At 35.4% G+C, this 245,585-nt stretch overlaps 1 protein-coding gene across 4 annotated transcripts, besides 2 other annotated features; it reads left to right on the top strand.

Annotated features, from left to right (window-relative positions):
• The first annotated feature begins 14,449 nt into the window (after positions 1–14,449).
• Positions 14,450–174,109, top strand: KCNJ3 (potassium inwardly rectifying channel subfamily J member 3). 4 transcript variants are annotated; one of them, NM_002239.4, is made up of 3 exons: positions 14,450–15,232; positions 25,358–25,574; positions 170,482–174,109. In NM_002239.4, the coding sequence occupies exons 1-3, from the start codon at positions 14,531–14,533 to the stop codon at positions 171,066–171,068; spliced, it is 1,506 nt and encodes a 501-aa protein (NP_002230.1). In that variant the 5' UTR covers positions 14,450–14,530; the 3' UTR covers positions 171,069–174,109. The 4 variants fall into 4 exon arrangements, with proteins under 4 accessions (NP_002230.1, NP_001247437.1, NP_001247438.1 ...); NM_001260508.2 differs by lacking the exon at positions 25,358–25,574; NM_001260509.2 differs by lacking the exon at positions 170,482–174,109 and having other exon boundaries at positions 25,358–25,605.
• Positions 123,284–123,785: an enhancer, noted in NCBI's record as "NANOG hESC enhancer chr2:155664041-155664542 (GRCh37/hg19 assembly coordinates)". NCBI's record gives its function as "activates a minimal SCP1, AML or CMV promoter by ChIP-STARR-seq in naive H9 embryonic stem cells {active_cell/tissue: H9 hESC(naive)}" and the evidence as "EXISTENCE:reporter gene assay evidence [ECO:0000049][PMID:30033119]".
• Positions 189,717–190,341: an enhancer, noted in NCBI's record as "NANOG hESC enhancer chr2:155730474-155731098 (GRCh37/hg19 assembly coordinates)". NCBI's record gives its function as "activates a minimal SCP1, AML or CMV promoter by ChIP-STARR-seq in primed H9 embryonic stem cells {active_cell/tissue: H9 hESC(primed)}" and the evidence as "EXISTENCE:reporter gene assay evidence [ECO:0000049][PMID:30033119]".

Here is a 245,585-nt window from a genome sequence, read left to right on the forward strand (position 1 = left end):
ATGAGTAAGATTGTCTTATTATATATGTGACTCCCTCTCCACGAAGACAAATCTAGTCCCATGAGCACTAGGTCAGGGCAGAAGCCAGCTCTCTGCCACCTCATGAACCCAGAGCACCTAGCTCCTATTGCCCCATCTGTCATCCAGGTGGAGCCATAAACTTTAACAAACCAAGGCTATGGCCTCTTAGCCATTACTAAGGAGAGCAACTCCCTGTGATTTAAAGATGGATTATCCATCTAACCAGTGCTGTCCTCAGTGATACTACAGTAATTTCTTATCTTTATTTCTTATCTTTGATTTTTTCCCTACCGAAGAAAGGGGGAAATCTACACATTCACTCTCTTGTTAGGCAACTGGGAGGGAAGGGCACCCACTACATGTGAACTGCAGAGGACCATGGCTGTCTACTTAGCATAATGTGAAGTGACTGAAAAATTTCAAGAGGGGCAATGATAGGATGTGGCAATAAGTAAAGGAGGAATGTGAACATTTCTTTTCTTGAAACTTAAAAGAGTAAAGGCTACACAATCCTGTTCTATATTGCTAAGCTCCTTTTCATTGCCACTTGATCCCAACATTTTATTTTTTAATTAATGTAACTTCTGCTGTCCATCACATTTTTTTTTAATCTTCTAGTGGTCACTCATTATTGTTAATGTATAAGTTGATGTCTAGTCCAGTAACAACCTTTTTTCTCTTTTTTCCTGCTTTGCCCGCTAAGGGAAGGGAATATACCACACAGAGAAGAAACTTCTGTATGCTTCCAGCTCTGTTAGTTCTCTTGGGTCCTGCCTGAGGAATTAAGTGTGGAGCTACCTTTACTGGGCATCACATGCTCCAGATGTGATAATATCCCCACCCCTTCTCTTACCATTCTGAAACTGAAAACAAGTGCATTCCATCACATAGCAGCTGGGCTAGGCATATTTTGGGTATCCCAAATGCTCAGACACCCAGGTTTTTGTTTTGTTTTGTTTTGTTTTGTTTTTTAAACAGCCCTTTCCTCTGCACTGTTACACTTTTCCACAGGGGAACCAACGCATGTTGCTTATGCTCAACCTTTGTCTTGTTTTGTTATTACAGAAATCTTAATGAAACCTTTCCCTTTTTATTTAGAATCCCACAAACCCTTTCCAACATCTGCACATTTGCAACATTCATGTATCATATTAGACCATTACTGCCTGGATGAGAGATATTTCACACTACAAGTAACAAAAAATAAAACAAGTAACATGAGGTGCTTCCCTGTGTGATTAAACTTTGTTACTAGCTTTTCTGCCTTATTCTCTCTTCCCTTCAAGGGGATGAGTTAGGTCTTTCATGAGATTTTCAAGTCCCTCAAGGAGTTCACTTTTGCAGTCTGCCTCATCATTCATCCAAATATGAGAGAATCTCATCAGTGAGCAGAGTTTGGGATGAAGTTGGCATCTCTCCCTCAACCCAACCCTGCTTCCATCCATCTACTGATTTCCAGAAAGTGATGGAGGATGACCTTTGTCCCTCAGAACCCTTTAGTTTCTTTAGATTTCCCTTGGAGGCCACCATGAGAAAGGAGAAAGGGTCCAAGTTGGTGGCGTTTTGTGCCCCAGCTTCAACAATAGTAGCTCTGCTTTTATCTGTTTTATTTTTTTCTCCCTCATGAGCTTCCTTTGTAATGAAGCGTTCCAAGAATTTTATTATTTCCCAATCCCGAATTGCAGTGCTAAAAAGTGGTCAGAGTGATACGTTAGTCAACATTGATAGCTATTAGCTGTAACTGGTATTAGTGTAGTCAATCCTAACTTTTGCAAATAGATGGTGAATATCAGGCAATTCAGGAGAACATACTTTCAGGATAAAATTTGTCTTCCCCCTAAACTTTCATTATTAACAGTTGCATAAAACTAACATTACTTTTAAGTGTCCTTGCTTTTTGATATGGTTTGGTTCTGTATCCCCGCCCAAATCTCATCTCAAATTGTAATCCTCACATGTAGAGGGATGGAACTGGTGGGAGTCGATTGGATCATAGGACAGTTTCCCCCATGCTGATCTCATGATAGTGAGGGAGTTCTCATGATATCTGATAATTTAAATGTGGCAGTTTCCCCTGCACAATTCCTCTCTCTCTCCTGCCCCCTTGTGAAGAAAGTGCTTGCTTCTTCTGCTTTCACCATAATTGTAAGTTTGCTGAGGCCTCCCCAGACATACAGAACTATGAGTCAGTTAAACCTCACTTTTTAAATAACTTCCCCAGTCTCTGGTAGTTCCTTACAGCAGTGTGAAACGGACTAATACACTTTTGAAAATTAAATTTTCTTGCCCTAAAATATGTGTATAAAGTTTTTTCTCAGGAGATTGTATATATTTATCACTGCTACAGTCTTTGCTTTTTTGAGGCATACGCTATAGTTACAGTTTTTCATACTGTTTGAAAGGCACGTAGAATTGACGTATCAGTGACACTTTTTATAGTACAGCTATTTTGCCTTTAAATAGCGCCAATTTAAGTGTGCGTTATTATCTTTGGTGGTCTTAGTTTCTAAAGTCATTATTTGAAATACTCTGTGAGTGTTGCTAGATTGTTATCTGCATAGTTATTTTAATAGCCTGGTCCACCCTTATCTCTTAATTTCAAAATGTTTTTCCTATTGTGTTATTTTGTAACCTACATAGAGCACAGTGAAAGGTTAATGGTGAAAAAGCTGATGTGGTGCAGTGCCTGGTCTCTGGCTTAGTGAGGAAAATATTTCTAAATGAATCAACCAAACAACTAGCAACAAATAAACAAAACCCTGAAATCAATTTATAAAGCAAGAGTCATCTGGGAGTCTCCTTGTCTCTTAGAGAACTATTCCAACTCGACTTGAACCTATGGCCTAATCCAATCTAAAACCCTCAAAGAGAGTTATTTGAGTTTTTAGGGTTTAATTCCTCCTGTGTCTCCTTACCTTTAAGCTGTTGTACCTATAAATACTGCCTTGGCTTTGCCTCGTATCAGGGTGAATGTGAAGTCTAGGTAATTCATTGGCTTCAGAAAAATCATGAGACAGTTTAGCTTTGTGAACATTGAACACCATCATGGGGAAGAGTCACCTACCAGAGTGACAGGCCTCCTCTCCTAGTGCTGACACCTCTTCCAACTCTTCTTCTCTTCCTCTTATCCTTCTTCCTCTCAGAAGTAAAAGGCAGTTCTTCAGACCTCTCCCTGAGATAGTTCTATCCACTGTCAAATGTCCCAGAGTCTGACAGGCTCATTTTTTTTTTTTTTTTTTTTTTGAGATGGAGTTTCACTCTGTTGCCCAGGCTGGAGTGCAATGGCGTGATCTCAGCTTACTGCAACCTCCACCTCCCGGGTTCAAGCGATTCTCTTGCCTCAGCCTCCTGAGTAGCTGGGATTACAGGCGGCTGCCACCACAACTAACTTTTGTACTTTACAGTAGAGATGGGGTTTCATCATGGTGGCCAGCTGGTCTCAATCTCCTGACCTCAGGTGATCTGCCCGCCTTGCCCTCCCAGAGTGCTAGGATTACAGGCGTGAGCCACCACGCCTGGCCAGGCTCACTTCTTAAGTGTTCTGGTGAACAAGTCTTCCACCATTTCATTACAGGAAAAACTTAAGGAAAGTTTTGTTTTATTTTGCTTCTTGTAGTAGTTTTGTGGTTGTTCAGAGTTGGAGGGCGTGACAGTTTTGTTGGGTAGCTAAGAAGCCACTTCTTTTTTATATAAAGGCAAGGATTTCCTAAGTTGTGGAATATGGTCATAAGTGGATTTTCCCTTTCATCAATATGCAAAGATATTATGAATAAAAATGAATTAATGTATCTATGAAACCAGAGATAGTAAAGTCAGAGTAGGAGAATTTCAGACACAGCTAACATAAAAAAAAAGTAACAGGAAAATGGGAAAACGTAGAGAGTAAAAGCAAGCACATTCTTATTTCTGTTGAGTTGAGCTGAGAAAACATAGTTTGCAGTTTATAAACCTAGAATGTTATAAAGAAGGGAGGACACAGAACTCTTTTGAACTTAGTTATTGCTTTAATTTCACTTTATTTCTATAGCTGCGAAATCGTCTGTAGGCTTAGTGGCAAATTAGAAGTTCTCCATGTGGATTTTATTTTCAAGTAATGATAATTTTAGAATTTGTTTTCATGGATCTTGAAAATATTGTGTGACAGATCTTAGGCACTATGCTTTATGTAGATTTTCTCATTTAATCCTTTTATCAAACTACCTCACAGGGGTAGGTGCTATTTCTATTTCATTTTAACAGTGAGAAAATACAAGAACAGCAAATTTAGTAATTTGCCTAAGTTCACACAGCCAGAAAGTGCAAAGCAAGGATTTACACTCCAGTAATCTCAGGGTAGTATCAGAGGTCATTTTTAAGAGGATCTTGAAATTCACGCTGATTAAGGTAACTTTGAATTGTGTTTTGAGCATCAAGTGTTTTAGTATGATTAACAGAGTGGAAGGTTATCCCCAATAAAATAATACCTTTTAATTATACTGTAACAATTTAAAATGTCTGATAACAAATTTATAATTACCTTACAAATTTTACTGATGGAGTTGATAGAGTATTTTCATAATGCGTGCTTTTGTCCCATTGATTAGTGCTACATCTCTTATTACTCATTAGTAGATTCGGAACAGGAAGCAATATGGAATTGGAACAACTAAGGCGTTAACTATCTTAGTCACGTTGTGTACATTCTGCTGAGACATTATCATGCCAGACTTCGTTAATAATTGCAGTACCCTTAAAAAATGGACTTCAAATTCAATTCCAGAAGCAAGAACACTGGGAAACAATGACAAATTAAAGAAGAAAAAGAAATGACACTTCTCTTTCAGTATGAATATCTACATGGTAGCAGAGATTCAGAAATGCATGGTAATTAGGAAATGTTCTGCGTTAAATTGTTTAGGCAATATTCTTTCAGGAGAATCACAGTAGTATTTACTGTGATGGCTACTGCAAATATATCCAATTTAATAGCACAGTTTAAATGAATTCTGATAACTACTTTGTCCTTCATCTATGTTACCTCTAACAATTGGTATGCAACCTTTCACAGCTGTAGAGGCAGCCTTGTCATTCATTGATGTTGTCAAGAAGCATAAATAATCACTATGTGACATTTTGACACGAGGGTTTATTTAGTGATGTTTGCATCCTGGCATTGACAGAATATGTGAGGACATTCTATCAGCAGCACCTCCAGCCTCACAGAATACAGAAAAGAATGTGCACTTTACTGATAACTGGAAGTGAGATTTAACCTCCCTCTCCCAACTTTCTTATGTTTTCCTCCACATTTCTCTAATTGTTACATCCCCATTCTTTGCTTTTATTAAAAAGAACTTGCTAAAATAACTTCCTTGTATCCAGGAAGTTAATTTATTATTTGGTAATTTCACGACATGTTTTTATTCACTTTTTGATGTCTGTTTGATGCAAAACAAAAACTACACAGAATGTTAATGTTAAACAGCAGGTATCTCCTTAATATTATGTGTCTGATACAGTGCTAACATCCATTCACCCTCTTTAATAGGGAAATTTGTGTATTTTTAGAATTCTGTCAATCATCTTTGCTGTGTTTGGAGAATAGACTTTCCAATTAGTAGATAGAGATGAGAGAAGGAAAACGAGTAGCTTTAGAAAATCATTACATTTTATATTTTAATTGGCTATTTGAATACCAAGATGTTTCTAGAGTCACATCACCTATGTGGTAATAATAAATAGGTAGATGCTCCCTATGAATGAATTGAATACAATTTTTATTTTCAGGTTAGTTTTAAATAATAATTGCTAATTACTCAAATGGAAATTTGAGTTACAAGCACACACCTTGTAGGGTGGAGGAAAGACCATGTAACAAGGAAGTAGAGAATTTTAATACATTCCCACTCTACCAATAAAATCATCCCCAGGGCCTCTTCCGTTATTTCCAGGAAAATCATGAAGATGATCTGAGGATGGCTGGGTAATCATGAAAGTGGGTGAGTTTTAGTGGCCATCTTATAGGGTAAACTCAAAACAGTTCTTTCCCCAAATGAAAATCATTTTAAAGTTCCCTTCAGTAAAAACTGGGAGGAATTCTACAAATGAGTGTGTAAAAATGACATTCTAGTTTCTGGCAGTTTTTTTTTTTCTGTAGTTGTTCTCTACCCACCATCTCTAAATAATTGTATTATATAGAGCAGATGACCAGCATGGCTGAACCCGGCCTGGCTCTGTATCTTTGTGGACACACAGTGGTGTGGTCTTCCTCTAGCTTAATGGTAACCTTTGTGAGAATTTTAATTTCTGTGTTCTTTCTTCCTCCTGGAAAGTATGATGCAAAGTGGTGAGAATTATAAAGACAGAACTTCTACATACACGTACACAGAAAGCAGAAATATTATTAATGGAAAAAGTTTAAACATTTATGAGCCTTACAATTCAGCAGCTCCAGACTCCCCCATCCATGTTCATTATTTATGCCTGCATGGGTGGTGGCATTGGATGAAACTGCAGTCACTGTGCAGTGTGTCCTGCTTTTCCCAGTTGCTTTTCCACTGGGAGAAAGATCCTCCCATGAACAAAAGTTTATATCCACACGTTGGACTCTTGCGATTTGTGAGACAGCAGGGAACCAGGGTTTACTAATTGCAACTGTTCCTGGTGCCAAAGAATGAGGGATCTCAGGAGTGGGGAAGGAAGATTGATGTTCTGTGTGTGACATTTCCCAGGGAAGCTCCTCTGCAACAGGCATGCCGTTCCCATTGATCAGTTTCTTAATCCTAGCTGTGCTGTCAGAATCACCAGTGGAGCTTCTGAAAAATACCAACGCCTTGGTCCTCCCCCAGATATATAATTGATTGGGAGTGGAGTCCTGAGGTGATTCCGATGCATGGCTAAAAACTATAAACACAGCAATTAATTTCAGAAAATTCATTTCACCATTCTCCCTTTATATTCACCTTTCAATTTACCATTCTAACCTGGGTTACCTGCCATTAAATGTTTGAGTTCTGTTCCCTGCCCCTTTGTCACGGAGGGTCTTTCCTGCCTTACTGGCTTCTCCCTTATTCCCTATACCTGTCCTCTTGTCCAGCTGCTCTGTTTCTCCCTTCTCTCCCTCTCCTTCATGCAGTCTTAATGCAGCCTCCATACTGGAGGATGCTAGAGGAAGTTACATAGATATATGTATATCTTCTAGCCAATTATATTCAAAACAAAGATGAACATGGATGGCTATGGGTTGTACCCTATACCCCAGTCACCTCTTACTCCACAAAATGGAATTCATGTGATTGCACCAAAACTAAAGTCTAATGCATATATTCATAATCTGCTGATTAGATTATAGAAATATTTCTGGATATTTGTAACAAAACTTCTGAAGAGACACCGATAAGTTCCATTTCTCTACTCTGTCTGGCAGCCATGGAGATATGCCACTGGATCTTCCTTCAGGAAGAGCTTGCCCTTTCACCTGGAGGCCATGCAGTTAGCTCATGGCCTCCAGTTACAGCACCTTTCCAGATCTGAAGCAGCATTCAGCTAAAGACAAGGACTGACAAGGGCAGCTCCCAGCCACTGACAACTCGGTGGGCTATTAGGACCAGGCCATCTTTTCCCAATGTGGTACTCTTCTAATGGGCACGCTGGGCTCGGGAGCTCCCCATTGAGTTAGCCAAGACTTTATCTGACTTACATCTGATTTACATCGTAGTCTGAGTCCCTCTCTACTCAATTCTTCTTCTTATACCTCTCCATCTTTCCTTTCACAGGTGTCAGCTCTGCATCACAGTTGAAGTCTGTCTCTGCTTCATTTTCTTCTTTCGCCTTTTATCTTTTTTAGGCATTGAACCCTAAGAAACTTCCCCTCTTAACTTTCTCTCAGCATCTGCTTCCCAGATAAGCTGTGTTGACGTTATTATCTGCCTTAATATTTTTAAACATTGTTTAAAACTTTTATTACTGTTTTCCAATTACTGAAAAATAATTGCAATCTTTTCTGTATATACATACACAGAATATTAGAGTGAAAATTTTACCACCTCTAAAATCTACTGTTTGTATTTTTCTCCCAGAATTTTAATACATGTTTGAAAGGTTCTATAACATGGTTACAAATTATTTCTTATTTTATTCTAATTGTGTAAAAATCTTACCCTTAAAAATCTTGTCATTAAAAATCCGTTCTCAGAGTTCTAAAATTAAGTAGTCTGAGCAGAGAGAATTTAATGCTGAACCAAATGTAAGTGATTCCAGTTTGATAGGTTTGGAAAACTCCCATTAGCCAGAGCCATATTTCCTGAAGGGACTTACTTGTTCCTCTGAATGCAAATAAAGCAGTCCTCTTCCTTTAGGTACTTACCACATTGTATTGATTATTATTATTGTCATTATTATTTTGAAAAAATACATATTGTCATAATATATTTTGTTGACATAATTTCTTCATTTCTGATCTGCACAAACCTTGGCATAGTGCTAGATACATGGTTTGTGCACATTAAGGGTTTATTGTACTGAATTAGGCAAAATTCTTATACATATTTTGACATCTGCGACTTCATTGGTGTTCTCAGGGGGAGAAATCCTCAGTATAACTTCCATGTACCTAGATGAGAATAGGAAATTGTTATTTTTCTTTGAAGCCCTGCCAAAAAAAACTTTAGGTCTGATAAAACAGTTATTTCTTTTTAAACAGATGTCGAGCTCTTGAAGACTTTAAAAGTCCTTATTATTTCATAAATCAGCATACTCCAATGTACAGCTTTGCAGTAAAGAGAAGGTTTAAGTCAGGAAAACCTTGTTAAATAAATGGTCTACAAGTTAGAATGGCATATTGCCTTTCTCCGAATCCTCAGGCAGAGGCCAGGGTTTGGAGCCAAGATTAAAGGCTGGATGAGTCATCTGCCATGGTATGGCAATGCCTCTGTTCTCACGTCTGCGCAATCAAATCTCAAACTGATTTCTCCTTCTCGTTTTTTTCTTCTCTTTTTGGCAAGAGAGAAAATAACTTCAGCATTCTTTTTTAGGAGGGTAAAAAAAAAGGAACACCATTCTATTTCCCAAAATTGCATATAGAATTTCAAAGAGTGACCTCTTCCCAGATATAGCAAAACTTATGGTGGCAATGGGAATGTGTCACCTTTTGATGTATGAAAGCATTAGATCCCCAGGCCTGCCCATCTCTTCATTGTACTTTTGGAGAATGGTAGGATTAGGAGTAAAGGAGTATTAAATATAATACCATCTTCCCCAGACAGTAATTAATATTTCTGGCCATGCAGACTGTCACGTGGTATGTCACAGTGGCAATAAGTGAATGACGAGAAGACAGACTCCAGGGATACTGAGATGTTCAAAGCCTTGCTTTTGTCACAGTTGGCCGATTAAGTCATTTTTAGAATTTGGACTTCTCAGGGGCAGAGGTTTTTTCTTTCATATTAGATATACTCTTTTCCCCACACCGTTCAGTTACATAATAGGATAAGTGCATGTAGAAAGTATAAAACACAGAATCATATTCTTCATTTTTGAAGTTATAGTTATTCATGATATTACTAATTTTGGACACAGCAAATAAGACACTGCCAGAAGTACTTTCCAGGCAGAATAAATATGTAGCTTGCTCCTAGCCGAGTTTGTTAAATATAGCTTTGATCCCCCCCACCCTCATGAACTGTATGGTAGTTTTCTCGTAATCTACCACCCTATCTTTAAATGTTAGACTCCAGATGATTTTGTATTCTGCAGTTACATTTTCCAGATCTTTTCTGGCTTTGTGGCCTGGCCTGAAATTGTGTGCCTCTCTCTCCTTTGACCCATTCTGCTTGCAGTGTTTCACTTCAGTTCATCAGACAGCACCTGATTAGGAGGCCTTCCATCATCCATTCCCCACACATCCTCCTGGCCTCTGCACAACGGGGCTGGCTGCCCTCCAGAACCTCATCCTGGAAGCAGCTGCCCTCACAGGAAAAGATGAGTTTGGTTCATCTGTGAACATTTTCAAGGAGTTGAACTCAATGTCACAAATAGGTCAAAGCCTCAGTGACATTTAAAGTGTGACAAAATGGCATCCTTAAAAATATTTAATTTCCCTGGCAGGACTGTGTCATTAAAAGAATAGAAATCTTGACAATAAGCAGATGTGTTTTGGAATCCCTGCTTCACTGCCTATCTGTGTAATATAAATGCTAACCTGTACAGTTCTAAGCACATTACCTGGCACATTAAAGTAGGTTCTTAATAAATTTTGGTTCTCTCTAAAACTCTATCAAGTGTTTATCATGCGTAAGGCCAGTTTGGATCATGGAATACCGGATGGTACCAAATTATTAAGAAGTCGATGCTCAGGGTGCTCAGAGGGAATCTTCATAAATTCTAAGCTGAAATACCAGTTAGAATGTGAAAAATGCCACATTGCAAATCTAGGGAAATGAGAGTTCAGAGGAGGGATGTATTACTCTTAGTGGGAGTATATAAGGAAAAACTTTATGACATCAATAGCAATTGAAATAAAATATGAAGAAGTCCTTCCCTTTCCTTACATACTAGTGCCTATTATTTGAACTTTGCAGGTGTAGAAAAAAGATATTCTAAGTGATGAGAAAAAAAGTGAGCAAATGAAGATAATATAGGGCATGTTTGAGAAATACCTAATAGTCAAAGTTGGCTAGAGCAAAGTGCCCATTAAAAGGAAGGTAGGAGATAATTTGGAAAGCTAGATTATGCCATGTGTTGGAGAATCTTAGATTTCACCTGCATGAGAAGCTAGGCCTATAAAGGAAGAAGGCCTTTGCCACGAATCAGGAATCCTAGGCTCTTTTCTTACTCTGCCACTACCTGGTAAGGGACGGTAGAGCATCCAGGTTCTACAGTCATATTGTTCTGTGGTCAAATCTGTTTCCACTTATCAACTCTGTGACATTGAACAAGTTATTTCGCCTTTATATCCCCAATTTCCTCACTTGTAAAATGAGAGGATTAGACTAGACCATGTCTCCTGAAGTATAAACTTATTTGTTTATAAATTTGGTTGCTAGAAAATGGCAAAGGTTTTTCATGAAAAAGTGTTTTTCAAAAAGTGGGAATGTTTTAAGATCTTCCAGATGAAATAACTGGAGAACTTTTATTTTCTATAACAATACTAAACACATGGTTTAAGGTGAGAGATCTAGTACTACTATCCTGGGCAGTCTGCAGGAGAGGAAAACCAAATAAAGACAAGAAAGTTATTTGAGTTGGGCCTAACTTGAAATGAGAATTTGAAGAACAGTAGTGACTTTTTTTTTTTAAAGAGAGGGGGAATTATGAGGGATATTGCAGCAATAACAATAAAAAAGACTTGGAACCTGATTCAGTATCATTTCTAAAGCTAACGAGCATAGGAAGTATTACTCTTTTTCAACAAAAACTTACATGTTTTTTATATTGCCATATAAGTGATCTGATTTAGTCATTACTTTTATTTAATTCCATATTACTCAGAGAGCTTCAATGCATGTAAAGTTTCCAGTGATATAGATTGGCACATATTATTGATCTAATAAATATTTATTGTGGACCTAGTATGTGATACTTTTCTAGGTACTGGAGACATAGCAGAGAACAAGACAGATGAGGTCCTTGCTCTTGTACAGCTTACATGCTACAACTGATAATGGTGGAAGAGAAAGACAACAAACAAATGAAGAAAATGGTAGCTAAAAAAAAAAGTGAGATGAGGAACATAGATAAGGTTGATGTGATGGGAATACCTGAGATGCTAGGGAAGGCTTCCCTGAGAAGGATGCATTTAGGTTGAGAGTTGAATGAGTGAAGGAGCGAGCAACACGGAGCGGCAGAGCAAGAACTTTCTAGGTAGAGGGAACAGATCTAGTGCAAAGGCCCAGGGCTGGAGCTATGCTTTGGTGTGTATCAGGAATTGAAAGAAGCCAAGCTGCCAAGGGCATAATGAGCTTGGGGGAGAGTAGTCAGAGATGAGATGAGAGTATAGGTGTTAGTTCACAGCATGCTGCCAACTCCAAAAGCTCATTTGTAATCTCTTCTTGGTCTTGTTGCAACTTTATAGCCCACTATATAACATCCTTCATAGCAGAAATAAAAAAAACACATTTACTCTCTTTTTTCATACCAACACTAGGAAAATGTTCAAACTCCCAATTTCTCAGGGGAGAAAATTAGGTCTCAAAGTTGTTCAGCTACTTGCTCAAGGTCACACAGCTTGTAAATGGCACAGACGCGACTCAAATCAGGTCTTATGATTCTAGGACCAGAGAAGTTTCCACTTCCCACGGTGTCACTTTCCCTTCTTATGTAATTTTAAGAGAACAAACAGATAGTTACTGACCTTTTATCAGCGAACTGGCAGGAGAAGCATCTGTAACTGAGGATAGATGTTTTAACCAAATAACAGTGAGAGTCCCCTGCTTATGGCTGACAACCTGACATGCACTTTCCTGCAGTTGGTTTATAAGTAGAGAGGTAGAGAGGAGTACCTATTGGCAGAGAATGCATAGAGTAATTATGTACTTATTTTCCTTTCCATGGGAATCTTATAGCAGCCTTTTGCTTTTATAATGCCATGATTTGATGATTTTCCAACAAAATCAACTTCATGTATCTGGGCTGACTGAAATATGCCTTAAGATACCATGGCATTTTAAAGCAAACGTGAAATGTGGTAAACAAGCTGGTATTTACTCATGGGCACTCTATTAGCTATTTCTGCACTTTGCCCCTCCATTAAGTTAACTGCCAGGCTGAGGCCATTAAAATCCAGCCTTCTTCCTTCAATTATAGGCACACATTAACTCTAGATATTCTGAGCCTTTCTAATAGAGCCATTTGCAGAAAGGATTTCTATTAGTGTTTCTCTCCTTTCTGTTCTCATCCTAAGGCCCCTCCTGCTTCCTGCAACTTTGAGTTCTGAATATGCCTATCTGAGAGCCAGTTGGGATCTCTGTTTATGATGCAACCCCAAATCCAGGCATCCGTTTAAACGAGTGCCCAGTTACAGAGACATATTGTACTTCTCTTCCTTCAGAGAGCAGCATTTGCTTTTTACTGGGGGCTTTCTGACTGATGCAGGGGGCGAGGAAGGAGAGTTGGCGGGCGTTTGGGAGCAGATTTAGAGCCGCTTCTCATTGGAGGGGCTCGCTTTTCCTGAGCTGCCAGACACTGCAGGCTCAACTGAGGCTCGGAGGTGCAATTCAGGCTGGTGGAGCAGCGGGGGAAGGCAGGGACAGGCGGGGCTAGCGCGGCTCTGCAGCTGATCACACGCACCACCACACACACCACATTCCTGCTGCCCCGGCTTGCGCCTCGCATCTTCCACCCGGGGCCACCGAGGCGCTGACAAGGAGTGGGGGACCGAAGAAGGAAGAGGCAGAGGAAAAGCTAGAGCGGCGCTACTGTTTAACCTGAAAGTCTGACCGGCAGCCCAAGGCTCGAACCCCGTCCAGCAGCACCGCTGTCGCCTGGAAGGAGGGCACAGCGCCAAGGAACCCACGAGCCCCCGCTCGAGTCATTCTGTGCTCTGTGCGCCAAGGATCTTTCTGGCAGGGACAGCGCGGTGCCCTCAGGGAGGTGCGGAGCTTGGGGGACCTGCATTGGCGCCCATCGTGGTACACCAGGAAAAGTGGGAACGAGGAAAACAGCCGTGAGCGCAGAGTGCGAGGCCAGGCTGCCGCTACCGCCCGCTGCGCCGCCTCCTGCCCTCTCCCGCTGGGTGAGTGCCCAGGCTTCGCGCACTGCCGTGTCTCAGCTGAGCGCGGGGGCGGCCTGCGGGCCCTTGAGGGTCCGCCGGAGGGCCCCGGTGGCGCCCGCGGAAACTCGGCGGTCGGGGGACGCCAGGCGGACAGGTCTCTGGAGTCCGGAACCCGGGAATCTGAGCCCGGAGGGCGTGGGTAGGGGGCGTTGCACCAGTGCCCGGCAGACATGCCTTTGGGCGGGATTTTGGCTAAAAGATAGGAGACAGGTGCGCCGGGGGTGCGGGGAGCGGTCCCAGGGGGCGGGAGATTGGGGAGCGGCGGGGAGGGGGGAGGGTCTGGTCCAGGCAGGTAAAGGCAGCTTCTTAGGCAGCCAGCGAGTTGGCAGGTGGGTTGGGACTCGCTTGTCAACTCATTAATTTTAAGCAGTCAGTTTGGGGGTACTGCAGGATAATCAGGAGGGCCGTGGGGAGTCAAGAGGTGACCCGGGATGCCGGTGGTGGGGAAAGAAAAGAGGAGCCTCTGGAAGCTTGGAGGCAAAATTGCGCTTGGGTTCCTGTTCCTTGCATCCCTCCTGGCTTGAGTGCGGGAGAACACTTTTTAAAGACTCACCTTGGAAAGAAGGCCTCCGTCCCAGGGGAGAAGGAGAGGCGTCTGCAGGGGGCAGAGACCGCAGCTACCTGCCGGGTGCGCCCCCCACCCAGGAGCGCTCGCTTCGCCCCCTTTCCTCCCCCGCCCCCACCTCCTTATTGGTGCTAGTTTGCAGCGCCCAGCTCCTGCGCCTTCGCTTCGCGTTTGAATCTGGCTCGCCCCTTCGTATTATGTCTGCACTCCGAAGGAAATTTGGGGACGATTATCAGGTAGTGACCACATCGTCCAGCGGCTCGGGCTTGCAGCCCCAGGGGCCAGGCCAGGACCCTCAGCAGCAGCTTGTGCCCAAGAAGAAGCGGCAGCGGTTCGTGGACAAGAACGGCCGGTGCAATGTACAGCACGGCAACCTGGGCAGCGAGACAAGCCGCTACCTCTCGGACCTCTTCACCACGCTGGTGGACCTCAAGTGGCGCTGGAACCTCTTCATCTTCATTCTCACCTACACCGTGGCCTGGCTTTTCATGGCGTCCATGTGGTGGGTGATCGCCTACACTCGGGGCGACCTGAACAAAGCCCACGTCGGTAACTACACGCCTTGCGTGGCCAATGTCTATAACTTCCCTTCTGCCTTCCTCTTCTTCATCGAGACGGAGGCCACCATCGGCTATGGCTACCGATACATCACAGACAAGTGCCCCGAGGGCATCATCCTCTTCCTCTTCCAGTCCATCCTGGGCTCCATCGTGGACGCCTTCCTCATCGGCTGCATGTTCATCAAGATGTCCCAGCCCAAGAAGCGCGCCGAGACCCTCATGTTCAGCGAGCACGCGGTGATCTCCATGAGGGACGGAAAACTCACGCTTATGTTCCGGGTGGGCAACCTGCGCAACAGCCACATGGTCTCCGCGCAGATTCGCTGCAAGCTGCTCAAAGTAAGTGCTCCCCGCCCCTTCCCCACCGGGAGACCTGCGTCCCCCAAACCCGCGGAGTAACTCGTCTGAGAACCAGCCCGGGCCCCCTCCCCTGGTTCTACCTATAGCCACAGGTAAACTTCCTTTTGGGGGGTTGGGGGTTGGAGGACTGGGCAAAGAATGCGGTTGACAGTTCTGTTCCTTTTCCACTCACTCTCGTGCTCTTGTTTATATTCGTCATTTCGGATCTGCTTGTATCACTTACTGGACTAGTAACACGTGAGGACTGCTGTTGGCTCCTGGAGCCATGAGGGCAATTAGTGCCCTGTTCGCCTTCCTGTCCCTGTTGCTTCGCTATTCAGAGCGATTTTATTTGTTGTCTACACACTACCCCATTCAATGCGAGGTACTAGAACTCAACTGAACAGCTGTTATTTTGAAGAAATAGGTGCTGAACTTGCCTCAACTTTCACGATGGGCTTTTCTTATTTTTTTCTTTCCTTTTTTTCCCCCTAATAATATTAGGAGGCGGATTACTCCTCTGGACCCAATGACTTTAACTCTATGGTCATCTTTTTAACAAACACACAGATACAAGAAGCAGATAGTAAAGTGGAAGAAACCACACTTGGTTCTTTTAAATTTTTATTTTTACTAAATATTTTCTTGGAGAAGTATTCTTTGAAAGCTTGAGTGCTTTTCCTGTAGAGCCTCTTGTTAATTTTATTCTTAATTGCCTGTTTCTGTGAAGCCTTTGTCAATTACAGATTTCACTTGAAGCTTTCAGCATCCATTAAAGAAGAATTGCTTCCTACCATCAACGGTGTAAATGCTAAAACAAATTGCACATGGAGTGGTTATTAAAGCAAGGTCCGTCTAGTCGTTAGAGGGCACCACCACAAACAAGAGAAGTCCTTCTTAATCACTCATCCAATTAGAGTATGGGAAGGAAGGCTTAAAGCCCAGTTGTTTGTCTCTGTGTGTGATTTACAATTCATTTTTTTCCCTAGAGGGATTTGTCTTAGTAGTTTTCAGATGTCCATAAATTGAAAAAGATGACCTTAAATAAATAGTTCGTACAATGAAAAATATTTATCTGAGGTTGCGTAGAGAACTGAAGCCAGAGTCTGAATTTAGTATTAATAAAATGAAAATCTGATCAATATTTGAGATTTTGCCTTTGAAATTTCAATTTCCAATCCACAAGTATATATTGTTTTACACAGCCCCAACTTAATGTTGTAGTTAAAAGGGATCCAATGTGCTTTTAAAAAGTTTTGCTCTTGTGTCATTTTCATTATTCACTTACAAGATCTTACCATAATTATCCTTGACCAAGTTGCTCAGTAAAGTGTTTAAATTAAAGCAGTTCACTTGTCCTGTCACATCATATCATATGCATATTTACTGTGCTACATACAGTAAATAAACTACATTTTGTACACCACAGTGGAAAATTATCAACCTGGTTCTGATGTAAACGTTCATTAACTATGAATAAATAATTTGGGTAGATCATATTCATATATAATTAATTTCAATGAACTGCATACAATTTTTTAAAATTTAACTTAGTGTATTGTTATTGACCGCTGTTTGAACCAAGCAGTTTGTCAGATCAAGCTGGGCAGTTGTGTTGTAGATATGTTTATTACAATAGTAACTGTATGTGTCTTTAGCTTTGCATAGACCACAATATAGCACCTGCTTCTTTAGGTTAGGCCTACTAGACAGATAGAAATACTTTGTTAGTATAGTGGCAAGGTTTCTGTTCAAGCAATCCATGTTTATGTATCACTTTGAGACTTACTGAAGAGTAGTTTACAATATTAACTGATGTAATGGAAATTGACAATTAGACATTAAAGGTTATTTATAGACATTCTTTAGTTTTTTAAACATTTAAGGTTATTTATTACAGATGTCTTTTCCAGACAACATATTTTTGATGTTTATAGATTTTATTACATTTTATTTCAACAAAGCCAGTCATAATTAGAATTAACCTATATGTTAGTTTTTGTTTATTTTCTTCATACAAAGGTACAATGATTCTGAAGCACTCAGTCTCTACACTGGTGCAGGGTACTGATAATAATTTTTCTGCCTAAGGAAATGTACCACATATACCATAAAGAGTATCCTAGTTAAAAAGATGAAAGATGTATAGTGTCGACAAATTTGGAGCAAGGTGCTATATTAACACAAGGTGATAAAAACATCTAGTTAAAACAATACATATAATATTCTTATAAAGTCTTTTACTTTTGATTTGTTAGGAAGATGTCAGTGCTAGAAGTAAACACGATTTACCTGTGGCATCAATTTATATTTAAACAAAATTATGGTGAAATTCTCCCCATGGCGAAGGGAGAGAGTTGATCTGTGAGTAGCTCTTCAACTAGTCAGTTAGCGTAGCTTGTTCAAAGTTAATCTTTCCTGTAGGCATGGTAATTTAAATGAATTGCTGTAGTTCCTGTTATTCCTTAGACTTCATTAAAAAGGAGTCATGTTTTATTGGGGAAATAATAACATTCAGCAAAATTAGAGGGGAGATTTGCCTTTAATAAGTTGCTCTCATTTTCTCTTAAGAACTGAGATTAAGTGACCTAAAACAGTCAACTGTATTTTTAAATAGAAGCTATACCAAAATCTTGGCATAATAATATGTCCCTATCAGTTTTATACATTATTCTGATTAAATATTACACACAATTTCCCCCTTTTAACCTCCATTTAACAATTTAAATGCAAAATTTATGTGTCTTTAATGCAGAATGTGTAGAATTTTTAAGGCAACAAAATCCAGTATAATATTTAATGCTAGTAACTATAGTGCATGTATTCTTTTCCTACTACCTAATTTAATTTACTAATTTTTCTATTACTGTTTTCTTATTTGCTAAATAAAAGCTTCTTTAGATAAATGTAAAACTTCTATTTAATAATTATAAAGCACTTTTTGATTCTTGGGGAGACAATAAGAACATGGGCATGGCTTTCTAATGCTTTCTGTTATGAAATTTCTCATGTATAATAGTTTTTAAATGCCTAACTTTTGATGGAAGTTTTTTGTAAAACTTATTTGCCTAATTTTTATTATGCTTTTCACTTATTTGAAAGCACATTTTATCTCATCTCTATTCCTGTCTTCCAGCCTTACAAACACTAAAATATCTTTCAGTAGTCAAATATAGATCTTTCAACTTTATGCCTGGAGGGGTCAGTCCTTTTTCTACTCATAAAAAGAGAAAGTAGATTACATAAAAATCAAAGGCTATAGTTTGAAGTTCCTCATTAAAATCTGTGATTGAATTATAAATATAGCTATAGACAGCTCTTTTAAGATGAATATTCTTTCTTCCTCTTCTCCCCATATTGAATTTTTACTTGAATTTTCCATTTATTTTAGTTATCTTCTTTTCTCTTTTTGTTTTACCCAGAAAATAAGGACTAACTAGTATCATGGCTATGCTAAGTTAATATGTCATCCAATCGAAAGTTTTTATAAAAATGCCTGGATTAGGGATTTGAGACCAGTAGTTGTAATGTTGAACCCTATAGTTTAGTGCTGGGTTTAAAGGATTTGGAAGTCTTACTTACCCCTTTCTACCAACCTAATAATAATGGTTGATAGACCTAGGCATACAACTTGTTAGGGCAAGAATTAATTACTATTCTTTGATAACTGTTCGAGAAATTACAAATTTATTATCTCAATGCCATCATATATATGGTTATACTCATCCAGTCAGCACACATTTTTTACATAAAGTAAACATAAAATAAACTATGGTTGCATTCATATTTTGAAACAAAAAGGTAAGGATTAATTTTCTGGAAGCATAATGTTACTTCTTTATAGTTCTATTTATTGCCAATAGGCATCCTCTTTCTTTCCTAAGAGGTCAGCTGTGCAATCCTTAACTTTCACTTGTCAAAAGGTAATAGAGTACATTCCTTTCCTCTTCTAACATCACATATGTTATTTTTGTGCTCACCTTCTTTTATCCTCCATATATATGTGTGTGTGTGTGTGTGTGTGTGTGTATACATATCCTCCATATATATATCTATATTCCAAATTGGATGTTGTCTTGTTTCTCCATATGACTATTATCAAGTGCAGATGCAATAAAAAAATGGTGGTCTGAAAGACCATATATGTCCTAACATTTTGCTAATCTAACCACAACGATTCCTGAATCACAGGATTCCTGCAGTTTTCTCATATATTTATAGGTTTGCTTTCATTTTATATCTTGCACTGAAATGTGATTATGTTTTTGACTCAGTATGATCTTAATTTTATAACTGACTCTTCACCAATTGACCGTGGCCAATTTGAACTTTATTTTTAATCACGAGACAATTATTTACCTCCCTTTCCAAAAATAAAATCCACAAATGAATGTCTATATTTGTAAAAGCCCTGTTCTGAACATCATCTAAGCCATTAGTAAAAATATTCAAGAGGTCTAAAGCTGAGTACCTCAGAATGCTCAGGAGCTAGGTCCTGTATTGGTTGGTGAGTTCTTCAGGTAGATTCATTTTATCCTTAAAATTAGCACAGTTCCTATTTAGTCTAGTTTTTCTTTCTCTGACACAAGTATACTAATTCTCTAATAAGTATAGAACTTGGCTTCTAAAAATATATAATTATTATTCTTTTTAAAATAGTGGTAATATATTTTGTTTAGTTTTGTTTTTTATTTTTAATATTATTCCTGAAAAGTAAAGGGTGGATTGTGCTCAGGGAATAAAAAGTGAACAGAAATTAGGGGCATAAAGAGCCATAAATAAACAGCAGTAGGTAAGAACAAATGATAAAGCGAAGCAGGAAAAAGCATTTAATAGATTGGAGGGTATTTGGCGAGTAGGAGGAAATGTGCAAGTAGGGTTACGAAGCCTGTCCTCAATTATTATAAATGCCACAAAGGCCCTCAAGGAGTTATAAAGCCGCTCTTTCATTTGAATGGTATGAAAGCCTCACATAATCTATTATAAAATAAATTACATTGCGTTCTGTAAGAAATGTTCTTTTCATAAAATTGAACATATTTTTGTGGGTTAATTGGCTCAGCATTAAAAATCCTTATTTTGGACTTGACATTGGGTCATAGTTTTTCCATCTGAGTATTCATGGAGTTTCAAGCTTAAGGAGTCCAAATAAATGTACAATGTAATTGTAGACAATGCCAATAAAATTCTAGGTCTACATTCCCCTCCACCTGACTACTTAAATTTTGGTCTGGGCACCAAAGCCATTGCCCTAACTGCTTTGGGTCACAAGGTACTTTTGTTCCTGATTCTGGTACCTGCGTTTGGCTCATTTCCCAATGTTAGTTTCCAGATATTACCCTGACCTCATTCCATGTAATTTTTTTTATGACTGCAGCATATATTCAGCATGCACACACACACATAAATGCATATTACACGTGTAAAGAGGATAAGTGAAATTACAGATAAAATGGTGGGGAGGTGGTAAGCAAGAATGGCTTGCTCTCTCCGTCTTAGCCTCCTTTCCTTTCCTTCCCAGACCACTGGCCCTGTGGGCCCTTTTCCAGCAAGGACTTGTGAAAGGTGGTTAGGCATGGATCAAACTTTAGAATATGATAGAGGTAAATCTATAGTGTAGGACAGTAGTGATTTAATGTGCTATTCAGAATTCCTTAAGCCTCACTCCAAGCTAGGAAAGAACGTAGTTACATATTAGAGAGACGGGAGAGAGAGAGGTAGCTAAGATATGGATTGTACTGGATAAATATGTCCTTGACAAATGAATGTGGGCACTTGGCCATATATCCACGAGAAGGAGGGGGGCCAAATGTGGATCCGCTTGTGCCAGGGCAGTGCTAAATGTATATCCTAGGATCATGTATGTATATGTATGTGTGTGTCTGTCTGTCTTTGAATAAGCACTTAACAGTCGCCCTCTGTAATATGAAGACTGTCGGCAAAATACATGACAATGATGATCCCTTCTAGGCACCTGTGACTTTTGATTCTTTTTCCACCTATAGTCAGAATTGTAGTTGATTATCTTATAGGCCTCTTTTGGGGCTCTAAGGAAGTTCAAAGGCCTTTGACTTGAATTGCTTCTTTGAAATTAGTATAAATGACTATAAAATGTGACACAACCCTTAAATTCTACACATAGAGCATTTACATATAAGGAAAATGTGAATAATTGAAATATTATTAAATGACATCTGTATTATAAGTAACTTCAAAATTATTGCCACAACCAAAATTGTACAGAATTATCAAAAAATACCTAATGTTCACGTTATAATTTTTTGGACAGTTAATTTAAACAATTAATTTATTTAAACAAATTTTAAGCTCTAGATTTCTTCAATTTTTATAACTCCCAGAATTTTTTGTAATGCAATCAACAAGATATACTAAAATGGTGGAAAGACCTTTATTTCCTTCCCAAGATTCTATAAAATTGAAAGTAGAAGTTGTATGGAAGTCATTCTCAACCCAAGGATTTTTTCAAATTATCTTCTAAATTTTTAAGAATTAATCATTTTTATTCACTTTCTTTAAACTTCTTTTTTACTTTATTTGTTCCACAATTCTTGTGATTCTAAATAATTTTCTTATAAACTAAAAGTCAAACTTAGTAATCAACTTCTTATAAATTTAAATAATTTACTGCATAAATCTTAACTTTTAGCGATCGCTTTGAATTTGAAAATAATTTCAATTATTGTTGATCTAGACCATATCAATTTATACATTTGTATCTAGAAAACGATCCTGGTTCTATGTTTTCTCGGGAATTAGAAAGTTTATTGAGCTAAAGGAGATAACTGCATCATCAACAAATTGCTCTATCAGTGGAAAGTTTCTTATATCATAATGCTTAACATGACACAATGAAGAAAGGTCAAACTGGTTTTTATCTCAAAATATTCTGCTTATTATCAAATATTTCTGAGTGAAATAGGGTAGTTAATTGCTAAATAATATGAAACTGATGAAATATCAGTGGTGCCAATTTATTATATACTCAAATTACAGAAGAAAATTGATTTTGTAAAGACACATGCATAACTCATCTTTATTTTTCTTTCACTTTCATATACATGTATTTATCACAGTTCCTTGAACAAACATTCAAACTTTCTCTCACTCCTTTTACACAAGTTGAGATTTAAAACTAACTCATAGGCTTTTTTTTTCCTCCTGCAAATCCCCAGAATTGCACCAGAATTAGGACAGCCTAGATTAGAATTATTTAGAAGCCTAAAGTAGAATGTATGTGCTTCTGAAAATGTATTTGGTAAGCATGTATAGGTTTTGAGAGCATCAAAAGCATGTGACTGAACACTGCTAAGATAAGTTCGCTGTAGTCAGAAGCTCAGACTTCAAACAATTGTAGTATTCCAGGCACCTGCCACATTAAAACCACACCCTTCACTTTTGACCTGAGCCAAAGTCTATGGAATTTCAGTGATTAAGAGGCTCCTCACTCTACTACAAAGTCAAAGAAGGAAAAAAAATCAGGGAGGTGAACATATTAATAGTTGAAATATTTGGTGGCCTAATATAAAGGAAGAAGGACCTGGACAATAAAATTGTGAATATGTGTAGCATCTTTGTCATTTAAAGAAAGGTTAAATTATATAGTATCCACTGGATACATACGTAAAGAATTCAATACATATGTAAAGAATTTCACTTATCTGAAAAATATATGAGCATTGAAAGCATGTTTCCCAAAGTGTCGTATAATAGGAAGACCTGGATAGGATATCAAGTATTTGAGGTGGGAGGGTGGGGTAGGGTAATTTTGAGTACAGGTGTAATTTTGAGTGTATAGAGCAAATATTTAAAATCAGAAGGTATATTAAGTCTCAATGGAACAGATATATGCATATTTAAGCCAAAATTACTTATGTCTGAATAAACTACTTTGGTAAAAATAAAGTATTTCTTATTCCAAGTTGTCATCCTCCTGATAGCCTGCCTGTTTCTAGGCCACTTATATCCATGGGTTATTAAATGATTAGGGAATACAAAATTTAATAGCTTACTCTAAAGCCTTTTAGAATGAGGCACAGGTATAAATAACAAATGTATGAAAAAGGAAGACAAATTTTAATATTTGTGTACATATATAATACTTGGGAAAATATATCTTCTTTGGGGAAAATTATTTTAGAATAAATGGGAGATTTAGTTTCTAAAAGAATTATTATTGTCAACAATGCCATGTAGTTCAGGAAAAGCAGAACTTAGAATGGTCAGCAAAAAGACCCAAATTAATTATACACATCAGAATACCACCTTGTGTTTATATAGCACCTGTTTCTTAGTAGGTGAGAGAACAATGACACAAGGTTTTTGTTTTTGTTGCTTTAATTTTGTTTTGTGTCCGGCATTTATTTTGTTGTATTAATCAATACTTGTTATACAACCATGTAGTTGGAAAGATGTTGGTCTCATTTATGTTTTACTAATTTGAGAATAGATTTAGAAATACAGGTCACTCAAGAAAGTTCTTTTGGGAGCTTTTTCATGCTGTCTTGGAAACGCCTAGTTTTCTCCAACATTGGTTGCTAGAGCTGCTGTTTTAATTTTTGCACCATCAGATTTTTCAGTGGGCTCTTTTATTTGTTTGTCAGTAATCATTTTTTTCATAGCCTTCTTTTTTCAGCCACACACAAGTTAGAGAAGAAAAATAGTCTCCCTTTCATTAGGATTTTGTCTACACAAATAATATCCGTGAATATTTCTAACTGCAAAGTAGCCTCTCTAGTTGACTAATTCTCCTGTTGAAACTCTTTGCAACAATTGCTGCCATAATGAAGCACCACCGATTTGGAACCCTTCATTCTGTTTTGCCACAAAGGACATGTTGCTAAGCCACATTTCTCAGTGTTTTCAGACTCACTTACTCCACATAAAAAGCCAATGTATTTTTTTTGGAACTCTGAGAGTAAGAATTTTGTCTTCAAACTATCACTTCATTGGGCAGACCAGTCTTACAGATTGTTTTGTTATTACATTTGTTTTACATGGAATCTGTTAGAATACAATGGATTCATCAGTCCTATTTGACCAGCAGTATGCTCCACCTTCCCCCCATTTTTTTCTGTATTTAATTCCTAACTACCTAGCCCTTATTTTACCCCATAATTACATAAATTAAATGTATATGTTTGCTTGTGCATGATTATTATATGTGACCGATATGGAAAATAAAGATAAAAGGAAATAAGTAATTTTACTCTCATGGTTTGCTAATTTTTAATAGTCATATTAAATTTTCTCATAGAACCCTAGCATGCAAGCAATTTACTTAATTAAGCTTTAGAGTGATTTATACCGAAACTGAATGCCACTACCTTAGAAACCTTTTATTAAACTATGTTTCTCAGGTATAGCTTTTTGAAATTGCATTTTGATTAAAGAAAGTTCAGTTTAGTTCAGTTTTTCACTGTTTTAAAACTCATGAAATGACAGAGAAGCAAATATTTATAATGCAGTTTATTATTAGGAGTTTGAAAACCATTAGCTAACAACATCTGCCATTTATTTTTATTATGTAAGCTCTTGTGTACATAACATAGCTTAATATGGGAACATCTTCACTCTTCTATTCCATTTTATATGTGTTTGTTACTTTTCGAAAGTCTGAAAAATAAATTGTTGTGTTTTGCTTTTTAGTAATCAGTAAATCTCTTTCAAAATGATGGTCAATCTTTGTCAGCTTTAACACACTCCATAAGAATTGCCTACTTATTTATTTGCTGTGTTGAGAAAAAAAATATCTGGCATGCAATGAGTTATCCTGCAGTGATTGCTGTCAAGCAGCAGCACATGCACACTCAGTTCCACAGTTTGTGCTAACAACCATTGTTGGACCAGGCATTTCTCCAAAGCTCATGAGTTAGGGAATGGTAATTATAGCAAGTTGTGTATTATAAATAATGCATGTATGTTCCGCATGAGCTATGTGGGATTTCGGCCCATTTGCTAGAACATAGTTGCATAATGATTTGTTTGGATTTTGTTGCAGATGATTGATAGTGCAGAATGTTGGCAATGATGTAAATTACTGTTGGGCTGCCTTGAAATTTTCAGTACAAGTGGTGATTTCTTCTCTTTTTCTGTGTGCTTGTCTAGTCTCGGCAGACACCTGAGGGTGAGTTCCTTCCCCTTGACCAACTTGAACTGGATGTAGGTTTTAGTACAGGGGCAGATCAACTTTTTCTTGTGTCCCCCCTCACAATTTGCCACGTGATCGATGCCAAAAGCCCCTTTTATGACCTATCCCAGCGAAGCATGCAAACTGAACAGTTCGAGATTGTCGTCATCCTAGAAGGCATTGTGGAAACAACTGGTGAGTAAAAACAGATATGCCATAAAGTTTCTTTATACCATAATGACATTATATGATATGCACAATACCTGTCATGAATTGGGCGAAATGACTCAGAGTTTACAATAATGAAAGTAATGATTTGCCTTTCATTTCTTTGTAACATTAAATTGATACCATTTTGAAAATTAAAATGTACTGTTTTGATGGTTACATAGATAATATTAACTCTGGAACACTCACTGTAAAAAAAAAGTGGGATGACTTCTTATAAATGATTATGATGTTCTATTATAATTACAAACTTGACTTTCTTATAATCATGATTTTTCTTTAAAGATTTAAGGCTCAAAAAAGTAGGGTAATTATTGAGCAGCCTGAAATCAGCATGCATATTCTGGCCTTGGGGATGGTGATTTGGGGTGTCATTGATAGAGCTTTGATATCCACTATGTGCAACCTCAGTGGAAAATTCCCTGTGTGTGTGTCTGTGTGTGCTGTGTGTGCTAAAGCAGCATTTTAATATCGAAGTGGGTCAGCGGATTTCCCCAGCTGAACCTTGACCAAAATTTCATTTCAAAAAGATATTTTTTTCTTTTTCTGCTCCTGTATAGCTATGTGCTATATGTTTCTCCTTAACATCCAATATAACTTGGTATGCCCCAAATACTATTTGCTATTTTCTGAGGACAGTTAAGTTGACAAAGGAAATAAACAATAGTTATGAGCATATTATTTGGGGCCTACACATTGCTTAGTTTGGAAGCTACTGGATGTTTGAGATTAATAATGTAGTTTCCATATAATTGTATGTATACGTATATGTGTGTGTGTGTATGTGTATGTGTGTATTTTGAGTTCTATGCTTTCTACAAGTACTGAGAAGACAATAAATATTTTAGCTTTTAATTGTTTTCTACCACTATCATCTGAATTATATAATACTAATGATTATGTATAAACTATAGCAATATAGAAATTAGCACTGGCAATACTACAGATAAATTCAAGCTTTATACCAAGGTGGAAGATCCTCAATTATGTAACAGTCAGTATTGTCCAAGTAATAGAGGGAGGCTAGTCATTGTAATTTTAGCATGTCTGTCACATAACACCTATCTGAAATTTACGCAAGATATCTACTCTCTTAAAGCTTCTTTTCCTTCTCTTCAAAGTGAGGATGATATAATAACCACCTCAAAGCTGCTTGTAGTATTTTAAACTGAAGCACTATTATTAGTTACTGAAGCACTATTATTATTACGATTTTAAGGGCAGTGAAAAAAGATTTAATGTATTAATCTATATATGAAATTTTATTTCTGCATACTATTTTATGATTTAAAGCTCCCATTCATTTTTTCAACTTATAATTGAAATATCATAGTATTTTTTAAAATACCATATATTGATAAAAAGTATAACCAATATATAAAGGCTCGTAGTCCAAGAAATCTTTACATTTCCATTTTTACTCATCTCATTTATTAAAGTAGTAATGTATTAGGGCTTAAAAACAGATGTTGCCATTTTTATTGGTTTATTTCTTATGGCATATGGTTCTTTCTTTCATACATCTGCTTATAGTTTACCAATTGCTTATTATTATTCTCATCACTGACATTAATGCATTTTTGCTTCACTTGACAGCCTTAAAAATGTTTTATTAGATCTATCTATCTACTTATCTATCTAGCTACCCGTTCATTCATTTCTGTTTTTCCCTAAATACTGAATATATTTGTTAGGAGTGAATGCGTTTTTCTATAAAATCACGGTCTGAAGATGTTATAGTTCTTCAACATTATTTTGTGTTTCTTAACCTTAATATACTTGAAAAATTAGGCCGGGTATTTTGTAGAATATCTCTCAATTTGGAAATGTCTGCAGTATCCTTATTCATTATTTTGATTTTTGGCCCCTACATGGCATCTTAAGGGAATATTGAAGCAGGTTGTTTGTAAATTTTACCTATTTTTCAGAGGATCATGGTTAGTACATAATATCCTACATGAGATTGTAAAGAGTTTTATAACGTAAATTGTTTATTAGAATTATAGATGTTATTTTACCATTTTCCCCCTCCTGCCTAAAAAGAAATAATAAGCTGGAAGACAATACTTTCCACAGAAAATGTGAAAACTTGGCTGGAGATTGAATTTCTTATTTAGAGATTGCCTTTTATGGAGAAGAGATTAAAGTCCACTTCCTCTTAACCTCTTAATTAAACCTGTTTTCTAGATCTAATATAGCAAGACAAATAAGAAAAACATTACTCATAATTTATAGAATTTATTTTGTGGAAAATTTATCTGACATTTTGTTTGTGTGTATGCCCTAACTAATTAAATCCCACACTGTTCAAACTCTATAAAATCTCTGTATATTTCCAGACCTCCCTGAGCCTGGTAAAAATAACAAAGACATTCTTATGTCCATTTGATCATTTAAAATTTTACTGAGATTTATTTGGTTTCATCTTTGAGGATGTTTCTTCCTTTATCCTTTCATTCACAATGAACTTTACTTTCTCATAATACGTATTGCCTAGAACAAGACAAATATGATCTTATGGGATTGTTTCAGGGAACAAGAATACTGTTTTTACTTCTTACTATCTTGTGAATAAACTTTTCACTACTTTGTGAATAAAGTTAGCTGATGTAACTTTCTATCATATTTAACATTAAAAAACAGCTTTTCATCTTTCAGTCACTCATGTATTAGATAAGTATGTATCGAATGTGTGTTGTGTCCTTGAAAGTATGTGAGATGCTAGAGATATAGTGGTGACCCGGACAGAAAGAATTTCTTTCCTCAGGGGGGTTATATTCTAAGGAGGTGGCAGACTATAACAGCCAGATAAATAAGGGAGATATCAGATAACATTGTGTTGCGGGGGGTGAGCGTGGGGAACCAATACTCAGGAGGCCGAAGTGGAAGGATTGCTTGAGCCTGGGCGACGCAGTGAGACCCTGTGTCTAAAAATAAATAAATAAACAACAAAACCAAGGTGACGGGATAGGGATAAAGGGTTCCTGTAGGCTGTTTTAGGCTAATAGGGAAGGTCTGAAGAGGGGACACTCAAGCTGAGACCTGACTATCCAGAAGGCCCTTTTGGTCCAGTCTGGGGGAAGAGCGTGGCAGATGCTGTGGAACAGCTGGTGCAAGGGCCCTGAGCTGGGAATGAGCTTGATTTATTCTGGGAACTAAAAAAAAGGTGGAGGTGGTTGTAGCAGAGTGAGCCATGTGGAGAGTGGGGTGAGAAGTCAGAGAGGAGGAAGGGCCTATCTGCATTCTAGATGGTTTTATTGCAGCAATAGGAAGTGTTAGGATTTCATTAAAAAGCAGAGCCTGTATTTATACGAAAGAGTAATAATTTAGTAATCTCAAAATGTATATAACAACAAAAAATCCACTTTTTACCCATAGTGGGTTGCATGTAGTTAATTTAAAAATTAGTCATTCTGAATGTCTTGGAAATGCATTCTGAGACACTCTGATGCCTCAAAAATGCACAAAATTTTAGACAGCTACCACTTTTGTATCAATTATCTTCCCTCTTTTACCCTCCTACCCTAGCACCCCTACCCAATTTCTCCATTCACAGCAGTGTGCCGGTGGTAAGAATCTTCTCATTTCATTTAGTTTTTGCTCATTCCTATTGCTGTGGCCTCAGCAGGAGTGGTGGGGGGAGGGAAGTGAGAAATTAGCTTCCTAATTTTCTTGAGAGTTTCAGCTTTCAGCCCAGGACTCAAATGTTATTTTCCCCACTTTTTTGGAAGTACTCCTCATTGATCAGACACAGGTTTGTTGCCCTCCTTGCTTCAAATGAGTTGGATTTTCACTCTCAAGCCTTGCCTCTTCATTAATAAGCTTTACATCTTTGCTCATCTAGCAAATTTCAAAACAGAGGTTACCTCTCACTCTTGCTCTCTTTGCAACTTCTCCCAGGAGAGAGAGCACTGCTAGAGGCAAACAAAGCATTGCAGATTTGGCTCATTAGAACTCCATGCTTTCAAACTTCAATCTGGTTTCTGCTGCTATTTGGCAGTCTTTTTAATTGTCTTTTCTGTACTCTCAGGCCTGCTCCCCATGGGATCTATTTTAGACCTTTTCTCTCTTTCTACACTCCCAGTCCCAGCTGTCCCATCCCTGCCTTGGCATGTCATCTCTCCACCTAGTCTATTAAAAAGAATGAGACACTTCAATTTTTATACATTCCTTTATCTCTATTCTTTTCTCATAGTTAGCTTCTCTTTCTCTTTCCTGGTGTCTGTGGAGAAAAGTATCTATTCTTTTCCGAAACTGTGTCTTTTATAGCTACAAATGTTTCTTATGCATTGCTTTCCACCACCTATGACTCAAGCTCCAATTCTTAGCATCCCTGACACCTAAATTCCCATTGACTCCTTTCTATTTGCTCTGAAATATTTTCAGTTCTTTCCTACTGGAAAAAAATAAAACCTTATTATTTATTTGTCCCTTTATACATTTAAGGTTATTTCTGAAATTCAGACACATTACATTTTCCCCGCTTTCTCTCTCTCTTTTTTCTTTCTCTTTATATTTTTCAATTGTTCCATATATCCTACATCCCTGCTTCTTCCTACTCCTCCTCGCTCCTGTAAATATTTTTTAGTTTTTCCTTTCTAGTCTAGATATTTCCTTTCTTTTAGTGAACTCACAAAGTGCTCACAAGTCCACCATTTATTTTATCTCCAGATATGAAACTTACCCCCAGCTATGGTCTTCTATTTGTTATTTAATTTCTAGGCCAATTTTTTCCACTTGAATGTCAGTATTTTAATTCAAAGTCACCTTGTCCAAATACCAAGTCATCAACTTACCCTCAAATTATATCCTCATTCAGAAAATCTACATCTATTAATGGTAGCTATTTTATCCCTGCCCCCTGTTTTTTCTTTTTATATTTAATTAATTTGTTCATCCAGCAAATGCTTATTGAGCAGGTATTGTAGGCTAAACAATTCTAGACTTTAAGGGACACAGTTTGCAAAACAAAATCCCTGCCTTGTATGGATACTTATGTAATGTGGGATACAGACAATAAACATAATGAAGTGCATCATATATAATGTTAGAAAATGATAAGTGCTTTGGGAAAAAAATGCAGCCAGGCAAGAGGGATTGGGAGTGTAGGGAGGTCAGGGAAGGCTGAGTAAACAGGTGATAGTTGAGCTGAAACTCAGTATTTTGAGCAAAGCAAATATTAATAACTCAGAGTAGAACTTTCCAGGTAGAAATATTAGCAATTACAAATGCTCCAAGGGGGCAGGGTACCTGGCTGCTACTCCCTGTTAGTAATAACTCTCAATTCAACTATTCCTTTTTAAGCCCACATCACGGTACTTCTAAATCACAGTAGTTGTTTCAGAAATGGATTTAGTACCTGGAGGATCTCTGTTTGCATACAGATAGCAAAATACTGCCTGGTAAATTTGTGTACAACACTACTTTCATGATATACTCGTACTCAAAGCCCCTAATGACTGCTCCATCAAAATACACACATTTCTTATTGAGAAAATTAGGCTGCCCTTCTTATGGTACTGCTCATACACTCATGCTCACTCTTGCCTCCCATATTTGTGATCATGTCATTTTTCACTGCCTAGGATAGGATTTCTGCCTTTTCTCATATAGCACAAGAGTGGCATATTTGTTGAATCTTCCCTGGGCACTTTAATCCATAGTTTTTCTTCAATACCTCATTAAAACAAAACTTTTACTATGCAAGTGCTATTAAATGCATGCTTATTATAGAAAAAAGTACAAATATGCAAAATATAAAACTTTACTCTTAATTTTATCTATCGCACTGTTAACACATTTGTGAGTAAGGTGCTTATATTCAGATATATTATTCTTGTGCTACATGTGCCATGTTATAACTGGCTTTATTGTATAATCTATTGTTAATCCCTTTCGTGTCAAGTTACTGATCTACACCATTACTGATTTACACCAGTAAAGTTTTAATGACTTTACTATATGCTAGTTTATATATCTATCTCAATTTTTTATTACTTATCTCCTAGTTTTGGATCTTGAGACATTTACTTTTTAATAAGGTTAAATACTATTATAGGCCCTAGTTTCAATTTACTTATCACCAACTTTACCATTTTAGATAAATTCTCTGCAGATAGAATTTCTGGGTAAAGGCACATATATATCTGCTGGTTTGTAATACATATTGCAGGGTTGCTACCAAGTGCCCGTTTCCTCATACCCTTGCTAATAATGGACATAATTATTTTATTTTTTCATTATTTATTATTATTATTATTTTGAGATGGAGTCTCATTCTGTTGCCCAGGCTGGAGTGCAGTGGTGCGATCTCGGCTCACTGCAAGCTCCGCCTCCTGGGTTCATGCCGTGGGTTCATGCCGTTCTCCTGCCTCAGCCTGCCGAGCAGCTGGGACTACAGGTGCCTGCCACCACGGCCGGCTAATTTTTTTTTTTTTTTTTTTTTTGTATTTTTAGTAGAGATGGGGTTTCACCGTGTTCGCCAGGATGGTCTTGATCTCCTGACCTCATGATTCGCCTGCCTCGGCCTCCCAAAGTGCTGGGATTACAGGCATGAGCCACCACGCCTAGCCCATTATTTTTTTTCTTTGATTATTAATAGTAGTGAGATTGAAATTATTGTATCTCTCTATTGGCTACGAATTTTATTTTGCAAATTGTCAGTTAATATTGGTCATTTGCTTGCAACTCTTTTTATGCATACATTGCTCTTATAATTAACACATTATTAAAAAATGTTTCTAGCAGTCTGAATACTTTTATGAAAATGTTTTCTTAATGTGTATGTGTATAATTGTATTATATTTAACTCAAGTGTTTTACTACATCTCTGAATAAACTATAAACTTCCGATATTGGTTACGGACTTTGTTTATGGCTACTTATTTTATATGCCATAGATCCTGGAAAGTGGTAGAACCTAGTAAAAACATTTGATCTGTTTGTTTTTATTTGTAACTGATTTTAATAGAGTTGCCTTCCTCTTATAAGCTTACTCTTGTGAATTTTTTCTTACAGGAAATTAATCAGTAAGTGTTTGTTGATTACCCATGTTATTTTAGGTTCAAGATAGTATAAGATTGATTAAGGAGAAAGTCCATAGTCCAGAGGGAAAAACGAACTGAACTAAATCAAGTATTAGCACTGTGTACTCAAATGAATGTTAAGTTAGGCTACAGCAGGGACCTAGAGGAGTGGTCCCTAATGGATTTCTTCCAAAGGAGGTCCGAGAAGTCTCTCCTGAGAACATGGTGTGAACTGAAACCTGAAAGTGAAGCAGAAGCTCAGCAGGAGAGTAGAGGGAGCTAAGCCTTCTGGCCAGAGACAAGTGCAGGCACTTAGGATTCATTTTATTAGGGGTGTCATAAATAATTTGGTATGATGAGAGTGTAGAACAAGTCTAGGGGAACTGACTGGAGATGAGCCTAGAATTAGCCCTGGATAACAGTTTGGACCTAATTCTGCAGGCCATAAAGCTCTTGAAGGATTTTAAGTAAGAGAACACCATGATCATATTGGTGTGATAGAAAGATGCCTCTGGCTCCAGGTGGAGGATGTGCGGCTGAGACTGGAGACAGCCCAGTTATTAAGCTGTTACAATAGGCTTGACCAGAGGTAATTGGGTCCTTCATGAAGTTGTCTGGCTCAGCAACCTGTGACTGTTTAAAATAATTTAAAAAGCCCTTGGTTTCCAAGATGTTACTTGTGATTAGGGAAAAATGGCCCAGGATTCTTCCTCCCGAAGTTCTGTAGGCTACTTAAAAATCCAAGACACCCAAATACATAAAAATGATAAATTAAGAATGATAAATAAAACAGCACTATCAAGCCCTTGACTCTTTTCCTGATTAGTGAAAAACAGCTAGGAATTTTCTAATGAATATATCATAAAGTAGAAGCTCCACTTGTGAAAAATTGAGGTGTACCTGTAATTTTCCTCTCTTAATGATTTGACAATGTTTAGCTTTATTAATTATAATTAATCATAACTTTTTAGTGATCTGTCAAAAGACAGGATCAGCAAACTACGTAGTGTTATGGTAAGTGAGGTAGTACTCTACTGACCATTGGAAATGTTATTTATCCTTCGTAATTGCAGTTTCTGGGTCATTAGCCTGTGAGCTCCTCACTCTTGTTATAGCCATATCTAAGTCAGGGGTATCATGTTTACCTCTCTAGTTTCCTTGTTTCCGCCCAGATTGCTGATTCCTTTTAAATTAATTGTTGGTGTTTTAGAAGACTTACTACCTTATCAGGAAAAACTAATGGCACATGGATTTGTATAGATTGGACATCTCAAAGTAGGTTCTTCCTGGAAATTTCTATTGTTATATATTTGTTATTTATTGCTTAATTGTGAATTTATTTCTCTTTAAGATATATCTTATCAGTAATTCATAGGTCAAAACTCAAACTTTTTGAGGCCACACATTCCTTTTTAATCTAAAGCAACTTTTTATGAGGAGTTCCTAAATAAAATCCTACTTTACTATTTTCTTTTGATAGGTAATTGTAGAAATTTTCTGCAGACTTATGAAAATAATACTTAAATATTGAAGCATGAAGTAGGGTGACAACTGTCTTAGTTTGCCTGAGGCTGAAAGGTTTTCCAGAACATGTGAAATTCAGTGCTAAAACCAAGAAAGTCCTGTGCAAACTGGGATGGTCACCTTACTCAGCAGTCTGAGAATGTTAAATCAGCCTTCCTAACTGCCTGCCTCAATTTAATTGAGAAGTTTACTCTATTGATAGTGAAATGTCTTTTTGCACTTAGGATTGGTGTATTCCACCATTTCCTTACTTTACTTTTGTCAAGACTGAAATCACAAAAATACGTAAAAAGAATATTTGCACATACGTTATTTTCTGTATGGTTTTCATTGCAGTGTTTTATAGAAAATTTAATTAACACAGCCCTTAACATCTTAGAGTGGACATTTTTCATTAATTGTGTGGGAGGCTGGTATGGGTGAATTACCATACTAATGTGAAGTGGGTTGAAATACGGTTGACACTACCTTTGTCATAATCTAGACTTATATGGATAAAGGAAGTCAGCAAGCCTTATGGATAATCTAGTTAATTTTTAAATGTAAGCACAGGAAAATTGTAATTGGGGGACAAGCAGATTTGGTTAAGATGCGTCATAGTGCAGTTACAAGGAACTGCACAATTTACACTAATTCATTTCCAGAGTTTTTTCAAGATGAGGTCTTGGGACTACCTGTATCATAATCTCATGGGATTCTTATTAAAATGCTGACTTGTGTGCCCTCACCTAGATTTACAGTGTTAAAATGTCTGACGTTTGTGGTCCAGGAAATGTGCATTTTTAAAAAACACACAACTAATTCTTAGTAAAAGCACTAAAGTATAGGACTCCTCCATCTAGCAACTAGGAAAGCCACTAGTATTTATTGAATTAACTACTCAACTGCAATAGCTTGACTTAACCTAAGCCATTGGCATGTGGTAAAACTGGAAGAGAACATAGCCCTTTAAATTTCTGAAGTCTTCGGAGGTGAATCTTTGTTAATTCAGACTGTGCCGATCAATGTAGCCAAATGAAAATTAATGTGGGTAGAAAACAGTGAAAATCAAGAGTATGAATTAAAATGCATGACTATTCATTACCATAACCAAGAACAAGATGTGATATTTATTGTGGAACATTGTGTGAAGATGTAATATAAATGCCATGCAAGGATGTTAGTGCCACTCACTGATGGAGAGAATTCTGATCCTTGAAACTGCTACACACTCATGAAACCAGAACACCATGTGCTATTATTTACTGTTTCATGGGAGAGAATATCATTATGCTTACAGCAAAATTCAAAATGACAATTTTCATAATTTTACACGGAGGCTAACACTGGCTGTTAGTCATTTAAACTATTTGAGGGCTTCCTTTTCTGGGGAAAATTTTCCAAAGTTAACAGAGATTAAATAGAAATATGCTTTTAAGAGGTAATGATAATGAGTGGATAAGGGCTGAGGTCCAGACAGAGTGAGTCTCTCTTGACAAATAAACATTTTAGGCCTAGTTTGACATTGCCTCAATTTGATTAGTTTTAACTTTGTTATTTCTATGCCCCAGGCTCTGTCTGAAAAAGAACTAAGATTATTTGACCTGCTGGATTCATAGCAGTGACCTTAGCACTCAAATTCCAGTAGAAAATCATAACTGCACTTATTATTGCAGTATTGAAAATACATGTTCAATGAGATAAAATAATATGAAGTTATTTTATGAACTGGAACATCTTAATATTTATTAATGGTGGAAGCAGAGTGCCATCAGAATATTGAGAAAATATCCTCTTGGGACAGGGTAGGGAGGGAAGGAAGGAAGACCATCAATTCTTTGTTGTCCAGGGGTGACTTACCCTTGAAGCATATTATTAACTGTGGTGATTACATATGGGGTGTATTTGTTTAGCCTTTTATGTCAAAAATATACTCATAAGCCTAAGAGTAGCTCTAGTTCTGATCCATTCCTGCTGCCCACCTCAGAGAAGAGCTATGTCTAGACCATTTTAGAGGGATGATTAGATCTTAAAGCCTTTTGAAGAAAGAACATCTTAGTCTCCCTTAAATTACTGTCAAGCGATTTTTCCATATGACTCTAAATTAATTTTTAATATAATTTAAGCCCTCAATTTTATTTTACTTTATTTTCATTTCAGATTCCTTGTCATTTAAGTTGGAAAATGTCCTGTTCATATTTCAGAGCCCTCTTATTCACATGTAGTACCGACTCTGTGCTATACCTTACCATTTAGATACAGGTAAAATCTGGTTCCTTGGAAACAAAATTTTCTCCCAAACACACATGAATATGAGAGGGTAAGTGTGGGAAGGGATGAATGCATAGTGCTTTGATGACTAGAGAAGGTTTGGACCTTATGAACTGAACGTATGTGTATGTGTATGAGCTTTCAGCACTATTTTAGTACTTTTTCTTCACTAAGGGTTTACTTTCTGACTCATGCTCCTGATTCAGCAGTTCCCCAGAAATGGCTTCAATCCTTCTGTATTTGGCAGCACTACTTAGAGAATGTAGAAGGAAAATGATGTAGCCTCTTTGTGTGTGTGTGTATTTATTCAGATTAGCATTATCGGCTCCAAAAATGTTTCAGCATGTGTTATCTAGTTTTTTTTTTCTATTTTTGCTTTGCTATACATTTTTCCCAGTGGCCTTTTAAAAAAATCCTTCATTACCCTCCATTTTAATTTTTCTACGTTCTGTGCAAAGCTTTGTTAAACTCATATGATTTATTCTATTCATTCAGTTAAGATTTTTAATGTTTTATAGCCTGTAGATTGTATAACAGTAGTGCTTTACAATAATCTTTTACGCAAAAGGTCAGGTCTTTTAAGTGTTTAAAGCCAGTTTTCTAAAATTGAGGGTAGGCTTTGTTCTTGAACTTTCTATGTCCCATGCTGTGTAGCACACTGATCTATTGGTTTTAATTGAGTTATTGCATATTGTTGGAATTCAGTCTAACAAGCTGAATTTGTCTTGTCTGCTAAATATATCTAAAATATTACTAAATGAAGAGATGTAACAGAGAGCTCTCCTGGGTTCCAGGTTCTACTAGACCAGTAGTACAAATGCCAATTAAAATACTGTTTCTTATTTGAACTGATCATTTAATCATATCTGCTTGATATGTCTTCTCTGGCTTGGATAAGCTTGGTAAAATCTAACACGACATGTTCAGCTTTGGAAAGGATATTTCTTACTTTTTTTTTAATAGTGGAAGCCAGAATATTATTGGAACCAGAAAAGGATAAGAGTTGGAAAAAAAGGCACATTTATGATTTTTAAAATCTTAGCTACCATCAAGTTGAATAGTAGAATTGGAATGATAAAATTATAAAGATAACATGCACCTTAATGATAATCTAGTTAAAACCCTCTATTTTACAGAAATGGAAACTGTGATTCATTGAGATGAAACAACTTGTCTGTCTTCTCAGAGTCCATTGGTGGAATGATCTGGAATATGTTTTTGTGCTTTGATTCTTATTCCAGCGTTCTTCTCATTACCAATAATGTTTCAGTTATTTAAATGCATGTCTTGCTTGCCCACTTTAAAATAATTTATAATGACATAAAGACTATATTTTGTTAACATTTGTCAATAATCTTTTCTATTTCTAGGGTCTAAGTTTCAGATCAGATAGATAGTTGCCTAGCTAACTAGAGAGGGAGGCAAGTCAATAGATTTTTGTCTCATAGGTAGGCCTTCTCTTGAACAAAACTACAAAGATTTTTTTTTTTTGCAGCAAATACACTAAAAGTTGTAGCTATTAAGACAGCCATATTGTCAGTAACTGTGCATAAACAAACTACGTATCAAGCACTGTGCCAGACACTGAGTACACAATGGTGAATAAGAAAGTCTAAGGGTCTCAGCCAGTATAATTCATAATCCAGTGAGAGACAAAAACATGTACACAGGCAGTGATGAGTAGTGTAAATTGGGAAATGTGCCATGCTACTAGGGGATGGATGAGATCACAGTTTAAGCTTGGGAAGAATGAGTGAGACTTGGCAAAGAAGGGGGAAAAGAATATTATCAAAAGAGTGAAGAAAGTTGGGGGACCTCAAGTGTAAGAGAAGAGAAGAACTTGCTGTTTAAATAACTGAATGACATTCATATGGTTAGAGGTAGAGTGTGTGTGAGCTAAGTGTATTTCAGGAGATGTTAGTGGAAGAGTAAAGGCTGGAAAACGTAGCACTTTTAAGTCACGTATGTGCACTTAACTGTAAATGGCAATGGGGGAGCCATAGATGGTTTTTAAGCAGGAAAATGACATAATCACAATTGCACTTTAGAAAAAAACCACACTGACTGACCTTGGAGACAGTGTAAAATAGGGCAAAACTGGAGGTGGGTAGAACAATTAGGGTATTATGGCAGTAATTGAGTTGAGAGATGATCATTTATTCATTTATTGCTAGAGGAAGTTTGAACAAGTATCCACTTTTGGCTGGGGTATAGGGGAAGACTTGAAAACTCAAAGTATGTAACATTTAATTTTTCCCTTGATAAAGTTTCATGCTTGAAGATGGAGGGGAAGATATTTAAGATGGTAAAACAGTACAGGTTAGAGGGTATGAAAATGCAGGAAATAGGCTGAGCATGGTGGCTCGTGCCTGTCATCCCAGCACTTTGGGAGGCTGAGGCAGTTGGATTACTTGAGCCCCCAGGAATTCAAGACCAACCTGGGCAATATAAGAAGACCCTCTATCTGCAAAAATTACAAAAATAATAGTGGGATGTGGTGGCACGTGCCTGTGATCCCAGCTACAGGGGTGACTGAGATGAGAGCATTGCTTGAGTCTGGGAAGTCAAGGCTGCAGTGAGCTGTGATGGCGCCACTGCACTCCAGCCTGGGCAACAGAGTGAGATCCTGTCTCAAAAATAAAAAGATAAAATAAAAGCAGGAAATATATAATGGAAGAGTTTCTAAATTTAGGTTTGGACTGCAGGGTGAGGTATACGAAGAGGAATAAGATTAAACAGTAAGGTGTAAGCTAGAAATGTATTGGGAGTAGGTTGTGGATAGCTGAGAGAGCCAGACTTTCACTTTATGAGGCAAAAAACAAACAAACAAACAAAAAGGGAAGCTACCACAGGTTTTTGATCAGGAGATCGCTGGGATCACATTTGTATTTAAGGTCTTTGGGTAATAATGTGTAAAATAAGTAACAATAATATACGTAATATTGTCTTTCTCATTTTATTATGTTTTGTGTTTGTTTTGTCCCTTTTGTGAGAGGATAAATGAATGTAGTTTGTATTCATTTAGCTTTGTAAAAAATGCTTTACATTAATGGGGTAAGTACATTTAAAAACTAGATTAAATATGCTCAGTACTTCAGTAAAAACAAATTGTCCAAATTATTAATTTTACAACTAAAAATACAAAAATTTATTTTTAGGAGAGTATTTAGATACCTAGAATGAGTTTGTGTTCAAAACATAGTCTTTTAAAAATCCTTCAGAGTGATATGAAGATAAATTACAATTTATAGCTTAAATTATAATTCCAAATTATAATTAGATTTCTAAAAAGCTTTTTAACAGGAAATCTGTGAAAGCATTTGAATCACCCAATTATACATTTGTATTTCGTAATTTAAAATTAAATTCTAGAGAGCACTGTTGAATCATATACCACTTGTCTTTCAGAATTCTTTAATAAAGAAAAGAATGACTCTGTGAAGAAAAAACAAAATATCAGAAACTTGATATATGTTAAATTAGATTTATGCTTTGTGTGAAGATAAAATGGTGAATGTTATAGTTACAGAAATCAGTCTCATGGTGACAATTTCCCATTAATAAAATACCATGAAGATCTGAGATTACACAGTGTTGTTGTGGGTGTGTGTCTGTGTGTGCATCCTGGCTTCTGATGCACACACTTAAGGTTAATCGAGGACCATTAAAATATAATCATTATTATTATTATTTTATCTATGCTATTATTAGAATATCTTAGTTCAGTAAGTGCTGACTATAGATAAATTCTGCCCTATTTTTTGAACGAAATGCATTTAAACTGATTCAGGTAAAGAAAGGTATAGATAAATCAACTTTTCGTACAGCTCGAGAATTTTCTTTTGATGTGTCGCCAAGGTCAGCCTAAGTTATTAAACATTTCCTGCTCATGCAGTGAGCAAGCAAAAGTGAGAGTAGAGCATAACCTGTTGAAGAATGCTTTCCCTACATATTTCAATTCCTGGAACTGTGCCAGCAATTATGTACTATAGGAATGGTTTATTGCCTTTTACCTTTGCTTTGCCATTCTCCAATATAATGTCGTGTCAAATGGGAAAATGAAGATTTTTTAACTGTCTGAGAGAATAAAACCTGCTGCAATGGGTGTAAGTAAACTCTATACTACTATTATACCTGTAATGTTTATTTTAATTATTTATAAATAAAATATACATTTATATTTATATTTATACTTATATTTATAAATATAAGAAAAATGTTATGTTTTATTATATATGTATGTATATATACAAGATACATATGAGGTATATATATATATATATATACCTTTGATGCAGACCTGAGACATGAAGAAATATTTTACTCTGAAGAGATTTTAATGACTCACCTGGGCTTTTAGTGTTTCCCTTGGGAGATTCTTCTGCTTCTTAATGGTACATGTTTCAAAAATAATTTTCTTAGACATTCAAATATCTCCTTCAAGAAATATAACCTTATTGGTATAATATCAACTCCAGCCTATTGTTTGTTTGTTTGAAAATAATATCTTTCACATTGTTACTGGTTTTGATCACATTCCCACCTTGTCATTCTCTAGTCAAACAATAGATGGTTATGTTCTGTTTTTTTTTTTTCTCCAAACTTCTCTTCTATAGACACGTCCTCTACTACTTTCTATTTTTTATATCTCGCCATTCTTCACCAACTACCCAGATGTTTTGGGAAGATATCTTTTCTCTGAAAGTTTGCTTTTTTTTTTTGAAAATAGTAGTAATGGGAATAGCTTCTCCACATAACTGTCAGATTTATCCTGAGAAACGTTTTCCAGTTCAGTGTGTCATTTTGTCTTCCATTTTTCATTTCCCCATCCCCTGCAATTATTTAAAACCATAAACTTTCATGGTTCCACTCCCAGTGTTTTTTTCCTAGAAATATTTGATAATTTTCCTGTATCAAACTTTATTTTATTAGTTCTTCTAGGAAAAAAGCAATTCTAAAATTCTTATGGAACCAAAAAAGAGCCCACATAGTCAAAGCAAGACTAAGCAAAAAGAACAAATCTGGAGGTGTCACATTACCCAACTTCAAACTATACTATAAGGTTACAGTTGCCAAAACAGCCTGGTATTGGTATAAAAATAGGCACATAGACCAATGGAACAGAATAGAGAACCCTGAAATAAAGCCAAATACTTAGAGCCGATTGATCTTTGACAAAGCAAACAAAAACAAAACATAAATTGGGGAACGGACATTCTATTCAACAAATGGTGCTGGGATAATTGGCAAGCCACATGTAGAAGAATGAAACTTGATCCTCATCTCTCATCTTTTACAAAAATCAACTCAGAATGGATCAAGAACTTAAATGTAAGACCTGAAACCATAAAAATTCTAGAAGATAACATTAGAAAACACCTTCTAGACATTGCCTTAGGAAAAGACTTCATGACCACTATCCCAAAAGCAAATGCAGCAAAAACAAAGATAACTAGATGAGACTTAATTAAACCAAAAAACTTCTTCTGCACAGCAAAAGAAATAATCAGCGGAGTAAACAGACAAGTCACAGAGTGGGAGGAAATTTTCGCAGACTATGCATATGACAAAGGACTAATATCCAGAATTTATAAGAAACTCAAACAAATTAGCAAGAAAAAAAGAATCCAATCAAAAAGTGGTCTGAGGACATAAATAGGCAATTCTCAAAAGAAGATATACAAGAGGTCAACAAACACATTAAAAAATGCTCAACATAACTAATGATTAAGGAAACGCAAATCAAGACCACAAAGCAATACTACCTTACTCCTGCAAGAATGGCCATAATCAAAAAATCAAAAAATAATAGATGTTAGTGTGGATGTGGTGAAAAAGGAACACTTTTACACTGCCGGTGGGAATGTAAACTAGTACAACCACTATGGAAAACAGTATGGAGCTTCCTTAAAGAGCTAAAAGTAGATCTACCATTTGATCCAGCAAGCCCACTACTGGGTATCTACTCAGAGGAAACGAAGTCATTATAAGAAAAAGATATTTGCACATGCATGTTTATAGCAAGCAGCACAATTCACAGTCACAAAAATATGGAACTAGCCCAAATGACCATCAATCAAAGAGTGGATAAAGAAAATGTGTATATATATATACACACACACACACACATACATTTTATATACATACACACACACACACACACACACACACACACACACACACATACACCATGGAATACTACTCAGCCAAAATAAGGAATAAAATAATGGCATTTGCAGCAACCAGGATGGAACTCAAACTCAGGAATAGAAAACCAAATATCATATGTTTTTACTTATTGGGAGCTAAGCTATGAGGACGCAAAGGCATAAGAATGATCAGTGGACTTTGGGGACTAAGAGGAAAGGGTGGGAGGGGACTGAGGGATAAAAGACTACGCATTGGTTACAATGTACACTGCTAAGGTGATGGGTGCACCAAAATCCCAGAAATAATCACTAAAAAACTTAGCCATGTAACCAAACACCACTGTTCAAAAACGTATGGAAATAAAAAACAAAAATTTAAAAAACTTCTATTTTACTAGTTCTTAACAATACTTTTAACTTTCCATTTTTATTATCTTACTTGTAATCTACACAGATTTGCCAGTGACCTGAAAATTATATTAATTTATGAAAAGAGCATGAATGGCCGTGTGTGGTGGCTCACGCCTGTAATCCCAGCACTTTGGGAGGCTGAGATGGGCGGATCACCTGAGGTCAGGAGTTCGAGACCAACCTGACCAACATGGAGAAACCCCGTCTCTACTAAAAAAAAAAAATACAAAATCAACCAGGCGTGGTGGTGCATGCCTGTAATCCCAGCTACTCAGGAGGCTGAGGCAGCAGAATCACTTGAACCCAGGGGGCGGAGGTTGCTGGTGAGCCGAGATCGTGCCATTGCACTCCAACCTGGGAAGCAAGAGCGAAACTCCGTCAAAAAAAAAAAAAAAAAAAGAGAGAAAAAGAGTATGAATTAAATTGATTTTAAAACTGTTCCTTTTAGTGTTTACAGAATATCATAGGTTCAATATGATTTCTCACGTTAAAAAAATTGCTTAGATTGAAAATTTCTAGGGTGCAGAGGTTATACATGATGTTAACTTTTAAAAATGGCGTTTATAATAGTCTAATACCTGCGAGGTCAGCTGTCATAGTAGAAAAAATGCTAGGTTAGAATACAGTTCTGCCCTTTTCTGGCAAAAAATGTTATTTTTGCCAAAGTCAAATAATAATCTTGAGTAAAATTCTCATTGCTTATAAGATATAATTTATAATATATATTTATTTAAAGTATATGGATAATATATTATCCTGGAATTTGCTAAATAAAGTGAAATATTTTATAAAATTATGAAGTTCCATAATGTGAAAAACAATGATTTTGATTAATGAAAATAACTTAAATATTATTTCCCCCTGTTATTCTTATTAGTATTTCATTAAATTCTATTTCATTAGCTCTTCTTTTGATTATATCAAAATTTCATTAGTACTCTATATCATATTGCATATGTATTAGTATAGATACATACCTGGTTATTCATTGTGACCTCATTACTCTTAATGATAGTGTGGTTATAGCCGGTAAAATTACTGATACTCTTGGCATTGTCTATTATTTACAGAAATCACCTTGTGTCTTAATTTTATCTACTTGCTTGTTGGATGCTTGTCTTTATGTATTTTTCCAATACTTTGCTCTAGTGCTCTGATGCTGGGCAGCCATGCAAATGTCAGAACTACTTTTTATTGATGTCAGTTTGGAAAGGGGATATCTAAAATAGCATATATTCTCAAAGTTTTGTGAAGTTACAATAAACCTCTTCCCTATTAATATACTACAGGCTTGGTCTCACTTTTTGGGAATTTATGTGGTTGATTCCTGGAAACACTGGAACAAATCTGCCACCTTTAGTGAAAAAATTCAATATCCACAATATCCACAGTCTGAATTTCCTATAAAAGAATGTAGCATGTGATATTTAAAACTTGCCAATTTAAAAATATGTCAGGTGATTGGGCTGTAGTATTTTGAGGAATAAGCATCTGTGGTGAATTTTGGTCTAGATAGAGTCAGATTGCCTGGTTTTAGTTTCTATATGCCATGTAGTATTCGTGGGATTCTGGGCCAGTTGAATAACTTCCCCTGGCCTTGGTATCTTCATATGTAAAATGAAGGTAGAAATTATACCGGTCTTATTTTTTTTAGTGGGAAAGGGAAGGATTAAATTAACAATATTAAGATATTAACAATACTAAAACATGTTAGTGGGTTTAGCACATTATCTAGTACTCTGGGACATCCAGTAAATATTAGTAATTGTCATTTTTGTCATCAAAATCATTAACATCATAGGGTTCTAAGTTTAACTCAGCTTTGAGGACTAACTATGTTTTAACATCTGTAATATATACCAATTTCTTAAATAAATTCTCTAAAACTATTAATCAAGAATGGAAATTGTTTGAGATTACAACACATTTACAAGAAAACCTTTTTAGTGAGTGCCAGAAATGAAGTCTTCTTCAGTTTCAGAATGTTTTTTAGTTAACAAGTGCACATTTAGCATGACTTGAACAAATTGCAAATCGGGTTTCTGTATGCCATTTTGGGAGGATCACATCCAAAATTTATATGTTTTGCAACCAACTTTGCCAGCCAGATCATCATAGAAGAATTTAACTAATCCTTTAATTTTTAAATGCAATAAAATGTCATAAAGTGATAAGAGGAGAAACTTTTAACTGATTGAGCCACAGTCATTTAATTAAGTTCCTTTGAACTAGACTATGAACCTGAATATAGTAGTCAGTGTTCACAATACCCCTTGTAGATTTTATTTTATCAACAACTGTAAGTTTAACTCCTAGTTGATTTAGGCCTTCTTGTTGTTGTTCTTGTTAAATAGCATTTTTGAAAGTGTTTTTCAGTAGCTTAATCATTATATGAACCATCTGCAGTAAAGCAGTATATGGCTTATAATGTTTGATAACAAAAGTTAATTATCATGACTTATCATCATCAATGAGAAGCAGAGACTGGGGACTAAGATGCTATATATAAAGCAATACAGACTACATAAATCAATTTTTAAAAACAGAGTGAATAAGAATAATGTTTTATTATAAAGCAAACTGTAATGAAATAATTTTAAATCAGAATAACTTTATATCGGAAAGCTGGGTTTGATTGCAAATAGTAGAAAACCCAACCAACCATGGCTTAAATAGCTGAGTGTTTATTTTTCATCTGTAAGGAGATGTTCAGAAGCAGGCAGTCAGGCTGATCCATTTGCTCGAAGACTTCATATAAAAGCCCAGACTCCTCTTACCCTCCTTTACCGTCTGTAACACTTGCTTTTCCTAGTTGGGTTCATTGAGATGGCTGCTGCACATTTAGGAATCATTTCAGAGTTATAAGCAGAAAGCAGTTGCCCCTGCTGCTTTCTGCTTATAACTCTGAAATGATGCAACTAAGGACCAACAGGGCTTTCTCCTGGAGAGACTTTGCCATTTTATTCAGAAAAGGACATTGCCTGGGAAATTATCTCTCCATTGCATTGGTCAGAACAACTTCCTCCCACCCCACTGACTCCAACTGGAAGAGTTAAAAAATTGAGTAGTTTTAGTTGTACATATTTTTGATTAAATTAAAGCCTTCTCTTAGTAAGAAATAATGAAATGAAGGAATGGATAATCTGAGAAAAGAGGAAATCCTTGCTCAGCCAAGTTTTAAAAGTTATGTTAATAAAGCCATAAAATGAAAAGGCATTATTTTATATACAATTTCTCAAGCTTAATAATTTAAAAGTCCAAATAATCCAATGAAGATATTTAGTATTTTTCCCATAAAAGCTAACTTAAGTAGGAAAAATTGTGGTAGAGAGTATTAAAATTATTAGGTTTAGTGATTCGGTGTTAACCCATATTGCTTTTTTAATATGAAATAAGGCTAAGGTATAAGTAAAGAAAACCTGCATCAACTTTTTTTTAACTACCAATGAATTTTGCAAATATAAACATTAAACCCCATATAAGGTATTATAGAAACATCAAATTTTATTGTAACCTTAATCATGCTCACATGAGAAGCTCTTTTCTCTCCATTCTTTTTAACATATTCTAGTTTGAATCTCATCATAGATTAAAAATGCCCTTCCAGTAGATGGCTCTTCATCTAAAATATATTGTCAAATCACACCCTGCACTAACCTATAATTACTCCCTATTTGAAGTATGGTGAAATAAACCTACCAAAAATTGAAATCACATTTAAAAAGTAATTTAGCATATTTTTTCTAAAAAGAAGTAAGAATATAATTCATTTAGACTCTATGTTATGATTCTTATAATACTAGAAGAATGCCGAGTACAGAAGGATCATTTAGAGAAGAATATGATTAAATGCCTCTGAGAGTTTGAGGTTAAGGTAGCCTATTCAGATGAAGTGTCATCTCACTAGAATTTTAAAAAGATGAATAGAATTTTAGCCAGCACCAAGAGCAAAGGCTTGAAGGAGTGATACAGTATGGTATGATTTGGGTAACATTACCTGCCCTTCTATGTGAGACAGGGTGTGAGAACTCTGAAATTCTGCCTATCAAAAATAAGAGGTGGAGTTGCCGTATCATGAAGCTATTCAAATGTATTCTTTTGGATTAGCAAAATCCCAAACAATTTTGAAAACTCAAATTTATATGGTGAAATTTTTATGTTAGAATTAGTAGCTTTAGTTTTGTATCATTTTTACACTTTGTACCCAGGTTCCTATGCCCATTTTTCTGTTTTGTGAATAAGAGAATTTATCTAGTTAATTCAAGGAAAATTTTTTTTTCTGAAATGTACAAGTTATGTACATATTTGAGTTGAAATGTACAAGTTAAGTACATATTTGAGTTAAGGCAAATAACTTCTTTGGGTATCTTTTAAATATACATAACTCATGCTTTTTTGTTTATAAATGTAAGGATGGTATCTATGTATTGCTGTCTTATATATTTGTTGTCATATGAAATTACCTTTTCAAATAGGTGATAGGTGAACAGATCTTGCTCTGGAAAAAAAAAGAGAGACACAGTTTTTGTATTCAGTACTTTTTCAAATAAAACAATCTGATTCACTTTTTTTTTTAAGTGGAGGGGATTCCAGGGTAAGCCCATGCATTCTTAGATAAAAAATTGTCCTACCAAATGAAAATAATTCATTTCAGTGGGTCTTTGTAGGGTAAAAAATTATCATCATGTTCTACTGATATGTAATGCTAGTATAGCAATAGTGTATTCATTACGATGTGCCAGGGAAGAGACTAAACATGTTAAAATACACCTTTTGTTTACTCACACCATCTCCATGAGTTAGGCAATATTTCCCCATATTTGTAAATGAGGAAATGTCAGAATAACTTGCCTCTTATAAGTCGAAGTCTCAATTTGAACTTTGACCTGCGTGATATAAGTCAAGGTACTTGCCTGTTAAGTTAAAAAGTACTGGAAATACAATTTATTAATTTTTATCTCCTTATGAAATGCAATTTGTATAGAGTTTTGTAAGAAGTGAGTTTTGCACCTTGCATACGTGTGCATTTTTTATTTCTAAATGTCTTATTTATCCCAGGACAATTTGATTGCTATGGGAATTTGTCACTGTTTCCTAATTAGAATAGCATTTATGGGTTCTTTTATTTTTCACTTGTTATTTACTTTACTTCATGACAGTCAATATTTTTCTTACCCATTGGTGTTTGGATAAATGAAAGACAATTGCAGACTTCAGTGGATTCTTTAGAAACAAACAAACAAAAACATCTTACAGGCTCATATTTTGGAAAAAGACTCAAAAGGCTTGTGACTTCAATCAGTTTTTTTTCCATTGTATTACCACTCAGTTTGAAGTTTTGTGTGGTAAAAAATTATCATCAGGTTCTGCTGATAGGTAATGCTAGTATAGCAATAGTGTATTCATTACAATGTGCCAGGGAAGAGACTAAACATGTTAAAATATACCTTTTGTTTACTCACACCATCTCCATGAGTTGACATCCCAAGTAGTTCACTAGCTGCTCATTTCTATCTTCTTTGCGTTGTTTTGCTAACTGCCTATCAAAATCCAATGTGTAGCTTTGGGCCTGCTGTAAACAATCTGGCAAGATATCATTCAAAATCATGCATTATTTACAGATCACTTGGAAGTACCAGAGATTAATCAAGGATGGAAAGTACAAAAGCACATTTAGCTTTTATCAGTGATTTGTTTTAAAAGTGGAAAATAAATCAGATGTTTAATGCATTTCTAGGAAACAGAAGCCAAGTCTGCCCAGCACAACACTGAAAAAAGCAAACTAATGAAAACTTTAGTGTTGATTTTTGGTTAACCTATTTGTATGTATACATTTTGTTTTATAAAACCTACTCTCCTTTTTACAAACTTAGAGATAAACCAGTCATTTTACTTATGGTAAGAACCCATATTGGGTGTTGAAACAGATTCTATCACTGGCAGATTCTATTTTACTTTTTTTATTACAAAATTATTTTTTAGTGTCTATATTTGAACTAACTACCCTTAAACCTAATTCTCAAGTGAATGCTTTTTTAAATTAACTTACTCTATATTAATTTTAAATTTAAATTTAAAAATCTTAAGAGTCCTACTTCCTGCAAAATTAGCCTGCAGTGTTTTCCTTTTCACTGAGTTACAATGAACATTTATAATAAACAGTGAATGTTGCACTTTGTTTCCATTTTGCCTTGCAAAACAAAAATGAGTTTTCCTAGGAAAATAAAATAAAATATAAAATAAATTTATCTTCCTGCATATTTTCATTAGTTTTAAGTTGAGGCCCTCTTTGGATGAAGGAGGAAGCCTGAGTCAGTGATATCCACTTGCGTTGTCTCAGGTGAATGAATGCTTATATAATAGAAATGTCTATGAAAAATTCCTTCTTGTCTTGAATTGAAAGGTTGAAGCCCCAAAGCTGAAATTACTGGGTAAAAAGTGCTTCATATTATAAGGAGGTGCTAGATACATTCGTGTAGGACTGTCAAAATGATTGAAAAACTGCTTCAGTGACTATTCACCCCCATTGCTAGCCTTGATTTGTGGAAGAATATTGACAAGAATTATTAATGTAGAATGTGTCAGCCTACTGGGGAGTTTGTTATTCTGGGGCATTTCATCATTCTTATCCCATAGAAGATTGAAGAGGAGAAATCCTAGTCACAGTTCCTAGGAGACCTGACATGTGTTTGTTGGTGTTGGGGTTTGGTGTGCCTAAGTGAATATAGACCTCAGGAGCATCCAAGATTTATGAGTCCTGAAACTTACACAATATAAAGAACTCTGTATTACGTTTGCAAATTTTACAAACTTTCACAATGTGAACTTATTTCTAAGGCCTTTTTCAGGGATTTGGAAGAGCCTTATGCAAGGGACCCTGAAGTTTAAATTTCCTTAATTTCAAAATAAATCTACTTCTAACAGAAAAGAATATTTGCATCCCACTTTCATGAAAATTTGCTGAAGATACCTGAGAAGACAGAATTCTGCAAGACTGAAGGCAGATAATGTGTCTAACATTTTAAATGGCAAGGACGCCTTAGTTTGTCATAAGCTAACTGCATTCTGGAGGAAATAGCTGGAAATACTTGTCCTAAGAGGAATTCGCCCAAAAGGACTACTTGCTGGAGGGTAGCACCTCCTCACCTTAAGAAAATCTAGGATGATTCTCCATGGTTAGAATCTGAGAAAGAAGTCATTAGAAATACCGCTCACCCTCTCCTTCATCCTCTGCAAACAGTGAATTAGTGAAGTATCAACCACAATTAAGTGTGAGCCACCTCAAAACAAAACAAAACAAACAACAAAGACCCTATATGTGTCCTATAAAGAAACCAGCATCTGTTGATGGCTAGAATGGAGAGCAAGACAACCAGCCTGTGTTCAACAAGATAGAATGGAGAAGTGCCTGTGTTTCACCCCTCTACTATTAATTCTCATGCCTACTGTTCTGTCCAGTTTTGTAAGAAAGAGAAGGAAAGAGGGTGAGGGAGGAGATGGAGAGAGTGAAAGGTCAGACTACACATCCCTATTGATATAGAATGAAAAAAACATTGAGAGTGAGGTTTGATTTTATAGAGTTTTGAACCACTTAGTAATAAAAGTGAGTTGTAATTATGGGCAAAGATACTGTTCTATACTGAGAAGTTACCTGAACGGCTGAGATGTTGTCAGAGTATTTAAGAATGAGGACTCAACAGAATGAATTGAACGGCAGAAAACAGAGAAAAAGGGAGACATTTTTTCCTCCCACATCAAATTCAGACTGTTCAATAAACAAGTTCCATTTATGTTTAGTCAAAAGTCAAGTGATAGTGACGGCTTTAGCTATCTAGACTTTCCACTCCCCTTGTAGGCCTGTGTGTGTGTGTGTGTGTGTGTGTGTGTGTGTTTGAGACGGAGTCTCGCTTTGTCGCCCAGGCGGGAGTGCAGGGGCGCGATCTCGGCTCACTGCAAGCTCCGCCTCCCAGGTTCACACCATTCTCCTGCCTCACCCTCCTGAGTAGCTGGGACTACAGGGGCCCGCCACCATGCCTGGCTACTTTTTTTTTTTTCTTTCTTTCTTTTTTTTTTTTTGTATTTTTAGTAGAGACTAGGTTTTACCGCGTTAGCCAGGATGGTCTGGATTTCCTGACCTCGTGATCCGTCCGCCTCGGCATCCCAAAGTGTTGGGATTACAGGCGTGAGCCACGGAGCCCGGCCATAGGCCTGTTTCTTATTCTATATTCCTGTTAATGTAAACCTCCTGAGATTGGAAGACAATCAGTTTTACAGGGTAAGAATTGTTTTAATTATGTGGCAGCTTTTCTCCAAACATGAAGAGAAACATTAGAAATACGTTTAATAAAATTCTCTATTATTTTGTTTTCTTTCAGTTAATATAATTTTCTCGACTTATTGATGTTAGTACAAAACGTTTTTGATTATTAAGAAGTCCAGATGTCCAATTTAAAAATGGAACTAGACATACATAGAGGCATTAACAATTGTTCTGAAATGTAGTTGGTCCTTTATATGTTATCTTAGATGACTTCATTTAATTACTATTTTAATATTTATTTTCTGCAGAATATTCCACATTTTTGAAGAAATACATTGGAAATCTTTCACTTCTCCTGCCCTATAGTTTTCAAAGCAAAAGAAAACTGAGTAATCTTGATTTTGAGTGAGTGACATGCCTTGCACTGTTTCATAGAAAATTGTTATGGCTTGGATTTAAAAAATTATCTCTATTCTTCTTATTTGATACATTAAAATCTGTAATAAGTTCCATTTTTAGTTTTAAGTTATAATTTCTACTGCTAAGGAGAGACTACTCTGTCTCTATTAAATTCCTAGGCCAGCGTGTAAAATTTCTTGTGGCTTTCCTTTCTGGAAACTTGCAATGTCTTCTTAATTATTCTTGGAGTTTCTGTTTCCTGTGCTCCTCTTTCCTCTCTTGTCATTGTAAATTATATACAGTTTTTCTAAGTTTGTCATACATTGATTGGTATAACAAGTCACAAACTTAATCATTGCAGCTCTTATTGTGGGTCATTTTAATATTTAGAAACTGAGCCTACTTTAATACTAAGAGACACTCAAGGAAACAGAATTATGTGCCCTTTTGCCATTGCATCTTGCCCTTTTAGAGTGGAAGAGAGTGACAGGAGTCACTAGTTCTAAAAAAAAAAAAAAAAAAAAAAAAAAAAAAAAAAAAAAAACCTAAACAAAAACAAACCTGACACTGTGACACTGGACTCTGCTTGTGGCCCCCGATTTGACTTATGCTAAAACAACAAAAACAAAAACAAACCTGACATTGGATTCTGCCTGTGGTCACCCTGAATTAACTTATTCTTACCAACTCAGAGGGTTTTACAATGTATATATGCAATGAAGCAACAGAACTCGTAAAGAGCAACGAATGTGGGGAGAAAAGAACAGACTCTTATCTTTAAAAGTATATATATGAAAGAAAAACAAATCCAAAATTCCATGCCTTCAAAGATGGAGTAACAGGGACAAAGTGTACTCTTCTACCTGAAACAACTGAGCAAAACATATTGAACACCAGTTTTCAGGACAATTGGATGTCACACGAGGAAGTCCAGTGATTCCTGAGAGACAAGAAACAAATGAGGTAAGACCTAAAACTGCCCCGGCTTACTGCTTATACTTTTTTCCAGACTGTGGTGCAGGGAGGGGAACCCAGGTAAAGCATAGAGATGTCCTTGAGTTGAGGAGAACTTGGAATCTGGAGAGGTCATCATAGTGGCTAGAGTTTACAGGCAAAACATCAGGGAGGGGAGAGCTGCAACAAAGAAATAACTCTGGACATCTACAAAGATCTATAGTCTTCACCTGGGGACTGATCAGCTCATGTCCATGAATGAGGACACCACCAGAGGTGAGGAGGAACCACTCAAAGGGAGTAGAGGTCATGTGCTGGAAATCAGGCAAGGCCAGGGAAAGTTCTTGTTCACCCAGACAGAGAAGAAAACCTCATAATTTTGGGACGTTGTGTAGAATACGCAGGCAGGTTTTGTGTCAGTATTGGGGCAAAATTATCTCTAGATTGAAGTTTGTTCTAGATCTGCTTAAAAAGGTTTAAAAGTAAGATTTGAAAAAGTGAAACTGTTTACAGATAAATATGCTCAGAACAAAACTCAAAAATATTTATGGAAATACAAAAATATTTAGTACCTAACAATGTAAAGTTCACAGTTTCTGTCATCCAATAAAGCAAATTTCACAATTTCTGGCATCCAATTAAAAGTAACCGGCATTCAAAGAAGCAGGAAAATATGATCCACGAGGAGGAGAAAAATCAATCCAGGACATTAAGACAGTTATTAAAACTATATTCCTTATGTGCATAAAGCTAGAGGAAGGACTGAACCAGTAGAGATACATAGAAATATTGAAAATACTCCAACCAAGCTTCTAGACATGAAAACTATAATGTTGGAGATGAAAAATAAACTGTATGGAATTAATGGCAAATTAAACATTGCAGAAGGAAAGACTGGTGAATTTGAAGACATGGTAATGGAGACTATTCAAAATGAAACACAGAATTTTTTTTCTTAAAGGGACATCAGTCAGGTGGGGGTTATCTTAAAGGTGAAGAGTGGGGAGACGAAATAGTTGAAGAAACAGTGGCCACAAATTTTCCAAATTTAATGAAAACTAAAACTCCATGTACATATGTATTCAAGAAGCTCAATAAATCTCAAGGAGGCAAAAGAAAGAAAACTACATTAAGACATACCATGATTAAATTCGTTAAAATTAGTGATAGTACTCCATTTTGTATATGTACCACATTTTCTTTATCCATTCATCTGTTGATGGACACTTATTTTGCTTCCAAATCTTAGCCATTATAAACAGTGCTGAAACATAGAATGAGATCCAGTCATTTGCAACAACATGGATGGAAACGGAGATCATTGTGTTAAGTGAAACGAGCCAGGCACAGAAAGACAAACATTGCATGTTCTCATTTATTTGTGGGATCTAATATTCAAAACAATTGAACTCAAGGAGATAGAGAGCAGAACGATAGTCACCAGAGGCTGGGAAGGGAGGTGGGGAGATGGGGATTATTAATGGGTACAAAAAAGTAATTAAAGACTGAATAACACTTATTGTTTGGTAGCACAATAGGATGACTACAGTCAATAATAACTTAATTGCACATTTTAAAATAATTTAATGCCTGTAACTGAATTGTTTGTAACTCAAAGAATAAATGCCCAAGGGGATGGATACCCCATTCTCTATGATGTGCTTATTTCACATTGAATCCTATATCAAAACATCTCATGTACCCCATAAATATATACACCTACTATGTAGCCACAAAAATTAAAAACTATATACTACAAAAAATAAAAATTAAAAATTAAATTAGTGTAGACAATCTTAAATGTAACTGGAGAAAAAAAGACACGTAAGTATAGAATAAAGGATGACATCCGATTATCCTCAAAATGAATGCAAGACAGAAGACGGTGGAAAAATATCTTTAAAATACTGAAAGGGAGAAAAGAAGCCAAGCTAGACTGCTGTAAACAGCAAGGACTATCTTTCAAAAAAAGAAGGTGCAATTAAGCAATTTTTTTTTCACACATACAAAATTGAAATAATCACCAAAAGCTCCACATCGTGAAAAATTGTTAAAAGAAGTCCTTCAGGAGGAGAAAAATAGTACCAGATGAAGTGAAGAACATGGAAATGGTGACTATATTAGTAAGTATCTTAGAAACCCACCCAAAGTTCTTACTTTGAATTACTTCATTATTGTTAATGCAATACTTATTTTAAAAACTAGAAAGCAGAAATCATAAATTATATAATTAAGAAAAAATAACTTTCAGACTCGTAATCTTCTAAAGTTACTTTTGTGGGGGTGGGTAGATCCTCAGGTGCTGTTTTTATACTTTTTAGTATAAGGGAGTTTATAAAATCTGTAGCATGTGGGAGTATTAACCTATTATACTATTTCCTATGCAAAAAGAGGTCTTAAATTACTACAGAGAACTAAGTGTTATTTTTATACGATAACCACTGTACCAGCTTCTGAGAAAATTTTCAACTGTGTCAAAAATTTCACTTTGTACAGAGCACAAGATATTTTTTCTTTCATGTCCTCATTCCCACATAAAGAGTTCAAGTTCCCAGTCTCTATTTAAGATTCTTAGAATAAGTGTCCAGTTGAATTTTCCATGAGTGATGAGTTGGTGCTTTCACACAATGGTTGGTTACTCTCTTTTTCTCGTCTTTCTCCTGTCATTTGCCTTCCTTATTACCACTTGGGGAAGGACCATCCATCCTTCTTCACCTTCGTTTTCATGTAGCTATAATTTCCTACTCCCCAGAGACTCCCAACCTTCATCCTATCTTGGCTTTTGGAACAGAACAACTCAAGCATACATCTGAGTCTTTCAAATACTTCTTCTATGCCCAGAGGCTTGAGGCTTCTTTGAGTCATTGTTTTAATATGGGCAGGGGAAAAGAAAATTAGCTCACAAACGGGAGTTCCCTTCAGATTACAGAATGAGAAGTGTGCACAAAATGTATACAGAAGAGTACTCAGGCTAATACTTCAAGATATAGCCCACCAAATATGTTTTGACAAATGTGCCTTTTCTGCCTTTATTTCACTATTTGGCAAATAACTCAGTCTTTTCATATGTGTTCAGCAACGAATATGGCATTGTATCCTGTGGGGACATATATGAGTTTTCCTCTCTGTAAATAGAAACGAGAAGCAGTGGGGTATAGAAATGGAAAGGACTGACTGATGAGAAGAAAATCTCTTTATATATTTGCCTTAGAGTAAAATGAAACAAAGTAAACATAAACTCCCCAGGTAATAGTAGTAATTATAGATTATTTTTCATTTTTAATGCTGGATGTTACCTTTGAGTTAACAATTTTTGTTATCACATGCTTGTCAGTGTATTGTTAAAAAAGACATAGAGATTTCCTTATTGTTTTTCTTCAACTCTGCATTGGGATTGGAAACTAATTTTTAGTAATGGCTTCTGTTATTATTTCCTTGATTGATCTTATGTTCCCTGTTGTTGCCAGTAATTAAAAAGGTACCTGCTGGTCTCTTAGGAACTTGTTCAGTAGAGTACAGATTTTACCTCCCATCCCACAGACCAGTATGTTCATTTCTGTTAGTAGAATTTTAGTAGCGTAACTATTTAATGGAAGCCATTCTTCATTAAGGAGGGAGTTTTGTTTCTTCAATAATATCTCATTGCCATTGTGGTGACTGTTGCCTTTTTAGAGAGAAATTATAGGACTCTGATGTCACGCCCTAGATGAGACTTTCCAGTTTTAGCATCTGTCCCCTTGGCATGTTTCCTGGTGTTGACAGTTGGGTAAGAAGACACCCCTGGGTTTTATAAAGTCCTCCTGCTACAGATGGTAGGCTTTTGCTTTTAAAGAGTCTGTTTTAGCACTGACTCTCTTTTTAATCTCCTTTCTATATTTTTTGGTGAAAGTTTTATATAATCAAAAAAATGACAATTCTTGCATAGAAAATCAGTACAAAATCATTTTAATGTGGTACATGAGATGAAATCAAAACCACAAGTTTTGGATTGTCAGAATCTACCAGTTCTAGCTCTGTACCTGACTTGTCAGATAGAAAATAATGCAAATTGCAAATAAGAGCAGTACCAAGCACTTTAGTCACCTTCCTTGAGTGTTTGTACTGGGTACCAAATAGCTGAATATTTCACTCAGCACAATATAGGTTTCTAGAGAATCTTATAACTGGAATTAATGTTGAGAGAATATTCAGTCTGAGTTTCTGGGAATCACTCTATGTATAGTTTCTCAGAAACACAGCTTTTAATAATCTTAGGAAATATTTATTGAGAAATTGTCAGATGCTTGTCTTTAAGTGTTTTTATAGATTATTAAGCCTCACATCACCTTATGAGATATAAACTATTATTACGTTTTACATTAGATGAATCTGATTGTAAGAAAGATTAAGTAACTTATTCAAAGTCACACAGCTAGTTAATGGTGCATCTGAGATATGAACCCTTGCAGTCTGACCACAGACCACATTCTGATAACTGCTTATCTCCAGGATAAACTATAAGCCCCCTTTTGACCAACATTTCCCTGATGAGTTTAATTCAAACTACCTTTTAAACAAAAATATGTTTTTGTTAACTTTGATATGTCATTTTATAGTGTTGCATTTTGATGAATTTTTTTTTTTCATTTAGGCTTTTTGTTTTGGTCTTCCTTAAAATGATTGACAGAGAATCGATTGTGTTAAGAATTATCAGAATCAAATGTTTTATTGTTTTTGGGATGTGGTCATTTCTTCAGTCAAATCCTCTGCTTATGGAAGTAGGTAAAATCATATGAAAATCTAAATAAAATGAATTTACAATAATTATCTGGAAAATCGTGGCTGAAAACAGAATTTAGAAGATTGACTTGAGGTTTATGATGGCAGATTAAACATGTGAGTTTAGTTCCCCTCATTCTCCAAATTTCTTTGAAATGACAGAGAAATATATATGCAAAGAAATGAGTCTATAACAATCCCAGGAAGCAGAAAAGAATACATACAATCATTGATGTAGCTAAGACATTTTGATGAATTTTGTAGTTTTCAGCGTACAAATCCTGTATTTTTTGTGGTAAAATAAACATAAAATTTACATCTTAACTATTTAAAATATACAATTCTGTAGTATTAAACACATTCATAATGTCGTGCAATCGTCACTATCATCCCTCTCTATAATTCTTTTCATCTTAAAACTGAAGCTCTGTACCTGTTAAACAATAACTCCTCATTCTCTCAGACATGCTCAGTCCCTGGAAACCACCATTTGACTTTCTATCCCTATTATTTTAACTACTCTAAGTACCTCATCTAAGTGGAATCATATAATATTTGTCTTTTTATAATTGACTTATTTTACCTACCATAATGTCCTTAAGATTTATTCATGTTGTAGCATGTGTCAGAATTGTCTTCCATTTTAAGGCTGAGTAATATTCCATTGTATGTCTATACCACATTTTGCTTGTCTGTTGATAGGTACTTGCATTGCTTCCATGTTTTAGCTAATGTGAATACTGCTGTAGTGAACATGGGTGTACACATATCTCTTTAAGACCCTGCTTTCAGGTCTTTTGGGTGTATACTCAGAAGTAAAATTGCCAGGTCATATGGTAATTTTATTCTAAATTTTTGGAGGAACCACCATAGTCCTCCACAGCAGCTATGCCCTTTTATATTCCCATCAACAGTGCAGAAGGGTTAAAATTCCTCTACGTGTTCACCAGCACTTGTTATTGTCTGTTTTGATACTAGCCATCCTAATTGATCTGAGGTGGTATGTCATTATTGTTTTGGTTTGGAGTTCACTGATGATGACTGATACTGAGCATCGTTTCATGCTTATTGGCCATTTGTTTATTTTCTTTGGAAAAAATGTCTATTCAAGTTCTTTGCTCATGTTTGAATTGGGTTGTTTGTTTTTTAATAGTTGAGTTTTAGGAATTCTCTCTATACATCAGATGTCAATTCTTTATCAGATATATGATTTGCAAATATTTTCTTTCATTCTGTGGGTGGCCTTTTTACTTTATTGATAGTGTCTTTTGAAGCAAAAAAAATTAAGTTTTCATTAAGTCCAATTTGTCTTTTATTTTAGTTATCTTTACCTTTTGTATCATAGCCAAAAAATCAATGGCCAATCAATGTTGTAAGCTATTGCCATGTGTTTTCTTCTAGGAGTTTTATGGTTTTAATTCTTACATATAGGTCTTTGATTCATTTTGATTATTTTTTGTGTATGGTGTTATATAAAATTCAACTTCATTCTTTTACATGTGGATATCAGGTTTTCTTAGCACCACTTGTAGCAAAGACTGTCCTTTCCCTCATTAAATGGTCTTGACATCTTTGTCAAAAATTATTTGACCATATACATAAGAGTTTATTTCTGGGCTCTTTATTCTATTCCATTGGTCTATATATCTGTATATACCAGTACCACACTGTTTTTATTACTGTAGCTTTATAGTAAATTTTAAAATCAGGAAATATGAGTCTTCCATCAATTGTTTTGGCTATTTGGGGTCTCTTGAAATTCCAAATGAATTTTAAGATGAGTTTTTCTATTTCTTCAAAAAATGTCATCGAGGTCTTGATAGGGATTGGATAGAATCTGTCAACAGTTTTGAGTAGTATTGACATCTTAACAATATTGTCTTCCAGTCTATGAAGATGGGATGTCTTTCTGTTTATTTATATCTTCTTTATTCTTTCAGTCATGTTTTGTAATTGTATACATTTTTTCAGATTTACTTTTAAGTATATTCTTTTGAGTAGTTATACATGCTGTATTTTTTTTTGTTTTAGTGTCTATATGCTCATTCATTGCAAGTGTATAGAAATAAAACTGATTTTTTTAATGTTTATCTTATATTTGTAAACTTGCTGATCTTACATATTGTTCCAAGAGGTTTTGTATTTAAAGGTTGCTATTTTTTTTACAAAGAAAATCATGCAATCTCCAAAAAAGCAGTTTTATTTTTCTCTTTTCAACATGAACACATTTTCTGTTTTTGTTTTTGTTTTTTTTCTTCCCATAATGTGGAGTCTTGAACTTCCAGCACTATGTTGAGTAAGAGTGATAGATGTGGACATTCTTGCCTTATTCTCTATCTTAAAAAGCAGCTTTCAATCTTTTAATATTAAATATAATATTACATATGGTTTCTGTAGACATTCTTTATAAAGTTGAGAAAATGCCTGAGTATTCCTATTTTCTATATGTTTTTATTATGAATGGATATTGAATTCTGTTAAATATTAGTACTATTTCTGCATCAGCTGAAATGATTCTGTAATGTTTCTCTTCACTTAGTTAATATTGCAGATTAAATTGATTGATTTTGAGTATTGAACCAGCTTTGCAAACCTGGAATAATAAACCCTACTTGGTTATGATGTATAGTTCTTTTTATATGTTGCTGAATTCTATTTGCTTATATTTGTTGGAAACTTTTATAGCTAAATTCATGAGGGATATTGAGGTGTGGTTTTCTTTTTTATACTGATTGTGTCTGCTTTTGGTATCAGGGTAATACTAGCTTCAAAAATGAACTGAGTAGACTTGTTTTTTTGGAAGGTATTGTTTATAACTAGTGTTAATTCTTCCTTAAATGTTTTATAAAACATTTCACTCAAAAGTGAAATTAGCCTGAAGTTTATATTTGGGCAATTTTTAATTAGAAATTCAATTTCTTTATGGCTATATGACTATTCAGATGTTCTATTTCATATTGTATTTTGGTAGTACATTTTTTTAAGGAATTAGTGCATTTCCTCTAGGTTGTCAAACTTATATATGTAGAGTTGTATATTGTATTCCCTTGTTAACGTTTAGATGTCTGCATTGTCTATAGTGATATCCTCTGTTTCATTGCTGATATTGGTAGTTTGCATCTTCTCTCTTTCTTTGCTAAAGGTTTATCAATTTTATGGATCATTTCCAACAACCAGGTACATGTCACATTGATTTTTTAGTTGTTATTCTGTTTTTAATTTTATTGATTTTGCTCTTGTCTTTATTATTTCTTTCCATCTGCTTGCTTTGGATTTATATAGTGCTATAAGTTTCCATCTCAGCACTGCTTTAACTGTGTTGCTCTAATTTAAATATGTTGTATTTTCATTTTAATGCAGTTTAAGGTATTTTTTATTTTCCTTGATATTTCTTCTTTGACCCACGGACTATTTAGAAGTATGTTGTTTGGTTTCTGTTTGGAAATTTTTCTGTAATCTTTCTGTCTCTGGTTTCTAGTTTGATTCCATTGTGTTCAGGGAACACACTCTACCTCATTTAAAACCTCTTACATTTGCTGAGGCTTGTTCTATGGTCCAGTATAGGCCCTATCTTGATACATGCTATGTTGGTACTTGAAATAAACATGTATTTGATGTTAATTGGTGGAATGTTTTTTGTGAATTAGATCCTATTGGTTTATGGTGTCTGGAGTTCTTCTATATCCTTACTAGGTTTTTGTGTAATTGTTTTATCAATTGTGGAAAGACAGGTGCAAAAGTCTTTAACTATTGCTGACAATTAGTATATTTCTTCTTTCATTTCCGTTATATTTTATTTCACACATTTTTAAATCTCTGCTTTTAGTGTGTACACATTTAGGATTGCTATATCTTCTTGATGGATTGACTCTTTCATCATTATTTAATATACTTCTCTGTCCTTGGTAATTTTTATTTCTGTTGTTGTGTTTTTCAGTCTAAAATTTCCATTTGCTTCATTTTTATATTTTGCATTTCTTTGTTGCCACTATTTTGCCATTGTTTTCAAATGTGATTACAATTGCTCATTAAAGCATTTTTAGAATGTCTGCTTTAAAATTTTTTTCCAGAGAAGTCTCACACTTTTGGCATCTTCATTTGGCCATCTATTGATTGTCTTTAACATTTATCTTCATGGTTCTTGGAATAACTAGAGATTTTCAGTTGAAACCTGGACATTAATTGAAACTTGATCTTATCTAAATTTTCTGGTTTAGCTGGCTTCCTTTCATACTACTTGAACAGAGAAAGGTGAAGTACCACATTGTAACTGCCAGTTGTAGATAGAAGTTCAGATTCCCACTCAGCCGTCATTGATATCCTAGCTTTCTTACTGCTAGGCAGGGGTTGAGTACTGGCCTCCTGCTAGGTCTCCATTCCCTGTCTGGGAGGTGTAGAAATGCCACACTACTGTTCCCCAGGTAGCGACCCCTGAGACATCAAGACCAACTCCTCCTCTTCCTCTCCTTTCTCAGCTTATTCAACTTGAACATGACAAGAATGAATACCTTTATGATGACCCACTTCTACTTAATGAATAGTAAATAGATTTTCTCTTCCTCGTGATGGTTTTTTAATAATATTTTCCTTTCTCCAGATTACTTTATTATAATAATTCAATATATAAACATATAACATTAAAATATTTGTTAATTGACTGTTAAAGTTATTGATAAGGTTTCCGGTCAATGGTAGAGTGGTTAAGTTTTGGAAAGTCAAAAGTTGTATGTAAACTTGTGCCTGCATGGTAAGTTGGCACCCCTAGCCCCCACATTGTTTAAGGGTGAACTGTATAACCTATGTACATCCTCCTATATACTTTAAATCATCTCTAGATTACTTATAATACCTAGTATAAAATAAAGGCAATGTAAATAGGTGTTATACTATATTGATTTTTATTTATGTTATTTTTATTATTGTACTGTTATTTTTACAAATATTTTCTATCTGAGGTTGGTTGAATCCATGTATGCAGAACTTGTCTATATGGAGGGTCAACTGTATGTGTGTGTGCGTATACACAGATATATATATATATATATATATGTATATATGTGTATATATATGTGTGTGTGTGTGTGTGTGTGTTTTCAAATATTTCAAGATATTTCAATTTTGAAATTTATTTGGAAAAAGAATCACAGGGAGCACAAGAAAATTCATAAAGTCTTTTTAAAACTACATTGGAAATTAATAGGCACCAAACTCTTCTACTTGGAGGTTTTCTTTCTATAACTTCCTGGAAAATGATTTGTGAAATATATTCACTATGTCATTACATCATAATAATATGGACAATGTTATTATCTAAATTAGCAATAATAGCTCATTGCTTGAATCTTACCAATAATATCTAGTCTGCCTCTTGTAAAATGACAGCAAGAACTTCAAACAGGAAAACTACTTCTTACTGTTGCTGTTGAAAGAACAGGGAAGTCCCATTACTTTTGTACAACAGGTAGCACATCTCAAACTTACAGTACATTTTAGTTGTATAAAGCACTTGAGAGTTGTGTTTTATAGTTACTAAGAAGTGAATTATTTTCAGTTCATTTCTTACTTAGTGACTATAGATAATAGTTTATAATTTGCCTCTCTAAGGAAGTCAGTATTATACTTGTCATAAAACATACACCCTTTAAGCTATTAACAATTACTCCTTTTACTCGTATGTCAGTATGTTTGGGGCTATGGTCCCTAATTCTTGTAGAATTATTTGTAAAGTAGAAGAGTTGTAAGAGATAAGATTAAAGGGTTTTTGAGGGGGAAATTGAAAAGGTTTAATTAACATTCTACTTCATTTTTAAACTTTTTGCTTATATACATATTTATAAAACTTATATAACAAAGTATATTTTTAAGAAAAAAACTAGTGCCCAGGATTTTTTTGTTAGTGTGGACCCATTAAGGAAGAGTGATACTAATCTGTATTCTCTCCCTTTCCAGGTAGGCAGGGGTGGGGAATAGCCTTAATGTTTTTACAAGTCTGAGCTCTCCTTATCTTACCCCCATCTCCATTATAAGTAAACGGCTTTGTGATTTCATTCCTATTCCAGAATAGAGAAAGGAGAGGTTATTGCTTTAATTTGAAAAAGACAAATAGCCCTGCATGGAGTTAATTTCCCAAGAGAAATGAAATTAGAGTTGTAGGTTTGGAAGTGGAAAAACCTTCAGCCTAAAACTTATAGAAACCCAGATAAAGGCCTGTTGTTTGATAGGTGATGTATGGCTCCTGGGAGCTGAATACCAGGGACCTTGGTTTGGGGAAATAAGGTGGAAGATTCCAGTGGCCAAGGCAGAAAAATAGTCAATTTTTGGTCAACTGCATGGGCTTGGTCAGGAAGCATCCTGACCAGTTCTTACCAAACCCAATGTTCTTCCTCAAGTTTTCTGGATAAAGTATGCCGCTTTGGGAATCTAATAAAACCCTAGAACCCTAGAGATTGTTGAGGCCCCCTGCCTCCATCTCCCATCCCAAAATATAATGCATGACTAGTTTAAAATTTTCTGTCAACCCTGTGTGACAAGAAGAAATAAACCATATTAGATTATTTTTAATTTTTTGAAAAGTTATGAAATGACTTTTCTTTCACTTGAATGCCATTCATGGAACAAATTCATACCTAAATAAACTGACTAAATAACACTCTTTTTATAAAAGAAATGTGACTTTCATTTTAAAGTTAACTTAAAATCACTTGATTTATTTCCTTCTCTCTTTCATGTGCTAGGGATATAGTGGCCTTTCAAATAAAACTTGCAAAAAAATAAAAATACATGGGCATATTGAAGGTACGATAGTGCTCCTTCCTTGTTCCCTTTAATAAACGAAAAGTAGAAAATTATGTGTGGAGTTTCTGTTAAAAACTAGGTTTTCCTTTCAAACTGCTATGGAGTGTGATGTCATCTAGTGAGAGCAAGTGAGGAAGCAATTCTACATGACATTTCTGGGATGCCCAGTGCCCTTCGTCCTGTGCCTTGGAACCAAACTCATCCAATTGTAAGATATCTAGTTTAAAATAAATATGAGTGAACTGAACACTATCAGTCATACATCAATTGACAGATTACTTAGAAACCTATGCTTTTCTTCATTGAGTTGTATTATGAAAATAGAGTAAGTAATGACTTACATCCTCAAGAAAGAGTGATAAAATTCAAATGTTTCTTTTAAGTAGAGCTGTCAGTGAGAAGACAGATCAACATACTAGAAAACACAAATCGTTTCACTTGTCTAATCTTTGGAGATCAGACATTTGGTAAATGTACTACTGATACGGACATATTAACAGTTATCTGTCAGTTACATGACTTTTCCCTCACTTCACAGTGAAAAATGAAGTGGCTTGCAAGGCACTTTGCAAGTTTCAGCTGACCTGACTTATTGCAATGGAGAACTACCAATATTTTTATTCTCCAACATCAGCAGATATTATTCCCATTTAATTTTTAAAAGTTACCAGATCTGCTGTGTACTGAGAATCATTACTTTTGTTTTTGTTTGGAATGGGCAGTGGTGGAGTGAACTGAGCCTATGCAGAAGTGAAGGTGTTCTTATAGAAGCCATTAATTTGTTATAAATTATCATTTAGAAATTTAGCCACTGAACACTAAGTAATAGATTCATTGACAAGTAAGCGACCTTTCAAATGCATTTAGATGATACCAAGAGACCCCCCTCAAAATTAATTAAAGCTTTCTGAGATATGTGTATTTATAGCAGGCTCATCTACATGTCTGTGGAAAAGTAGGATATGCTCAAAAGTTTTAGCAGATCTGCTTCGTTATGGTTCCTGCAGGTAGTCAGTTTGCCAGTCCTTAGGATGGTAATCTAGTTCTCTGTCCAACTCAACATTTAGCAGGCATGTTGTGGGCAAATGAGCAAAAGATTTTTTTCTTGCATGTGATTGTGATAATTTTGCATAGGCATAACTTGAAATTTTGAACTCTGTGAATATGTAGCCCATGTCAGAGGGCTGTACTGCAAGATCATGCATTTTGCGCTTTCCTTTATTTTAAAATGTGTTTGGCTTCTGGTTCGATCACATAGTTTTATGACCTTGCCAAAGTAACATAAATTTCCTCACACTCATTTTCCCTTATCTGTAAAGTGGGAACAGATTATTACTGAGGGAGTCGTAGTGAGTGCATATATGTAAATTTTTTCTTTTTCTTTTCTTTTTTCTTGGCCCCTTTCCTCCATCTTTGAAGACAGCCATGGAAGTCAAGTTTTCCTCATGTCTTGGCTCTCTGACATCCTTTCTGTCTCTTCCTCTGTGTGTAAGGACTCATGTGATTAGATGGGACCCACCTGAATAATTCATAACAATCTCCCTATCTCCAAACTAGCTGATTAGTGACCATAACCACCGAAATAAATGCTTATTAATTTACCTTTGTATGGACTCAAAACTGAAAATCATGCCTAAAATAGTAGTTTATTGTAAATGTCTTGTAGAAGAAAGCCTAGTGAATAGCAATAAAGCAAGTATGTCCTCTTATTAAGGTGTTGCATTTCCAGAAGTTATATTTTTTCTCATATTTCTCCTATTGAACAATATTAAAGAATAGATTATGACTATTATGTGCAACATATAAATGAAATAAGAGCTTCCTTATGTTTTATTTGTACACAATTATATTATACAGCTATAATTAATTAAGTGATTAACTGACAAAGACTTCATTTTAGTTTCAGTATCTATAGGGTTAGGTTATAAACTTTGCTAATTTGTAATAGTATTATGCTACTAATTGTTGCTAATATAATTAAAATATCTGTACTGAAGAAATTTTAGACACAACTAATATATATAAATTATGGAACTTTTAAACATTTAACAAGTTATGTTGTTCCCTAATGCAACGGTAACTTATTCCAAAACTGATTAGAATTCTATTTCTATAACTTCTATAAATTCTTATCTTGAAATTATATTATTTATGAGATAGCTTCTGAACAGCATAATTTTATTGCTATCAGGCTAGCATAAACAAATAGAAAAATACATAAGCAACAACAATAAAAACCTTACAGTATTGATTTATTATCGTAGCTGCTTGTGCCTTTCATACAATTTTTTCACCGTCCAGAACTAATTTAATCTATGGCTTGGATTTGTCCTTGTGGATTTGTGATTAACCAGCAACTTTTGCCATTTTGTTTTCATTGCAACTCTTCCTTGTATAGACCAAAATGAACAAAGGTGTAAGTTTTGAGCCTCAAATAACAGTGAAAATTCTCATTATTTATATTTTCTAGTCAAAAATAAGTATGTTTCACTTTTTTCCTTGGTGGTAGATAATTATTTTTCTCCAGAAAAACTGAAAATTTGTATTTGTGATTTGGAAAAACTGAGTTTTGCATATTATCATTGTAATAGCAAAACACTTCGTTATCTATATTGCTTTATAATAATAACTTAAGGGTGAGGGATAAAAGACTACAAATCAGGTTCGGTGTATACTTCTCGGGTGATGGGTGCACCAAAATCTCACAAATTACCCCTAAAGAACTTACTCATGTAACCAAATACCACCTATTCCCCAAAAACCTATGGAAATAAAAAAATTAAAAATCATAAGGTAGATGAATTTATTTTACTGATATTTTTCTAATTATTTGAAATGGAAGTTTAGCTTATTGACTTTTGGCCTATGTTTTTAATATATGCTATACATTTTCTTCTAAGTTGCAAATTTCTCTCTAAGGAAAGCTTTAGCTATATCTCATAAATTTGAATAATATAGTATTTCATTACATATCAAAATAATTTCTAATTTTTATTTCATTTTTGAACCAGGATATTTAGTACTTTATTTCATAATTTGCCAAGTATGTGACATTTCAAATTCAGCTTTATTATTAATATCTAGTTTAGTTGCTTTATAGACACAGGATATGTCCTATATGATCTGCATCCATTCACGTATCCATTTTTATTATGTGTGCCTTTCTGTGTATTTATTACATTTCACCTAAAAGGCTGAAAGGTTAAAGCAGTCTCTCATAATATGTAATACAATTAAATAATTATATCCTCTAGAAAGAAAGGTTTTATTTATTTCTATTATAGTAGTTTGTTAGGGCTGTCTTAATAAAGTACCGAACAAGGTGGCTTAAGAAATAGAAATTTGTTTTTTGACACTTCTGGAGGCTTGAAGCCCAAGATCAAGGAGTCAGTAGGGCTGATTTCTTCTGAGGCCTCTGCTTGGCTTATTGATGGACTCTTCTCCAAGTGTCTTCACATACTTTTCCTTCTGTGTTTGTGTGCAACCTAATCTTCTCTTTTTATAAAGACAACAGTCATATTGGATTAGGGCACCCTAATTACTTCATTTTAACTGCAGTACCACCTCTTTAAAGACTCCTTTGCCAATACAGTCACATTCTGAGGAATTGGGGGTTAGAGTTTTAACACATGAATTTTGGAAGGACACAATTCACACCATAACACCAATTAAAATTACTTTTTACTCATTAAAGGCAATGTAACTTCCTTTATTTTCATTACAAAGTAATTTCCTTTTATACATTTCCATACAAATAAAATAGCTGGATGTTATCTTAAGTGCTGAAAAATATATTCTTGAATATATAAACATTTTGGTGTACTCAAACTGAGATTGTTTTTCTTTAGAAAGTGCTATTGTCATAATAAAAGTAATACAACAAAAAAAATAGTAGTTTTCCTTTGCAATAGCAATAGTCAACTAGGAAATGTGATGGAAAAAAATCAAATCCATTCATAATAACAACATAAACTACCATATAAACTACAAAATACAGATGAATATATCTAAGAAAGAATGTGAAAGATAGACAAAATGAAATGTATGGAGCTTTAAAGAAGGATTTTAAAAACTTGATGAAATTGAGAGATATATGTTTTGGTTAAAACAAAACTCTATAAGCTAGTAATTTACTAAAAATTATTTATATGGTACATTATTAACTATAAAAATCGGAAATATTATGAAACTTTCTATGATGATCCCAGTAATAGCTAATCACTAAGTTTTCCTATTTGTAAATTTTCAAGTGCACATTATTTGCTATGTCCAAAAATTTCTCAAATATTTACAATTTGTAAGATTCTATGTGAGTGTTCATACTTCTCTATCCTTGATATCCCCAACTATAAATTGGGGACAATAATTGTGCCAGTATGACAAAGTGTTAGTTAGCTTGAAATTCTGTTAAGCTACATAAACATATAGAACACTATAAGTAAAGGAAGTTATTCATGATATGACTTGATGCAGATTAAAATTTCTGTATTGTAAAAACATGAAGAGAAACAATAACAAAACAATTACGTGAAACAAAACAATTATGTCTAAAACATTAAAAATATATAACCAATCAGTATGTGACACTGTTAATAAAAATTATATTGATCAATCTTTAGGTATCAGTTATTGTTCTAAGACAGCAATCCTATTTGGTTAGCATTATTGACCTCAGTTGAAGCCTCTAATTCTCTCTTATCGGATAAGAATTTTTCTCTAATGATGTATAATGCAATGACCATTGTTTTCGTAGCAAGACTTTTTCAGTGATTAAAATATTTCATTGTAACGGATTGCTAAAACTATAATTATAAAGTCAAAGGCCAGTGATATGACACTCCCCTGTTACTTTCAATACAGGTTAGACCAATTATACTACCACAGAAATGGATCATAGTAATGTTTATTAATAGAAACATTCTGATTGAAAGCCATTTAGAAGCAGCATGGCGTGTTGGCTTATTAAAATTTTGTTGATACTAACGTTAGGAAAAATGTCTGTATTTCCTTTGTTATTTCTTTATTTATTGTTGCCTTTATGCACGTTCAAGATTGTAAGAAATCACATTAATTGTGGAGTTTTTTCCAGATTTTAGCACTGAAGTATAAATACCAGTCCTTCACTCAAGTTTCAATTTTCAGTGGAATTACCTTTTCTCATGCTTACTGTGTTTTATGTTACGATTTCGGATCCTGAATATTTTGGTTTCTTATAGCTACATGGATTGTTTTTAATCATGGTTTTAAAATTACATTTAAAAATGTGTATTTGACAACTCTGAAAGAATGGAAATGGAAAAGCCTTCTAGAAGGTAATGCAGGTGTTGGGAAGGGCTGACTGTGGCATTTATAAGTGATAGATTTTAAACATCATTCAGAAGACATTCAAATAATTATACATTTGCTTCTGTTGTTTAATACATAGATTTGTTCATTTATTCAAGAAATTTGTCTTATCCTTTTTTTAGAAAACATATTATTTTGAAATAATTCTACAGAAAAGTTATGTAATTAGCAGAGTTCCCACTTACACTTAACCTCGCTTTTAATGTTACTGCCTTTCAGAACCATAGTACAATTATCAAAAACAGAAAATTAGCATTGACTCCATAATTTTTTACTATGAATCTTACTTGATTTTTGCCAGTTTTCCACCACTATTTTTTAATAACCTTTTTACTTTAGAATAGTTTTGGATTTACAGGACAATTGCCAAGATTTACAAAGTTCCCATCTATTCCCGTTTTGTATCATGAATAAATACTAACCATTAGCAAATACTATTTCTCAATCTATTGAATGGTCTTTTTATGACATTAATGTGATAAATAACATTGATGTTTGAATATTTAATTAACCTAGCACTCCTTCAATAAACCTTATGTGAACATTTCTTTTTTTCTTTTTTTGAAACGGAGTTTCTCTGTTGTTGCCCAGGCTGGAGTGAAATGGTGCGATCTCGGCTCACTGCAGCCAACCTCTGCCTCCTGGGTTCAAGCGATTCTCCTGCCTCAGCCTCCCGAGTAGCTGGGATTCCAGGCATGTGCCACCACGCCCAGCTAATTTTTTGTATTTTTAGTAGAGATGGGGTTTCACTGTGTTGGCCAGGCTGGTCTCAAACTCCCGACCTCCGGCAATCCACCCGCCTTGGCCTCCCAAAGTGTTGGGATTACAGGCATGAGCCACCGCACCCGGCTGTAAACATTTCTTTAATAATACTTCAATATATGGCATAATATCCTTTTTATATCTTGGTGAATTTGAGTTGGAACTATTTTACTTAGGGCTTACATGTCTATTTTTGAGATATTAGCTTACAGGATTTTTTTCAGTGGAAGTTATATATAATGTCCTTGTGAAGTTTCTCATGAGGTTATACAGGCCTTATAAAACTAGTTGGTAAAATTTTTCTCCATTTTTAAGAATGCATAAGATTGATATTATTTCTGCTTTAAATATTTGATAAAATTTGCTTGTGAAGTTATCTGTGGTTGGAGTTTTAAAGTAGCAGGTTTTAATTGCAAATATAATTTTTAAATCAGATATAACACTATTAAGATTTTCTACTTTTTCTTGTGTTGGTTTTGGTCAGTTATATTTCCAAGAAATTTGTCTATTTATTCTAAGTCATCAAATTTATTATTGTAAAGTTGTCTGTGATACCTTTGTATTATTTTTATAATATTTTCAAGATCTGTAGTGATACCTCTCTTTTCATTACTGTAATTGGAAATGTGTATTTTTAACCTTTTTCTTCCCATCAGCATTGCTAGAGAGTTTTCCACATTTTTAAAGTTTTTCAGAGAATAAAATTTTGAATTTCTCCATTGTATGTCTGGCATATTTGCCATTAATTTATTCTATTACCATTCTTTTGTTCTTTCTTCTACTTCTTGAGATTGATTAACCGTATTTGTTTAGCTTCTTGAGATGTAAGCTTACATTAATGAGTCTTTTTTATTAAATTCAAAATATGAGTATTCTCTGGTTTTCATTTGGATAAGTTTTGTCATGTGTATTTAGAGCTTTGTTGCTAAATTTTCAAATATTTTAATGTTTTACAAAATCTGATATTAGGCATTTGCAAACATTATTCTGCCTAAGGAATGCATGCCATAAAAAAGGTTAAGGATACCTGTAAATAAATGTAGCCATAGGAGGTACTCAAATTCAAGTAATTTTGCTTTTTATTCCAGCATACTAGATTATTTCTGACCATGGTCAGCATTTTATGTTCATAAAATCTACGAGGGCATAAATACTTTGTACTAAGGTTCTTATTCACATTGTTTTTACAAATCTGTTTTTCTTCTTTGCTTGAAATCGAATGCAAACTAATATGTTCTTTATTGCTTTTTAAGTTTGCTTAGAAATGAAGTTATACAAAAGGAATGTAGAAAATGTAACAAATAATTCCATCTAAAGACTAGTGTGATAGGGTGGGAAATTTAGATTTGGTTCTGTCTTGTACTAGCTTTCTGATATTGTTACTTAATACAAGTTTCCTTGAGTTTTTTCATGTGTGAAATAGGGATAGTTAATAGAGATAAAACTGTCTCGAAGATGTTAAAACAATTTCTGTTACATTTTAAATATGCCATTTTTCTTGCACATCATCTACCCCTAAAGATGTCACTTTGGGGCAGACCTTTTTTACTTTCAGTCTTCAGCACCTTTATATTGTGGTTCCTAGATATCCAGACGGGTTTAGATCTTTATGTAAGCAGCATACTTATTACATACTTTTTATTATTGATATTTGATCCATCCGTCTTACAGTCTTCATTTTGAATAAACTACAGAACTTGATACCAGTATCAACTAGAGTTAACCATTACCTATCTAGATAAATAATAATGATAATGGTAGTAGCAATTGTCATATATATTATTTCTTATAGACAAGGTTCTAGCTAAAATACTTTACACTTGGTATTTTATTTTTCAAAACAACACTGTATTATGTACTTATGCTCTGATATCCTCCAGCCTAATTGTGACTCATGTTTGGTAATTTAGTGAATATCAGATAGATATATAATGTTAGATTTTATGTAACTGGTGCTATGAGTAATATTTTCATAGTGCCATTTTCATTAAAAGTGTTGTGTCCTAATGTTATCCTTAATGCTATCCCTCCCCTAGACCCCCACCCCCTGACAGGCCCTGATGTGTGATGTTCCCCTCCCTGTGTCCATGTGTTCTCATTGTTCAACTCCCACTTATTAGTGAGAACTTGTGGTGTTTGGTTTTCTGGATAGCATTAGGAGAAATACCTAATGCAGACGACAGGTTGATGGGTGCAGCAAACCACCATGGCACGTGTATACCTATGTAACAGACCTGCACGTCCTGCACATGTACCCCGGAACTTAAAGTATAATAAAAATAAATAAAATAAAATAAAAATTTTGTGTCATATAATAGAGCAAAGCCCTTTGTTTTCAGTTTAATTTAATATTTAGAAAAAAAGCAAATTTACAAATTTGACACCTAAGACATTTGTACTGTAGAAAGAGCATAAGATATATGTGAGAGGATTTTGACTGAAATACACTCTTGGAAACTATATAATCTTGGAAAAATTGAACTCATCTGTAAATTCCTATATTCTTCCAAGAAAAATGTATAAAATAGGATAACTTCACAATTCACTAGAAATAAAAAATGAATTTAAAAAGTATTTTTAAATGTCAAAGTATTATATATATATATTTTCCACAGCAACATGGATTTTTCAAAGTGGAACAGGACATATATGAGTAGATAAAATATTATAAATCAAGAATATAAGTCAAGACATTTGAATTCAACAGAATGCCCTTTCCATCCTTGTTTTGTGTTTTGGGAAGGTGGGGTGGCTTTTTTCAAGATGAGCAACTAAGGAAAGCTGCTGGTTTTCTATCTGTGAGCAGTAGGGCAGTAAAATAAGTGAGGTAAATATTTTTGGGAAGAAAGTTTAGTATTGCAAAGGCTGGGTCAAGCTGTTCCCTTATCAGAACTAGTGCTTCTAGAGTATCAAAAGGAGGAATAGGAGCATAAAATACAATTTTTACTCAACTAAATTAATTCTGTGCCCTTTTCTCCCTCTATAAATTTCTCTCCATATCTCCCCATTCTATATATTGCATATTTTGTTGATTTTTTTCTCCACGAGATCTTATTATGTAGTAAGAATTAGAAAAAAGGATGTAGATGTAATACTTCACTTTATTTTGTAAATTTGTTTTCAATCTCTGATTTTGATGGTGTCTTAAACTGTTCAGGCTGCTATAACAAAATACTTTAGGCTATGTAATTTATAAATAATAGACATTTATTTCTCACAGTTCTAGAGGCTGGGAAATCCAAGATCAAAACACCAGCAGATCTGATATCTGGTGAGGACTCCCTCTCCACTTCAGTGGTGGTGCATTGTTGCTGTGTCCTCACATGGTGGAAAGGAGCAAGGGAGCTCCCTGGAACCTCTTTTATAAGGGTACTAATCCCATTCATGAGGGTAGAGCCCTCATGGCTTAATCACTTCTCAAAGACCCCACCTCCTAATACAATCAAATTGAGTATTGTGTTTTAATATATGAATTTGGGGAGGACATGAATATTTATATCATAGCAGATGGCACTTAAAAAATTATATGCTTAGTATTTGAGAAGTACTCAGCATTTCAAATTTATTGGACATAATTTCTACTAGATAAGGTTCCTTTATTTCAGGCATTTTAAAATTTCTTAACAATAGAGAACGTCTTGATACTTGTTTCCTATGTTTAAGCTGAGTGCATTTGTAGGGCTTTTGGTGGGGAATCTCAGAATTTCAGAGTAAGGATTGTTTTTCTTATGGCTAGTATGGCACTTGGTCAGTAGCATTGTTTAGAATTTATACTTGTTGATTTCTAGAGAAGTGGTACATTAAATGCAATTGAATAAAAATTAAAGACAAACATACAACATAGTACAGTTGTTCCTTGGTATCTGTAAGGGATTGCTATGAGGACCTCCCTCAGGTACCAAATATGTGGGTGCTGAAGTTTCTGATATAAAATTATGTAGTATTTGCATATAACCTGTGCACATCCTCCTATATACTTTAAATTCATCTCTAGACCACTTACAGTACCTAACACAATGTAAATGCTATATAAATATCTGCTATACTATATTGTTTAGAAAACAATGACTAGAAAAAATGTCCTTACATGTTCAGTAGAGTCATGACTATCCATTTTGTTTCTGAGTATTTTCAATCCCTAGTTGGTTGAATCCACAGATGGGAAACCCCATGGATCCCCAATAAAATACACTTGTGTTCTAATACTGGCTGTCTCTGGAGAAATTGCAGTCTTGCAAATCAGGTGACGTGTGTTAAGGGAGAAAGCTTCTTTTGTTGACTTGAAAAAATTGTGACTTGAATCAAATGCTGATCTCCATACTGGATTAAACATTAAACTGAATATGAAAGAGGACAGTTGAACCAGTTGAGAACCCACTTTTAAGGAAAAGGGTGTTCTAAAGTATTTGTCTTGACAGCTCTTTTTTAAGCTTTTTCTTCAGGGCATTATGTTTAGTTATTTCAAGTTTGCTTCTCAGGCTGTTGATTGGAGTCTTGGATTTGCCCTAGAGGCCTCTAAAAACAGAAAAACAAGTTTCATAAGCAAAGAAATAAAATGGTTGGTGGAAATTCTCTGTTTATGCTGACTCAGGAACAGATGGTACTTCTAATCCTTCTATTAAATGCCCATTTATAATGTTCATATCTGTAGCCAACACAGAGCAAGTCTCATGGCTATGAAAGCACAGGATTGTGTAGAATTGAAAGTGAACAGTGCAACAACTGCTAGTGCCGGGACACTGAATTTTGTTCTTATTATTTTTGTGTGTGTAGTTGAACTAATACTTTGATCTTGTGTTTGGACTGAGAAGGACTCTCCAATGCACCAGAAGGATTTTTTGATATTGATAATGGTTTTAGAAGTCTTATTTTTACAACTTTTTTTTTTTTGCAATATACCTAAAGGACCTTCATCGTGGTATTAAATTCAACTTAATTTCATTGGTAAAATATATTTCAAACATATAGGTAAGAGTAAATCTTTGTGTATATAGCATCCAGATGTAATAGTTGTTTATATTTTGAAATATTTGTTTTGTATTGCTTGAAATATTTGTTTTTTTCTTTTAAAAAATATCTATCTATAGATATATATAGATAGATAGAGATACATATCTGTATACATAATCACTAAGACCAAAGCACCTTTTTCTTTCCACTTCTTACTTCTCCCAAGGAAATTCAAATCCATGTATTGATTTTTACTTTAATCATATTTATATAAGCCCATGAAAATGAATATTGATTGTTCTACTTTTAAAATGCAGGTAAATTGTGTCATTTGCAATTTGTTTCTTTAACTTCATTGTATTTTTCAAAAAATAAAATTTTGTTCATGTATTTGAACCACTGGATAGTCTTGCATGTTATGAAAGAGTGTTCAATAATCAGCATTTTATTAATAGATCATTTGTTTCTAATTTTACATATTAACCAGCGTCACTGAAATCTGTATCATTTTAGATGTTTCTTTAGATAAGACAAGGTTTTACAAGTCTACAGAACTATTTAAAGAAGTACTGAGTGGTAGGGAATATACATCAACAGATTTTCTAAATACTGTAACACACTGCCAAATTGCTCTGCTAAGTGATTACTCCAGTTATACTCTTACCAGCTATTCATGAACTCTGTAACTAACACATCCTAACCAGCACCTGGTGTTATTAAATCTTTAAAATTTTGGGCCAGCTGTATTACTGTGAAATGTTACACTGCCATTGTTTTAATTTACATTTTTCTGATCCTAGTAAAGTTTAACCTTTTTTCATATAATTATTACTCATTTGATTATCTTCTGAATTATCTATTATTTACTGACTTGTAGGAGATAGTCATTTTTCTGACGTAAACTTTTATGAGATATGTGTGTTATGACTGTTTTCTCTAAGTTTTGGGCTTTAAATATTTATGTAGGAGTTTTTGTTGTATAGTACCCTTCAGTTTATTATTAAATTTATTGGTCTCTTCCTTTAAATTTAGTTGGTTTTATTTTAAGGGATCTTAATTACTTTGAGCAAATTCAATTTTTCCAAATGTTGTGAAGTTTTGCTTTTCACTTCTCTCTTTCTCTCTCTCTCTCTTTCTTGACGGAATCTCATTCTGCCACCCAGCCTGGATTGTAGTGGTATAATCGTGGTCTGGTGTAGCCTCAACCTCCTGGGCTGAACTGATCCTTTCACTTCAGCCTCCCAAGTAGCTAGGATTACAGGCTCATGCCAACACCCTGGCTATTTTTTTCTTTTTTTTCTTTTTTTTTTTTTTTTTTTGAGATGGAGTCTTGCTCTGTCACCCAGGCTGGAGTGCAGTGGTGCGATCTCTGCTCACTGCAAGTTCCGCCTCCCGGGTTCATGCCATTCTCCTGCCTCAGCCTCCCGAGTAGCTGGGACTACAGGTGCCCGCCACCACACCCAGCTAATTTTTTCTATTTTGTAGTACATATGGGGTTTCAGCGTGTTAGCCAGGATGGTCTCAATCTCCTGACCTCATGATCCACCCGCCTTGGCCTCCCAAAGTGCTGGGATTACAGGTGTGAGCCACCGTGACCGGCCCCCTTAAATTTTTTTTTAATTTTTTCTTTTTTTTTTTTTTTTGTTGTAGAGACAGGATCTCACTATGTTGCCCAGTCTAGCCTTTTACTTTTTGGTCTGTAATCCTTTAGAATTCATTTATCAGTATTATATGAGGTATGATTTAACTTCATCTTTTTTTTTGTTTTAATATGGATAGTTGACTTTAACAGAAGAAGTAGAGCATATTTTCTCCATCAAACTGTAGTGCCAAGTCTACCTTCACAAGTTTGTTTATATTGCCATTTGTTTTTACGTTTTAACTTCCTCAGTGATATGTATATCTATGCCTATATCAATCCCTACTAATTTAATTATTGCAATTGTAAGATAAGTCATGATATCTTGTGGGCATATGCCCCTGTCGTTATTTTTGTCATTTGATCTCTTGTGTAATTTTAGGATCAGCTCTATCAAGCTCTAGAAAAAGGCTTACTGTGATGCTGATTAGAATTTAATTGCACTTTTAGATTTATTTAGGAGAACTATCAACTTCATAATTTTGGGTCTCTACATCCTAATGTGTTTTTTAATTACATCTTATTTTATTATGCTTTCTAGGAGACACATACATGTTGAATGAGATAGATAGGATTTTTTGACTTTATTCCATTTTGTACTTTAAAGGGAATAATTTAATTTTTACCATTATATGTGAATCCCTTTTTTAACTTCTGGAAATGGCTATATCAGAGCCTGTGAGAATTATGTAAAATGTAATTAGTTAGGGTACTTGCTTTTTAAAATTTACCTTTTGTAATAAGCAGAAAAATGACTCCTTAAAGATGTCCAGGTCGTAATCCTCAGAACTTGTGAATATATTACCTTACATGGCAAAAGAGACTTTGCAGATGTGGTTATGTTAAGTATCATACCTAGGTTATCCAGGTGTACCCAGTGACATCACAGAGTCCTTATAAAAAAAAAGTCTGAGAAGAGGATATAATGATGGAAGTAGAGAATAGATTAATGGGGCCAGTAGTCAAGGAATGTGGGTAACCTCCAGAGGCTGGAATAGACAAGGAATGAACGCTCCCTTGGAGCCTCCAGCAGGAACACAGCCCTCTCAATGCCTTGGTGTTATACTTCTGATCTCCAGATAGTAAGGTAATTAATGTGTGTTGATTTAAGCCATTAAGTTTGTGGCAATTTTTTTACAGCAATAATAGGAAACAAATATACCTTGTAATGAAATTGTTTTACAAGGCTCTGATGGGATTCAACGTAATAATAAAAAAGTGCCTTTAATATTATGTATCAAATAACAAACGTTGTCATAGTGTGAAGAGTTTGTTGGTTTAGTGACATTAATCTAGAAGTAGAGGCATTTAGAGGAGGTTCAGTCTTACCAGTTACACATTCATCATTTATACACAGGCCCCTGGAGAGTGGGCCAGGATTTAATAAGGCTAGCTGAATATAAGGGAGGTAGCCAGTTGTAATAAGGAGATTCTAGACTAGATTTTTTAAGATCTGATAGTCACTTCTTTACAGAAGTGTTCCCAGCAAAGCCAATTCTCCTCTTGGGAACTTGGTTTCCTTTTTTTAAAATAGGGTTTATAATATCTTCTATCTCAAGGAGTTGTTGGGAGAAATAAATAAAATCTTACAACTAATTCTCAAATTATATACAAAATAATATGGTAAGAGGAACTCCACTCCCTGGGGCCCACATGAAGGAAGGAGAACTGGAAAGAGGAAAACAAATTGGTAATGACAATGGATGTGAGACTCTTTTAACTGTTGCTATTACATTGAACTGGCTATTGACTTAAAAATGTAAATAGCCTCAGGTGGTTAGAGGGCTGGGAAGCTTTAAGCTACTTGGACTAGAGAAATAAAAAGCGGGTAGGGAGGAGTGGATAAAATGCCTTGTAAGTGGTCTCATGGAAAGTGCAGAGAAAATTTCATTTTACCATGAATTATCTTCTCAGATTAGAAATTTAATTTCTCCAAGCCTCAGTTTCTTCATCTGTAACGTGACAACTGCAACTGTTGTGATGATAAAGGGAAATAATATAATGACAATACCCATTCCATTATATCTGTAACTTTGGAATTCACATTTCCGACAGTCAATTTTGTGAGAACTTTATTAAAAGCATAAATATCTTAGAGTGCACCTTTTAAATTTGTTTTATATGCTGCTAACAGAATTAATCTAGTCTCTTGTCTGTGTCTACCTAATAAGGCTTAGAAGCTAATGTGCTGTCAAGAAGAAATAAACGGAATCTTTTTCTTCCCCATTGGATTTTCTCTAGGTGGGGCTGTAGTTTTCATCCTTTTAAGGTGTTTCTGCACAGGCCTAGGCTGCTTGGAATACTAGTATTTCTTACTAAGATGAATGCTTATTCTTTTCAGCTGCTTCTTTTTTTTTTTCCTGCATTACTTTTGATGGCCTGGAGGATGTGAGATAGTGCTGATCCATGTCACCATCGACCATCTATTCCGGGGACACAGAATGTGATAGGCTTTCTTTATGAGAGAAAGATTTGGAAGTAGGTACTCACTTCAGGGTCTTCCCAGCAGCTGTTAGAACACCAAGAAGCTAGAATGCAGAAGAAGAATCACTTGCAGAGTAGAGGAAAGCTAGGTTTTCCCCTTTCTACTGAAGGGAAGTATGATATGGTAGGATCTTGCATAGTGAGAGATGCTGAGAATCAAACCCCAGCTGTACCTTCTAGCTTCCAGCTTCTAGCTTCTAGCTGCTAGAGCTGGGCAAGTGACTTTTCTTTGTGTAGGCTTAGTTTTCTTTTTCTTAAAATGAAGATATTTCAGAGGTTAGATAGAAACAAGTGAAAAGATTTAGCTTTGAATGTAGCATATACAAACTAGGTATTTAACAAATACTACGTCCCTTCTTTCTCTCTGTTGTTCAAGTGCTAATATGAGGAATGATTTTTAAAGAGTCTATGCTGCATATCATAGATATTGTCTGATGGTCTATAAATTAGGATGTTGCTGATTATGTGTATCACACCTGAAATATACAGAATTGTCATTCAAACTGAGACAGTCTCTCTGTTCTCAAGTGTGATATCAATGTTAGTTGTCAGCTTACTACATGATTGAATTTCTTAAGCACGAAAAGTGCTAGCAGTATCTCCATTATATTCTGGGCTAAAATAAAGATTAAGAGTAATGAAAGTGTTTATTTAAAAGGAGCGTTAAGGGGTGAAAATATCTCTGATTATATTTTTAGAATGCCCTCCTCTCTTTTACCCTTTGGTTGTTTTGTTTTGATCAGATTAGGCTTGATCAGCCTTCAGAATCTCATGGCTGCTTAGTCGCCAACACAACCATGGTATGGCCACTTAATGACTGTGTGGACTTTTGTATAGACAACTTGCCTTCCATCCTGTATCATATTTCACAGAAGAAAATGTTGAATACTACATACAGCCTGGCATTGGCATGAATAATTAAAATAATAGCCATTAATCTTCCTTCTACTCTAAGGAATATTCAGGCACACTCACTTTTTTGATTACATCTTCTTCTAACTTTCTTGAGTGAATATTGAGAATTACTGCAATTTTCTACAGCCGGTGGTGTCCAATCTTTTGGCTTCCCTGGGCTACATTGGAAGAATAATTATTTTGGGCCACATGTAAAATGCACTAGCCCTAACAATAGCTGATAATCTAATTAAAAAAAAAGATCTGGGCATAAATCTCATAATGTTTTAAGAAAGTGTATAAATTTGTGTTGGACCTCATTCAAAGCCGTCATGGGCTGCATGCAGCCTAAGGGCCATGGGTTGGACAAGCTTGTTATCCTCCATCAACACTAGCCCTCTCTTGGATCCTTGGATGCCCCATGCTTTTTGTATTTCAAAGCCTTTGCACATATTGTTTGCTCTAGTGGAAATGGCCATTGATGCTCTCCACCCCCCAAACATACACCCACATACACACTTTTGCCTACTTAAAAACTTCTACACTTTAGAACATTATTTCTCAAGGTGGGCACGATTGACATTTAGGATCAGGTAGTTTGTCGGGGGGAAAGGGCATGAGGGCTGTGCTATGCATTTTAGGTGTTTAGCAGCATCTCTTGCCTCTACCCACCATAGTGGCTGTAGCATTCTCCAGAGCCCTAGTTATGGCAACCAAAAGAAATTTGCCAAATGTCCCATGGGGAGCAAACTCACCTTCGATTGAGAACCACTGCTTTAGAGTTTACTGCAAATGTTACTTGCTTATTAAGGAAGGCTTCTTTTATCCCCTGAAATAACTTGGCTTCTTTCAGCCCTTATTCATTCTCAAGTCATTCTATCCTATTCGTCTATCAAAGTCTCCTTTGTGGCACTTATTACCAGTTTCAACTACAGAAGGAATATTTATATACATATTTTGCATTAATTTCTCTTGCTAGAATGTAAAGCCCAAAAAGAAGTGACTTGTTCTGCCTGGTTCCCTACTGTATTTCTAGTGCCTAGCATACTGCCTTGCACATAGTTGGCACTCAGTATGCATTTGTGAACTGAATGATCTTTGATTTTGGTTCTGTTTATTCCTACTACATAAAACTAGTATTTTTGAAACTAGCGAATATTTGCAGTTATCAGAATCCTAACAGTGAATTTTGTTATTGTGATTATATTAATATTTAGCCTAGTGGTTCCTTAACTGGGTGCCACAGCACTACAGTGAACTCTTGGGACGCTGTGGAATATTTTAATCTTCAAAGAAAATACAATAACTTTACATACATCCTGGAAACTACCAGTTCTAGTTAGTTCAGTTTCAACATTATAGCACATTACATTACTTTTTCAATGTCATATCTTTGCAAAGGTGTATTTTTGACAGTTGCTGTGATGAAAAAGCAAATACTAGAAGAAAAATCAATCTGGAACAGAAAACAAGGGTAGTGATATTTAGTCTGATTCTAAGATTCCAGAAACGGTGTGGCGCCAAACAGTTGCACACACGCCATTAGTAAGTAACCGTGGTTACTAAAGAATGAAATGAAATGCTATTTTTCTGTTTAAGTGTACTAGTTTTTAAAATGACTATCAGGTTGCTAAGGACATAAATAATTAGTAGGTTGCTTGAATTTAACTACTTAAGAAGTAGAACAATAGATATTTCTTTCTGCAAAAGGACGTAATGAGCAAAATTACTGAAACGGTAAGGGGGTGATGAAGTGAGAAAGTTCAGAATCTCTGCATTAACCAGTTTAACCATTTTCATTCTAACCACTTTCTTTTTATAGACACTATTTTGCATTTCCTTATGTAAGCAATAATATATTTTAACAGGTCTGAGTGTAGTATATTCATGCCATGATATATCATTGTGACCTGTAGAATATATGGCAAGAAACTTAGGAAAGATAAAGGTTGCAGGTTTTCTTCTGCTGTGATGCTGAAGCTCAATATTCAAAGAAACCGGTATTGATTTTAGAGGCTTTTCCAGGTTACCCAAAGTGGATAAAAGAAATTTTAATAAAAATGATCCATAATTATTTATATATTATTTATTTGTTTATTTATTTTTATTTTATATATTTTTTGAGACGGAATCTCACTCTGTCACCCAGGCTGGAGTACAGTGGCATGATCTTGGCTCACTGAAACCTCCACCACCGGGTTCGACTGATTCTTCTGCCTCAGCCTCCTTAGTAGCTGGGACTACAGGCACATGCCATCATGCCTGGCTAATTTTTGTATTTTCAGTAGAGATGGGGTTTCACCATATTGGACAGGCTGGTCTCGAACTCCTGACCTCGTGACCCGCCCACCTCGGCCACCGAAAGTGCTGGGATTACAGGCATGAGCCACTGTGCCTGGCCTAATTTTTATTTTTATAGGGGCCATCTATCTGTTAATGCCGAAACTAAACTGTAATGCTGAGTAGATGTTAGACTTTATCACTGTATCTGCCAGAGGGTTACTAAGCTACTCACAAGTTATTAATATCTAGATATTAATACTAGATAAGACTCTTAGAAGAATTTATTTGGAATAGGTCTTAACTGTCACTTTTAATTCAACTATAAATCTCTTTTTGTCTTTTCAGTAATTTTCACTCATTTGTACCACAGGTTTCAAAAATGGAATTGTAATTAAATCAGTTATTTTAGCTGAGAATGCAAATTGTGCTAACTGCTAGTACATTCTTTACCTTTTTTTTTAAAATTATACTTTAAGTTCTAGGGTACATGTGCACAACGTGTAGGTTTGTTACATATGTATACATGTGCCATGTTGGTGTGCTGCACCCATTAACTTGTCATTTACATTAGGTATATTGCCTAATGCCATCCCTCCCCACTCCCCCCACCCCATGACAGGCCCTGGTGTGCGATGTTCCCCATCCTGTGTCCAAGTGTTCTCATTGTTCAATTCCCAACTATGAGTGAGAATATGCAGTGTTTGGTTTTCTGTCCTTGTGATAGTTTGCTGAGAATGATGGTTTCCAGCTTCATCCATGTCCCTACAAAGGACGTGAACTCATCCTTTTTTTATGGCTGCATAGTATTCCATGGTATATATATGCCACATTTTCTTAATCCAGTCTATCACTGATGGACATTTGGATTGGTTCCAAGTCTTTGCTATTGTGAGTAGTGCCACAATAAACATACGTGTGCATGTGTCTTTATAGCAGCATGACTTATAAACCTTTGGGTATATACCCAGTAATGGGATGGCTGGGTCAAATGGTATTTCTAGTTCTAGATCCTTGAGGAATTGCCACACTGTCTTCCACAATGGTTGAACTAGTTTACAGTCCCACCAACAGTGTATAAATGTTCCTATTTCTCCACATCCTCTCTAACACCTGTTGTTTCCTGACTTTTTAATGATTGCCATTCTAACTGGTGTGAGATGGTATCTCATTGTGGTTTTGATTTGCATTTCTCTGATGGCCAGTGATGGTGAGCATTTTTTCATGTGTCTGTTGGCTGCATAAATGTCTTCTTTTGAGAATGTCTGTTTATATCCTTCACCCACTTTTTGATGGGGTTGTTTGATTTTTTCTTGTAAATTTGTTTAAGTTCTTTGTAGATTCTGGATATTAGCCCTTTGTCAGGTGGGTAGATTGCAAAAATTTTCTCCCGTTCTGTAGGTTGCCTGTTCACTCTGCTGGTGGTTTCTTTTGCTGTGCAGAAGCTCTTTAGTTTAATTAGATCCCATTTGTCAATTTTGTCTTTTGTTGCCATTGCATTTGGCATTTTAGTCATGAAGTCTTTGCCCATGCCTATGTCCTGAATTGTATTGCCTAGGTTTTCTTCTAGGGTTTTTATGGTTTTAGGTCTAACATGTAAGTCTTTAACCCATCTTGAATTAATTTTTGTATAAGGTGTAAGGAAGGGATCCAGTTTCAGCTTTCTACATATGGCTAGCCAGTTTTCCCAGCACCATTTATTAAATAGGGAATCCTTTTCCCATTTCTTGTTTTTGTCAGGTTTGTCAAAGATCAGATGGTTGTAGATGTGTGGTGTTATTTCTGAGGGCTCTGTTCTGTTCCATTGGTCTATATCTCTGTTTTGGTACCAGTACCATGCTGTTTTGGTTACTGTAGCCTTGTAGTATAGTTTGAAGTCAGGTAGCATGATGCCTCCAGCTGTGCTCTTTTGGCTTAGGATTGTCTTGGCAATGCGGGCTCTTTTTTGGTTCCATATGAACTTTAAAGTAGTTTTTTCTAATTCTGTGAATTAAGGCATTGGTAGCTTGATGGGGATGGCATTGAATCTATAAATTACCTCAGGAACTATGGCCATTTTCACGATATTGATTCTTCCTATCCATGAGCATGGAATGTTCTTCCATTTGTTTGTGTCCTCTTTTATTTCCTTGAGCAGTGGTTTGTAGTTCTCCTTGAAGAGGTCCTTCACGTCCCTTTAAGTTGGATTCCTAGGTATTTTATTCTTTTTGAAGTAATTGTGAATGGGAGTTCACTCATGATTTGGCTCTCTGTTTGTCTGTTATTGGTGTAGAGGAATGCTTGTGATTTTTGCACATTGATTTTGTATTCTGAGACTTTGCTGAAGTTGCTTTTCAGCTTAAGGAGATTTTGGGCTGAGACAATGGGTTTTTTTAGATATACAATCATGTCATCTGCAAACAGGGACAATTTGACTTCCTCTTTTCCTAATTGAATACCCTTTATTTCTTTCTCCTGCCTAATTGCCCTGGCCAGAACTTCCAACACTATGTTGAATAGGAGTGGTGAGAGAGGGCATCCCTGTCTTGTGCCAGTTGTCAAAGGGAATGCTTCCAGTTTTTGCCCATTCAGTATGATATTGGCTGTGGGTTTGTCATAAATAGCTCTTATTATTTTGAGATACGTCCCATCAGTACCTAATTTATTGAGAGTTTTTAGCATGAAGGGCTGTTGAATTTTTTTGAAGGCCTTTTCTGCATCTATTGAAATAATCATGTGGTTTTCGTCTTTTGTTCTGTTTATATGATGGATTATGTTTACTGATTTGCGTATGTTGCACCAGCCTTACATCCCACGGATGAAGCCCACTTGATCATGTTAGATAAGCTTTTTGATGTGCTGCTGGATTCGGTTTGCCAGTATTTTATTGAGGTTTTTGTGTCGATGTTCATCAGGGATATTGGTCTAAAATTCTCTTTTTTTATTGTGTCTATGCCAGGCTTTGGTATCAGGATGATGCTGGCCTCATAAAATGGGTTAGGGAGGATTCCCTCTTTTTCTATTGATTGGAATAGTTTCAGAAGGAATGGTACCAGGTCCTCTTTGTACCTCTTCTTTACCTTTTTTTAATGGACTCTATATACTATCCCAACATTCTGTGGTTATATGACAATGTTGGGATAGTATATACAGAAATGGGTGGAAGGAAAGCTTTATGAATCCCAAAACTAATAATAAATTTTGCTTATTGGTATCATTCCTCCTTTGATAGTTTTAATGAAAAGTTTTCAGTAAAAAATTCAAGCCTTTTAAAAGACATTTTAAATAAGATGATTATATCTTCAGCACTATGTTATTACTGGTTCTGAAAAAGTATTTCTAATGATAGATTAAGTTTCAGAATGAGTTGCACACCTTAACTGAGGAGACAAGTATGTCATCGGGAGCCAATTCAACAATCTACAATTCTCAGTATCAAACATATTTGCCACAAAATTTATAATCATGAGCTTTACTTTGCTTCATTACACCTTCTCCTTAGCACATAGCTTCCATTTAACTGCCCTCTGAACAATCTTCTTTGAAATCCCAGATATTGTACACTAAAGTAATTTGTGAAGAATTTGTATCACTGGGACTTCTTAGAAAGAGGAGTAGAATTCATGTTGATGGAAATCTTCCTGGTTCTTAATTCTGTTCCGTCGTAGCTCTTGGAAACTGGGAGGAGCATTTTTGGCAGCTTGAAGAAATTTGAGAAATGGGATTTTTTTTTTTGCCGCAATTTCTTCTTTTTCTCTTTCTTTCTTGCCTGTAGTGTTTTAAGGATATATTATTGTGTAGTATCTTGATCATTTCCTTCCACTGTTATTAGATGATTTTGTGATTCAAATGAGTTGTCCTCAGTCTATTTCATTTATTACACTGCTGATTCTTTTTAAATCATAGTTTTATTGTTGTTTTGGAATTTTGAGAAGTACTTAAGAATAGGTTAGGAATCATAGGGATCCATAAAGATCCTCTAATTTTCATTCACTAGAAAAGTAGTTTTGTTACTCCTTATTGTAGTCTCTGGATGACAGCTGTTCTATAACAAAATACTCAAGACATCATTTTGAAGGTGCAAAAAGAATTTGATTTATATGATAAATTTGTGGTTGTGAAAATATTAAATTTATTTTCATAGACAGTAAGTCTCAAGATTTTTTTCTTTTTTCTTTTTCTTTTTTTTTTTTTTTTGAGATGGAGTCTTTCTCTGTTGCCCAGGCTAGAGTGCAGTGGCACAATTGCAGCTCACTGCAACCTCAGCCTCCCAGGTTCAAGTGACTCTCCTGCCTCAGCCTCCCCAGTAGCGGGATTACAGGCACACACCACCATGCCCGGCTAATTTTTGTTATTTTTCATAAAGAAGAGGTTTCACTATGTTGGCCAGGCTGGTCTCAAACTCCTGACCTCAAGTGATCTGCCCGCCTCGGCCTCCCAGAGTGCTGAGATTACAGGTGTGAGCCTCCGCACCCTCCCAAGAAGATAATTTTCAATGGTTATTTGTTAAAGGAAATTTATCTGGAAGAGGAAGGGGAAAAAAGCTATTGATTCTGTCCCCCATGTAAAACAGGGCTTTTTAATCAATGATGTTGGGACAAGTGAACAATCATCTGGAAGAGAAAATAAATTTGGATTCATCACTTACATAAGCTAAATTGCAAATATATCAAATATTTAAATATATAACCTGAAAGCATGAAAGTAGTAGATGAAAATACTGGAGAATTGCTTTATAATCATGGAGTGATCCTGTGAAAAGCTAACTTGATTTCAGTGAGCAGGAATCTAGAAGAAAGTTTAGAGCTACTGAAGTAGGGTAGCTAAAGGTATAAAAATGAGTGTGCAGAATAGGGCAGACTCAACCACGGGACTAGAGAGGTTGTGTATTCCAAAAGGTAGAGCTCCTTAAACTCTGGACCAGTTATCAAGCAATTGTGTTCCATTACAGTTGGTATTGACTGTGTCCAACATGGCTAGAATGTTTTAAGAATCCAGTAGAAAAGGGACAGTTCAATCCTGTTCAAGAGGCAAATACACTCTGGGAACTAGACAATATCGTTGAGAGATGGCAGGACAATACCTTAGATTGGGGTCATGGGTTGTACTCCTCTAACCTCAAGGGAGGAATTGATATCAGCAAGATTGAAGCACTATGCAAATTACTAAACGGATACCCTGGAGTACAATAGTGGTGGCTTCATACCCACGGTCACTTGTTACTAAGTATTAGAGTAATATGCTAGCTTGAATTCTTATTGCTTATGTTTGTAAATACTGTAATCAGAGAAACCACCCAAGGTTGAGGACATTTAACTTCATGTGTGCTAGAAACAGATGCAGGGACAGAAATGAAAGATCTGTTGTCAAGATGCTAAAAATACATAAATTGATACTGAGAAAGATGACTGACTGGCTTGAGTGAAGCCGTAAAACAACATTGACACAAACTAATAATTTGTAATGACAATTTGAATTTAAGTGAAACTCTAAATAGTGATAAATGTTTTACTAACTGTTTTGCAAAAAGACAGGGTATTTTTGTATTTTACATAGTGAATATTGTCCTGAGTGGATCGGTCTAATTTTCCTGTTCCCACTCCTTACGTATGGGATAGCACATTATAAAAAAGAGAGAGAACAAGAGATAAAGGCTGAGAGTCACTATGGCAAAGTGTTTCTTTTTTTATCTCAGTTCTTTTTTTAATTTGCTACATACTTTGGAATATATGAAAATCCTAATGTGTTTTCGTGGGTATTAAAAATACTTCATGGAATTTGTAATGATTGAAACACAAGTACTATAAAATCTACTTTTAATGTTGGTTTTGTTCTTGAAATAGGACTTTTGAAAGTACAATGCTGCATGGTCATTTTAACCTTTTACTTTCCATTTTACTTTCCCTCAAATTGTTAAAAAAGAATATGTACTGTGTAATGAATGAATGTTTACAGTATTTAATCTAGTTTAAACATTAACTGAGAAAATAAGATCATCTGAAGGCTGGGAGTCATTCTGCATTATTGTCCTTAGACTTCTGTTTTCAGAGACCATTTCTTGTAAACCTAATTAGAGATGGCTGCAGCAAACTTCAAGCCTTAGTGTCTTTACTCATCTCGGTGTCTAAAAGTCACATAAAGCTTCAATCATACAAACTGTGCAGTTAACCAAGTGTGATGATTTTTTTCCCAAAGTAATTTTATTAACTCAATTTTGTTTTAAAGTAGTATTTCCAAGTTTAAATATATTTTATTCTAGAAAAAAATCATTGGAATATTTAGTGCTGTAAGATCTACAATCCATGAATCCTTAAAAAGCAGGATTGCAAATTGCCCCGAATAGATTAATATAAAGTAGTGAAATAAATTAAGCAAGGGATAAAAAAGAAACCTTTGGTGAAAAGTTATCACATGTAATTGGGGAAAAATAGCACATTTTGACTATTGAAATTAACTGTTTGTTAATATCAATTATTTTAATGCATTTAGTCTCTGCTTTTAATGTGTAAGCATCTTGTTGCATGACTTACTATATTTCCCTACACATCATATCATAGGATTGCTTTCTTTTTGATTACCTGCTGAGATTAGTACCAAAATATAAATTTTAAGAGCATGTGTGTGTGATGGTTAAGGATGATATATATTCTTGGAGCATGGGCTGTTTTGCTTAATGGGTTGGCTTAAGTGTGATTCTGAAAATAGGAATTTGGGGGTAGATTAAAGGCAACTTTAAGATATTGGGTATGTAGGGTTTAGGGAGAGATTTCATGATCCAGAGATTAACTTTGTTCTCGGAATAATTTCTGGTGATATTTAGTTCCATGGTGCTGCCATATTCACTTGTTCTTCCACATGCCAAGGACGATTAAGCCAGTGTCATGTGAAGTCATGTTTCAATTAATGTCTTTTTATTCTGACTTTGATATCACTAGTATTCTGTATTTTAATGCTCTTTTAATAATTCAGACCTCTCTTTTTTAGGTTGCACATTTTTCATTTATGCATTTTCAGAAGTTTTGAAGGGTTATTAAATTGATTGAATGTCTGATATTCACACTTGACGCATGTCTTAATATGTAAATTATATCTACTAAAAACATTGTGTAGTCATTATGAGATGTTAACTTTCTTCGATACTTTGTCAGAGAATGACTTTTTCTTTACAAATGTATTAGTCTGTTAGCTATTTTTATGCTTACTATCCAACTTTAATACCACCAATTCATAACTGCCTGATGTTGTTAATTCTGTCCTTTCCCTGGAGTTCATATTTCCATATATATCATCCCAATGAGCTGCAAAGAAGGTTTTCAAATGTAATTTTGACATTAAGTTACCAAAGATGCATATTGCTCTCCTATTTTATTATGTTTAAAATTTCATTCAGTAATACTTTAATATCACTTCCATGTAGACTGACTCTCATTTGACAATCATAATTAGCTTCTAGCATATTATTTTACAAATGACATATATTCTCAAAATGAAACAACTCACTGGTCCAGGACAAATTCTTTAAAGGAGATTTTATAGAATAGAGCTAGTTTATTCAAATAAAAACCAATTTCCATGCCTGTAAAGTCTGCTTCATTTCATTTCATCTCCAAGACTAGTTTTACAGCACTTGGATAAAGAAAGTTATGCTCATTTACCTTTTCATCATTTGCATTGCTTCAAGTGTTTTAATGTAGCAATTTATGGTCAGAAGGGTAACTGTAACATATTATATAAAATATTTCTAAAATATTAACATCATTATTTAGAAAAAGATGATGTAATTTTTGACAAAATTTTTTGCTTAAGATTTAATTATTTAAATTAATATTTATGAAAAAAACTATTTATAGCCTTTAGAGGGGTAATCATTTTCATTGGTTTAAAGACCTTCTGCAATACAAAAATACAAATATTTTCATGAAATGTTTAAATCAAGTGGGAACACTCTATTCTGTAATACATGGAAAAAAACCTTAAAATTCTGAAGATATTAGAAACAGGGAAAAGGCAAATGCAAAGTTACTTTTATGAAATCATGATAAGCCCTTTAGGATGTTACATTTTTAAAGCTTTTATAATGACAATAACTGGGCACTTTTATGTTTAAAATTTAGATAAACAAATGTTGAAGTTATCCTTCTATTTTTGTTAACATCTCCCAATGAATTTTATTTTTACTAACTTTTCTCTTTTTTTGTTGTTTTTGTTTGGTTTGGTTTTAGAGACAGGGTCTCACTCTGTTGCCCAGGCTAGAGTGCAGTGGCACGATCATGGCTCACTGCAGTCTCTCTACCTCCTTGGCTCAAGCTATCCTCCTGTTTTAGCGTCTCGAATAGTTGGGACCACAGGCATAAGCCACCATGCCCGACTAATTTTTGTACTTTTTGTAGAGATGGCATTTCACCATATTGCCCAGGCTGGTCTCAAACTCCTAGGCTCAAGCAATCAGTCCACCTCAGCCTTCCAAAGTGCTGGGATTACAGGCTTCAGCCACTGCACCTGGCCTGTTTTTGCTAACTTTTCTTTGTTGTAAGACAAAAGAATTGCCTTCTTCATAATATTTAGTGAATATCACAAAAACTTATAAATGACATGTTTTCAGTTGGGTAGAATTAAAAAAAAATCATTTCAAAGATGCTTGGTTAATTTATTACGCTATTCTGGAATCAGTATTTTGCAGAAGAGATTTTGCTAAACCACTCATCTATATTATTTGTATCTGATTCCTGTATCATAGTGCTATTTGCTTCCCAGAATTGGGCATAATTTTTAAGATGTTTCCTTAATATGTACATTTCTTAATTTATTTTACTTTCCTAAATATCACAGACTGCTGAAAAATAAAAGATTGAGCTTACAAAGCATTTTAAGATAAGTAAACATAAAAAAATCAAATAATACCATTTACTTAAATATACTAATTGAATTTAGAACACATTTTTATTGTTATAAATGTCACTATGTACCTCAATATTCGTTTTAGGATTAAGGAAATTCAGTATATGTCCTTTTGGGGGTTTATAGAAGTTCTCCACTAAAGCATTTGGGTACAAGTAATTGCGTAAAACATGAAAGGACAAAACCTTAGACCAAGACAACTTTGGGAAGATATAAAAAGTACCAGGAGAAGGGGTTGATGTAACGAAAGTTTAAGTAATATCTATGAGGCAGACAAAAATTCTTTCCAAAATACTGAGCTTGTTTTCTTCATATTGTATTTTGCAGTGCATAGTAGTATTTTTATTTTTCAGACAGATAACCTTTTTTAAAAAAGGAACTCAGGAGAAGTGATTCTTTTTTTTTTTTTGAGATGGAATTTCGCTCTTGTTGCCTAGGCTGGAGTGTAGTGGTGCAATCTCGGCTCACTGCAACCCCCGCCTCCTGGGTTCAAGTGATTCTCCTGCCTCAGCCTCCCAAGTAGCTGGGACTACAGGCACACACCCCCACGCCAGGCTAATTTTTGTATTTTTAGTAGAGATGGGGTTTCTCCATGTTGGGCAGGCTGGTCTCGAACTCCTGCCCTCAGGTGATCTGCCTTCCTTGGCCTCCCAAAGTGCTTGGAGTACAGGCGTGAGCCACCGCTCCCGGCCAGGGATTCTTAGTACTTGTGCTCTTCCACTGCCTCACAGTTCCCTTTCCCACCCCCAACCCCCATCTGCTAGGAAGTTTAGAAAATAGCTGGGGAAGGAACTTGAACAAAAGCATTTGTTCATTATTGGCCATCACAAAATCACGTACACATAATATATTGGCACATATATTAATTAATTAATTAGTGGATTTGAAGCTGAAGATTTCAACTATTTCATGGTAATTTTCAAATCTCATTATTTAGTAAAACAGGTTCTTACCATTCCTGAAATTGTCACATATCTAATTTAGGAAACATTCTTTCAATTATATGACTGTATCTCTAGAATATAATTCAGTAAGGACAGATAAGTACTTTGAAAATATTCATATGATTATATTGAATTAATATCCTAGTCCCTCTGAAGAAAAGATACGTAACTGCAATCTCAGTTGAAAAAAATACCATAGTTAGATGATTATGTCAGTACTAGACATTTAGCAGTGTTCCCAAGATGACTGAAATTTTATTATCTTTGGTCTTTATTTTTACATTTCTTCGCAATCCATTGGCAATAAATAGAAAAAAAAATCCCTCTACATTAACAAAAAGGAACTTAAGAAGAGTGGAATTATGTTCTAGTGTTCTATTTTAAAATGACATCACACATACCAGGCACACTCCATTTCTTAATGTTCCAAGGAAATCTTGTGCTAGTTTATCCAGAAGTCTCTCCAACCAGTTTTCACACGTACACACGCACACACACACACACACACTCATTAAATTGGAAAGATGCAGTTGGGACATGAGCTAAATTTGTCCGATGGATCAAAATAGCAAATCCAGCCTGCAAATATCTCCATACATAATGCACATACATGAAAACATTTTCTGTAACTAGGGTCTTTTCAAACAGTTTTCATTGAGAATGTTTGAATTGCATTGCAATAGGCCTCATTATTTTCCTGTGACTACAGTGTTTCTGCGACTTATTTGTGAATATATGTGTATGTGGTGGTTGGTGTGTTCGTGTGTGTCTCAAACTTAAGCAAATATTCTTTTAAATTTCCCATCCTTAGTGAAAACCATGTACATTTATTGGGTTAGCCAGGTTGGCATTGTCTGCTGTCAAAAATTACTGACCCAGAGCAAACCAAAAACAAACAGTCCTATGAAATTTATAACTTATCTTCCTTTTCTATCAAAAAATTTTATTTATCTTTTGTTTCCGCTTCGCTTTTTCTCCCTCTTCATTTCCTGCCTGCAAATTGATACTTTTTTATAGCTCTGCACGATATAGGATATTGGAAGTGGTATTATTATTAGTTGAATCAATAACTTCTTTTTCTCCCACCCCCACTGTGTGGTATATCCTGTTTAAATACATAGGATTTTGGGAATGTTTTAATTTTTTTTCTTTTGAAATGTATTTCTTCAGTAATGCTTTTGCAAAGGCTTAAAATGTTTTTCGCATAAACCTACTGAATTTTTCAACTCTAGCTTCTCTGAGTCAGTTGTCCTAATTTAATTTAGACTCGGTTGGCAAAACATACTGAGGAGAAAAAGGAGATTGGCTTTATGGTAGCCATTATAAAATAAAACATGAACACATATATGGAGCTTTAATATGGAGCTTTCATAGCAAAAATCAGTTCAATAAACCACTTCATCTATAGTTTCTGTTTCCTGCTATGCCAGAGTAGTGGATATTCCCTAGCTAGCTTATTAATTTATTCTCTCCTAATTCTTCTTCACAAAGGAGAGTAACAATTAGAAATCATAAAGAAAAGATACTAGGTGTAATACTTATAACATTGTGTTGCCTTCTAAATCTTTATTGAAGAGTCCTTAGGTCTAGCTACACAATTTGATCATTTAAATGATAAAGGTTTCTTCAGTTTTTATGACCAAATGCTTATTTGTAGTTTCACTACTGAAACTCATATTTTGAAAAAAAAATTTCTGAAAAAAGTATTATGTAATAATTCATTTTGTTCTTTTATTAAAACAAAGACTTAGCAGTCATAGCTTATAATTTGTATGTGGTTGCCAAGATTACTGTAGTGAATTGAGATATTTAAAGGCCAGTGCAAAACAACAGATCAAATTATCCCTTGAAACTCTTTCAAGAATAAATGACAGACTTCCATATGGTAATTTCTGTCTAGTAAACCAAAATCCCTAAGACAGGAAGTGTGTTCTACAATATCAGTCAGGGAGTGTTATTTATAATGATTGAAAACATTAAGCTCCTTTCAAACTCTTAGCCTATTACATTATAATGAGATTTGTCGTAGAATTAGACAGGGATAGATTTCCCTTAAGACAATTGAGCACCATGTAAATGGTGCAATAGGTTTAGGAACTGAGATAATTTTTATTTAATTATTATTGATGTATTTAATAATCATTATACATATGCATATGCTCTTTTTGGAAAACAATAATATTCTTATAAAATTATAGTTGAGATTGGGAATAATTCTTTTTTCTATTCCTTTCCTGTGGTTAGAAGAGTGGTTAATTACTGAAATATTTTTTCCCTCAGGTCTATGGGGATGTAGAAAAACTTAAGAGTTTAGGGCATCAGCTTAGTTTTTGAAGGGGGCTAAAACTTTTTACGTTAGCACCAAAGGGTTGATGCAATGCCCTAAATTTTAGTATTCCCCTATGTGAAATAGAGATAATAATATACTTCTGAGGTGCCATAGGATTAAATATGTGTAAATTTCATAGGAGGGTGCTTGGCAAATGGTCAGTACCTAATAAAACCTTAGCAGTACTTATTCTGAAATGAAATAAAAATTATCACTAATTTTTAAATGATTTATTCTATTCTTGTGTGGTACAGGGAAAACCACACAATACATTGACCACTCATTTTATAGTTTAGAGCTAGATGGCATGCAGAATCATTTGAGAAGTTTAACGGTGTTGGTTTTGAGTCACTTACCTCTAGCCCAGAAGTGATTTCTGCAGATCTTGTGCAAACAAATTATTGGTAAAAAGAGACCACATGAGATGGTGCTTAGGAACCTAAAAGTTGCTCAAAATACTGGCTTCTCTAACATGAGAGCTCCTCCTAGCATCCTAAAGGACTCAAATCCTTGGAGACTTATGAGGTCAGTTTACTAGACTTGATATACATATATATATGTATATATATTTTATATATATATGTTGTATATATTATATATATATGTTATATATATTTTATATATGTTATATATATTTTTTATATATATAGTTATATATATATTTATATATATAATTTTGGAGACAGAGTCTTGCTCTATATCCTAGGCTGGAGTGCAGTGGCATGATCTCGGCTCACTGAAACCTCCACCTCCCGGGTTCAAGTGATTCTCCTTCCTCAGCCTCCCGAGTAGCTGGGGCTACAGGCGCATGCCACCACGCCTGGCTAATTTTTGTATTTTTAGTAAAGACGGGGTTTCACCATGTTGGCCAGGATGTTCTCAATCTCTTGACCTCCTGATCCGCCCACCTTGGCCTCAAAGCACTGGGATTGCAGGTGTAAGCCACCACACCCAGCCAAGTTTGAATCTTTTATGTGCCCTACTAGTTTAGGATTATGATGAGGTATTATAATTTTATTTTCTATGGCTTCAAAACATGCCTCTGTTTGTACTATTGTCTTGTTAAAAGGAAGAGAGGAAAAAACAGGTTGTGTGTGTGCATGAGAGAGAAGCAAGGACATACATTCAAGAGTAATGTGATAACACTCTAATAACAGTATGTCATGTACTGTGGGAATACAGAGAATGAAATGTACTACCTTGGAAAGGTCAGGAAATAATTTACTCATGAAGAAATATTTGAAGTGGATTGTGAAGAGGAGTTTTTGAGACACACTAAGGAGGGATTGTGGTAAAGAAAAAAAGGCACAAATGCAGGAGGCAGCCTGGTACATTCTGGTTATAATAAGTGTTTCAACATGGATTAAGGTGTGTGTGTGTACATGCACACTCTCGCACAAGTTTATGTGCCTATATTGTGAGAGAGGCTTGTGTTTCATGTGATATGACTGCTGGATAGAGAATTGCTTTCTTAAATGACTTAAGTTTATCTTATAGGTGATGGAGAACGATGCAACAATTTTAAGCAAAGAGGACATGATAGGATTTACATGATGGATAATGACTGCATTATCAGTGTGAAGGGTGTTAGGAAAGGAAACCACTGGTAACAGTCAATAGGAAGTGTCCAGGCAAAAAATGAATGGGATTCAGAGCAAGGCAGTGGAGACAGAGAAGAGGAACCTAGTTATTAGTGCAGTGGGTTAGCAAGAGTGAGGGGGGTTGGGGGTCAGGGAGGGGCTCCTGAGTTCCAGCTCGCACGGTCTCTGAGATATGGGCTACAGGGTATTTATGCTTAGGATTTTCTTGTTTCATACATATATATCATACATAAATGTTATACGTGTATACCATATGCATGTATTTAGAAATATATATCCCTCCAGCTTTCCTCTTTTTCGAACAAAGAAATTGACATGAATAATTTCTGAACAGCAAAGAAACAATGGTCCTTTGTGGTAGGAAGAATAATGGCTGCCCAAAGATGTTTACTTGCTATCCCCAGAACAGCTAAATATGCTGCGTTACTTGACAAAGGGAAATTAAGGCAGCAGAAGGAATTACAGTTGCTAATTAGCTGACTATAAAAGAAGATTATTCTGAATTATCTTGGAAAGGGCTTTCACTGTAATCGCAGTTGGTCCTTAAATGAGGACGAGAAAGGCAAGAGAGTCAGCTTCAGAGTGATGAGATATGAGAAGGACAACTGGCCCTTTGAAGATGGAAGCAGGCCAGACTAAAGGCAGTCTTTAGAAGGTGGAGAGGCAAGGAAATGGATTCTAGCCTAGAAGCCCCAAGAAAGAATGCAGCCCGGCCAGCACCTTCATTTTAGCCCAGTGAGACATGTTTCAGGTTTTTAATTTATAGAACTGTAAAATGATCTATTTTTTATAACAAATAAGTTTGTGGTAATTTGTTATAGTCACAACAAGAAATTAATTCACTCTGGAACAGGAATGAACCTTATGACTGTATCTTTTTTCTGCCATCTTGTGCTCAATTATTTACATGAAGTTTGCAACTAATAGATGAATACGAAATTATCCGTAACTTTTCCAAGGAGGTCTTACCTTTGAATTTTAGTATTTGCTGGTAGGAAAAATATATAGTCTGAGAAAGAAAAAGGAAGCAGCACACAACGAAACAAAGTACGGATGCAAGAATTAGCTGTGAGGAGTCTGTTTTGAAATTTGTACCACTTAAAGTGCATTTTAATTGCTGAAATGATGGCAGAATTTAATAGCATGCAAGATCTTGGCTTTTGATTGGTTTGTTTCTGGTCACTGATATTGTAGGTTAAAAATAGATCTTAAATTGAAAAAAAAGTCAATATTTAGGTACTTTTTACTTGCCCGAACCATTTAATAATTTATTTGCAATAGGTACGTGTAATGAATATAGAGATTATGATGTAAATGTGGAGTATATCTGTGACTTTTAATTTCTCCAACAATGCTTACCTTACTCTTAGGAGGGGCTCAATAGAGCCCTAAGGAATATAATTACATTTATTCAGTGTTTTAATTAGGCTGGTTTAACAAATGGCGAACTGGTCTCTAAGTTCAGTGGTTTTGAGTGCTTAGAACTTTCTCATTTAAATGGATAAATAATTCTTTGGACTTTTAAATCTGTTTTTGTGATGATTTTTGTCCGTGATATTGAGGTGTATACAATTATTGTTTAGTTTCGGGGTACTTTTAGGAGCTTCATCATGTTCATCATGTTTGTGCATTCAGTGATTATTAGGAAGTCTTAATGAGTGAGATAGTTTAAAGAAACATTGTAATGCGTCAGAAGAAGAATCAGGGAGCCAGAATACCTGGTTAAACTTGGTTCTGCTACTTGCTAACCAACTAATTCTGGGAAAGCTTCTCATCTGTCCATGCATCAGGATTTTTACTGTGTATAAAATGGGGATAATAATAATGCCTATTTCACGGGGTGTTGAAAGGATTAAATGAGTTAATACATTTAAGGTAGTTAGAACAGTGATCGGCCCATAGTAGGTGCTAACTAAATGTTAGCTTTAATTATTTACTTAAGCAACACATGATATTGAAAATAATCCAGGCTTGCATTTAAAGTTGTCATGATACATAGCATAATAATACCATACATATTTATATTCCTACAACATACAGGCACACACACACACACATACACGCAGGCTTTCACATCCAACATGCATTTTATAGGTCAGAAATTGAAGGCCAAATGACATGATAAAATATCTACTAATAAATCTGTGTCCCCAACTGCTTGTCTAGTGCCATGCATGACAATAATAAAGTGTTCTCTCTGTGAAAAGATTGGGAAGAGTGATATGGTTTTCTCACAGTGTTCTACAACTCAGATCAAAGCACAGAGAAGCCTATCCCTACCTTGTTTATTTTTTTCAGTTGGCCGGAGTGTATACAAGTACAAAAGAAGACTCGGGTTAAAATTAAATTAAAACTTAATATTTCCTTTTGAGCCAAGAGCTCTGAATTTAAATCCTAAAAGAGTACTTTTAGGCCAGGTGTGGTGCCTCACACCTGTAGTCCCAGTACTTTGGGAGGCCAAGGCAGGCAGATCACCTGAGGGCAGGAGTTCGAGACCAGCCTGCCCAACATGGGGAAACCCCGTCTCTACTAAAAAGACAAAAAATTAGCCGGGCGTGGTCGTGGGCACCTGTATTCCCAGCTACTCGGGAGGCTGAGGCAGGAGAATAGCTTGAACCCGGGAGGCGGAGGTTGCGGTGGGCCAAGATTGCCCACTGCACTCCAGCCTGGGCGACAAAAGTGAAACTCCATCTCAAAAAAAAAAGTACTTTTAGTATGTTTGGGTTAAGAAATATACAGAGGAGACACTGAAACAACAAGTAGGATTTTAATAGAATTGGAATAATCAAGGCTGTTAAAAAATTTGTATGTGCTTCTTCCGTGCATTTTGCATAACTCAGGTTTTTAAAAATGAGTTTTAGTGATGTTAACAGATCTGTTCTTTGTTGGATTCTTTGTTTTGCTTGGAACAAGACAGAAACAAGGAGACATGGGAATATGCTTTCATATGATGCAGCAAGAGAAAGGCTCTTTATTATATTTTCCTGCCACTACTAACACCCTGGATCTGTCTCAAAATAATAATACTTACATGGCTTATGAAAAAACACATATAGAAGATAATATGTTCAAATCACATTTTAAGTGGCTTATAAATATTAACTTATTAAATTTTCATAAAAACTTCATGAGGTAGGTATTACAAGCATTCCCATTTTATGGAAGAGAAACCAAGGCACAAAGAGGTGAAATAATTTTCCCAAGTTGGCACAGCTGCTAAGTACTAGAGTCAGATTTAAACCCAGGTGACCTTATACCCTACCTCCTTAACTACAAGAGATGGTGTTTCTTCTCTATATAAGAAACTCAATGGCAACTGTTTCCATTATTCTGGTTTTTTAAAAATTTGCTGAGTTTAAATTCTATGTATGCTGCAACCTTAGAATAAATTTGGATTACCACTATTATTGATTGAATTAGATGCAAAAATAATTTCCTGAACATATACAATGATGGAATAATAGAGAATTGATTCATAAAGGAATGATAGAAGAGTATGGTACTCTTATATTTTACAAACCTTACATAAAAATCCAATAGTTAAAATTTCTTGCTGGGTGATAAAATTTGAGGTTTATAAAATGACTTAGATTTGAAGGTATTGCTTTAATGATACGTCAACAATTGTAACAAGCATAAGTACGTTTTGTGAATTGATAATGTTAACTCAAAGATTTTCAAACCATGTTTAATATTTAAAATTTCTTATTTATTACAGAAATATTATTTGTTATAATGGCAAAATTGGACAAAATTTAGATTTAGCTTATCTATCTGAGCTGAAAAGATCTTTGCGTTTTGTAAAAGAGAAAAATGCTTGAGTGAAAAGTGGACATGACTTTTGTAATAAAGACAGGTTAACAGAGTGATTGAGATAGAATGAAGGACAGCCTATTTGTTTGTTTGCTTTTTGAGACGGAGTCTCGCTCTGTAGCCCAGGCAGGAGTGCAGTGGTGCAACTCGGCTCACTGCAACCTCTGCCTCTCGGGTCCTGGTTCAAGCAATTCTCCTGCCTCAGCCTCCCAAGTAGCTGGGATTACAGGCACACACCACCATACCCAGCTAATTTTTATATTTTTAGTAGAGACAGCGTTTCACCATGTTGGCCAGGCTGGTCTCGAACTCCTGATCTCGTGATCTACCCATCTCAGCCTCCCAAAGTGCTGGGATTATAGACATGAGCCACTGCGCCCGGCCTGGACAGTCTAACTTTTTAAAAGTCAAAGTGGTGTTTTGGTAACCCTTTAACATATTGGTTAAAGAACACAAGCAAAGTTGTGCTATCTACATCGTGTTTGTAAGCTAGCTCTGCAAATTTAGTTAATTAACTAAGTTAATTAACAAGTTAGTTAATTTCTTTGTGTCTGTTTTCAACTTGTTAAAGTGAGCACAGTAATAGTACCTACCTTACAGAATCATTGTGAGTATTAAATGATTTAGTGTGCAAAGCATTTAAAGCAGAGCCTGCAATATACTATGTGCTCAATAAAAGTGAGATTATATTGTGATGGTGATAGCAGTGTGAGGAGAAGAGGGCTTTACTGAATTATGGTCTAAATGTGCCAAATAGCAGATAAGACATAGCAGCATTACATGAGTGAAATATTACTCCAAATGCTGCTGCTGTAAACTGTTCTCTCATAGAGAATATATGATGGCTAAATAAAATGTGTAATTTCATGTAAATAGCAAGATGTGTGGTAAAGTCATTGTGTTAGTTTGCTAGGCCTGTAGTAACGAAATTCCACAGATTGGATATCTTAACAGAAATTGATTCCTCACAGTTTAGGAGGATCCTAGTCCAAGATCAAGGTGTTGGTAGGTATGGTTTCTTCTGAGGACCCTCCTCCTGCCTTACAGATGGCCATCTTCTTGCCTTGTCCTCACGTGATCTTTTCTCTGTGCACATGTGCTATGGTTTGCGTGTTTGTCCCTTCCAAAACTCATGCTGAAACTTACTTGTCATTGTAACAGTATGAAGAGGTGGGGCCTTTAAGAGATGACTAGGTCATAAGGGATCCACTCTCACGGGTGAATTAATGCTGTTATGGAGAGAGTGTGTTAGTTACTAGGGGAGTGGGCTCCTGGTAAAAGGTTCATCGGCTCCCACACCATGTGATGCCTTTTGCTAATGTGCTTACCCTCCCCAGATGCCAGTACAGTGCTCTTGCACTTCTCCACCTTCAGAAATTTGAGAAATACATTCCTTTTCTTTATAAGTTACCCAGTCAGTGATATTCTATTATAGCAACAAATATGGACTTAGCACATATCCCTGATGTGTCTCTGTGCATTCAAATTTCCCCTTCTTATAAGGATACCAGTCAGATTGGATTAGAGCCCATCTTAATGGCCTCATTTAAACTTAATTACCTATTTAATGTCCTTATCTCCAAATAGAGTGACATTCTGACATACTGGGGGTCAGGGCTTCAACATATGAATTTGGAGAGAAAACACAGTTCAGCCCATAACAGTCACTTTTGAGGTAAATGAATTTTAAGACCTGTGACTAAATGTCTGGGCTAATGTTAAGGTGTCAATGTTTTAATCATGAAATTGATGGTTATCTGTCTTTTAGGACTGCTGTGGTAATATGGAGCTTCATCTTCTGAGGAAATGGATTGCTTATAGTAGAAGCACAGCTCACTCAGACTGAGGCCTTTGGAAAGTGTTTCAGATCTGGTGCTTTTAGATTAGGGTTTTGACTACATTTATTTAGAGATAAAATAGCCACCAGTTAGAAGAATTTAGTCTTTTTACCTCAGTGTATTTCTAACGAAAATTTTATTCCATTACTTTGAGAACTGTGGGAGGAAAATTATAAACATCTCTTTCTATAGACCCTTGGGAACCAAGGGGACATAGAAAGCCAAATATTTTCTGGAAAAATAAATACTCAAATTTATAAACATTTCATTCATTTCTGAAGGATGAGACAATAGACATACGAAATGTATTTCAGGATCAATGATGCTATCCACCAAAGCTGTATAAATTAACAATTTGTTATTGGACACCATTTATGTGAGGAATGAAATGTCACTCGCCATGTTGTTTTCAGTCAGTCAAATTGCTTCTGAGTACTTGACAATCTTCTATATTGTACCAGTGAGATGCAGATATATACGTATATATGTATTCAAGACTCCTCTATTATTTATTGCCCCTGGCCCAAACACACCAAATGAAAGTACTTTCTGCCTACATCATGAATCACTGTACACCATAAATAAAGCTGTCACAAAATGAATTTTATTTTAGTTAACTGAAAAAAAATCAAGAAAAAATACATTTCCCTTTGTTTAGAATAGTAGTTGCCAAAATTGAATTACAAAATGTATTGTTTTTCGTTGAAGAGCAAACCAAAAATGAATTAGACGTGGACTCTCAGGGGATAATATCCACTGGCACAGGGAAAGCAGATTTAGTGGCTATGTTTGCAACTATGAGCCAGAGAATATTAATTTGTTATTCTAAAATTTAGCTTTCTGTATAACTTGAGGTATGAAGTGGGAATATGCTGTTAATAATGATAACGGTTGGCTTATTTGTTGGAATCTTCCAATAAGTATTTTTATGACCACTAGAAAAAAAGGGTGTAAATTTAAAAGTAGTTATAAAGTATATTGAAAAGATAATTTTAAAATTGAGAAAGGAAAGAAAAGAACTTTTAATATTCTGTTGTGGAATTATGGCTCTCTTTCATCCTCCTCGCATTTTCAATAACACTTAGTATTATTGACATAACTTTGTCTTCTTTGAATTGCTTCTTGAGCTCTGCCATTCACTAATGGCTTTTGCTCTTAGCATTGTCTTGAAAAAATTAATTTTCAGTCTTTTTTTTTCTTTTTTGTGCCTTCTTAATACTCTTTTCGAACAAAACCTTTAGTAGAATTTCAACATATAATGGAGCTGCTCTCAGTCAGGGATTGACTCAGCCCTGTTCAGAGACCGAACCCTCTTTTTCCCTCCTCCTCCACCACTACAGCAATCATCAAGTGCCTCTTTGAAACCTCAGGACATCAGGAGCAAAGGGTGAATGTGACTATTCCCAGCAATGCAGATCCATGTATTTACCTCTTCTTATTCTTTCTGTTTTATCAAACTTTTCCGAGTCCAATTCTCACAACAAGTAGCAATTAATACATGGCAAAGCCATATCTCGGTGGAGTTAGATGTAGATAATTTGGCATTTCTTACTCACTCTTCAAGCTGGACTGCCCAGGTTCCTTGAAACTAGCCTGTGCCATTTTCAACTCAAACATTTTTTTCATGACTTTCCCTCTAACTGGAATGCAACTTTTTTTTATCTCTTCCATTTGAAAACTTGTACATCATTTGTTAGTCATTTCTAGTATTCCAAATATAATTTACTGGTGCTGTCAAACTAAATGAGATCTAGTACCTTTTATGACAATTATTTAACCATTGCTTATGATATGATCCAACATATATTTGTGTTAATTGGTAAAAACTCTTTGATGAGACAGAAGAGTGTTTAGAAAGACACATAGACATCTGTCCACACCCATTTATTCAGTTTAGAAAATTAAGAAGTGGAACAGCTGATATTTCTATAAAATGCATGAAAACTGAGCTGAGAAGATGTGCTTGGACAGAGCATAGAAGGTAAGCAATAATTAAGATACAGAAAAGGAGGCCATCAGAGAGAGTGAGAAGAAGCAGACACATCCTACATCTAAATTCTTTATTGCTATATAAGGTAAATAAAATCTACATAAGTATAGTCTAGCCAAAATATGCAGCTGGCAAAATGGAGATATTGAGAAGATATAATAAAGTAACTAGAAAAAAATATTGCAAATTATTGTATTCAGCTGCTTTCTGGTAGATAGGAATTGCTTGAATATAAGTTCATGAGCAGAGCCAGTGGTCCCAGTGAATATCAGACTGCTGATATTCTAGACTTTAATCAAGGTGCTATATTGCTACAATTGTGAAAAATGGTGGTCTTTTTGAATTTTGCAGAAAAAGCAATTTACTGGTTAGAATTTCCTTGTGTCTAAACAGATGTCTTATCATTTTTTCTCATATTCCTTTGATACTTACTACTGTTTGTCTGCTAGCAAAAGCAGTTTTTAAAATAAATATTGATGGGAAAATTTGAGATAGCCAGTAACACTTGTTATTGACATATGTTTTGCATGGTCATGAATTTTTCCTCTTTTTAAAATACTGATCTAAAATATGTTTATGTTTCCTGCTGTTAAAATTTCCATAGATTTTAATATGGGTGGGAAAATATCAGTATGTGAGTGTGAGTTGTTTTTTTTTTTAAAAAGAAACTCAGGTGTAAGAATTACTAGCAAATATATTTGAAAGGATAATTTTCAAGAAGTGAGGCAGCATGCTGCATGAAAAAAAATGAGGATATGCTGGAGAAAAAGGTTACTCAAAATTTGCCTCAGTGTGACTATGGCAGTTCTTTTAAAAAGCCGTGTTATCTGTTCTTGATTCAGAGTGGTTTATGACTCTCATTCTGAAGTTTAGTTTTGAAGTTTGAGAAACCATTACCACATGGTTGAGAATTTGTTGGTGTGAATGTTATTTTTTGATATTATAGATTGTCCTGTGTTATATTGACTCCAAAACCTTTAATTTGTTGAAGATATGGATGTTTGGTGGCTATTTTCCAAGCTGCATATTATTGCAAAAAGAAAAAGCACAAGGATATATGAATATTAGATTTTTTAATCAACAAATCCAGAAGTTACCATGTACCTAGGCCTAATAGTAATCAGTAAAGTAAAGAAGACAGTGGTCATGGGGGAAATTAAACTATCTCCTTGTTTGTTGGAATACCATGGGGCTTTTATATGAGGAAAACACAAAGAATATTTGTTTTATTTAGTAATCTAAATTGTGTAAATTTGCTTTATGCAAGACTTTATTAGGAATTAGAAGAGCAAACAAAGCTAGGGACCTACAGTTACCTTCTTTAGAAAACATATTGTGCCCTTCATATAATTAACAGATTGGTGTAGAAGTCAAACCTGATTACTGGGATAATGCACTCAAAAGTGCCATGCAAAACATCATTCAAATGTTAGATATTATTAGCTTATTAAAACAGAAGCTTCTGGGCAAGGTAAAAAAAGTAGCCAGAACATACATATAGTGTAATTAAACAAATTCCCTTTATCTTCTGTCCTCACATTATATACACACATATGTAGGTATTTGCACTCAAGTAACCCAAATTGTCATATAATTTCTAAAATCTTTGTTGATGTTCAGTGTAAAAATGTGTGATTTTGTTATTGAAATACTTGCCTAGGAAAGGCTTTAGCTATTAAAACATAAATAGGTCTAGAGATAATCAAGAGTTCAAAAATGGTGCAATGGGGAGAATAAGGATTTGCAACAAAGAGAATTTGAGGCAAAATAAAGGAATACAAAATGAACACTAATTTTATCAGAGTTCTTTAATAGGAATATGATGTATAATAATTTATAATGCTTGAGGATTTCACAGAAATCAAGTTCCATCAAGTCTTATTAAGAGGCAGTTTCATTCCCTATAGGAAAAAAGGAAAGTAAATGATCCAACATGTTTCATAAATGCCACTGACATTGGGGGGCATGATCTTACTTCTTTGTCGTGACAGATAAACGACAGAGAGAACATTTTTTGACAGAAAATGTCCAAAAATAGCACAGTGTTCAAGACAGATTGACCAGATTATTCAACGTAAAGCAGAGAACTAGAAAGTTATCCAAGGAATATTTATTTTTCCATCACAGGTGATGCAGTGATCTATAGAACAAACTATAACTTTAGTAATCCGACGCTAGAAACTAAATGACTAGGGAAGCAGAGCAGCAGATGCTAAAGATAATTTGTACCCTCTCTGACACTCTGTTGTTTTTCTAACGGTATTGTTGCATAAACTTCAATCATCTCTTCCCCTTGCTTTTGTTATTTCTCTTACATACTTATTCTGAATCTGATGCCCTTGAACTCATCTGAGGCTTCCCAAAAGAATGACTAGAAGGGTATGTTGATAGGATGATAGATACACTAATGCTTAGCTACGTTGCATGTCTCTCATTTCTCACTGTAGTTCCATGGTGAGGTTAAATGCTTTGAAGAAGGTTATCGCCCCCACAAAATATCAAACAGGTTATAAAGTGTTGGTTATCACAAGATATAAGAGTGTTTTCTTCTTGATGTTTAAAATTTTGGATTTTGGGGGATGTAGAAAACATAGGCCACCTATTAGAATGTCTACATTTTCAAGTCCATGTACTTTTAATGCATGTGATGATCCCAGCAGAAAGACGTATGGAATATACAGCAGGAATTGCGTGGGAGTCCTGAGAGGTCTGCCAGGGAAGATCTGCCTGTTTTGACAAGGAATGGGGTAGTGGAGAGACCCCCAGAAAGGGGAGAGAGTGATCTTTGAGTAAGTCAGAAAATAATAAGAGATTACCAATATTTGTGTTTCAACAATCTTAGTAAAGTAAGACTTTCTTCTTATCATCGCATTTGTCCTCCTTCTCTCCCCAGAAGCTGTTCAGTGAGTAGAGGGTGGGGTTTGGAGGAGGTGAGGAAGAACACAGGGAAGAGTACTGGAGAAAGACAGAAGCCTCACCCCACTGTTGGCCGGTGAGATTTGCTGGTCTTTCCTGATCTAGGGAAGTGTGGAAATTTTATTTGGTTAAGATTAGAGTCTTAGTGGCTTAAAATACATCACCTAAGAATTGCTTATTAATTAATTTCTGAAAGCCGTTAAACTGCTAAAGCATATGCCCAAAATTTGGTCTAGGAAAGAGGAAGATGGGGCGCCAAAGCTGATGTTGGAGGTGTTAAAACTAAGTGATAGAAACAAGTAAAGTTTGTTATTCTTTCCTTAAGCCTTCTGAGTCCAGCCTGTTCTGTAAGCTGGTTACATGTGCTTTACCTCATTGAATCCTTATGAGATGGATTCTATTATTATTATTATTTGAAGAATGTGCATTCAAGAGAGGTTATAAAACTTGTCTGAGTTCACACAGTTAGTGGATGGCAAGGCCAGATTTTGAAGCTAGACACTGACCCTTATCCAGGATGGATAGGTGCAAGAATTGGGTAAAATGGGAGGTAAGATCCCATGACTGTGAACAGCAGTGGTATAAAAGCTCTGAAATAGATAAAGGATAAGAGATTTAAAGCAAGGGCTTGGGAACCAGAGCATAAAATCAGAGACTAGAAAGCCTTTAGTATTAGTCCACAGGGTCAAGACAAATTTTAATACAGCCAAGGTTAGTGATTCAAGCAGAAAATACACAAGATCTATGTGGCTAATCAGCAGAATGCTCAATAGAATGTGACAAGTACACTGGCAAACAGAATTCATTTACTCACTCAAGAAAAATATATTAAAAACTCTAGTACAGGCGAGATTTTGTATAAGGCCCAGAGATTGCATTAGTCAGCAAAGCAAATGAGGGCTTCTGTCCTCATGTGGCTTCTTTAGGAGGCAAAGTAAAAGTGGGTGTTTTGTCTTTTAACTGCTTTTATATTTCTAATCCTGTACACGTGGCTTCCCAAACACAAAACAGTTTTCAGATCTGTTGGAAAGCAGTCCACTGCCGTCATCTTGTGCTCCTACTTGTCTTCCTGGGTGTACCAAAATGACAAGGCCCTGACTATTCCTTCACCTGTGCCTTTTCTCAGGATTGTTTATGCAGCAGCCATTTCTGGAAACTGAGGCCATGCATCCCAGGAATGTATCGTGTTTACCTGAGTTATGCTTGGTCTCCCCATGAGTAGAACAGAGGCTTGCTTAATGTTTATTGTAAAAGTAGTGTGTGCTCCTTAAACTCAGGGCTCCTCTCTGATGACACACTCCACTGAATATACAATCTCTACCTAGCCCTTTGGGTTGCCCTGTGGGATTTAGGGCTTGGGGAATCAGCACTAACTGATTAACAACTGTGCTGATTCTTCTGCTTCTGTGACCCAGGAGTCCTGTGTCTGCTGTCAAAGTCTATGGAGCTTGACAAGCTAATCTGTTAGTTTATACAGTTGTTGCAGTGTGAATTGTCCTGCTACTAAGTCCCCTCCCCATATCACACGTATTGAAGTAGGGTAGAATTTCAACAGACTCCTCTTAGGAGCCATGCAGATTATTCAATCAATCACTAGTATGTGATTGTGTTTGCCAGGAGAATCATTCTCTACTTTTTCATCACCAAGCCCAAAGGCAGAGAGATCTATGGCCTCACAGAATGGTTGTCCTTGTTTATTGTTTTCTGTTTTAGTTATTTGGGTGTTTTTAAAGAAATGACTATTCTACCTAAAAATATTTGCTTAGTTTATCATGCTGTCAACCATACTTCAATCCACTTGGCAAACTGTTTTCTGAACAAAGTTGTCTCGTGATTATAAATGGAGACCATGGAGGTAGGAGAAAGATAAATGTTTATCACAAATCCCTAGGATGAATCTTAAAAAAGATGTCTACAACAGTTTTATTTGAAAGAAAGGCCAGAGTTGTACTAATTAGCACATTGGAAAGTGCTTCTTTACATGGTTTGTTTTATGGGAACAGAATAAATTTAGGCCACAGGCTGATTTAAAATTTTTTCCCTCCGAATATAGTATAGTTTTTAAGTATTCACATCATGACATTCAAAAGTGAAAGACTTCAAGATTTTGTGGAAATAAGTGGGTTCATGGAAAGTGCAAGCATAGGTCATAAAGATTATATTATATTGGCGAGTTTTTACTGTATTTTTTCCCTCTCTTTGAGGCAATCCAATACTTGAAATCTTCTTTTCACGACTTCTCTTTGCTCACCGGAAAATATTCACTGATGACAGTGAATATTTTGAATAATCAAAGGTTACTGCATAAACCCTATCAGGTTTGTGCCTTCTAGGAACATGCTTGTCAATTTATGGTGAAAGCTAGAAACTGCAGGCCTATATACAAACAGATGAAAACAAGGAACACCCCACTGTATGAGTGGTCTTCCTTTTAACATCTTTTTCAAAAAATATGATTTCCAGGACAATAGTGTATCAGAAAAGTGTGATTGCTTGGGCTTACCATGACTACATGGCCCTCAATTCTTCAAAAAATATTCCTTATCAAATTAAATTTTCTAAAGTGTTGTCTAAAGCTGTATCTGTAGTTTAAAACACAAACACTTCTAAAATTTTAGTTTCGCCAAGTATTAGCCACTAGAAGTTTCTGATAAACACACATACACACATAAACTGGACATAGGTTTAAGTTTTGCTGAGACCAATGACTAACCGTTAATATGTTTCTCTGTAAGCTCTTCAAGTAGCACAGGGAGCCTGGCATTTAAATAGTTGCTGGTTGAATGAATAAATGAGTGAGTTGTATCAGAGGGAATGGCTATGGATTAAATATATGTAATTGGATTTAATGCCTCTAGGCACTTGTACTGTAGATTCTGAGCCCAAACATTATGGTATATATATATTTTTTTTTCCTGAAGCAAATGCCTTGCTATTTTCAGGGACTGTTATGTGTTCACTTTCAGCAATGTAATGTGGAGGTGTCTGGAATCTCCTCAAAGCTAATCTATGAGAAAAGTTTGGTTTTGCTGAATTGGGAGATGACATTTCAAATCTAACTAAAGAATCAGATTAATATATTCTATAATTTTATGTCTTGGGCTATTGGGTAAGAATTTCAATTGCTTTATTTTTAGGAAGCTGGTCAGATAAAGTTGTTTTTGCCAGATAAAAAGTGACATGTATTTTCTTGTCATTTCTCTTTAATGTTTTTATTTCCTTTAAGAGAAATGATTTTACGTTAAAACTTTTATTCTTATTCAGTATTTCCTTTCAATGTTCTTTAAAAATATCTGCCAATGAAACTAATTCACCTTCTTGCAAAATGTTAACATTTTCAATTTTAAGTAGAAACCACCTTGCCAACAGTGTTATTTCAAAACGTTTGATTTGTCATGATATGTTCAGTCTATTTTTAAGATTCTCCAAATTGAATTTTGAGGTTGGTGCTTGTTCCAAGTTAGAGCAGCATGCAATATGTTGCAGTATGACTGAGTGGAGGAGAGAAAGAGATCCAGGAATAAATATATCTAGAAGAGTGCTCACAGAAAAATTCTGTCTTTTCATTTCCCCAGCAAAGAAGATTAACTTGCCAAATGGCATCTTGCCCTCAAAGTCATAATGAATCTCATTGATGAACAAGTGTGATAGTTACTTTTGATGAATACTTCCATTTATGTGAAGCACAAAACATTGTTGAAAAATACATGAATTATCTGACTTCTCATTTTCAATCAAAGATAGTTTAGTGACTAGTCATACTGAGATGTTTGTGCACAATGCTGAGGCCATAGTAGGTATTCAATAAATACTAGTGACTGATGAAGTACTGAACATCCTTAAAAGAAAGCCTACTACTCGTGTTAACAAAGAAGAATTTTCTTTTCTAATACTCAACAGTGTATGCCAAGCACTGTTTAATTAGACATAAAAATGAGAATAAGACAACATTCTAGCCATCAGGAAACTCACAGTGAAATGAGGGATATATACCTGTAATACTAAGGGGGAAATGTTACACAGGACATTAAGGAATCTTCATCAAGGAAAACTGTTCTCTTAGTAACATTTACATGTATCTTGGAATAACTGGATTGAACCTCCACCTTTTTGAATAATCTACTTTTTAAACAGCCATAATTTCTTTTTATTTTCTATATGAATGCTGTTTTAATTTAGCAAACAAGTATACATTGTTCAACAGCAATGCACATATCCCTTGGCACAAATCAGTGCTCCTCAATAAACAATTTTGATTGAAAGAATGACTCTTTACTAGATTACATTTAGATTTTTAATATTAAAAATGTTGATTTCGCTATCAAGAATCTGTCTCAATTTTAATTTTTTTCTTCTTCCATTTATGTCTTAAGGAAATCTATGATGTTTACTGACCCTCTTGTAACTCCTTAATTGGGCTTGGTTCATAATTATGATGTATTTTCCACAGTTTTAGAGGAAAATCTATGTTCTATAAAACTGGAGATTTTAAATCAGTAATCTGTTGCAGTTAACATTGTTTCCACATTTAATGGAATTTTCAAGTCTTTAGCTTACGAAGGGCATTTTTATTTAATATTCCAGAGTCAATCTAATAGGCTTAAAGTATTTAATGTTTCATGTTGATTTGGTAGCTTTGTAGATGAAATAAATTATGCGTATTTTTATTAGGTACACTGGAAAAGGAGGCCTCTTTTTCAGTCATGTAAGAATACCTGCTGCTTTATTTTTGCATTTCTTTGTGAAGTGCTTTCCCTTTTATCCCCTTTGCTAAATCAGTGTGGAGCCCAAAGCATCATCACAGCGTAAGGAAATAATTGAATTTCTACTTGGGAAATTGGATTTTGACGAGTTGGATTTCCCCAGTGGAGTATGAATGACAGTAACTCAAACTCTAAGAAAAGGGCATCTTTGGAATATCCTTGTAGAATAGTTCACAGAATCCTGGGCCATAGTTTTAGTGTTCTTTTCTTTCCCCCTACTAGATTGCAAATTTCCTCATGTGCCTTTCTTTAACTATCATGTATATAACATGAGTGATAGATTAAAACGCAAACTGTGAAGAGTGTCTTAACGAAGGTTGGGATGCAGTGCTAAATTCCGTAATCGTGTGAGGTTATCTGAGGAATTAAAGGAATTGAGGTCTATTGCTGAGGTACAGTGTCTATTTGTACAGTAGAAGGATTCATTCTAGGAATGGCACTGAGAAGATGCAGTCAGAAAAGAAGAAATGCCAAGCTGGGTAGACATTCAAGAGATTCTGTGGATTTCTGTGGACATAAAATACCCCTTCATACAAAATTAAAAATGCAGTTTTCTAATTATGTTGTCTAGACACTATTGAAGTATTCCAATTTCCTTTATTATTATATCTCAATGATTTCACTGTTATATTGACATAATTGTTTGCTTTGTATCTTTTAAACACCTGACCACCTTACTAAATGAAGCGATACCTTTTGGGCATTACTCAGTTGAGGATCCTGGGTCATGTTTTTGTATCAAATGCAGGCAAAGAATTTAGCATTTGAGAAGGCAGTGTAGAAGTCTATATTGCTAACTAATGTTTGAGTCACTGAACTCAAATCATGTTTTAAAGGGTTTTTTTTGTGATACTTATGAAAAAGTATGCTATATAACAGAGTTGAATGACCTGATGTTGACAACATTTAAAGTAGACTACCTAGAATACTAGCTGATTACCTTGTTAGCATTATTGCAATTTATTAATTTAAATTTGGAAGGGTGCTTAAGAGTCACGGAATATGCTTATTAGAAGAAGCTGTATCATTCAATTTTATAAAATATTCTCTTAAGGGTAAAAAAATCTTTTTCAAAATACTTGCATCAAAATCAGTGGCTATAGCTGGTTGAGCCAGCCCATTTTATTCTAGACTCATTGTAGCCCATTCTATTCTAGGATTGCTGGCCAAGAGACTTTAGCACATACCTATTGAGCAATGTCTAGCGAAATGCTCACCTGTACAAGGTGTAGGAGGAGAAAGTGCCTCAAATTAGATGTTAAGATTACTGGTCTCTAGAAACAATCTGTCTTTTATTCATGCCATTGAGCGTTTACTGAGAGACACAATGCACCATCTAATGTGGGAGGTGTTTGGCAAATGTGGGCAGCTGTCACTTGTCTGGTGCCGAAGCATTTTAGTTACATTCTGTGGAGCATCTTTTGACTTGTTTTCTCATTTGTAAAACTGAGGTATTAATGTGTGGTTGTGTTTCACAAAAGTTGATATGAACCTTAAATTAGATAATAGATTTTTTGGAAAAAGCCTTTTATTTGATACTATGATACATGCACAAATATACATTTAATTATAAAAGTAAAACATGAAATGTCTTCTTTTTAAAATATTTAATAAACCAAAACTCCGTAAAATAAGAAGTGAAATTCTTCCAGGGCAAACCCCACTGTCTATAGTTTAGTGTGGTATCTGATGATTTTAGCCATGGTTATGCATAGAAGCAAACACGTTTAGTTTTGATATTGTTGCTGTTTTCAGTGTTATTATTTTATAAAATAAAAAGATATATGTATGTATGTATATTGGTGTGATAAGGATATACATATAAACATAATCACTATATATAAATATATTCATATAAAATCACATATGTACATATGTCCTACTGTAACTTGCCTTCTCCTTAGAAGTTAAATTTACATTGAGCACACTCTTCCTATATAAAATATTTTATGGAACATATGATGATTTATAAAACCATTCCCTTTAGATTGAACATTCAGATTGTTTCTACTTATTATTATTATATTGCATTATTATCATAAAAGTACTTAACATGAGATATGCTCTCAACAGATTTTTAAGGGTAGAATACAGTATTGTTATCTGTGGGCACAATGTTCTACAGCAGATCTCTAAAGCATATTCATTTTTCATAATTGAAATTTTATACTTATTGAACAATTCTTCATTTCCTGGTCCTCCCAGCCTCTGGCAACCACCGTCAGCACTATTCATAAGAGCCAAGATGTGGAAACAATGTTACATGTTTACACACCCTACATGTACACAAAGCATTCACATACACCCCACACATACCATGCACATATACACACTACACACACTCTAAATGTACCTATACCACAAATACCCATCATTCGAACACCGCACACACACACACACACACACACACACACACACGCACAGAGTCTGTTCCCTAGCCACAGCACTCCTGCCCACTACAACACCGAATGAAAGACATATGGTTAAACTTAAAAGATTCCTAGACTAAACGTCCTATACCTCAAATATGTCAACTCTTCCCAAATACATGTAAAATTGAGTGCAATCTCAATCAAAATCTCAACAGGTTGCTTTTTTTTCTGAGAACTTGTCAAGTTTATTCTAAAGTCTATCTGGAAGACAAACTGTGCAAGAACAGCCAGGATATTTCTTAAAACAAAGTAGAATATTAAGGGATGACTAGCCTTTCTCGTTATCAAAACATACAAAAGGTCGCAGTGATTAACATAGAATGGTTTTGGGTCCTGGGATATATCGGGATATATCAGTGACAAAAAAATAGAGTCTGTGAATATTGAAACCTGAGCATTAAGATAAGTGAACCATGTTAGTCCCTGCAACTTCATTTAATATTTTTAAAAAGGTAGTCTGCCCTTCTGTAATGGGATTATTACCTTAGCATAATGTCCTCAAGGTTCATCCATGTTGTTGCATATTGCAAAATTACCTTCTTTTAAAAGGCAGACTATTTTGTTGTATGTTTATAGCACACTGTTTTCATCCAGTTATCCATTGATAGAAAATTAACATTGTTTCCACATCTTGACTGTTATGAATAGTACTGATGGTGTGTGTATAGTGTGTGTGATGTGTATGTGCATGCCGTGTGTGTGTGTGTGTATGCCATGTGGTATGTGTATGTGGTGTGTAGTGTGTGTGGTGTGTCAGGTGTGTGTATATGGTGTGTGTTGAAGTGGGAGAGAAACAGGGATGAGTACATTAGATGGTAGATCTGTGAGAATTACGTATGTAATTCTATGAATTTAGCAACTCCACAGTCAAAAGAAAAGAAACAGTAAGTTTTTTGTTTGTTTGTTTTTTGTTTTTAACAGAGTCTTGCTCTGTGGCCCAGGCTGGAGTGCAGTGGCACGATCTTGGCTTAGTGCAACCTCCTCCTCCCAGGTTCAAATGATTCCTATGCCTCAGCCTCCCCGTAGCTGGGATAGCTGGGGTTATAGGTGTGCGCCACCACGCCCAGCTAATTTTTGCATTTGTAGTAGAAATGCTCTTTCACCATGTTGGCCAGACTGGTCTCAACTCCTGACTGCCTTGGCCTCCCAAAGTGCTGGGATTACAGGCATGAGCCACTGTGTCCAGCCACAAGAGTAAAATTTTAAAGCAATTCCTGATAGAATGCTGAGGAAGGAGGAGGGGTGGTGGGGTCTAGGGTGAGGAGGATGGAGAAGTCAATGGTCTAATCAACTCCAAGATGTTTCCAAGGCTTTGCATGCTAGAAGCAACCACCCCTTTTCTTTTACCTTGGACAGCCCAAAGCCTCAATCTATAGCCACTATCTCCAGACTTAGCATACAGGTCCCTCTTCCAATCTACCATTCCAACCATATTTCAGGTTCTTCTTTAAGTGTAAGTGCTTGAGGCCTGCTGTTTCCTCCTGTGTGTGTGCAGCCTGCTCTCCACCCACTTCCTAGGTAATTCACCCCTTAATAAATCGAACACTTGTTGATATCCTAATACTCATCAGTGTTCTCTGTTCTTGGAATTTATACCTGGACAGCATTAAAAATGTCCCATCCCTCAAGAAGCTTACATTCTAGTCATAATTCGTAAGAAATTATGTAGTACGTTAGCAGATTTTAAGTGCAAAGGATAAGTAAAAGTAGAACCGAGTGGGATCTAGCTGGAGAGTGGGTTGAAATTTCAAATAGGATGGTCAGGGCAGAGCCAAAGACAAGATGACATTTGTACCAAGTCTTGAAGGAATTTGGTGGATTTATCAGTGGAAACATCTGGACTCTACACTAAAGAGCGTGTTTTCATTACCCTTGATGCTCAAAACAAGATGTACATGTTGGTCCATTTGCATGATGTTTGTCTGGTCTTCACTGACTTATTTTGATTTATAGGTTTGTGACCTCTTTGCCTCCAGCTCTAGAAAGCTTACTATTAATAACTTTGAATATAGTTTGGGCTGTTCTGGTTTCCTCTGCAGGCATTAAAATTCAAGCTAAATGAAGTCAAGTGTTCCGTTTCTTTCAGTTTATAAATTCTGTAAAAATATGGACGTGATTTTAAAGGTAATAGGTTTTCAATTTTGGACAGTCCTAGGTAAATTCTCATTAAGTATTTGTGAAATGGAGGACGGGATGTAGAGATCGGCACTCCATTCTCTTTCTCCCACACCTATCACATTTCTTGTAGTTTTTCTTCCAGTGACTTTCTTTATTTTCAGAGCACTTATGTTTTTCCTTCACATCATCAATTTTATGTTTTAAATTCTACTTTTTATTGCCTTCAATATGACTTTTAATTGAGCCTTAGTATTTAGAATGTTTTGCATTTTTTCTTATTTCTGCCAACCTCTTTATACTATCTTGTTCATCCTTGCTTGTCTTTTCCTTATGGCTCATTTTCCTGTTTCATTGATCTTGACACTTTTTGATGACACCAAACAATTATTTTCAGAAATGCATTTTAAATCCCATTTAAACAATATTTGTCACTGCTGTGCTGTTCTATAGTACCTTTAGAGAAAGAGTCTCCTTATTGTATAGATTATATTTTAAGTACAGTATATAAAAGTATAACTGGAAGATGGCTACACAATGCAGAATTCTTGGCGGTACCATCGCCATCAAAAGAACAAGCTCCTTGGCCTTCCTATCCCTATGAGCCTCCTGCCCCTCTGGCTCCCATGTGACGTCGGGGAGACATCTATTAGTTGTTTTAGCATCTATCTTAGACAGTCTCACTTTTTTAAAGCCTTGGATATAGCAGGTACAGTGTAGTATTAACCTGGTGTACTCTGGAGCCAGATGCCTGAGTTTAAAACCCACTTTGACTGACCTTTGTCAGCTCCATGACTCAGGGAAAGCCACTTACCTTAATTTCTCTGGTCTTCCTTTTCCTTTTCCTGATCTATAAAATAGAAATAACCACTGGCTTCAGGAGGAGTAAATGAGTGAATGGAGGTTAATATCTAAAAACATGATTAAGCACTCTGTGAATGTTAGCATATTTATTCTTAATTTTATTTACTGTTATTTATAAATCCCATAGTTTTAGTAAATTTTTTCTGTTTCCTAATCTTTGAAAGAGAACACATGTATCAATTGTTAGCTTCTGGTACCAGGAAGGAATTTTTTCTACCTACCTCATTTTTTCCAAGGGCCTGGAAGGCCCCCTTCCTCCCTCCCTCCTTTCTTTTCTTTTCTTTTCTTTTTTCTTTTCTTTTCTTTCTTTCCTTCTTTCCTTCTTTCTTTCTTTCTTTTCTTTTCTTTCTTTCTTTCTCTGTCTCTCTCTTTCTTTCCCTTTCTTTCTTTCTTTCTCTTTTTTTTGGTTTGTTTTTGTTTTTGAGACAGGTTGATACAGGGTCTCATTCTGTCACCCAGGCTGGATTTCAGTGGTGATCTGGGCTCACTGCAGCCTTTACCCTCCAGGTTCAAGCTGTTCTCCCACATGAGTCTCCCAAGTAGCTGACACTACAGGTGTGTGCCACCACACCTGGCTAATTTTTGTATTTTTAGTAGAGACAGGATTTTGACATATTGCCCAAGCTGGTCTCGAACTACTGGGCTCAAGCGATTCACCTGCCTTGGCCTGGCAAAGTGTTGGGATTACAGGCGTGAGCCACTGCAACTGGTCTTCCTACTTTCTTATTACAACTAGAATTAAAACAAAACACAACAACAACAAAAGTAATTAGCCTAACCTCCATCTCATTTTCTTGCTATTAATGTTGTTTGCATCTGTAGAACTACTGCTTTGGGATTTTCTCCTGCTCTGGCTCTTTGGTTCTAACTGTAATTGTGAGTCAGGAGTAATGTCTATATGTTTATATATCTTTGGTAAAAGAACCTGCTGCCCATTATGTAATTTTTTTTTAGGTTTTTAAGGATTTGGGGAGTTTTTTTTTTTCTAAGACAACAAGTTTTCTCTTATGCGCTACCTGTAGCTTGCTTGTCACCCAGTTGTTTACAGTGACATAAAATGTGCTGTAATGTTCCATAGATGGGAACATAGGTGTGGTCATGTGAGGGAGCTTGGTTCCCCATGGCTTGGATTAGGGATCTTAATCAGTATTATCGTTTCCTGATATTATGGTCCCTGCCATGACTTGGTTGTATTATCTCACATGTAGTTCATTTCACATTGCCAGTTTTTACAGCTGTATATTTTCATAGTGTTTTTGAATAAATAGCGAGCCACGGAGAAAGACTAAAGGAAATCTGGGTTGCATGCTTTTAATCATGATTGTATCTTTTAAGTATATTGACATTTTGACTAAAAGATCAACTGTGCCTTTGCATGATACATATGCATAACTACACTTTCCTATAATAAAATAATTTACATTCCCAGTTCTCTTTCATATACATAATAACTCATGGCTATAAGAAATTAATTCTATCTCATTCAGTCTCATAGTTTCACAGATATGTGAAATATATTTATAATATGTTGATTAACAGTTTTATAGTGAGATACATAGCAGCACAGCCATTTTATAAGGTAACTAACTGAAGGTGATACGGATAATTTATTGACTTTTAGTTGGCTTTTAAAATGAACTACACATTTTTTTTTTGAGGGGATGGAGGAATTGCCTGTATGGATTGAGTAAAATAGTTTACAGATTCTAGATTTTGCAATTAACCTACCCACTTTCTAACAGTAAATTAAATGGTATCTTCAAGGCTCTGAAACCAATAATGTAATGTAATTCCACTATTGGAACTAATGATGAAAAGAAAAGAGATTAAGGAAATAGATGAGAACAATGTTAAATTGTAACTTACTGTCGCTTAAGGTTATTTAGATGATCTCCATGACACAGTGGGAACAAATTTGGATATTTCTTAAATTTTGCAGATTCTATCAATAAAAAGTGTTTTAAAATTTATTTTAAATGGATTTTTCATATTCAGAGAATGTAATACTCAAGAAGCCAAAAAAGCTACTTTTTAGCAAATAGTATTCATTTCCTATATTTTCTCATAGATCTAAGAAATGTAAATTTGTTATATCATGAAATTAGAATTGAATTAAATGAGCACCTGTTTTAAAAAATAAGAATTGGAATAATTTAAAAATCATTCTCAAACCTTGGACTTTTATAATGTTATTTTTAAATTAAAATAGTTCACACGCACTAACACACAGAAAATAATTGATAATGATTCAATATATTATATTAATTTATAAAATATTTAGTGGCAGTTTCAAGTATGATGGCAAAAGAATAAAGGTTGATAAATCACACTCTTTCCTACACAGAGTTAAGAATCTAGTATAATGAAGCTTAAACCAAATTATTGTATCCCTTTAATTATTATTTCAAAAACCTAAGTTTTAAATTCTGAGTTCTAATTTACATGATGGTATGTTGACATTTATTTTTTCTCTGATGAAGTTGAAATAAGAATAAAAATAGTTAATTAGAACATCTCACTGACAATCTGCATACAGAAATAAAAATATATTGTGGTATGGAGATGAAATGCAGTCAAGATTAATGCTGAATTTGAATTAAAGCTTAATATAAAATGAGTAACGCTGATTAGGCTGTGTGTGAATAAAAATATTCTGGATGCAGAAAATTATGACATTTTAAGTATAATTTTTGAACTGAAGGAAAAAATTTAAAAGAGCAAAGGAAAGTTACAAAATTTAACAGTTGTGTTAGAGTATTTCAATGCATTCTAACAAGTTTTTCAAGCTTATTTTTTAAAAAGGTTTTATATTTCTAAAAATGATTTCAGTATTTTGAAGGCCATTTCAAAATTTGGAGTCCTAAAATGTTATTGGCTATTATAAAGACATAGCTAATAAAATGATTTAAAAAATGCTTAAATAGATAAAAATAATATCTGTTTCAACGAGTAGTCTTCAGACAGGAGAAATATAATACATGTAAAATGGCACAACCTGCGATACATAGGACATCCCCGATGAATGTTGGTAAATGTTGAATCCAAAGGTGCAGGTGTACAAAATGTCTGTAAGAAAATAATGATAAAAGTTTCAACTTCACTAGAAGTGCTAGTTTTAGTGAAAAAGTAGTTAAACATATTTATGATTGAGCTGTTTCTGATACCGGGTCACTTGATTTTCTTGTCAGTCTCAAACTTTTCTATTTTCCTCCACTGCCAGCATTTGCAAAATTTCTTGATTTCCCTATTGTTTTAGAAGATATTTCACATTGTTGTAATGGGAGGAAATAGTCAGGTGAGTAAAAATGAAGCAGAAGCCATCTACTGTATTCCTATTGAATTTTCTGCTGAATTTCTCATCAGGTAATAAGAGCTCTGACTTATTCTGTGACAAGTAAGTGTCAAGTACTAGGCAAGGTGCTGTTTATATAGCATCCAACCCTGTAAAGTAGGTATTATCTACATTGTATTGACAGATACTCCAAGACAGAGAGAGTTAAGGAGCTTATCCATGTTCATACACTAAAAATAATGGTGCTGATGTTGAAAGCTGGGTCAGTATCACCCAAAGCTGAGTTCCCAACTGGAGGAAGTATTTTCCTCTGACATGCTCCTAAACTTTGTAAACATTAAACAAAAATAGTCTACAGTAAGAATTACACATTATCAGTTTTTTATTATTACATCATTTGAGTTGTTTATATTAAAATGTGTTTCAATATAAAATTATAGAGAACACCACATTACAAATGGATTATATTCCAGAAATTTATTTCCATTATCAGATCTTAGAATATAAGGATAAGAAACACAATGAAGGACTGACAAATGAAATCCTGAGAAGAATGAACAATTTTCCTAAGAAGTGAACTTAGCAATTGGAATATGGTGTGGAATTGAAAAGTTGCAATCTATAAGTTTGTGTTCAAAAGAGGTGAATTTAATAACTTGTGAAATATTACAGAAAAAAAACAGGTTTTTTTCTGGTACAAATTGTGACCTAACAGACTAAAGGGAGGGCTAATTTGAGGCAAGATAATTTCTTCTTGTGCTGATGAAGTATTGCCATCAGCCTGGGGTAGGCAGATTGCTGAAATTGTGTAAGTGCCTTGATAGGAACAAAAGCTTCAGAGGGAGTAGAAGAACGCCGGGCTGAAATGAAGGAGAAATCTTGTGAAGTATTTTTTTCTCTTCAGAAAACATTTCAATAACATTTTGAAATGATTTTAAATTTGCTTTTCTCTCCTTCTGGTTAATTATTGAATGGTAGTGCAGGGATAATTTTAAAGTCAGCACATCATATGAATTACAGTTTGGAGCAAAGGAGCTAAAAGATTGTATTTTTACTTAACAAATTCCTGGCATCTAAATTTGTGGAACTTTTTAGTTAAAGGGCTATGATAGAAGTATATTTAAATTATTTTAAATATTGAATCAGCTCTCTTTAACTGTTATATGCAAATGATAGATTATGATGTGTAGCATGGGCATATTACAATTAAATCTCTAGTTTAAGAATGTGCATATATCACACAAAATTAAAAAGAATAATGATGAGACTCATCAAATTTACATGAAGTGATTTCCAATTTAGAAAATAGGATTTAAAAAAATTATATTTAGTGAGTTATAACCAGAATTACATAAGACAGATATGGAAATTTTATAAACAAAATGCAAAATATTCTAATGTTTCAATGTTCTACATGAACATATAGGGAAGCATAGACAATAGCCAAAAATATGTTCTGCATTCATATACTAGTTCAAGTCCGAGTCTGGCTACTTTCTAGGTAGTGTGCTTTTTGTCAAATTATAAAGATATATTCCATTTGTTTTTTGAAAACGAGTGAGATGCTTAAATAGAGTACAATTATCTCATTCAAAATGTATGTTGTTTCCTCTCGAGAATTGTGAAGGTTCTGAGATTTGATTTTACTCTACTTGCAAGTGAAAAGGCAGCCTTCCTCCATTACATGAATACTGACAGAAGACACAAGACTCTTGGGTCAGAGATAAGGGATGTTATTACTCATGACACAGTGAGCAGTATGAGCATCAGCAAAGTTGTGTCTGTCTCCTTTGCCTCTCAAGTACCAATGGAGCAATGCAATGGAACCAGACAGATGTTACACAAGCAGTGGGTTTGCTTCACAGCTGAGGAATCCAGGACTAAGGGCCCAGAACTTTTTGAGCAAGGATCAAACATTATGCCAAATGGCAAACAAGCAGATTCCCTGTCCACCAGGGAGCACACAGTTACATGGTTGTCATACTCTGGTAGACTTGACCTATTTAGTTGCTTATGTGACTAGCTAGAAAAACTGCTAAGTATCAAGAGACAAATAAGCCTTGAAGTCTGGCGTATTCAGCAATAACATACTGGATGCTAAGAGACCTGGAAGACTGCCTCTCCCGAAAAAAACACTTTGTGGCCCTACATATTCTTAGCTGCACTCAGATTTTCACATCATGTGTAAGGCTACCATCAACATGACTCCAATCAGCAGGATGGCACTAACCTACACTATTTACCTCAACCATGTCTGCCTTCCTCAGGTTTCCAGATTCAGCTACCTGAGCAAATCCTATAAATTTTAAAATATACCTTAAAAAGACACGTAACTTTCTCTTTAAGTCTCGCACTGACCTTTCCTCTTGTCCAAGGGAACTAATCCAGGTACACCAGGGTATATTAGATTCCACGGGTTTCACCTTGGTCTCAAAGACGGATGCATAGGACAATACTGTTCTGCATAAGAGTCTTGCCAGTGAGTTGAGGTGACATAAATGCCTCTGTTTCCATAATGGTGTCATTGATAATTTCACCTAAAATCAGGGACACATTTATTATCACTATTTCTAATTGGATAGTATCAGTTATAAAGATAACCACCCACAGAGTGCACAGAAACATTCAGTCATTTCTTCCTCCTGGAAGCTCCTTGAATAGTGGCCTTTTCCAGAGAGATTTCCACATTGATCTGAGGACTACAGGATTGATTAGTGGCGTTTCATTAAACATTTGAAGGGCTCTTATTACCATTCCTTGGGTACAGGTTACAGCAGGCTTGGGGGGAAGAAAGTTAATGCCTAGCATTCACAGAAATAGTACAATCTTGGTGACACACATAGCACCCTTGGAGGGAAAATGTTAATTACAATAGTCGTTCACCCAATGTGTGACCTACATCAGTCAAGGACACAGGTTGACAATGCCTCTGATGTGGCTTCCTGGCTAGGTTGTAAACCTTAAGGTCTCCAATTCAGCTAAGACTTTGTCTTTGGAGGGATAACCTGAGAACAGCAGTCTGACCTATAATATTTGTCTATACCAACTACCAGGTGGCATTTATCTATCCCATGGGATGATCCACTGATACAAATGGGGATGGAGATGAGAAGACATCTAGAGGTGGTGACAGGTGTTTTACATTGGAGCTACAGGAGCTAGGGTTGCCTCTTAATGTTTCTGATTGACTCCTTGGTAAACTTAGAGACTGGTGATCAAGTCATGGCCACCACCACCTGGTGAAGAGTGGCAGATCTAAGAGTTGTTTAAATTTAAACAGCTTGCTATCCTGTAGGAGAGATGCACTGGGACACTGGGATGTGTTTCTTTGTGAGGAAGGCACCAGGGTGGCTCTGAAAGACAAAAAGATCGTTAGTGTCTCTCCCCACTCTATCCCTCTTGGGTTCTAAGGTGTTTCCTCCCCAGGTGTTGGAGTTGGTGCTCTCTCTGTACTCCCCCAGCATCAGTGTGTCTCATTCTAGTACCCATAAACTCAACTTTTCCTCAATTATAATCTACCTGCACCCAGATCTTGCATCTGGAGTGTCAAATGGAAGAGGGATAAGGGCATTTAAATTTTTTTTTTTTTTTTGAGACATAGTCTTACTCTGTCACACAGGCTGGAGTGCAGTGGAACAATCTCGGTTTATTTCAACCTCTGCCTCCCAGGTTCAGGCAATTCTCCCTGCCTCAGCCTCCTAAGTAGCTGGGACTACAGGCACATGCCACCATGCCTGGCTAATTTTTGTATTTTAGTAGAGATGGCGTTTCACCATGTTGGCTAGGGTGGTCTTGAACTCCTGACCTCAGGTGATCCACCTGCCTCAGCCTCTCAAAGTGCTGGGATTACAGGGGTGAGCCACCACACTCGGCGGGATAAGGGCATTTAAATAAAATGTGTTGAGGTGGATTACACTCTCCTACCTTGCCTCATGTGGGCCTCTATCACAGACTCAGGATCAGTGCACTCAGTTAGTGATCATTATCCTTGTGACCTGAGAACAATAACAACCCAACAAGACAATTCAGGTGGCTGAACAAGAATTAAGTGTTAGTTCCTTAGACCACCTTTGGTCCAGGTTGCCACCTAGTCTGAGTACTTACCAGGCTGGCTTGAGGTTGTTTTTAAGGGCAAAAAATTGCATCATGACCAAAAAATGCATGGTGGCATCCCAAATTTAAAAACTAGACTGATATAACTCTTCAACCATTTTTATTTTGATTATTACCCATGAGACAATCAAGAAAAAAATTAATCTTTTGGAGAAACTGCCATATTCTGTGACCAAATTGCCTTTACTAAAGTGTATGGATCAGGAGAAGGTGAAGGAGGTGGGGTCATGAATCTTTTTCTGTACATTTTTAAAAGACCATGCCAATTCTTAATGACATCAGCATTTAAGAATGAAAAGGGGTATGAAATGTCTGTCAGATACCTTGATTATTGGCCCACTGCTAGGTGACCTTTCTGACAAAAGTTGTATCATTGTCAGATGGAAAAAGGTCTGGAAAGCTAAAAGCATGACACAGTTCAGTTTCATGGGCCACAATGATGTAGCTGGAGTTTGGCTAATCAGCTTGGAATAGTAACAGTTTTCCTGACCCCTCCCCACCCCACGAGCTCATTCCCTCAGATATAATCAGACCTAGACAGCTTTGGGTAGCCCGGTCCAGCAATGAGCACCTTACTGCATAGCAGAGGAAAGGCAAGAGAAGAAACCTGCAACTCCTGGTAAATCAACCAGGTTTTTTCTCCAGATCTCACCAGTCAGATAAGTCAGATAAGGAAAACCACCAATGAGAGGAGGTTTTCCATTAATGCTGAGAGATTAGAATTTTTATTTCATTACGGAGAAAACTGAGAAGAGCAGTGAATGATCTTACCTACAATAGGGCTGTGAAAATGAGTAGGCTGGGTAGTTGGCTAATTAAATGAGATAATCAGGTTAATTACCAAATTGAGAGGTAAAGTGAATTGTCTATAAAAGCAATTATCAGAAGCTCTCATACAAGGCAGAGAATAAGTAACATTGGATTGACAAAGAGTGGTCAGGTTTTCATTTTAGCACCGTCTACCACAGAAAGCCTTGGCTTGAGGTTTTCCTTTATTTACCGGTTTTCTATCATAGGCAGAAAGGTCCATTGTCTGTTTGTGAACTTGAAACAAAAACTTAAAGCAGTCTTGGTCATGTACTCATATAGAGCAATAACATACTTTGCAAAGTGGTATCTTATCCACAATAATTTTTTTGCCTAATACTCAAAAAGCAAACATTGCATAGCTAGTTTATGCAAGTTTTTATACCTGTGTGTGAATATTATAAAGAAATAACATTGTCTATTTTACATATTGTATATGAAATTCTATATCATAGAAAATATTATATATATATATATATGCACACACACATATATACTATCTGGATATACACACATACATGCATGCACAGATTTATTTTATTTACATTTTCCCAAAGTTCAGTTCAGTATCACATATATGGAACAATTATATGTGCAAGGCACTAAATACGGTTCTAACAATGATTAATATTGTTCCTCTCTCTCTTTCTCTCTCTCTCTCTGCCTACTTTTTTAGAGAAAGGATCTCTCTCTGTTTCCCAGGCTGGAGTGCAGTGGCATAATCTCGGCTCACTGAGCCTTGACCTCCTGGGCTCAAGTGATCCTCCCACCTCAGCCTCCACAGTAGCTGGGACTACAACTGTGTGCCACCACGCCTGACTAATTTTTTGTATTTTTTGTGGAGATGGGATTTCACCGTGTTGTCCAGGCTAGTCTTGAACTCTTGGACTCAAGGGATTTGCCTGCCTCAGCCTCCCAAAGTGCTGGGATTACAGGCATGAGCCACGACACCCAGCCACTACTGTTCTCTACAATAAATTCAAGGAATAAGAAAAACAGGCAAGACAAGAACACTTTTGGAAAACATTTCCTACTAGATAAGATATCATAAGGGCCAATTATTGAATCAATTATTGAAAACTAAGAGATCCAATACTTAAAATAATACTATTATAAGACTAGCCAGATCAGTTAATCAAAGTAGAAGAATGAAAAATAAATTTGGCATTTAACTGGCATTTCAAATCTATTTTTATTTAAAAAAATCATTAAGTGGTACCATAACAGTTGGCTTACTATTTGAAAAACTAGTCAAAAATATATCAAATCAAACTACAGATGAATTAAAAAATAAAAATGAAACCAAAATTCATTAGCTAGAAATATAATTGAAGTATTTATCTGAGCTCAATGTGGCTAAGCTATTTCTCAGGCTAGTAAAATTTAAGAAACTGCAATGGCTAAAGACATATCTAAATACATATAACTTTCTTTCCTGGCAAATGATCTCAGACTCATATAAAACTTTGTCAGAATAAAGATATTTTATTTGCCAGTGCTAATGGATGATCCTTTTACTATCCAAAGTTAAATGTTATTTTAGATCACACTGTTGGAATGTCTCTTGCATTCTCTTGTCCAAATGAAAATAGGATGACTAGGTTTGTTCCTGTGTGGGATAAAGCTTGAACAACTTTCTTCACCTTCATATATTTATTACATTTATTGTATGCTTAATATGTACCAAGTACAACTCTGGGAAAATCAGGATGTACACATCCAGAAACTTACGCAGTTATGCAGTAGGGGTGTGGCTTGGGGTTATCTCCTCCCCCATACCTTCTAAATCTTCTGGAATGCATGGCCGGAAGAGGGCTAGGAGACGTGGCATATGTCAAACGACAGGTTATATTAAAATGTGATAGGAGGGTGGTGGCTCAAAACTGGTTCCATATGCTCTTGGAGTCTCTGCCAATGAAATACCTCCTCAGGAAAGATAAGTGTTCTGGGGACAGTTTTCAGCGATTTTTCTGCCTCCGCCTCCCAAGTAGCTGGGACCACAGGTGCGCACCACCATGCCTGGCTAAATTTTTGTTTTTGTATTTTTAGTAGAGTTGGGGTTTCACCATGTTGGCCAGGCTGGTCTCGAACTCCTGACCTTGTGATCCGCCCACCTTGGCCTCCCAAAGTGCTGGGATTACAGGCATGAACCACTGTGCCCGGCCCAATCTATCACTTTCTTAGAGGGGGAAACTTTGTTCCTGTTTGTCCCTATCAATTCATGAGCCCTCACTCCACTATACCATTGTTACTTCCTGTCCTAATCCCATGAGCTCTAGCAAGCCTTTGGTCTCCAGAAACATCTAGTTAAGAAGCAAATTTCAGTGTGTTTTTCAGCCATCTTAGGGAAATGGGATAGAGGAAGACAAATTGTAGGTTTGTAGCAGAGATGGGTGGTATTTTACTTAATTCTGCCACATTTAATACACTAACCTTGGAATATACTAGCAGGGTCTGCTCCCTGTTCTTTCACATTCTCTTTAGAATAAAAGATACTTAAAGCCTCCTGTGTTTCCAGGTCGTTCACCAGTTTTCAATTGTTGGGCAAAGAAAAAAGTCCTGTTCAGCATCCGTTTCTACCAGTGACAACTAAACAAAATTCTTTAAGAGGAAAATGATCTCATTTACCAGAAGTACAAAATAACTTGGAATAACCTTGAAAATAAATGTTTAAGATGCATTTTAAGAGCATTGCAAAAAATAATTGGGTGACATTTATGTATTCCTTTGATAAATGCTTACTGAGTGATTATTGTACAAAAAACTTTGAATACCATTGCCCTGGATGAGAAGAGTCAATATTATAAAGGTAAAACTTGGCTCAGATTTATCTCTAAAATTAATATAATTTTAATCCAAAGCCCAGTAGAACCAAGCAGACACTTATATAATCAAGAAAATTTTGACAGACTGCCTTGTCATGGTGTGTAGGACACAGAATATATCCAACTTTTAGGTGAAAAAGAAGAGTTAGGACAAAAATTATAATATATATACACTTTTAATTTTAAAAGAGTCTTTAAAAAATCTCTAGCTAAGCTTTCCTGATCTACCATTGCTAATTCATGACTTTTCTATTGTGAAAGCTGTAGAATCTTCTGAATTCTGTTGAGAAGACAAATTAGAAACTTTCTCAAGTTGCTTGGAATTTCTTGTAGGACATTGATTTCGTCGTAAAGCAGTGGTTCTGATCTCCAGAGTAACCCCCTTCTTTTAGACTAAAGAATTTTTTTAAAAATCTGGGGAACTTTCTGTTTTTTCATTCATACAGGTGCAGTATAATATTGGGAGTTGATATAGGCTTTTCAAATGTTTGTTTTGATTTATTTTGGCTCTCCTATAACGAGGTTAAAAAATATAAAAACAGTTTATCTATAATTTGCTTTGCTAGGTCATATGTCAAATTGCCTGTGAATAAAGCCGGAAAAAGGGCAGTAAAAGCTTCATTCTAGATATTGTATAAAATAATCGTAAGTAAGATTTATTGAGCACTTTGTGTATATCTTATATAGTATATCTTATATATGTTAGTGTTTTACATTTAGTGTATTCACTAATACAGGCAGTATCCACAGGTAAGTATTGTGATCATTCCTGTTTTTCAAATGCAGAAACTGATGTTAGTAAGGGTAACTCATTAACCCAGGTTACACAGCTAGTTAGTAGCTAGAACTCACTCCTAATCACTATGTTGGATTGCTAAAGAGTTTCATTCATAACTTAGTAGTTAGCAGGGCCGATCACATCTTTTTTTTCTAGTCTACTTGCCCTCTTTAGTAACTAGCTTGCAGTTGTGCTTCATTTTCTGCCAGGCACAGAGATCTTTTCTACATGCAAATTATGGGAAGCTCTGCGAAGCTTCTGTTTGAAGCGTTGCTGATAAGAACCCCCATCCATAATCTCTGCAAGATTATGTTGTTAATGGTACCCTGAGTTCTGCTCCACTTGTTTCTCAAACAAACATTTTCATCATGCATGGAGCCCTGGATCAAAGTGGCCTTTCCATCCTCTGGTTCTTTCTATACTCTATTTAGCAGAAATTACTTCTATTAGAATCCAAAGTTTAATTTTTTTTTCTTTTTCTTATGTTGTTGACTGCTTCAGTGAATTCTGGTAGAACATAGGTTTAGATGGATATGGTAATTTGCCACTTTTCAAGACATTTGTTATTATTTGGGATGTTTTATCATTGGTTTAGCAAAATATGTATTATGTAAATTTGTACTATGTAAAATATGTAATATAAATTATCTTGATACTATCCAGTCAGCTGAATCAAATTTCATATCTAGAGATCAAAATGTGTAACTCTTGTTATGGACCTTATAAATGCAACCTTTGTGCCCTAAGGATACAATGTTAACACTGTGTGAGAGAGAGCTTTAGTTATAGGCCGTGATGATGTCAACTGGCATCTTCCTCACATAGAACAATGCTTTACACTCTTACTGAACCAGAGATAAATGCATTATCCCTTTAATGTTATGTTTCAATATTGGGTTTACATGCCCAGATAAATAGTCACAAGTTGTAGCCTTTAAAAATGTGTATATTCATCAACCAGTTGTGTGGTCCACATATTTGCCACTGACTGGTCAATTGCTACACTTCTCCAACAATGTCTTAAATTCTAGTCTCATCACATTCTCTCCTACCTTGTCATTACTTCCTCAACAGTTCTGTTAATATTATTGCTTAACATACATTTTTAAAGGTTTAATTTTCTTTTTAAAACTAAATTTAGTAACTAATTTTGTTGTTCACCTAACTGTGTGACTTTTGACATAAGGTGACAGCTCTATTCCCAGGGCACATGCAATACTATAAATAACTAGCAAATCTTTTAAATATATAGTGTCTAATATAACGTATAAGTATACAAATATTATAATCCTCAAAGTATGTATCAGGTATAAAATGAAGTATTTTGGCTGGGTGCAGTGGCTTATGCGTGTAATCCTAACACTTTGGGAGGCTGAGGTGGGCAGATCACCTGAGGTCAGGAGTTCGAGACCAGGCTGGCCAACATGGTGAAACCTCGTCTGTACTAAAAATACAAAATTACCCTGGTGTGGTGGCAGGAGCCTGTAATCCCAGCTACTCAGGAGGCTGAGGCAGGAGAATCATTTGAACCTGGGAGGCGGAGTTTGCAGTGAGCCAAGATCGTGCCACTGTGCTCCAGCCTGGGCAACAAGAGCAAGACTCCGTCTCAAAAAAAATAAATAAATAAAACAAAATAAAATAAATGAAGTATGTTAAGGGAGGAAATCTCTCAATATATAAAATTTACAAAAATCATTTTTACTCACCTTTTAATCTTTTTATTTTATAATTATCTCTGTAGAACTGCCTTCACAGGCCTTCAGGTAAAAATTTGTAATCAATGACTTTATATGCATTATTATGAAAGGTGACACCCAGGAACATTTTGTAATCTTTGTTAAGTTCTAAGTTCTAAGAATAAAGTGGTAGAAACAACATTTACTCTAAGACAGGAAATTTAACAGTTAATACTTTTAGAGCCAGAAAGCAATTCTGGAAAAGATTACAACTGTAAGTAGGTAAGACAGTTAAAGCAGGCACCATGATTTGCACAAAAGCAAGGCTTGTGTGTATACGGTATGCTGAAAGTGCAGGAATAGCTGCTCCTATCCCTAGGAGTCAAGCAAATACAACAGTTGAATTGCCTAATTTGTTTGACTTCTTTTCAATATAAACATTTCCTTTAAAGCCATATCTCTATAGAAATTATTTTTTTCTGTATCTTTTTTTTTCTCCTTAAGGAAGAGAGCCTTCTCAACTTCTTCAATATGTGTTTCAACTTTAACTAAATCCTAAAAAGGTAAACATACATGGTTATTAATTCAGGTATAGACAATACTCAGGAATTTAAAAAATCCTCAATGGCTAATTCTATTCCAAAGATCTATATCAATAATTGGTAATAGCAAGCAGGAACTGCATCTTTTGTTCAGTTCTTTTTTATCTCCTCTTTTTTCCTTTTGAATCTGCATTAGACATTAATATTGATTGTGCAGTCAGCTTTCAATGTTGTCCTTTGTAATTTATTTATAGGACTATCACACATGCCCATGTTTACCAGAAAGAATCAATGACTAAATGGATGGAAAATGTATTAATTAACCCAGTATAGAACTTGTGTGTACTTATGCATAGGCATATATGAAGTGCTCATGCATTTTGACTCGTGAGAGAAATGCCCTTCCTGTCTTCCTTGTATATTATATGTTTTCTGTTAATCTATGAGGCCTGCATAAGCAGACTCTTTACTTGTTCCCTGATTCAATTCTTAATATTCATTGCCTCACTGCAGGCCCTTCAGCCATACTGGACAGAATACTGCTGTTCTTACTTACCAAGCCTGTATCCATCTCAGGGTCTTTTCATTTACTGTCCTTTTGCTGAAACCCAGTTCTTCCACATATTTCCATGGTTTTCCTTGTTCCCTTTATTTACGTACCTACTCATCAGGGAAGTGTTTCTTGGCAGCCAGAATATAAATGTGTGTCCCACCATAGTGTTTTAGTATTTTTCAGAGAGCTGATCACTGCCTGCAAGCCAATTATTTGTTTGCTTGCTTACTTTTTTTCTCTTTTCATTAGAATGCAAACTTCATGAGGGTGTTGCTCTGCCTCGCATGTAGTAGATTCGCAAAACTGTGAATGATATAATGAAGAAAACCTTTATTTGAAATTCAGAACATTCTTAAATACAAAGGAGTAAATTACTTAACATGATCAAACAGTTAAAAAATTTTATAAAAGTAGCTGCAGTAAGTGAGTTAAAAATGCCTTACACAATATTATGCAAAAAGAATATTGGTTGTTGGGACTTGATCAAAGTCTTAAAAAAGTTGCTCATTTAAAAATAGCTTCTACACTACAGTTTGGATGTCACTGATTAAAAAGGAAAAAAGCGTCATCATTTGGTTTTTGTTTTTGACCTGTTTTTAACTTTTCCTTTTATGCAACATGCATTTTAGAATGCCTGCTATGTCACGTAGTATAGTATATGAATAAATGAAATCCCAAAGCTGGAGGAGCTCATTTCTATTTGGAAATAAAAGCACATTCACAAATACTTTAAAGGCTTGTGAACTGGTGAAAACAGAAAAGCACTGACAACTGGCCATAATAAAAGTTATACATATGGTGTTTAATACATACAAATAATTATATATTGGTAGGCTCTATCTTTATAAATTCGGACCATAAAATAATGGATAGAAAATTTTTGAATACATCAGCAGATGTCATAGCAAATAACTTTCACCATTAAACTTTCAGTTTATGTAAGCCTTAGGAAAAACTGATTTTCCTGAGGTGATGTTTGCATGTAAGTATTAATAATTATTCTGTACACACATTCTAAAATATGGATGTAAAGTGTATGGATGTAAAGTGTATGGATGTAAAGTGTAGCCCTTCTATCCTTATCGCAATTTCTCATTGGCCTTTACATTAATCATGGATATTAGTTTCATATCTGAAAGATAAAGCCCTGTGAGTAATTTTAAATAGTTTATGACTTTATTTTTCTTCTTCTGGCAAGTCATTTGGCCCTGAGGCATTATATCATATCTATGGCAGTCCTCAGTTGTAAAAATTATTAATGTGAGGAAACAAAAATAACACAATCATTTGAGTGCATTAATTGCATTCAAGATACAATCCTTTTCTTCCCCCTGATAATAAGAACCTATGTTTGGTTTTCTTCCCATTAATTTCATACTTCTTTTGCATTCCAATAATAACCTGTAGTCTGCAGCCTTAATCATGATAAGCAGTCTCAAATCACTTTATTTCATCACAGTGTTGGATAAACACTTCTGATTTAAATTTCAATAATTCTACATTAGCAGTGCTGATAGGAGCCTTCAATGTCTGATGGAAATTCTGCACAGGGATTACTTAGTAATTATTGGTTTCACTGAGGTTTATGTTAGAGCTGGAGTTAGCTTTTTTGCCAGAAATCCAAGCCCCAGAGAGCAAGCTGGGCCAAGTTTGCACAATCACTGCTGTTCACCTATTAGATGTGTCACAAAAAATGAAATTAAAGTCTCTCTAATGAGTGATCAAACTGTTTAAAAACCTCATAGAATTTTAGGATTATGGAAATTTAAAGAAGAGACAGCTCTATTAGGTTATCTAATCAACCTACCTCCCCTCTCTTTCTCTTAAGGGACTGTTCTTTAATGCCATTTTTGATTATTTTGTCTAGTCAACTGAAATGATTTGGTCCATAAGACTTCTATAATTCCCCCAGGATAACTTTCCCTGCTCTAATAGATTTCATTGTTAGGAAGTGCTTCCTAATAACTAAACCTTCCCATTCATCCCCTTTAATTCATGCCATTCTCGTATTTTAACCTTTGTTTTACTGTCCATTAGTTCCTGTACCTTGTATAAAACCCACATCCCAAATAAGTTTTGCCTTTATCCCATTGAGATTTAAAGCATGGTCAATAAAAACGTGTCCAACGATGTCATATTTATTAATCAAATAAGAAATTTTCTTATTTCGTGTCTTGTAGAAACTGATATAATCATTTTTATACTATTATCTCTCTCTCCATGTTCTTATATGAAAATCATGAGCCACACTTGATCATGCAAAGCTATTTGCACCCCCTTTTTGGTGGAAGAAAAGTTAGAATAAATATTCCCTTTATTATGTATTAACTTATATATGATATATGGGTATATATGGTATGATAAAAGTATACTTCATTTCCTGATACTTTTATCATACCATATGTAACCTTGGACTCCTCTAGGTTGTGGGGAATAACATAGCCTTCCTCAATTTCTGAAATTCTTCGAAGTATGGGTCTTGGATTGGAGTTAACATTGAAAATATTTTCCCACTGAAATGGCTAGGGAGGGAAACTAGATACATGTTTTTTTTTATTTTGACACAAACTAGTTGTTTGCATCCTGTCATAGACCAGTGTTGTTCAAAAGAAACATCTACTTCTCCATCTGGAGAACAGAAGAATTGAGACAGCATCATTATTACTTTGTTTTATTTAGCAGTCATTTGCATCAAACATTTTCCTAAGTGTTTTACATGTGATATCTCAGTTATTTCTCAGAATTCCAACTACAGGTATTATTACCTTTTGTCAGATGAAGAAACTGAAGCTTAGAGAGACCCTAGAAAAGTCATACACCTAAAAAAATGTCTGATTCTAAATACTGGTTTTAACCTCACTACTATGCTGCCATTCTATACTTATTTTGAAACTTTAAAAAGAAATTGTAATGACAAGAGTATTCAGTTATTTAAGAAACTATTGTTTTCTTTAATTGGTCTGTGATTACATGCATGGAAGTTTCAAAACATCTGAAAAGCTTCAGTGTGGACAAAGCACAACTGATGCTTTTGACATTTTGTCCATTTTGTTAGAATTCAGCAGCCAGCTAAACATAATAGAAATCCAATAGAGCTTGAGCTGTAGCTGCAAAAGCCTTTTTTTTTTTTTTTTTTTTTTTTTTTTTTTTAATCATCTTGTGAAATTCTACTGCAGGCCATCAGGGATTGCCAGGCAGTCCTTGCAATAGCAAGATAATGAGGCAAGGCCAGAGTGTGTCTATAATCCCAGCTACTCTGAAAGCAGAGGCAGGATTGCTGGAGCCTAAGAGTTCGAGACCAGCCTGAGAGACATAGTGAAACCATGTCTTTGAAAAAGTAAAGAAAAGAAAAAAAGACCATGAGATAACTATTGCACCTCAGCATATAGTGAATGAAAGGTATGACCAGAGGCTGAAATGGGCCCAGAACTTTGTCCTAGTTTCATGGCCAAGCAAATGTTATAAAATGTAAACTTTTAAAAAACTTTTTATTGTTAGGGTTTGCAAACAAACACAAATGTGGAGATGATGTTATAGTAAACTGTCATATACCCATCCTCAGATTCAATCAGTATCAGTGACAAATAATCAATGCTTAATTTTCTTTTTTCTGTTGAATTTTTAAGTTGAACCTTTAGAATCATGACATTTTATTACTAAATACTTCTGTGTTTTTCAAATTAATGATATATTCTTCTCTAAACACAATAACATTTTATTTATTTTTATTTATTTATTTATTTATTTTTGAGATGGAGTCTTGTTTTGTCACCAGGCTGGAGTGCAGTGGCATGATCTCGGCTCACTGCAACCTCTGCCTCCCGGGTTCAAGCTATTCTTCTGCCTCAGCCTCCTGAGTAGCTGGGACTACAGGTGTGCACCACCACGCCCAGCTAATTTTTGTATTTTTAGTAGAGATGGGGTTGCACCCTGTTGGCCAGGATGCTCTCAATCTCTTGACCTCGTGATCTACCCACCTCACCCTCCCAAAGTGCTGGGATTACAGGCAGGAGCCACCACTCCCGGATACAACACTATTATTATATATAACAAACTTAAGTTTAAGTTTAACATGTAATACTGAATTTATATTTAAGTTTTCCAGATTGGCAAAAAAAAAAATCCCTTTATGATGAGTATGTTCAAATTCAGAACAAAACAAGCTGTGTGCTTTGCATTTGTTGTGTTTTTAGAATTATGGAAACATTGCAAAATAGCACAGAGTTGGAAAATACTCTTCCCTCAGCTTCCCCTAGTATTAACATCTTACATAGCCATAGTGCAATAATCAAAACCAAAAAATTAACATTGGTCACAATATTATTAATTAACCTACTGGTGAATTCAAATTCCACCAGTTGTTTTCATTAATTATTTTTTCCTTCTTCTTCCAGGATCCAACCCAGGATCCCTTGTTGCATATACAGCCCACTTTATCTCCCAACGTTATCGAGTTATTGAAGAAACTGAAACAATTGATAGAATTTCTACATTCTGAATTTTTTGTGTTTTCTTACGATGTTAGTCACTATGTATCTTTATCCATTGTATTTCCTGAAAATTAGAAGATAGAACAAATGGTTTGATTTGATTCAGTGTCATCATTTTTAACTAAAATATTTCAAAGGTGATGCTGTGTACTTAATATTGTATCACATCAGGAGACGCAACATCTGCTTGTCCCATTTTAGTGGTGGTTGGAGGTTGAAGGGTGAAGACGCTTGAGGCCAGGTTGTTCAATTGTAAATTTTCCTATCAACTTTTCTCCTGATGGTTTTAGTATTGTGAACAAAAGTTCTCTGAAAAGGGATTTGGAAGACAGAAACTTTCTGTCTTCTAGTGAACAGTTTGCAAACCTGGCAGTTACAGCTTTCAGTGTCTAAATTCCTTTTCAGAGAAGGTTTATTCACAGTATCCATTGATAATCATTGCATGAATCACTTATTTCATTTGAGGTTGCAAAATGATGGTAATTTTCTAATTTTATTGTTTCTCTTAAAATTTATTGTCTAGAATTACTCTGTAAAAGAAAATTTGTCCTTAACAACTAAAGTGATTTAGTTACCCTGAATTTTAATTTCTCCCTTTAATTACCAACTTTTAGAGTAAAGGGTTGGTGCTCTAGCTACCTTCAGCTGAAACAAGAGATTTTATTTTCTCTTTCATTTGGTTTGAGTAATTTGTCTCTGTATCACGTCTATGTTTTTAAGTATCATTATGAGCTCCTGGATATTATACATTCAATATTTCTCTTAATTATACTCATTATTCTTTTCCATGCTCAAATTCCTTGTCTCTTATCAGTACTAGCCCAGTCAAGCTGGCCCTCATGCCCTTTGCACACAATTTCATTAGACATTGACAGTTTTCTTGTTTGTCAGCACAAGTTGTCAGTCTCATCTTGTGCATTTTTTTGCCCCAGATCTGGAATGAGCCAATCCTTCAAAAAGCCCAAATTTCTCTCTTTGTGAAAGAAAGTGAAAATGGTATTAGGAGATCATAGCCTGGATGTGAGAGTCAAGACATAGACACTATTTCTTGAAAGTGCATTATTTTTCATGAGCAGATTACTAGGCAACTATTAGAAAATAATCCACTACGAAGTTTGAAGGTAGGAAATTTTGTTTTGAAAATATTTTCCCTGTATCCCTTCAAAGCCAAGCTATCTACAAATCAGTTTCTGCACAGTAATTGAAACAAGATTCCATTAGTGTATTTTGTACTTTCCTTGGGATGGCTTTCTAATTTAAAGAACAGCCTGCCTCAAAAGCTTGCAGTGACTGAGCAGATATGCTAGCACCAACTTTTCCAAAAAAAGAAAAAGAGAATATGTGATTTTTTTTTTTTTTTTTTTTTTTTGAGATGGAGTCTCACTCTGTCGTCCAGGCTAGAGTTTAGTGGTGCGATCTCCGCTCACCGCAACTTTGCCTCCCTCGTTCAAGCAATTTTCCTTTGTTAGCCTCCTGAGTAGCTGGGTCTACAGACATGTGCCACCACACCTGGCTATTTTTTGTATTTTTAGTAGAGACCAGGTTTCACTATGTGGGCCCAGCTGGTCTCGAACTCCTGACCTCAGATAATCCATTCGCCTTGGCCTCCCAAAATGCTGGGATTACAGGAGTGAGCCACCGCTCCCAGCCTGAATATGTGATTTTTTTTTTTAAATGTGCATCTGTTGACAGCAGAACTACACCAAAGAGTGCAATCATTCTATTTTCTTAATTCTGGACTTAAAGTATGCCAATGTTACTGTTCACTACCTATACAGTATTACACTTGCCAAACTTAATGATGATGTTCTCCACGAAAACATCAGAAACAAGGCAGCAGAGTAACATTTTTCTGACTTCAGTAAATAGTTTTGTAATATATTTTCAGACGTTTACAAATGAACACGAGCAGGTTTGCAAATATCTGAGGTGGAATAAGTCAAATGTACATGATCATGTAAATTTTCTTAATATGTGGGATTGAAACTACAGTACTAAATCTACAGTACTAAAATTCATACTTTCTATTTTTTAACTGTGTGCCTCATAATTATCTTGAACCACTGAGGCATTTCTGCAGCTCTAACTGACCTAGGATGACATTTACAAATGGTCTGTTCAGTTTCTCTAATTGACCAAATGAAATAGTACTGTGGCAAACACTAGAATTGGATCCATAAAAATCTATCCATTCATTTTTACAAATAAAATAGTTTTCTTTCCACTTGTCATTCCTTCATTGACATGATGAACTCAGTTTAGTTAATGTAGTTGGCACTTTATGTAGCAGTTTCTGAGCATTTTGCTGTGCTAATGAATACTATGTTTGAATTGCAGTAAACATACCTATTTGATTACAGGAGTAAAGTTTTCATTCCTCCAAGTAAATGAAACATTAATTAATATGCTAATTAGATATTTTTAAATATATAATTTTAAATTGCTCAAATTATTAAAATAGAATATATTTTCTAAAAGTACCAGCAGTTGAATTCACAGTATACCAAAAATAGTTGAATAAAATAATCTGATATAGTAGACAGAAATAATTTGTGGTACTATAATTCTAAATGCTTTTAGCTGACTAAGTAATAGTGTAATATTTGTTAAATTTGGCATTGGATATAATATGAAACCATTAATATAAGTATATAATTACTATGTATTAATCATATGTAATTAATATATAGCATTAATATGTTTCTTATGCATATGAATATAATATTAAAATCTGATATTTTTATAACATGAAGGATATTCTTTTTATGAAGAGTACATGTTTGAAGTACATTGTTTGACTACTGGGAACCGAAACAGATGTTTCTAATAATTTACATTGCCAAATAATATTGATATGGTACTAATAAAAAGTATGGTACATACAATCATGCATATGCAACATTGAGTTAACTTTTAATCCTTTATTACTGCACAATGAATGGAATTATATGAATAATAATCAAAAGGACAAAAGGCAATGATAAAATAAAGAATAGTTGATGTTTTGATAGAGAATTAGAAGGGCAGAAGGAGATGGAAAAGAGAGAGAGAGAGAAAGAAAAAGAGGCCAGGGTAAAGTAAAGAGAATTGCAGTACCGTAGAAACTTTCCACATTCTTTTTTTTTTTTTTTACATCGAGTCAATGACTAAAGTCCAGCAATAATCACGGTTTGATTTATTCAGTTTTTTATCTCTTCAACCAGCAGGTATTTAGAGCATCTACCATGTGGTAAGCACATAGATCCCAATGCCTACATCTCTCAAATGTAAACTCCTTCTCTGCTCTCACTGCCTTCACTGACTCTTGAATATATCAATTCCTTGTTTTTTATTCCCCTTTTCAATATAATGTATATCTGCATTACAAACTCACTTCATATATTGCCTCCTCTTAAGTGGTGTCCCCAATCTTACTCAGCCCAATTTAAATTAGTTTCCTGTTATCACAATATTTATACATATACATCTTAGTTTATTTATATTGCTTTTTTGTAAGGTGTTTATATTTTTGTCTTCTATAGAAGACTGTGATGTCCATGGAGTCAGGGGGTTTGTGTCATTTATTCGTCTTTGATCTTATGACTTTTTAGTGTTTAGCATAAAGGAAGTACTCATCATATAATTGTTGAATAAATAAATTAATGAATGAAGAGCTACAACTTCCTTGAAGTAAAACTTATTGGTGTATAGAGTTTTGTTTGTTCCCTTTGCAATGAGAAATTGAGAAAATTATATTTGGCTTTAAATTACCCTATACTTAGGCCTGATGTAGTGTGGCTCACACCTGTAATCCTAGCACTTTGGAAGGCCGAGGTGGATGGATTGCTTGAGCTCAGGAGTTGGAGACCAGCCTGAGCAACATGGTGAAACCACATCTCTACAAAAAATACAAAAATCAGCCGGGCATAGTGGCATACACCTGTAGTCCCAGCTACTTGGTGGGCTGAGGCGGGGAGGATCACTTGAGCCTGGGAGGTCATGGGTGCAGTAAGCTGTGATCGCGCCACTGCACTCCAGTCTGGATGACAGAGTGAGATCTCATCTCAAGAAAAATAAAATAGAAATAAAAAATTACCCTATACTTGAGAATATATTACTGTCATATTATTTTTATTAATATTTATTCTTGATATATTCACACCAGTCTCCTTAAATATTAAACATCAGCTTTTCATTTTAACAACGGTTTGGGTGCCTAAAATATGTCAGACATATGTAAATCCCCCTGCACCAAATTTGTGTTTTAAAAGTGATTTTAAAGTCAAGGATTTATTGAGGTTCTACCACTGAAATAAAACTAGTGAGTAATCTATAAAAAACTTAAGATATACCTGTTATTTGCAATGGTATTTCTTGTATTGAGAAACATATAAATGTATTTTATAAACAGGAAAACAAACAGTGTTTATTTTTTAATTATGTAATACAAACCATTGTCGTGTATGGAAATCAGGAAGCAGAATCCAGCCAGAAGAAAAGAATGTTGCAGAAACCGCATGAATAGTTGTGTAACTAGAAGATGGCTTATATAAAAAAACACATTAATAACTTACCTTGCAGGGGTGCAGGCCAAAGCAACTACTGTGCACTAATGACTGCAGTGGGGTCTTCTCAAAAGTAATGCAGTGAAGCATGTGTGAATCCTCTTTATGGGAAAATATTATGTGGATGATTTGGTGTTGCAGTCCTGCGCAATCCGTTTTGAGTATTTCTCTTAAGATAAATACTTGCTTATTTACTTGATGTCTCTCCCCTTCCTTTTTAATAGTCTGTGCCTTGTTTATAACTTTTGTTTTCTTTAATACATTCAAGGTACTTTCTGGCTTCCCTTTTGGGCATGCTAATAGGCAGATCTCTTGGCCTGGAACAGTCTTCCTCCCAACTTACCCTTTTCCTGTCATCCTTCTGTGTTTTTCCTACCTTTGGAAGCCTTCTCACTCTTCTTGACCTCATGCTCAGGGTGAATGCCCAGCTTTGTCTTCCAAAAGTGCCTGTGATGGAATTATCAAACTTTGCTGAAGTGTTGTATTTAAAAATCTATTCATTGCTAGTTTCTTAGGTCCACGAGTGGGAATCTAACCTGTTTTGCTTACCAATTTATCTTCAGTGCCTAGTACAATATTCAATATCTAATGTATGAGTGAATGTTAATGATGTAACTGAAATATTAGGAGAAATATTGTGTAGCAAGTAGCAATTTCAAAGATCTAGTCACAGTAATGAAGGTTCAGGACCCCAAGAACTCATGAAATTATTTATTTATTTATTTATTTATTTATTTATTTATTTATTTATTATTTTTTGAGACAAGGTCTTGCTCTGTTGCCCAGACTGGAGTGCAATGGCATGATTACAGCTTACTGCAGCCTTGACCTCCCAGACTTAAAGTGATCTTCCCACCTCAGCATCCCAAATACCGGGGACCACAGGCATGCGCCACCACACCCAGCTAATTTTTTTTAACTTTTGTAGAGAATGAGGTCTCACTATGTTGCCCAGGCTGGTCTCAAACTATGGGGCTTCGGTGATCCTCCCACCTCGGCTTCCCAAAGTGCTGGGATTACAGTCATGAGCCACTGCACCTGTTTTTTTTTTTTTTTTAATTATTAATGTTAACCTATTACAAACAAGCTTAATCATGCAATCACATTCCACCCAGGATACAGGGCTGTGATAGAAGTGTTAATAGTCAAAAGATTAGTGGTAGAATTACCTAATATAAACTCACAATTCATTCTATTGAAACAAATCCTTGATAATACTTCTCTCCCATTTATTGGTCTTATAGAGTAAATATTTCCCATATTTAACTTAGAGGGAAGAATAACAGAAATTGATTGAGGCTCTGACTAACTTACCTATGGCATCCTTTGTCGTTTGGTTTCAAGATTCATGAATTGTTTATTGAGGGCCAGCTATGTACGAGACTAATCATTAGAAGGGGCACAGATGAATAAGAAATAGTCTGCCCAATGGGATATGTGAAAATGTTTATAAAGAGTGGTTCAGAATACACAGCAGTTTGGCTAACAACAGCTTTTCATTCTGAAATGTTAACCTTGGCATCTGGAAATTTTCAAATACTTATAAACTGTTTAAAGAATTTCAGACCCTTATGTTGTTTTCCTGTTACTTGTATAAAATGGAATTTCTTGAAGACACTAGTCATTTGCAGTGTTGGTTAATGAAGTTGTGGTAATTTAACTTAATGTTGGAAAGGCCATTACTATTTTCACATATATAATTTACTAAAAATTGTCATTAAAATAAGCTTTGCAGACATAAAGTTAAAACTCGTTTTATATGGAGCTAGAAATAAATACATGCAGCTACTTTTGCACTGTTGTTTCTCTTTGACATGAGCACCTTGAGGATCGGGGTTGTCCCGCCATGAGATATGATGAATGTTAGCAAGACTCCTTGTTACAAAATACCCCACAATGAATTCAGAGAGCACCAATTTTGTTACACATGTTTAGATCAGACATTTTATTTTTATAAATGAACCTATCTGTTTGTGCACGTGTGTGGATGTGTGTGGATGTCAGGGGCGGGGTGATATTTTCTGCAATTTCATTTTAATGTAAAGCAGGTACACTTCATTTATCAGAATTTTGGACTTACTAAGTGTGTATAATTTGTATTTCGTGTTCAAAACAGCATATGTGATTTGGGGACCTCTAGGCATCTTAGACAGTTTCATTTTTCAGAGCAGGTCAGAGTGTGTGTGTCTCTGTTTAGCTGAGCGTCCAAGATCCTTGTTTCGTTTTCTGATTGGTATATCCTGTTCTTGGAGATGACAACCTTTTGCCGAATTGTATCCTTCTCCCAGCTTAATAAGTCTGTTTTTATTTTGCTTGAATTTTTTTCCATTCTGATAGTTTAAAATAAGCATATCTTTTAATTGACTTATATCTTTTTTGATTTGCTGAGAAAATCTGACTCCTAAAGGCAAAGCGCTCTAGGCATAGACTTTTCTTTAGCTTTTTACTTTCTTGGCTTCACTAATCTTTGGGGTGTTTTTCTATTTTATTCAAAAAGAACCTCTTTTTAAAAGAACCTCTCATTCCTTTTCACTTGTATGTTGATAAAATCTATTATCGTCCTGTGACTTAATGCTCTAAACCCAGAAATTTCCCCTAAGGCCTTTCAAAGGTGATATTTTTCCTAAATCAGTTTAACAGATGTTCTGCTTAACATCCTGCCTTATGTTAATGAGACTGTTTCTGCTTGGCAAGTAGGAAGAGACAGGGACCCTTTCTAGTAATAACTGCTGCTTGAAACACAATTTACAACAGACTCTAAACCTCTGGAAGCCTCTCAATCTAGTGACATTTGGAAGACTCAGGAGGAAAGGAAGGTGTAAACAATTCAAATACAGGCTATATAGGTGCTTTCTATAAATGTTCAAGAAATTATTATTTTTTGGCATGTGCATTTAAGGTTTTATTTTTAACCAGGCTTTTACTATGTTAGCCATATTCACTGTAATATATTCTAATCAAGTGCATCTTAATAGAAATTAATAAATATAAACACGTCTTAGTCATAGAGTACCTTATTAGCATTATAAGCAATTTTGTTCTTCAATGTAACTTAACAATTCTAATGATCAAATTCTGGAAAGAACAGTATATTTTCTGTAAATAACTTAGATTTTAGAAAATATAAACAGATACCGTCAGATGTTTATTCTTGTGTTAGATGAAAGAACACATAATTTTTGACTTCTATACTTCATTATCTTCATATGAATTCTTTTCACATTAAATGGGTGGCAAGGTTGATATCCGCATTGTAGTTATGCTAAAACTAAGTCTTAGAAGACATTTATACTGTAATGACTCAGTTCTGAAGAATTACTACTACTTACCTATTATTGTCAACATTTAAAAATTATAAAGCATGGTTTTTACATTACTGCATGGGTAGGTTTCACTGATGAGAGCCATCATATGAAAACCACACGAACCTGAACTTTGTAAAAGCTATCCAAGTGTTTTAAACAGATATTAAAAGCTTTAGATATCCTACTGGGGCTCCCAGTGATTGCAGTCCTGCCCACCTCCCACATGCAAGGGCCATCAGGGAAGGGAAGCGTGGAAGTTCCCATGTTCTGGGAGTGGGGAAGGTTGAGTTAGAAGCATCAGTATGATCAGGATCATCAGTTTACTGAATGGAGCACAAGTGTTGGAATTTTTGGGTGGTGCTTTGTCGAGACTGGTCAAGAGATTTGAAATAATCATTGTATTGCATGCCTTTGGGTTTGAGAGATGTCCATATGACCTGGCAATGAGAACAATAACTAGACTCTTAGCTCAGACCAAACTGGGCTGTTCTAGTCCAATGTGAAGCACAAGTTTGGGCATCTCCTCAGTTCCCAAACTGCTCCCTTGAATGCTATTCCCTTTGGCAGGGGTGATAAATCTCTTTTAAACTAATTATCTCTTCTCTCCATGCCTTTGGGTATGTAAAGTCTTGTATCTTTTCAAAATAAAGAACTTTTGCTCTATATTGCTAAATAGGAAGATTTAGGGGTAAAATATTTAGTTTGAGTTTTTCAAACAAAATACAGTGAAAAATAGAACTTATTTAACCAATTAAGTATATCAAAAATATATTATGCCAGGTATGTGCTCTTATGGTATATAACTGATTTTATATAATGTTTACATCTGAAGTTAAAAACTTAATAAACACTTAATAATGACTATATCTGCTGTACCATCTTGATTGTGTGACTTTCCTCTGTGGCCTGGTAAAGTGGAGGTTAAAAATATCTGTGGGACCTCAGAATGGGTATACTAAGGGACTGAAACTCAAATATTATTTATTTATGTATAACTGATATTGTAGGTTCAGGGGTACATGCACAGGTTTGTTATACAGGCAATTAGCATGTCATAGGGGTTTAGTGCACAGATTATTTTGTCACCCAGATAATGAGCGTAGTACCCAATAGGTAGTTTTTCAATTCTCACCCTCCTCCCAGCCGCTACCCTCAAGTAGGCCCTGGTGTCTATTGTTTCCTTCTTTATTTTCATATGTACTCAGTGTTTCACTCCCACATATAAGTGAGAACATGTAATATTTGGTTTTCTGTTCCTGCGTTAGTTTGCTTAGGATAATGTCTTCCAGCTCCATCCATATTGCTGCAAAGAACACGACCTTGTTCTTTCTTATAGCTGTGTAGTATTCCATGATGTATATGTATCACACTTTTAAAATCCAGTCAACCAGTGATTAGCATTTAGGTTGATTCCATTTCTTTGCTATTGTGAATAGTGCTGCAATGAACATATGTGTGCATGTGTCATTATGGTTGAATGATTTATATTCTTTTGGGTATATACCCAGTAAAGGGATGGCTAGGTCATACGGTAATTTTAAGTTTTTTGAGGAATTGCCATGCTGATTTTCAGTGTATAAGTGTTCCCTTTGCTCTGCAACCTCACTAGCCTCTATTTTTGACAGTTTATTAATCAATAAGAAATACTAATAATAACATTCTTATTATCAATTAATAATAGCCATTCTGATTGGTGTGAGATGGTATCTTATTGTGGTTTTGATTTTTATTTTTCTAATGATTAGTGATGTTGAGCACTTTTTATATGCTTGTTGGTGACAGATATATCTTCTTTGGAAAAGTCCCAAATATTATTTATAAATGATAGTAGAGAAGGAGACAGATGGCTGTTTCCTTCACATATTCTAGTAGCAACCTCTAATTAAAATGAGGTAACTCAGAATATAAGTAAACCTGTACAGAAAGTTCATCTGGAAAACCTTGAATTACGTTATAAAAAGTGAAAATAGATAAGGCCAGGATAAATACAGGAAATTCCTCCTCTGTACCTCAGTTTCCCTCTTTGATATAAGCTAGTGTTTTAAATTATGTTTCCTCAGGCTTCTCCAACTCAAATTAGTCTGGATTTTTAAATTGCACTATTCAGGCAATAAGGTTATTCACTTACAAAAGACATAATTTTTATTTCATCAGATCTGAATAAAGTACAGTTTCTTTGCCTGTTTTGTTCTCATATTCCTGAAAAAGTAGCATTGAATTATGGCTATATTCCAGCAGATTCTTGTTGATTATAGGAAAGTTAATGCCTTTTATTAAAACTGTATTTTAAAATCATCAAAACACTATAAGATTATTATACCTGTTTTTCCAGAAAAGAGCCTCGGAAAAAACAATTGCATTAAGATGCGCTTCGTGTGTTTCAAACTTAATGTATTTAATCTTGATTAGTTGGCTGAGACCCAGCCAGTGCTCTGTCAGCAGATCAGGAGTAAAATAAAGAGGCTATAATTAATGAAATTAATGCCAGATATAGAAACTTGAGACTTGAGGTGACACTTTGGTCATAACATTTCCTTTGAACTTGGCAGAATGGAGAGACAGCTTAGTTGGAAGTAATTGTTCTTAGTTTAATGGCACATGATTAGATGAGAATGATTATTTTTCTCATTCTACTGGCTGCTAAGACTGTTGGCAGGGATGACTCTACAAAACTGTCAGACAAATTTGATCAAGAAGTTCAGAAAATGAAAGGACATGATTTAATTTACTATTTTTATCTTTCCTTTCTTACAAGAAGTACAAGTAAAATTTCAGAGTATGTCCATCTTCATCATTGCAACAATAAGAAATTGTTCCTAGCCAGCCTTCCTCACCTTCTAAATCCAATTAGTTGTCAAGTCCTGTTAAATTTCCCTTCTAAATATCTTTTTGATCTATCTCTGCAGTCACTTGTTTGGCCATTGTCTTTTACTACAGCTTCTCAATTGGTTTACTTGTTCAGTCTTGACCTCATCAGATATTTTCTCCAATGGACAGTCAAAGTGATCTCTGCAAAACACAGTCTCATAAGACTGTGTCACAGCCTTTGATAAAGCACAACAGTTACCCCTTACTGAATGGATTAGCATTTTTTTCAGGTGATAAGTACAGTTTCCCTTCAATATACAACACCAAATACTCCTTATCTGATGGAGGTTTGTCATCATTCAAAAGAAATGGAAAAGTCTGTTTTACTCTAAAAATAGTTTTGTATAAGACTCCATTTCATAAGATTAAATCTTTAAATATTAATAATTACGGTAGTAATAATAGTCAATATTTATTGAGTACCCCTTGAAAGAGAAGAAGGGCGATTATGAGGAACAGTTTTAAGGTTAGGATAATTGCCAGGTCTGTCAAAGACTGTTGTCAGTACTAGCTGTAGCATGGGGTGGGGGAGATGATACCAGGTTAAGGACAGTGTCCAATGGGCCACATGTATGGATGAGATGTGTCATTGAGGGAAAACAGGCAATGTCTATAAAAGGTGTGCAGAATGTGTATTCTGCTCTCAGTGTTCATAAATATTTATTAAGAACAGAAAATTTATGCAACGATACCACCAAGGTACTGGCAAATATTTTTAACTGTACATGCAGTCTAGGTCAGGGAACATTGCTTTGATTACATGTTACAGCACTTTGCAGGAGCACATCTAGGTGGGGATGTATCTTAGTCCATTTGTGTTACTATAAAAGAATACCCAAAGCTAGGTACATTATAAATAAAATAAGTTTATTTGGCTCATGGTTCTGCAGGTTGTACAAGAAGCATTTGCTTCTGGTGAGGACTCAGGCTGCTTCCCAGTCATGGCGGAAGGTGAAGGGGAACCAGTGTGTGCAGAAAACACAGAGATCATGTGGTGACAAAGGAAGCAAGAGAGAGAGGGAAGGAGGTGCCAGGCTCTTTGTACCAGCTGTCTTTAGAATTAACAGAGTGAGAACTTACCACCAATACATTCATGGAGAATGCATTGCACCAAGACATTCATGAGCGATCTGCCCCCATGCATCTAGACACCTCCCACCGGGCCCCATCTCCAACATTATGGGTCAAATTTCAGGAAGATATTTGAAGGGTTCAAGTGTCCAAACCATAGGAATGGGTTTCAATTTAATTAAAAAAAAGTATGAAATCAAATGTATGAAAATGGAAAGGACTTGTGATAGTGAGAGTCCCTGAAGCTTAATCTTCACAAGTATGTTAAATCCACCTCTGGCCAGTTGAAGTTTTGAATGTTTAGTTAATGTTCCTCTTGAAACATAGTCTATGCATGTTTCTCTTTGTTTGATGGTGATGGAAACATTTCTCTTTTAAGATTATAGCATATTCTCATTATAGTCCTAAACTTGGATCTTATGTGATAACACTTTATAGTAAGCTCTGCTTGTTCCACCATTTGTTAGATATTTTATATACTTAACCAATTGATGTCTGAAGACAGATTAAGAAAATAATATGTATTGCTTGAGGGAAGAAGCAGTTATAAAAGAGTATGATAGCCAATAAATAACTTGGAGTTATTAACATCAGAGGAAATGGAGCTTATAGAGTGTATAAGCAATAGTGATGGCTTCAAATGGAGATGCTTTACATTGTGAAGAATGATTAAATAATTTTATCTTTGTTCACAGAAACTTTAACATTAGACTGAGGCTTCTGAAATTGGCTTATAAGGCACAGAAAATCTACGTATTTCTTGCCTTCATTTGTTTTGGAGAGTTGTGTGGAGATATGGAATAGGTACAACAAAACAGATTTGCTTATTTACTTAGGTGACTCGGCAAAATGTTGCCAAATGTGGTGAGCAGGGTATTTAGAATATACAAATTTCAGAACAACAAAAATAGGGTTTGACTATGTGACTTCTCATTCCACCCTTAAAGGCATTGTTTTTAAATTTTTAAAATTCCTTGAAATATAGTTCTAGGAATTATTATAATGAAAATTTAGAAATTGTTAAATAAGTAAGCAGATTTGGTGGTAAATCTTTATGTCAATCATTTTTATTTCATTATATGCATCACGGTATGTAGGTCCTTTATGGCATAGTGAAATGGCTGAAATGTAGCATGTAATCATACAGCCTTTGTGGAATAGTTAACTTAAAGAACAGAAATAATGTGGCTTCACCACTTACAAACTGTGAGGCCTTAAGCAAGTTATGTAACCTCTCTTAAGTACAAGGTTTTTCTGTTTTTGTTATTTAAATTTTTTAAACTTTAAAATTTTCCAATTAATAGACTTTAGAGCAGCTTCAGACTCTCAGCAAAATTAAGCAAGTAGTACAGGGAGTTTCCATGCATGTTCCCCCCAGCCCAATCTCTACTCCAGCTTCTCACACCATCAGTTTGCAGCATGCTGTGGTACATCTGTTATAATCAATGAACCACACTGACACATCATTATTCAGCCAAGTTCATAGTTTACATCAAGGTTCATGCTTTGTGTTATATATTCTGAGTTTTAACAAATGTATGATGATGTATAACCATCGTTGTGTATCAAACAGAATAATTCCACTGCCCTAAAAATCTCTGGTATTCTATCTATTCATCCCTCCGTCTCCCTAAACCCCTGGCAATCACTGATCTTTCTACTCTTTCCATAGTTACATTTTCTAGAATGTTATATAGTTGAAATAATACAGGATGTAGCCTTTTCAGATGATTTCTTTCAAATCATAATATGTATTTAAGGTTCCTTCATGTTTTTTTGTGGCTTAATAGTGTATTTTTTTTTATTACTAAATAATAATTCTGTTGTATGGCTGTACCACAGTCTGTCTCCTACTGAAGGCATCTCCATGGCTTCCAAGTTTGGGCAATTATAAATAAAGCTGCTATAAACATTCCTGTGCAGATTTTTGCATGGACATAACTGTCCAGTTAAACTGGGTAAATATCAAGGAGTGCAACTGGGTAAATATCAAGGGTTGTATGGTAAAAATATGTTTAGTTTTGTAATAAACTGGCAAACTGTCTTCAAAAGTGACTGTGCCATTTTGCATTCCCATGAGCAATGAATGAGAGTTCTTGTGATTCCATAACCTTACCAGCATTCGGTATTGTCAATGTTTTGGATTTTAGCCATTTTGATAGCCATGTAATGATATCTCATTGTTTTAGTTTGCAATTTTCTGATGACATATGATGTTGAACATCTTTTCATACACCTACTTGCCATCTGTATATCTTCTTTGATGAAGTCTCTGTTAAGGTCTTTTGCCCATATTTTATTGAGGTATAGATTTTTCACCTGAAAAATAAAATATTAATTATATTACAAGGATTTGAAAATAAATCAGTTAGGCCGGGCACGGTGGCTAACACCTGTAATCCCAGCACTTTGGGCTGCCGAGGCGGGTGGATCACGCGGTAAGGATCGAGACCATCCTGGCTAACATGGTGAAACGCCATCTTTACTAAAAATACAAAATATTAGCCAAGCATGGTGGCGGGCGCCTGTAATCCCAGCTACTCCGGAGGCTGAGACAGGAGAATGGCGTGAACCTGGGAGGCGGAGCTTACAGTGAGCCGAGTGAGCCACTGCACTCCCGCCTGGGTGACAGAGCGAGACTCCATCTCAAAAAATAAAATAAAATAAAATAAAAAATAGAATAAGTCATTTAAGTCTTTTACCATAGAACCTAGCATATAATATATATGCAGTAAATTTTAAATGATGCCATTTTTATGAGTTGTCTACATCATAATAACATACTTAATAATAACTTCTCATTCCACCCTTAATAGTAAATTTTAAAAGTTTAAAATACCCTTAATTATAGCTTTATGAATTATTTTAATCAATTATAATAATTAGAACCAAATGTTGCTCACTCCTCCTCACCCCAGCTTCTCTTCCTATTTTTTTTTTTAAATATCATTACCTCCGATATTCTTCCTTTTGATTTGGCTTAAAGCATTTCTGTTATTCTTGATTCATAAACTAAATGCAGAAAAATGTCATTTTATTTCTCTGAAACTTTTGTTAAATAAGACATGAATCAGTCATTACTTCATTAAGTAGGCTCAGAAAAATCTTGGATACTTTTGTCAATATGTATAAGAAAGGATTTAATCATTACAGTTTATATATTTTTCAGGTTAATTGGAATATTACCTTGTTAATTTTTGAAATGCTTATTAGGCAGCATAAAATGTTACTTAAAATAACTTTACGACAATAAATTATTTTCTTTTTTTTGTTTACTATTCAAAAAGTAATATATTTAAGGGTAAATATCACTAGCAAAGGGATGTTAAAATTTGCAGATTATATATGAATATATAATATTCATGAATATGAATATATAATATTCATGAATATGAATATATAATATTCATGAATATGAATATATATCAAAATATATATATATGAATATATATTTTCTGGATGACATAATAATTTATACCTGTGGATAAGTTTGGCCACAACGTAAACCTTTTCTTCACCAATTATTATTTCTATCTAATGATTCCTAAGAGTATATGGCCAAAGAGCTCGATTTCCAAAATCCCAGGTGGCTTAATTTACCCAACCTTCCTCCTTTCTCTCTCCCTTCCTTGTTTAGACGTTAGCTATGTCATTTTATAATATTAACAAGCTTTTGAATATTAGGCAGTTTCATATATTTTATATCTTACTATCATTCATATAATATGGATAATTATGTTCATAAATGTCAAAACATTCTTCACATATGAAAAAAATTTTCTGAAAGGTCACCAGACCTAGAGAATTTTATATCTAGACCTTGGCTCTTGATTTTAACAGAATGCTTATAGACAGATTATCTTTTAGTTTAAACTCTAGCCCAGCATTTTGGGAGGCCGAGGCAGGTTGGTCACCTGAGGTTAGGAGTTTGAGACCAGCCTGGCCAACATGGCGAAACCCTGTCTTACTAAAAATACAAAAATTAACCTGGCGTGGTGGCATGCGCCTGTAGTCCCAGCTACTCGGGAGGCTGAGGCAGGAGAATCACTTGAACTCAGGAGGCGGAGGTTGCAATGAGCCAAGATCACACCACTGCACCCCAGCCTAGGTGACAGAGCAAGACTGTCTCAAAAAAAAAAACAAAAAAAAACAAAAAAAAAAACAAAAAAAAACAACTAGGAGAAAATCTAGCCTGCCTTGGAGTTGAGCTACATTTTAGCATTAAACTTACAGAGCTAAATTGTCATTTCTTTTCTGAAAATGTCAATTTTAAGGAAGTCACTGTTTGCATTTCATATGTTATTTGTCTCAGCATTTTTATATCTTTGACTTCTTAAAAGTGATTTTCTGTTTTTTTTTCTTAATTGAAATAAATTACATGTAAGGAAATGAGAAGCCATGTAGTTTAGGAAACTTTTAATAATGTGACTTTAAATGCCTATTTATGTCATGGCAGAAAATTAAATTCCTTTATCAGACTTGTATATACATGGTCAAAGCAATCATTTATTTTTTCTTTTAAAATACATGTACTAAAATAATATATATTTGTGATTATTATTGTGATGCATTTTCGCAACCAAAATACAAAGCATTCCAAAATGTTTTCATAAAATTATAGGGAATTTATTTTTCACTTAGGTTCTATAAATAGCATAAAAGAAAAATTAGAAGCAAAATTCTCTGACCTTTTACTGCAAAGCATAGAACCAGAACAACTGCTGAATTGCAAATATTTATTCAGGCCCTGTTTTAAGCCTGCAAGCAAACAAAATGTATTTGAATTTCTGCCAAAGGAGATGTTAAAAAATAGCCCTAGTTTGTGATTTAAAAAGATGTGGCAGCCTATGTAAAGAGTAAGACTCATGAGTTGGGGTAAAACAATTTTAAAATTGTCAGGTAAAAATAGATACAGTGTATTTTAAAGGTGATCAATCATAGTTACACGAGGGATAGAAATTTCACCAAAACTTTAGATTCCATGGATGTCAAGTGTGTAAGTGTATCAAAATGTCCAATTCCTGTAATTATTCTATGGTTTAATGATTGCATGACGATAAAGCCAACTTTTTTAGTAAATGTAACTAGATATGCATCTATCTGTGTATAATTTCATAAAGGCGAAAGGAAAAACACATCTGGTTATGACTGAATTTGATTTGTCAGCAAATGTATCTTACTTTTTTGTGCAAAATTCATGATTTAAACAATGATTATATATAATTTATGTTGACATTCTTGCCCCCTCACTAATCAATATAAGAAGCTCTTTGTATGGATGTTTCAAAGTCAATTTTTGAGTTCATGAGTTGAATTAACATATCATTGTCTTAAAAGCACAGGAAATAATCCAGATTGAAATGTAGCATATATTTATTTCAATAATAATTATATTCCTTTTATTTTTATTTGTGACCCTCTGGAGTGGTGGTGAAGTAGATTGGTATAGTAATGGGAATGGAAGACTTTTATTATTCAAAAAGTTGACTTCACCTGTGCTAACATTTTTAACCTTCCCATTCTTCCTCTTTCTCCATTCCTTCTGCTGTCTCTCCTGTGGAATGCATTAATCATCTCATACCTGGCACAATGCTGGGTAAGGAGATGGATAAGGTATATAAGAGCTCGCTTAAGAAGCTTACTGTAATCTGAAATGTGTCTGTAACTGCAGTGAATTATAAATAGGAATTATATGTTGACTGGTGATGCCTTTGCATGTGCTCTTTTTCCATCCACCCCAGAATGTAGTTTTCTCACATTGCGGATATAGACTATATGGGAAACTGCTACTTGCCTTTCCAGAATAGGTTTAAAAATGGAATTTAAGAGAGTTTATTCTTCACTTTATTGTTATAGCACCTTGTAATTTAGCATCTGGAAAGCCTGGCAGAAAGGAAATTTTAATAAATGAATAAATGTTAAATATTATTACTGATTGATTGAACTCAAGTATGTAAGTCATTGAGACATTTACAGTACATAGAAGGTGCAGGATGAGTGTGTGTATGTGAATGCATGTTTGTGTGTGTGACAATATGACACATTCAAAAGACAAATTAAGATGGAGAAATCAGGAATGACTTCATAAAATTAAGAGCATTTCGTCAGCCTTGAATGTGAGGAGTTATGTCAACAGGTGGAGAGATGGAAGAGGACATGCCAGGCATCAACCAAGTAATATGAATGGGAAATAGTAGTTTCTAGCTAATGGAAAAGTCAATAATTTATGAAAACAAAATAGCAGACTAGCATGGAGGTGAAAAAGGCTGGCTCTAAAATTGAGGACCTGAGTGTGTATTTTGACTACAACCATCTCTCGTCCTGTGATTCTGGACAAGTGACTTTACCTCCCTGTACCTCAGTATCTTTATCAGTCATATGAGAAAAAGAACAGTACATACTTCCTAGGGTAGTGAGGAGAATTATATGATAATACACATAGAAACACTTAGGATCCAGCACGTATGTTTTTACTGTGTGTGTGGTTATTGTTGTTAAAGATTTTTAAGAGTGAAAATTGTAATGGTAAGTTAGAACTAGATTTTGAAGGAACTAGAAAGACATGCTAGAAAATTTGGGGTTTATTTTTATTACCTATTTAAATTTTGTTTATTTTATATAAATGTAACATTGTAAAGCATGACATTGTAAAGCAAGGCTTTAGTAATCTTTGAAAACAGAAATTAACCTAAGTATTTGATTATTGTACTTTGCATGTAACATTTAGAAAAAGATGAAACATATGTCATTGCTTTATACGATATTTCAAAAGATTTTCTTCTCTATGCTAGTGATAATGTTTTCCAAAATAATTAAATTCCAGCATTGCCTGGATGTTTCATTTTTTTAAGCTAGAAATTTTTATGTATGTATTTATTTTTATTATACTTTAAGTTCTAGAGTACATGTGCACAACGTGCAGGTTTGATACATCGGTATACATGTGCCATGTTTGTTTGCTGCACCCATCAACTCATCATTTACATTAGTTATTTCTCCTAATGCTGTCTCTCCCCCAGCCCCCCACCTCCCGATAGGCCCTGGTGTGTGATGTTCCCCGCCTTGTGTCCAAGTGATCTCATTGTTCAGTTTCCACCTATGAGTGAGAACATGCGGTGTTTGGTTTTCTGTCCTTGAGATAGTTTGCTGGGAATGATGGTTTCTAGCTTCATCCATGTCCCTGCAAAGGATATGAACTCATCCTTTTTTATGACTGTATAATATATGTGCCACATTTTCTTAATCCAGTCTATCATTGATGGACATTTGGGTTGGTTCCAAGTCTTTGCTATTGTGAATAGTGCTGCAATAAACATATGTGTGTGTGTGTCTTTATAGTAGCATGGTTTATAATCCTTTGGGTATATACCCAGTAATGGGATTGCTGGGTCAAATGGTAATTCTAGTTCTAGATCCTTGAGAAATTGCCACACTGTCTTCCACAATGGTTGAACTAATTTACACTCCCACCAACAGTGTAAAAGCATTCCTATTTCTCCACATCCTCTCCAGCATCTGTTGTTTCCTGACTTTTTAATGATTGCCTTCTAACTGGCATGAGATGGTATCTCATTGTGGTTTTGATTTGCATTTCTCTGATGATCAGTGATGATGAGCATTTTTTCATATGTTTGTTGGCCATATAAATGTCTTCCTTTGAGAAGTGTCTGTTCATATCCTTTGCCCACTTTTTGATGGGGTTGTTTGTTTTTTTTCTTGTAAATTTGTTTGAGTTCTTTGTAGATTCCGGATGTTAGCCCTTTGCCAGGTGAGAAGATTGCAAAAATTTCCTCCTCATTCTGTAGGTTGCCTGTTCACTCTGATGGTCGTTTCTTTTGCTGTGCAGAAGCTCTTTAGTTTAATTAGATCCCATTTGTCAATTTTGGCTTTTGTTGCCATTGCTTTTGGTGTTTTAGTCATTAAGTTCTTGCCCATTCCTGTGTCCTGAATGGTATTGCCTAGGTTTTCTTCTAGAGTTTTTATGGTTTTAGGTCTAACATTTAAGTCTTTAATGCATCTTGAATTACTTTTTATGTAAGGTGTAAGGAAGGGATTCAGTTTCAGCTTTCTACATATGGCTAGCCAGTTTTCCCAGCACCATTTATTAAATAAATAGGGAATCCTTCCCCATTTCTTGTTTTTGTCAGGTTTGTCAAAGATCAGATGGTTGTAGATGTGTGGTGTTATTTCTGGGGGCTCTGTTCTGTTCCATTGGTCTATATCTCTGTTTTGGTAGCAGTACCATGCTGTTTTGGTTACTGTAGCCTTGTAGTATACTTTGAAGTCAGGTAGCATGATGCCTCCAGCTTTGTTCTTTTGGCTTAGGATTGACTTGGCAATGTGGGCTCTTTTTTGGTTCCATATGAACTTTAAAGTAGTTTTTTCCAATTCTGTGAAGTCATTGGTAGCTTGATGGGGATGGCATTTAATCTATAAATTACTTTGGGCAGTATGGCCATTTTCACAATATTGATTCTTCCAATCCATGAGCATGGAATATTCTTCCATTTATTTGTGTCCTCTTTTAGTTCGTTGAGCAGTGGTTTGTAGTTCTCCTTGAAGAGGTCCTTCACATCCCTTGTAAGTTGGATTCCTAGGTATTTTATTCTTTGTAGCAATTGTGAATGGGAGTTCACTCATGATTTGGCTTTGTTGGTCTGTTATTAGTGTATAGAAATGCTTGTGATTTTTGCACATTGATTTTTGCATCCTGAGACTTTGATGAAGTTGCTTATCAGCTTAAGGAGATTTTGGGCTGAGATGATGGGGTTTTCTAAATATACGATCATGTCATCTGCAAACAGGGACAATTTGACTTCCTCATTTCCTAACTGAATACCCTTTATTTCTTTGTCTTTCCTGATTGCCCTGGCCAGAACTTCCAACCCTATGTTGAACAGGAGTGGTGAGAGAGAACATCCTTGTCTGGTGCCAGTTTTCAAAGGGAATGCTTCCAGTTTTTGCCCATTTAGTATGATATTGGCTGTGGGTTTGTCATAAATAGCTCTTATTATTTCAAGATACATTCCATCGATACCTAGTTTATTGAGAGTTTTTAACATCAAGGGCTGTTGAATTTTGTTAAAGGACGTTTCTGCATTTATTGAGATAATCATGTGGTTTTTGTCATTGGTTCTGTTTATGTGATGGATTACAGTGATTGATTTGCATATGTTGAACCAGCCTTGCATCCCAGATGAAGCTGACTTGATTGTGGTGGATAAGCTTTTTGATGTGCTGCTGGATTCAGTTTGCCAGTATTTTATTGAGGATTTTCACATCAATGTTCATCAGGGATATTGATCTAAAATTCTCTTTTTTTGTTGTGTCTCTGGCAGGCTTTGGTATCAGGATGATGTTGGCCTCATAAAATGAGTTAGAGAGGATTCCCTCTTTTTCTGTTGATTGGAATAGTTTCAAAAGGAATGGTATCAGCTCGTCTTTGTACCTTTGGTAGAATTTGGCTATGAATCCGTCTGGTCCTGGACTTTTTTTGGTTGGTAGCTATTAATTATTGCCTCAATTTCAGAGCCTGTTATTGGTCTATTCAGAGATTCAACTTCTTCCTGGTTTAGTCTTGGGAGGGTGTATGTATCAAGGAATTTATCCATTTTTTTTTCTAGATTTTCTAGTTTTTTTGCATAGAGGTGTTTATAGTATTCTCTGATGGTAGTTTGTATTTCTGTGGGGATTGGTGGTGATATCCCCTTTATCATTTTTTATTGCATCTATTTGATTCTTCTCTCTTTTCTTCTTTATTAGTTTTTCTAGCTGTCTATCAATTTTGTTGATCTTTTCAAAAAACCAGCTCCTGGATTCATTGATTTTTTTGAAGGCTTTTTTATGTCTCTCTGTATCTCTTTCAGTTCTGCTCTGATCTTAGTTATTTCTTCCTTTCTGCTAGCTTTTGAATGTGTTTCCTCTTGCTTCTCTAGTTCTTTTAATTCTGATGTTAGGGTGTCGATCTTAGATCTTTCCTGCTTTCTCTTGTGGGCATTTATTGCTATAAATTTCCCTCTACAAGCTGCTTTAAATGTGTCCCAGAGATTCTGGTACATTGTGTCTTTGTTCTCATTGGTTTCAAAGAACATCTTTATTTCTGCCTTCATTTGATTATTTATCCAGTCGTCATTCAGGAGCAAGTTGTTCAGTTTCCATGTAGTTGTGCAGTTTTGAATGAGTTCTTAATCCTGAGTTCTAATTTGATTGCACTGTGGTCTGAGAGACAGTTTGTTGTGATTTCTGTTCTTGTAGATTTGCTGAGGAGTGCTTTACTTCCAATTATGTGGTCAATTTTAGAATAAATGCGATGTGGTACTGAGAAGAATGTATATTCTGTTTATTTGGGGTGGAGAGTTCTGTAGATGTCTATTAGGTCTGCTTGTTGCAGAGCTGAGTTCAGGTCCTGGATATCCTTGTTAACCTTCTGTCTAGTTGATCTGTCTAATGTTGACAGTGGGGTGTTAAAGTCTCCCATTATTATTGTGTGGGAATCTAAGTCTCTTTTTAGGTCTCTAAGGACTTGCTTTATGAATCTGAGTGCTCCTGTATTGGGTGCATATATATTTAGGATAGTTAGCTCTTCTTGTTGAATTGATTCCTTTACCATTATGTAATGGCCTTCTTTGTCTGTTTTGATCTTTGTTGGTTTAAAGTCTGTTTTATCAGAGACTAGGATTGCAACACCTGCTTTTTTTTTCTTTCCATTTGCTTGGTAGATCTTCCTCCATCCCTTTATTTGGAGCCTATGTGCGTCTTTGCACGTGAGATGGGTCTCAATACAGCACACTGATGCGTCTTGACTCTTTATCCAACTTGCCGGTCTGTATCTTTTAATTGGAACATTTAGCCCATTTACATTTAAGGTTAATATTGTTATGTGTGAATTTGATCCTCTCATTATAATGTTCACTGCTTATTTTGCCCATTAATTGATGTAGTTTCTTCATAGCATCGATAGTCTTTACAATTTACATGTTTTTGCAGTGGCTAGTACTGGTTGTTTCTTTCCATGTTTAGTGCTTCCTTCAGGAGCTCTTGTAGGGCAGGCCTGGTGGTGACAAAATCTCTCAGCATTTGCTTGTCTGTAAAGGATTTTATTTCTCCTTCACTTATGAAGCTTAGTTTGGCTGGATCTGAAATTCTGGGTTGAAAATTCTTTGCTTTGAGAATGTTGAATATTGGCCTCCACTCTCTTCTGGCTTGCTTGGTTTTTGCTGAGAGATCCGTTGTTAGTATGCTGGGCTTCCCTTTGTGGGTAACTCAACCTTTCTCTCTGGCTGCCCTTAACACTTTTTCCTTCATTTCAACTTTGGTGAATCTGACAATTATGTGTCTTGGGGTTGCTCTTCTCGAGGAGTATCTTTGTGGTGTTCTCTGTATTTCCTGAATTTGAATGTTGGCCTGCCTTGCTAGGTTGGGGAAGTTCTCCTGTATAATATCCTGAAGAATGTTTTCCAACTTGGTTCCATTCTCCCCATCACTTTCAGGTACACCAATCAAATGTAGATTTGATCTTTTCACATAATCCCATATTTCTTGGAGGCTTTGATCATTTCTTTTTACTCTTTTTTCTCTAACCTCGTCTTCACATTTTATTTCATTGATTTGATCTTCAATCACTGATACCCTTTATTCCACTTGATCAAATCGGCTACTGAAGCTTGTGCATGTGTCACGAAGTTCTCATGCCATGGTTTTCAGCTCCATCAGGTCTTTTAAGGTCTTCTCCACACTGTTTATTCTAGTTAGCCATTCGTCTAATCTTTCTTTTTTCAAGGTTTTTACCTTCCTTGCTATGGGTTCTAACATCCTCCTTTAGCTCAGAGAAGTTTGTTATTACCGGCCTTCTGAAGCCTACTTCTGTCAACTCGTCAAAGTCGTTCTCCATCCAGCTTTGTTCCATTGCTGGCGAGGAGCTGCGATCCTTTGGAGGAGAACAGGCCCTCTGATTTTTAGAATTTTCAGCTTTTCTGCTCTGGTTTCTCCCCATCTTTGTGGTTTTATCTGCCTTTGGTCTTTGATGTTGGTGAGCTACAGATGGGGTTTTGGTGTAGATGACCTTTTTGTTGATGTTGATGCTATTCCTTTCTGTTTGTTAGTTTTCCTTCTAACAATCAGCTCCCTCAGCTGCAGGTTTGTTGGAGATTGCTGGAGTTCCACTCCAGACCCTGTTTGCCTGGGTGTCACCAGCGGAGGCTGCAGAACAGCAAATATTGTTGCCTGATCCTTCCTCTGGAAACTTCGTCCCAGAGGGGCAACCGCCTAGTGAGGTGTCTGTTGGCACCTATTGGGAGATGTCTCCCAGTTAGGCTACACAGGAGACAGGGACCAACTTGAGGAGGTAGTCTGTCCATTCTCAGAGCTCAGACGCCGTGCTGGGAGAACCACTGCTCTCTTCAGAGCTGTCAGACAGGGACGTTTAAATCTGCAGAAGTTGTCTGCTGCCTTTTGTTCAGCTATGTCCTGCCCACAGAGGTGGAGTCTAGAGGCAGTGGACCTTGTTGATCTGTGGTGGGCTCCGCCCAGTTCAAGCTTCCCGGTCGCTTTGTTTATCTACTCAAGCCTCAGCAATGGTGGATACCCCTCCCCTAGCCAGGCTACCACCTCGCAGATTGATCTCAGACTGCTGTGCTAGCAGTGAGCAAGGCTCCGTGGGTGTGGAACCCTCCGAGGCAGGCATGGGAGAGAATTACCTTGTCTGCTGGTTGCTAAGACCTTGGGAAAAGCACAGTATTTGGGCAGAAGTGCCTCATTTTTCCAGGTAGTCTGCCATGGCTTCCCATGGCTAGGAAAGGGAAATCCCCAGACCCCTTGTGCTTCCTGGGTGAGGCGACGCCTTGCCCTGCCTGCTTCAGCTCGCCCTCTGTGGGCTGCACCCACTGTCCAACCAGTCCCAATGAGATGAACCAGGTACCTCAGTTGGAAATGCAGAAATCACCTGTCTTCTGCGTTGATCACATTGGGAGCTGTAGACCAGAGCTGTTCCTATTTGGCCATTTTGGAATGCCTTAAGCTAGAAATTTATTCTATTTTTCTTTTGAAAAAAATATATTTTTTGAGACAGAGTCTGCTCAGTCTCCCAGGCTGGAGTGCAGTGGCATAATCTCAGCTCACTGCAATCTCTGCCTTTTGGGTTCAAGCAATTCTGGTGCCTCAGCCTCCCAAGTAGCTGGGATTAGAGACATGTGCCACCACGCCCAGCTGATTTTTGTATTTTTAGTAGAAATGGGGTTTTACCATGTTGTTCAGGCTGGTCTCGAACTCCTGACCTCAAGTGATCCGCCTGCTTTGGCCTCCCAAAGTGCTGGGATTACAGGTGTGAGCCACCACACCGGGCCTGAAAAATATCTTTTCCGATACCAGTCTTATGGAGTCTGTTTCAACAATAGTTTTATATTATATTGTAGTTATATAGTTAAGATATTTTGAAAGCTAAAAATTGTATCTTACTGCAACAGCATGAATTTATTTAGGTAGCTATTGCTTTCATTCTATAATTAACAATGCTTTAATAAATACCATAAGGAGAAAGCAGAAAAAAGTTTGATGAGACTGGGACATTTCCACTGTTAGGTTAAAGGAATAATAATCAGTTGAAAGTGAATTTAGGCCAGGTACAGTGGCTCACGCCTGTAATCCCAGCACTTTGGGAGGCTGAGGCGGGTGGATCACTTGAGGTCAGGAGTTCGAGACCAGCCTGGTCAATATGGTGAAACCCTTTCTCTACTGAAAATACAAAAATTAACTGGGCATGTGGCATGTGCCTGTAGTCTTAGCTACTTGGGAGGCTGAGGCAGGAGAATCACTTGAACCTGGGAGGTGGAGGTTGCAGTGAGCCAAGATCGTACCACTGCCCTCCAGCCTGGGCGTCACAGCGAGACTCTGTCTCAGAAAAAAAAAAAAGGAAGTGAATTTGGCAAAGTCTGCAATGCTTCTAATTAAAGTAATAATAGGATAGGGAGTTAAAGGTAGTGCTTTGTCAACACAGCAGATAAATCAATTATATTTTTGAGAAAGTAGTTACTACAAAGTTAAGTCAAATTTGTTCAGAGCAGGCCAGGTTGACAGTGATAGTAGACTGGGCTCAGTTCCTTGTGTTTGTTTTACTCACTTCATTATATATACTTCCTCATATTCCAGATAAATATAGACAACATAGTCTGTATCAAATTGCCAGAAATTAACATGGTGAAAATTATTCTATGCATTGATCTGTTTCTGAGAAATTAAATGATCACTAAAGAATTATTTAAAATATATCTGAACTAATCTTTTAATTAATTGGAACCTTAATAATCATGACTGATAATAGTGATCAGTGATTGAACCTTTATTATTTACCAGCTAATATAGTAGGCCCATAAATAGGTTATATCATTTGTAGTCACAATAACCATATACATTATATATTTTATCTAGTGCTACTACCCATATTTTATAGCAGTCAAGGTTCAGATAATCATAACATGCCCAACATCTTACTAACAGTGAGTTATCCAAACAGGAACAATCTCAAGTTTATATTCAAAGCCCATGTTCTTTTGCTTAATATTTCCCTGTCTCTCCTAAATATATTTTCAGCAATATGATTGTGAATTTCCTGTCATGTTTTCTACCTGACCATGAGCCTTTAGCATCTGCACTTATCTTCCTTTTTGAACATCTAACATTGTGTTCTGTTGGTCATTGTTAAAAATCTATTATTTCTTCTTTTGTTCTGGGAGCTTAGAAACCTTAAGTATTGTATTTGAAATATTTGTTTCTAAAATTCTTATTGAAGCTTTATTTTCTGACAAATACAACTGGGCTTTTCTTCTTTTTTTATTTTTAGTTTTTTAAAATTCTTTGACCTAGCTTGAGCAGTAGTGGCAAACTGATGTCTGAGAACACATTGTAAGACCAAGTGCTTGTAAATAATAGAGGATAATATTGAGTTGAATGCATGCCAGAACCTTCTACTCCTCGCTAAAAGTCTGTTTTGAGCAGAATATGTGGAGATTTAAAGAGATTCCATCTTTTTGAAAACTTCAGTTTCTGGAAGCAATTTATGTATTCTTAATGGCTTTGCAACCTGTATCTCAAAAGAGCCTATTGCCAGTAACCTTAGTATTATTGAACTGTAATGTATGCAGTGTCTTTGTGTTTTATAAAAAAGATTAAAAAAAATCATAAGCTTCTTCAGAAAGTTTATACTTTACATTTGGGTTCAGCTCAGTGCAACACAATAGAGAGCATGCAGAGAATGCCAAGTTAGTGTTACAGTTAATATATCTTGGAAGATGGGTGAAATTTTGGAAGTACCTTAGAGAAGAAACAGCTATAGTCCTCATTTAATAATCCTCAGGGCAATATGTAGGGTGGACTAGGAAGTTACTTGGTGATATACAACATGCTTTGCATGCTAAGCTGTTAGCTGATTCAGTTATTAAAACAACTGCCAATTTGAAGTAAATAATAGAATAGATTTATGGAAAAAACTAACATGTTATTTGGTTAAATTTTCAGGATTTTTTCTTCTGTGTATGTGCCTGTGTAAATGAAAGTTGTAGTCATATAGCCTGTTATTAAGGATTCTTCTGAGAGAAAATTATCAATATTTATTGTGCATGTAGTTTACATATGTCACTTAATTTCATTTAATTCTCACAATCTTCTTTTAAAATCAGCAGGGTGGGCCTTAATGTACAGATAATGAAACTAAAGCTTAAAGAGATGTATTAGTTTTTGTAAGGTCACATATTAATTACTGGTGGAGCTGGGATTCAGTGTTTGATGTTAGGTGCATCTGGCATTAAAACCGATGCTTTACCCTCTCTGCAACTGGCCTCTAGGGCTGATATGACTTACTTACTGTGGACACCAGAATATCAGCTAGCATTGTCCTATAGAATCTCTTCACTTCAGATCCTTATAGTGATACCAAAAGGCTTTGTTATTCAGGAAAGTAGTTAGAAATCTGGATGCCACACTAGAAATGAACAGTGTACAATTTACTTAATAACAACTCAAATATATATACACATATACATATACCACCTATATATATTTGTACAAATAATATTAATTTTTAATTCTATGTTTTGGTGTAATATGCTTCACTAAGGAAGTCATTAGATAGTAAAGTTATTTGTTAAGAGCTTAGGTTTGGGAATCAGTATGAGTTCTGGACTTAGCTTTGCTGTTTATTCTCTGTTACTTGAAGTTTCAAGCTCTATCATTCTCCTGGAAGTATGAAAATAATAAAATCTTATTTACAGTTTTGCTGTGATGAGATAATGAGATAAAATATATAAAACCTATATAGCACACTATTTGGCACATTATTACTCAATATGTAATTAATATCACCACTATTATTTTTATGTTTATAATTAGCAATTTTAACCAACAGTCACATTAGCAAATATTTCTTTTTCCCGTCCAGTAGGAAGATGATTCATTCATTATTTTAATTCTTAAAAGTTCACTCATCAATTGGTTTCCCATACTTTTTCCACATGTAATAGCAGCTACAATAAATATCACTAATATTTATTAAGACATTGCTAAACACATTGCATACAATATCTCATAAAATTATTCCAATTATCCTAGAATATAAGTACTATTCTTAATATAATTTTCAAGATTAGAAAAACGGAGGTTCAGAGAGGCAAAGCACCATTCCAAAGGTAAACAGCATAGGTGGTAGAGCTGGGATGCGGCCCCAGGGTCGTCTGACACCACAGTACTTACTGCAGGGAGTTGTGCAGAGTGCCTCTGGTGTTCATCCCTGAAGAAAGGTTCATTTCTTTCATCACTTGCTTTGATTTTTATTGTGGCAAATCTGGTCCCCTTGACCACAGAATCACAGACTTGATGCTTTTGTAACCAAAAGTTGACACTTTAATTTGAATATTCACTAATTATACTACTAGTGATAAACTCTCTTTTGTTTCTTCTTTTGCCTACACAGTACTACTTGATAGAGAGATGAGATTAACAGCATGAATCCTCAAGCCTGATTTCTTATGTTCAATTTCCAGCTGCATCACCTCTATGTGATGCTACTATCTTGTATCCCTCTGTGACTCAGTTTCCACCTCTAGAAAATAGGAAGGGGGATAACAGTCTCTTCCTCGAAGAGTTGTGAGGATTAAAGACAACTTGTAAATAGTGCTTAGAGAGATACTTGACATATAATCCTATAGAGATATTATTACTACATGACTTAACTGAAAGGGATTTGCTCTTCTGTTTTTTGTTTTGTTTTGTTTTGTTTTGTGTTTTTGCTTTTGTTTGATGTACGTGTGATAAAACACAGCCACAGCTACCATTACAGGAGAACGCTCTTTTGCTCTCTCTCCTGTCTCTTTTTTCTCTGTCTGGGTCTGATTCTCTCTATCCCTCTATCTTTCCTCCTTCCCTTTCTTCTCTCCCCCAATCTCCCGCAAACACATCTATATTGGGTAAGGTTTAGATAAAGCGTCCATGTTCAGAAGTTATTGATTGTGTGATATTTTCTGTGTCACAGCATTCAGACATTTCCCTTGGCCTGTGGTTATATTGTTTTTAACCATATTGTGCCCCCTTTGTGTGAGTGACACATCCACCATCCCCGGCTAGCAGAAACAATGGAAAATAACTGAGTTAGAGATATCCTGAAAGTTTAATTAAGGACTTGTCAAATAACAACTCACTTTGTCATTTTCACTTTAAAACCTTCCACAGATCTGTTCTTTGAATGAATGTTTAATTCAGTTAAAAGGATGGACTTAGTTCAGTTTAGAGGCAGAATCAGGAAAGGAAAATGTCAAAAATAAAAAGGTTAGACTATGTTGCTTCTACCATTTTAAATGGACATACTGATACTGGAATAAATTACACTAAACAATAATATATACCCTTTTAAATCTGTGAATATTGCAATGCAATGTACAGAATAAATCTTTTTTTTTTTTTTTTTTTTTTTTTTTTTTTTTTTTACAAAATGTTTTTTATCTAAGGATTCAAAAGTCCCAGCTATTTCCAGTAGCAGCATCTGTTGCTTTGCCAGTTTCCACAGAGATGAGCTCGTGTTGATTTTCACCACATTTGTTCAAGTCTGGAATCTGGTTAAAACATGCAAACAGTTGTGTTGCTGGCTAAGAGGTGCAATCTCATAGTACCCTTTGAATAATAGTAGTCACTTGCATTTATTTTAATTCAAATGGCATTTGCAATTATGAATCTAAGCATGGATTATTTTAAAATAACTAATTAGAATAAGAAATATAAAGCATTCTAATTCTAGAAGGAAGAATGATATGGTACATGCATGTTCTTAGAAACCATAATGATATCTACTTTAAATCTTCTCAGTTGAAATTTGCATTTTATTTTTTCATCACCATTTTGGGATAACTTTTGCAAAAAGAAGTACTCTCTCAATTATATCTTATCTTAGTTCATTGTCTAAGATGCAGATTGGCAAACATAGACATTTTTCTGTTATCCAATTTATAAATCTTCCATATCTTTATCCATATATTGATTGCAAATTCATAATATCCTGAGATGAAACCAGATTTTAAAACTATGATTGTGAATTGGAAATGTCTGCTATTTGGGTACCTACATCTAATGAAAGTAGGACAGGAACAGTAGAAAAACAAACAAAGGTTAAGGTGCTGGCAAATGTTCTTGGCATGATTAACATAGTGTTAACATTGATTTTAGCCATTCTGCTTGCTGCAAGCCTTTTAATACACCCCATATATCCATACTTAGTCTCTTCTGCTATTAGGGGTAGTTAAGTGGAAAATGTTGAGAAACCCTAAAAGTTGGAAATATCAGTAATGTAACTTTTTTCTATACTTTTAAATATTTTGAATGTTTAATTGTCTGACAATTTTAAAAACAAATTACTGGCTGGGCATAATGACTTATACTTGTAATTCCAGCACTTTGGGAGGCTGAGGTGGGAGGATTACTTGAGGCTAGGAATTTGAGAGCAGCCTTTTGTGAGACCCCATCTCTACAAAAAATTGAAAATTAGCCAGACTTGGTGGCTCGTACCTGTCATACCAGCTACTTGGGAGTAACAGGCAAGAAGATTGCTTGAGCCCAGGGGTTTGAGGCTGCAGTGAGCTATGATCCCACCACTGCACTCCAGCCTGAGTGGCAGAACAAGAGCCCATCTGAAAAAAAAAAAATTGTTATCTCATAGCCAGTGACTTTTAAACTTAATTCTTAATATTCTATATTACTAATATGGGATAAATTACAAAGATGTAAAAATTCATCACACATATTAAGGCACCTTACTAATTTTCAGGAAGAACAGGAAATGTAAGTGACTATTATAGAACAATAAATCACTAGTCATTAACAGGCATTACCTAAACACCAAGCAAGGTTCTATGTCTTTTACTTTCAAACTTTCAGTAGGTTTCTAAGAGAAGATATGTTGTTATCTCTAGTTGATAAAGGAGAAAACAGGGTGAGAGAGCTTTAGGTAATTTTCACAAGCTATTTAATAGTGGCATTGACAGCCAGATTCATAAACTTTTAAATTATATTTCAGATGTTGCCTCACTTATGTGAATTTGCTGTGAAAATAAGTAAAGTTAATTTTATCTAGTAAAATAGATTCTCCACCTTCCTTTTCAGTTGAAATCATGCATTGGCATTTCAGTAACAATGATTACAAGTATTTTAATGCCAACAAACATTTGAATACACGTTTCCACTGTAGATGTCATAGCACTTTAAGTACCTTAATAATTGATGGCCAGTTTTCCCAATATTAAAATTTTATAAGATTTTATTTTCCCAATTGTAATGGTAAAAGCAGGGGCAAAATTTTGATTTTTTATGTAATGTTATTTTCGCAATGTGAAAATAAAAAAAAGCCACCAAAATGAAATGGGCTAAGATGGTGATATCATCAAATTTTACTTCAAAATTTACTTTGTGATTGTTAGAAATAATTGAACAGACTTCATAACCTGAATTTACTTTAACTCATTGTAAATATTTATTTATATTAATCAAAGGACAAACTTACAAACTTTCCTTACTTTTTAAGACACTGAATTATATTGAGTACGTAACATTACTTAGGATAATTCTGCCTGACATCAATTTTCAATGATTGAAGTTTTTAAAATTAAAAAAGTGGCTGGGTTCAAGATGAGTCTGAGTAACATGACAAAACCCTGTCTCTACAAAGAAATACAGCTCACTTGGGAGGCTGAGGTGGGAGGATCACCTGATCCCAGGGAGGCTGAGGCTGCAATGAACTGAGATGGTGCCACTGCACCGCAGCCTGGGCGACAGAGTGAGATCTCATCTCGAAAAACATAAAAATAAAAAAGATAGATTGTAAGGCAGTATTATCACTTAGTAAAAATATATTTATAGTATTTTTTCTTAAATTTAAATTAATGTCTTGGATGGGAAAGACACTTAGAATGACAGTGGCTGCTTTTAGGGAGAAAATATAAGGCACTTCCACATTATTTGTTTTACTATTTCTTATCTTAACAATGACATCAGATATTTATTCTTTATTCTAGATACTTTTCTTTATCTTTAAATTTCTCAAAATAAAACCAAGTAAATATATCAGGAAATACATTTTTTATTTTTCCTGATTAAGTGATAATCTATGATTTTTCTTATGAAATACTTAGAGGCTAGAAAGTTATTAGAAAATACAGAATGCTGCTATGTGTGTGTTTACACTTAATGTTTTAAAACTAATTTATTATCTTATATATAAATGTTTCTGGGGCTATTCCTCACGTAAAATTGATTATAAACACGGATATCTGATCATAGTCAGATTTGCACCATTACAGAGTTTAAGTGATAACTGAGTTCATAACTAAAATATTAGAGACATTACGGCAAAGTAAAATAACAACAATTTAAAAAAAAACCCACGCATAGAAATAGGATGATACTTTTTTTCTCTACAGCTTATTAGATCTGTGCTCAAGAAAGGTCAAGAGACTTAACCTCTCTGAGCACTAAATTCCTTATCTTTAAAATAGATGCAAGAATATCTTCTCAACAGGACCATATTGAGGATTAGAATGGAAAAAAAAAAAAAGAGGGAAGAAGAGAGAGAGCACCTAACACAGTGCTAGCCACATGATAGATACTAATTTTCTACATGAGTTTATTTTAAAACTGTCTTGAAAAAACATAGTATATAGTGATAACAACTAATTCTTTGGTAATATATAACAGAATATTCATAAGGCAAGATTTTGGAAGGATTCAAATGTGGCTTCTTATTTATGCATTATATCCTAATTATCTATATGTATTGTATGTCTGATTGCTAGTCAGTTAGAAAAAAGACAGAATATCCCTTCCTTCAAACTATGCCAGGCTTAAAAACAATAGAAATTACTTATAATGGATGGGGGAGAATTGAAATGAATGAAGAAAAACTATCATCACTTATTTAAATTACACTTAATTATTGAGGGGATGGTTTTTAAAATTCATCATTATCTTACATTTTAATAGCCTTTAATAGAAGTCTATTAGACTTCTATTAAAGTAGAGAAATTGGTGAATTTTACTATTTACAGAAAATTGTGTCTTTTGACTAATATGAGACAGAAACTTGATATATGGTTTTAATTTATTCCTGTACTTCCAGTCTTCACAAAATGAATATTCACAAGTTGACTGATTTGATTGTAACACAATCGAAATAAATGATTTATGAAGAGAACAAAATTGAGTAAATTAGAATACCATGAGGCAAATGATATCCAAGGAACATAATTGATAAACTGAAAAAATTTACATCTGATAGCCAGCAACCAGTTCCAGATATTCCTAGAGCAGGAATGGAACTTGATACATCACATGGCCCAGAACACTGATTTTAGCATATGGATTTCTGAAACTTGAGCAAAAGCTTATTCTGGCCTTATAGATGCAAAAGAATAGAACCAGCACAATGACTTTTCTTTTTCTAGCATATAAATATTACCACCTTTTATTCGTTTAACAAATACTTGGGAGAGTTACCTTTTGTCCTCCCACCCCCCATAGCAATCCTTTGCTACGTAAAGACAAAAAGGTAAGCGTCCATTAATTGAGTCACTTATTGTAGATATTATATGACAAATTTTACATTTCTGTATATGTTATTTCATGGTCACAGCAGTGTTGTGAGACAGGTATTGTTGACAGTGCTTTACTCTGCAGAAGAATAAAGTGATACTCAGTTAAATATATTTTCTAAGTTTACACAATATTAAAGTTTAGATTCAAAATCAGATTTGTTTTATTTATGACACTGTTTCTTAAACAATGAAAAATTGTTACATAATTTTTCCACTTATCTCCTTATAGGGACATGTATGTTCTGAGATTATTCTATGCTACTTTTGCTTTTGGTTTGTGGTTAATATTTAGGTAATGATGCATTATCCTTCAAACATGAATAGTATCATCACCCTGTGTTTTTTGTTGAAAGAAAGTATATGTATCAAAGCTATTAACTTAGAGTACAACTTTTAATCTATTCTATTATTCGGGCTTCAGATAAACAGTCCAAAACCTAGATAAGAAAGTGAAATGAATTATTTAGGCCAAACCGGCTTTACATGTGCTTCCACTATGCATAATTTATCAAGAATTTTCTCTTTTCTTGTAGGGATGACTTGTCAAGCTCGAACATCATATACTGAAGATGAAGTTCTTTGGGGTCATCGTTTTTTTCCTGTAATTTCCTTAGAAGAGGGATTCTTTAAAGTTGATTACTCCCAGTTCCATGCAACATTTGAAGTCCCCACCCCACCTTACAGTGTGAAAGAGCAGGAGGAAATGCTTCTCATGTCGTCCCCTTTAATAGCACCAGCCATAACTAACAGCAAAGAAAGACATAATTCTGTGGAATGCTTAGATGGACTAGATGATATTACTACAAAACTACCATCTAAGCTGCAGAAAATTACTGGAAGAGAAGACTTTCCCAAAAAACTCTTGAGGATGAGTTCTACAACTTCAGAAAAAGCCTACAGCTTGGGAGACTTGCCCATGAAACTTCAACGAATAAGTTCAGTTCCGGGCAACTCAGAAGAAAAACTGGTATCTAAAACCACCAAGATGTTATCTGATCCCATGAGCCAGTCTGTGGCTGATTTGCCACCAAAGCTTCAAAAGATGGCTGGAGGAGCAGCTAGGATGGAAGGGAACCTTCCAGCCAAATTAAGAAAAATGAACTCTGATCGCTTCACATAACAAAGCACTCCCTTAGGCATTATTTAATGTTTGATTTAGTAATAGTCCAATATTTGGCGATGAGGTAATTCTCCCTAAGGAATCTGAAAGTATATTTTCCTCCCAGTTCTACAAGCATATTTGAGAACCCTTCCTTTCCCAAGTATTGCGAATGTGCAGAAAGCAACAGTTACGGAGGGAGGACATCATAAGGAAGTTATTAACGGGCATGTATTATCACATCAAGCATGCAATAATGTGCAAATTTTGCATTTAGTTTTATGGCATGATTTATATATGGCATATTTATATTGTATATTCTGGAAAAAAAATATATATATATATTTAAAGGGGAGATACTCTCCCTGACATTTCTAACATATGTATTAAGCCAAACATGAGTGAATAGCTTTCAGGGCGATAAAACTAAATATATGTCTGTGTGTGTGTGTGTATGTATACACACATATACATATATATATACACATACATACACATACATACATACATACATATATATCTGATAAAATTGTGATGTTTTGTTCAAAGTTGTAGTTCTTGTGCATGTTTACTTTATTAGAGTAGGAAGGCTACTGGCATTAATTATTAATACCAAATATTTTAGCCTTAAATTTTTGTCATTTTAAAATCTGATTTAATGTTTTCTGCTGTTTAAGGTCTTGGGAGGCTTTCAATTGTATTTTATATGAGAGAATCACACAAGTTTGTGCTATCTATGGCCCTGCAAAAATATAACCATTACATGTTTAAATTGTAAATTTTAGAGCATACCAGTACTCAGTATAGCATTGAACATTTCTTATGATTTTTAAAAGTTGCTAGTACTGGGGAGAAATAATTGTTGATTAATTTGAGAATTATTCCTTTCCTAGACTAATTAAAATCTGGAAATCTGTTTTGTATATGATCTAATACAAAGATGAGCTCTGAACAAACACTGAATCATGTTAATAGACAGTAGCCAAGTTATATTGAATATATCAGAATCTGTGTGAAGTTACACAATTAATTGTCCCTGTTTCAAACTGAGTAAATTGGAAACATTTTCTTTCTTTTTCTGGAAATTTTGTCCATTTTAAAAACCAATCATTTTAAGAAGACATGACAATGCAATGAAACAGATGATAAATATTTATGCTTAAAATATGTATGTCTAATTGAGTCTCTTTTTTATTCTGTTTTCTTGTTTATGGCATTTGTTGTAACAGGATAGACTTTTTCCTCACCTAGGAAACCTATCCCATGCCTGTCACTTATAGTTCAGGAGGAAGTTTTTGCACAGACCAGAGAGAAATTAAAATTAGATGATAAATTGAAGATATCTTACACACAGTTTTTTGGTGAACACTGATTTTATTGGTGTCTTAGATCCCTAGTCTACCCAAATAATTTTAACAGTACTGTTTTTTCTAATCCTGAAGTCTGATATTTATGACTCATTAGCAGGAATCAAAACTAGTGATCAGTAGAACACTTTCAAAATAAAAATTTGGAATGCAGACTTTTATGAAAATTTAAAAGTGCTCCTTAACAGAATATCATGGGTTTTCCTATAAAACTTCTTTAAGTATTGTAATTCCAGTCTGCCCCAACTTTAAAAAAAATTCTTATTAATATGTCAGTCATTAATTGCTAGTTTGGGCTCTCATTATTTCCTGTTTTTTAACAATTTTGTGATAATTTTATTATTGGCAAATTAATACATCAACACTTAAATCATTGACTATAATAATACCTTCTGGCTACCTCTGTATCAACCAAATTCTGTAGGTGCAAACATATACCAGGGAATTCTTACTGGCAAAATGATCAATCTGGAGTGTGCATCCACTGTGAATGGAGCAAATTGCCCTATACCCATTGATAACCTAGCTTTCTTAGTTTGTAGATGTAGGAAACAAAATAGTGACAGAGAGAGAAGGGGGTCCACAGGGCATGGTATATTTATCAGCAGTGGAAAAAAAGTGCATAGATCATTTAGTCCAAGAACTTAAAACTAAATAGAGCCATAATTTACTTTGGAGAGTCATTTTAATTTGTCTTTGGTACCAAGGAGAAGACGGAACCAAAAACAAACTCTCCAAGTATATTCACACATTCAACAAAATTTTTGCATGCCTTCTATGTCGTAGGCATTTTTAGTTCCTGGGGATTTGGACATGGCTAAGTCAGAGAAGGCCATTGCTCACCATGAACACTGTATACCAGAAGGAGAGTGGGGAGGAGACAAAAAACAAATAAGACCACTTCAGACAATCAAAGTATCAGTTAAGAGAATGAAAACAGGCCTGACTCAGTGGCTCACGCCTGTAATCCCAGTACTTTGGGAGGCGGAGGTTGGGGGATCACCTGAGGTCAGGAGATCGAGACCAGCCTGGACAACATGGTGAAAACCCGTCTCTACTAAAAATACAAAAATTAACTGGGCATGGTGGCAGGCACCTGTAATCCCAGCTACTGGGGAAGCTGAGGCAGGAGAATCGTTTGAACCTGGGAGGCGGAGGTTGCAGTGAGCCAAGATTCTGCCACTGCACTCCAGCCTGGGTGACAGTGCGAGACTCCATCTCAACATCAAAAAAAAAAAAAAAAAAAAAAAAAAAAAAAAAAAAAAAAAGAATAAAAACAGGGTAACATAATGCAAAGTAACTGTGTGGAATAAAAATTGATTATTTTAGAAAATGTGACTGGCTTAGGACGGGGATAATATGTGAACAGAAATCTATCTCATGAGAAAGTGCTACTGTTGTCAAAATTACCTTATCTGAGTGAATGGTATTTTTTTTATCTTTTCCACACATGCGTGGGAAAGGTATGATTTCTGCATGTAATTGCAGTTTAACCCTTATTTCTAGGTTGATCATAGGTCCCAGTTTACCCAGGAAAATTCCAGTTTATACCTGTTGTACCTGTGTAATTATTGGTAGCACTCCCTTTCACTCTTACAATGTCTTGGTTTGGATGATATATGGTGAAGTTTTTGTTGAAACTAAATTATGAAGTCTGATATATTTGGATAAAAATAAAGAATTGCTTTTCTTCTCCTTTTGCTGATTTTTTGACACATCATTCTAAGCAAAATCATCTCAGCTTCGTATATTTCAGCCTGAAGTACTTCTTACCAAAGTTGTTTCATGTAACATTTGTTCAATATGTTCGTGACATGTCTCTCAGTAATGAAAAGTTATGCATTTTATTGAATGAATAAAAACCTAACCTCTGCTATTTCCATTTCTGGAAGTTGTAAGAGCTCACATTAAAGACAGTAAAAGTCAATTTAAGCCAAGATCATTTTCAGCCCACCAATGTCATGGCTATTGGAAAGGAAAACCTAATGTGATCATTGAACTATCATAACAAGTGGAAACTAGAACTTTTTTATAGCATTTTCATGATATAGGTCCTGTTATAGTAAGATATTTCATTCTATTTATCAAAATGGTGTAAATAAAAGAAACACAATTATTTTGGTAATGCTTATCTTCAGTTTAAACATTTATTCTTTTCAGAAATATGTAAATACCCTTTTGTAAATATATACAAAATGAAAAATAAGGATATTTTACCATTAATTATTTCTGAAAGATTCTTATGCTGTTTTAAATTTATCTATATATGGCTTAAAATATTATGAAAAGAGCCTTTTTGTCAGGACAAAATGGCTCATAATACAGTATTTCTACTGGAGGAAGACTGGGGTCATCATGGGAAAGCTGGCTTACATTCTATTAGTTCTTACATTCTTCAGAATTTATGTTTGAATTACATTGTACATATTTAAATTAGCATCAACCTAATTCCATTTTCTGGCATGAAATCTATAATTATTTAAGTGTAAAAGGTCATTTAGTTTCAAAAATATAAACTCATGTATTCAATACTGCAAGTTCAATTTTATAAAAAACGGTATTAAACTTTTGAAACATGATTGGGTTTAATTTTTAGTGTTCTCATCCTTTTTGCACTCTTCACCACTTAATTATTCACATTTCTTGACTCAGTTTGTTTATCATAAGACTCTTAATTCCTGAAGGGCAATCATTAAATTCATCACAAGTCATTCCTTGATAATTCCTTTTATTTTGGCTGCTTATTGGTAAGATGCTTCAGCAATACCAAACGTCAGCTTAATAATGCAGATACTCAGGACCTGCGTTTCTTGGAGGAAGCTTCATGGTTATCCTACCCCTTGCTGAACCAGTGTTTTAAAAGCTACAGTAAGTAAAGCAGACAAACGCATAGTTTTTCTAATTTTGTTTAAGTATCTAATCATCTTTTAATAAAGCATTCAGTTGCTTCACCTGTGTTTCACAGAAAAATGTGTTCTTAATCTTGGATCAGATGAGTTTTGTGATGTGTAATGTGCCCAACTCCCAGGCACCTCAGAGAATTAATTTAGAAAAGCTAAGTCGCTACAGCTTCTGACCTAGTAGATTTCCATACAGATGGTCTTTTATCATTTAATAGAATTGTTAGGGTTGTTCCTCAAAATATATTTTGTTGTTGTTGTTGTTGTTTACAATTTTCTTCTGGACTTTCTTGTTGCTTAAAGGTCTATTATATGTCTGAATGCTGTGTTTTCAGAGAGGAAGATGTTTGCATATTCTCTTTAACTTAGATATTCTCCAGTTTCACTGTGATTTCTTTGGGATTTTTAAATCTACTTGTAAAGATTTTTTGAAATTATAGCTGTTTCAGAATATCTGGGCTTTTTCTGACCAATAGATGCTATAGAGCACAAATACTGTAGGACCTACTATATTCTCCTTGTTTACTAAGAATCAAATCCATGCTTCTATTTATCCTCTCCCAGCTCTGAATGTGTCAATCATGTACATGGTGACTTGCACACATTATTTATATATTAGAAACAACTCTGCATGGTAAAGATCATCCCTATTTTACACTTAAAGAAACTTATTCTCAGAGAGGCTGTTTAGCGGGTTTTTAATTAAATCCACAAACATGGGGTATAGTCTCTGCTCCCTGGAAGTATAAAGAATAAAGAGAATCCCTTTTAAAAACAACTGCATATTCCAGAAAATTTGGATGCATGAACATAAATATTCAATGACTGTGTGCAATGGCTTCTAACCTAACAGAATGTCTTGTGCAATGGAGTTTGCATTTTTCCTAGCTGTCATTTGGAGAAATGGTGGATGGAAAATGAGAGTCGTGTAAGGAGTAGCTGTGGTCACAATTGTGTGTTGGTTAGAGGAGGAAAAAAAAAGTAGGTAGGAAGCAAGGACAAATAAAAATGAAGAAAATGTGGAGGAAAGTAGACACTTGAAGTGTTGCACAAAGAAATACCTAAGTGGCAAAGAGGTAAAAATGAAAAAGACAAGCTAAAAAATCAAGAGTCCAGTGGATACTTGAAAAAATACTGCAAATAAGCAGAAAGTTTCTTCAAACCCAGGTACCTCAGACCCAGAGGTTTTTTTAAAAAATGATACAGTAACATTTTGCTGTATTTACCTCATGTACTTATTAAATAAATAAAGTGTCATAGAAATCTAAAACAGGCTGGGCATGGTGGCCCACCTGTAGTCTCAGCACTTTGGGAGGCCAAGGCAGGAGGATTGCTTGAGCCCAGGGGTTCAAGACCAGCCTGGGCAACAGTGGCACTTCATCTCTACTAAAAATAAGTTTAAAAAAATTAGCTGGGCATAGTGGCATGTGCCTATAATCTTAGCTACTAGGGAGACTGAGGTGGGAGGATCCCTTGAGCCCAGGAGTTTGGGGGTTGTAATGAGTTATGATCTACGACACTGCACTCCAGCCTGGGTGACAGAGTAAGACCTTGTCTCAAAAGAAGAGAAAGAATAAAAAGAAAAAGAAAGAAACCTAAAACAGCCACTTTGTCTCTTCCAAATCCTACACTATTCCATTTCTCTTCCTCATCGGAAGCCATCACTACCTAGAAATGAGTGTGTATATTTCCTGTGCTGGTGTGTATATGTATACTGCATATGCATAAATTTATATGTAATGCATACTATAACAATCTGATATTTTACTTGAATATATTTCTATACAAATGTATATAAATATGTGATATTTATATATAAAATGTATTTGTTATATAAATATGTTTCTATAAAATATGTTATATATAACATGCTATATAAATATATATTTAATATAAATATAAATATTCATAGATACACACCTACTGATAAATTTGTTTTTATTTTTTCTTTCTTCTCTTGGATTTTGTGTTTTCTTTCTTTGCCTTTTTTAAAAAAAATTTCCATGTCTATTATTGTAGTAACCTTCAAAATTTAAGCTTGAGTACAGCAACTAATGAAACCAAAGCTAATTAACATCTCCACCTTCCTTTCAAACAAAAGAAGGATCTTACAGCGTATTAAATTCAGCCACATCTTCCCCTGTTTTCTCTGCTATTTTTGCATAGTATTACACGTGTTTTTAATGTTCTAACAAAAAACTGTTATTTTTAAGTCAATGCATCTGTATAATTGGCTATATATTTCCTGATTTCTTCATTCACCATAGCTTCTTGCATCCTACTCATTCATCCTTTCTTTTTTTTCTTAATTAAGTATGTATTTTAACAGTTATTTAGGCAAACATCTGTGATCATCTTAAATGTTTTTTTCTTTTTTTACATTTTTTTTCTGGACATTCTTGTTGATTAAAAGTATATTATATGTCTAATTGACGTGTTTTCAGGAAGGAAAATATTTTCATATTCTTCAGTTTCACTATGATTTCATTTTTCAGGTAACAAAAATTTCTTCACATGGGATATCCTGGATAAGATATCCATAATTGCATGATGCTTAGGTTTGAGGTTTCAGCTTCTCCCAGAATACCTTCTGCTCTCTCCATAGCCCCGTGCACAGACAAGCTTCCTTGTCACTGGGCCTTAGGTGGAAAGTTTGGTTCCTGATAAGGTTTTACACAGCCCTAGACTTATTCAGGGTCTTCAGTTCCAGTTTCCTGTTTAACAGGTATCGAAGTTGCACCTTTCCCATTATAGGTGTTAAAATCTCAGTCCCCAAATTAGAACCTATCTCCATGTCTAATTCTCCTGAATTTGCACACAGACACACACACACACACTCACATACATGGAAGAAACTCCTGAATTTTAAAGACATTGTTTCACATGTCTTATATATATATACATAAATATATACACACACACACACGCTTTCATATATACATGTGCATATATCTGTGTGTGTGTATATATATATATATATAGAGTAGAAAGTCACACATACACATAAAGAGTCATGAAGTTTTTACAAGGCTTGTTACAATAAAAACAGCCCCCACTCTCTACCTACTCTCTCCTCACTCTCTCCCCAGAGACAAAGACTTTCAACCCTTTTAAATGACTCTATTGTTATTTACATGCAAATTTCTAATCATTCTTTTATTGCTTCCCTTGGTTTTCCATTTTGGGGTATTATTTGTTTGTCTTCCACTGTGGTAAATTATTTAGTTCTATTTTAACCCTTGCTATCCACTATACGTCTTCAACATCCACTCTAGTATAGTTAGATTTTCAACACTATATTTTAAGAGTTTAATTATCAATGTCCTCATTAAGTTCTATCACAACTGAGCCCCATGTATTTTGATTATTTTTCTCACCCTTTGTAGCTTCTTCCTCCTATAATTGATAACTGACTTCTTTGTTCATTTATGTATGTATCACTAATACAGTCATAGAATCTTCCCCAATTATGTAAATGATTTCCTGTTAATTTGTCAGACTCATTAGATACCCTACAAGTTTCATCTTCTTGAAGAAGCCTCCACCAAGACGTTCTGAGACGTTTCCTATGAAGGAAAGATCTTTTGACGCCATACAGGTGTTGTCTTGGGATCTTCCTTTGTAATCATCCTGGAGAGTCCATTCACCTTGTTCTTGGTGTAGAAACCCTGTTTCATGGAACATGTTTTCTTCTTTCTGTGTTTACTTTGTTTTGTTTTGATAAAATTTGTTTTGATAAAACATATTTTCCAGGGGTTTCTGAGAAAGAAATAGTGATAAACTCTTAGAGGCCTTGCACATATTTAAATAAATCTTTCCCTTGTAATTAATTGTTTGGTCTCTTGTACAAATTATTTTTTCTTCTGAATTTCAGTGACATTGTTCTTTTTTTTTCTAGTTTCCAGTGTTGCTATTGAGATATCTAATACCATTCTGAATTATAATAATCTTTCATATGAAAGTAATTTTTATCCATAAGGCTCTTAAGATATTCTATTCTTCCCCAGTGTTCTAAAATTTTCAAATGATCTACCTTCGTAGGGGCCCACTTAATCCCTTTTGCTGGGCCTTTGCAATCTGTATCCTCATGGTCCTCTCCATTTTCCTCTATTCTTTCTTTCTGGAATTGTTATTGTTTGGCTGTTGGAGTTCTTGGACTGATTCTCTAACCCCTTCATATTTCCTCTTTTATCTTTTTGCATTTTTTTCTGTACTTTATTGGGGATTTTCTTGACTTTATCCTTTACGATTTTTATTTCTGTCAATTTATTTCACTTTAGGTCATTTATCTTCCAGATTTTCATTTCTGCTATACTAGTTTTAATTTTCAAGTACTTTTTCCTGTTCTATAAACATTTCCTTTTTTACGAGTCCTTGTGTTGTTTCATGAATGCATAATTTTAGCTCTCTCAAATTATTAAAGATAATGTGTTTTAAATGTTTTTTTCTCTCTGCATTGTACCTATTTCTAATGTCTTTTTATATGTATGATTTGGGATCTATATTTCCTATTAGATTGTTTTCTCATATATCTGATGATTGTTAGGTCTTTTCTCATACTTAAAAATGGAGCAATTGCAATGATCAATGAAGTTCTGTTCAAATGTATGGGGTAAATCAAATTGATCTTCACTGGTGTGTGATGTGGTTCAGCTATTTGCCTGAGCTTAGTGTATCCTTCAGCTTGTTATTTAAGGTCAGTAACTGTACCCAGGTAAGACTCTTTCAATCTGCTCTTGCAGTCTGTGAAGGGTCGGTACCTGGCCACCAGAGTTCACAGGGAAAAGAGCGTTCAAGAATGACTATCTCTATCCTATTTTCAGAACAGTATCCTCATTCTCAAGACTGTTTAGGCTTCTGATTCTAGATACAGTTTTCTGCCAGGATATGAGAGAAGCAATCAACAAGTTGAGTTGATTAGAAGGGGATCTGCTCCTTAAATGGGCTTTCAGTGAGTTTCTTGCTATCATCTCCTTTTCTGACCTCTTCCCTCTGCTGTGCTTTAATATCCCTCAACTACTGTCTTAGTAATTTCAGAAATCAATCAATAAATAAATGCTTATATTTAAGTTATTTTGAGTCTTAATTAACACACTTAATGTATTTAATTAGACTATAGTATCACCGTTGCTATAAATTACCACAAATTTAGCAGCTTAAATAACACAAATGTCCGATCTTACAGTTCTGAAGCTAGAAGTCTGACATTGCTCTCACTGAGCGAAAGACAATGTCTTACCAGGGCTGAGTTTCTTCTGGAGGCTCTAGAAGAGAATTCATTTCCATGTCTTTTCCAATTTCTAGAGCCCATCGACATTCTTTGGCTTGTTGTCCTTTCCCCATCATCAAAGCCAGCAAAATGACCTCCCTCTTTGTCTTTATTCTATAGTGACATCTAGCTCTGACTCTCTTCTACATTATTCTTACAACCTTGGGAGACATTGCAATTACACTGGGGTAGGTAATCCAAGATAATCTCACCATCTCATAATCTCAAGTTCCTTGGCCTAATCACATCTTCCAGTCCCCTTTGCAAAGTAAAGTCATATATTCACAGGTTCCAGATATCAAGATACAGACTTCTTTGGACGTCATTATTCTGCCTACCTCACTAACCTTTCTTTCTTCTTCCCTTTTATAAAAACAGAATATAAGAATAATTTTTTAAAGTATGTTCTTTCACTAATCTAAGTATATTTATGAAAATTTTAAAATAAGAGAAGACACTTATTACTATTAATGACATTTTTCCTTGTGAAGAAATATATTTACCCGTACATTGTTTAATTATTCTCTTGGAAATCTATTTCTGTCACAGTCTGTGAACAAATGTCTGGCCAGGTTTTATTTTATACTTCTTCGTGGAAGATAAAACAAAACAAAACAAAACAAAACAAAACAAAACAAAACGGATTAAAATTAACATCTATAACTTCAATATTCTGAATCTAAGAATGTATCTCAAGTCCACTTTCTTTTGGTTCACTACCCTACCCTATAGTCTTAAAACAATATCAAGGTTAGATTTAAGTTTCAGTAGATCAACTTGAGAGCTGGTGTCAGTATTTATTGGGAGAAAAATATTACTGTGCCACACAGACACATAAAATGTATAAAAACTTGTGGCCTAGCAATTAATTTTAGAAATGAATTCCAATGTTTTTTAACCAGGTGATCAATGAAATGTATATAGCGACTTTGGATGGGCCCATGAGAGTGAACACTTTGATCAGTTTTTAAGTTTCAGTGGCTGACTCAATGAGAAGAATGAGTCATAAAATGTCATTTAGATGCAGGTTTAATTTTGTAAATGAAAGCTGCTAGCATATCCTCTACCAGTATCCCATTGTCATATAGAGGGCTGTGAAGTCTGATGAGATTTATGGCTTTCTTTCTTAGTAAAAATTCCTAAATAATTATTGTTTTTTGTTACCAACTTTTATCTCCCACCCACCTCACAGCTTAAGTGATTTCTTAGGTTCATAAAGCAAGCTATATTGAGGGGAAAAGTGGGCAAAGAATAAAACAATTATATTATAGTCCCATATTTTTGTATTATTATACAGGTTTCACTTCACTGGCTCTTGCTTTCCCTATGTATAACATTTATAGTGTGAAATTATATTCCATTACTTTTCATACTGAGATTCATATTTCACATTATCTACAACTTTCTTAAAATATCTCGATTTGGACATGTGAATAAAATCTCTCATCTAACTATAGTTTTTTAGTTAAATATAAGAATCTTGTATAGAATGCCAGCCATTAGAGTTGATGTTCAACTGTAAAGAAGATATTAAGTGGAAGATATTTGGAAAAGTGAGATCTACACTATGCTAGAAATATGTAGTGATTAAAAAGTAAAGATTAATCAGAAAACTTAGGCTTGTTAATTGATAAAATTCTTATTGATGGCTAAGTCATAGGAAAAGATTGCTTTGGAAATTATGCATCATAGTTAGCCTTAAAGAGGGTAGTTTCCCCTCCAGATGAGAACTAAAATGTTGGAATAGAAGAAAAGCTGTGAATGAGCACTATTCAAACCAATATTCTATTATCCAGAGCCAAAAAGAGATTAGTCACCTTTTATGTATTTATTTGTTATTTTTCCCCAATACTTTATGATTACTTTTGAAACTGTTAAGCATGGCTTTTTATAGGGGAAGCTCTTACTTGAGAATTATGGAAGCAGTTTGTATCATGTATAGAATCTGCCCCATCTCTTGCCAATTTACACAAACTTCATTAGTATTCATGTACAGAAGTTTCAAATCTCCACAGAGACCCATCAACTTAAAAGCATTAAGTCAACAATCACTTGTTTGGCCAATTTTGTGTCATGTTGTAGGTGTTATTGTATGCACGAGGGTTATAGAAAATAATAAAGGGAAAAAATTATAAACTTATTCAAAATGACTGACAATTAAAATACAGTAAATGTTTTGAAACATAACTGCACAGCATGCTATGGGAAAACTGAATAAGGTGATTTAAGTTATGCATGATATGGAATTGCGTGGGGCTAAAAAAGATGGGAAGATCTTGAAGAGTATTTTATAGTAAAGAATACTGGAATTGCATTTTAGAAGACTTGAATAAATTACTTAGACAATGAAAAGGAGGAAAAGTAAAGAAAGAAGCCTATACAGAATTTGGAAACAATATTTGTCAGGCCTGAGCCCAAGCCAAGCCATTGCATCCCCTGTGTCTTGCACATATACGCCCAGATGGCCTGAAGTAACTGAAGAACCACAAAAGAAGTGAATATGCCCTGCCCCGCCTTAAATGACATTCCACCACAAAAAAAGTGAAAATGGCCTGTTCCCGCCTTAACTGATGACATTCCACCACAAAAAAAGTGAAAATGGCCTGTTCCTGCCTTAACTGATGACATTGTCTTGTGAAATTCCTTCTCCTGGCTCATCCTGTCTCAAAAGCTCCCCCACTGAGCACCTTGTGACCCCCCCACTCTGCCCGCCAGAGAACAACTCCCCTTCGACTGTAATTTTCCTTTATTTACCCAAATCCTATAAAACGGCCCCACCCTTATCTCCCTTCCCTGACTCTCTTTTCGGACTCAGCCCACCTGCACCCAAGTGATTAAAAGCTTTTATTGCTCACACAAAGCCTGTTTGGTGGTCTCCTCACATGGACACGCATGAAATTTGGTGCCATGACTCGGATCAGGGGACCTCCCTTGGGAGATCAATCCCCTGTCCTCCTGTTCTTTGCTCCATGAAAAAGATCCACCTACGACCTCAGGTCCTCAGACCCACCAGCCCAAGGAACATTTCACCAATTTTAAATCGGGTAAGCGGCCTCTTTTTACTCTCTTCTCCAGCCTTCCTCACTATCCCTCAACCTCTTTCTCCTTTCAATCTTGGCGCCACTCTTCAATCTCTCCCTTATCTTAATTTCAATTCCTTTCATTTTCTGGTAGAGACAAAGGAGACACGTTTTATCCATGGACCCAAAACTCCGGCGCCGGTCACGGACTAGGGAAGGCAGCCTTCCCTTGGTGTTTAATCATTGCAGGGATGCCGCTTTGATTATTCCCCCATGTTTCAGAGGTGTCAGACCACACAGGGACGCCTGCCTTGGTCCTTCACCCTTAGTGGCAAATCCCGCTTTTCTGGGAAAGGGGCAAGTACCCCAACCCCTTCTCTCCGTGTCTCTACCCCTTCTCTGCCTTTCTGGGGGTCAAGAAACCCCCAACCCCTTCTCCTTCACCCTGAGTGGCAAGTCCAACTTTTCTGGGGGAGGGTCAAGTATCCCAACCTCCTATCTCTGTACCCTGATCCCTTATTTCCACACCCCAACCTCTTATATCTCTGCGCCCTGATCCCTTATTTCTGCACCCCAACCTCTTATATCTCTGCACCCCGATCCCTTATTTCCATGCCCCGACCTCGTATCTCTGTGCCCCGACCTCTTCTCTGCTTTTCTGGAGGGCAAGAACCCCCCAACCCCTTCTCTGTGTCTCTACTCTTTTCTCTGGGCTTGCCTCCTTCACTATGGGCAAGCTTCCACCTTCCATTCCTCCTTCTTCTCCCTTAGCCTGTGTTCTTAAGAACTTAAAACCTCTTCAACCCTCACCTGACCTAAAATCTAAGCATCTTATTTTCTTCTGCAATGCCGCTTGACCCCAATACAAACTTGACAGTAGTTCCAAATAGCCGGAAAACAGCACTTTCAATTTTTCCATCCTACAAGATCTAAATAATTCTTGTCGTAAAATGGGCAAATGATCTGACGTGCCTGACGTCCAGGCATTCTTTTACACATTGGTCCCTCTCTAGTCTCTGTTCCGAATGCAACTCATCCCAAATCTTCCATTTTTCCCTCCCACCTGTCCCCTCAGTCCCAACCCCAAGCGTCGCTGAGTCTTTCTAATCTTCCTTTTCTACAGACCCATCTGACCTCTCCCCTCCTCCCCAGGCTGCTCCTCGCCAGGCCAAGCTAGGTCCCAATTCTTCCTCAGCCTCTGCTCCTCCACCCTATAATCCTTTTATCACCTGCCCTCCTCACACCCAGTCCGGCTTACAGTTTTGTTCCATGACTAGCCCTCCCCCACCTGCCCAGCAATTTACTCTTAAAAAGGTGGTTGGAGTTAAGGCATAGTCAAGGTTAATGCTCCTTTTTCTTTATCCCAAATCAGGTAGCGTTTGGGCTCTTTTTCATCAAATATAAAAATCCAGCCCAGTTCATGACTTGTTTGGCAGCAACCCTGAGATACTTTACAGCCCTAGACCCTAAAATGTCAAAAGGCCGTCTTATTCTCAAAATACATTTTATTACCCAATCTGCTCCCGACATTAAATGAAACTCCAAAAATTAAATTCTGGCTCTCAAACCCCACAACAGGATTTAATTAACCTCGCCTTCAAGGTGTACAATAATAGAAAAAAGTTGCAATTCCTTGCCTCCACTGTGAGACAAACCCCAGCCACATCTCCAGCACACAAGAACTTCCAAACGCCTGAACCACAGCAGCCAGGCGTTCCTCCAGAACCTCCTCCCCCAGGAGCTTGCTACAAGTGCCAGAAATCTGACCACCAGGCCAAGGAATGCCTGCAGCCCAGGATTCCTCCTAAGCCGTGTCCCATCTGTGCGGGACCCCACTGGAAATCGGACTGTTCAACTCACCTGGCAGCCACTCCCAGAGCCCCTGGATCTCTGGCCCAACGCTGTGTGACTGACTCCTTTTCGGCTTAGCGGCTGAAGACTGACTCTGCCTGATCACCTCGGAAGCCCCGTAGACCATCACAGACGCCAAGCTTTAGGTAACTCTCACAGTGGAAGGTAAGTCCTTCCCCTTCTTAATCAATACGGAGGCTACCCACTCCACATTAACTTATTTTCAAGGGCCTGTTTCCCTTGCCTCCATAACTGTTGTGGCTATTGACAGCCAGGCTTCTAAACCTCTTAAAACTCCCCAACTCTGGTGCCAACTTAGACAATACTCTTTTAAGCACTCCTTTTAGTTATCCCCACCTGCCCAGTTCCCTTATTAGGCCGAGACACTTTAACTAAATTATCTGCTTCCCTGACTATTCCTGGATTACAGCTGCATCTCATTGCTGCCCTTCTTCCCAATCCAAAGCCTCCTTTGCGTCCTCCTCTTGTATTCCCCCACCTTAACCCACAAGTGTAAGATACCTCTACTCCCTCCTTGGCGACTGATCATGCACCCCTTACCATCTCATTAAAACCTAATCACCCTTATCCCGCTCAATGCCAATATCCCATCCCACAGCATGCTTTGAAAAGATTAAAGCCTGTTATCACTTGCCTGCTACAGCATGGCCTTTTAAAGCCTATAAACTCTCCTTACAATTCCCCCATTTTACCTGTCCTAAAACCAGACAAGCCTTACAAGTTAGTTCTGGATCTATCCCTTATCAACCAAATTGTTTTGCCTATCCACCCCATGGTGCCAAACCCATATACTCTCCTATCCTCAATACCTCCCTCCACAACCCATTATTCTGTTGTGGATCTCAAACATGCTTTCTTTACTATTCCTTCACACCCATCATCCCAGCCTCTCTTCGCTTTCACTTGGACTGACCCTGACACCCATCAGGCTCAGCAAATTACCTGGGCTGTACTGCCGCAAAGCTTCACAGACAGCCCCCATTACTTCAATCAAGCCCAAATTTCTTCCTTATCTGTTACCTATCTCAGCATAATTCTCATAAAAACACACGTGCTCTCCCTGCTGATCCTGTCCAATTAATCTCCCAAACCTCAATCCCTTACAAAACAACAACTCCTTTCCTTCCTAGGCATGGTTAGTGCAGTTGGAATTCTTACACAAGAACCGGGACCACGCCCTGTAGCCTTTTTATCCATACAACTTGACCTTACTGTTTTGCCTAGCCCTCAAGTCTGTGTGCAGCGGCCGCCGCCGCCCTAATACTTTTAGAGGCCCTTAAAATCACAAACTATGCTCAACTCACTCTCTACAGTTCTCGTAACTTCCAAAATCTATTTTCTTCCTCACACCTGACACATATATTTTCTGCTCCCCGGCTCCTTCAGCTGTACTCACTCTTTGTTGAGTCTCCCACAGTTGCCATTGTTCCTGGCCCGGACTTCAATCCGGCCTCCCACTTTATTCCTGATACCACACCTGACCCCCATGACTGCATCTCTCTGATCCACCTGACATTCACCCCATTTCCCCATATTTCCTTCTTTCCCATTCCTCACCCTGATCACGCTTGATTTATTGATGGCCGTTCCACCAGGCCTAATCACCACACACCAGCAAAGGCAGGCTATGCTATAGTACAAGCCACTAGCCCGCCTCTTAGAACCTCTCATTTTCTTTCCATCGTGGAAATCTATCCTCAAGGAAATAACTTCGCAGTGTTCCATCTGCTATTCTACTACTCCTCAGGGATTATTCATGCCCCCTCCCTTCCCTACACATCAAGCTCAAGGATTTGCACCCACCCAGGACTGGCAAATTAGCTTTACTCAACATGCCCCAAGTCAGATAACTAAAACACCTTAGTCTAGGTAGACACTTTCACTGGATAGGTACAGGCCTTTCCTACAGGGTCTGAGAAGGCCACCACAGTCATTTCTTCCCTTCTGTCAGACATAATTCCTCAGTTTAGCCTTCCCACATCTATACAGTCTGATAACAGACCAACCTTTATTAGTCAAATCAGCCAAGCAGTTTTTCAGGCTCTTAGTATTCAGTGAAACCTTTATATCCCTTACGGTCCTCCGTCTTCAGGAAAAGTAGAACGGACTAAAGATCTTTTAAAAACACACCTTACCAAGCTCAGCCACCAACTGAAAAAGGACTGGACAATACTTTTACCACTTTCCCTTCTCAGAAGTCAGACCTGTCCTCAGAATACTACAGGGTACAGCCCATTTGAGCTCCCATATAGATGCTCCTTTTTATTAGGCCCAAGTCTCATTCCAGACACCAGACCAACTTAGACTGTGCCCCAAAATAACTTGTCATCCCTACTATTTTCTGTCTAGTCATACTCCTATTCTCCGTTCTCAACTACTTATAAATGCCCTACTCTTGTTTACACTGCCGGTTTACACTGTTTCTTCATGCCATCACAGCTGATATCTCTTGGTGCTATCCCCAAACCACCACTCTTAATTCCCTCTTAGAGTGGGTAGATGATCTTGGCTGGCAGGGCACCCTCCAATACTTCCACCCTGATGAAGTTCTATTCTTTACTTTTATACTCACTCTTATTCTCATTCCCATTCTTATACCACCCTTTACCTCTCCCCAGCTATCTCCACCACACTATCAACCTTACCCATTCTCTCCCAGCTGCTTCTAATCCCTCCTTAGCAAACAACTGCTGGCTTTGCATTTCCCTTTCTTCCAGTGCCTACATAGCTGTCCCCACCTTACAGACAGACCGGGCAACATCTCCTGTCTCCTTACACCTCCGAACTTCCTTTAACAGCCCTCACCTTTACCCTCCTGAAGAACTCATTTACTTTCTAGACAGGTCCAGCAAAACCTCCCCAGACATTTCACATCAGCCAGCTGCCGCCCTCCTCCACATTTATTTGAAAAACCTTTCTCCTTATATTAACTCTACTCCCCCCATATTTGGACCTCTCACAACACAAACTACTATTCCTGTGGCCGCTCCTTTATGTATCTCTCGGCAAAGACCCACCGGAATTCCCCTAGGTAATATTTCACCTTCTCGATGTTCCTTTACTCTCCATCTCCAAAGCCCAACTACACACATCACTGAAACAATTGGAGTCTTCCAGCTCCATATTATAGACAAGCCCTCTATCAATACTGACAAACTCAAAAATGTTAGCAGTAATTATTGCTTAGGAAGACACTTACCCTATATTTCACTCCATCCTTGGCTACCTTCCCCTTGCTCGTCAGACTCTCCTCCCAGGCCCTCCTCTTGTTTACTTACACCCAGCCCCCAAAATAACAGTGAAAGGTTGCTCGTAGATACTCAACGTTTTCTCATACACCATGAAAATCGAACCTCCTCCTCTATGCAGTTAGCCCATCAGTCCCCATTACAACCTTTGACAGCTGCCGCCCTAGCTGGATCCCTAGGAGTCTGGGTACAAGACACCCCTTTCAGCACTCCTTCTCACCCTTTTAGTTTACATCTCCAGTTTTGCCTCACACAAGGTCTCTTCTTCCTCTGTGGATCCTCTACCTACATGTGTCTACCTGCTAATTGGACAGGCACATGCACACTAGTATTCCTTACCCCCAAAATTCAATTTGCAAATGGGACCAAAGAGCTCCCTGTTCCCCTTATGACACTGACACCACAAAAAAGAGTTATTCCACTAATTCCCTTGATGGTCGGTTTAGGACTTTCTGCCTCCACTATTGCTCTCAGTACTGGAATAGCAGGCATTTCAACCTCTGTCACGACCTTCCGTAGCCCGTCTAATGACTTCTCTGCTAGCATCACAGACATATCACAAACTTTATCAGTCCTCCAGGCCCAAGTTGACTCTTTAGCTGCAGTTGTCCTCCAAAACCGCCGAGGCCTTGGACTCAGTATATTGTTAAATGAAGAGTGTTGTTTTTACCTAAATCAATCTGGCTTGGTGTATGAGAACATAAAAAAACTCAAGGATAGAACCCAAAAACTTGCCAACCAAGCAAGTAATTATGCTGAATCCCCTTGGGCACTCTCTAATTGGATGTCCTGGGTCCTCCCAATTCTTAGTCCTTTAATACCTATTTTTCTCCTTCTTTTATTTGGACCTTGTATCTTCCATTTAGTTTCTCAATTCATCCAAAACCGTATCCAGGCTATCACCAATCATTCTATATGACAAATGTTTCTTCTAACAACCCCACAATATCACCCCTTACCACAAGATCTCCCTTCAGCTGAATCTCTCCGACTCTAGGTTCCCATGCCACGCCTAATCCCGCTTGAAGCAGCCCTGAGAAACATCGCCCATTCTCTCTCTCTATACCCCCCAAAAATTTTCGCCGCCCCAACACTTCAACACTATTTTGTTTTATTTTTCTTATTACTATAAGGAGGCAGGAATGTCAGGCCTCTGAGCCCAAGCCAAGCCATCGCATCCCCTGTGACTTGCACATATACGCCCAGATGGCCTGAAGTAACTGAAGAACCACAAAAGAAGTGAATATGCCCTGCCCCACCTTAACTGATGACATTCCACCACAAAAAAAGTGAAAATGGCCTGTTCTTGCCTTAACTGATGACATTGTCTTGTGAAATTCCTTCTCCTGGCTCATCCTGTCTCAAAAGCTCCCCCACTGAGCACCTTGTGACCCCCCACTCTGCCCGCCAGAGAACAACTCCCCTTCGACTGTAATTTTCCTTTATTTACCCAAATCCTATAAAACGGCCCCACCCTTATCTCCCTTCCCGGACTCTCTTTTCAGACTCAGCCCGCCTGCACCCAGGTGATTAAAAGCTTTTATTGCTCACACAAAGCCTGTTTGGTGGTCTCTTCACAGGGACGCTCATGAAAATATTATGTTTTGCAAATAAAAGTTTAGGAAGACTAGAACATGGGGTGTGAGAAGTGGGTCAATATGGGACATACATAGAGAAACAAGTAGGGACATTGACAATGTGTACTATAACCTACAGGAAATAGTTGGATTTTTATGTTCAAAGCAACTTTTTAAGATGTTAAAGGGATGGTAGGACCAGATACGCATTTTAGAAAATTTACTCCACCAACGTATATTAAAGATAAATGAACTCTATAATTTTTTATTTCATTGGAACCAATGTATTTTTCATTAAACTTTATAGTTCACATTTTTCAGAAAAATAATTTTAGAAGCTTAAGAATGTTACATGAAAAGATGAATAATATCAAATACACAATGAAGGTAAGGAAAAAAGCAAAAATAATTTTAAATCCAAAAGATAATATAGATGCTGTTACCAAATGTAATATTTCACTCTTGTCCTATGAGATTTAGAAAAGCGTGGGGATCATGTTTGTGGTTCCCCTTATCTGAAAAGGAGAAAGCCAACAATTGCCCAAAGGTCAACCAAACATTTTAGTACTTTTTAGTTCTCATTAGACTTTCACAACAATGTCTCTTTCCTCAACCATTGCAATTAAGCACTCCATCTGAACCATTCCCGAAAGGAAGCTGTTTTGAAAGTTTATTTTCTTGGCGCGGGCACGGTAGCTCACTCCTGTAATCCTAACACTTTGGGAGGCTGGAGTGGATGGATCACCTGAGGTCAGGAGTTCGAGACCAGCCTGTCTAATGTGGTAAAACCCCGTCTCTACTAAACATACAAAAATTAGCCAGACTTATTGGCGCATGCCTGTAATCCCAGCTACTCAGGAGGCTGAGGCAAGAGAATCTCTTGAACCTGGGGGTGGAAATTGCACTCCAGCCTGGGCATTGCACTCCAGCCTGGGCAACAAGAGCAAAACTCCATCAAAACAAAACAAAAAAAAGTTTGTTTTCTCTCTTTGTTTCCTCTTGTTGCATTTAAGAGTATGAAGTTTGTTTAAATAAAGGCAGTAAAATCCAAACTGAAAAAGCAAGTATGAGAAATATAACAATATTGATATGCAGATGCTTGCTAACCTAGAGGTGATTTTGTATTAGATATGTTTCAGATGAATAATTCCTAGATGAAATTTTTAAAAAGAAAATAAATGCCCAGTGGTGGTACACAGTCTAGAGCCATCTCAAGTAATATTATGGATGGTCCATTATTTGAAATGTAATAAGAGTCATTTGTTAAATCACTAGAATTTAAAATATATCCAACAAAGGGCATTTTTTCAGTAATTATTTGCATTAAAATAAATAATTGGTTGTTAGGATATATCACTCTAGGCAATAAATGTTCATACATTAAACCTCCCCTTTAACAGAGGAGTTCTGAATAGTGACTGATCAATATAGACAACACGTGGACTGATATTCATACATAAGCCATCTGCATTTACATTTGCGGAACTTGTATGAACTTTGATGAACTACAAATCAGAGTTGCTGCTTTACAATTTTAATTTACAGCTAATTCCCAAATCTAGAAAAAGAGAAATGAAAGCACAGCCAATAACTGGCATTTATGTTGGTGTCCCTAAAATCAAAGGTCATTTTGAAATAACAACAGAAATTGACTACCCTAATCAATATCTGGCTTGAAGGACGCAGATGCAATATATCCTCTGAAGAGGTTGGTTGAGTTAAACATATCCCAGCTTCCATTTAGTCTTACAATATAACAAATGGAAAATTACACAAATATGGCAGATGTTTTTGAGCTTACTAACACAGGTTTATTTTCAAATATCTCTCAGAACAACTTCTCAAGAGAGTGCTCACTTGGAAGAAATTCATTCCTGGACTTATCTGAGTACCCAGAATGATTACTAGCAGCTGACTGGGCAAAAATCAAAAGGGATGCAGTACTGAGAAGTCTGACAAGAAGAAAAACAAGTCAGCCAAACTCCACCTCAAACCAGTTTTGTGAAAAAATATATAAATTGCCAGATCACTAAACCAAGTACTTGCTTTAATTAGTGTTAGAATCCATGCCTATTCAATGCATAAAAATAACTATAGTTTTACAGTAACAAATGACCTAATACATTTTGGTGTACGTATAATTGTACACATTCTCAGAGAATTTGAAATGTGAAAATTATGCTATCTTTGTTAGGAGAGACACTACATTTATTATTTTAGATGCTTACATGCACATGTATAAATGATTTCAAAATAAATGTGTGATTAGTATAATATGGAAAACAGATAAAATACTCAGATAATTTTTAGCACATCAAGAGAACTACTTTTGTGTTTATTAATGAATGAGCCACTTAGGTCATGGAAAATTTCAGCTGGGTCTTGAGGAGGGAACTAATTGTAATGGAGAAAACTCAGTGCCACTAGTTAGCACCAGGCCTCCATGTAAAACAATTGGGATGTTTCAAACAGTTTCCTTCATGCTGCAGATTGACAGTTTGTCAATAATTATTTTCCATAAGCAGATGACACCTTAATCGCCAAACCATAGAAAGCTTTTTGTTTTTCTTAGCCATCTTCCAATGAGAACTCCCATGCTAGTAAGAATATATTAATATTTCCTACTGAATTACATCAGGTTCTCCTCTTTAACTACGGCACATGGAAACAAATTTCTCAGCTGAAAATGAGTATGTAATTACCGTTACAACCATCCCCCAGAAAATTTTAGATAGGAATCCAGTGAACTCTTACTTAATCTGCATTCCTTTCACATCCAACACAATGGTAGTTCCTAACATAAAATATGCAATATAGTTGCTGAGTGCTATTTTCCTGATAAAGTCTAATTAAAGTGACTCCTTTGGTCTCCCAACTTTGTGTGAGAAATATATGAGCCTACTTATCCTTGAATAATAATTAAGTGATGCACTATAATAATCCTACTACTCAGAAGTAATGTAATCAGGATAAGTAAGAAAAATTTCTTTTCTTATAGCTGTAGGATTGATGGCAATGTGCTTCTTCAAAGCTAGCAAGGGATAGAGAGAGGGACCCCAGTAGGACTGTTGCTATACTTTTATGTATCACATACAAGTAATCTAAATCCCATTGCCTTTGGCACATTCATTTCACTTAAGCAAGCCATAGGTCTTGCTCACACTCAAGAGGAGAGGATTATATAATGGCATTAATCCCAGGAAGTGGGAATCATATGAGAAATTTTTTCTCTCTGGCCTGGAGACTGATAATTTTAAATAGAGTTTAACAATCTGAACATATAGATAAATTCCCAAGATTCTAGGTGAACAGGCAATTGCCAGAATATGTCGTCTGCTACTTTCTCCGTCTTACAAAATATCAAATATGGAGGACTCCACACAAACCTCCTATAACTTATCAATTACATTTTATTTAGTCCTATATAAGTTTCAAAATTTCTAAAATTACTCAAAGCAAAGATACAAACCTATGAGTCAGATCTTACCCATGATGTGAAGTGAGACCTTTATGAAAAATCTGTGTAGTGGTAAGCAGGTGAGAGAATTTTCTATTTGTCCTATTTTCCTTTTCCAATATCAATTACAAATATGTACCTAGTCTATTTACTTGTATATTTATTCATTATTTATTTTACTTCTTTCTCTGCTTTCTAGATCCTCATCCACAAAGGATTCTGAGATAGCTTTTAAATTATAATAAAATTGTAAAATTTAAAGAAAGTTGTTTTTAATATAATTTAGAAATGCTCTTAATAAGAGTATGCCCAAATCTAAATTAAACAGAAATTTATGACATATAAGGTATTACATTTTGTTTTAATTTGGCTGAGAAATTTGGGCTCACTTTACAGATAAAGTGAAATAAGGAACATTGATTTTTTAAATATGAAAAAACTAACAGGAAAGCAATAAAAGTTTAAAAATAATAAAACCACTACAGTATATTGACTATTTGCATTGTATTAGGTAGTATAAGTAATCTAGAGATAATTTAAACTATATGGAGGGATTTGCATCAGTTATATGCAAATACCATTTCATTTTATCTAAGGGACCTGAGCATCTGCAGATTTTATCTGCAGGGGCTCTGAAACTAATACCCCATGGATATTGAGATTGTACACTAGAGAAGCTCAGTCACATTTATACCAATATACATGTAAAAGAGTATTCACAATAGCATTGCACATAATGTAAAGATCCATCTGACTTTTAACAGTAGAAAGGAAAAATAAATCATGATAAATTCATAAAATTAAATGTTGCAATAAATGAAAATAAAGGATCTAGACTGTAGATAACAATGTGGATTTATCTTGCATGCATAATGTGTAAAAGAGAATTTTTTTTCAAATTTATTTTTCACATGCATTTTTCACTAAGGACACCTTGATGGAAACCATAGATGTCTTCAGATTCTGTCAGAAACTGGTTACTGAAATAGCCAGCCTTATGTAGCATTATCCTCTAGTGTCTTTATGGTACATAAAACCTAACAGTCACCCACCCTGGCTATCACCACAATAAAACCTCACAAACTATATTTTGAAAATTTCAACATACTTATTTAGATAACAACTTATAAAATTCATCAGGAAATGTTGTGATATTGCATTTCCCATAAACATAACAAATATAACAAGATGGCAATTTCTGAACATGTTCATGGACTAAATATTAACCTGTTTCCAAAAGCACAGTGTGATTTACATCCAATGTTTTGATTGTTTTGGGTGTTTTCTATGGATTTAGATCATATAGTGTCTTTTTAAAGGGGAATGATTTATCAACAATTTTTTCCTTTAGTAACTTAGGCTTTTTATTTCTCCTTAAAATCTTTTTTTTACAGAAGTAACTCCAGTGTGAATATAAGCCTATGCATACAAATTCATTCAATTACTGGATTCAAAAATTGTTTTCAATCAGTAAGCATGTTTAAAACTGAATTATTATATAAATATATGTCCTTGTGGTAAAGTCAAAGTACACTTAAATCTTAAAAGTACAAATAAAAGAAATGTTTATTTCACTAGGTTTAATTAAAAAAATAGAACAGTCTTTGATGGTGGCCTTCATTTTGGGAGGGTAAAAAAAAGATTACATTTTGTGTGCATATGCATAATACATGTTGGGCATATAGTAATTGTTTAAAAAATATTTCACATTCTGAGATCAGTGTTAAAATTGGATGTTGAAATTTTAATTAGCAATGTTCAATTCAAAAATTCTTATATAAGATAATGTTTTTCATAGTGTATCTCAAAATCAGTATGATCTTTAGATAAAGCTGATGCAGAATAAACTACTTAGACATTTTGACATTAGCATTCCTAAAGCTTTTTGATGAAGCAAAAATAGTGTTATTAATTTGCTGGTACAATTGTATCCATTTCTCTAGGGAATTATGTTTTAGGCAATGCAGCAAGAAGAGTAAAAGCATAAAATTGAAGATGACAACAAGAATGAGTTCAGAGATATAAGTAAAATTCCAATAATGTGGAAGGGAAACTGGTTTGTTACTCAACTGAAATGGAAAACACTTAAACAGAAGTTATATTAAGAAGTGAAATGGTTTACTAATAGAGGCTAGAGGCTGCAATTGCTTTTGAGAATTAAAGCCTTGGGAAGATCAAATGTTTGCCTGTATGTTTTGGACTTCACAGCTTGAGTCATGAAACAGATGAATCCTTTGCTTCAAAAGATGATGTTTTGATTTGACAGTATACATAGAGGAGATTTATGATAAAGTGAAGTAGCAAGATAGAGGAGAAGAAATTATAGAATTGAAATGTACTGCCATCGTCTTTGTAGGATGGAAGGCAAATACTAATAAACTTCTGAAAGTATGAGTCTTCTCTAGTTAATCAGGTTTTAGTTGCCCAAACTCTTTCAGATTTGAATAAGCAGAAAGTTTTTGTTTTGTTTTTATTTTTGTGTTTTGAAGAAACCCACATATGAACAAGCATATGTGATATTTGTCTTCCTGTGCTTGGCTTATATCACTTAATGGCTTCCAGTTTTATCCATACTGCTGCAAATGACAGAATTTCCTTCTTTTTATGGCTGCATAATACTCTTTTGGGTATATACACCACATTATCTATATCCATTCATCCACCGAGGGGCACTTAGGTTGATTCCACATTTTGGCTATTGTCATTAGTGCTGCAATAAATATAGGAGTGTAGATATCTCTTTGATATGTTGATTTCCTTTCTTTTGAATGTATATTTAGTAGTGAAATTACTGAATCATAAGGTCATTCTATTTTAATTTTTTGAGAATCCTCTATACTATTCTCCATAGTGGTTGTACTTATTTACATTCCCATCAATAGTTTACTAGGGTTTTCCATTTTCTATATCCTCACTAGCATCCATAAATATCTTTTTGATAAAAACCATTTTAACTCTCATGAGATGATATCTCATTGTGTGCTTGATTTGCTTTACTCTCATGATTAGTAATGTTGAGCATTTTTAATATGCTCATTGGCCATTTGTGTATTTTCTTTTGTGAAATATCTCTTCAGAACTACTGCTAATTTTAAAGCAGATTATTTATTTTTCTGCTGTTGAGTTGTTTGAGCTCCTTATATATTCCAATTATTAATCCGTTGTCAGCTGAAGAGTTTTGCGAATATAGTCTCCCATTCTGTATGTTGACTCTGCACTTTGTTAATTGTTTCCTTTGCTGTGAAGATCCTTCCTTGATGTAATCCCATTTCTCAATTTTTGCTTTGATTGCCTGTACTTCTGAGGTTTTATATAAGAAATATTCTTGCTCAGACCAAAGTCCTGGAGCTTTGCCCCAGGGTTTCCTTCTGGTAGTTTCATTGTTTCAAGTATTAGATGTAAGTTTTTAATAAATTTTGATTTGAGTTTTGTGTATGGTGAGAGATAGGGTCTAGTTTCATTCCTCTGCATATGCTTATCCAGATTTCCCAGCACAGCCTATTGAAGAGATTGTCCATTTCCCTATGAGTGTTCTTGGTGCCTTTGTGGAAAATTAGTTGGCTGTGAATGCAAGGATTTATATCTGGATTCTCATTTCTATTTCATTGGTTTATTTGTCTGATTTTTATGCCAATATCATGCTGACTTGGTTACTATAACTTTGTAGTATATTTTGAAGTCAAACAGAGTAAAAATTCTAGCTTTGTTCATTTTGTTCAGAAGTGCTTCGGTTATTTGAGATCTTTTGTAGCCCCATATAAATTGTAGGGTTTTGTTTTTCTATTTTTGTGAAGAATGTCATTGCGTTTTGATAAAGATTACATTGAATCTGCAAGCTGCTTTGGGGAGTAATGCCATTTTAACTATTTTATTTCTCCAATTTATGATAATGGAGTATCCTTCCATTTTCTTGTGTCCTCTTTAATTTCTTTCGTCAGTGTTTTATAGTTTTTCTTGTATAGATCTTTCACTTATTTGATAGATTGATTCTTACGAAATTTATATTTTTTGTAGTGATTGTAAATGGGATTATCTTTTTAAATTTGTTTTTTAGGTTGTTCTCTGTTGACATGTAGAAATGTTACTGATGTTTTTAAAAGTTTTATTTTAGGTTCAAGGGTATATGTGTAGGTTTTGTTATATAGGCAAATTGTGTGTCATGAGGGAGTGGTGTACAAATGATTTCATTATCCAGGTAATAAACATAGTGCCCTATCGGTAGTTACTTACCCTCATCCCACCCTCCACTCTGAAGTAAGCCACAGTGTCTGTTTTTCCCTTCTTTGTGTTCATGTGTACTTCCTGTTTAGCTCCCTCTTATAAGTGAGAACACACAGTACTTGGTTTTCTGTTACTGCACTGCTTTGCTTAGGATAATGACCTCCAGCTTCATCCAGGATGCTGCTATGGACATGATCTCATTCTTCATTACAGCTATGTAGTATTCCATGTCACACCTTTCTCTTACTTTAGTCAGAAAAGGCTATCACCAAGTCCTCCTCCTGAGATTTTCAGCATTCTACATTCTTTATGCCATAACTACATTTCTTTTCCTCCAAATTCTTAACTGGATTCTTCTTCCAGTTTCTCTTTCTCTCTCTCTGTTTTCTTTCCCCTTTCCTTCTCTTTATACTCTTTCTTCTCCCTGTTTTTAAACACTTATTTTAGGTTCGGAGTTACCTGTGCAGTTATATAGGTAAATTGTCTGTCATAGGGGTTTGGTGTACAGATTATTTCATCACCCAGGTAAAAAGCATAGTTCCTGACAGATAGTTTTTCGATCCTCACCCTCTTCTCACCCTCCACCTTCAAGTAGGCTCTGGTGTCTGTCGTCCTTTCTTTATGTCCATGCATACTCAATGTTTAACTCCCACTTACAAGTAAGAACATGTGGTATTTGGTTTTCCTGTTCCTGTGTTAGTTTCACTAAGACCATGGCCTTCAACTGCATCAGTGTAGTTGCAAAGAACATGATCTTTTCTTTATTATGGCTGTATAGTGTACTATGGTGTATATGTACCTCATTTTCTTTATCCAGTCCCCTCATCGATGGGCACTACATTGAGTCCATGTCTTTGCTAATCTGAATAGGGCTGTGATGAACATACATGTGCATATGTCTTTATGGTAGAACGATTTATATTCTGTTGGGTATATACCCAATAATGGGATTGCTTGCTCAGTTGGTAGTTCTGTTTTAAGTTATTTGAGTAATCACCAAACCGCTTTCCACAATGACTGAACTAATTTACATATCCACCAACAGTGTATAAGCATTTCTTTTTCTCCATAACCTCACCAACGTCTGTTATTTTTTGACATTTTAACAATAGCCACCTGACTGGTGTGAGATGTTATCTCATTGTAGTTTTGATTTGCATTTCTCTAATGATTATTGCTGTTGAACATCTTTTCATATGCTTGTTGGCCCCATCTATGTCTTCTTTAGACAACTGTCTGTTCATGTTCTTTGCCCACTTTTTAATGGGGTTGCTTTTTGCTTGTAAGTTTAAGTTTCTTATATATTCTAGATATTAGACCTTTGTCAGGTGCATAGTTCGGAAGTATTTTCTCCTATTCTGTAGGTTGTCTTTTTACTCTGTTGATATTTTGTTTTGCTGTGCAGATGCTCTTTAGTTTAATTAGGTGCCATTTATCAATTTTATTTTTGTTGCAATGGTTTTCAGAGTCTTCAACATAAAACCATTGCCAGGGCCTATGTCCAGAATGGTACTTCCTACGTTACCTTCTGGGCTTTATAATTTTAGGATATACATTTAAGCTTTTAATCTGTCTAGAGTTGGATCTTCCCTTTTTTTCATTATTAGTCTAGCTAGTGGTCTATCAATCTTATTTATTCTTTCAAAAATTAATTTCTGGATCCATTGATCTTTTGTATGGTTTTTCATGCCCAATTTCCTTCTGTTCAATTCTGCTTTTGGCTTTTCTTATTTCTCGTCATGTGCTAGCTTTGGCGTTGTTTTGTTTTTCTTTTCTAATTCCTTTCAGTTTGATGTTAGGTTGTTAATTTGGGCTCTTTCTAACTTTTTGATATGTGCATTTGGCACTATAAACTTTCCTCTTAACACTGCTTTAGCCATGTCTCAGAGATTCTAGTATGTTGTATGTTTCTTATCATTATGTATGTTTCAAAGAATTTCTTGATTTTTGCCTTAATTTCAATGATTACTGAAAAGTCATTCAGGAAGAAGTTTTAATTTCTATGTAATTGCATGGTTTTGAGAGCTCTTTTTAGTATTGATTTCTGTTTTTATCACAATGTGGTCTAAGGGTGAGGTTAGTACAATTTCAATTTTTTTGAATTTGCTGAGAATTCCTTTATGATCAATTGTGTGGTCAATTATAGAATATATGCCATATGAAGATGAGAGGAATGTATATTCTGTTATTTTTGGTTTTTGGTTGGAGAGTTCTGTAGTTGTCTATTAAGTCTATTTCGCTAAGCATCAGGTTCAGGGCCCAAATATCTTTGTTAGTATTCCGCCTCAATGATCTGTCTTATACTTTCAGTGGGATATTGAAGTCTCTCACTATTATTGTGTGGTTACCTAAGAACTTGTTTTATGAATCTGGGTGCTCCAGTGTTCACTGCATATATATTTAGGATAATTAAGACTTCTTATTAAATTGAACTTTTTACCATTATGTAATCCCTTATTTGTCTTTTTTGATCATTGTTGGTTTAAAGTCTGTTTTGTCTGAAATGAGAACAGCAACCCCTGCTTTTCTCTGTTTTTCATTTACTTGGTAGATTTTTCTCCATCCCTTAACTTTGAGCCTATGGGTGCCATTGTAAGTGAGATGGGCCTCTTGAAGACAGAATACAGTTGGTTCTTGCTTCTTTATCCAACTTGCTGCCCTGTGGCTTTTAATTAGGTCATTTAGCTCATGTACATTCATGTTCAATATTGATATGTGCAGATTTTATCCTATCATCATATTGTTAGCTGATTATTATGCAGACTTGATTTTATAGTTGTTTATAGTGTCAATGGTCTATGTATTCAACTGTTTTTGTGATGGCTGGAAACAGTCTTTCAATTCTATATTTAGCACTACCTTAAGGACCTTTTGTAAGGCAGGTCTGATGGTAATGAATTTTCTTAGCATTTGTTTGATTGAAATGGATCTTATTTCTCCTTCTCTTATGAAGCTTAGTTTGGCTAAATATGATATTCTTGGTTGTAATTTATTTAAGAATACTGAATATGGTCCCCAATCTTTTCTGCTGTGTGTAGCATTTCTGCTGAGAGGTCCACAGCCTGACGGTATGCCCTTTGTAGGTGACTGGCCCCTTTTCTCTAGTGACTTTGAACATTTTCTTCTTTCATTTTGATCTTGGAGAATCTGATGACTATATGTCCTGGGGATGGTTATCTTTACAGTATATCACAGGGATTCTCTGCATTTCTTGCATTTGAATATTGGCCTCTCTAGCAAGGTCAGGAAATTTTCATGGACAATATCCTCAAATAAGTTTTCCATGATTTTGTTCATTCTTCTGTATTCTTTTTTCTTAATTTTCATCTGCCTAAGTTATTTTAGACAACTGGTCTTTGAGATCTGAAATTTTTTCCTCAGTTTGGTCAATTCTTCCATTAACACTTGCAATTATATAACGAAATTATTGAAGTGAGGTTTTTTTTTTTAGCTCTTATCAGATCAGCTAGCTTCTTTCTTAATATGGTCATTTCATCTTTCAGCTCCTGTATTGTATTATTGTATTCCTTTGATTCCTTGAATTGGATTTTGAATTTCTCCTTAATCTCAATGATCTTCATTCCTGTCTATATTCTGAGTTCCATTTCTGTCATTTGTGACATTTCAGCCTTTTTAAGAACCATTCCTGGGGAAGTAGTGGGCTCATTGGAGGTAAGTCAACACTCTGGCTTTTTGAGTTCCCAGAGTTCTTGCATTCATTCTTTTTCATCTGTGTGGGCTGATGTTCCTTAAGTCTTTGAAGTTGCTGTCCATTAGATGAGGTTTTCTTTTTTTTTTTGCTTCTATCTTATTTTATGCCCTGATACGCTGCATGTTTGATTGTGGCATAAGGTTGGTTCAGTCAACTGGCTTCATTTCTGGAAGTTTCTAGGGGCCAACACTCAGTTCAGCACTCCTGACCTATGTACTCTTACTGTGCATGTGTACAGGGCCCCCAGCTTTGTTCTCTGGCCCCTAGAGCTTAGAAACCTGCTATGCTGGAGGGGCCTAAGTGTTCCTGGTCTGCCATCCACAATATCTGGATGAGTAGTGCTGTCCAAAGCACTTCATTAGGATGGTGGCAGTGGGAACCGTGCTCGTTCACTCATGCCAGCAGCTGCAGTAGCACAGTGGGGTGTACGTGTGCTGTCTGGTATGTGGTACCAGCAGGAGTCAGGCTGCTGCATATCTGTATGTGTTTACATCAGCAGCAATGGAGACACGGCACTGGTGAGGGTGGGGCCACTGTGTCCACACTTGCATTCATGTACCAGCAGCAGTGGTGGCATGGGGTTGCCCACTTTTGTGCATGGGTTTGCAGCAGCTGCGGTGGTAATGTAGGAGGGATGGGGTTTTTGGCATCCATGCTTGTATTCACACTGGCAATGGCATACAGCCAGGTGCCTGTGTGTCAGCAATGAGGTAGCATGGTGGGGTGCACTCACACTGGCAGAAGTTGCACAGGGGCTGTGTGTGCACATGTGGTCTAGTGGGTAAGTGGTAGGAGGTGAGGTCCACCTGTACACATGTGTCAACCAAGTGGTAGAAGGGTGATCATTGGGAAGTTGTGCTGAGAAAGCATTGTGGGAAGGCTCTGGGGTGAGGTTGTGGGTTGGCTGTTGCCTGTCAGTGGGAACCAATCTGCTGGAGTTCTTTTGTGGTCTGGCATGGTCTACCAGTGAAGGAGCTATGATGATAGCTCTGAGGAGACAGTCTGTTTAGGCATCTAAGACTGTATTGCAAGCAGACATGGTCAGGTTGCAGCCCCAGGAGAGGCAAGCAGACAGATGGCCCTCAGAACCATGTGGCCCTGGCTAATGGGCAAAACTACACTGCTTTGTCCAGGTCTGACAGTCACCTGAAGCTTAAAGTCTCCTAGAGGAGTATGGCCAACCTTGAGGGATAGGCATCCCTGGTTTTGCTTCACTGCAGACATATCCACACAAAACCATAAGGGCTCTGCACAGGCCGGAGATCTACCCCTACTACCTTTCTAAGCAGCTCTCCATCCTAGCTCAAGTGTCCTTGGATGTATGGGGGTCTCCTGCTGTCTGGATTCTGGAGGTCCGTGGCAACAGTGGGCCATTCCTCACCTTTTCAATTTACTCTTTCCCTAGGAGTTGCTAGGGCCAGAAACATGTCCCCATGCTTGGTAGTGCTGTTCAGCATTCCCAACTTCCTCCCCCAACAGCCCAGTATCAGCATCCTCTCTCCATGCACTGTAAATGCCTTTACTCTGAAGATCTGCTTGGAGTATGCCAGTCTTCCCAGGCTTTTGGTGAGAGATGTTCCTTCTGGCTGCATCTAGTTGCCCATCTTGGTTTCCCCCTCTAACCTTTGTCATTGTTTTCTTGATTTCTGAGTTCTCTCCCAGCTTACAGAGCAGAGGAGTGCCACTACTTATTTTTGTATGTTGATTTTGTATCTTGTGATTTTACAGAATTTATCTGTTTTAACAGATTTTACATAGAGTCTTTAGGTTTTCCTAAGTATAAGATCATGTCATATGCAAACAATGCTAATTTGAATACTCCCTTTCTGATTTAGATGTCATTTATTTATTTTTCTTGCCTAATTGCTCTGGCCAGGACATTCAGTATTATGTTGAATAAAAGTGTTGAAAGTGGTTATCCTTGTCTAGCTCCAGATCTTAGAAGAAAGGCTGTCAATTTTTCCCTATGCCCTACAGTATTGGCTGTGATTATTTTGAGTTATGCTCCTTTTATACCCAGTGTTTTGAGAATTATTATATAAAGTATAGTTGAATTTTATCACATGCTTTTCAGAGTATCTATTGAAATGATCATATGATTCTTGGTATTGCTTATGATAATGTGATGTATTGTGTTTATTATTTGCATATGTTGAAGTATCCTTGCATTCTGGGGATAAATCCTATTTGATCCTGGTGAATAATCATTTTAATGTGTTGTTGAATGATTTGCTAGTATTTTGTTGAACATATTTGCATCTATGTTCATCAGTGATACTGTCCTATAGTTTTCTTTTTTGTTGTGTTCTAGTCTGGTTTTGATAGCAGTGTAATGCTGGCCTTGTCAAATGAGTTTGGAAGTATTTTATCCTTTTGCATTTGTTTTGAGGAGTGGGCATTAATTCTTTTCTTAATGTTTGGTAGAATTCAGCAGTGAAGCTCTCAGGTCCTGGGCTTTTATTTGATGGGAGACTTTTTACTACAGCTTTGAACTTCTTATCTGTTATTGGTTTGTCAAGCTTTTTATTTCCTCATGTTTCAATTTTGGTAGATAGTATGTGTCCAGGAATTTATCAATTTCTTCTAATTTTTCCAATTTTTTAGAGTATAGTTGTTAATAATAGTTTTTAATAATTCATTATATTTCTGTGGTCTCAGTTGTTATTTCTCCTTTTTCATTTCTAATTTTAATTTGAATCTTCTCTCTTTTTTCTTAGTCTAGATAAAAGTTTGTTGATTTTGTCTTTTTATAAAACTAAGTTTTTGTTTTATTAACCTGTGTTGTTATTTTAATCTTAATTTCATTTATTATTGCTCTAAACTTTATAATTTCTTCTTTCTACTAATTTGGGCTTGGTTTGTTTTTGCTTCTCTAGTCTTTTGAGGGATATTGCCTAGTTGTTTGTTTGAAATCTTTCAACATTTTTATGTAGCTGTGTATTGGTATATACCTCTCTCTTAATAAAGCTTTTGCTCTATCTCACAGATTTTGATATGTTATTTTTCCATTTTCATTTGTTTCACAAACATTTTTACATTTTTTTCTTAATTTTTTTATTGATCCATTGATCATTCAGAGTCATGTTGTTTAATTTCCATGTATTTTTGTAGTTTCTGAGATTCCTCTTACAGTTGATTTTTAGTTTTATTCCATTGTGGTCAGAAAAGATATTTAACATGATTTCTACTATTTTTAATTTGTTGAGACTTGTTTCATGTCCTAAGATATGGTCTCTTCTGCAGAAAGTTATATGTACTGATGAAAATCATATGTATTCTGTAGCAGTTGGGTGAAACACTCTGTTAATATCAGTTAGGTCCATTTGGTCAATTGCGTAGTTTAACTCTGATCTTTCTTTGTTGATTTTCTGTCTAGATGATCTATCAGTTATTGAGAGTAGATGTCCATTATTGAGAATTAATGACCCCTAGTATTGTGGTATTTAAGTCTATCTTTCCCTTTACATCTATTAATGTTTGCTTTATAAACTTGGGAGCTCTGGTGTTTGATGCATAGAGATTTATTATTGTTATATCCTCTTATTGAATTGACCTCTTTATTGTTATATAGTGACCATCTTTATTTCTTTTTATAGCCTTTGATCTGTTGTCCATTTTATCTAAGTATACTTAGATTTATTTCAGTCTTCTTTGTATGGCTTGTGTTTATTTATATTGGATATGTTTACTTAGAGATTCTTTGTAATTTATCTGTTGATTTCTTTTTTTTTAAATCTGCTACATCACTACCTTCTTTTCAGTACTAGATGATGTCTTAAGTCCAGGTTTGCCTTGGTTCTAGTAAACAATCATAGCATTGCCTTTTCCAAGTGAGAAAGGTCCCAAAGCTAATCTCAGTAGCGTGGGAAGACTGGCTAGGGGGTTCATGCCCAGGGAATCTGTGAAACAAATCTCCTACAATGTGGTGCTGCCGAACAGCCACTCTAATTTAGAGTGACTAAAGTTATAGGTCTTTTTGCCAAGTTACAGAACAGAGTTTCTTGGGCTAGTTATGCTAGTCCTGCTTCCTGCTCTTTATCACTGACTGTCCTCAGGAATACTTCTTCCTTCAGGAACTCCCATCATTTCCTGTGGATTGAGGCAAATATTGGTCTCTGGCCAGAGATTCCAAAATGGCAGGGAAGCTTGTTGTCCATCTCAATCTTACATTTACCAGGGGAGAAACTATAAGTTAGGGGAAATTTCCTCATGCTTAGGGATACACAGATTGGAGGAGGGGCATCACACATATAGAAGTCAGATTTGTTTTCTGTCTTCTTGGAGTTTTTTCAAGTCTCTGTGGTCTTAGAAACTGGCTGTTCCTCATACTTGAGTTCTGGAATCTTGCTGGTAATAATCTGTTCTATATATTTGTGTGGGGCTTTTTTGTGGAGGAGAGTGAAGCCAGCTTGCTTCTATGCTGCCATTTTGAAATTGGAAGTCTAGTGCCTATTCTTTAATGTGCGTTTTTTTCTTTTTTAATCTTCATAGGCATTTAACGGGATAAATGCAATTATTACCCTTATGTTGAAAATGCAGATATTGACACAGGCATGTTCTGTAGCTAGATTAATGCTCTTCAAATGCAGGGAAGTACATGCTCAATGACTGGAATGAATATATAAATATATAAGAGAAGATAAAAACACTCAAAATAAACATAAACATTTTCTCTTAGAGAAAATATTATAGTGTTGGAAAGATAAGCAATATACAAAACAAATAGGTAAGATATATAATATGTAGAAAGTGATGAACACTATGCTGAAAAAATGTAGGAAGAGAGACAAGTGATGCTAGGGTAGGGAACTAGGAAGTTTTTACTGAGATAGCAACATTTGAATGAAGATCAGTAGAAGGTTCCAGAGCTCTCTTGGAAGAGAAAATTCCCAAAAGTGGGAACTCTCTCAAGGCAGAAACGTGCTTAGTTATTTTATTTCAAAGCAGCAATGACAATTTCTCTTGGGATAATTAAGAAGGGTCAGATTAAGTAAGTGAGCTAATTGGAGGACGTGGTAAATGGAAGGTGTGAAGTTGTGTGAACCATTTTAATTACTGCCATGGAGTGAGAAGCTGTTAAGAGAATTTTTGAGCAAAGGAGTTTTGTTGATTTAATATATATTTAATAGAATCACACTGGCTTGTATTTAACACAATACACTAGCTGCTGTATTGCATCAAATGATAAGGAGCATGAACAACTCAGGGAGGCCATTTAGGTGGCTTTTGGCAATAAGCCACAGAGAAGAGATGCTGAGAAAGGAACTAGGAAGATAGCTATTCATTTAGTAAGAAGTAGTTGTATTCTGAATATTTTTGAAGATAGCTAGTGGGAATTCCTGCCAAAATAAAATGCAATTGCCTTTATAATTTTAACATAACACATGACAAATCAAAGTTTCCATGTTCATTTTGTAAACCTAGCACACCCACCAAAAGCATACTTTAAATGAAAACTGTCAAATAAGACTCTGATGTAAAAGCATTTAGAAAAGAAACAAAGTCTACTGGCAAAGAAATCTTACAAGGGAAAACAGGAGTACTGGCTTACCAAAAAAAAAAAAAAAAAAAAAGAAAAAAAAAGAAAGAAAGAAAGAAAAAACACCCACAGGAATAGCAAGGTTATTGATGGAAACCTGTCGTTGATGGAAAACTACAATTTCCCCATGTGATTTTCATATTTTCCAGGCTGCTTATAGATTTTCAAAAATCAGAACTCCAAAGCCCAGATTAAAAAAAAAATGTTCTTCTTTGAGGAGAGGTCAGGAAAAGCTCAAGGTTTCATTTATTTGGGGAATTAAAACTAAAAGAAGCTGATGTAACCCAGATGAGAAGGTTACTTATTTATTTATATTAAATTAAAATTTTAAATTAAATAATTAAAATTTGTTCCTAATCTAATGAAACACACATTTCTTCTTTTCCTCTTCTCTTAAATGGTTTCTGATAAACTGGTCACTCTCAGTGGAGGCAGAGCAAGGAGTTAGTTTCCTTTAAGGTAAATTACTTTAGCTGATATTAAAGTGGACCGTTGGTCCTAAACTGTACCTGAAATTTGTCTCCTCCTTAGGCTGGCGAAAGCAGCCCTTCCATACATTGTTGGGTGATTTGCGCTTTGCCTGAAAGGCTGATATCCAACCTCTGCACACTGGCAAAACTAAACATTGTGGTATTCACCAGATGGGGCCCTTTGTGTCTAATTGCTCACTCAGAGAGGGGATTTCTCTCTCATACTTCTTTCCAGAGAGAGCTCCTTTTTCTGATTTTCACCAATGTGCTGTATTCTGAGCCCAGGTTTTGGAAGGTAGTGTTACATACTTCATTATGTCTGATCTTAGGTAACAGAATCATATCCTTGCCTTGAAATTTGCTTCAACAGTTAATGAAAGAAAAAAAATCATATACCCATGGTACCCTAAGAAACTAATTAAATGAATCAGAAATATTTGCCTTTCTAATACATAGTTAATATTAACACAGTAATATACAGGTAATGAGTTTAATCAAAAACAAGAGTAAGTAGTGAATAATCAGAGACTCCCTGGTGGCAACTCAGGTAATCACATCAATAACATCTCATGTGTACTTCCTGAAAGAATACTGTTAGTCAATCACAGGTAGATTGAAATCTATAGTTGGGGAAGAAATTTTAGAAAACGACAGCTAAAGTTTTCTTCTACTGTAGAAAAGAAATATTATTTTTCAAAAACAGAAATGCCCATTTTAACAACTGAGACGGTAGAAGAGAGAGTGATGGATAATATAAATAAAATGAAAAAGGATTCTTAGCTGTTAGCAGAGACCATTGATATTAACTCATAATTATTGTCAGTGTAACTAAAATTGTTAAAAGAAATTCCAGAAAATATAAGCACTTACAATTTCATATTGGATTTAAAGGCAAATAATTTGTCCATCTCCAGCTGACAACATAAATGTAATTACTATGACATATTGGACAAGAACTTTGAGTCTTAATAGTTTTAGCTCTTAATGTTACTTTTCAAATAGTTAATACATGCTTGTGGTATAAAATTCAGAATTTGCAATAGTCTGTATGGTGAAAAGTGTATCTCCTATACTTTTCTCACTGAGCCACTTCATTCCCATTCCTAGGGGAAAACACTATTGCCTGTACCTTATGTATATACCTAGAAATATTCTATGTAGGTATAAGTATATATCACAGAATATTTCAGAGGCATCTTATGCAGTTCTAAACATAGAATTCATAGAAAATTATAGGTGCACACACACACTCATATTTGTGTTTGCATAGTTGTATACAACTATGTGTGTGTATATATATATAGTTTTTAAAAATTTGTTTCCTCTCACACATTGCAGCCCACTACAAATATATGTTCAATGGTCTCACGTTTTCTTTTATCCACTTAATGTGTCTTGGAATATGTCTACAATATAAAAAGCTGGCAGTGGAATTGCTGGATCAAGAACAATCCACAAATTTTCAGTTTTGATAGAAAATGCTTATTTCACCACCTAGAACTGGCACTGATTAGCATTCTTACCTTCAATGTTATCAACCAGCCTATTGCCCCAAAACCTTCTTTACAAAGTTGTTTATCAATTTCATGTTACATTTGTCAAATCTGCAGATGAAGTATAAATGCAATGTATTTTACATTGAATTTATTTAATTATAACAGGGATTAGGCACATTTTAATATTTAAGGCCCCTTTATCCTTTTCTGTCAATATTTAGTTTATCATCTTTACCCATTATTCTGTTGACTTTTTCTTGCATCTGCATATTTACATCTACTTGTGTAAATATGTCTGAGTGTGTAGATGGTAGATTCTCCTACTTTTCTCAGAGTTTTTCTGTATAATTTAAACTTGAGCTTATCCTGTTTTGCACATAACACATCTCCACTGTTTTTCCTATGGCTAATGGGAACATCAATGGTATCACAGGTTGGATTTTTGGGAAAGCGTTCAATGTGAGATGCTTATTACAAAGCGACAAGGGCATCCAAGTCTACGGAAGGGAGTGGGAGGAAGCAACACTGAACGGAATTCAAGTTGTAATGCAGGTCCCACAACAGCTCTACTGACTGTACAGGAAGCTCTGGAACTAAAATGCCCCTGAGATGCCAGGCCTTATTGTGCCCTCATTGATCAGTCATTGGATGCAGCTCTCTGCAAAGAGAAGGAGCCTTGAGACACTGGAACTGAGGCAACCCTTGAATAGGCTGACAGCTGAAGGCATCTGTCCACAGCACTTCCAGCAGACAGGGCAACAAGTCCATCACTGAAGAAATACTGGATGTGCACACATCATGGTTTGTACAACAGATGGGGAAAGAGACCTGATGAAAACCTAAAAATATGATTCCCTCTGTCATTAATTCTCTTTTAAAGTGCTTATATTGGTAGTTGGCATTGTTTAAATTTGAATCACATGGACAGTCTTTAGCCATTTCACTGGCTTTAATTTGAGTCTCAAAGGGAGTTCTTCAGGCTTTTTTCTAAATATAATATAATAGCAATATTGTTAAGAAGTTGGAATTCTGCATAATTACCATAAGATTAAGAAGTCGTTATGTTTAGTTTGGACATACGGAAACTGTAAATTGCATTGAAGATAACTTCATTTAGAATATTTTGATGTTTTTTTATTAGTTATACCCTTGGAGTCATGCCCTTGGAGAGGAGAGCTTTTATCAATATTTTAATGGGTCAACTATTAAAATTGTTTCACAACTTTGAATAAGAGTACACAAAGGTTTTAAAAAATAAGGTCAAATTGGAAACACGTCAGAAGAAAACCAGTGACATAGTATTAGAAACGGCTATGACTATGAAACTAATACATTTTTATAGACCAATAATAATTTTGTTTACATCATTTTAAATTATGAAGTAATCAAAATAAAGGCTTTTTATCTTGTATTAATGTTTGCACTAATTTGTAATTTTTGTTTTTAAAATAATTTTAGTTTAAAATATATTGGAATGTGATTTAGAAACCAAATCAAAATTGCCTACAAATTGGATGAGGTTGCAAACCAACTAAATGAGAGGAAAGACAACATAACTCCTAGAATTAGCACAGTTGGTAGTCAGTGCAAGTGGTATTGATTAAATTACACAACTAGAATATGATAAATTTTTGAAAGAGGTGTGATTTGTTAGAAGGTAAAACACTATTCACAACAGCAAAGACTTGGAGCCAACCCAAATGCTCATCAATGATAGACTGGATAAAGAAAATGTGGCACATATACACCATGAAATATTATGCAGTCATAAAAAAGAATGAGTTCATGTCCTTTGCAAGGACATAGATGAAGCTAGAAACCATCATTCTCAGCAAACTAACACAGGAACAGAAAACCAAACACCACATGTTCTCACTCATAAGTGGGAGCTGAACAATGAGAACACATGGACACAGGGAGGGGAACATCACAAACCGGGGCCTGTCGGGAGGTTGGGAGCAAAGGGAGGGAGAGCATTAGGACAAATACCTAATGCATGTGGGACTTAAAGCCTAGGATGACTGGTTGATGGGTGCAGCAAACCACCATGGCACATGTATACCTATGTAACAAACCTGCACCTTCTGAACATGTATCCCAGAACTTAAAGTAAAATAAATAAATTTAAAAAAATAAAAAGAAGTTAAAACAAAAGAAACTTGGTTTTAAAAGTATTTCAACATACATTATTTTTTGACTGTCATTTTTCTTTCTTAGGTTAACTAAATTAAGTATATTTTTCTTGCAAATAAATATTTCATACAATGCAAATAAAAGTTATATGGAATTTCATTGCAAAGAGAGAACAAGAATTGTAAAACTGATGAATTAGATCCTATAAATAGGCATTAGCAATAGCTTTGGTGAACAATGCATTACATTTTATTACAAAGGGCAATTTTTTTTTTTTTTGAGACAGAGTCTCGTTCTGTCACCCAGGCTGGAGTGCAGTGGCATGATCTCAGCTCACTCCAAGCTCCGTCTCCCAGGTTCACGCCACTCTCCTGCCTCAGCCTCCCGAGTAGCTGGGACTACAGGTGACCACCACCACGCCCAGTTTTTTTTTTTTTTTTTGTATTTTTAGTAGAGACGGGGTTTCACTGTGTTAGCCAGGATGGTCTCGATCTCCTGACCTCATGATCCACCTGCCTCGGCCTCCCAAAGTGCTGGTATTATTACAGGCATGAGCCACCGCGCTACAAAGGGCAATTTAAACATTTTGGCATAACTCATATACTTCCATAACTCAGAAATGGCTTGGCAGGTATCCAGATTCCATTGTGGGTAAAACTGCACACTGTAAAAAAGTGAGAATTTGCCAACCAATTATATTGAATGATTGGACAGTAGGAAGAATTTACCTCTATTTTTTAAGAGACACACGTAAAGGATGCAGATAGATATACAATAAGAATGCAACCTCAAATAAACCTGGGATAGATACATTAATAACAGGCAAAACAGACTTTAAGTCAAAAACTTTACCAAAGTTTATGAAAGGCATTAATCACAAGAAGATACAACAATTTTCAAGTGAAATGACCTAAAAACATAAACATAAGAGATACAAAAGAATTAATAAACTAAAAGAAGATATTGATAAATTCACAATGATAACAGAATATTTTAACAATTCTATTTCAGTAATTGAAAAATTGAATAAAAATTATTAAGGATATTGGAAAAATAAGATTCATTACAAATTTACTGATATTTAAATAGAGCATTATGCTACCCATAAAAGCATGACATTCATGCCTTTAAGTATACCTGGAACATTCACAAACATTGATGATACATGGACCATGAAGCAAGTGTCTATTAATTACAGATTTAAAATCATAGAATCTGCTATCTAGCCATAGCACAATTTAGCTGTTAATCAACAGGACAAAGCTAACTAGAAAACAAAATCCACATATTTAAAAATTAACAAAGTGCTTTAAGTAGTACATGGTTCAAAGAATAAACAATGGGAATTCGTTAATACTTAAATCAATTTTAACAGAAAACTAGTGATCAAAATTTGTAGAATCCAGTTAAAGCAAAGAGAATTTTATACCTTAAATGCATGAAAATATTAGAAAAAAATTAAAATTAATGAGATAAAAATCTCTCTTAAGAAGTTAAAGGATGGCAAAATAAAACCAGAGGAAAAATGATTAATAAAATAATAGAGATAACAAGAATTCATGAATTAGAAAACAAACTAAAAAATAGAGGTAACATACTTAAAAGTTTGATAAACTTCTGTCAAGACTGATCAAGAAGAAAAACATCAAGAATAAAAAAGTAATTATCATTACAGATGCTGCAGTTAATAAAAATATAAGAATTGGATATTACAATGATGTCTTTGAGAATTTAGATGAAATGGAAATTTTTCCTAGAAAGTGTTAATTACCAACACAGATGTAGAAATATAGAGAAATTGTGAAGAGTTCTACAATCATTACAGAAATTGAATCAGTAAATAAAATCCTATGGCAAAGAAAACTACATGGAGAGTTTCTTTAGTAAATTCAATCAGTAGTCATGAAATAAATTATTAAAATGTTAAACACTCTCAGAGAATAGAGAAAGAGGCATTTTCTCCAAATTAATTTATGAGACCAGCATAATCTTCACATCAAAACCTGAGTAGTACTTTCTGTGAATAAAAAACTATAGTCCAATTTTACCTATGAAAAGAGAGAAGTCCTTGAAAATGGTTATTATTAAACCTTATTCAAAAACATTAAAAAAGAATAATAATACATCACACGCAAGTTGGATTTATCACACACATCCATGGTTAGTTTAGGAATATAAAAGTTACTCAGTACAATTCACCTCATCAACAGATTAAATTAGAAAAACGATAGGTGTAGAAAATAATTTTGGAGAAAATCACCAGCAGTTTATTTAAAAAAAAAAAAGATGAACTTTTATTATCACAGGGATTAAATAAAAATCCTTTAAGTGATTTAATATTACCACAAAAATTTTACAGCAATATACAAAACTTCAGAATGAAACACTGGGCCAGGTGCAGTGGCTCATGCCTGTAATCCCAGCACTTTAGGAGACCAAGGCGGGTGGATCACGAGGTCAAGAGATTGAGACCATTCTGGCCAACATGGTGAAACCCCATCTCTACTAAAAATACAAAAATTACCTGGGCGTGGTGGCGCGCACCTGTAATCCCAGCTACTCGGGAGGCTGAGGCAGGAGAATCGCTTGAACCCAGCAGGTGGAAGTTGCAGTGAGCCGAGACTGTGCCACTAACACTGCACTCCAGTCTGGGGACAGAGTGAGACTCCGTCTCAAAATAAAAGAAAAACAAAAAAGAATGAAACACTGACAGCTTTCCCTTCCTATTCCCACTCCTATTCAGTATTCTACAGTATGCCCTGGTGAATAAACAAAAAAGAAAATTTGGGAAAACATCTAAATTTGTGATTATTCATAGACAAAGTCCTTTTATATGTAGAAAATACAAACAATTTAACACATCAACTTTAAGATTTAATGATTACTTTGCAAAATTACTGGATTCAGGGACGACACACAATAATCAAATGAAAGGTCTGCATCACCAAGAAATACTTTCCAAAAGAAGTGTCATTTATAATACCATCAAGAAAATAAAGTACATTAAAAATAAACTAATAAAACAAGGGCAAGACTTGTGTAGGGAAAACTACAAAACATTAACATTCCAGAAGACTCAAATAAATGGAGCTATATGCTATATTTATGTATTTGAAGACTCAATATTGCAGAGATGTCAACTCTCTCAAATTTATGTAACCAATACAGACCACTCAGAATCCCATCATTGATTTTTAAGTTGGCAAACTGTTGCTAACATTTCTTAGGCAATACACAGTGCCAATAATAGCTGAAACACTCCTAATAGTGACAAGTTTACTTTTAAAGCTGAAACTTTAGCAAATATTAAGACTATCACAAACAAAACAGTATGAGATAACAATGAAATAAAATAGAAATCACAGAAACAGACATGCACATTTATGGGAATAGGATTTAAGGAAAACATTAGAGAAAAATGGAATTTTTAATTTATAAAACCGAAATGCCTGATAAGGGAAGACTCTGCACCTGATTTTTTTCAAAATTTTATTTGTATTTAAGCCCTTTAATTCTCAGCTTCTATAATCAGATTTTTAAGTTCCATGAAAAGCTCTCATGGAATTTTGATTGAAATTGCATTATATTTTGGTATAACTGAGAAGAATTTACAATACTGATTCTCTATATTAACAGAGAGTAGTATTTAACTTTCCATTTATCCAAGTCTTATTTGATGTCTTTTAATAAATACTTATAATTCCCCTTTCATGTCTACACATAATTTATTAAGTAAATATCTTGATACTTTTAGATGTCACTGCTTTTGTGAGTGATATTTTTAAAAATGCATTTTCTTCATAAATATTATTCATGAATAGGAATGCTCTGATGTGTATCTAAAATTCTGAGTTTCTTGGATTTTGTATGTAGATAGCCATATGTTTTTGGATAGTGATTTTTTTATTTCCAATCCTTATGAAATGTTGTATATTTTCTAAGTATAAAATCAAATTATTTGATAAAAGTTTTAATTTCCATTCCTTATTTACTTTCCATTCCTTATATATCTTATTTATTGTAATAATTTTCTTAAATTAGGACCTTGAACGAGATTATTAATACAAGTACTGATATCCAGTATTATTGTCTCATCTCTGATTTTAAATTCCTGATTCTATCTTTAAAAATCAATGAGTATTCAAAAAAATTCTTGTCACTCACAAGATTCACCAGATATTTGTGAATAAAAATTCCAATATTACCATATTATTTAACAATGTAGAAAAGGAAGTAAACACCTTAACTTGTTCGATAAATTTAACACAGTTTTTAAAGAAAAATGCTTGATAAAGGTGAGATAGAACATGCAAAATTATGAGCTAATAACACTAATACCTTTTGAAATTATTGCAAACCAAATCATTTACAGATTTTATGATCCAATTAATTTAAAATGCATTTGTTAAGATTCACATTCATTACTAATGAAAACCCATGCCAAGCAGTATGAAAAAGGACATCAATAACCCAGTAAAGAGTACCTACCAAAACTTCAACATCTATTGTAGTTCATGTAATGATGAAAACGTTTCCTCTGAGTTAGGGAACAAAAGAAGATTATCTCATATGATCACTTCTAGTCAACAGAATTCTCCAGGGACTAGTGAGGACAGTTTAAGTTGGAAAAAATGAATGTAAGGTACAAAAATTGGAAAACTCTTATTCTTTGAACCCTCTCTCAGATTAGCTAACACAAAGCTAAATCTTGTTATCAGTTCTTTGAACACTCTCTGAGCTATCTCACCATTTTCTATGATGTACATTCTCCCTTGCTGCAATGAATAATAAACCAAACTTCTTCAACTACAGATATATCCCTGGTGATGCTTGAATAGAGGGCATCGGCAGAATTGATCAAAATGTTGAGTGAGATTTGCACAGTGGTATGTAGGGATTAAATCACTCTTTGTTACATGAACAGTGTAAGAAGATATATGGGCACCGTAAAGGGCAAGGTATGTGAAAAGGAAACAGAAAGTTGTCTAATGTAACTGGACTATCAAGTGTGGGAAGTTCATGCAATAGAGAATGAGAATAATAACAAACTGTGCAATACATTTTAGATAAAACATGACAAAGGTATCTCAATTATAAAAGTAAATAGGGCAAATGTATTTTTATCAGTTGCCTAAAGCAGATATATGGTTGAAAGATTGGAGGGTATGCATTTGTATATATGCATGCACACACACACATATATGATTTAATTATATTTTTAAAATCTATGTGGTTTGAGACATGGTCAGTTTTAATATCATACTTCTTATTCCAGAAATATAGTACATCTTTTTGAAACAATTCAAAAGTTAGAACAAGATTATAAACTGGGAAAAAATTTTGCTGTTCTCTGCTAATTTTTTAAAAATTCTCCCTCATAGTCCAAATTTTAATTCTGTTTTAGGGCTAATAACGATATTTCAACTTAATAAAATAAACATTCCCTGCTTTCCTCAGAAGTTGATGCCTTTATGATTAGGGGTGGCAGCAGGCGAAAGTCTTGTGTTTAGTTTTAACTGTACCTTATCTTGGCTCAAGATAAAATCTTCACAATCTTTATTGCAACTTAGAAACAGACTGTGTTTATGAGCATATTTCAATTGCAGACACAATAAAAGGAATGTCACCTTGAATTCATGCTTTACTTTAAGCTTATGTCTCTCTGTAACTTGGTTGTTTATTTTGATAATTTAAACTATGACCCCTGTTAAATAAATATACTACCTAGTAATAAAGAGACTGGTTGCCAAAATAACAAACAAATATGTACTTTACTTAATACATTTCATTTGATGTGGTAGCATTTGGCAACTACAAGGTCTTCACTCAAAGTAATGACAATAAAGGAAACACATGGGTAGACCTCTTGGTATTCTTCCAATCTGTGAACAAGGGATGATTTTCTATATGTTTGTGTCATCCATGATATATATTTTTTTCAGTGTTCAGTAGTTTCGCTCCTAGACATCTTTCATCTCCTTGATTAAATATATTTCTACATATTGTCCTTTTTTGGTAGTTATTGTAAATGGCAATGAGTTCTTGATTTGGTTCTCAGTTTGATCATTGTTGGTGTATAGAAATACTACTGAGTTTTGTGCATTGATTTTATATCCTGAAACATTACTAAAGACATTTATGAAATCCAGGAGTCTTTTGGAGGAGACTTTAGGGGTTTCTAGATATAAGATCATATCATCTGTGAATAGGTATAATTTGACTTTCTCTTTTCCAATTTGAATGCATTTTACCCTTTCTTTTGCCTGGTTGCCATGGCTAAAGCTTCTAGTACCGTGTTGAATAGGAGAGGTGATAGTGAACATCCTTGTCTAGCTAAAGTTATTAGGGGGAATGCTTTCAACTTGTCTTAGTTTCACATGCTGTTGGGTGTGGGTTTGTCATATATGCCTTTTATTATTTTGAGGCACGTTCCTTCCATGCCTAGTTTGTTCAGGGTTTTCATCAAAAAGGTATGCTAGATTTTATTGAATGTGTTTTCTGGTCTATTGAGACTATCATATGGTTTAGGTTCTTAATTCTGTTAATATGGTGAGTCACATTTATTGATTTGCATATGTTGAACTATACTTGAATCCCTGGAATAAAACCCACTTGATCATAGTGTATTATTTTTTGACATGCTGTTGGATTTGCTTTGCTAGTATTTTGTTGAGGATTTTTGTATCTATGTCCATTAGGGTTCTTGGCTTCATTCTTTTTTGTGTGTGTGTGTGGCGTCCTTGCCTGATTTTGGTATTAGGCTTATGCTGGCTTCATAGAATGAGTTAAGAAGGATTCCCTCTTCCTTGATATTTTGGAAGAATTTCAATAGGATTTGTATCAGTTCTTCCTTGTATATCTGGTTGAATTCAGCTATAAATTCATCTGGTGGTGGGCTTCTTCATCTTAGAATATTTTTTAAATTACTGATTCAATTTCACTACTCATTATTAATCTGTTCGGAATTTCTATTTTATCCTGGTATAATCTTAGGAGATTGTACATTTACAGGAATGCATCTATTCCCTCTAGGTTTTCTAGTGTGTGCTCATAGAGATGCTTATGATAGTTTCTGATGATCTTTGTATTTCCGTGGTATCAGTTGTACTGTGACCTTTATCATTTCTGATTGTGCTAATTTGAATCTTCTTTTTTTCTTGGTTAATCTAGCTACCAGTCTATCAACTTTATATATCTTTTCAAAGAACTAACTTTTTCTTTTATTAATGCTTTATATTATTTTGATCTCTATTTAATTTAGTTCTGCTCTGATCTTTGTTATTTCCTTTCTTCTGCTATCTTTGAGTGTGGTTTTTGTTTTTTTCTAGTTCCTTGAGGTGCAATGTTAGGTTGTTAATTTGAGCTCATTCTATCTTTTTGATGCAGGCATTTAACACTATGAACTTTCTTCTTAGCCTTGCTTTTGTTGTATCCAAGGGGTTTTCATACGATTTGCCTTTATTTCCATTTGTTTAAAAATTGTTATAATTTCCACCTTTATTTCATTTTTACCCAACAAATATTTAGGAATGGGTTGTTTAATTTCCATGAGCTCCTTTAGGTATTGATTTCTATTGTTATTTTGCTGTGGTTTAAGAAAATATTTAATATAATTTTGATTTTAAAAAATTTATTGAGACTTGCTTTGTGGCCTAGTATATTATCTATTTTTGAGAATGCTCCATGCACAGAAAAGAAGAGTGTATATTCTGCAGTTGTTGCATGGAATGTTTTGTAAATGTTTGTGACATTCATTTGGTCTTCAGTCCAATTTAAGTCTAGACATTCTTTGTTAATTTTCTGCCTTGATGATCTGTCCCATGATGTTGGTGGGGTGCTGAAGCCCCCTCCCCATTATAATTTTGTTGCTCTCTATCTCATTTCTTAGGTCTAGTACTGTATTAGTTCATTCCCATACTGCTATAGGGACATACCCAAGACTGGGTAATTTATAAAGGAAAGAGGTTTAATTGGCTCACAGTTCAGCATGGCTGTCAGGAAACTTACAATCCTGGCAGAAGGGGAAGCAAACACATCCTAATTCACAAGGTGGCAGGAAGGAGAAGAATGAGGGCCAAGCAAAGGTGGAAGCTCCTTATAAAACCATCAGATCTTGTGAGAACTTACTATCATGAGAATAGCATGGGGGAAACTGCCCCCATTAGTCAGTTCCCTTCTACAACATGTGGGGATTATGGAATCTACAATTCAAGAAAAGATTTGGGTGGAGATAGAGATAAACCATACCATTCTACCCCTGACCCCTCCCGAATCTCAAGTACTCACATTTCAAAACGCAATTGATATGATTTGGCTGTGTCCCCACCCAAATTTCGTCTTGAATTGTAGCTCCCATAATTCCCATGTGTGGTGGGACCCAGTGGGAGATAATTGAATCATGGGGGCTGTTTCCCCCTACTGTTCTTGTGGTGGTGAATAAGTCTCATAAGATCTGATGATTTTATAAGGGGTTTCCCCTTTCACTTGCTTCTCACTTCTCTCTTGCCTGCCACCATGTAAGACGTCCCTTTGCTTTTTCTTTGTCTTCCAGTTGTGAAGACTTCACAGTCATGTAGATTGTGAGTTCATTAAACCTCTTTCCTTTATAAATTACCCAGTCTTGTGTATGTCTTTATTAGCAGAGTGAGAACTAATGCAACAATCATGCTCTTCCAATAGTCCTCCAAAGTCTTAACTCATTCCAGCATTAACTCAATAGTCCACAGTCCAAAGTCTCATCTGAGACAAGGCAAGTCCATTCCACCTATAAGTCTGTAAAGTCAAAAGTAAGTTGGTTACTTCCTAGATACAATGGAGGTACAGCACTGGGTAAATATACTCATTCCAGGTGGGAGAAATTGGCCAAAACAGAAGGGCTACAGGCCCCATGCAAGGCCAAAATCCCACAGGGCAGTCATTAAACCTTAAAGTTCCAAAATGATCTCCTTTGATTCCATGTCTCACATCTAGGGCATGCTGATACAAGAGGTAGCCTCCCACGGCCTTGGGCAACTCCGTCTCTATGGCTTTGCAGGGTATAGCACCCTTTCTGGCTGCTTTCATGGACTGGTGTTGACTGTCTGCCACTTTTCCAGGTGCACAGTGCAAGCCATCGGTGGATCTACCATTCTGGGTTCTGGATGATGCTGGCTATCTTCTCACAACTGGTGCACCAGGCAATGCACCAGTAGGGACTCTGTGTGGGGGCTCAACCCCACATTTCCCTTCTGTACTGCCCTAGCAGAGGTTCTTTATAATGGCTCTGCACGTGCAGCAAACTGGACATCCAGGTGTTTCCATCCATCCTCTGTAATCTGGGCAGAGGTTCCCCAACCTTAGTTCTTGACTTCTCTGTACCCCCAGGTCCAAAACCATGTGTAAACCACCAAGGCTTGGGGATTGCATCTTCTGAGGCAATGGCCTGAGCTATAAGTTGGCTCCTTTTAGCTACGGCTGGAGCTGAAGCAGCTGGGATGCAGGGCACCATGTCCTTAGGCTGCATAGAGCAGAAGAGCCCTGGGCCCAGCCCATGAAACCATATTTTTCCTCCTAGGCCTCCAGGCCTGTGATGGGAGCGGCTGCCGTGAAGGTCTCTAACATGCCATGGAGACATTTTTCCCATTTTTTGGTGATTAACATTTGGCTCCTCATTACTTATGGAAATTTCTGCAGCAGGCTTTTAATTTCTATGCAGAAAATGGGGCTTTCTTTTCTATCACATCATCTGGATGCAAATTTTCCAAAGTCTTGTGCTTTGCTTCCTGTTGAACACTTTGTTGCTTACAAATTTCTTCTGCCAGATACCCTAAATCATCTCTCTCAAGTAAAAGTTCCACAAATCTCTAGGGCAGAGGAAAATGCTTTCAGAATCTTTGCACAGCAAGAGTGACCATTACTCCAGTTCCCATCAGGTTTCTCATCTTCATCTGAGACCACCTCAGCCTGGAGTTCATTGTCTTTATCACTATCAACATTTTTTTGAAAGCCATTCAACAAGTCTCTAGGAAGTTCCAAACTTTCCCACATTTTCTGTCTTCTTCTGAGCCTTACAAACTGTTCCAGTCTCTGCCTGTTACCCAGTTCCAAAGTCACTTCAACATTTTTGGGTATCCTTATACCAGCACCCACACCTGGTACCAATTTACTCTATTAGTCCATTCTCATGCTACTATAAGGATATACCTGAGACTGGGTAATTTATAAATAAAATTGACTCACTTTTCAGCATGGCTGGGGAGGCTGTGGGAATCTTACAGTCATGGTGGGAAGGGAAACAAGCACGTCCTTATTCACATGGTGGCAGGAAGGAGAAGTGCCTAGCAAAAGGGGGAAAAGCCCCATATTAAACCAGCAGATCTCTTGAAAAGTCACTCAGTATCACAAGAACAGCAGCATGGGGTTAAGTAGCCACCAATGACACGTAGGGATTATGGCAACTACAATTCAAGATGAGATTTGGGTGGGAACACATTCAAACCATATCAAGTACTATTGTTTTATAAATTTGGGTGCTCCAGTATAGGGTGAATACATATTTAAAATTATTATATTTTCTTGTTGAATTGATTCCTTTATCCTTATATAATGACATTTGTCATTTTTTAAACTGTATTTTCTATAAAGTCTGTTTTCTTTGATGTAAATATAGCCACTCCTGATCATTTTTGTTTCTAATTTGCATGGCATATCTTTTTCCACTCCTTTACCTTTCAGTATGTAAATGTCTTTACCAGTTAGATGGGTTTCTTCCATGCAGCATATGATTGGATCAGGATTTTTTTTTTAATCTCATTCAGTGGAGCATTTAGTCCATTTACATTCAATGTTAATAAATGATATAAGAGATTTTGTTCCTGTCATATTGTTAATTATTACCTATTTGCTTTGCTATGTCAGTTGTGTAATTGCTTTATAAGTCCTGAAAGTTTTATATTTTCATGTGTTGTTATGATGATGAGTATTGTTTTCCATTTCCATATTTGGAACTCTTTTGAGCACCTTTTTAGAGCCAGTCCAATGGTGAACAATTCCTGTAGTGTTTGCTTAACTGGAAAAGACATTATTTTTCCTTTGTTTATGAAGCTTTATTTAGCTGGATGCAAAATTCTTGAATTGCATTTTTTTTTCTTTAAGAAGGCTGAAGATAGGATCTCAATATCTTCTGGCTTTTACAGTTTCTGCTGAGAGGTCCACTGTTAGTCTGATGTGATTTTTTTTTTATATATGATTAGATGCCTTTCTCTTGCCACTTTCAGAAATGTTTCCTTCCTGTTAACTTTGGAGAACCTGATGACTACATGCTTTGGTGAAGTTCTTTTTGCCCTGTATCTCCCAGGAGTTTTCTGAGCTTCTTGTATTTGGATTTCCAGATTTCTAACAAGACCAGAGAACTTATCCTGAATTATCCTCTCAAACAGGCTTTCCATGCTTTTTGCTTTTTATTCTTCTCCCTCCAGAGTAGCTACAATTTGTAGGTTTGAGCACATCATATAATCCCATATTTCTCAAAAGCTTTGTTTATTAAAAAAAAATCCCTTTTCTTTATTTTTGTCTGACTGGGCTAATTAAAAAAAAAAATCTGTCTTCCAGTTCTGAAATTTTTTTCTTCTGCTTGGTCTAACCTATCGTTAAAGCTTTCAATTGTATTTTATAATCCTGCAATTTTTTTTATGTCCAAAAGTTTTCTTTTTTAAAAGTAATTATCTTCTCTTTTAATCCTGAATTGTTTTTCAGATTTCTTTGTGTGAAGTTTCAATTTTCATTTCAATCTCATTGAGCTTCCTTAAAATCCATATTTTGAATTCTTTACATGTTATTTCAGAATTTTCATCTCTAAAGAGTAGGTTTTATTCTTTGAGGATTTCCTAATGCTCTATTTAATCATACTGCCAGAGTTCTTATGCTGGTTCCTTCTCCCCTGAAGAAGCTGTTACTTTTATTTTTGAATTTACTTTCATTTAGATTATTTAGACGGGACCTTTTTTTTTCCTGCCTTGAGGATGTGACTGTAATGTTTGTTGTGTTTGGATTTAATTATATGTGCTTTCATGAGATTAACGCTCTGTATGAGTTCCTTGGTTATAGACAGACTTTGTGTAGGGGGTTTCTTATGTGATAGTTACAGTAGTAATGTACTAGGCATATAAGCAGTGCTCACTGTATTCTCACTGTACTGAGGTCTCCACAGTAGGCAAGGGGACTGCACCAGCTTCATATCCCTGGCAGGCGGGAACATGATCCAGTTCTCTATCACACCCCTGTCCCAGGGCTTGGGACTCTCAGTTCAGTCAGACACTGTCCTCTATTTCTAGGTCACAATGTAGGCAAGAGCCAAGGAAAACACCTGTCTCACAGTTCTCCATGGAAGTGGCTTTAAGGTGAAACATATTCCCTCAGCAAATACAGACAGCTTTGCAGCTCACCTGTCCCCTGATACAGGAACAATGCTGTGATGTTGTTTTGTGTAGAGAGGGGAAAGGGCTATGCCTTTTAGTGCATGCTGGTAGGTGTCAGCTGTGGTGGTTTCAGCTGGTTGGGTCAGCTTGACCTCAGACCCTGGGAGGAATGATCAGGTTCTAGAGATGGTGGACCAGGCGAGGCAATCTGCAGTCCTCAAGCCCCTAGACAGCCCTCTGCATGCACAAGTTTTGGAAGGACTGGGCTGGGACTTGACCAGGAGATTTGCCCTTAGGTCTCCAAGTTCAGATGCTGGTAATGATAGGGAGAGGTGGTCAGGTTTTTAGGGCATGCAGGAAGAACACTCAGGCAATGGCAGGCTAGCTGCCCTGTGGGCCTGCCAACAGGGTAGGCAGGCCCCTCTCAGAGGCAGCAGTGGAGGCAGGTAGCTGAGGGATGCACAGACTGCTCATGCTTTTGTCCTGAAGCAGCAGAAACAACAACAACCATCCCCGGCATGCCTGAAGGCCCTCAGTCTCCATGCTCTCTCCCGGGCCTGCTAGCAGTGGCAGTGACAGCCCCAGCATGGAATGCAGGTCTCTGGGGACTGGGCTGTCAGAATGTATCAGGCTGCTGCTGAAAGGTTCAGGCAAGAGCGGGGTAGCTATGCCATGGAGGTGTCGGGAAGGAAGGCAGGCCCCTCTCAGCAGGAGCAGTGGAGGCTAGCACCTATCAGGCATGTGGCCCACTCATGCTTCCATCCTGCAGTGGCAGCAATGGTATTCATTGTTGGAGCACATGAAGGTGCACAGTCTCCATACTCCCTCCATGACCTGACTGCAGTGGCAGCTGCTGAGGCAGCAGTGCCAACCCCAGGGCAGAACACAAACTTCTAGGGTTTGGGGTTTCAGAATCATGCTGAGCTACAGTTGAAATGCTCAGGACGGGGCAGGGTGGCTGCACTGAGGGCCCACCACTGAATATGGCAGGCCTGCACAGAGGGAGCCAGTGGAGGCAGGCAACCATGGGGTGCATAGTTCACACTCTCTTCAATCTTGTAGCAGCTGCGGCTGTATCCATTGCTGGGGCACACATCGCTGCCCAGGCTCCATGCTCCATCCCTTACTTGGTGGAAGTCATGGCACAAGTGGTGTTGGCAGTCCCAGAGCAAAGCCCATGTCTCTAGGGTCTGGGCTTTCAGAGTGGCACTGGGCAGCAGCTGCTCAGGACTCAAATGCCTGTATGATTCTGTGCAATTTTGAGCAATGCCTCTGTGCAATCTGTAGGCAGCTCTCTGTGTTAGTCTGGAGGCCTGGGTTTGGGTGGTTGAGAGGCTGTCCTGTAGTTAGGACTATAAAAGTCTTCAGAGAAAGTGTGGATCCTCAGTAGTTCCCCACTCACCCCTTCCACAAGTGAGGGAGTCTCTCCCAGCTCCATGTTGATCACAGCCCAGCAGGCTGCCTGGCTTCTCTCTCATCTGCTTTCCATAATTCCTGTCACTTCTCTGATGAAATCCTTTGTTCTTTCTTAGATAATCTGTCTGAAGCGTAAATATTTACTTGTTATTTCTATTTCTCTCCATGGAAGAGGTGCCCACTAGCTACATCTAGTCAGCCATCTTGAACCAGCACTACCTTTTCTCATTTTTATTGGGCTAAGAATATTTTTTAAATATATATTTAAGACACATTTTTTTCCATATCTGAATGGCAAATATTTTCCCCTAGTATGTGACTCTTTTTCATTTTCTTAATAGCATCTTTTGAAACAAAAGTTTTTAATTTTGATAAAGTATAATTTATCATTGATTTCTTCTATGGATCACGATTTTAGTATCATATCTTAGAAATCCAGAACTTAAAATCATGAAAATTTTCTTGTATGTTTTCTTATAGAAATTTTACAGGTTTAGCTCTTACAATGAGAGCTATTATTCAGTTAAGCTAATTTTTTGTGTATTGTGTGAATCAAAGAGAAAGCTCTACATATGAATATTTCATTGCCCCAGTACCATTTGCTGATAAGTCAAATTTCCCCCCATTGAATTGCCCTGGCACATTTGTGAAAAATCAATGTACCACAAATATAAAAGTTTATTTTGAATCATTAAATCTATTCTATTGATCTACATGTATATTCTTATGCCACTATCAGACTCCCTATTATAGATTTAACATTAGCAGACTTCAAAGTGAGCAAATGATTTTACACAAAGCATACAGGTAGTAGCATCACCTGTATGTGTATATGTATATGTGTTCATCACATTGAACTTATACAATCTTACTAGTATTGGAAGAAATGCAAATTAAAAGAATGCTAAGAATCAAGTAAATTATAATTAAACAAGAATAATGAATTAATAATAAGGATAAAATCAAGTATAAATGTAGGCTTTGCAATTTCATGTTTGAGACTATACCCTGAAAAAATAAAAGCATTTACTTTTAGCAATGAACACAATGCAGCGTATTGTGTGAACGAAAAGTTTCTCTCAACCAACAAAATGAGGATAAATCATATGGCATACCACAATTTCAATAAAATGAAATAAATGCACACTCAGTCAGAAATGAAAGTACAGCATTAAAAAAAGCATGTTAAGTTGCATAAGCGAAGCTGAGAATAAAACAGAAAAACTGTAGAGCATTTTACTATATTGCTTGGAATAAATGACAAGGATGACATGTAAATTTTGTGTGATTAAACAGCATTATTAGCCTCACATTCTTTTGTTTTGCAAATTTGTCTTAGATGTATTTTTCTAAGAAATTATCTAAATTCACAATTATCACACACAAATATGTATTTTAAAATAGTAACATAATTTTATTAAAAATTATCCTTTTCTTTTCTTCTGTGTGTACGTGTGTCTTTGTAATGTATGAGCAAAGAAAACAACAATTAGGATACATCCTAATCTTATTGTGCAATAAACCTATAGATCTTAACATTTATGAAACAGGAGTTTTGTGTCAGAATAGATTTCAAATGATAGCTCAGTTTATTGAGTCAAGAAGACAAATCAATGCCACAAAGTTCTGGAAAATATTTCCTTAAGAGTAGACCTTACATTTTTAGGAGTTTTAATGGTTTTATTATTTTTTTTCAATTTTTCCATTTCTTGCACTTTATGTCACTCCATTTCTTACATTTCAATTACCCTCACCTCACTTCCACCACATGTATTCTTCTACATTTCTCCTTCTCTTATGCCTCTTATTATCTCAAGCCTAGTTTTGAGTCTAGTTGTTTTTAAAGGATAAGATGTTACCACAATTAGGGCATCAGCCTACATATATTGGCAAGAAACTCAAGGGATAAATAACAAATGAATAAAAGGAATGACATATCTGTTCTCAGAGGGAAAGATAACACTGTTAGCATTTTTTCCTCCTGTGAGAAGAAAGACCAAAGGCCAAGCTGGGATCTGGAACAAGTGATTTCAGATAAAAACATCTGTAGCAACAGAGTTTACTCTCCAGTATCCCCACACATAACACATTCTGACATGCCCTGTGCAAAAATCCAGCAGTTCGATATCAGGAGTTTTAAGAGATTCGCATGGGGATATAGAAACTTGATGGTCTTTTGTTACTAGTGGGAATATCTGTATTGGCCTCTTAATAATATGTTATTGCTATGAGAGAGGGAGCAGAAATATTTATTCTCTACTCATAAGATGACCATATTTTAAACTATCTTGTACAAACCCATGTGTTAATTGTGATTTGACTCTGACAATTATGATGTGTTTTATTTTTTTCTATATCTTCTTTGTTTTCTCCTGGCATCATCCTAATGCCTGATATTTTAGCATGGCCTTCTGTAATGTTCTAGCAGTTTAATGTAATCTGTCACCTTTTTCCATTTAGGTCACAGAAATTAATTGATGTTGTGCTTACTGAGCTATTAGTAATAGAGTGGAGAGGAATCTCTCCATTACACCATACTGCATTGCCTGAGAGTGCCTCTGGTCTGTGATGATGTTGTAATAAAGTTGTAATTGCAGAAAGAATATTTACCATCTTTAGCAAGAGAAAACATTATTTGGCAAGAGAAAAAATTATTGCCTCACCTCATTATGTCAATTAAAAATAGAAAAGCAAAATGAGTCTTCCAAATGTTGGTCTTCACAATATAGTTGCAAGTAATTTGATCTCTAAATCAATGCATCTGTGCAAGATAAATCTTAATTGCCTTCTACAGGTAAACTAAATAATAACCAATGTATTAAAATACTTTAATATTTTCTTTACGTTATGATGTTTTGACATCTTAAACTTTTCTAGCTAGGTCGTGACTGCTCCTCTTTGAGCTAGTTAATTCTTAAATATAATAAAGGGCTCATGTCTTTGATATGGAAACCAAGCAATCAGGAGCTTTATCTCCTCCGTCTGGCTCATAAACCCAGGAGGCAATATGCCTCTGCCTTAATCATCCCAGGGCCAGGTGCCAGGGAACCAGAGATCAGCCAGGTAGCCCAACGCCTTTTGTAATTATGCAAACTAGACAATCACCAATGGTTCACTCCATCTGCCTTACCTTTCCTTCGGAAACCTCAATAAAGGCAGTGGCCTAACTCTTCCCCTAGCTCCTGTCTTCTGCCTCCTGACTACCACGGTGTCTTTCCCATGTGAACTCAGGTGGCATTTTGTGCCTCTAGGACCTGTGAGTATAAAAAATTTTGTTTTCCTGAGCCTCGCCTGTGTCTCCTCTTGTGGCTACACCTAGCTGAACCAACTCATGAAAGAATACAAATGAACAACTTTAACTTTTGGTTGCTACACCAAAAAGTATGGTGAGGTCTCTTAAGACACAAATCTGTAGTCATTTTAGGGATTTGAATGTTTACTTTAATGAAATAATTTTAGGTTTATAAAAGTTATGATTTTATTGATTTATTGATTGCTCTTGCTGATTACTTGGGGATGAACTCACTGATTTGAGAGAAAGAGCATTTGATAGACTTTTTTTCCATTTATTTATAAATTTTAAAGAGTCAAAAATAGATGTTACAATGAATTATAGCTACATGAGATTATGTAATGATTTTCCTTATGTATTATTGAATGAGAAAAGCAAGCCACCGAATATCATCAGTCTAGTTTATTCTGCATATGTGTATGTGCACATGCATGCATGCATGCATGTGTGTGTGTGTGTGTGTGTGATAGATATATGGTTCTATTTAGCTTTCCATTAGTACAGAGAACAATAGAAGAAGACATTCAGTTTTTTCTTAACAATTAGACTTGGAATAGGGGCTCAACTATAGGGTGAAAAAGAGAAGAGGAGTAAGGAGTTACCAACCAAAGAAGAAAAGAAACAACAACAACAACAACAAACTGTCCTTAAATAAAAACAATTTGGTATTTAGTCACATTTGTTTATCCACATAAAATTAAATATATATAAACATATGTTAATAAATATGTATTTTAATTTAGCATGTTGGCTAAGATGAATAAATTAAAACACACACATGCAAACTATTAAAACTGTGATTTTAAAGACTTAGTGAGACATAACTTCAATGTAAATAATTAGTGATGAAGTGTAGAATTATTTTTTGCAAGCCTAATGACATGCATAACATTGTACTGTGCATATACTTGACAGTCAATAAACAATACACATTTATAGATGGTTTGGTGAAACATTTTAACTGCTGCTACCAGGGATTCTGTAAGAAATAATTTTTTAAACATTTACTAATTATTTTTATTTTAGGGGAGGGTATTTTTATATGCTGTCTCAGGAGGGGAAATCTGGGCCTTTGATGCCTTGGTCTACAGAACACAAAGTAAGAGCCATATTGTTATTTATAAAACATTATTAAGGGATTTTTATTTGGTGCAAGCAGGGAGAAATGGAACATGAGAAGTGAGGTAGCAATGCAACAAGACAGATGAGGTTGAGTTCTTTGGGGTACGGTGGCCAGAGAAATGATCAGTGGTGAGGAAGCTAAAGAATTCAAGAATAGTGGTAGATGTCTGCATTTCTGATACGTAGAAATGCTTCACCACTTAAAGCATCACTAAAATTTGCTATGCATTAAAGACTTCAGATGCAATGGTTTTTGGTAAATAGTTTGGGGGGAAAATGTGGAAAACTGACTTGGTTTTCCTTCTGGATGAGTGTGCTAACGCAGAAAGCAGTTATTCATGAGAGGAAGAATTCAAGTGAGAATGGGTGGAGGAGCAGCCACTGGTGTTGATAGTCCAAAATTGCTGTGAAAATATACACTTTCAGAATTTTGCTTATGTTTTAAGAAAGACTTTGCACTGCTTGTGAATAACAGGGGAAATATAGATTACCTCAAAGCCTCAACGAGATAATTTTGGGTTCCCAGTTGATTTGCATGTTCTTTTGCAAACATTCCTCCTATGTTTTTGGGTTTTTATTTGTTTGTTGTTGTTTCTAGCTCCCTTGTTGATGGCCACAGCCCACATCACTTGAATTTCTCTGGATCCCTCCTACTCTCACAGTGTAATCTATGGTTCAGGGTTCAGATACATTAACATTTGGGGAGCTTTTTAGAAATGCAGAATATCAGGCACACCCTAGACCTACGGAATCTGAATGTTAACAACTTCCCAGGTGTTTCCAATGTACCTCTAAGTTTTAGAACCACATCCTTAAAATACTGATAAGCCGAATTCCTACTATGCTCTGTGCAAAAGTGAGATAAATGTTAACTTCCTCCTGATTTGTCATCTGGATTCTTGAGAGCCATTTATGCCTTATGCCTCTAAGATTCTCTTGTGCAAACAACTTTTTATTTTCAGCCTAGAGTTCCTCTTTCTATAAGCCTCAGGCAAAAGTTCATTGCCCCTGCTGGGAAACTATTACCCAAGATAGGCAGGATGCTATCTTCTGCAGTCTTTTCTAACTCTCCCAGGCAGCTGTACAGAAATCTTTCTCCTATTTTTTTTTTTTTTCGGCTTAAAAAAAATCTCTCTTGCAAACAACTCCTGGCGGACTCACCAACTTTACACAGATAAGCCTAGAAACAGGCTGAGTCAAAATCTTGTGACACTACAGTCAATTATAAAGTGATATAATGTAGTGGTTGAGAACACAGATCTCTAAAGCTACACACTCTGGGATGAATCCCTGATCCTTCACTTGCTCTCTGTATAACCTTGGGCAAGCTCTGTAACCTCTCTGTCTCAATTTCTTCATCTATAAAATGAAGATAAATATAGCATCTAAAGATTAAATGAGTTAACCTATGCAAAGTTTCTACAGGGCAGTAGGTAATATTAAATATTTAAAATTACATATATTAGGTAATGTTAAATGATAAACATTAGATAATATTGTTGTTTCTCTTGAACAATAATATGATTTAGTCAATAACTGTGACCATGATTCCCCTTTCACCTGAACTCTGTGAGTACTTCATACTAATGAGGTAGGAGCAGGGTAGTATCTGCTTATAAGAAAACTAGGTGGTATATGAAACTTTGACCCTCTGATCCCTGCAAGTTGAAAACTATTGAAATGGGTTGGTTAGGAATGAGCTACCCATTAGTGTATCCAATTAGCATATGAGTGGTAGACCAGGATCCTCATGCACTCATGTATTAAACAAATAATTATTGAGCTACAATTATACAAGAGCCAGGGTACACAGTGATGGCAATAATTAGTTCCCACCACTAAGAACTATAAAGTTTAGTAGAAAGATAGACATGAAAATATAAAATTATAAAGGCATTAATAATAATGTGCATAACATACAAGGTAAAGTGGAAAAAAGCGTTGGAAGAAGATATTAGGTTGATTTATACAAGCCACACAGAACGTCACAGAAGATGCGACATTAATCTAAGACTTGAGAAAAAGAATAAGATTCCTCTGGTAAATAAGTCAAGTGATGACATCAGACCAATGAACAACAAATGCAAAGATGGTGCTGCAAATGTGAATTGTGCTTTGGAAGCTGCAAATAATTCAATATTTCTGTAGCCTAGATTTGGGGATGAGGGTGGTAGGAAAGGGAGCCAGATGGTAAAGACTCTGCATCTCATGTAGTAAACATGAAAATGTGTCTTTCAGGTAATGGGAACCACTGAATAATTTTTAAGAAGTACATGATATAATGCAACTTGTTTGATGAATCTCCAGGACAGAAGTGATGATTAGAAGGACTCAGATACTAAGAGTCAGTGAGGCAGCTGTTGGGTGTTCAGCTAAGGGATGACCAGTTCCTTAGTGAGAGGGAAGCTAGTGGGATAAGAAGTGAGGGATTTAAGAGATATGTAAGTAGGAGAATTGTTTCAACCTTGTGATTGCCAGGGTGCTGAAAATGCGTTCACATGAAGAAAGAACACTTTTACATTTCTAGCTAGATAATGAATAGATGGTGGAACTGATATAAAGTGGCAGTTTCCCTTCCCGTCTAGCCTAAAATATTCAGCATTGTGGATTTCCTGTCCTCTAAAAGATTCTTCAAAATTGCTTAGAAATGACATGCACAGGGAAAATTATCATCCACTGTGTTAGTGAAATCATCTGTAAGGTGCCAACTTTGTGATAGATTTACCATAAATAATACAGTTACTATTCTGTGTCAGATACCATATATGACATTATTGCTAATTATTGCAAAAATCCTGCAAAGATTTTTTTATTTTTCCTTTTACAGATATGGAAAGGAAGATTAGACAGGTAATAGCTTGTTAATGTCATATATTGGGAAAGGGTGAGTGGAGTCAGTGTTTAATTCCTATGCTGGATGACCTTGCTTACAACTTCATGAGCCACATGCCATTCTCTAGTCCCTGAAATTATTTTTTAAAACATAATGAAAAAGAGGCAACTTACATGTTAATTTGTTTTCTAGGATTATCTAAATGAATTCTATAGAATCCATTCACTAAGGTATCTATATTAATCCAGAATAAAGAATAATATAAATTATAGATTTATCAAAAAATTATTTGCTACATGTGAGAAATTAAAGGCTTCATCTTGATGATTTTGTGTTGTTGTTTTTTGAAGCTATGAAGAGTGGAGCGGTTATACAGTTATTGCCTAAAAGTTTTCTATCTTGTGAGGCCACTCCTTTTCTGTTATTTTGTCTAGAGAGAGAAGGGTTTTGTGGGCTTTTTGTTTGTTTTTCCTTTACTCATTGACATCTCTGTGTTGCCAGCTTTGTCATTTCCATGTCTGATACATAAGAAACAAAATCAAAACCAAGTAAGGGCCAGGAGTGGTGGATCACGCCTGTAATTTCAGGAGTGAAAGGGAGGCTGAGGCGGGTGAATCACTTAACGTCAGGAGTTCAAGTCTAGCCTGGCCGACATGGTGAAACCTCGTCTCTATTAAAAATACAAAAATTAGCTAGGTTTGGTGGTACGCATCTGTAAGCCCAGCAGGTGAATCACTTAAGGTCAGGAGCTTGAGCCTGGCCTGGCCGACATGGTGAAACTTTGTCTCTATTAAAAATACAAAAATTAGCCAGTGTGGCATCTATAATCTCAGCTACTCGGGAGGCTGAGGCAGGAGAATTGCTAGAACCCAAGAGACACTGCACTCCAGCCTGGGCAACAAGAGTAAAATTCCATCTCAAAAAAACAAAAAAACAAAATCTAAGTAAGGTCACCACTATGTTATTCTTTAGATCCCAAGTTATCTTTAATATATACCTTCTTCTCTTTATCTTTCACAGCCTTCTTATTTCTGTTTAATATATCATGTGCATGGTTTTTAGCTGTACTTAGTAGAAAAAGTAAGGAGAAATATTTAAAGTCTGTCTTCCTGGAAACTGAAGTCTTACAAAGTTATTATATAAATATGTTTCAGACAGAACCGGTGAGTTAAAGAAAATATCATTTCCCTTCGTGACTAAGTATTGCTCATTAGCTTGTATCAAGGTCTCTTAACGAAATTTTAAAGATGTCTGTCTGAGAAACAGTCATCTGAAGGCTTGAAAGAAATTGAGGAGGCACTTCTGAGTTGTTTCACTCACACGGTTGGCAAGCTTGTGCTTCATGTTACCAGGAGGCCTCTCTTCCTCACACACAGACCTCTCCAGAGGCTGTTTTAGTGTTCTGATGACATCGCAGATGGCTTTCCCCAGAGCAAGCCATTTCAGTAAGAGCAAAGCACAAGGAGGAATGACTCTAATGACTTAGTAATAGGACACACACAGTTAATTCCAAATATTTTATTATTTACATAGGTCTTCACACTATATCATAGAGGCAACTACACAACCCGATAAATACCAGAAGATGAGGGTCAATGGTGGCGATTTTGGATGTAGGTTACCACATGTGTTTTCAGTAGTCTTTGAAGCTTCCTTACATCCTGGTATACCAAGATCTTTCAGGATCACCTTCTTTGTTTCTTTCCCCAGACATGGAATCATTGATTTTGGTTTCTTTTAATGGAAAACGTGCATGTTTTCTGTTTGTTTCGATATGTAGTTTGAATCTGTAAGTTTAGACTTAGAGATCTTCATTCCATAAGATTGGTCTTTGTTTCTAAGTCATCTCAGTTGGATAGAGCTGGAAATCTGTGTATGTTTGCATGTTCATAGAGCTAGAGATCTGTTTATATGTTTGCATGTACACACACAAATGCATATGCATACATACGTATTTTAAGAAAAAAATTCATAATTTACACTGTTTGAATTTGTGTTAAGGATACAGGACTTTTACTTAATATCACATATCTTAGTCAGTTTATCTTTTCTTCCATGTCAAAAATAGTCTACCAACAATGTAATTACTGAAACAAGTTTAAATTTTTTATAATTTTTTTTTCCTTGAGATATATCCTATTAGAGACATACAGGAAAAATACATTATTGTATTTTAAATTCAGTTCAAGTGGTTTCTGTGAGGTGCTAATTATGCATCTAACAGAGTATGTAGATTTTATTTTACTTTAGACTCTTTAGAGGTTGTTTTAAGTATTTTATAATTATGTAAAATATTGTTACATAGTTAAAAAGTAAATCTTCAAGACAAACTATATTTGGAGAAATTTAGCTTCTGTCACTGTCCCCTTAATCTTAATCCTTTCCTTTCCTAACAGAGGATCACTGAATAGAGATCTGGTTTTTGTTTTCATTTTCTAAAACATATAAGCAAATATGAAGGCTTATGCTTATTCTCTACTTTTACGGAGAAAATCATAGCACAATATGCAAACCTTTTCCCTTCTTGATTGTTTATTTAATAATATATACACAAGATCATTTCACAGCAGTATATTGAGATATTTCTTATTCTTTTTTAGAAATGCATACTATGTAATTATGTGTAGGAGCCATAGGGGAATAATGCCCTTTAGGATGAAGGGCATATTTTTTTTAATAAAATGACATTCTAATTAACATGAAAACATATTTCTTAAAACAGGAAAGTAAATGTTTCTTTCTCATTAAACATCATATTACTAAAAAAGAAATAAAATTAAACTGAAGATTATATTAATAAAATATTAACATTTTAAGAGTAATAGCATTTTAATAATAAAATAGATGTTAATTCTTCTAGAAAATATTAACAAAAATTGTTAAGGCTAAACACCTTCATGTTTTTTCATGAATTTAATTTATGAGGAATTCTGGTAAGACTTTCTTTCAAAATTTGTTCTCCTGTTTCTTGTGTGATATTCAGATTTATAAATTTTAGCATCTCATTGCCTCAACTAAAAGTATAGTTATAAATATAATAATAGCTTAGTTTTCAGAATTACCTAGTTAATTTCCTAGTTAATTGAAAATAATGTGGAATCATAGAAACAGCAGATGGATAATATGGGCTGGAAAAGAAAACCTTAATACTCTCAGATATAAGAAATACAAGGTTATCTGAAAATGTGTATTTAAATAGACAAATAAATTACACATTGTGGGATCAAATATGTAATCAATGATACTAATATATGGTACCACATGTCTACTGAACTCAATCCTATTTTATGATGCATTATTTTTGTAACTATTACATGTTGTTTAAGATGTTTATTCAACTCAACCTTATTTTCCCCCTAAATTAATGAGAATTTTATATCAAAGTACTGATAGATGATTACATAATTTGTACATTAATTTTATGTTCCAGTGTTTCATTTTTTATTTCTCAACATATAAAGCCCTTTCTTCAAAAAAATAATATTAACTGTTAAAATGCCACAATACAAATGTGATATTATTCAGATGTTAAATCTACTTGAATTATTAAGTGGTAGCCTGGTGTTTGATTGAGAGATAATGCTCGCTTTTTTTTCTTTTGCTTAATAACTATCCACTGCTGACCATTTTTGTCAACCAAGACCAACATGTAAACTGTAATATTTTCCATCTTGAGTTTATTGTTAAAGTGAATTTATAAGAGATTATTGCCAATGATTATGGGCTTCATGTATTCTTTTTAATTCTGTTTTTAATAAATAAATTTTCTATGACCTTCCTTAGCTAAAGCCCCTCGTTTTGTGCATGGACTTCCATCTGTCACCCACCATCTACTTGGGGACATCATACTTGGAAATGAAGAAATTAGACTATTGGAAATATAGAATGAGAAACTAAAAATTGAAATTAAATTATATCTCTTATAATAGCATAAAAATATGAAAGATTAAGAATTTCTAGATTAAGAACTACAAACATTGTGAAGAGATATTATTTAAAAACCTAAGTAAATGGAGACCTATACCACATTTGGGGATTGAAAGAAAAAAATATTTTAAGATATCAAGTTTTCTTCACAATAATTTATAGAATCAACACAATCCCAACCAAAATCCCATTTTTTTTTTGGTAGAAATTGACCACTTAATTATACAATTTATGTGGACAAAAATCAAAACACTTCTGAAAAAAAAGAAATAAACTGTAGGACATGGACTATTGGATTTTAAGATTTCCTACAAATGAAGACATTTTCAGGAAAATAAAAGCTAAGAAAATTCAAGGCAGTATTGTTTTGGAGGAAAAGGGACAAAAACATCGACAAAAGGATACAGAGTCCAGAAGTTAACCCACATATCAATTTATTAATTTTTGAAAATGTGCCAAAATAATTCAAAGTGGAAAGGATTGTCTTTTGAACAACAATGTCTGTAATAATTGAAATTCATATAAAAAAGAATCTTTACTCTTAATTCACGCTATATACAAAATTTACTTGAATGAAATAGACCTGCAATGAGACAAAAGTGAAACAATTTTCGTGAAGACATAAAAGAAAAATTATTGCATCTTGAGTTAGGCAAATGTTTATTAGAACAACAAAAAGCACAAAAACATAAAGGGGGAAATTAATAAATTAAACTTCATCGAAACTAAATGTCTACCTTTGAAAGGCACTATAAAAAACCATAAGCCATATATTGACAGAAAATACTTGCAAAACATCTATCTGTAAAGGACTTGTAAACCAGACTACAGGAAGAGCTCTTACAACTCAATAAGAAGAAAAACATCCCACTAAATTATAGGGCTAAAGATGTGAACAAAAGAGTATGTGTAGATAGCGAATAAACTCATGGAAAGATGCTGAGCATCATTAGAAAGGAAATGCAAATTAAACATAATGAGATACCTCTACACACCTGCTAAGATGCTTAAATTTAGAAATACTGGCAATTCCAAATCCTGGTGATGGTGCAGAGCAACTGCATCTCTCTTACCTTGTTTTGGGAATGCTGTATGGTACAGCACTTTGGAAACCATGTTGACTTTTTTTATGAAGATAATTGTACACTGAGCATAGGAACCAACAATTTCACTTGTAGGTATTTACCCAAGAAAAATGAAAAGATATGTCTACATAAAGACGTGTACACAAATAATTATGACTATTTTATTCATAATTATCCCAAACTAGAAACAACTCAAATGTCCATCAACATGTAAATGGCTAAACAAAGTGTAGTACCTCTACACAATGAAATGATGCTCAGTTTCAAAGGAAATGAACTACTGATATAACAATATGTATGAATCACTAAAGCCTTTTGCTAAGAGGCAGAAGCCAGATTTATAAGTCTACGTGTTTTATTATGGCATTTATATGACATTCTGTAAAAGACAAAACCATAGAGGCAGAAATCAGATTAGTGATTTCCAGAGGGCTTGGGAAGAGATTGACTACAAAGTGCAAGATATAACTTTCGGAGAGCTGGAAATAAATTTTGCTTGTGATATGGCCTCACTATCACATTCATTTGGCAACATTCAATCAACAGTGCACTTTTAAAAAGGTATATTAAATTAAAATAACCATAGTTCTTTTAAATTGGGAAAGGTGTTTCTAATCACCTGTGATATATATTTTGTATAGCCTTCCTTGTTTATTTATGATAATGGCCAAATGCCATTTTTACTTCAGACTGCAGAAGAATTCTAAAGGTAGTTATTTTATTTCCTATCATTTGGGAACTCACAATATAAAAGATGTCATTATAATAATACATTTCATTATTGTCAAGGATTCATGTTATGTCATGAAAAATCAGCAGTGTAATCAATGCTTTGGGGATGATGACACTACATATTTTTGTTATTTAAAATCATTATTTTTGGGGCAAAGGGAATGAGAGCATTAGGACAAATACCTAATGAATGTGGGTCTTAAAACCCAGATGACAGGTTGATAGGTGCAGAAAACCACCATGGCACATGTATACCTATGTAACAAATCTGCGCATCCTGCACACGTATCCCAGAACTTAAAGTAAAATAATAAAAAATAAAATAAAATAAAATCATTATTTACATTTCATTATTAGGATTCCTAAAATTAATTACGTAATGCTTTCTAAATTTAGACTGCCTTTTCAGTTTGTGCAACACAAGAAGCAAAGGGCTTTCTAATGTCTCCTACCACAAAATTTAAATAAAGAACAAAATGATTATTTAAGAAATTGATAGGTATTTGTTCTAAAATCAAATTTAACTTAAAATTATTTCATAATTTTGTATTTATCTGCAAGATTTAGGTTCACTGTACCTAAAAATTAGTTTAAGATTCAGATTAGGTTGCGTAAGTAAATAAGAATGAACTGTTGTAATTAAAAAGGGAAGATGAATGGGACTCTTCTTTTCAATTCTTCATATTTTCTCTACTACATATGCCAAAATTAAAAACAAAGTCAAAATATTTCTCTTTGAAAGGACATATGAAACATGCTGAGGTGATGATAAAGCAAAAAAGTAATGATTTTTAATTCTTTTTTTGAAAATCTGAAGTGCACTGCATGAAAATGAATCTTTTAAGTACTATCAGAAGTGTTTTCTTAAAATGTTTCTAAACTTTAAGCATTAAGGAAGGCAATCTGTTCACCAAGGAGTAGCCAGACGCATATTTAAGATCACCTCCCTTTTGAATCTCTTCTGCAAGTATTGATATGTTGAATCAGATATTGCAGAATGTATTGATTCTCATTATTTGGATAGATTTACCACAGACATTTCTTTGCCTCCTGGTTCCTGGTACTAAAAATATTTCCCTTTCTCTTATTTTCTAAAATGAAACTTAAAGATTAAATAGTATCTCAGTGCTTTGTTATTCATGGCTATGGTACAAAATACCTCATATAAAAGTATCATTGTCTCATTAACCACAATGAGATATAAAATCTTGTTTACAGTCTTAACCAAGAATGATGTGTAATATATCAATCACTGGTAAGAAAATGACGCATTTCTTGTTTAGGGTTAGATTTATTCTTTGATGTAGCTAGAATATTCTTTAGTAAAAAGCCTTACTTATTATCACTAACAAAGATTAAGCAAGAGCATGTAAATTCCCAAGAACATTTATTTTCATTAGTACTACTTTTGATGAATAAGATATATGAAGGGTTAAGACGGGGACATCTACTCAATTTCTTCCCCAAACATTTCCTTTAAATGTGAAGGAGAAAAGATTTTGTGATTTAACTAAGTATAGGACTGCAACTATCTTCTTAGCCTATTAGGCCAGGTATATAATTTAGAATATGTGTTGCAAGTGACAAAAAATGCAACTACAAAAATATGTAACATAGTCAAATGTGGCCTTAGTTTTAACCTTGTTGTCATAAAATATCAGTAGCTTTCAATTTATATTGTCACAAACCGGTAATAGTAAAAAATAAGCACCTGCCTCTTTTCTAGCACCCCCTGCCCACCTGCCCCCAAATCCTGTTTTCTTTCATTGCCCCTAATTGTACCATATGCCCATCCCTAAACCAATTAGAGCTTGGTTAATTGCAATACTCACTTCTAGAGAAGAGTGGAATCTACCACTGGAGCAGCACATAGACTGAATATATTCCCTAGAACAGTGTTCCCCATACTTTTTGGCACCAGGGACCGGTTTGTTGGAGGACAATTTTACCACAGACTGGGGCGGGTTGTGGGGGGGATGGTTTTGGGATGATTCAAGTGTGTTACATTTATTGTGCACTTTATTTCTATTATTATTACATTGTAATATATAATAAAATAATTATACAACTCACTATAAGGTAGAATCAGTGGGAGCCCTGAGCTTGTTTTCCTGTAACTAGACGGTCACATCTGGGGGTAATGGGAGATAGTAACAGATCATCAGGCATTAGATTCTCATAAGGAAGGCATGCAGCCTAAATCCCTTGCATGAGCAGTTCCCAGTAGGGTTCACCCTCCTATGAGAATCTAATGCTGCTGCTGCTCTGACAGGAGGCGATGCTCAGGCAGTAATGCCAGCAATAGGGAGCAGCTCTAAATACAGATGAAGCTTTGCTCACTCACCCGCCTGCTGCTCACCTCCTGCCGTGCAGCCTGGTTCCAGCACTGGTCTGTGGCCCAGCAGTTAGAGACCCCTTCCCTAGGGGGTATTCCCCAGAGAGGATATCAGTCAGAAGTTACAAGAAATGATGTGAAACAGCAGTTAACTATTCTGGGCACTTACTATGTGCTAGGCCATTTTATAATTGGGTTACAGGTGGTCTTAGTTAATGTTCAGAAAAACCCTTTTAGTTTACTTAATGTTCAGAAAAAAACCTCTTTTATTACAATGAGCAAACTGACAATTGAGGAATATAATAAATTGCCTGAGGTTGTATGGCTAGTAAGTAACAGAACTTCTATTCCAACCCAGGCAATCTAGCTTCAGAGACAAAATACCTAGATTTTCTTTGGAAAGTATAGTGTAAAAGTTATATATAAAAAGAACATATTAATTTCTAATGCAATACAGAAAGAAGGGAAAAGAGTGAGGGAATTAGTGAAGGCCTTGAGAGTGTCTATATAGATATAAACTCATAAAAGCCCAGGAATAAAGGAAAGACCAGGAGAATAAAGTGTACTCTGTAATCTCACTTCCCCAGCTAATTCACATTCTACTGTTTGGGAATAATCTCCAGCTCCTTTACTCAGGAAATTTATTAAACTTCCATGAGATACAGACTAAATTGATCTTGGAGAGGTTTGGGGAGTGAAAAGTTAGGCAGGATTTATACCATTAAAGGGTAGAGTCATCACCCATATTCTGGACCAGTCAACATCTAGAGATGAAGCAGCTGCAGAATAAGTTAATACCAGAATTCACTCTCCCTAGGAGATAGCATGGCATACTAATTGTGGGACCAACAAAATTAAATCTAATTATAAAGATTAAATTTGTTTCATGTAGGAAACATGTATATCTCTCAACTACTAATGTCTCTGACAAGCTTTCAAGGTACGTCGTAAACTAATACTGTCTTTGAAATTCCTGGTTACCACTCGCTTTGCCCCAGAATATAGAATGTGCTTCATTTAGATCAAGCTCCTAATTCACCCTACAATAGATCCTAGCAATATCTACTTTGATGACTTACCTCGTTTTTAAATTTTTTTTCTTGGAGTGCACTTGCTTGCTCTATTCAAATTCTATGATTTTTGAGGTCCATTGGACATCTCTAATTCTGTTACAAATAAATTGCTTTTAAATATGTCTGTTCCTTCTGTCTTATAATATCTATACTTATTGCCATGCTATTTATTATTTATAATAATGCAGTGTAGATTGAGAATATAAATAATATTTTATATGTAATTTTTAGTCCTTCCAAATAAAGTTGCTAGGAAAACTGTCAAGTTAATAGGTAAGAGTCCTTAATTATAATATGCAACATGCACCTCAAAGTGTTTTTATCTTGACACTTTGGAAATTAATCATCATGATGATCATACAATATAGATAGAATATAACTGAATCTATGTATGTTCCACTAAGTCTTACCATTTTTTTTTTTTGAGACAGAGTCTCATTCTGTTGCCCAGGCCGGGGTGCAATGGCATGATGTCAGCTCACTGCAACCTCTGCCTCCCGGATTCAAGCGATTCTCCTGCTTCAACCTCCCGAGTAGCTAGGACTACAGGTGCAGGCCACCAGTCCTTGCTAATTTTTGTATTTTTTTAGTAGAGACAGGGTTTCACCATGTTGGTCAGGCTGGTATCAAACTCCTGACCTTTGATCCACCCGCCTTGGCCTCCCAAAGTGCTGGGATTATAGGCGAGAGCCACTGTGCCCAGCCTAAGTCTTATGAAATATTAATACATAATTTTACTTCTTTTTTGCAAAATTTTGCCAATTTTTCTACTTTTGTGAAAGTGGAATGCTATACATACATTTGAAATCTACTTTTTTTCTCTCCACAGTTCCTTTATCCTTTTATTATGTATTCGCTATTATTTCAGGTCATGATTATTGTAGAAATCAGATTACTTAATTCACATAGCATTGATTTTATGGTTTTACAACAAATATAGTTAGCTAGCTAGCAAGATAGACAAATTTGTGGCAATATATCTATATATTTATTGTACATATAGCTATCCACACACATATATTACATATATCTATTCATATAATGATATAATATATACACACGTATCTATTCATATATAATATATGATATATATTATATATGTTACATGTTATTACATATTATATATGTTATTATATAGTACTTTTACAGTACTCATGATCTGAAATGAAATGAGATATATGCACACACATATATACATATACCTTTTATATATGTTATGCATATCTATATATCTATATGAATATATAAATATGTATATATCTCCTATATACTTGAAGAAGAGTATGTATATACATACATATTCTTACATATGTATATATTGATACATATATGTATAAATGTGTACATATATGCATACATATACATATGCATGAGTGTTTTTTCTAAATTTCACTTTTTTTACTATTTCAAACAATTCTACACCTAACATCTGTTTCAGCCCTTGTGTAGATGTTGCAAGTGTTTCTAGAAGGAGAATGGCTACCAGGATTGTATTAGTTATAAGCATTGTAAATATATCTTTCTCAGACTATGTTTTACTTTTAACTCTATGGGGTAATTTTGTTTGTCTCCTTTAAAAAAATTATCTGCATTGATGTCATAACGTTGCTTTCATATATTTTCTTATAAATGTTTCAATATTTTCATTTTCACATATAGGTATTTAACCCATCTGGAATTTATTTCAGGCATGGTAAGAGGTAGGCATCTAATTTATCATTCTCCATGTGGAGAGCCAGTTGTCCTAGCATCATTTTTAGGAAGAGGCATCTTTTCTTTGCTGATGCATAATACTTTTTCTGCCAAGGCCACCTTTCAATATATTCAGAGGTCTGTTTGTATCACATCCGCATTATTTTTTGTCTTTTGCTAGTCTATTTTGTAGCAAATATATATGTTATATGTATATATATAAAATATGTATTTTATATATATTAAAAAATATATATGTATTTGACTAACACTACTTTGAAACCACATTGTTTTAATTAGTCAATACATTTTGAACTCTGATGGACAAGTTTTGGTTGCTTACTACTTTTTAATATTGTCTTGGCTACTCTTGTATTCCTTCATAAGCCTTTTAGATAGCTTGGTAAGAATTGTTAAAAACCCTGCTGAGATTTTTTTGGAACTACATTAAATATGTCACTTAATTTAGGGAAAATTGTTATCTCCAAATAGACATTTGATAGGATTATTTCTAGATATGTTATACCAACTTAGATCTATAGAATAGGATTTTAAAAATTATATTATCTAATTTGTTGTTCCTGATATATGAAATTTTATTACATTTTGTACATAGATTCTATAGCTAAAGATACTGCTGAAATGTCTCATGAATCTCTATTTTTTTGTTGATTCTTTTGAATTTTCTGTTATAAGAATGAATAATCACTGTTTTGTTTTTTTAGCTTTCAATCCTTAAACCTCATTTCTTTCACTAATTGATTACATTAATAAGATTATTATCTATTATCTTATTAATAAGAATAATATTATCTGCATTGATGTCATAACATTGCTTTCATATATTTTCTTATAAATGTTTTAATATTTTCATTTTCACGTATAGGTATTTAACCCTCTTTATATAATTTTGAAAAGGTATATCTTCCTAGGAAGCAATTCTTTTTTCCAAAGGTATTTTTGAAAGGTGGTTCATAGTAATTTCATATGACAACTGTCTTTTATTATGTTGATTTTTATTTCTAACAGTATTTTTTACTTTTTATTGAAGAATGATTTAAATCAATGATGTATATCAATACACCAGTCATAGGTGTATGCTTTGAAGAATTTTTAGATCTGGGTACACTCTTTTAAATATCACACAGATAAAGGTATAAAATATTTCGGCTCCCCAGAAAACTTCCTTATTCCTCTCACAGTCAATACTATCCCTCTACACACCAGTGTAACTGTTATTTGGACTTCTAATACCGTAGGTTTGTTTTGGTTATTCTTGAACTTCATATAAACAGAAACACAAAAAATAAATAATTTTGTCTAATTTCTTTCATTCAACATTTTATCTGAGATTATTGATACATGTTGCATGTAAAAATAGTTCCTTTAAAAAATTCTGGCTGGGCGTGGTGGGTCACACCTGTAATCCCAGCACTTTGGGAGGCTGAGGTGGGTGGATCACCTGAGATCAGGAGTTCAAGACCAGCCTGGCCAAAATGGCTAAATCCTGTCTCTACTAAAAATACAAAAATTAGCCAGCCATGGTGTGGGCACCTGTAATCCCAGCCACTCAGGAGGCTGAGGCAGGAGAATCGTTTGAACTTGAGAGGCAGACGTTGCAGTGAGCTGAGATCACACCACTGCACTCCAATCTGAGCAACAAAGCGAGATTCTGTCTCAAGAAAAACAAAATTCTTTGTAAGTGTTATATAATATTGTATCTCATTTCTTCTAATTAATTTTGATGAATACTTGGTTGATTTTCAGTTTTTAATTATTATGAATAAGGCTGGTAGAATCTTTTAATGGACACATTAACTCATTAATCTTGAGTATCTCAAGAGCATAATTGATGCATTATAAAGATCATAAGTTATATGAAGGTTTGACTTTTTAGCTACTGCTAACTTTTTAAGTGGCTGAACCTATTTAAAATCCTTCCAGAAATATGACACTTCTAGATGTCTACATTCTTGGCATACACTGGAAATTACTAGTCTTTTAATTATAGTTGTTCTGATATGACGATCCCCTTCTGGTTTTACTTTGCATTTCCTGAGGCCTAATGAGGTTGCACATATTTTCACTTGCATATTGGATAATTTTATAAATATATTTTATTCAAGTGCATTTACTGCAAGTCGGTGACTTTCCTTCTCACTTTCTTATTATTATCATTTGATAAGCAGAAATTAATTTTTGTTTTCCTTTTTTTCTTTTCCTTTTTTTTTTTTGGAGACAGAGTCTCACTCTGTCACCCAGGCTGGAGTGCAGTGGCGCAATCTGGGCTCACTGCAAGCTCTGCCTCCTGGGTTCACGCCATTCTCCTGCGTCAGACTCCCGAGTAGCTGGGAC

The sequence above is a fragment of the Homo sapiens genome, chromosome 2 (genome assembly GCF_000001405.40).
Source record: "Homo sapiens chromosome 2, GRCh38.p14 Primary Assembly".
NCBI lineage: Eukaryota > Metazoa > Chordata > Mammalia > Primates > Hominidae > Homo > Homo sapiens.

Bases quoted from the DNA above. Each gene is read 5' to 3' on its own strand.
- KCNJ3 (NM_002239.4), top strand. From the start codon at position 14,531: ATGTCTGCACTCCGAAGGAAATTTGGGGACGATTATCAGGTAGTGACC. The intron at 15,233-25,357 runs GTAAGTGCTCCC...GTGCTTGTCTAG, and splicing joins TTCGCTGCAAGCTGCTCAAA to TCTCGGCAGACACCTGAGGG. The intron at 25,575-170,481 runs GTGAGTAAAAAC...CTTTTCTTGTAG, and splicing joins AGGCATTGTGGAAACAACTG to GGATGACTTGTCAAGCTCGA.